General features: G+C 37.4%; 3 protein-coding genes across 9 annotated transcripts; 2 read left to right on the top strand and 1 right to left on the bottom strand.

The window, feature by feature from the left end:
* Positions 1-49,127: 49,127 nt before the first annotated feature.
* Positions 49,128-105,292, top strand: RCBTB2 (RCC1 and BTB domain containing protein 2). Of its 6 annotated transcripts, none has more exons than XM_020993798.2 (13): positions 49,128-49,541; positions 66,986-67,056; positions 72,370-72,528; positions 73,208-73,358; positions 76,255-76,421; positions 77,228-77,386; positions 78,048-78,155; positions 83,351-83,493; positions 89,007-89,197; positions 91,102-91,228; positions 92,478-92,617; positions 93,043-93,173; positions 103,920-105,292. In XM_020993798.2, the coding sequence occupies exons 2-13, from the start codon at positions 67,009-67,011 to the stop codon at positions 104,058-104,060; spliced, it is 1,665 nt and encodes a 554-aa protein (XP_020849457.1). In that variant the 5' UTR covers positions 49,128-49,541; positions 66,986-67,008; the 3' UTR covers positions 104,061-105,292. The 6 variants fall into 6 exon arrangements, with proteins under 6 accessions (XP_020849457.1, XP_020849459.1, XP_020849456.1 ...); XM_020993800.2 differs by lacking the exon at positions 49,128-49,541 and adding an exon at positions 49,592-49,711; XM_020993797.2 differs by lacking the exon at positions 49,128-49,541 and adding an exon at positions 49,905-49,984.
* On the bottom strand, positions 97,990-282,691 carry RB1 (RB transcriptional corepressor 1). Of its 2 annotated transcripts, none has more exons than XM_020993794.2 (27): positions 282,347-282,691; positions 276,897-277,023; positions 255,309-255,424; positions 250,652-250,771; positions 248,274-248,312; positions 243,095-243,162; positions 239,132-239,242; positions 234,820-234,968; positions 230,955-231,032; positions 223,817-223,926; positions 222,434-222,511; positions 221,396-221,483; positions 219,944-220,060; positions 218,796-218,852; positions 216,477-216,508; positions 216,322-216,398; positions 213,352-213,548; positions 150,868-150,989; positions 138,381-138,526; positions 136,558-136,703; positions 134,878-134,982; positions 132,114-132,227; positions 131,865-132,028; positions 128,890-128,920; positions 120,893-121,035; positions 120,053-120,102; positions 97,990-98,448 (listed from the first exon to the last, which is right to left on the bottom strand). In XM_020993794.2, the coding sequence occupies exons 1-27, from the start codon at positions 282,469-282,471 to the stop codon at positions 98,231-98,233; spliced, it is 2,928 nt and encodes a 975-aa protein (XP_020849453.1). In that variant the 5' UTR covers positions 282,472-282,691; the 3' UTR covers positions 97,990-98,230. The 2 variants fall into 2 exon arrangements, with proteins under 2 accessions (XP_020849453.1, XP_020849454.1); XM_020993795.2 differs by lacking the exon at positions 97,990-98,448 and adding an exon at positions 114,291-116,273 and having other exon boundaries at positions 282,347-282,690.
* On the top strand, positions 179,958-181,883 carry LPAR6 (lysophosphatidic acid receptor 6). Its single transcript, XM_020993802.2, has 2 exons — positions 179,958-180,196; positions 180,284-181,883. The coding sequence occupies exon 2, from the start codon at positions 180,650-180,652 to the stop codon at positions 181,685-181,687; it is 1,038 nt and encodes a 345-aa protein (XP_020849461.1). The 5' UTR covers positions 179,958-180,196; positions 180,284-180,649; the 3' UTR covers positions 181,688-181,883.
* Positions 282,692-288,358: the final 5,667 nt, after the last annotated feature.

The raw sequence follows: 288,358 nt of genomic DNA, 5'->3' as shown, positions 1-288,358 counted from the left end.
TCAGCCCGTTTCAGTTGTGTTTGACTCTTTGTGATCCCATTTTGGGGTTTTCTTGGCAGGGATACTGGACTGGTTTGCCATTTCCTTCTCCAGTTCATTTTACAGAGGAGGAATTGAGGCAAACAGGCTGAAGTGACTTACCTAGGGTCATATAGCTAGTAAGTGTCTGAGGGCAGATTTGAACATGGCTCCTCCTGATTCCAGGGCTGGAACTCTATCCATTGTGCCATCTAACTGCCCCAGATTAGAATATACCAGAAAATATATGAGTGATTAAGCTTTTCAGATGGGAGCAAGAGAAGACCTCAGTCCAAACCAAGAGAAAGTACCCAATTTCATCCAAAGGAAAAGTCACTCTCTGAAGTCTCTGAGGCAGTAGCTTTTTATAGTCATGTCCTTTTTTGTTGTGGTTGTGCTGTTTGCAAACTAAAAATCAGACACATGTTACAGAGCCAGCTTCCCCCACATATCTGCAGCTTCCAAATCTTTCCCTGCATCTTTCCTAGTGTTTAGCACCACACAAGTCTCTCTCCTAAGAAGCTCTGGAACCAACTCTGCCTCTTACACAGGTACACAGCATTGTTTTGAAATTCCCTCCACCACTACTAGTCACATCTTCTTTCTGTATACCAGAAGCATTAGTGCCCCAGGTTGGTTGGAAACCCATTACGGGTAGAATACCATAAGTAGATACCAAGAAAAGACAAGTATGCCATGAGATATATGAGAAGAGTGAATTCACTTTGACCTGACTGGATAGTGGTGGGGGATGCTATGTCAGGAAAGGCTTCATACAGCACATAGATCTAAATTGTGCCTTGTAGGAAAGAACAGCTAAAAGAGGTTAATCAACTTGCCTCAGGATCACACAGCTAGTATCTGTGGAAGGAACTAAACTCAGGTCTGTCTAGTGCTATTGCAAGATATTTGTTGAGAAAATATAGAAACAACAGAAGTTAAAGAGCATCTGCCCCACCAACATGAATTCCAAAAGCAGCAGAGTCAATGGACAAGTCATTCTCTCTTCGCTGCTACAAATTTATTGTTATCCTGGGCCAAGCAGCATATGCTGAGTTGCTCTTCACTAGGCTCAGCTATCAGAAGACACTGATATTAGAACAGCACAGTTCATGGACCTTTGGTGCTCTCGTGACCTTTTGAAGCTCACAAAGTCACAGGCTGGTCCATTCTATCTCTTCTTCAATGGAAAGAAAGAATAAACACAATAGGACTACAAGGGCAGAGCCAAGATGGAGGAGGAGAGGAAGCACTCACACAAGATCTCCCAACATTCCCTCCCAAATAACTTTAAAGTAACGACTCATTGAAATCTGGAATGGCAGAGCCAGTAAAAGGTCAAGATGAGATATTCTTCCATCCCAATACAACTTAGGAGATAAGAAGGAGAGATCTGTGACATGTAGGTAGAGATTGGACCAGAGCTCATGTGGATGCAAAACCCCTGGTGGGACCTGGTGATGGGGACAGCAGCAGAAACTTCAGGAGATCTGAAGTCAGAGATGGGATGAGGATCTGGCAACCAGTCAGAAAGAGATTACAAAGGACCTTTGGGCTAGCAGTGGATGCAGGACTTTTGGGCCCCTCCCATTGCCTACACCCACTTCTGGGTCACTGTTAAAGGGCAGAAATGAGCATTTCCAATCACCAGGAAGCAGAGGCCCTGAGGAACAGTATGGATTGCAATCCCAAGGGATTAAGGGTCCTTCCTGGGTAAGGACCAGAGAACATACCAGAAGAGCAGTAATCACACCACCTTGGAAGCACCAAAACCTTCTAAGCCCCCGGAACTATCTCTGAAAACAGCAGGGCAAAAAAGCCTGACACTTGGGACAGTGCCCTTCCACCTTCCCCCCAAGTTGGGAACACAGCCCATCTTTAAGGTAAAGTTTAAAGTGAAAAAACAGGCTGGAAAAATGAGCAAACATTGGGGGAAGGGGTAATCAGAAGCAAACACTTCTGAGGAGAGACAGAGTCAAAAGAGGGAATAGAATAAATGGGGAGTGGGATAGGATAAAAGGAAATATAGTTAGTTTTTCACGACATGACTACTATGGAAGTGTTTTGCATGACTATACAGGTTCAACCTGGATCGAGTTTCTTGACTTCTCAATGAGAGTGGGTGGGGAGGGAGGAAGGGAGAGAATTTGGGACCCAAAGCTTTAAAAACAAATGTTAAAAATTGTTTTTACACGCAACTGGGAAATAAGATATACAGGCAATGGGGTACAGAAATCTATCCTGCCCTACAGGAAAATAGAAGGGGAAGGGGAAAAAAGTGGGGGAGGGTGATAGGAGGGAAGACAGATTAGGGGAAGGAGTATTCAGAATGCATGCCATCTTGGGGCGGAGGGGGGAGATGGGGAGAAAATCTGGAACTCAAAATCTTATAGAAATGAATGTTGAAAACTAAAAATAAATGAATAATTTTTAAAAAAATGAGCAAACAACACAACAACAAAAAGAACCTGGCTATAAGAAGCTGCTGTGGTGACAGGGTAGAGCAAGACATAAACTCAGAAGATAATGATGTCAAAACAGCTACAAGCAAAGATTCAAAAAAATTCAAAGAAATGATTTTTTTGACCAAAGCCCAATGAGAATTACTGAAAGAGCTAAAAATGATTTTCACAATCAAATAAGAGTGGTAGAGGAAAAATTGGGCAACAAAATGAGAATGAGGGAAGAAAATTATGAAAAGAGAATTAACAGCTTGGTAAAAGAGGCACATACACACACAAAAAAAAAATAATGAAGAAAATAACACCTTAAAAAACAAAACTGGCCAAATGGTAAAAGAGGCACAAAACTTCACTGATGAAAATAACTCTTTAAAAAGCAGAACTGGTCAAATGAAAAAAAAGAGGTACAAAAGCTCACTGAAGAAAATAATTCCTTAAAAAAGACTCCATGAGACATCAAAGAATAATAAGACAAAGTCAAAAGAATAAAAAAAATAGAAGAAAATGTGAAAGATCTCATTGGAAAAACAAATGATCTGGAAAATATACCGAGGAGAGATAATTTAAGATATATTGGACTACTTGAAAGCCATGATCAGGGACACAGCCTAGACATGATATTTTGAGAAACTGTCAAAGATAACTACCTAGATATCCTCAAACCAGAGGGTAAAATAGAAATTTAAAAAATTCATAGAGCACCACCTGAAAGAGATTAAAAATGAAAACTCTCACAAATATCACAGCCAAATTTTAGAGCTCCCAGATCAAAGACAAAAGACTTCAAGTAGCCAGAAATAAATCATTCAAATACTGCAGAGCCACAGTCAGGATCACACAAGATTAGCAGTTACCATGGTAATGGAGTGGAGGGCTTGGAATATGATGTTCTGGGAGGCAAAAAAACTAGGATTACAATCAATAACCTATCCAACAGAACTGAATATAATCCTTCAGGGGAAAAATTAATATTTAGTGAAATAGTGGACTTTCAAATATTCCTGATGAAAAGACCAGAGCTGCATTGAAAATTTGACTTCTGAACACAAGACTCAAGAGAAGCATAAAGAGATGAACATGAAAGAAAAATCATAAGGGACTCAATAAAGTTAAACTGTTTACATTCATTTCTATATGGGACGATGATATGTGAAACTCCTAAGAACTTTATCATTATTAGGGTGGTTAGAAAGATTCTGTATAGACAGAGAGCATGGAAATGAGTTGATTATATTGGGATGATCTAAAAAAATGAATGGGTAAGAATGGGATGCACTGGGAGAAGGAGAAAGGGAGAGGAAGAATGGGGGAAAGTAGTTTATCAAAAAGAGGTGCACAAGGATGAATTTTTACAGCGGAGGGGAAATTGAGGGGTGGGGGAACAGAGCAACACTTGAGCCTCACTTATCTAAAATTGTTTCAAAGAGGAGGAAATATATGTACACACTTAATTAGATATAGAAATTTACCAGACCCAACAGGGAAGTAGAAGGAGAAGAGAAGAGAAAAGACCGGAGGAGACAAAAGAGAGAGTGAATAAAGGAAGTCAGTGGCTAGAAGCAAAACAAACTTTGGAAGAGGGACAGAATAAAAAGAGAGAAACAGAGAAGGATAAAGAGAAGAAAATAGGATAGAAGGAAATACACAGTTAATAATCATAACTGTGAATGTGAATGGGATGAACTTACCTATAAAAATGGAAGCAGGTAGCAGAATCGATTAGAAGCCAGAATCCAACAATATATTGTTTACATGAAAAATACTTGAAACAGAGAAACACACAGAGAATTAAAATAAGGGGCTGGAATAGAATTGATTACGCTTCAGCAGAAGTGAAAAAGGCAGGTGTAGCAATCATGATCTCAGACAAAGCAAAATCAAAAATAGGCCTGATTAAAAGAGATAAACAGGGATACTACATGTTGCTAAAAGGCATCATAGATAATGAAGTAATATCAATACTAAACATATATTCACCAAAAGGAATAGCATACAAATTCTTAAAGGAAATGTTAAATGAATTTCAGGAGGAAATAGTGAAACTATACTAGTAGGAAACCTCAACATTCACTTCTCAGAGCTAGATTAATCTAAATATAAAATAAGTAAGAAAGAAGTTAAGGAGATGAACAGACTTTTTGAAAAGCTATATATGATAGGCTTCTAGAGAAAAACTGAATGGGAATAGAAAGGAATACACATTTTTCTCAGCTGTATATGGCACCTTCAAAAAATTTACCATATATTAGGGCATGAAAATGTCACAAACAAATGCAAAAAAGCAGACATATTAAACGTACCCTTTTCAGACATAATGCAATAAAAATTATATTGAATAAAGGGCCATTAAAGCACAGATTAAAAATTAATTGGAAACTTTGTTATCTGATCCTTAAAAAATGAGTGGATCAAAGAACAAATCATAGAAACAATCAATAATTTTTAATAAAGAGAATAACAACAAGGAGACAACATACAAAAATTTGTGGGATGGAGCTAAAGCAATACTTAGGGGAAATTTTGTATCTCTAAATGCTTACATCAATAAAAAAGAGAAAGAGCAGATCAATTAATTTGGGTATACAACTAAAAAAAAAACTAGAAAGAAAATATTAAAAATCCCTAATTAAACACCAAAATGGAAATCCTGAAAATCAAAGGAGAGATTAATAAAATTGAAAATAAAAAAATTAATTAATAAATAAAACTAGGAACTTGCTTTATGGGCAGAAAACAATAAAATAGATAAGCCATTGGTTAAATTTTTTTTAAAAGACCAAATTACCATTATAAAAAATGAAAAGGGTGAATGCATCACCAGTAAAGATGAAATTAAAGCAATTATTTGGAGTTATTTTGTCCAATTATGTGCCAGTAAAATTGAAATGGATGAATATTTTTAAAAATATGAATTATCTAGAAAAACAGAAGAGGAAATTTGTTATTGTTCAGTCACTTTCAGTCACATTCAACTCTTCATAATGCTATTTGGGTTTTTTTTGGTAAAAATACTGGAGAGTTTTGTCATTTCCTTCTCCAGCTCTTTTTACAGATGAGGAACAGAGGCAAACAGGGTGAAGTGACTTGCTCAGGGTCACATAGCTAGTAAGTGTCTGAGACCAGATTTGAACTCAGGAAGATGAGCCTTCCTGACTCCAGACCTGGTCACCAGCTGCCCCAAAATTATTAACTCAGATGGGTCTTGAAACCACAATCCCTGGTTTAAGAGGCCAATGCCTTATCCATTAGGCCACTGGGAGTTCTGCACAAGAGGAAATAGAACACTTAAATAATGCTATCTTAGAAAAATAAATTGAATATGGTATCAATGAACTCTACAAAAAAAAATCCTTAGAGGGCAGCAAGGTTGTGCAGTGGATAGAGCACCAGCCCTGGATTCAGGAGGACCTGAGTTCAAATCCAGCCTCAGACACATAACACTTACTAGCTATGTGACTCTGGGAAAGTCACTTAACGCCATTGCCTAGCCAAAAGAAAAAAGAAAAGAAAAAAAAATCCTTAGGACCAGATGAATTTACAGGTGAATTCTACCAAACATTTAAGGAGCAAATAATTCCAATACTATATCAACTAATTGAAAAAAACAGTAAAGAAGGAACCCACCAAATTCTTTTATGACATAAATATGGTTTTGATACCTAAATCAAGAGAGCAAAACAGTGAAAGAAAACCATAGACAAATTTCCTCAATGAATATCAGTGAAAAATGTTAGATAAAATATTTATAAGGAGATTACAGCAATATGTCACAAAGATTATACATTATGATGAGGTAGGATTTATACCAGGAAATCAGGGCTGGTTCAATATTGGAATAACTATAAACATAATTCACTATATCAATATTAAGAATATTAAGAGAATCAATGGAAAAAAATGTGAAGAAAGGTAGCATAGCAGTACCAGATTTCACACTATATTACAAAGCAGTAATGAAAACAATATGACTCAGAAATAGAATGGTAGATCAATGGGATAGATTAAGTACATAATATATATAATAATAAATGAGCATAGTAATCTAGTATTTGATAAACCCAAGGATCCAAGCTTTGGGGGCAAGAACTAATCATTTGATAAAAATTGCTAGGAAAACTGGAAAGCAGTTTGGAAGAAACCAGACACAGATCAACATCTCACACTGTATACCACAATAAAGTCAAAACGGGTACATGATTTAGACAAGTTCCCATCCTGCCTCAGATACTTACTAGCATACAGCAAGCCACTTACCCTCTCTTAGCCTCAGTTTCCTCATCTGTAAAATAGGAGTATTATAGCACTACTTCCCAGGGTGGTTGGGAGGATTAAATGAGAAAGCATATGTAAAGCACTTTGCAAACCTTGAAGAGCTACATAAATGCTAGCTATTATTACCCAACCATAGTCTTTTTGCTTATGTTCATCATCCACCTGGAAGGGGTGGCAACTGTGCAATATAAGATAACCAAATATCCTGTAAAACAATGTTTCTTGCCTTTGAACACACAATAAAACCAACTCCCCAACTCTTTTATTTTTCTCTACAAGGAGAACCTGTCAGCCATCCTTCTACTTACCTGTAACTTTCTTCAGTCTTCTGGTTTCATTTATCATAATTTCAACATTAGTAAGATCCAGTTCCTCTAATTTTATGTCAAGCCTTTGGTCACTGGAGAGAGATTTCCCATTTAAAGTACCTACCCTTATGTTAGTGTTTAGAGGAAATTTAAAAACTGTGTGATTCTTAGCACCTACTACCCCACTTTTCCATCACTCTGCTACTGTCACTGTAGGAGCCAAAGGGCAACACACATGATTGAGGACTATCTTTCATTTTTCTTAGTTTCATGGGTTTTCACGGCTATGAAATTGATAAATTAGTGGCCAACCCATCAACGATGTGCCACTCTAGCTTTAGCTAGGCTGGTCCTCAATAAAGAGCCATAGTCTGTTGCCTGGGCCATTATCAAGGCAATTCCAGCATGGTGGGACAGACCCAGAGTTTGTGCTCTGCTGGCATCATCTTTAAGAACCCAGGGTCCCCTTTACTCCACAATGAGGCACCTATTTGAGGTTTTGAGTACCTTTCAAATTGTCTTCTTCACTTCCCACAAGGTATGTCAGCAATAAAAAAGGAAGGGAAAAAGAAAGGTCAGGAAGGATCACCCTTAACACTACATAAACTCATTTCCCCCTTTCATTTATCTTCTCCCTTACTCTTCTATACAAGAGTTTGAACCCTTTTCTATGAAACATCCTTGCCAAATGCCCCTAGATTCCATCCTTTCCTCTCTGGATGCCATTTGTTTATTGTTCTTTCTTTCTTCCTTTTCAAATATCAAAAACAGTCTGTCCTGTTCTGGCTGTTTCATTCCTACTTAGCTGTTTTTAATGTCTGTCGTGGAAGGGGTGGCAATGGTCTTTTATCTATTCCCTTGGGCTTTCTTTCCCAGTAAACAGGTTAAAATATCAACAGTATCCTTTTGATTTGTCTTCTTCGTGAATCACACAACTTATTAAAAGTAGAATGAGGCCAACCATACCAACTCAGATGATTTTGATAACAACAGCTAATTAACTCAAAACAGGAAATACTTTAATCAAAGAAAAGCTCGTAGGGCCACCATCTTGACCCACAGCTTTCCTCTTTGCTTACTAATTAAATCCTTCACTACTCAGAGAGATGTATGTTTGGGTTTCATATATGTGGCAGCCACTGAAGGCATCTCTGGCTTAGTGGTGAAAGATGGGAAGTTACCTGAATCATTCATGGTATTTAAATTTTTTTTAATTTCATGAAATGTTTAGATGAAAATATTAGGATTCGCAGTGCAGAGTATTAATAGTATTCTGTGTGAACTGCAAAATTTTTAAATGGAAGGACTTCAGAGATCAAAGGAGAAAGAAGATTAGGATACTGGAAAAAAGACTGGGTTTGGAATCTGGAGTCAAATCCTAGCTCTGCTTTTTATTGCCTGGGTGAACCTGGACAAGTCCCTTAAATCTCTCAAGCCTCAAGTTTCTCATCTATAAAAAGATCAGATTAGACTAGATAATCCTTAAGGTTACTTCCAACTCCAAATTTACAATCTAGTCCCAACCTCTTATTTTTCAGATGGGAAACAGATCCAGAGAAATGAAGTGACTATAGATTGGAGATTTTAAGAGACTGATATTAGACCATATGGTTAATAGGAGGTACAGACTAGATAAGCAGCCAGGGCTCCTGTCTCCCAGTCCAGTGCAGTTCCCATAATTTTATCATATTTCTGCACATGCTGCCAAAATTATCTTTATTATTATTAACTTATATTATTAATAGAGTGTTGAGAACTATGAGTATCTTATGGGAACAAAAATTACATAGTGCAGGGCCCTTGACAATGAAAACCTCTGTTCTAGTTCTTGAAAGCGGGTGCCTGTGGATAAATTGCTATTGTGTGTGTTTATGTTGAATGAAGATCACAAGGAGACAGAATCAAGTTACACTTTTTCTAAGTCCACTGATTTCTGATATAGTCAGAGCTTTGAAAGAAAGGATAAAAATCATGGATTGCATTAGAAACTATATTGACAGACCAAGAAGGCAAAGGATTAGTGACCTGAGCTGTATGTATATTTGGCTCTAGGAAGGAAGGAAGAAAGAAAGGAAGGAAGGAAAAGGGGGGGGGAGGAAGGAAAAGAGGAAGGGAGGAAGGAAAGAAGGGAGAGGAGAAGAAGCAAAGGAGGGAAGGAGGAAGGAAGGGGGGGAAGAAGTGGAGTGAGGGAGGAAGGAGAAAAGGAAGGAGGGAAGAAAGGAAATATGAGAGAAGGAGGCAGGAAGGGAGGAAGACAGAGAGGAGAGAAGTAAAGGCATTTGCTAAGCACTTACACGGGCCAACACAAGCACTGGGAATACAAATATGAAAATAAAGATTGTTCCCGGCCTCAAGGAGCTTACCTTCTAACACGGGAGAAAAACAAATATAGGGGTACAGTGGACAGGGAAGGATATTTTGATTAACAAAGAAAGTTACAGGGTTGATGATTGGAAACACTAAAGGGCAAATGAACATGCCTTTTCCAGGAGCAATCATAGAGTTAATTTGATTATGGATCCAGGAGGGGGGGGGGTTGGGGAAAGAAACAGAGATTGGGGCGATATAGGGCAAACAAAGTGAAGTACAGGTGAAACTAGGTCTAGATGTAGACCTAGCAACTGAAGACAACCACTGGTCAGGCCACTGGGGCCCCAGGAACTTAGGATCTCTGTCAATTCTTTGTTTTGACAATATTGGGTAGAAACTACTAACCAAATACAAGTCTTCTATGAGAGATGTATGATAAGGCTGCCTGGTATTGTGGACAGTATATTGGGTCTACAGTTAGGGCACCTGGTTTTCAATCCTAGCTGTGCTATTTCCTATCTGTGTGACCCTGGTACAAATTATTTTTGCCTCTCTGGATCTCAGTTTCCCCATCTATGAAATAGGGTGGGGGGACCTGGACTAGATGATCTTTTTTTGTTTTTTATTTTGGAAAGTGAATCTCCCTAAACTTCCTAGGCCGAAGTGCAGCAGCCACTCAAGGGTCAATCCTACTGCTGATCAACCTGAGCTAGTTTGCCCCTCTGTGGACAATTCAGGCTCACTATATTAATGCCAGACTTAACTGTGGACACTCAGTTGGCTTAGTCTACTGAAGCCCTGAGCTCAAGCAATCCACCAGCCTCAGCTGCCAGAGCAACAGGGACTAGGGATGCTAATCTAGGTGATCTTTAATGCCCTTCCCAGCTCTAAAATCCCATGAACCATTTTGGAAGAAAAGGCTGGCTGCACCATCCTATTCCCTACTGCTGCTCCCTCTTGCCCCTCATCCTGCCATGTTAGGCTCTGTGTTAGGAATGAGTAGCGCCCAAGCTGTTCCAGCAAGGCCCTATCAGGATCAGGGCATGATGCCAAATGCTAAGGACATAAAGACTAAACAGGAAACACTTTCAATCCTCAAGAAATGTATATTCTACTCGTCTCCCACTGTCTTACCTTAATGATGACTCTTTGGCCTGAGATGTTCTGAGGGAACTCCTACTTTGAGAATGTCTTTAAAATACAGTTTTCAGGCTGTCCAAGAAAATATAGCTAGTATTTACACAGCGCTTTTACGTTTGCAAAGCACTTCACAAATATTATCTCTTGATCCTTACGACAATGCTGGTGGGTAGATTATTATCCCCATTTTATGAATGAGGAAAGCGAAGCTGAGAAATTGAGTCGCTCAGGGTCACACAGCTAGTAAATGTCTGACGTCACGTTTGAATTCAGGATGTTCTTGAGTCGAGGTTCGGCGCTCAATCCATGGCGCTACCTGGCAGTCTCTCATCTATCTCATTCTAGTTATCTAGTACTGGCACCCTTACCCCAGCTCCACCTCACAAGCTTTTGTTTCTAAACGACATACACTCCTCCCAACTGCTGTATTCCTTTTCTCTAACTCCTTTCTTCTCCAGGCTGAAGAGGAGCCAGTCAAATTTCCTCCAGTCCTGCCTTTCAGGCTGGCCCCACCTTACGTTTCTTTCTGTACTGCTTGCCAAGATAATTGAGCATTAATGACGTGCCAGTGGGGTGACAGGACACTTGAAGTGGTTAGGATGGGTTTGGATGGTGGTAAAGGTTGGTAGAAAATTGCAAGGTGAAGTGCAGGGATGGCAATGTCCCCCCAAATACATCTCCCCTGGATTTTGATGTCCTGGGGCAAAGTGCCATTTTTCCTCTATACGCACTCCCATCTGGACACAGAGTTAAAGAAATCATGCCTTGGGAAGTTGAAAACATTAATAAGGTTTAAAAATTTAACCCATAAGACTAGACTTTTTTCAAACTTATCAGATGCAATGTTACTATGACACTCTAGAAACCGGGTCTTTCAGGTTCTGGAAGGACAAAGAGTCTCATCACTAAAGCAGAAGACATGACCTGGCAAATATTACTTCGCTTCTGAACACTAAGCAATTAGAATGAGTCTGGTCCATTCCTCTCAGAAGCTGAGACCTTTTTCAGCCAGTGGAGGAAACAATCAGACAAGTGACAGTATTTTCTATTCATACATTTTAGTCATAGCTTTATGGAACTAACATCCTCTGCTCAGAACCCCAGGCATATATTCATATACAGGTAGGTTCATCCTTTAAATCACTACCAGCCAACAACTTAACAGCTTAGCAGGGCTTACTCATCCTACCCTATCCCCCTCCTTTTACAGATGAGGAACTGAGATGTAGAGAGATTAAATGATTTGCCTAAAATCGCATAGGAAGGGGCAAAGACAGGATTTGAACCCTGATCTTTTGACTTTCTTTCTACCATACCAGGCTAGGCTAACAGCATGCATGTGTGCACATACTTTTCTGCTCACTAATCTTTGCATAGTAAGCCAGTTGGTGGTATAACTAAACAGGTACAAGCATTGGCATAGCTACTCCTCAAAGACCCCTGGCAAAGCCTGAGGCTCAAGAAACTGAAGAAACTTAGAAGATAATTTTGGAAGTCATTGGAAATTGAAAGTTTGGTTAATTCCATAGTGAACTAGTAAAGAGAGTGCTAAGGTGATAGAGGGGACTGCATTAATATGTAACATTCTTCTATTGCTAAGCTCTCTAAAATGCTAGCTTTTATCTACAGCCAAGATAGTAGTCTTACTGAAGAATCACTTGACCATTTCCATCTGGTCTTCTTAGAAGTATATTAGAACTCAACTACGGTTCTTAACCTTTGGTTGAGTCATGGGCCCCTTTGGAGTCTGGTGATGCCTCCTAGGGACCTCTCCTCAGAATAGTGTTTTGTTTTTTTAAATTTCCCAATTGAGGGAAATGTTAAATGTTAAGTTAGATGTTGGTAAAAATAAAGATGCAATTTCCCCCCCATCCAGCGGACTCACTGAAATCTATCCCCATACTTTTTCTGGATTGGTAAGAACCCCTGAGTGAGCAAGAGTGGCCCCACGCCTCTTTCCCTCTTCTTTTCCAAAATTTTTGATCATACCCCTGACAAGCCCAGTGCATGAAGATACACCTGGCATAATGCTGGCAGGAGCACACGACCGTGCTCATCTTAGCTCTGCCCTTTGGCTGCTCTCTTGCTCCCTTAGTTAGCATTTCTATGTCACAAACCTCCTTAATTCTCTCTGGGAATATATTTTCTTTTTCTTGTCTCTCTCTCACAACTAGATTTGGCCTTCAGTTGGCCCTTAATAAATACCTTTGATCTTAAATTTTTATTGTTGTTTTTGTTTTGTGTTGTGTTGTTAGTGTTTGAATGAGACTGTTTTCCCCACAGTTTGAGTCTGTTGATACAGGCTGGCAAGCAAGGTAGAAACTTAGCTCTGAGGGAACTCCTACTTTGGGAATGTCTTTAAAATATAGTTTTCAGGCTGTCCAAGAAAATATAGCTAGTATTTACATAGCGCTTTTACGTTTGCAAAGCTCTGGGTGCCCCCAGCTGTGGAAGGTTAACTTCCATCCACTCTGCAAGTACTGACATATCATTTACACCTTGTCTCCTTCATAAGAACGTAAGTTCTTCCAGGGCAGCACTGATTTTGCCTTTGTATTCCTAGTGCTTGGCACTGAGCCTGGCACACAGTAAGTGCTTAATAAATGCTTCTTAACTATGATGACAATGAGAAAGAGGAGGAAGAGGATAGTTGTAGCCATTTCTCTGCCTAGACAATCGCCAACTGGCATAGATTTCTTCTCACTTTGCAAAGATTAGTAGCACCCCGTAGAGATGATGCATTCACTCTCTGGGCCCTGCTATAACATGTAGAAGAGCTGACACTTAATGCCTTAAATTAAAATTCCTTTGTTGATAGCTTTACAGCCTATAGCATGATTTTTGTCCGTTCATGAACAGTGAAGCTTTGTGAGTTTTTTTTTTTAATTCCAGTCAGCAAATGCTTATTCAGCAATTACTGTGTTCATCCTCACAAAAGGCCCAGGATGAGTGGGGAAGAAAAAGTAGAATATACTGCCTGGCTGTCTCCTACCACCCAGTTTATTTAACCTGTCACACAATTCTTTTAATCTGGATATACTGTTATCTAGTAAGCATATGGCTTTTGTGTGACTCCTTGTCCCTTCTTGCTTCCAGCAGAAAGGTTTGAGGAGTAGACAGAGGAGTTGTTGTTTAAGCTATTTCTGTGCTATTTCATTTTTCTGCTTATGTGGCTTTTTCTGCATTTTTGGAGAAAATTACAAGCAAATGTCATTGTATTTTTAAGTTCCATAGTCACTGCTTCCTGACTGGTGAAGTTTGCACTTTAATTTGTGATAAGTCTATTTATGAAAAACCTGATTGGCAGTAGTGTAAGAATGGTTCAACATTCAGGCAATAGGTATCAGAATGTAGATAACAGATTTGGACTTAGAAGGGATGTTAGAAGTCATGTACTCCAAAGGTCCTTTACCTGGTGTTCATGGCCTTCCCTCACCTCTGCAAAAGGTCTGTAGACAGATTTCAGGGGATCCACGAATTTGGATGGGAAAAGAAAAATTACATCTTTGTTTTAACTAACTTCTACCTGAAATTTATCATTTCCTTCACTTATTTAAAGATATTGTTCTAAGAAGGGGTTCCACAGGTTTTAGCAGACTGCCAAAGCAGTCCGTGACACAAAGGTGAAGAATCCCTAATATGATTCAATTTCCTTGTTTTACAGGAAACTAAAGTCCAGAAAGCTTTAGTCATTTGACCAAGGTAGCATAAGTAATATGTTACACAGCCAGAATTTGAACCCAGCTCCACTGACACAAAATCCAATGTGTTTTTTTTTCAGTGTACCCACTGCCTTGAATGTTGTCAGATCCTTAAATTTTTTTTTCAAGTTTAATATCTCAGTGGAGAACAATCTTTAAAGAAGAATGACACCCCTGGATGATATTTAAAAGTTTTAAAGGAATTAATGAGCTTGACTCATTGGTAATAATCTTTCACAAATCAAGGGGACTGGAAAAGAGCCAGGTTTATTGGATCCTAAGGCAAAAGAATCAAGCTAATCCTGACTTCTGTAACCACTGTCCTAACTTGTGAAGCAAGCAACCTGTCTCCATCTGTGGATAGAAACACAGAGAGGCTCCTAGGATCATCATTAGCTTTGGCCAAAGTGCCAACAATGCTTCAGGCGTTGAATACAAAACTGAGCTGAATGGAGTCTCACCCAAGTGAGCTTCCAATTACCTGGAAGTATTGTTTGGGGTATTTTGGAGGAAAAAAAATAGCTAGAAGTAAGGAGGGAAAAACTGAGCAAGAGGAAAGTGTAGGATGAGCTCAGTAAAAATAATTCCTATCAAATCACCATCACTGGGGCCATTAAGCTACGTTATAATTTTTTGTGGTTATTAGTATTAATCATAGCAATCACTGTCATTATCAAGAACGCCATGCAGAGAACAATTCTGCAATGCAAGAAGATAGACCTGATAGACTTGAATGAGTATCCTTTATTCTCAAATGCAAATGAAAAATTTACTTTCAAGACCTTAAAGCCTTGTTTGATAGCTAGTGGTTCTCCCTTCACAAAGATAGTGCTACTGATGATGTGATTTCCTTGCCAAACATCGGCAAAACCTCATCCCTTTATTCAAAGAACACTGTTTTGAAAATGCCTGACTCAAGGCAAAATAAGCAGCCAAAAGCTTGTTTGTTTTTAAATTGCAAGCTTATCTTCTTCACTCGGGCGCAGTCACCTGTTTGCCTTACTATTTCCTCTCCAGGAAGAAAAGCACAAAATTAATCCATTTCCTACTGCCTTTAGGAAAGCAAGCAAAAGAAATAGTCTGTAGGCTTCCTGAAGGTAGGGACCATTCTTTCTATTCTCCTCTATCCTTAATCTGTTGCTTTGCATGTCCTTACTATGTTCTTGTGGAGAAGAAAAACCTAATTCACCTGATCTGGTAAAACTTCAGATTAACTCTGAACCTGGATCAGGTCCATTTGGAACAAAAGCTAGTTATTCATTTATATAATGTATTGGCTCCCATTTTGCCTTCTCAAAAATAGGCCCCAAAAGGCCTAAAATAAAAATTGGCAACTATTATCTAAACTTAAAAAGGAAGCATGACTCTTCTGGTGAGCAGTATAGTAGAAAGAGCACCAGATTCAAAGACAGGGAGAAGTGAGTTTGAAGCCGGTTTAGTTATTTCATCTCTACAAGTCATGGGATTTCTCATTTGCAATATGAGCAGCGTGGATGAGCTGATCTCAAATCTTGTACATAGATCTCTGGTTGTAGTAAGGATGGAATGAGTAATATATGTATGCCAAAGTGCTTTTTAAGCTATAAAGTTCTATACAAATGTAAAATATTGCTTTGGGGAGGAGTTTAGAGGGATGGTGCATATGTTGATGTGTAAGACACATATGTGTGAGCTGTGTAAATATAAAGACTGCTCCACATGTGTGTAGTACGGATAGATATCTGATCTGGAATCTGGCCCACCCTTCTCCCAGAGAGACTGGAATTTCTACCTTTGTGGAGATAAGGGGAAGGGTTGGGTATTTGTTCCTTTCCCTTTTCTATCTCCAAACCAGGTACTGGCCTAGAACTTTATCTATCCATCATACTTCCAGCAACTGTAAGTCTAGGGACACTAGACTTAAAATAAAAAACACTATATCTGAGCACTTTCAAGAGGAGGGTAATAGCTTAATAATGCAAGCTTAGCTCCCTTCCACCAAATCTCTGGTTACATAAATACCCATTATGAATAGCAAGTAAACAAACAAAAAGTTTAACCAAGCCAAGTGGTAAACAGAAGTCAGGAAAGTTATACAGATTAGAAGAGACCCCAAAATTAACAACAGTAAGGGAGTCTTCAGTTGTTGTTTGTCCTTCACTTTCGAAGAGGACCAATGACATCACAAGATGATGTCTTGACTCCTGTGTGAATTGGATTTAAGTGCGTCAGACTGGCACAAAATCATCAATCTCACTCTCTTCCAGAGTCACTGAAGTGGCAAGACAAAAGTCAAGATGACTGGTGATGACCTGGGATGACCTTGGCATCTGTGATGTCTGACCAAGCTCAAGTGCTTCACAGCATCCTAATTCACCAAAGGATTTGAGATCTGTTGGTTACCTGGTTTTGTCCATCTGCCAATACGGTTTCACCAGGGTTTGGTTGCTCTATATGCTACAGCTTTTGGGAGCCATAGTTAAGAGGGAGAGAAAACACCTAAGCTCAATTAAGAGGGTAAGGAAACTATCTCACCAAGGACAGTCTGATCTCAGTAGTCTCTAGAGCAGCAAGCGCTAGAAATCAAAGGGACATATTGACAGCTTTCCCTACATGTCAGCAGCTCTAAGGGTCCAAGTCCTCATTCAGAAGTTCACACTTGCCTTTCTCAAAGTCCTTCATGGTGTAACCTCCAACAGCCTCCTTTTTGAAAGGTATGCAGCAACATGCTCAGCATTCTCTCAGCCAATCAGGAGTCACATCTCCTCTGTTTATACAGCACGCAGGCCACAGGACTGTTCCTCAGAAAAACTGCCCAAACTGTTTGGGCAAGAGTGAATGTTAAAAGACGAATGAATAGGTTTTCAGTCAATACATTTATCAAGTCCAAGTTCTCCCAGATTGTTTTCTACTTTTCTTTCTTTCTGTGGATTCCATAGCTAAGCTTTTAAAATTACTGATTCAGTAGAAGCTCCTACTTAGAATTAATCTAAGCCCTATGGGTTAGTAAGTTAGCTACTCGAGAAGCTATGTGAAGTCTTTTAGGCCACTTAGTAAATCAGTGCTCTAGTTTCCTAATTTCATAAAAGAAGGCAGATAAAAAAAAAAACGAAAGTGGGCTCGAGGCCCTTTCTGCCCCTAGGGAAGGCAGAATGACATCTTGGAAAGAGAACTGGCTTTGAAGATAGTAAGTTTCACCTCTGACACATGCTGGCTATGTCACCATGGGCAAGTCATTGAACTACTCCCTGCTCCTGGTGGCTCTCAAAGACTGGAAATTTTGAGACGGCATTGACCTTTGTTAGTAGAGGGAGTTTCTCACTAGGAGTTGCCTATGCCAGCAAAATCACAGGTTCAGTCCCTATTTTCCTTGTATTCCCTAGTGCTCTACTTTATTAAATGCTAACTTAGGTGCCCAGAAGAATTCATATACCATTCTAATTGCCAGGAGCTGCTCACTCAGTCACCTGGTGATCCTAGAGCCAACATGCCATTCAAAATGATGTGCTATAGTCATTTCAAATAATTAACTGCCATCATATCATGTCATGAAACAGAAGGATTTGTGAAGATGGAGAAACTGCCTCCTTAAGGGAGAATTTTCAGCTGTCTCCAAGCTTAGAAATACCTCAGTATATCCTTATCAAGCCTGATCTTGCTTTAAAGAAAGATTAAGAATGACAACTTCACCTCCTTGTTGTTTTTATCCTTTCATTTGCTAATGGAATTTTCACTAATGATGCTTAGATTATTACCCACACAGAAAACTCTGCACATAGATCCTCCTCTCCCTACCAAAAACCGTACTTTAGCCCTTATAGGAGATAGTATAATACAGCATTTAGTAGAAGGCTGCATAAGTAGTCAAAGAAGCTTAGGATTGGAAGAATATCAATAGCATTGATAACTAGTCAAGGTAAAACATATTCAGGTACCATCACAGGTTTCTGCCATGTTTTACTGTCACGCGTATTAACTTAAGATCCTCAGATGATCATAAAACTAGAGTTAGAAGAAACATTGGAGACCATATAGTCCAGCCTCTTCCTTTTACAGATAAGGAAACTGAAGCTCACAGAGATTAAGTAACTTGCCTAAGACCACATCATGTCAGAACCAGATCTGAACCCAGGTCTTTTGACTTCAGAGTTATGGCTCTTTGCACTGAGGTAGTTAAGTACACAGCAGATAGAGTATTACATTTGGAGTTAGGAACACCTGAATTCAAAGAGATATTTAATAGCTGTATGACCCTAGACAAGTTACTTAACAGCTCTTTACCTCAGCTTCCTCATCTGCAAAATGGGGAGAATAGTACCTACCTCCCAGAGTTGTTGTGAGGACAAAATGAGATATGTGTGAAGTGCTTTGCAAACCTTAAAGCATTGTGTTAATGCTATTGTTATTATTACCATGCTAGTCCAAATCCTACATAAACCAAAGGCCCTGTCCAGAATGTCCCAGTCATTCAGCCTTTGCTTGAAGACTTCCAGTGATGGAGAATTTACTATCCTCTCCCATCCCTTCTAGGCAAGTCTACTTTGTGATAATTCTACCATCTACTACTAATGAAGGTGAATGAATTAGTTTCTGTTTTTCACTTCTAGCAGTACAAAGAATTTTATTGTCTTGTTTTAAGTTTTCTTTTCTTTGGCTGGCTTGAATATATTTTTGCTCTTTATAGTCTATATGCAGAGCCTGTCAAGTTCCAGCTTTTCTACTTCTTTTATTTTTGTTATGGTGTGACATCTGAATGACCAAAAAAAGGAAGGACAGGAGCAGGGCATTGTTGTTTTTGTTTTTGTTTTCACTTTGGTATGATAGTTTGCCTTTCCATGTTTGGCTTTTATTCACTACAAGTAACTACTTTCATTTTTGGTTACAAACTAAAAATTTATTCAATTTTAAAATGGAATCACAGATAAGCTAGAAGAGACCAGTAAAAGCATTGGCTTAATAGGGAAATAATATTGAGGACTATACTTATTATGGTCAAGGTTTACCCTTTATGACATAAAAAAAACAGATCCACACAATGGAAGCTTTAGTATCTCCTATCTCCTACAACATATCTTTTTTCATACCTTTTCCTTCCACCTATAAATTTTCGGTATTCCACACAAAATGAAAATAAAGGCATAAAAAAAAAGACTGTCAACAGCACTGATAACTAATCAAAGTAAAACTGACCCAGGTACCATCCACAGGTTTCTGCCATTTTTTAATGTCACAGTCATGGCTGAGGTGAAAAGGGGAAGATAAAACAAACATGTCTGATGGGGAGAGGACTACATTTCCCAGTATATCTTGGCTTGGAGAACAAACAAGGACTCCATTTCCTAGGAAGCTGTGTGCCTACATGTACATATTACATTAAAAGACCAGTGAAATGATAGGGAAAAATAAAAGACAAGGAGAAAGAGAGGGTTAAAGAGGAGGGAAACAGGTAAGGAGTTGGGGAGGAAAGGGGGAAAGGAAATGTGGGAGTGAAATTAGAGAGAAGAGCAGATAAAGAGGAGGGAAGAGGTCTAAAGACAGGTATAGGAGAAAGAGGAGGAAAGGAAGAAGTTGGAGAAGTGAATGACAGAAATCCTCTCATCATTTTTTTCTGGCCATAATGCACAGAATGTCCTAAAATAACCTCTGTTTACACCCCTTCCTCAATCCTACCTGGTAGAAGACAATTTTACTTTAAAGAAGAGAATTTTTATCTTACCTTGCCAGGGCCCTGATCTCCATGACATTTCCCAGCTGGCTGCTTACCATGTTGTTTACTCTTTGGCCATCATCTTTATCCCTCTACCAAGAGAAGCTTGGGACTCTACCTTGGGTCTCCCTGATAGGTGGGCTTTTTTGTTCTAAATATATTTAGGGACTGTCTTGTTTGCTTATACTTGTATCCCTAGTATTTAGCATAGGGCCTGGAGCATAGTGTTAAATAAATGTATGTTCTATCAATCCATTAACAAAACAATAAAATAAATGATAATGCAAAAGAAACCCATGATTCAAAATTATTGTTCTAAAATCATATAAATGTGCTGTGAATCACAGAATACTTTAAAGAAGTAAAGTTGAGGGTTACCCAAAAGGCAATGCAGAACTACATGGTTGGTATGAATAGACTAGGACACATTACTAATGAAGAATGTTGTTTGTTGTTGTTCAGTCATTTTAGTTGTGTCCAACTCTTCATGACCCATTTGGGGTTTTCTTGGCAAAGATACTGGAGTGGTTTGCCATTTCCGTCTTTGGTTCATTTTACAGAGGAGGAAATTTTATAGATGAGGCAAACAGGGTCAAGCAACTTGCCCGGGATCATACAGCTAGTAAGTGTCTGAGGCCAAAGGTCTTCCTGACCCCAGGCCTGGCACTCTACCCACTGAGCCACCTAGCTGTCTGGTAAAGAATGAAGAACTATATAACTGCCATGTGACTAGAAGGCGGGATAACTGTTGGACAACTCAGTCCACTGATATCCACACAGTATCTGCAGATCTAGAAGAGCCTCCCCCTCCTTAGCAGTTCAATAGATAGACTTCAGTGGAGGTCATTTATAAGAGGATCTCGGACAACAGTCACAAAAGATGAAAAAGTGGATAGGTTGTACTCTATCACTGGAGAGAGGACCCACAAGGATGAGATTACAACTCCACCAAAATGTCCAAGGATGCAGATGGTAGGCACTCTACAAATACATTTTGGAATAAATGAATAAATTTCCTTTGTCTTTTTGTTTGATGAGCCCTATATGTAAACACAATAAGGCAAACCAAGCAAATAACATATTCAGATTTGAAGCTTAGATTCCCAAAGAACAAAGATAAATTGAGTTGCCTTAGATAGCAAGTAGGTATGTTGAAAATATCTAAAAGTTCTAAAATGAATTTCTTAAAAAAAAAACCAACCCCAACAGTAAATCAGTCTTGAAGAAATTAAGTCTAAACCAACATTTTATACCATAGCCCAAGATAAGTTCCAAACTGATACATGACATATATGAAAGGTCACATCATAAATAAATTGAAGGAACAAAGAAGGAAATGTCTATTCTTTCTATGGACAGGAGTAGATTTAATGATCAAAAAGGGATGGAGATGATTACAGATGACATGATGGATAATTCTAATGATATAAAATGTAAAGCTTTTTGCACAAACAAAATTAATGCAGTTAAAATTAGAGGGGAAAATCTGTTGGAGAAAAATCTTTGCAACAAATCTGAAAAAGGTATGATAACAAGATTTATAAGTAACTGATTCAAATATATAAGAATAGGAGCCATTCCCCAATAGATAAATGGTCAAAGGACATGAATACACAGTTCTCAAGAAATTGAAACTATCAACAGACTCATTAAAAAAATTCTCCAGATCACTAATAATTAGAGAAATGTAAATTAAAATAATTCTGAAATTCCATATCACATCCATAATGTTGGCAAAAATGATAAAAAGGAAAATTGTTGGAGGAGCTGTAAGAAAACAGGTATACTAATACACTGCTGGTGGAGCTGTGAATTGGTCTAGCCATTTTGGAAAGCAATTTGGAATTATGCCCCCAAAGTCATTAACTTTTGCATATAGCACTACCACTAGTTCTATATGCTGTACCCTAAAGAGAGCAAAGAAAAATGAAAAGGACCTATCTGTACCAAAATACTTACAGCAAGTCTTTTTGTAGTGGCAAAAATGAGCAAACAAAAAAACAAAAACCTGGAACTAAGGAGGTGTCCATCAATTGGCAAATGGCTGAATAAATTATGGTATATGAATATAATGTAATATTATTGTTCCACAAGAAAATGACATGTCTAAGACTGAGATTTGCATGAACTGATACATGGTAATATGAGCAGAACCTGGGAAACAATTGATAAAACAACAATATTATAAAGAAAAACAACTAAAAAAACAAGAAATTTGATCAATGCAATGACTATCCAAAAGAGTAGCAATGAAACTTGCTACTGCCTCCTGATGGATATGTGATAATAATGGAAATAATAGCGAGCACTTGTATAGCATTTTTAGGTTTGCAAAGCACTTTATAAAGTCTCATTTTATCCTCATAGGAACTCTAGAAAGTGATGCTATTATTATCCCACTTTGCAGATGAGGTCACTGAGGCAGACAGTGGTGAAATGACTTGACTAGTCACACAGCTGGTAACTAACTGTCTCAGACAAGATTTGAACTGGAGTCAGGCCTTCCTGACTCCACTGTACCATCTTGCTGTGATGAACTCAAGATGAGGAATGAAATACACATTTTTCAGACATGGCCAAAATGGGAATTTGTTTTCCTTGACTATGTATATTTGATACAAGGGTTTTGTGGGGTTTTTTTTTCATTTTTATGGCTGTAGGGTTTGGAGAAGTGTTGCTGGCCTTCTGATTCTTCTTAGATAAGGGGAATGGAAATAGAAAGTATTATTTCTCTTTTGTGTGACAATTCAAGTCCTCTGGGGCTAATCAACACATTTTCAACTCTTTTGTTAGAAAGGCCTATATCAAACCCAAATGAGAACATGAGAAGGCAATTGTCAAGACCATTCCTATTTTTCAACTGACACCACTCCTAGTTTGGTGAAGGTAGATGGGTTCCTTTCACCTTTTCTCTATCCTCTGGTGTGGACTATTTGCCCTCCACAAGGTCAGCAACTCTCTGAGTATTCAGAACCATTCCTTTTCATTTGTCCTTTCAACTCTAGTCAGGTCCCTGACAGCCATCTCTAAGGGCATGCAAATTACTTTTTTATTATTATTTTATTTTATTGTTATTGAGGAGGACTCAATAAGCCTCCCCGAGGCAATTAGTAACACTGAGATGAGGGAGCCTGGAGCTGGTGGTCTTAATCTTACATTCCTAACATAAATGCAAAAAGCTTGAGTTTCTCTTAAAAATATAATATAACTAATATAACAGGTCTGACCATGTCACCCCCTACTCAGTAAACTCTGGTGGCTCCCTATCACTTCCAGGATCAAATACAAAATTCCTTTTGACATTCAAAGCTCTTAGGAACCTAACTCCCTCTTACCTTTCAATCCAGTGACAGTGGCCTGCTTGCTTTTCCATGAATAAGACATTCCCTCTCTGGTCTAGGCTCCAGGCATTTTCTTTGGCTCTCCCAAAGCCTGGCATGCTTTCTATCCTCATCCACCTCTGCTGCCTTCCCTGGCTTCCTTTAAGTCCCAAGTAAAATTCCATTATCTATGGGAAGCCTTTCTCAACCCCTCTTAATTATTTCCCATTTATTCTGTATATAGCTTGTTAGTACCGTGCAAAGTCAGTCACTGGAGAGAGTGACCCCCATGTTTTAATTTTGCTCAACCTTTTGGGTACAGTGTATGGAGTGTTCAAGAAGGACAGCACCTCTGGTGTGAGGGCTTGCTGAGCCCTTTTCATGGCTGCTCACCCACCTTTGGTGTCCACCTGGCCCTCAACTCTCACCTGTGGCTTCAAGAAACTGTAGCATGCGCAGTGGCCACATCCTGGTGAACCGTCTCAGCAGATGGGCTAAAACAGTTTGAGGGAGTGAAGCTGATGACTTTGTGCCTCTCTGCCTCCTTAAATCCACTTTACCCACAAGTCAAGATAATTTACCCCCAAGTCACCCTGTGATGTCATTGGTCCTCTTAAGGACAAACAACAACAGCGCTCAGCCAGTTTGCAGGAGAGGACTGACAGTCCACTCAGGACTAATTCCATCCCCTGATGACTAATCTTATCTCCCAAAGATGCTGGAATAAGGAAGGAGCTGAAGTGACAATAATACCACCTCCTCATTTATATGTAAATTGTTTTACCCCAGTGTATAAAAGCAGCTTGAGGTTGGAATTCAGCTATGGTGCCTTACTCCAACTCGATGCCTCAGTGCGCTAATAAACTCCTTTTGTCTAATTGCCCAAGTTTGTCTTAATTGACCAGGGTAAGATTTTCTTTTAACAGTACATATTTGGTTATTATCTTTCCCATTAGATAATCAGCTCTTGAGGGCAGGAACTGTCTTTTGCCTTTTCTTGTGTCCCCAATGCTTAGCACAGTGCTGGGCAAATAGTAGTTGCCTAATAAATGTTTATTGATTAATGTAATATATGATATAACATACTATAGTATATAAACCTACATAAACTACATGTATATATATATATGTGTATATATACACATACATATAAACACACACAGACACACATAGATAGATGAATGGATAGATGGACAGACAGATTGATTTAGGCATCCCAAGCTAAAAAGACTTTTGGTATAGGACTAGTGATAGAATTATATCTGTCATTTGAGGCCTAGCCTACTAAGATTATAGTAGCTCATCACCAGGTTAGTTTGGGGCAGGGGTAGGGAACCTGAAGCCTCGGAGTCACATCTAGGCCACATGTTGCCCTCTAGGTCCTCAAGTGCCACCCTTTGACTGAATCCAAACTTTACAGAACAAATCCCCTTAACAGAAGGATTTGTTCTGTAAAACTTGGACACAGTGCAAAGGCTGCACCCAAGGTGTAAAACACCTAGAAAGCCACACATGTCCTCAAGGGGACAGGTTCCCCATCCCTAGCCCTTGGGGTGATGAATTTTTCAGCCAACAAAATTCTCAAAAACGATCTCAGTTGTATAGGGGCTGTGAAGTGAAAAGCCCACATTGATTTAATTTTAATTTAACTGATTTAAAGCGTTTGAAGCATTGGATACTTAAAGAGAATAAATTTGTTATTAATAAACGGCATTCATATGATAATGATAAAACACATATCTAGAATCCTGATTTTTATCTTTAAATCTAAATTCTACATTTCAGTCATCACTAGGAAAGAGATGGCACTTGCTAGCACTTTTAGCAAAAAAAATTGTGAGCCAAGGGAAAATCCATAGTGGAGACATTAAAATACTATTTAGAATGACTTCAAATCTCAAATGCTATAATGGCTAAGATGTCATATGACCTTCACCTAAGGGGTCAAAAGCAAGCCATATTTTAATTAGAGACTGCCATTTATGACCTTTCAACTTGGCCTCCATTTGGACAGTTATTACGTGTGTTCCGAAGTCAGGTATTACCCTAAGACAATATTTTAAAATCCCAGACACTGCAGTCATAATCTCAGACAGAATGAAAGAATGGAAACTAAACATTCTGGTCTCGTGCGATGGAGAACTGAGACAATTACCTGAATAACTTGGGCCAAAACTAACCTTTATTGTAATGATCATCATCCTGCTTTCAGCCTGAAATGATTTGTGGCCTGGATTATCCTAATTGCCTCTGTTCTCAACCTCACCTGAATGTCAAACTAGCCTAGGGGGAATATTTTTCTTTCTATTTCCCTGGTCTTGCTCAAAAGCACCCTATGTTAATAAGAACAAAGAAAAAATAAAGGAAGATGGCAAAAGTCAGGTATCAATATGAAACTGATCCATTCCCCACAATACCATAGGTAACTGGGAACTGGCCAAGCTGAGTCCTTATATGCATGTACAGGGTGCCAGGCTGATTCAATCCTATTGGAACAGCCATAGGGAGCTTGCGTTAGGAAAGGCAAGGTGGTATGTAATGGAAAGGCCTGATCCCAAATTCAAGGAATGGATAGGTACTGTAACTCTTGTCCTGTAAAGAAAAAGGGCTTTTCATTTGGCTACCAAGCTGGGAATTTAGAATGCAGTCATAAGGCATTAACCAGACAAGCCATTTTTTTCTCTTTCCTTCCTGGCTGTGCTCAAATGGAAACAGCAATGAATACTGTAAGCCTCCAGATGTGGAGAGAGGTTTCAGTCTTTTATCTCCCTACCCAGGCCACCAACACATGGCCTATGGCACATCATCCTGATGGTGCTTCTGTATCTATTCTTTCTTGTATCTATTCTTTAAGGTGGAGTACTAGAGATAGGCATGACTTTGAGAGCCTCAGAAAGTTGGACTAGTGAATGCCAGAAGTCCAGGAGCTGGAGTTTATGCTGAATTTGATGGAAACTGAATATAGGTGAGGTGGCAGCAGAGGGCCTGAAGACAGACTTGTAGATCCAGACCAACAGGAGCTAAGATGCTGACTCATCCAGCAGTTACACTACATTTGGAAATGAACTTGGTGGGTTGAATGATATGTAGCAGTCCTGTGAAGTCTGAGCCCACTCTCTTCAGGGACCAATGCCGTGTAGAGAGAGTATGCATCCAGGTGTTGGGGAGAAAATGTTTATATTGTTATTCTTGCTACATATTTCTTAATAAATATACCTTTGTAAAAACAAATCTATATTAATTGGTTAAATAAAACTGGGGTACTAGTCACTAGCAACGGATATTGGGAAGAACATTCCGAAAGGAGGGCGTGAGCTCATAACATTAGAGAAAAGCATTCTCCAGTTCCTCAAGGGATTCTCAGAACCCCAAGGGGTAGAGGTTACCTTGCTCTGGACCAGCACCATCTGTGTGAATGTGAGTTGGGATGAGGATCCTCAGAGTTCATAGATGCAACCCATAATTTCTCACTTCAACTGCTAAGAAGTTCAAAATTAAAAAAAAAATTAGCAAAAGTACATTCCTTACTTACTCATTACTTCTTTATAAATTAAAAAGCTGGGGTAGCTAGGTGGCTCAGTGGACAGAGCACTAGCCCTGGAGTCAGAAGGACCTGAGTTCAAATATGGCCTCAGACACATAACATTCCCTAAGCTGTGTGACTCTGGGCAAGTCACTTAACCCCAACTGCTTCGCGCGCGCACACACACACACACACACACACACACACACACACACAAATTAAAAAGCTCACAAGGAGCAGGTTTCATATTTGTGACAGGGTTTTAATATGGATCTTTCTTTAACAATTACTTTGACAATCTCCCCATGGGGAACTGGAGGCAATGCTAACAACAGTAATATAGTATCCAAAGGAGTTTGGGCACCAGATAATGTATTGTGAGAAAGATGAAGATTGCTTAACAAGCCTTTTGGTTTCATCACCAAGTTCTTATAGCTTCCAAAGATGGATTTAGATAATGCAGTGCATAAGCAGGGTTGGGGAACCTGTGGCCTTGAGGCCACATGTGGCCTTCTAGGGCACTAGGTGTGGCCTTTTGACTGAGTCCAAGTTTTACAAAATAAATCCTTTTATTAAGGGGATTTGTTCTGTGAAGTTTGGATTCAGTCAAAGAGCCCCACTTGAGGACCTAGAGGGCCACATGTGACCTCCAGGCCACAAGTTCCCCACCACTGGATAGTGTTGACCCTGGAGTCAGGAAGACCTGAGTTCAAATTTGGCCTCACACTTACTAGCTATGAGACCTTGGATAAGTCACTTAACCCGTGTCTCTTTCAGTTTCCTCATCTGTACAACGGGGATAATAATAATAACTACCTCCCAGGGTAGTTATGAGGCTCCAGTGAGATAATTATAAAGCACTTAGTATAGTGCCCGGCACATAGTAGGTGCTCAATAAATTATTATTTCCTTCTCTTCCTTCCTTGAGGATCTAAACACCATCTCCTTTCTCTAAAGCTACAGAGGAGCCAGGGGAATTAATAGGCTGACTCCAGGAACTCTAATATCTGAGTAAGGAAACTCAGCATTTAGGAACCAGCACAGGGCTTTCTTTGTTAGGTCTTCTGCAGAGTGTCTGACTGGAATAGGAACTGCCTGGAGCTTAAAAGTGGCTACAAGAATTGTCAAAGTCTTCCAAAGCTTTCCTGACTTTCTGAGTATTTACTACTCTGACTTCTCTTATACAAAGGAAAGAACCCACAGGAGGAAAAAAATGACTCTTATTTCTACAGTAAAGTTTGCTACGTACTTTCTTTGTAACAACCCTACAGATTATTATAAAGGCAGCTAGGTGGCTCAGTGGATAGAGCACTTGGCTTGGAGTTAGGAAGACCTGAGTTCAAATCTAGCCTCAGACACTTACTATCTGTGTGACACTAGGCAAGTCACTCATCCTCTGTTTGCCTTAATCCACTGGAAAAGGAAATGGCAAACCTTTCTAGTATCTTCGCCAAGAAAACTCCATACATGGTCATGAAGAGTCAGACATGACTGAATAACTCAATAACAATGTTGTTATCATTATTAATGAATGTTTATATAGTGCTTTAAAGTTTGCAGAGAACTTTATATACATATTCTCATTTGTTCTTCATGATAACCCTGTGAACTAGGTGCTATGAGGCTAAGGGAAGTTAAGAGTCCAACAGCTGGTGAAGCAATATTCAGACTCAGGTGTTTCTGATTCCAAGTGCAGTACTCTGCACCAGGCTCAGAGAGGTTAAATAATTTGCCCATGGTCACACAGCTAGGAAGTGTCAGAAACAATGCAAACTCAAGTCTCCTGACTCCTACTCCTTGGAGTCTTTACATTTTTATGCTTTCTTAGTTGGGTCAGTGGATTTCATGGTCTATTTGTGCCTCGAGGAGGCTCCGAGAAGAGGTGGTAGGGCAAAAATCTGAAGTCTGGTAATACTACAGCTGCTATACAGTACCTGACCATTACTGAACTTCTAGTCATGTGGACAAATCTCTCAATCCCCCCAAAAGAATGACAAATTTCATTTCCATTCCACTCTACTGTCTTCCGCTCCCTGTAACTTGGAGCTTTCAAGACAGACTACTTTTTTTTCCATTCCTCATTGACTCCCTCCCTCTGCCTACAGATGTCCCACCCTGAATCCCCTATTCTAAAAACAAAACAGGACAAAACTTTCTGTGAATAACCTATTGCTTCAAGTTACTCCTCTCCATAGCTGCCAAGCTTCAGAAAACAGTCTATGCTGCCTGCCTCATCTTCCTTGAGATCTAGCAATCACCCCCACACCATATTGAACCTGCTTTCTATAAAGTTGCCAATGACTTGCTAATCATCACATCCAATGGCCTTCTCCCCCTTTCCCACCCCCATTCTCATTCTCCTTGATATTTCTGCAGCATTTATCCCTGTTGATAACCCCTTTCTTAACACTTTCTCCTTCCTTGGTTTCTAAAATATGCCCATGGTTCTCTCATATAGATAAATTTAAAATAATCTAAGGCAATTTAGCAAGGACAGGCACTAGCATTTGGGGGTATCAGGAGAGGCTTCATGTAAAAGCTTTGAATTGAGTTGTAAAGGAAATAAGGGATCCCACTTGGTGAAGTTGAGGGCTTACAGGCAAGAGGAATGGTTAGTTAAAAGGCAAGGAGATAGGAGATGGAGTACCATGTGGGAAGAAGAACAAAAAAGGCTAGTTTGGGTAGTCAATTCAGTCATTCAATGAGAGTGTATTAAGCACTTACTATGTGCTACGCACCATGGTAAGTACTAAGGATACAAAAAAAAAAGGCAAAACAAGTACCTGCCATCAAGGAACTCGAATTATACTAGAAGAGAAATGTAAATAACTAGGTGCATACAAGATACACACAGAGCGCAAGCCACTAGAAGCTGGGGGGAGGCACTAAGAAAGGCCTCCTGTAGAAGGTGGGCTTTGAGCTGAGACTTGAAAGCCATCAGGGAAGCTAAGAAGATGCCAAGCATGAGGGACAGCAAGGGCAAAGGAACAGACGGGAGATGGAGTATCAAGTGCAAAGAGCAGCAAGTAGGCCAACGTATCTGGATTGTAGAGTGTGTGCAAGGGAATAAGGTCTAAAAAGACTAAAAGGATGAGAAGAACTTTCAATGTCAAACAGAGGTGTTTATATTTGATCCTGGAAAAAATGGGGAGCCTGAAGCTCACTGGCAAAGGGGCAAGAGGATCAGAACTGCACTTTAGAAAAACTACCTTGGAGGCCGAGTAGAGTGTGGTCTAGAATGGGGAGAGACTTGAGGCAGGGAGACCAGTGAATTGGCAGATGGTAATGCTTTCAACAGTAATAGGAAAGATGGGAAGAGGAAAGAGGTTGGGAAGAGAGATAAGGAACTCTTTTTTGGATATGTTGAATTTGAGATGCTTATCTAGTTTGAGAAGTCCAAAATCCAGTTGGTGATATTAGATAAAGGCTAGAGAAAGATAGATTAAAGTTGCATATATAATCTGGGAATCATCTGCATAGATCTCATTAGCTCCCATGGATTTAATTACCATTGCTCTGCTGATGACTCTCCAATTCACTTTATCCTGCCCTATTATCTCTGCTGACCTCCAATCTTGCACTCCAACTTCCTTTCAGACTCAAATTAGACGTCCAGTAGACATCTTAAACTCTCTATGTCCAAAACAGAATTATCGTTCCCCCTAAGCCCTCCCCCATCTCCTACCCGTGTGGGTAGAGGGCAATGCCATTCTCCTAGTCTCCCGACTTAAAAGTCATCTTAGATTCCTCACTATGTCCACCACACCCCATAGCCAATCTGTTGCTAAGGCCTGCCAATTTCACCTCTGCAACATCTCTCAAACATGCCCCTTCACTCTTCTGAGCCTGCCATCACTCTAGTGAGGCTCCCGTCACTTCACACTTCCATTACTCCAATAACCTGCTGATGGCACATGCCCAAGTCTGATCATTTCACCCTCCTACTCAATAAACTCTAGTGGCTTCCTATTTCCTTCAGGATCAAACACAAAATGTTCTGTTTGGCATGCAAAGCCCTTCATAACCTAGACCCTTCCTACTTTTCCAGTCTTTTTATGCCTTACTCCCCAACATGTACTCTTTGATCCAATGACATTGGTCTTGTTCCATGAACAAGACAGTCTATCTCTCAGCTCTGGGCATTCTCTCTGGCTGTCCCTAATGCCTGAAATACTCTCCCTCCTCCACTCTTCCTACTGACTTCTCTGGCTTCCTAAAAGTCCCAACTAAAATCCAGCCTTTTACAGGATGCCTTCTCCAACCCTTCCTAATTCCAATGCCTTCTCTCTGTTAATTATTTCCTATTTATCTTGTATATGGTGCATTTTGTATATATTTGTTTGCATGTTGTCTCCCCAATTAGACTGAAAGCTCCTTGATGGCAGGGACTGTCTTTTGTCTTTTTACATCCCCAGAGCTTAGCATAGTGCCAGGCACATAGTAGGTGCTCAATAAATGTTTATTAATTGGTTGATTAGATCACCAAGTGAGACACAGTGTAGATGGCGTTCTCAAAGAGTTAAGCTGTGAAGGAGAAGACATATAGAAAGACAACTAATCAGGATAGTAAGATAAAGTGAGGTGTTTTTTTTTTTAGGATGGTGGCAAGACCTGGATGTGTTTACAGACAGCAAGAAAGGCTCAATAGGGAGAGATTAAACCTAAGAGAAAGTAGGGATGAAAGTGAGGACAATATGCTGGGAAGACAGGAGGGGGTGGAGAAGGGATGGCTTTGCAAGGAAAAGGGTCACTTCTCTATGTGACCCTGGGCAAGTCACTTAACCCCTATTACCTCACCATAAATAAATAAATAAACGGGTCACTTCTTTTGAAACCAAAAATGAAAGATAAGAAATGAGGGGAGATTTCTGAGTAATGTGAGAAGAGGAAAGGACAAGGGAGAGTCTATGGTGAATAACCTCAATTTCAGGGGGCTAGGAAGGGTGAAATACGAAATCCAAGGTTTTCAGATGGGATGAGAGAGTCCCATGGGGGATTTAAAGAGAAATAAGTTTTGGAAAAGCTGATGTGGAGAATGGGATAATCAGTTGATTAGGGAGAAGCTGAATAATAATAATAATAATCATAAGTTGAATAAATGCTGCAAAGAAGACCCTGCCTCAGTCTTATCTTGAACTCTCGTGGGGGAAAAAGATCCTGAATTTCCTTGGACTCAGGGTTCAAGACAAAGGATGCTCATAGCTCAAAAGTGTTGCTCTGCAACATGTGGAATGGAGGTAGCTAATTTCCTCACAGTGTTTTAAAAATATGGCAGGGTTGTTAAAAGTACTCTCTGAGGTTAAGATATACAAATGTGGCAGAAATAGCTGAATTACAGCACTCCAGAATTAGTGTGAATGGCTCGCTGTATTTCATTTATATAACTCATCTAGATAATACAAGCCATAGTTTGGGGATCTGAATGAATCGCTCATACTTCAGAACTAAATGGTTCAGCCATGTTGTAGATCTAATCAGTCATCAAGCCTTATAAATTCTCCCTTTACTTTTGCTTCCATTCTTACTGCCCCAATCATAACTGAGGTCTTTCTCATCTCATGAAATAGTTTCTTCACTGGGATTTCTGCCTCTAGTCTCTCTTCCCATCAATCCATCCTGCATACTATCATAAGATTAATCATCCTAAAATACCCATTTCATTATGTCCCTCAAAAATCTATCCAGAAGCCTTCAGTGGCTTCCCATGATCCTTAGAATAAATCCAAGACCCTCCATAATCTAGCCTCAATCTAACTTTCTAGTCTTACTTATTTTGAACTCTGATTCACTGAAACTAGTAGATTCACTATCTCCTAAAACACACCTCACATTTTGTTGTCTCCCAGTAACCTAGAATACCCCATCCCTTCCTTTCCACTTTTTCAAATCTTCGTTACCCTCTAAACCTCAGCTCAAAATCACCTTCTCTAAAAGTCTCTGGGAATAACTCGAAGCCTGAAATGATCTCTCCTGTCTCTGAATTCACACAACAATAATCTGGGTAGTTCCTTTGGCAATTAACCACACATTCCTTTGTCACATCTCTCCTATTGTCTTTAGTTGCTCTTTAAAAACATTTTTGGGGGGTCTAGGCAACAAGGTTAAGTGGCTTGCCCAGGGTTACACAGCTAGTAAGTGTTATGTGTCTGAGGCTGGATTTGAACTCAGGTCCTCCTGAATCCAGGGCCAGTGCTCTATCCACTGCGCATCTAGCTGCCCCTAAAAACATTTTTCATTATTGTCTTCAGTATATAGCATCATGCCTAGCGATGGTCAGCGCTCAAGAAATATTTGTTGAATTGACTCAAACTTTTCATGTGTTTATGTCTTCTCCCCTCTAAACTCCTTGAGAGTAGGGAACGTGTCTTATACTTCTTCATATTCCCCCTGGCATGATACCTCACACATAATAGTTCCTCAGTAAATACTTGCTGATTTGATTGGATTGAGTACAATTGTCTAGCTGATACATAAGCTGTTTGTTGATAGAATCACAGAATTTCAAAATTGGAAGGAACCTTAGCAGCTATCTAGTCCAACTTACACATGAAAGGAATCCCCACTGTAACATATCCTACAAATGGTCATCCAGCCATTCTTGAAGACCCCAAAGAAGGGAAGCTGCCACATCTTGATGTACCCCATTTAACTTTTGGACAGCCTGAAATATTAGTTTTTACTGACTTCCAGCTTAAATGTGTTTCTTTGCAACTTCCACCATTACTCCTGGTTTTACCTTTTGGTGCCAAAGAGAATACATCTAATCCCTACTCCACATGACATCCCTTCAGATACTTGAAGACAACTAGCATGCCCATCTTGAACCTTCTCCAAGCTGAACATGTCTAGTTCCTTCAACTGATCCTCATCTAACATGGACTTAAGGGTCTTCAACATCCTGATTGCTCTCTTTTAGAAGCTCGCTCTCTCTCTCTCTCTCTCTCTCTCTCTCTCTCTCTCTCTCTCTCTCTCTCTCTCTCTCTTTTACCAATATCCTTTTTAAATGGTGGAACTTAAATCTAAACAATTGTACTCCAGATGTGGTCTGACAAGGACAGAGTATCACCTCCTTATTCTTCTCTAATGTAACTCAAGATCACTTGAGCTTTTTTGACTTCCATATCACACTCACTGAGGGTGATATCAGACTCAATGAGTTTGTAGTTCATTAAAAATTCAAGATCTTTTTCAGGTAGGTTATTGTCTATATCTCCCCCATACTGTACTTGTGAAACTATCTTTTTGGACGCAAGCACCTTTACATTTATCCCTTTTGAATTCTATTTTATATTGTCAATTCATTTGCTGATGTCTATGTAGCCTGCATTAAGCCTTAGAACACTTAGCCTCCTAAATGAGATCTTTAATCACTCACTAACTAGCCACTTTCAGGAAACCCAAATGGATAAAAACGGCTATTGTTTAAATTATGATATTGTAGCTAAAGGCAAGCCCATGGACATAATCTAACAGTATAGACACTGCAGATGGACAATCAACTGAACCCAGAACTGAACAAGAGAAAGTGATTAGGCTGCACTGGATTTAGGAAACTATGCAGAGGTCTTAGTGATCTCCAACTTTTCCCTGAAACAAAGGCCCACTATTTAATGCTAGTATTCTTCTAGCAACATTATATGGTTTCAAATGATATCATATCACAGTCCCCAAGGAATCAAAGTCTTACGTTGTACAAAGGACAATGGAAAAAGACATGGTAGTAGTAGCATATTACCCAAGAAGAATTATGTGCATTAAAATCTTTGTAAAAGGTATCAATAATGTGTGTAAAAATCTTCATAAAAGATATCAAAGAGAGGTGTGATCAGAAAATGAAGCAGACCAATAATTTAGGGAGAACAGGAGATAACTGATGGACAGCCCCAATGTCCATTCATAGCTATACAATGTCAAAGGTTTAGAGAAAATTTTCCAGCATATTGGGTGGACCTGCCCTGGAGGAATTATGTAAGGCCATGCATAAGAGCAGCAGTAGAACAGAAGGCATGTATTCCCCAATTGATAAATGATCAAAATATATGAAGTTTTCAGATGAAGTAATCAAAACTATCTGTAACCATATTAAAAAAACGCTTTAATTCACTATTGATTGAAGAAATGCAAATTAAAACAATTCTGAGATACTATCTCATACCTATTAGACTGGCTAACAGGACAGAAAAGGAAAATGACAAATGGTGGAGGGGAAAAATGAGACATTAATACACTGTTGGTGGAGTTGTGACCTGATTCAACCATTCTGTTTGTTTTTGTTTTGGCTAGGCAATGGGGTTAAATGACTTGCCCAGGGTCATACCACTAGTGAATGTTTTGTGTCTGAGCTGAATTTGAACTTAGGTCCTCCTGAGTCTAGGGCTGGTGTTCTATCTACTACACCACCTAGCTGCCCCCTGATTCTAACCATTCTGTAGAGCAATTTGGAACTATGCCCAAAGGGCTATAAAACCAAACCCTTTGACCTAGCAATACCACTACTAGGTCTGTATCCCAAAAGGGATTGGGAAAAAAAAGGAAAAGGACTTATATGTACAAAAATATTTATAGCAGCTCTTTTCTGGGGCCAAAGAACTGGAAATTGAGGGGATGCTCATCAATTGAGGAATGGCTGAACAAATTGTGGCATGTGATTATGATGGAATACTATTGTGCTATAAGAAATGATAAGCAGGATGCTCTCAGAAAAATCTGGAAAGACTTACATGAGCTGATGCAAAGTGAAATGTACTGCGTACAAAGTAAAAACAATAGTGTAAGATGATCAGCTGTGAACGACTTAGCTATTCTCAGCAATACAACAATCCAAGACAACTCTGAAGGACTTATGATGCTATCCATCCCCAGAGAAAGAACTGATAGTATCTGAATACAGATTGAAGCATACTTTTTTTACTTTATTTTCCTTGAGTTTTTGCAACTTATGTTTTCTTTCATAACATGACTATTATGGAAATGTTTTGTATGACTACACATGTATAACATATATCAAATTGCTTGCCTTCTCAATGTTGGGAGAGAAAGGCAGAGAATTTAGAACTCAAAGTTTTAAAAATGAATGTTGAAAATTGTTTTTGCACGTGATTGGGGAAAAATAAAATACTACAAAAAATTAATTAAAAAAAGAGAAGGCCTGGATAGCTTGTTACATGTACTTTTGGAGGAAGGATCTACATCAATGAGCTCACAGATCTATCAAAGTATTCAGGTGAGATCCCTGAGGGCAGAGACGATTTAATTTTTCACTTTGTAACGCCAGTATTGCATAGTCACTTGCACATAGTAAAGGTTTAATACATATATTTGCAGAATTGAATTTGGGCATGTCCACACTATGCCTGGGCCTTATTAATAAACATTAATAACAGTATCAATACTATTTAGCCTTTAAGGCTGTTATAGATCTGCTTATTTCATAGTTAAAAGAAGATAAGGCATCCCTTCCATTATCTTTCCTGAAAATTGAAAATTCAAATTTATGCTACCAATTAGTGGCATAAATAGACATCACTTCCAAATTTTACTATTTCTGTTGAGAGGACCATTATCCTTCCAGTTTTCCAGGTCCTCAACCTTGTAGTCATCCTTAACTCTTCACTCTTTTTTGACCTACTTATCCAATCAGTTGCCAGGTCTTGCTGACTTTACCTTTGCAATATATCTAGGCTGTTTCCTTTTCTTCATTCAGACACTCACCACCTTTTGCCTAGACTATTGCAACAGCTTCTTGATTGGCCTTCCTGTTTCAAGTCTCTCCCCTCTCCAATCCACCCTCCACATAGCTATCAAAGTGATATTCCTAAAGCACAACATTGATCATATCATCCCCTTGGTTAATAAACTCCACTTGCTCCACATTACCTTTAGGATCAATTATGAATTTCCAGGTTTGGCATTTATAATCCTTTATAACTTGGCCCCAAACTCCCTTTCACATACTCTATGGTCCAGCCAAACTGGCCTTCTTACTGCTCTTCACATACAACATTCTACCTCCAATCTCTGTTTCTCTGAACAAGATGTCCCCCAAGCATGGACTGCTTTCCCTTCTCTCCACCTCTCAGAATTCCTTGTTTTCTTCAAAGTTCAGCTCAACCACCACTTCTAAACATGGCCTTTCTTTATCCTCCCAGTGACTAGTACCTCTTTCACAAAATTACCTTGTATTTATTTTGCATATACTTATGTATGTGCTGACAGTACATAAGCTTCTTGAATGAAGGCACTGATTCTTCTTTGTTTTTGTGTTCCTAGTGGCTAGTGCAGTGCCTGGCACATAGTAGGCACTTCATAAATGCTTGTGGGTTGACTGAGTAATGGTACAGTTTTGTAAAAAGCAACAAACTACCTCCTTTTGGTTTCTCTACCTTTATAACCTAAATATAATACTTCTTAGGAGAGTAAAATTCAGTAAAAAATTAGGATGTCCCACATAGAGACAATAACTACTACCCTACTGCTGGGCCACTAATTGAACAATATGCTAATTTAATTCCCCTAAGTGAAACTAATTCTTTAATAAGGATCATGTTTTACAAGTACTTTTTTTTTTCCCATCAGGAAGGACATGTTTAGTTGTGTTATATCCTAATGCTAATTGTACCAATAATGACATGCAAAGAAAACCACTACAAAACAACCCATTTTACAAGAGGAAATAGTCATCAGTTTCAAAATAAATGTTTATCAGGAAATATTCTTTCTGAATTAAAAACATTTCCTGGAAGTTTTGTCGTAGAGAAAAATCATGTGATACTAATAATTGAGGAAGCACAGTGTAATGGAATGAGTCCTGGACTAGATATCAGAAGACCTGAACTCTAGTCCAAATCTGACTAGTTACTTGTTTGTTTATTTCTCTGTGCAAACTTTTACAAGTCACTGAACCTATGAGTTTCAGTTTCCTCATCTGTAAAACTGGCAAAATTGCTATTTCCATCCACCTCAAAGGCTGTCATGAGGATCAAATGAAATAATATATATAAAAGGCATCATGTAAATGCATGTAATATTCAAGTCTTGAAGCTGACAAGTTTTTGGTAAAATTCCACTGGAGCTCACATAAGCTCATTTGCAGTTATTTGGAATCACAAAATGGCAGAGTCAGAAGCAACTTTATGGTAGTTTATAATCAATTCTCCTTCTTTATGCAGATGAGGAAACTGAGACCTAAAGAGGATAAGTGGTTTGCTGAGGGTCACACAGGCAGGTAAAAGCTACAGATTTCCTGACTTCCAATCCTGACTCCAGTACATTTTTCTTCCATACATGGCAGGTTCCGTATTGTTGTGATCACCAGATATTCTATACAGTTAAGTCTTGAATAATATGGAATTCTCCTGGGGGGCAAAGGGGGAAGAAGAGATGTTAATGATGCCCTTATATTTGATCTTATGATTATGACTGCATTTTCAACAAATAAGAAGACGGGCAGTGTGGTACTGGGTTTATAATCAAAGGACCTGGGTTCAAGTTCTAGCTCTGACACTTAATATTGTATGACATTGGCAAGTCACTCACCGCTCTAGGCCTTAGTTACTCATGTATAAAATGAAGGAGTTGGATTAAATAGGTCCCTTCTACTTATAAATCTACGATCCTATGAAATTTTCAAGTATGACTGATTACAGGTTAGTAGCACTGTTGAAGATTTGGGGAGAAAAGTGGTTCCTGTAAGATTCTAGATTCTCTAGAGATTTCATCTACCCATGAAATTCTTTAACATTACAACCGATAAAAGCTGGTTTTGTGTAACATGTTATATGTAAAAATTCACATTTTTATAGCCCTTTATAGTTTACAAAATGACTTCCTCATTGAAACCTTTGAAGTAGGTAATACAAATATTATGTCTGTTCTGCAAGTGAGGCAATGGAGGCTCAGTCAAGTGACTTGATTATCACATAGCTAGTAAATGCTAGAACTGGGACTCAGATCCTGACCTGCTGACTCCAACGCTTGTTTTTGTTTTTTCCATTATAACACACAGTTAATCACTGTTTATCTGTGTTAACTACTGAAATAAAAGAATGCCCAGTTAGGGGGCTGGGCTAGATGACCTCTAAGGTCTCTTCCAGCTCTAAATGTATGAATAAGAGTCCAGCCATTCTTTTTGGAAAGTCATTTCCCCATCTATATGTTTTCATTTTGTAAAATGTAGTAAATGAATACCATGTTTTTTAAAAAATAACCTGTATTAGAAACGTTTAAGAATATAGAAAAAGCATTCTTTCAGGTCAAAATCATTATCGAAATACATGTAATGCAAAAATTTTAAGTGGTGTGAGTACAGAATAACAAAAATAATGCTAACTGTTAAAAAGGGGAGACTGATAGAATTAAAGAAAAATATGTAATGATTTCCACTAACACAATATTTACATGTGAAAATGCTTTGCAAGTATTAAAAAAACCATATAAACATGAGTTATCATTTACTCTACTGCAAACACATCTTGAGAAGAAAATATCAAGAAAGTTTTCCCTAAGTAATTATATATCCACTTTCTTTTTACTTTTAAATAGTAATCTTGCTGCTGGTAGATATTACTCTAATTACATTTCAATTAGTCCTTGTTGAGGAAAAAAAAGTTAATTTAAGGAGTAGTCAGGACAAAGAGTTAAGACAACTGCTTGCAGCTGGCATGGATATGGGCAGAAGAGCTCTTCAAAGTGTATTCTGTTACTACCACTCAGCTGCCTCTCTCTTTATCTCTTTCTTTGTCTAAACTTGCCTAGATTACTGATGAAAGGTAATTGAATTCTCTTTCAGACTTCTAACCCCTGTTGGGAGATGCCAGCCATGAACTGGTGCTGAGCAAACTGTTTGATCCTCATTCTCCTGGAATCAAAAGCCTGACAAGAAATTAAATTCTAAGAGTGACCACTTTTAGATAATCTCAAAATTATCTGTCGTATTATGGATGGAGTGCTGGATTGGGAGCTGGAAAGCCTGGGTTTGAATCCCAGCTCTGCTATTTCACTTTTCTGGGCTTCAGTTTCCTCATCGGCAAATAAAGGGATTGGACTAGATAATATCTAAGGTGCCTCTCACATCCCCAACCCCTCTTAATTTCAGTGCCTTCCCTCTGTTAAGTATTTCCTATTTACTGTCTATATAGCCTGTTTGTATATATTTGTTTGCATGATGTTTCCCCCGTTAGATTGTAAGCTCCTTGAGACTAGGGCTTTTCTTTTGATTCTTTTTGTATTCCCAGTACTTAGCACAGTGCCTGGCACATAGTAGGTGCTTAATAAATGATGACTGGTTGATTGATTTTCCTTCAGAAATACAAAGAAACCAGGCAAACTTGATTCCAATTAGCTTTGCTGTGGACCAGTCACCATTCTTTAGCAGAGAGTGGTGAGAATCTTACAGATTAATAAGAGTTGCCAAAACTCAGAAAAGGTTGCAGTAGGGAAGAGAAGACACAGACCTATCATGATTCCTTCACTCTGTGAGTGAAAATATCAAATGGAAAAGGGGAGCAAATTATGTAACTCAACAAAGTAATTCTATATTAGCTAAAAGCAGAAATAATTATAAATCATTAAACAGAATCTAAGAGAGTCATTAAAAATGCAATTTCTCTCTGAGACAGAATCTATCAATGCCTCCCAGAATAGCTCTCAAATCTGCTCCAAAAGATACACGCTAGAGTAAGCCCAAGCTCTCAAGTCACTCTCTTCTGTTCTGAAACTCCTAGAACACTTGCTTCTGAAATCTTCATCTTTCTTCATACTGGAAAGCCTACCTCAGAGTAACTACCAACTCTTAGACCTCTCACAAGCTATCATTCTGTCCTTATATAATAGTACTAATAAATAAGGATCATAGCTACCATTCATATAGTGCTTACTATATACCAGGTATTGTGCTAAGCACTTTACAATTATTATTACCTCTTTTGATCTTACCATCAATGCTGGAAGGTAAGTGCTACTATCAACCCCATTTTACAAGTTGAAGAAACTGAGGCAAACAGGTCAACACAGCTAGTGTCTGAAGCTGGATTTGAACTCAGGTCTTCTTAAATTCCAGTCTTAACACCCTATCCACTGTACCAGCTAGCTGCCTCTTCCCAGTTCCTTCTGAATTTCTGCTTAGATAATGCTTTTCAGTTATGTTTTTAAAAAGGCAGTTATGGCACAGTGGAGAGCTGGCTTTGGATGGCTTCAAGTTCCACCTGACACGTTTGTTATATGATCTTGGGCAAGTTATTTATAACCCCTCAGGACCCTGGGCAACTTTCTAAGACTACACATTTAAAAGGAGGTGCAGAAGGAGTTAACTCACCTAGGAGTTCCCTTATATCAGTATGAAATCACAGATCCAGCCTCCACTCCTACATTTAAAGATGAAATAGATTTGCCATCCAAATACAAAGCAAATAAATGCCAACTAATCTAGGATTGGCCTAGTGCTGAGGTTTTAACATGAAGGAACCTAAATAGTCTCCATTCTAATGATATAGGTTCCTAGACAGTGGGGCTTCGCTCTTTTATTTGTATTGCTATCACCTAGTGTGGTACCCGGCACATAGTAGAGGCTTAATAAATTATTGATTTATACTGCTCTGATTGTTCCTTCAATGTCTCATCTTCTGTTTCCCCTCCCTAAATGGAAGAATTTTACAATACTCTGCCTTCTCTTTAAACTCTCTTTTGATGATCTTTTCAGTTCCTATGGTTTCAGCTATGACCTCTATACAGATTCCCACAGCTCTGTCTTCAACCTCAACTTCACCCTTGCATTCAAGATTCACATTTCCAAATGCCTACTTTTATGTTTCCACCTGAATATATATCACTAAGTATCTTAAGCTCAATATAATCAGATAAAAAGGCATCATCTTCCAACTTCCCTATTTTTGTTTGTGGTATTACCATTCTTTAGTCAACCAGTTTCCAAGTCTCAGGATCATTCTTTGACTCCTCCCTCTCCCTTACTCTTCACGTTCAGTCAGTAGCCAAATTCTTTCCATTCCACTTTATCAAAAGGGCCATTTTTAGCTAGTGTCTGAGGCTGGATTTGAAGTTGGGTCTTCCTGACTTCAAATACAACACTCTATCCATTGCACCACTTAACTACATGTTAACTAGGTCATGTATCCATTTGGAGATTATTACTGCATATGGTGCGAAATGTTGTCCTAATCTGAATTTTCTAAGACTGCTTTCTGACTCTGCTATTTCCAATCAGACATACCAAAATTGTTTTGATAATTAATTTGTCTGGACAACTCTACCTGGCTAATTGGGAGGACCGTGTTACTCTTAATAACAACAGGGAAGTTTAGAAAATTTTGAGGAGATAGTGAGTTTCACTGTGGATTTGATTTTGAGATAGTATAGGATATTCAGTTCGAGATGTACAAGAGGCAGACGGTGCAAGGATAGCTCAAGAAACAGACAAGAGCTAGATAAAAGATATAGACTATCCCTGATGTCTGATTTAGAGGATGTATATATCCTAGGATTAGGAATTCTGCCAATGGTCCTCACTCACATCTTGCTTCATTCAAATGGGACAGAACACTCAGTGACAGGAAATTCACTTCTTTCAAAGTAGCCCACTCCATTTATGGGTTATACTAATTGAAAGAAAATTCTTCCTTAGATTGAACCAATATCTTCCTCACTGTTGTCCATTGGCCTTAATTCCACTCTATGTAACTATACAGAATGATTCTACTCCTCTTCTATACGATCACTGTAAATCAATTACTACAAAGAGGAAACAAAAAAAAAATCTAGAAACATCCTTAGGCAGCAAAGACTTGATCTCCTTACCAGAAAGTTATGGCAGCCAACATTGGTCTAGATCATGGATATGTTTGTAAAATCTTACAGAGGAAGATGGAAGATCATGAGCAGCAGGACTTTACAAGATGGCAAGAAGTAGTATCAGGAGAACGAGTTTATAAAGAGCTTAGAAAGAGACCCAATTAAGCCATATCATCCTAGAACCCTTTAACCAAGCTACTAGAGGGACAAAAGGCAAAAAAAATAAACTTTTCTCGTTTAGGAGCAATAGGGCCAACATATTTGGTCAGATTCTAATATTACAATCCTCAAAGGGGATGAGGAAATAAAAACAGAAAAAAGACAATAAGATGAAGAGAACAAGTAAACTAGATAAACATTTTTAAAAGACCTGTGCTGGAGGTGACAAATTTAAGGGCACTTGAGAGAGTGTTCCTTAAGCTATCTGAAAATAGGAGGATACCAAATACTGGGGAAAAGGCTGATCTAATTATTACCCCCTCTCCCAATAAATAAAAACAAAACCAGACCACTAAAAATATCAAGATATTGTCATAAATTCCTGACTCATGTCTACTTTCCCATTTTAAAAGTAAGTTTAACCTACACATATAATAAAAGGCACTACTGAACACAAAATTAGCTGAAAGTTGTAATGAATACAATATATCACTGTGATTATTATTTGTTGACTACTAAAAATTGATTTGCTAGAATATAATGCTACTTTATGAACTTTTCTCCAACAAGGTGTTTCCCATGCATATACCAAATTCATACAATATTCTTTGAAAAGTATAACAAATGATCACTTTAATGACCTTTGCTTAACGAGCAAGGAACAAAATGGGAACAACTTGCCAAAGGTCTTTGCTACTATTATAGAACATATTCAGTGTAGAAACAAGATGGAAAAAGGATTTCATATATATCAGACGTTCTTAACCATTTTTTTTGTCACAGAACCCTTCTCAATGTTTTAAAATACATAGGATTACAAAGGAAACCAATCATACTGAAATACTTAAAAAAATTTTTTTTAAAAGTTTGACTACAGGTTAAGAACTTCAACTGCCCCATCTATAGATGGCATTGTGCTAATTGCATCAAGCCCTAGAACATTCTGGAGCCTACTACATGAGATCCACGATTATTTAGTAAACTTTAGCTTAATTCTCTACCACGAAAAAAAAAGTAAACAATGTCTATTGTCCAAAATTTTCTATACAATTGGACAATCCATTAGTGTATATGTCATTTTCAGACACCGAGGGATGGACAGTGAGCTGAGTTCTCAAACTAAAAGCCCATCTTTTTTTTTTTAGGCAGTTGGGGTTAAGTGACTTGCCTAGGGTCACACAACTAGTAAAGTGACAAGTGTTTTGGTCTGAGGCTGTATTTGAATGAGGTCTTGGTGCTCTATCCACCGTGCCACCTAGCTGCCCTGAAAGCCCATCTTTTTAACATCAATTTTCTTTTGGTGATAATGTACAGCCACTAGAGTTCTCAAAGTGGAAAAGTTGTGAATTACCCAGAAAGTAATGGTGAAATACACACTAGAACTGAGAAGTGGGTAACATATTATCAAGAAAGAATTGTAGGAGATTCAGCATAAAAGCTATGCAAAATGATGTATAGCTGGAAAAGGAGGTGCACTGATTATGTAGTGAAAACAAGGAATAGACAGCTTTTGTGCACTACATTGTGTTAACCACATAATGTCAAGAGACTAATATTAAGGGTTCTAACACACTGAACATCTTCTTGAGATTTATAGGACACAAGATAAGGTATAAAAACATTTAAAATTGTACTTGGATCTGGGGACCTCCTTTCTATTTCAACAGTAGCAGTGGTAAAGAGAGGCTGGAGCTAAGAATCAATTTTTAGGTTTTCTACAAATGGGATAACATGTTAAGACACTTTGAAAACCTTAAAGTCCTACATAAATGCTATCATTGTTATTATAATTTAATACTGATACTCTTAATGTATGAATTTTGTCCAACGAACACTGAGTTGCCACTACTGAAAAACCTTAATTATATCCATACTGACATCTTTGCTATGTGAAACCAAAAGCCAACAAGTTACAACAAAATGGAATACTCATGGGTTCCATTTTGCTGCAATTTATTAATGTCTTTCATGGGGAGAGGACAATCAGACAGCTGGTAAGAACTGGTTTCACCATACAAAGGTAACAAGAAACAAGATTCATCCATTGGATTATCTTGCCTTAATGTAATCAGAAAGAGAAGCAAAACGAATGATCAGGAAGAAAACTGCAGCTTATATAGTAACAATATCCATTGCAGAGCATCAAGTAGAGAAAACTGATTAAAAACTTCATTGTGAAGGCAAGCACAGAGGTAAAAAAAGAAAAAAAAACAAAACCAAGTTCAAGATGAAAGAATATATGAGGCCAAAAGTTTCTGAATTATCTAGAATCCTCTACCTATAATAGTGGGCGTCCCAAAAGTCTTAGTGCAGTTACAAGTGGTAGTGTTTTAAAACTGCTAACACTTTTGGAACACTTTGTTGAGTAAACTTTAAGAGAGAATAAGAAAAACTGGATTTTAAGAATGTGGTAGTATGATAGAAATACCTATGTCAGGTAAGTACTGCCTTATGACATCTCTTTTAATGTCTCATAATGGTAGTAAAGTATAATACTACTACAATTACTAATTAACATTGTACATTATTACTTCAAGATTTGCAAAGCAGTTTAGAAACATTGTTGTTTCTTCTCACAACAATCCTGGGAAGTAGGTGCTACAGTTACCCCATTTTACAGATAAGGAAACTGAGGTAGACAGGGATTAAATGACTTGCCCATAGTCAAGAAGCTAATGTCTAGGCAGGATATGGATTCAGGTCTTTTTGACTCTATCACTATATACTTTGTACCACTTAGCTGTCCCCACGAAAAGAGCACTGGACTAGGAGTCAAGAAACCTAATTAGGTGATCAACCTACCCAAATCAATTAATCTCTCTGAACCTCAGTTTCCTCATCTGTAAACTGAAGGAATTGGATTAGATGATTTGTAAAGCCCTCCCTACTCTATTACAAAGAGCAGCAAGCAATGGAAATAAAAACAGCATCTTACCAAAATTTGCCAAATGCCTCATTTTAATGAAGATTTTAAAAGTGTAAATAGCTTACACTTGATTGCTTTAAAGTATACAAAGTGCTCTGTGTGCATTATTATACTTGAGCCATTATTTTCAAGCAGAATAAAATGACAATGATCCATTACTTTTATTTGCATCATGTAAATAAAATAAACTGTATTTGTTTACATTATAAAAATGCAGATGGCTAGTTGAACTTAATGTGTTTGGCATTAATTACATGCCTGCCTGTGGAATGAGAATGAGGGTCATTTGCTCTAAGGGATCCTTTTGTTACATGAGACGTTTACCCTGCTAGAAAGCATTACCACAGTCAAAATCTGCCTCTCCTCCAGGTCACTGGGCTACCGATAGTGCTACATACACATACTAAATTCCCTACGTAGTTTGTGTTTATTGTGTAAGGAGAACACAGGAAAATCTAACAAGGTCCTCAACATGAAAGGCTATTAAAAAAAGCTTTAAATTATAAAACACTTTTATTTATTTTTATTGAAAAATCCCAGGAGGGCTAAAGACTTTGTTTTCAGAATCCTATCCTGGTCAGCTGTTTTTCAGTTGGCAAAGTATCATCATTCTTCCTTTGTGGTACTATGCAGTTTGTGTGCATTCATTCAGCAACCATCAAGTGCCTTCTGGATACAAAAAACTCTTAGGCATTTCAGAATATACAGTTTAGATAATCAACAGGAATTTATTAAATACCATTGTTCAAGGACCTGTGCTAAGCACTGAGAATACAAAGAGAAAAATGATGAAAGTTTCTGCCCTGCAGGAGCTTAGTCTATTGGAAGAAGGCATATGTGTGTGTACACATATATATACATACTTACACACAAAAATACATGATAAATTTTGGGGAAGAAAGGCCTGGGCAGCTGTGGGAATGAGGAAGCCTTATGCAGCAGACAGTACTTGAGTAGAGTTAGGAAGAAAATAAGAAATTCTAAGAGGGATAAGTAAGGAAGGATGACCAGAATAAGAGTTCAGGACTAAAGATGGTAAGATAAGTTTTTAAAGGATAGAAGTATGAGAAGTATTCATAGAAGAGCTAACATTTGAGCTGGACTTTAAAGGATGTATAGGAATTCAATATATGAAAAGGGGAGAGGACAGGATATTTACAGATTCTTGGATTTAGAACCAGAAAGGACCTCATTTAGTCCAATCCCATCATTTTACAGATAAAGAAACTTAAGAACCAGAAAGGGGAAATGACTTACCAGTAAGCACCTCAGCTAGAATTAAAATGTAGGTTCTGACCCGAAACCCAGTGCTCCAACATGCCATACTTCCTTTCCAGGCATAGGGAACAATACAGAAGCATGGTGATAGGAGGCAGGCAAACATTTTCCAGGAACCAAGTAGTCTAGTGGTTCACAGAGTTTGCAGAGGGGGATATTTTGAGATAAGAACTGAAAGGGTAAGGAGGTCAAAATGTGAAGGATCTTGAATACCTGGCAAAGAAGTCTGAACTAAATTCTGCAAGAGGAAGCAGTGTTTAATGAAGAAACATTTAGGAACATCAATTCTCTTAACACAGATGGTCTGGAAGAAAAGCTGGATAAGACTTCACGTTGGTTAAGCTGGATATGTTAGATACATATGGATAAGACCTCTATGAGAGAGAAAGAATGCAGTTGATTGAAACTAGTTTGAGGAAAGATGGCCAATCCTGGGATTGACATATGGGAGGTATAAATGAAATGAAAAGGGAAGTGGACTTGGAATCAAAGGACCTGGGTTTGAATTCCAATCAGTTACTTATTCCCAAGAAATCTTGTGGAAGTCAGACTTCTCTGGGTCCCAGTTTGCTGATATTTAAAAAGGGGCTAGACTAGTTGACTTCTAAAGGCCTTGCCAATTATAAATCCCTACGACTAAACTTAATTTACCCAAGTAATTAAGTCTTGGGTCAAGTGGTTTATAATCCAAATTCACAGGAGCCAGATTTCTGCAACAAAGCCAAATAATTAACCATGATGACTCCTGTGTGGGGTAGTGGAGTTGGACTTGTAGTCAGACAGACCTGGGTTCATGTCCTTCCTCTGGCCCTGTGACCCTGAGGAGTCACTTTACCTTAGTGCCCCAGGAATCTCTCTAAGTTTCAGAGCAGGTGCTCTGAAATCAAATATATGTGCATGTAGCTACTACAACGGACATGGAATGGGGGTAATGTATTTTATGTATTATCACAGCAGTGTCTCTTTTTTAAAAGGAGAGGCTCACTTACACTTTTAGTGTGGTTTCAATGTTGCTGCAGGCCTGTCAGGTGTGTAAGTAGAGGTACATCTAAAGTACCTGAAACAATTGGGGGATTAGAAGAAACAGGAAAAGCTTGAAAAAAGGAAAGCCTAGAAACTTGTGTACTGCATCTTCATAATTCTGCTCTTTTAGAAGGAATTCCCTATTGTTGTGAGAGTAGATCTCTCAGAAGTGAAGCCTTCTCAGGGAGTCAATGGTTCTTGTTAATAGTTCTTGATTGTTGCTTTCAAAACCCTCCCCCCTCACTTCTTAAGTACTTACCAGAAAGAATAGCCCTGCCCCCAACCTGAACTGCTTGCCCTTGAAAAGCTTCCCGCCTTTTCTGGTCTCTGGGCAAACTTGTGTCTCCGTGAATAGATTGTACCCCCCCCCCAAACACAGCCAATGGGATAAGGGGAAGAGGGTTAGGGAGGAGGAGGTCCCGTTAGGGTATAAATAAGCCTTTACTTCTGTAAGGAACTCCTACTCTCCTGGCCCGAAATGGCAACTAAGAGGGTACCCTTTCTCATGAGAAAGCAATAAACTCCTTTCTACTTTCAAGGTACCTAAGTCTTTGTTTTTATTTTTGAGTAAGTGGTCTCTGTCCCACACACCAATGAAATCACGGCTGGTTAAAAAATCCTTCCTATTTTAGGCATAGGGGATGGGAGTGAGCTGTTGTATACAGTTCAGTGGAGGGAGCCAGCACTGAAATCAAGGATACAAGATAACGAGTATAAAGAACTAAAATTCCTATATAATTATTATTTAAAGGTTTAAATCCGCCCAAACTAGGCTATCAGTCTGCATTCTTAGCCACCGTTGAGGAGATAATACCAAAGTGTTTGAGCTTTTTCTATTCCTTCTAATTTCCCAATTGTTTCAGGTCCTTGGGGTGTACCTCTCCTTAAGTACACAACTAACAGTTATGCCTACAACTTTCAAAACAATGCTCAAAGTTTAAGTGGGCCTCTACTTTTTTGGGAATGCACTGTGCTGTGGTAACACACAAAATTCATTTCCTCCTCTCCCCCCTAGTAACAATTGTATGTATTCATAAATGGACTGTTCCAGAGTCCACTGCGGGGTTTTCTTGGCAAAGCCACTGGAGTGGTTTGTCATTTCCTTCCCCAACTCATTTTACAGATGAGGAACCGAGGTGTGCAGCATTAAGTGACTTGCCCCAGGGTCACACATAAGTCTTCCTGACTCCGGACCTATAGGACTGCAACCTCAATCCTCTGGCTTCTTTTCTGACCTTGCGCTATAGTCCTTTAACCTAACTAAAAAAAAGCCAGCAACAAGCCTCAGAACAAATCATAAAAAGCAATTTACAAAATTCATATTACCCAGGGGCTGAGAGCACTGGGACAAGGAAAGAAGTCATCGTAACACGAATAAGTTGAAAGCAAATCATTGCCAGCTGCTATCCCTGGCCCACGCAGCTAGCGCCAGGGAGCTACCCAGGTCCGCGCGCCGGCCCTGCTCCCGCGTGTCTTTTCCCTAGGCCCGATACTCCGGCCATGGGCTGACAGGGTGCTCCGGCCTCATAGCAATTCGCTAAAAGCAGGAGGCCCCGGGCGGGAATGACCTCAGCTCTGGGAAGAAGAGGGCGCCACAGATCCAGGACTGGGAAGGTGCGTGTGCTGTCGGGGAGGTGAGGGGGGAGAAGAGGCGGGAAGGAGTCTGGGGGAAAGTCCTCCACTTGCAGTGCGCTCTGGCCCGCCCTTCCCGCGCCGCGCTGCCAGATGTTGTGTCAGATCTCCAAAGACCAGCCGCAGAAGCTCACGCCCCCACTTTCCTAAAGGTGGGGTGGGGGCTCCGGGGCACTAGCGGGACCCGAGCGCGCTCCCCTCCCTCCCCTGGCCAGGCAGAGAAGTAGCCGAGGGGGAAGGGCAAGGGTAGGGGGAGAGGAGAGACTGGGGGGTGGGGAGGCTCCTCGGCCATCACGGCAGGAGGCCCTCCCCCTCCCCTCCGTCGAAATCTGAGGCGCCCCTCCCGCCCGCCCAGAGCCGGGGCAAGTTCAAGGGGAGGCGCGAACACCGGGCAGAACAGGACGCGTCCCGGGCACCCGGGGAAGGTAGGAGAAGCGCGGGGCCGGGAGGGGAGTGGGGCGGGCCGACGCGGAGGCGGATCGGGGCTCCTCTACTGGGGCGGGGAAAGGGGGTGCTGCCCCTACCCTCTACCCTTTCCTCGGGGACGCGGGCCCCGGGCCGGCTCCCGCCGACCTGAGGCAGCGGAGGCGGCATCGCACAGAAGGATGGGACGCTCCGCCGGGACCGCCCCGGCCCCGCGCTCCCCGCCTGTTCCACACTAAAGGTAGGGAGGCAGGCAGGGAATGGTCGCCGCTGGCGTGCGCGAGCCCGCTCGGTGGGGGGGGGGGAAACGACGCGCGCGCACGCGCGTTACTGCGGTTCCAATCGCCCAGAAGCTCTAGGGACCGGGATGGGGGCGGGGCGGGGCGGGACGTGGGTGCGGACGCCGGGAATCTCCTTGATCTTCCGCCGCTACCCCGGAGGGGCGGGGCCTGGGCTGATCTGTAACGGGATTGGCTTACGGGCTTTCTTAACGTCTAAGAAGAGGGAGATTGACGTGGGGTTCCGCCCCTCCCCCGCCTGCTTCCTACCCCTCGGGATGTCACTAGGTTTTCCTTTCGCCAACCTCGAGCTCTGTTCAAGTTCAGGTCAGTGCCTCCGTTAACACCCCCCCCTCCCCCGCTACATTTCTCCTCCACACACCCCACGTCCCCTCATCCCCTCCTTGTTTACACGTCGTCTGCTAAGAACCTGTACCCTCGTGCCATATTTGCTTTTTGCTGTGCTTTCTAAATACTTTTTTCCTTTGGTCCTGGCATCCAGTGACATTAGGGGAATAGTATAAGCAAGCTACGAAAAGCTGATTTGGAACTATACGGGGATAAAACCTATTTTTTTTTCAGACGGAAAAGGGATGTAAAATGTTTTCTGATATCCCACATAGCCCTAGAAGTGTTGAACTTCAAAGCTGCAAACTTTCCAATGGCCTGTACCTTGCTTGCCGGCCAATTTTGGGGATGGGTTCAGTAAATGATTGAATTGTGGTTTTTGTTGTTTGCAAAATTTCATTAAAACTTAGAATGCTATTCCAGTTGGAGTGGAATTGTTTTGGAACCACATTGTAATGCAAAGCTAGTTAACTAGTAATAGAGAAGTCTTTTTTTCCCTTAAAACTCCAATTTTATTACATTATTACAATTTATTACATATAATTGTACATGTAGTATTATAAAAGGTATATTACACTTTTATTACATGTCTTAATTATTCTACTGTCTTTGTAATTGAGCTATCCTTTGTCAGAGCAGGATGATGTATGTGAGTCATAATTTAATTTGTTGTATAGAATACCTCTCATATTAGGACAGTGGTACCATGGAGTATCCTTTGCAATCTAGAGCTATTTCTTTACTTTATTCTGAGTGGAGAAGAGAATGGTATAGAATGGTGTATGGTGGAATGGTATAGTTCACTTCCACTATATAATACTACAAGTATAATATTCTAACACAGAAATTAAGCTTCTTGAGAAGGAATGAAAGTTACACGCATGTGTCTCTAGTTCTAAAGTCTTGAGTTGCAGCTATGTGATGTCAGTTCTCATGGTTTTGAAGGTGGCAGTACAAGCCCCCTCCAAACATTTGTGAAAACATTTGAAGTAAAAATATTTTATGAAACATTTGAAGTGAAAACATTTAAAATAATAGTTTAGGCTCAACACCCAAGGAAAAAAAGAAAAAAAATTGCACATTAAGAGGAAGATATAGACTGAAGTTACCTGAGCATCATGGGAAATGGTTTTTAAAACTAAATGCCCTGCTCTGTAATTCATGGAAAATGTTCTCATGCTTCAATAATTTTTTCCTGGAGGGAGATGGAAGTTTGGAGAAGGGCTTACCAGGCCTACTGTAGCTGCTGTCATAGCTGCTGTCATAGCCACCGTCACTGCCATGCAATAACATGGATTTTCAGTTTCTAGAGCTCATGGCAGTTAAGGGTTTAATAATTCAGCTGTGGTTCATACAGTTAATTGGAAAGGACCAGATAACTAGTTAACTAATAGGTAACTACAGAGCACAGGGGTGGCATATTTGAAAAGAAAAAAGAGCGCTCTATCTGGAGTCCAGTGGACCTGGGTTCAGGTCTCAGGCTTTATCACTAAAGACCCATATGACCTTTGAAAGTCACTTAACCTCCCATAGACTCAGTTTCCTCATTTGAAAAAAATGAGTGGGTTAGATTGGATTATCTTTAAAGTATCTTCTAGCTCTAAATCTGCAATCCTGTGTAAGTTCTCAGAATAAACAATTGGAAAACTTGAATAATGGTAGAAATGATTTCCTTCTCTCAGGTTTCTTTTAAATGTACATTTTGGATATTACAAAGTCTTGGGTGATTGGTAAGGTTTGTATATAGGAGGGAAAAAAACTTTACTTGATTTGAAATTCAGTAGAGAAAGAACTATTACTTGGCTTGATATTGATGTTTTATTGAAATTTCATTTAATGAGCTCTCTTAGAAGCCCCATCTATAGACAGAACCAGAGAAGCTATGTACAAAGTCTCATTACATCCTTAATTAAGGGTGTTTAGATTGAAAGATTTTAATGGAGTGAAAAATTTTGGCAATAAATTGTATCTATCACATCAGTTAGGTTTCTCAGGTGTCAAAAAGCTATTAGTCTATAGTAATCAGGTTGGAAGACATGAACCCTTTTGTTTACATTCTTCAGGAGATCATGTTCTTTTGTTTTTATTTTATCACCTGTCTAAAAGTAAATTAAAATGGCCCCAGAGATATTGTTTAAAAAATCAACACCAGGTTTTACTGGAGTTTTATGACTACAAATCATGAAATGATCCAGGAAAGGGGAGATTTGACACCAGGAAGGGAGTTAGCAAAGTTGCTGACATCAAGGGTTAGTTTTAAAGGCTGAAAATAGACTGCCACATGAGACTGCCTTCAGAAGAGTAGTTATCTTGCCATTTCTGCAAGAGAGATTCAGTTTCCTTTACTGTAAGACTGCCATGATCCTGTTAGCATTCATTAGTCAGAGAGAGCAGGTGTCTAGTTCACATGGCTAAGCCTGTGCCATTAATGTGAAAATCTGTGTCCAGGAGAATAAGGGTATAATAGTATTTTTCCATGGTAATTCAGTATTGGAATATGCCTCTAACATGTCTTTAATCTTACTGTTCTGACATAAAGGGTCATCTGAGGAGAACATCTTGAGAAAGATGTTTGATGGTGAAAAGTGCTAGTGCTTAGTGTGTGAGAAAGAAGGCTGGGTTATGATTATAACATTGTACACGTGTATACATACATGTATGTCATACTGAAGGACATGTAATGTCTATTTCACTAATCTAATAAATATCAATGGCTACCGTGCGTATGGTAGGTGCTCAGTCAATGTTTAGTAAATGAATGAATATGTGAATTGTTATGCAAAGATCTGTATCATTTGGGAACCTTACTAATATTGTAAATTTTAATGCTGCCCTGGCTGAAGTTAGGTGGTAGACTTCTGTCCCAGTGGTCAGTATTCCCTAAACACAAAGGAGATTTTAAAAAGGGAAGCCCTCCAGACCTGGGGGTACATGGTCCCTGTTGGGGAAATCACAGTCTGAGCAGGGTCAGACAGGTTGTTTTGTGGACTGAACAATCCCAGCACCCTGGAGAGGTACTGAGATTACATGAAGCCCTTGTTCTAATGTGACTAACAGGCTAGAAGCCAACTATGCCAGCCTTCCCCAGGGAATATATCATTGTGCTGCTGCCCTTTGGCGTGTCTGAGCCCTGGTATCTCAGTTATCTCATAGGAGCCCCTACTGTCTCAGAAAGGTATGAGAACCCCTCTCAACCTTGGTGTCTCAGTTTTTTCTCTCCCTAAGATTACAATGAAGTGGAGATGAGCTGATGTTAACTTATTTCTGGCTGTTTATTATTTGTGGCTAATGAGATGCATTCCCTGGGAGAGAGAATCATACTGCCCGTCTGGCTTCGGGACAATCAGGAGATTCCAAACCCCATTGGACATTTTGGCTCTGTCCCCTCATGCAAGTAAGGATGACTCTTCCTGTTGTTGGTTGAAATCTTACACGTTCCCCAGCCCTCATTTGCTTATCTCAGTTCCCAGAGGATAGGCTCTCCCCAGGAGCTCCCTGGGTGTGGAGAGAAAGGAGTTGGAGGCTTGCTCAAGGCTACTAGTGGCTTTCCTCCGAGTTTATCACCATCTTGAGTTGTTCTGGAAATGTTGCTGTGTAATAGCTTCTCTCTCAAGGCCAGCTTTGACTTTCTTATCCCACTAGAGGCTGCCAAAGGTTATGAAGCCTGCTTCTCTCACCATATTCAATTTTTCTCTTGAACAGAGTGCCCAGTCATAGATTGCCTTTCTTTCTAGAGAGGGTCTTACCTGTTAATAATAGGTCATTGTTGCATTTTTTCCCTGGGACCTACAGTATCTCTGCTTTCCTTATATGTAGAACTCCTCTCCAAGTTCTATACTTTCCGAAAGGACTTGGGAGATTTCAAAATAGAACCCACATTCTAGGTTCTTTTAGGCTGGTTGAAAGTTTTAAAGTTTGGTTACATATCATCTCTTGTTTTTTTAGAGACAGATCAGATCTGTGATTTCATTGGCGTAGAGAATTTGAAGATGAAGAAATTCCCTTAATCAATGAGTGGGCACTTTCTGTGCAACTTTATAGTCTTGCAGACTATAAAGCACTGAGGTGGTCAGTGATTTGCCCAGGGTCACATAGTCAGAAGCAGGACTTGAGCCCTGGTCTTTGTGGCTTCAAGTGTTGCTCTGCACTACCACATCTACTTTATTTTTAATTTTTGAATTTGAGGATGGCTTTATATCTATATCAGAAGAGACCGTATAATTAATTAGTAGTCTCGTTCACACTGCATAAATTGAACGGCAGTGTAGTGTAATACATTTGTGTCAAGCTCAAGTAGAAACAGGGGCCATTAAACCATATGTAAGCACCTCTGCAGGCTGAATATTGACTTAGTTTTAAAATTTAACATTTTTATTTATTTTATTAAATATTTCCCAATTACATTTTAATCTAGTTTGGTCCTCACTCAGGAGGGTTATGGGCAGCCAACTGGCTGTGTTTGACACCTTTGGTATAATAGAGTGCTGGATTTGAGTGAGGAAAACCTGGGTTCAAAACCTGGCTCAATCCACTCATTGCTAACTGGGTGCCCCTGAGGAAGTCACTTAATTCTCTGAGCCTTAGCTCCCTTATCTGCAAAATGGGAATAATAATAGCATCTCTTTCCACACTTGAGAGACAGCGTGCCCTAGTGAAGCTAGTTTTAAGGTCAGGAAGACTTTGGTTCAAGTCTTACCACTGACATATAGTGGGTATGAGAGCCTAGGCAAGTTACTTAAGCTTTTAGTGCTGTGCACTATGCTAAGTACCAGGGCTACAAAGGAGAGCAAAAACATGGTTTCAGGGACCTCACATTATAATGGAGAGACAACATGCCACCATGTACATACAAGACATATATGGTATGTATGGAAGATAATCTTACAGGGAAAGGATTAGCAGTGGAAGAGAATGGGGAATCCTGCATATGGTGGGAGTTGAGCTTGAAGGAAGCCAGGGAAGCTAGGAGTCATAGGTAAGGAGGGACAGTGTTACAGGCATAAGGGCAAATGTGTGAGTCAGGAGATGGAATGTCCTGTGTGATAAAGATAAAGAGCAGCAAGGAGACCTCCAGGTCTCTCTGACTCCAACCATGCAGCTTCTACTATTGGGATTATTGCCTCTACCTCCTCCTACGTGGTGACTGGACTCCACACCTCCCTGGGTCCTTCTGCTCTGATAGACCAGCTTTTGCCTTATCCTTTAGGGACCTGGGCCTGCATTCCACGTCCCTGCTCATTCCATAGTTATTCTGCTTCACAACTCCCCCTCCCCCCCCATGCTTTTCTACTTTATGTGTGTCTGCTCTGCCCTCCCCTCCCCCTATTAACATGTAAACTTCTTAAGGGCTTGTATGTCTTACCACAGTGCCTAGCATAGAGTAAGCATTTAATCAATGATCTATCAGCCTGTCTATTTATCTATCTATCTATCTACCTACATGTCAATCATAGTAGAATATTTGGAGGGGAGTAAAATGTAAGACTACAAAGGCAGAAGAAACCAGATTGTGAGGGGCTTTAAGCACCGAACAGAAGTTTTTTATATTTGATCCTAGAGGTAATAGGGTGCCTTTCAGCTGTATTGTGTGTGGGAGGTAGGGGAAGGTGACATGGTTAGACCTGTGTTTTAGGAAATCACTGATACCTGAATCAATAATGGATTAGTGTGTGGAGAGACTTGAGGCAGTGAGAACAATCAGAAGGCTATCGCAGTAGTCTGGGTGAGAGGTGAAAAGGGCCTGTACCAGGTGATGGCTGTGTGAGAGAGGTAAAACTGACAAAAACTGACGATAGATTGAATATATGGGGTGAGTACAAGTGGAGAGTTGAGGATGATGCTGAGGTTGTGGCCCTGGGTGACTGGAAGGATGGTGGTACCATCAATAGTAATAGGAAAAATTGGGAAGGAGGAGAGTTTTAGGGGAAAGATCATGAATTCTGTTTTGGATATGTTGTTTGAAATGCTTAAGGGACCTCCAGTTTGAAATCTCCAAGAGGACATTAGTGATATGGGAGTGGAGCTCAGGAAGGGAGATCAAGGCTGGTTATATAGGTCTGGGAATCATTTGCATAACAATGATAGTTGAACCCAGGGGAGCCAATGAGATCACAAGGCAGGTAATCTAGAAGTGAATAATCTTGCGGTTATTCAAAGAAGATTGAGAAGGAGTTGCTAAGAGCAGAGTCAAGAAAACCTAAAGAAGAGAGAGTATCCAGGAGAAGAAGGTGATTTACAGTGAGAAAGGCAGCAGAGAAGTCAAGAAGGATGAAGATCAAGAAAAGGCAATTGTGAGATCACCAGTTACTTGGGAGAGAGAAGTTTCGGTGGAATAAAGAGGTTGGAAGATATTGCAAAGGATTTAGAGGCAGATATGGGATAGTAAGCGGAAACACCTATTGTAGAAGGTCTTCTCAAGGGGTTTTAGATCTGAAGAGAAGAGCTATACAACAATGATGGGGTTGGCCAATCAAGTGAGGTTTTTTGTTGTTGTTTTCAGTTTTTTTAGGATGAGGAAGCATGGCATGTTGGTAGGTAGCTGGGAAGGATCCAGTTGTTAGGGAAAGATTAAATATGTGTGAGAGGTGAGGAGGGAGAGGAGAGAGGCTAAGGGGGAAGAAAATGGAGAGGGGAGGGAGAGAGGAGGGAAGGAGATGGAAAGAGGGAAAGAGGAGAAAGGAAGGATAGAGAAGGAGAAGGAAAAGAGAGGGAAAGAGATAGAGAAGATGGTGGGGGATGGTATCAAGGGTGCATGTGAAGATATTTACCTTAGCAAGGAGAAGAGTCATCTTTTTATGCAAGACAAGGCATCCAGGGTCTTGCACCACCTAATTCCAACCTATTTTTGCCACTTTAATCTCGTACTATGCATTCTGTGCTTTATATATTCTAGATTCCAGCTGAACTGGGCTCTTTGTTCTCCCCTATTTTTGTTCTGCTTTGTCCTCTCTCTATGACTGCAGTATAGCATAACAGAATAAGCCCTGGATTTAGTTATAAAGACCAGGGTTTGAATCTCAGCTTCAGCGTATTAGCTTTGTGACCAGACACAAGTCTCTTGTGTTTCCTTAGTTTCCTTCTGTCAAACAGGACTAATAATAGCTTTATTCTTTCTGGACAGGGTTGTTGGAGGGGAAAGGGGGATTGATTCGATGATCTCTAAGTTTCCTTCTGGTTTTTTACAGTGTGATGGTATGATCCTGTGTGTTCTATAGCAGAGTTATTAGAGTATTAAAGTTCCTAGTTGACTGTAAAGCATCTGATTCAGCAGAAAGTGGAGAAATATTTTGATCCTTGTAGCCAATGCACATGGTACCATTAGTTCTAAATGCACATAAGGAACATTGGGCTAGAATAATCCTTTTGCCATCGTTCTTCGGTGTGTGCAAAGGAAACAATCTGATGACATATAGTGTTTGTTTTTGGTGGGAATGCTTCAGATGTCTCTCCTTGATGTCTTCTTTCTTGTTGATGATTAGGTATATGTTTGTTGGGTATATCATTTTATTTATTTTTTATTTTTTATTTTTTAAGCCATTGGGGTTAAGTGACCTGCCCAAAGTCACACAGCTAGTGTCAACTGTTTGGTCTCAGGTTGGATTTGAATTCAGGGCCAGTGCTCTGTCCACTGTGCCACCTAGCTGCTCCCTGGGTATGTCACTTTAGATTGCATCTTAAGCTCCTTTTGTTCTTCAGAACACATTATTCCATTGCCTTCTTTAGCTTCTGGAGGCTGCAGAACAGTCTTGTGTTATTTGCATTCCTTTCCTTTATATTTGAAGATCTTTCTACTGGTTGCTTATAGAATTTGTCATTTGTCATTGGAATTGTTAAGTTGAACCACTACATGTCTTAGAGTGTGCAGCATACATTTTTGTTTGGCTTTTGAGAGGTGAACTGTGAATTCTTTTGATTAGCAGCTTGGTCAAAAGACCTGATCAGTTTTCTCCACTATTTCTTGCATTATGAGTTTGTGACTTGTCATGTTCTTCTGGGAGACCTATGATCCTTAAGTTGTCCTTCCCCATTCTCTCTTTGGGATCAGCGTGTTTTGCTTGTAAAGAGATCATGTTTTCTTTTAACATTGTTGCTTATTGTTTCTCTTCTTCATTTGTTCTTCAGTGTATCTGTGTTTTCTCTTTTGTTTCTTTAGAAAGACTGACCACCTTGGATTAAAATGTGTCTGTTCTGACAATCATTTCTGCTGTGCAGGCCACAAACTGTGCTTTCATGGTTCTCATTTCTCTCTTGGACCATGTGGGAACATCTTGCTGTTGTTCCATGTTCTCTTGGAAATCCACAAAGTTTCCTCCCTCATCAAGAGTTGATTCATTTTCCTTTGCCTTGCAGTGTTTACTCAGAGATGTTTGGACTTGTTTAGGTATCCTGGATATCATCTTCCTTTAGGTTATTAATATCTTCCCTGTTGGCTTATCTGCTTGTGCTCAAGGTTTTTGGCTGAGTTTTCTTCTTCCTGGAAACTTTGGTAGCTTCAGTCTTTTTTCCTCCTAATTTCCCTGTTACTTAGATTCTGACTCTTTCCTTTTGATGGCAGAGCCCCTGAGGGCTGGACTTCAGAGCTGTCTCAGCTTCTTCCCTTGCAGGGGAATTCAGTTTTTTACCAGCCTCAGTCCCTGTTCCAGGTGACCTCTGGAGGGATATATCTGGCCTTTAATGGATGCCAGTCCCCTTTCCTTCAGGCTTACTTTCCCTATTCCCCATGCCCCCTCTATACATATGCTGATGCTGTACCCCAGGTACCTCTCTTTAGTTCTCTGGTTGAACCCTGCTGCTGTAGGCAAGAGGAAGCTTCCACTTTCCTCTACCTCCTCTCCTAGTACTGGGAGGGGGAAGGAGATAAGAGAGAATTGGAACATCAAAGTTGAATTCTGTTGCTTATTACGACAGAATGATGGGGTGAGGGCAGAGTTTATGCTAGCAGAGACTGGGAATTGCAGCAAGGGAATTGCTGAGTGAGAAGCTAGGCGGTACAGTAGATAGAATGCCCCCCTAGAGTCAGGAAGACTTATTTTCCTGAATTCAAATCTGGCCTCAGACACTTACTAGCTGTGTGACCCTGGGCAAGTCACTTAACCCTGTTTGCCTCAGTTCATCATCTGTAAAACGAGCTGGAGAAGGAAATGGTAAACCACTGCAGTATCTTTGCCAAGAAAACTCCAAAACGGGTCATTAAGAGTTGGACACAACCCAAATGACTGCACAACAACAACAGTTGTTGTGTGGATCCCAGACCACAAGCCTGTGGGTCATCTTCTGCAGCCATACTATAACATAGGGGTTGGGGAGGGAGAAGGTCCAGAGGGAGCATGTTAGGGCTAGGGATTGTTAGCCTTCACTGCTGCTACTTCATTAGGTGGTTATCTTGTTCAGAGTTCTTGATGTCTTAGGTTGTAGAGTCAGCGGCAATTGCTTTACCTCTTGCACATGCTTAATATTTTGGAGAGTTTTGAGAGGTTGTAAGGAACAGAGAAAATATCTACTTTTCTGTTTTGTTGGTTGGATGACCTGGAGGTTCCTGTACCATAATTCTACTGGCTCTCCTTTTTCCCACATTGAGACATAGCCTTAGCTACCCACAGCCAGTTCAACCCAGGCCAGAAGGATCATCAAAGAATCTGACCTGCTGTTTATTCAATGCATTATTTACTTTAAAAAGGAAAGATTAGATAGAAGGCCTCAGATTCAGGAAGACCTGGCTTTAAGACCCTCCTCCTCTCCCTGCACATACAGGCTCCGTGACCCTGGGCATGTCTCCGTGGTGTCCTAGGCAACTCCCTTCAGACTAATTACAGAGCAGGAGCCAGTTTTTTGAAACCAATGAAACCCCAGTTCTGGCCAAAAAAGAAAAAGGAGAGATTATTTGGCAGCTGCCCTATTGTGGGCCCCAGTGGCCTGGCTCTATGGACTGCCTGACTTAATAGAGCAGCCTGTTTTATTTAGGGCTGTAATTCGACTTGCCCATCCCACTCACGTACCAGTGGGACAGGAGTGTACCTGTGAGAAATGTGTAAAGAAAAGGCAGTCCGTGAGGTTGGGGAGGGGTTCTGTCCCTGCAAGCAAGGATAAATAGGGTGTTACATTATTGAAGCGCTGCAGTGCAAGGTTCAGGAAGGCAACCAAAGTAGTAATTATCATTTAAAGGATTGCTCTAATTGGATGTTTGTAGAATCCTAAGTTCTTCTTGGTGGAAGTCCAAGTAGTCATTGAATCTTTTGAGTGGAATCGCTAGAACCAAGGATCAGATGCCTCTTTCTTCTCATGCACAATAACTGGAGGCCTTGCTCAAAGAATAGATATGCTTAGGCCGCCATTTCTCTTGGTTAGGTTGTGTGTTGCAATGCATGTGTCAGGCCTACAGAATTCCATCATAACTAGCATGTTATTATATAGATTTGGATCAAATGAGAAAGCAGGTGTGAAAATGCTTTACAAAGCAGAACAGAGTCTACCAGTGTGGGCTATGGGTCAAATATGTCTTCCAGAACAAAATCACTCTTTAGAGTAAACTCCTAACATTTAGATGTTAGGCTGTAACATGGGTATATTGAGTGACATGGCGTGGTGTTTAGTAAATGGATGGTTTTCTTTAACAGTTATGGATTATGTGCAGGCTATCTTGTTGGAGGGCTAGTCCTATGGTATGAGCATTATAAAGGGGATTTGGAAAGTATTGCTAGAGGTTAGAGGCACATGTACTAGATTCGGTGGGGTTGGGGGTAGTCCTTCCTATCTTGTCAATTAAAATGCCATTCTTCCTTTCCCTCCTGTGTGGAAAAGTTTCCATTGCACTGTTTAAAAGTAGTGGTTATGCAAGCTCTCTATAAACTGTAGTATTTCTCAAGCATTTTTTTTCTTAAAATGAATCAGAAAAAGGGGAAATTTCATCTCATGTCATCTATCAAATCAGAATCATATATTCAGAGGTGGATTGGACTTTAGAAATCATCTAGCAGCTAGGTGGTACACTGGACCTAAAGTCCAAAAGACCTGAGTTTGAAACTGGCATTTCTCTGTCTCTCTCTCTCTCTCACACACACACACACACACACACACACACACACACACACACACACACACACACACACACACAGACACACACACACACGCTTTTCTTTGCTTCACTTCCACCACCAAGTTAGCATAAATTGCCACTTAAAACAATTCTTGGTATATAAAACTAGCATCCAATTCCAAAATGTTTAATTTAGGATATGTTTGGAGTAACTGAAAAAAACTTTTTTTTTCTTTTCCATGGTGGAAATTCTCTATGTATAGAATCATAGCGTCATCACATTTCTGGGAGGGAAGGAATCAGAGAACCCAGGGATCCATAGATTACAGGTTGGAAGGGTTCAGTGGTTTAGTTCAGTGGTTCTCGAGGTGAGTTTTGGTTAAAAGTGTGGGGATTTGTATGGAACTTACCATAATAGATAATGTGGGGGCAGCTAGGCAGTACAGTGGATAGAGCGCCAGCCCTGGAGTCAGGAGGACCTTCGTTCAGGTCTGGCCCTCAGACACATAAAGCTGTGTGACTCTGGGCAAGTCACTTGACCCCAATTGCCTTACCAAAAACCAAACCAAAACAAAACAAAAAAACCATAATAGATAATGTGAGCTATTTTGCATGAGAAGAAATCGAGGCCTTGCATATATCTCACATTTATATCATGTTTTAATAATGTCATTATTTAATAATGTAAGTGAAATATGAAGCATTTTATTATAAAAACTCGGAGGTAGGTAGCATAATTATTGTTTCACTAGTGTAGTGAGTGCTTGGTGAGAAACTTTCTCTATAGCAGATCAGCAGCTTCTCTGCATTGCCTAAGTATCAGAAAGTTGCCAGGTTCACAGGTCAGAGGATTTTCCCAGGGTCATACAGTTAGGATATGCTGAGGCAGATCATACATGTCTTCTTGACTGCAAGACTCCTCTGTACTGTGCCATGTTGCCTCTTTCTGCATAATTAAAAAGAAAAACCCACACAACTTTGTATTGATATCTTTTAGTTTTACATCACTTGCATTTCTCAATGTATCCCTTCCTCCCCCCCTTCCAGGTAGCAGTCTTTTACAACAAAGAAGAAAAAAATAAACAGCAGTTCAGCAAAACTCAGTAACACTTTTCAAAGTTTGATGATATATATATTACCATATACCTATAGTTCCCTACTCATAATACATACCATTTCCTCTGTAGAAACTCTAAAATGACTCAAGATGGCATAACACACCAGTTTCTTAAAAACCTGTGTTTATGATGGTTTGAGACCTGTTAAGGGAAAGGGTTCTTAACTCTTTTTGTGTCATGGACCCCTTTGGCTGTCTGGTGAAATCTGTGGATCCCTTCTGAGAGTCATGTTTTTCAATGCACTGTGGTTGATAGTATAGTAACACATAGGCGATGGGGTCATGGTGCCTGGACTCTAGAGCGTGGCTCTGCCAGCTACTAGTTGTGTCACTTTAAAGCCATTTCACTTGACTAGGCCTTAGTTTCCTCCTGTATAAAATTAGTAGCTTGAACTTGATTATTTCTATGGTGCTTTTACTGTTAACATCCTGTAACCCTGTGATTCGGAGATTGACATAGGTGTTCATTCTAAGTAGAGAGAACAATGTAAGCGAAGTTGTCAAGGTTGAAATGTTGTTGTCTAGTTGTTTTCAGTTGTGTCTGACTCTTCATGATCTCATTTGGGGTTTTCTTGGCAAAGATACTGGAGTGGTTTGCCATTTCCTTCTCCAGCTCATTTTACAGATGAATAGACTGAGGCAGGGTTAAGTGACTTGCTCAGGGTCACACAGTTAGTAAGTGTCTGAGGCCAGATTTGAACTCAGGAAGATGAGTCTTCCTGATTCCAGGCCTGATGCTTTATCTATTGCATCACCTAGCTGCCCTTAAAGTTGAAAAGCTCAAAGCATATTCAGGTCCAGCAGTTAATTGAGAATAGTGTGCTTGTTGGGAGAAGTGGGAAGTGAAGCTGGAGTGGCTGGTTGGACCAGTTCTTGCAAGTTCTAGAATATCAGGTTAAGGTATTTGTATTTCCTTTGGTGAGCAGTGGGAAGCCTTGAGACGGGGAGTGGTAGGATCAAAAGTGTGAAGTAAGAAGATTAATTTGGAATTTACATTCCAGCATCTCTTGCAGAAGATGAGAAGTTTAGAGAAGGTCTATGAAGAACTTGATCAGAACCTCTGAATTAAATCAGTATATACTTTAAGACTTGATAACTTCTGTGCATAGGAGAGGAGGATGAAAAATATTTTGGAAACTACATATCAGGAGTATGATGCAGGCGATGACAAAGTCTTATATTGCCATATAGCAGTCTTATGCCTATATATCTTGAAAAAGTTTTTCGAGACTAGAGATGAGAGGCTCTGGACATGGTAAACATCAAGTAACATCACAAAATGAAATTGTTTATATGCTAACATTCCTAAATCTGTTGTCTGTCTACAATCAGACCATTGCCTTGTTTGAGCAAAGATCAAAATCAATCGTAAATTAGAAGAAAAAATGTGGAAAAGAAATGGCATGAAATTGAGACACCTCCAACTTAACTTTGAAGACAGTTGTTGATGCTGAAAAATGAAAAATTGAAAGAATAACAGGCTATCACCATGTCCTAAGGAAGTTTAATGACTCTTAGGGCAACTAGGTGGCACAGTGGATAGAGTGCTGGGCCTGGAATCAGGAAGACCTGAGTTCAGATTTAGCCTTAAACACTTACTAGCTGTATGATTCTGGGCAGAGAACTTAGCCTGCGTTTGCCTCAGTTTCCTCATCTGTAAAGTGAGGATAATAATAGCCCCTACCCCCCAGAGTTGCTGTGAGGATCAAATGAAATAATAATGGTAAAACATTTAGTGCAGTGCCAGGCACATAGTAGGTGCTATATAAATGTTAGCTGTTATTATTCCTCTAAATCAATGTCGTAACTAGGAGAGCAAAAGTGCCGAGAAACTGCCTTTGTCAGCATATGTTTGGTCTCTTTGCCAAGTGAAGACATATGGCAACCAATGTAAACACCACTTTAGAATTTAAACATGTTTGTAAAATCTTACGAAGGAAGATGTTGAAAGGTAATGAATGCTATCGTCTCACAAAAGAGCAAGAAGCAAAGCAGAGGAGGGAAAAAGCACATTTTCAAAAATCCTGGAGAGAAAACCAGTTAAGCCAGGTAGTCCCTAAAATTATCAAGAATGAAACTGCAAGGAAAACGACCAACACATGAAAAATGGAAACTACCTGTCACAATTCCTATCACAAAGTAGTTCCTCTGTCAGTGACATTGGAGCTGCCATGTTTGTTGTGCCACATGAAGAAGTATGAGTGGATCTGAAAAGTGCAAAGACAGGAAGAGCAGCTGGACAAGACCAAGTACCTGTAGAGGAGGTCTAAGCCAATCAAAGTAATAGGACAGGTAGAACCCAGGGTAAACTTGAGTACCAGCACATTTCACAGAAATGGGTATAGGATATGAATGAAATCTAGATCAAGACTTACTTGTTAGCAGGGGAATATTTGCAGTATTAATAGCATAAGTTTTATATTTCCATTGAACCCTCCTTCCAGTGTTACCTGTGGTGTAGAGGTGACCCTGGATTCTCAAAGTCTATGACAGAGGAGCAGAAATTCTGGCCTACCAACTTGAAAAACCTTCTTGTATGGACCTAGTGATGGACCATTTCGATCCCACTACAGACAGAATTCATCCCCAGAATGGTGGCCAAGGGATTATCTTTATTTTTTTTATCCTTCTTTATTTTGAGGGGTACACTGGCTCATGAAGAGTGTAAAATTATAAATTGATTTTAATTCTCTTTTTAAGACTGACATAGGTTTAATACTTTCTCACTCTGTGTGACTCAACTCCTTACCCTTGTAACTTCACCCTTTACCTGCATGTTGGAGAAACTTGCCTGAAGGTGGAGCTTTTGTTCTGTAATTGTTGCTGTTCAGCCACGTCCTCCTTTTTGTGACCTGGGGACACCACGCCAACACTTTCCGTGTAGCTCAGTAATAGCAATCATGACACTTCACGTGTAATTGTATCTTAAATTCTAAGTTTCCCTTTTTTCAGCTGAAGAAACCAAGTATTGTCAAGTAATGTCCCACAGCTCACACATAATTAGCAGAGATACTGCCGTAATATATGTTTCTTTAAGTTAGTGGGGTTTTGTTCTTATGTATTATATTGTAAATGGAGTACTAATTGTGGTGAGATTTATCATATTGAATTTTCTGGCTTTGGTATTTAAAGTTTGGGCTATAATCAAGTTAATTGGACCCACCTTAGTAAACCAGGAAATCAACATTGGTAAGTTGGCATAACCCTGCCTTTTAGAGAGAAATAAATAGTATTTCATTTAATTAACCTATAAATATGGGACCAGACATTTCATTGTATAATCTCAGAATTCCATTTAAAATTTCTTGTGGTCTGCTGCTCTATTTGTTCCTTATTATGTAAATTGTGAGTATTTTCCAATAGAGCCCGTTCTGATATTGCCTACAAGATGAGGAGAAGGAATTTTGGAGATAAGATAGGATGCTGTTTCAGGTCACACTATCCATTACAGCCATTGCTACTCATTCATCCTTTTCATTCGTTACGTCTTTATTTTCTAACTTGTAAAATCTATGTCTCGATAAAACAGAGAACTCATTTAGACTTTCCAGTTGTAAGGAACATAACAAATGACAATGATAGTTCATCAAAGTGTGAAATTTATTTTCCTTATCCATAGAAAGAAAATTCTGAAATGAAAAGGCTTTGTTCCAGTTTTTTTGCTAAGACTGAAAAACTTCCTTTATCTCAAATGCTGTCTTTTAAAAAATTTTTCTTTCAAAATATTTTTTTGATATACTTTTTCTTTAAAACAAAACAAAACACTAGAAAACACCGTCGCTTTATAATGACTCCAACCCACCCACCTCACCATAATCCTCTTTTGTAACAAATACACGAAGTCAAGCAAAACAAATCAGCATATTCCGTGGATTTGAAAAATAGGTCTGTTTGCACCTGTAGTCCACCATGTCTCCTCTCAGAGACAAGGAGCACGCTCCCTGAAGTTAAGATTGGAAGTGCTGACTTTCTTAGAGTATGTAACGAGGATTTATTGGAGGGACAAAGAGTGGTTTCAGAATAATTGTAATCCCTAAATTTCAACCTTGAAGAACTATGAATTCCCATGCTCAAATATGAGATTTTTCTTCCAGCTCCTTCCTCTTCTCTCCACTTTTGAGCTGAATTTGACCGCTCTGCTGTTTTAGTTAAGAATGGCACGGTTTTGGTTTGACAGGGCCCGTGAAACATGAAGAGTGTTGATTTTTACTGTGCATTTTTCCTTCAGGGATTGCCCAGAAGCAAGACCACATGGAAGCCAAGCGTTCGCGTTGTCTCTCTTCTGGAGCACGTGCACAGGTTAGATCAGAACATTCTGCTTCCTTGAGACATGTTTGCTATGTTGTTTGATTTCGTTCAGTAAAGGTCAGTGTTCTTACCATTTTCATATGATAGTTACAAATTAACATAAATGGATCCATACATTCTCCCTTTAATATAGTACAACTCTATTATAACATGGCTTCATTATCACTGTCTGACTATGTTACGGGTCAAATTACATCTCCTGAAACATAACAAGTAAAAATGGAAAAAGTCTGATAGAACATGACTAGCCATCCCACTTGGATTTTTACCAATTTTGTCCACCATTAGCCATGTTTGAGAAGGTGTACTACTGCATAATTTCATTTAATTTTGCCGTTTTGATATTATCAGGAACTAACTTGATAGTGAATTCTACAGTCTTCCATTGATTATCATTATTTTCCTTTCACTTGTTATATCATTCTTTAGCTTGCTTTCGTAATAAATATCCATAAAACTTTTGTCACATCATTTCCACATTATTCAAATACTCATATAGTTCTGTGATGCCAGTGATGTGTATATTCCCTCTAGTGCTGCATATTCCAATACATCTTCCATTCATTCATGCATTCCCATTTGACACATTTATTGAATGACTGCTATGTCGGATGAAGTCAGCAAGCATTTAATAAGGGCTTTACTTTGTGCTAGGCATTGTGCTAGGTCTTGGGGACGCTGACAAAACTGAAACAGTCCTTTTCCTTAAGAAGCTTAGCTTCTATTAGGAGTGTAGGGAACTGTATGAGCAAAGAGAAGTATATACAAAATATTGAGATTTTTTGGTCTGGACTTGTGATTTCGTTGGCATCTCTGCACCTGACCTGGAACTTAAGAGTCTTACAGAGTTGCCTGAGGCAACTTAGACTTGCCAAGGGTCCCTGACACTGAGGGGTGTCAGGTGGGACTTGAGCCCCGGTATGCTTGGGTACAAGGCTGCCTGGTTCTCTGAACAGTACATATAGCGCTCTAAGAATACAAATGCAAAATATAGATGCAAATTGGATACACAGTAGTTTCTGGTGGTTTGGAAAAGAGGGTTCTAACAAAGTGAGAGTTTGGGATAGACCTCATGTAGGATGTGGCACTTCAGCCAGAGGACAAAATGAGGCAGCCTGTGCAAAGGCATAGGAGATAGAATGACACGGACAGAAAACAGGAAGGAGGCCAGTTTGGCTGGATAGACTGTAGAGTTCATGTAGGTGAGTAATATTTAATGAACTTGGAAAAGAAGGCCGGAGTTGGATTATGAGGGGATTTGAATGCCAAACAAAGGAATTTATATTTCATTCTACAGGTGTTTGGGAGCCACGTCGGTTTCTTGAGTGAGGGCAGTTATGTAGTCAGAACTGTGCTTTATGAATATCACATTTGCAGTTATGTGGAGAAAAGGAGAGAAATGAGATAAAGATATCAGGGCTAGCCTCAGTATCAGTAAGGCATGGGTTCAAGTTCCATTTTATCTTTGTGATTATGGGCAAGTCACTTCAATTTTAGTGCCTTAGGCAAAGTTGGGGAACACTTACCTATGTGAATTGGTAGAGTCAGTCTCCTCTCCAGAAGCCCGTTTACTGGATTTACAGAGGTTCAGATAATATAAAACTGAGGATAAGAAACAAAAAATATTTTTCTCTGTGATTTTGTTTTTCTCTTTAGGCAATTGGAGTTAAGTGACTTGTCCGGGGTCACACAGCTAGTAAGTGTCAAGTGTTTGGTCTGAGTCCACATTTGAACTCGGGTCCTCCTGACTTCAGGGCTGGTGCTCTATCCACTGCGCCACCTAGCTGCCCCCTCTGTGATGTTTGAATAAAGCAATTATATTTAATAAAATTTAACTTAAATTTAATAAGAATTATCTTGATTAAGCAGTCAGTAAACATTTATTAATCACCTACTATGTGCCAAGCACTGTGTTAAGCACTGGGGATACAAAAGGAGGCAAAAGACAGCCCCTGCCCCCAGGAAGTTCACAATCTAATAGATTGTGATTTGCTCAGGCTGTTATTAAAATTACTGACATTCACATTTACTGAGCATGTGCTAGCTGCAGATACTGGAGATAGTCCAGATATGCCAGGAGTGCTAAACTGAAGCCAGCCTTAGCAGTGGGGCTTTATGGCAATTGGCCATGGTAATCTACACACTGATAATTGAGAGCTACCTCTGCCTACTACTGCAATGAACTGTTTTTACATAGGCATGGCAATATTTATTTCTATGCTTAAAAGATATTAAATTAGAGGCTCTGTGAGGTAGACCATATTCCTTGGATCTTTTTAGAAAAGCTTTCTTCTCTGCCTGTGCCTTATTCATTTTTGGTCACATAGCTGGACAGATTAGTATGTTTGGGCTCTCCTTCTTGAGGCTGGACAGATTGGTATGTTTGAGCTGTAATCCTTCCCCTTCAGAGATGGCTGCATTCCATTCAAGAAGCCCTGCAGTGATTAGTGGACAAATAAATATGTCATTTTACGTGTTGGTTCCTGACTGCTGACAGTAGTAAGAATGTGTTTTCCTCTGTGAACTAAGCAGATGAAATTCCTTGAGACTGACCGATTGTGGCTAGAAGATTGCATGTTCCTTGCTTAGCAGAAGCTCATTCCAAAGAATTCCAAACTTAAATGATCCCTGAGTTTGGAGGCATTCCTAGGAAGCAATAGTACTCCACAGGCTTAGGACATTTGGAGGGTCAGTGCCCCCATGTTACCCCACTGGGCCTCTAATGGCTAAACCTGAGCAACCAGCTAATGCCCAACAAACATCAATATGTTGCTAGATTCAAGGAATACTCCTTTGGTGCATGCATGTCCCTTAGCTGACACACCAACTATCTGTCATATAAGCAACACATTAGGTTGAGAGCAGAATGGTTTATAGAGGTGTCAGGGTAGATAACTAATTACAGGGCTTGCAAATATGCTTTTGATCGGGGAACCTTAGGAGAAACATTATTGAGGGGTGGGAAGAGGCTGTGAATTGATTTTCTAGACAACTGAATAACCCTTTAAACACTCCTTTTTTGGGGGTGGAGTTAGAAAGAATAATCAGCTTGAAAACAGAAGGCCCAAGTGTGCCAGCTATTCACTGTAACTTTGGGGAAGTCATTGGATTTCTCAGAACTTTGTATTTTTCATCTTTAAAATGGAATTATAATACCTGTCTGTGTCCATACATGTGCATGTGTGCACACACATGCCCACACACACATACACACACAGAGTTCCAAAAGTCTTAGTGTAGTTTTAATCTACTGAAGCTTAAAATAAGCTAATATGGTGTGGGTGTGTGTGTGGGGTGTGTGTGTGTGTGTCTTTGTAGCTATAAAACATTATCTTTATTTTAGTTAATAATAATAATATGTTAGATTTCTGTCTTCTTAAATAAAACATACAAAATATAATTTAACCTTTTCTTGATGATTTGTTACAAATGTCTGTTATTGTACTGTGCTGTAACTTTAAGAGCCACTGATATGTTTAGGTATGTTAGCTCCCACCCTAAATGTCTTAAGAGTGCTGGGATTTTCCTTCCTGCTTTTTATAGTTCTTTTGTCTCCTCCCTTTGCTGCCAATTGTTGCTTCTAATTTACTTCCTATTTTTGTAAACTGTTGTTTGGCCATTGGCCATCAGATGCTTTGGCTGTCACATATAGTTCATGGTCTTTGTGATGGCTATTTGACTCTCAAAGATTTTTTTGTTTGTTTTTCATTTCCTTCTGAGTTCAAGGTTGTATGCCCCAGGATAGAGTTTCTAAGAAGTCTGATATGGCAGATGAATGGGCATGTTACTATAGCTATAGCCCCAATAAAATAAATATTATTTAAATTGGATCATTTTCAATGTAATCCTCCCCCTGACAGGCACATTCCAGAAACAAATTGGTAATATTCATATTCTAGCTGTGTGTATTTTTACTTGTATCTAATGCCTGGAATTTTCTTCCTTCTAATTTCCTACCTCCTGGCTTTCTTGGCTTCCTTAGCTAAAATCCTACCTTCTGTAAGAAGCCTTTTTACATCCTCCTTAATGCTAGTATTTTCCATCGAAGCAGCTTTTCCCTTTTCTTTAATCTCTGGTTCCATTACTTAATAGATGTGCAACCCAAATGAGGCCTTGCTTGCTCACAAGAACTGCTGCCTTCCCCCTTTCCTCTAAAATTATCTTGGCATTTATTTTGTACATATTTTATAACTACTTAACATGTGTACATGTTATTTCCCCCAGTAAAATGTAAGCTTCTTAAGGGCAGGGCTTGTATTCAAATTTGACCTCTTACATTTATTAGCTGTGTGATCCTGGGCAAGTCATTTAGCCTCTGCTTGCTTCAGTTTCCTCAACTGTAAAATGGGGATAGTAATAGTACCTGCCTCCCAGGGTTATTGTAAGGATCAAATGAGATGATATTTGTAAAGCACTTAGCATATGATACCTGGCATCTTGTCTGTATCAGGTTTTTTTGTATATTGTTTCCCCCATTAGATTGTGAACTTCTTGAGGGCAGGGACTGTTTTTGCCTTTTTTTGTATCCTCAAAACCTAGTACAGTGTGTGGCACATAGTAGGTGCTTAATAAATGCTCACTGACTTGACTCTATTTGACTCAGAAGGCTTTCTTTGGATGCTGATGCTTGTAACCTGATTACACAAAATCTCAGTGTCCCTTTCTGTTCATCCTTTCACCAGAAGAAAACAAAAGCTCTGAGCTCTCTAGTAGAAGGTCACACAAAACTTGTTGCTAGGTTGGAACTTTGAATGACTTTCCTGGAATTGTTTTCAGGCCAGCTCTTTTCCCAGCTCTTATTTTGGTTATGACCTTTCCCCTTCTCTTTGGTTTTACTATAATGCACCAGCTCACATGCAGGCAGTAGCCAGGACAGCAGAATTCTTCTGCTTTGTATTCAGAGCCAGCCTGGTGAGCAGAGCTATGTTTAGAGCCTTTTCAATATTTAAACTCATGGCTAAATATTTTGCTCCTTAATACCCAGCCTCAAATGATCTACACATGTCTCTACAAAAGTTAGGAGACTTACTAGCTTAATTCTATCTAACGGCCTTGAACCTTTGTTACTTCAACAGGCAGTTGGAGTAGTTTTGTTTTTAGGGATCAGTCCCTCTATGTGAGAAATTAAAATCACCCTGGTTCATTAAAATCATTAAAAAGGTCATTCCTCCTTAAAAGCAATATTATCTTCAGTGCTAGAGGAGCCACTGTGAAGTCACTTAAACAGTGTTATAAAGTTGAAAGGGCAGAGAAAACCAGCTTCCCCATAAATACTCTTAATATGTTCTTGCTTTTTCTTCTCAGGTAGCAGAGGATGGGTTTTTATCTGCACTGAAGATGCTAGATGTGGGAAAGTGGCCAATTTTTGCCCTTTGCTCACCAGATGAGCTGAAGTTAATTCGTCAGGCCTGTGTCTTTGGCAGTGCTGGCAATGAAGTTTTGTATTCTACAGAAAATGATGAGGTAATTTGCAGAACAGACCCACCACTATCCATGTTTTCAGTGTTTAGTCTTCATATTGTAATTAATTGGCTGATATATCTTTTTTGGTGATCTCCAGACCCTTGAAAGATAAGGAATTAAGGTAAAATGAGCAAGGGTGAGTGGGAGGGGAGGGGAAGATTATGGGCAGAGTGCTGGGCCTGGAGTCAGGAAGATGCATCTTTCTGAGTTCAAATCTGGCCTCAGATACCTAGTAACTGTATGACCCTGGGACAAGTCATTTAACCTTCAGTTTCCTCATCTGTAAAATGATCTGGAGAAGAAAATGGCAAGCCACTCCAGTATCTTTGCCCAAACAGGGTCATGAAGAGTTGGACACGACTGAATAAATGACTGAACAACAACAAATGTAATACAGCCTTTATCTTCTTTTGTGAGGTCTTGCTCATGCTTTGACATAGGATCATTATAACATCTTAGATTTAGAAGTGGATTGGGATTTAGAAGTCATCTAGGCCAACCCCATTTTACAGATGAGGAAATCAAGGCCCAGAGACTTGAACAAGGTTACACAATTGAGAGAGCATAGATTTGGACCTCTGATGCTCTGATTCTAGCTACATTTTGCTTTTCCGTGTTACTTAATTTATGCGTCTTTCACCAAGTGACTCCATGAAGCTGAGAGTTTACTTTCCCACAGGTTTTTGTGCTTGGCACCAATTGTAGCGGCTGCTTGGGAACGGGTGATATCCTGCATTCCATTGAACCCCGTCGAGTTGATCACTTATGCGGCAAAAAAATAGCCTGCCTGAGCTATGGAAGTGGTCCTCATGTCGTCATTGCAACGGACGGTAATGTAGGAATACAAATACCACCCTTGAATCTTCGCTCCATTCCTTGTTCATTAACAGAAGCTTAGGTTCCGCCCCTATGGTGAGTGAGCACCGTGTCGTTGTTGAGACCCTGTGATGTGCCCACTATAATTCGGTGCAGTAGGTGTTGAACAGAACATTTGCAGTCTCATGCAAATGTTGGCTCTGCCACCATTGAGCTGTGGAGCTCCTGTGATGACAGAGGGTGAATACAGTTGAGCTTTGAGAGTGCACTGGGGCAGTTTGGTTTGCAAAGGTAATTTCTGTTTTGTTGAGTAGAGGCTTCTTAAAATACAATTCATTCCTTCTTCAAATGGCATTAATTAACTCTGACTTTATTGGAGAAGCTCTAGAACTCTATATGATCTTGCACAGATGGGCTGCTAGCCTCAGAGTCTTAGAAGAACTAGAAATGGCATTTGACAAAATCTCTGTTTTATTTCCCTAAATTTTGGAAAGAACAGTCAAATTATATAAGTCAGTCCTTTAAGAGGGTTGCATCATATGTGGCAGGAGTGACAAAATTGACCCAGATCAGATGTTTTAGAGTTTTGACCAATTCTTTTTTTTCAACATATAGTTGCCGTAAAAAATGCAGTTTATGACAACAAATATTATTACTAGTAATATGGCATATTGTTTTTTTAAAATAAGTTTTGTTGATGCCTTTTGTTTTTAACAGCACAGTCATTTTTAGATATGTATGTCTCCCAACCCACCTGCAATGAGGTATTCCTTGTAACAAAGAAAACCAACAAACAAAGTAGGTCTAAGAGTTTATGCAGTAGTCTGCACCCATAACCCCTCACCTCTCTCCTGAAAGGAAGAAAGTATTTCTTTATTCCTTCTCTGGGGGCAGGATGGGTCATTACAAGAACTCAGAAGGGATACAATGTAAAGCAATGAGCATGATTAAAAATGAGAAAATCAGATAGGACAGAGATGAAGGAATATAGACTGTAAGCTCCTTGAGGGCAGGGATGGTTTAACTTTTGTCCTTGTCATCCCCAGCACTTAGCACGTTGCCTTGTATGTTTTAAATGCCTAATAAATGTTTGCTGAATTGAATTGAATTGAGTGTAAGAGTTATTTAAGCTAGAGGAATTGGGGCCAGTGGGAGAGCAACAGATATTAAATTTTGAATATGATTCTAAATGATTAGTTGTGTTTTCTGTTTCCATTAAGTATAAATCAAGAAAGACCAGACTTAATTCGAGGTGGCAGCTGGGGAGGGAGGGGCAATTGAAATTGCTCATAGACAGCGCATCATGAATATAAGGGTTGTTATCAAGTTAGGCTCTGAAGTTTCATTCTCTGAATATTATTAAGAATAAAGTTGATAGTCATCTCATAGAATTGAAAAGGACCCCATCATTTTACAGCTGAGGTAATCGAGGCCCAGAGAGTGAGAGTTACTGAACCAGGTCTAGAACTCACCAGGGTCAGTGCTACTACTTCTATGCTGCCTCTCTTTTGGTTGAAGCCCCATCAGGACATGAGAAGGGGAGACAAAATAGTGTCAGTATAAAAATTGGTCTTTAGAGTTAACAGGACTTCTATTTAACTTCAAGAAGATGGTTTACAGTAAGAAATAATCCTCTGCCTCTTCCCTGAGGAATCTTTTTAAGTAGGTCATGTAGTCTAGTAAACAACTTGGTTTTTAAAAAAGAAAAGAACTTTTTAATGTATCCTTAAACCATTTAATTTTCAAACTAAAGTCCGAACTCTGAACAATGTCAGAATTAGCCAGATAATCTTCATTTATCCATGTAAGACCTGTCTTGGGAAAACAAATTGGCATTCTAAGTACCAAGGCAACACCATTAAAAACCAGAAACTAGTAGCACTCTAAGAATGTGAATAAAACCTCCGTTTGCCTATCAAGCCCACTTCTTTACATTCTTCACAAGATAGATTTCTATAAAGGGAGTGTGGTATACTGAAAATGGCACCAGTTTCAGAAGACCTAGGTTTTAGTCTCACTTCCTGTTTGACACTAAACAGTTCACTTAATCTGTCTGGGCTTTGGTTTCCTGATCATAAAATGTGTGAACCACATTAATTACTCTCTGAGGCCCATCCTAGTTCTAAAAGGCTATGAACAGAATAATCTCAGGAAAGCTGGTTTGATGTTACCCCGTGCTTTCTGTCAGATGGCAGGGATTACTTCAACACTGCATAAATAAGCAAAGAAATTGATCCTAGTTTCCTTATGTACAAAATGTGTTATCTTCTGCATAGTGCTGTTGTAAGGAAAATGATTTATAAACTATAAAGTGTTAATTAAATGTGATATTATTATTGTCATTTCTGATAATACTTGCCCAGTATTGACAATGGTATAGTTTGGAGTTTAGCATAACATATTGTTCCTTACTTAGAGGCAGTATGGTGCTAGAAGGCTGTCATTTGAGTCGAGAAGATCTGGATTCAGGTGTTGCCTCTGACCTATACAAGCTGTGAGACCATGGGTGGGCCATTTAACTTCTCAGTGCCCTAGGCAACTTTCTAAGACTATATGATACAGAAGTGTTGCATTGAGAGTTCCCCACTCTGATGAAATCATAGGCCTGAACCTCCTCCCTCCTTACAGTAACAACAGAATAAAATCACTATTTATTAGAAATCAGTCCTCCAATTTTTAGGCCTTCCTATCAGCTTTCTGCTTCGAAGAGTCATCTTGTTGTCCAGGCATGGAAACTAAAGTTTTGACTTTTAAAAAACTTTCTTTGCAGGCTGGGTTTGGTGGTTGAAGCTGGGGAAGGTGATTAATATTCTAATTCAGCTTCATTTATTAAATTATTATGATACATAGTTGCTTATAATGAAGATAATTCTCATAGAAATTCTTTATCTTGCTCTTTTTTATTTTCAGAAGGAGAAGTGTATACCTGGGGCCATAATGCTTATAACCAGTTGGGCAATGGGACAACTAATCATGGTTTAGTACCTACCCACATCTCTACCAATTTAGGAAACAGGAAAGTCATTGAAGTGGCCTGTGGATCTCACCATTCCTTGGTGCTGACATCTGATGGTGAGGTAAGAGTGCTCAACATAAATATGGTTCCTATTCTCTCTCTGTAGGAAGAAGATTGGAGAGATTCTTATGACCATCCCCCTCAAAAATGGGTCAGATGGTTGGAGTAACTATTTGGGGATCTAAAAGTTGGCACTTAAGTCTCCTAAACTTGCTTACACCCCCTCTCCCCCATTGTGACTTGATCTTCTCCTCCTCCTCATTTATTAATATTCCTTGGGCTTGAATTCTACCTTTATCAATAAGGTACCTATAACTACCTATATACTATATATGATACTACCTATAACATTTTGAGACTTCTCTGACATTGTTTTTATGTTGTGACAGTGAAGTACAAAAACCACCAGGGGTGAGTGTCTTTTACTGAAATATAAGAAAAAAGGTTTTGGCCAAATGTGGCCCTGTCTTATATTTTACAAAAAATATTTTCTTAAGTGGAAAACACGTATCCAATGTTTTTAAAATAATCACACATATACACACAGTCACACATATGTGAGAAGCAGGCTGTGTGGCACAGTGTGTATGTTAATTTAAAAACACTTGCCATCAGATATCAGCACCAAGGAATGGTGAGACCCACAGGCCACTTCAGCAGCTTTCTTGTTTGTGACCCTTGTCAGTCATTTATCCTCTCCTTGCCTCAGTTTCCTCGTCTGTAAAAGATCTACCTCGTGGAGTTGCTGTGATCCTAAGAGGACTATAAGAGTGTGTCATTACTGTTGTTAGCAAGGGTTTCATTGTTCAGTTGAGATGATTCTTGAGTTAATGTGGAGTAAGAGATTCCTGCTTTCTCCTCTAATAGGTATTTGCCTGGGGTTACAATAACTCTGGACAGGTTGGGTCTGGCTCCACAGCCAACCAACCCATTCCTCGAAAAGTGACTGGCTGCTTACACAACAAAATCGCTACAAACATAGCTTGTGGCCAGTTTTGCTCAATGGCCGTGGTGGAGAGCGGCGAGGTAAGTAGAAGGCTTCCACTAGGAATGTTGGACAGTGTGGTAGTTTGAGACTTGTTTTTACAAAGCAAATTCTCATGTCCTGCATCAGTGCCTTCAGCAGACAATATGGTTCTTATCATCTGGGGCTGTGGTTTTTGTTTCCTATAGAAATCTGCATCTAAATCCTCCAGCCCTTCATCACCTGGCCCCTTCTTTCCCTCCCAGGCTTTTTACCCTTTACTCTCCCATGCCGCATATACTCTGTGCTCTAGTAACATTGGCGTCTGTGCTGTTCTTCACACAAGTCACTCCCATCCCTTGATTCTGGGCATTGTCTCTGGCTCTCCCCCATGCCGGAATTCTCTCCTTCCCCATCTCTGCCTCCTGGTTTCCTTGATTTCCTTCAAGTCTCAGCTAAAATCCCACCTTCTTCAGTAAGCCTTTTCTGGGCCCCTTTTAATGTTAGTGCTCTCCTTCTGAGAATATCTCCAGCTTATTGTATATATATATATATATCGTGTTTGTACATAGTTGTTTGCCTGTTATCTCCTCCTTTAGATTGTTGGCTTCTTAAGGGCAGGGACCATTTTTGCTTGTATTTGTATCTCCAGTACTTACCACAGTACCTTGCATATAGTAGGCACTTACTAAATGCTTATTGACTTGTTTGGTCTCTTTCAAGGTTTATGTCTGGGGATACAATGGAAACGGGCAGCTTGGACTGGGCAGCAGTGGTAATCAGCCAACGCCCTGTAGAATAGCAGCTTTACAAGGCATTCGGGTGCACAAGGTATGTTCGTTGGGTCATATTCTTCAGCCTTCTACACAGCAAAGAAACAATATGTTGCCAGTATGGTTTTAATAGCATGATTGTGACTTGAGCATCAGAGATCATCTCAATGACAAATATGCCCTTTTCCCATTCCATCCCTCTCCTTCCCCACCCAACACTGTTCTCTCCATTAAGTCCAGCCATCCTTCAGCAGATGTATACTTTTGTATCCAAGGAGTTCAGTACCTTGTTCTCTGTATTTCTGTTCATCTCAACCCCTGCCCTCATGTTCAAGGACTTCATTCAGTATGGAGTCTGACTTGCCCGGTCAACAGCCACCTCAGCTGCAAAGATCTCTGTCTTGGGGGCAGCTAGGTAGCAGTAGATAGAGCATCGGCCTTGGAGTCAGGAGGACCCAAGTTCAGATCCAACCTCAGGCACATAACACTCACTGGGCTGTGTGACTCTGGGCAAGTCACTCAACCCCAATTGCCTTACCCAAAAAAAAAAATCTGTATCTTCACCCCACCTCAGCCACAGACAGGAATTACCACAGTAACCTTCCTCTCAGCGTCACTGGGCTGTTGAGCTCTGAACTTCTGTCTTTAACCATGACCTCCTCTCTATCCATTCTTCCTCTGCCTCGCTCCTCCAATCCTGTTCTTTGTCCTTATGGTGACCCTGAGGCCTTCTAGCACACACTGTTCTTCCAGTTCATCACTGCTGATGTTTCCTGCCTTCACAGTTTTATAATGAGCTGTTCATCTCTCCACTGTCCTCTGCCTTGAATCTCTTTCCTCTCTTATCCTGTTGCCACTCACATTTTGCGAGACTCTGACTTCAGATTTCTCATCTACCTCTCCTGCTTTGCTGGGAAAATCATGCAACTCTGATGACAACGATGGGGTCTAGGACAAATTTGTTTCCTGTTCTTAATTGGGTCCTTACTGCTTCACATCAGTCCTTTTATTCTTCCTGCACCCTTTCTCTTTTCCCCTCCCCCTCCTCTTTCTCCTTTTTTCCTTCCTCCTTCCCCTTAGGAGCACTGAACAGCAGGAGCTGGAACAGAAGCTTTCTTCCAGTGAGCTTAATTCATTCAATCAGGAACCACTGGCTGGAGCCTTCTTGCTAAATGACTGCTTCTGCTGTCTGTTTCTATATGCAACTCTAAGAAAGCTGTTTGTTTGAACCCCTGCTGAGTCTTCCTCTCTTGCCAGATTCTTCAGTCTCTCAGCTATTCAGGACTTCTAGTCACCGAAGTATAAACTTCAAGAGTGATCCTTAATACAATATTTGTATCCTTGAGATAGTCTATGTAAAGTTCCATGTTCTTATCCTCCTTCCCTCCCCTCCCCCCCTCTATAGTCTAAATAAAGAAATTGTTAGCACAGTTCCTACCACATAGTAGGCGCTTAATTAAGGCTTATTTTCTTTCCTTCCTCCCAACCCCCTCCTCCTCCTTCTTTCACCCACATACCTAATCAGCTGCCTAATCTTGCACAATTCTACCACAACATTTACCACATCCTCTTTCCACTCATGTGACTGCTCTTCTAGTTCAGTCTTACCATCTCTTAACAGGACCAGCACAGTAGCAGTAGCCTTCTCATTGGTCTCTCTGCTTCCTATTTCTTGTCTCCCTCATAGAGCTGTCCAGTGAGTATTTCTGGTGCACAGCGTGGACCGTGTCAGTCCTCTGCTCAACAACTCCAGTGGCTTCCTGTTACCTGTAGCCCAAAATACAAACTTGCCAGCCTAGCATTTAAAAACACTCGCTAAGTTGCCTTCCTTCTACTCTTCTAGACTGATTTTACGTTTCTTCTTTATATAGTAATTTACACAGTGTTCCAGCCAGATTGGAATATCACTTATTCCAGGGGTGACTCAGCTCTTCATCTCCCACCTCTGTGCCTTTGTGCCGGCAGTTCTTTGTACCTGGAACATGTTTCCTTTATACCACTGCCTTTGAGAATCCCTGACTTCCTTCAGCACAGGTACCGCCTCCTCCATGAAGTCCTTCCTTAATCCCTACCCTGTACCTCTTGCCCCCTCAATTTGGTAATATCGTCTACTCTATCAAATTATCTTTTATCAATGTATGTGAATCCCAATAGAATGTAAGCTCTTTGAGGTTACGTCTTGGTTTTATTTTTATATCCATGGCGGCTAGCATTTTAATTTGCATTTTTCTTTTCAGTTCAGACTTGCAATTTCATCAGTGTGGTGAGCTAATTGGGAAACTCCCTCCACTGGTGCAAATGGACAACTCATTTGTAACTTATAGCCTTAGAGAGTCATTGCGGATGTTGGGAGTTTAAGTGGTTTGTCATGATCACACAGCTGGCTAAATATCAGAAGCTGGACTTGAACCTAAGTCTTACTGACTGTAGGGCTGACCTGCTATTTAATGTGTTTTTCATTAATTTTAGCAGTTTCTTCTTTCATAATCTCTCTTGACTAGACTCGCATCCATGTTAGCTAGGTATCAAATTGGGGCAGCATTCTTTTCTTTTCTTTCTTTCTTTAAAAATTTTTTGACATTTATTTTTATTTTATTTTTTCTCAGTTACATGCAAGCAAAATTTTTTTTTAACATTTTTAAAATTTTGAGTTTTATAGTCTTCTCCTCCCTTTTCTCCCCCCCCTTGAGAAGGCAACCAATTTGATGTAGATTATACGTGTGTAGTCATGCAAAACAATTCCATATTAGTCACACTGCAAAAGAAAACACAGACCAAAAAAAAATAATAATGAAAGTTTAAAAAAGTATGCTTCAGTCTGCGTTCAGACTCCATCATATCTTTCTCTGGAGGTGGATAGCATTTTTCATCATAAGTCCTTCAGAATTGTCTTGGATCATTGTATTGCTGAGAATAGCTAAGTCATTCACAATTGATCTTTGTGCAATATTGCAGTTACTGTGTACAATGTTCTCCTGGTTCTGCTCACTTCATTTTGCATTGGTTCGTATTAGTCTTCCCCCATTTTTCTGAAACTGTCCTGCTCATTATTCCTTATGGCACAACAGTATTCCATCACAATCATATAGTACAACTTGTTTAGCCATTCCCTAATTGATGGACATTTCAGTTTCCAATTCTTTGTCACTACAGAAAGAGCTGCTATAAACATTTTTGTACCTGTAGGCCCTTTTCCTTTTTCTTTAATCTCTTTGAGATGCAGATCTAGTAGTGATATTGCAAAGGATGTGCACAGTTTTATAACCCTTTGACCATAGTTGCAAATTGCTCTCCATAACGGTTGGATCAGTTCGTAATTCTACCAACAGAACATTGGTGTCCCAATTTTCCCACATCCCCTCAAATATTCGTTATTTTCCTTTTCTGTCATGTGAGCCAATCTGATATGTTTGAGGAGGTACCTCAGAATTGTTTTAATTTGTATTTCTCTGATCAATAGTTATTTAGAATATTTTTTTTCACATGACTATAGGTAGCTTTGATTTCTTCTTCTGAAAACTGCCTTTTTGACCGTTTGGAGAATGACTTGTATTCTTATAATTTGACTCATTTCTGAATGTATTTGAGAAATGAGTCTTTCATCAGAGAAATTTGGTATAAAAATTTGCCCCTAGTTTTCTGCTTTCTTCATAATTTTGGTTGTACTGGTTTTGTTTGTGCAAAAGCTTTTTAATTTGATGTAATAAAATTATCCGCTTTATATCCTGTAATGCTCTCTATCTCTTGTTTGGTCATAAATTATTTTCTTATCCATAAATCTAACTGGCAAAATATTCCGTGCTCCCCTAATTTGCTGGTGATATCACCCTTTATGACTAAATTACGTGCCCACTTTGACCTTTATTTTGGAATATAGTGTGAGATATTGGTCTATGCCTAGTTTCTTCCAAATTGCTTTCCAGTTTTCCTAATAATTTTTGTCACATAATGATTTCTTGTCCCCAGATGTTATAGGAGTGTGTCAAATATTGGATTACTATAGTCATTTACTATTACGTATTATATACCTAATCTAGTCCATTGATTAGGCACCACTCTTTTGAAAAAGATTTCTGCCATTGCCTTTGTAAACTGCAGGTTTGGACAAGACGGTTCCCTTTTTCCCTTGTGCGTGAGAAGAAATGAGTTGACTTTCAAATAGATGACAGGCTGCTCTCCGTAAGAGGTTATCCCAGTGTTTCCCATAGAACCAGTGTCCTCCCCCCGTAGTTTTTTTCCAGTGGTTCCAAAAGGTTTTGACCAGTCATCTTTTCCAGTATACATTACTTCTCAGTCTTATACACAGTATGCACTTAATAACTAAGTCTTGATTGAACTGAATTGCATGTTGGGAATCTCTCTACGTGTATAGGAACACAAAAATTATCTTTTTATAAATGAGTAAGATATGAAAATTGGGAAAATCAAATTGATTCTATTTTATTATTGATTTCATTCTGTATTACTGTCGATATTTTTGTAACTGCCCAAGTCATGTTTCATTTGTCTTAGAGTTAATTTTGAAAGTCAACTTTCCTGTAAATTACTTATTGTCTCTGAGTTAAGTTTAGAAGTTCAGTTCTCTTGCTGATCACTGTTCTCTTCTTGCCTCAAGGAAATCTGTTATCCTTCAGGGATGCAGATGGACACCAGGGAGTCTGGTCTGGTATCCAAGGTCCACTGTTGCTAAAATGACCTTGCAAGTGGACTCAAATAATGAACATTTTTTAGCAACCGAGTGGAAGGAGAGGTTGTTGCTAGCCCCCATTCCTAATTTCCAGCCAGTCATATTGTTCTTCCTACCTGGGATGCGTCAGACTGTATAACCAGTCATACTGTTTTTCCCATCCATGATGCTGCCTTTTATTCTGGAGGCTACTCCTTTTGTCTATAAAAGAGAGCTGTCGCCCTCAATTGGGGTTCTTGCTTTTCTGAGGGGGCTGAGACCCTGTTCATTGACAAATTCATGCTTTGTCAATAAATTGATAGTGCTTGGAACTTTGTGCCTCAGTTTTCCTTGATTTCAATCTTTACAGATGCAAATTAAATAGCTAAAGAATTTAAATGACCTTTTTGCTTTTTCCTTTAGCTTTGGAATTGACACTGGAGGGTTGGGCCCTAGAGAGTAGTGCCTTAACTGCCTGGGTGGGTTGCCACTTTCTTTTTTCATTTTGACTTTTGATCCACCCCAAGGTGGTATATTTTATTTCTGTCAATTGACAGGCATGAGTGGATTTGTTTGTCTCTTTGCAGATTGTCTGTGGCTATGCACATACGTTAGTGTTAACAGATGAAGGTCACCTGTATGCATGGGGAGCCAACTCTTATGGCCAGTTGGGTACTGGCAATAAAAGTAACCAGTCATACCCTACTCCAGTCTCTGTGGAAAAGGACAGGTAATACTTGCGTTTTCAAGAAATAAATGCAGCTTCAGTGAGGAAGGAGTAGATGTGGCAGAGAAGTACAAGGAATTTACCTCTTTTATTATTATGCCTTTTGGGGGGTTTGAGTGCCTAATGAATTCTGGATTTGTGACTGTCAATATAAGGAACTCCCAGCATGAAAACTCCCTTTACCAGTGTAGATCTGTAGTTCATCTTTAACTTATAGTCTTAGAGCATTGAGAGACTAATTGCCTTTGGACATGGGGGCAGCCAGTACAAAAGTATGGAGACAGGAGAGGAAGGGTCGTGGGTGAAGAACATCAAGACCAGTATGATTGGATGGTAGAGTACATGGAGTTATGCAAAGGTAGGATGAGAGTGGTTTGTACCAAACAAAGCAGTTTAGATTTTATCCTTGAGATAATAGGGAATCGCTGGAATTCGTTGAGTCAGAGAATTGTTGTGGTGTGGGAGTGGGGGGTGGGGAATAGGGTTAGGGGGTTGACATGTTTAGACCTGCACTTCAGGAAAATCATTTTGGCAACTGTGTGGAGTTAATAATTTGAAGTGAGGAGAGAGCTGGGGGAAGCAACCCTCTTAGAAGACTATTGTCCAGTCAAGAGGTAATGAAAGCCTGAATTGGTGTGGTGTCTGTATGAGTAGAGAACAGAGGTTTATATATAAGATAGATTGTGGAGGTAGAAACCACAAGATTTGGCAACTGATTGAATATATGAGGTGAGTAAGAGTGAGGAGTTGAGATTAAATCCCAGGAACCTGGGTTGCTGAAGTGATGGTGGTACTCTCAGGGGAAATCGAAGAGCTCAGAAAAGGATAGGTTTTAAAGGAAAGATAAGACATTCGTTTTTAGATGTGGTGTGTAAGCATTTAGCGATTTCCTATTGTGACAGTTTCCTATGGATGGCAATTAAGATTGGTGGTGAAAATATACAGTTTGTTTTGAGGAATAGGGACCATTAGCTAACACTTTGTAGGAAGGCAATTTAATTCAGCCATTGAAGGCACCAGGGAAGACTCAGAGTTTAGCTAAAGCAAAGTCTTTGATCTGACCATGCGGCTTGCATTCTTAATAGAGGTCATATATCTTGATATGGACATATATCTGATAAGAGGCAGAGCTGAGATTAGAACCTCAGTCTTTTTTTTAACATATCTTTTCAATGAATAAGAAACTATTTTTCTCTTCCCTCCCAACTCTTCCCACTCCATCGGAAAAAAGAAAAACAAAACTTTTGTAACAAGTATGCACAGTCAAAACTAATTCCTGTATTAGCCACGTTCAAAAAACACGTATCTCAGTTTGCCCCCTGAGTCTTTATGTCTCTGTCAGGACATAAGCAGCGTGTGTCACAAGGAGTCTTCTGGAATCGTGGCCAGTCACTGTGTTCATTAGCGTTCTTAAGTCTTGCAGAGTCATTGGTCTTTACGATGTTGCTTTATTGTGTAAGTTGTTCTGGTTCTGCTCACTTTGCTCTACGTCAGTTCATCTAAGTCTTCCCAGGTTTCTCAGAAACTGCCCCCTCCATCATTTCTTATAGCCCCAAATCGTATTTCTCTACATTTACGTACTGAAATTTGTTCGGCCATTCCCTAATCATCGGATGCCCTCTTAGTTTCCAGTTCTTTGCTGCTGCAAAAAAAGAACTGTTATAAATATTTTTTGTGCACACAAATCCAGCTTCCTTCGTCTGGTGTGGGCCATTATGTCCTTGTGCCTCGACTATGCAGTATTCAGTTTGTTGGTCTCCCTGTCTCAGGTCTCTCCCCTCTCCAGTCCATCATCTGTTCTGCTGCCGAAGTAATCTTCCTAAAATGCAGGACTGACCATATCACCCTCCCCATTACCTCAGAGATCAAATATAAAATCCTCTGGCTTTTCAAGCTCTTCATGACCTGGCTCCTTCAAACCTTTCCAGTGTTCTTACACTTTATTCTCCTCCATATTCTCTATAGTCCAGTGATGTTGGCCTCCTTGCTGTCCCTCAAACTCAACCCATCTTTTGACTGAGTATTTTCATAGGGTTCACAGCTAACCTCCATACCTAGAACACTTTATCTCCTCATTTCTGCCTCCTAGTTTCTCTGGCTTACTTCAAGTCTCAACTAAAGTACTACGTTTTTCAAGAACTCTTTCCTAATCCTCCTTAGTCTTAATGCCTTCCCTCTGAGATTACCCCCAAGTTGTCCTGTGGATATTTCCTATTTACATAGTTGTTTGCATTTTGTTCTGCTGTCCTTGTCCCCCTCCACTCTCTCCTCCTGTTAGAGGGTGACCTCCTTGAGAGCAAGAAGTCTGGTTTTTGACTGACCCATAGTAGCCACTTAATAAATGCTACTTGACTGACTCATGCTCTGTTGTTCTTTTCAATACACCATACTTACTGGGGGAAGCAGTTAAACATTTTGTTAGGCTTGTTACACACAGGGAGTATCCTAACAGATGAAGTTAGCTGTTAGCTTTACTGATAAAAACCTGGAAAAATCCTTCTTTCAGAATTAGCCTCTTGGTATGAGTCCCATTTTACATGAGCGGCCTTGGACCAAGGCACCTAATCACACTGAGGCATAGAGGTTCTCTCATAATTCTCTCCAATTTATTCTCATAACAACTAGCCCTGTTAGTAAAGCTCAAGTCTCAACAATGATTTCCTGTGTGGAGCAAGGAAGACCAAATTAAGACTAATCAGTGTTGCTTAGGGGGAGGGCAAAGAGGTAGTTTAGTCCCTCTTACACAGCCTACCTCCTTTCATAGTATGGGCCCCATCTATATAATTTCTATCTTCATACAGCCCCTTCTCTCCATTTATGTCTAGGCCCTACTCACCCCTCACCTGAACATTGCAACTGCCTTCCAGCTAGTTCCCCTACCTCACGTCTCTCTCCACTTGAGTCCATCCTCTACTCAGCTGCTAAAATGATTTGCCTAAAGTAAAATTCTGGCCATATCACTCCCCTACTCAATAAATTCCAGTGGTTCCCTGTTACTTTAAGGATCAAATGTAAACCCCTTTGTTTGGTATTTAATGTCCTTTACAATTTGACTCAAACTGACCTTTCTAGTCTTCTTATATTTTACTGCCTTCTATATTCCAACTATACTGAATTGCTTGCTATTCCTCTAACATGACACTTCATCTCCCATCTCTCTGCCTTTGTACTGGCTGTCCCTCATTCCTGGAATGCTTTCCCTTCTCACCTCCATCTCTTGGCTTCCATAGATCCCTTCAAGACTCAGCTCAAATGCCACCTTCAACAAGAGACCTTTCCCAGTATCCTCAGCTCTCCAAGCTCAACTAGGTTGGTCTTTGAATGATAGATATATTTGTCTCTGGAACTTTTCTTAAGGCCTTTCCACTTTGGTAGGACCTTCAAGAACATGACCTCTGCTGGGATAGCCTGCAAGAGCCCAAGAATTCTAATGATTTAGGGTAGAACTTTTACAGTGAAATGCTATTTGGTGCCAGGACCTCGGTTCAAATAATGGCACTGCCACTTTATCTCTTAGGGTCTCAGTTTCCTTATCTATAAAATGAGGGGGTTGGATAAGATGGCTATGAATGACCAACTTCCAGCTCTTAAATTTATGATCCCATGATTATGCTGTTTGCAAAATGTTTTGGCCCACCTTGATCACTTGATAAATGCTCATAAGAAAATTTAAAAGGCCTTGTTCATAGAACACAGAATTTTAGACTTGACAAGGACCTCTATGGCCATCTATTCCAACCCATATTTGAAAAGGAATCTCATAACATACTTGACTAGGGGTCATCCAACCTAAGCATTGGTGTATACATTATAGCTTTCTAAACCCCAGCCCTCTGACCCCACAAGTGTTATCTCCTTAAAGGCAGAGACCATTACATTTTCTTTGGCTCTCTCCTACCTAGCACAGTGTCTTGAATATATAGAAGGCAATTAATAAAAGATTGTTGAATCGAATTATTAATGCAGGCGTTTAAGAAGATTAACATGGCAGCACTGGGTGGGATGGATTGGAAGGGTGATAGATTGGCGGTCATGAAAGCAGTCAGAAGACTGGCTCTCATAGTTCAGGTGTAAAGTGATAAAGAACTGAACTAGGGTTGTAGCCCGGAAGACTGCAAAGGTAGTCTTGGTAGAATTTGGTAACTAGATTATGAAATGAAGGAAAATAACCAGAAATAGTAAGCCTTGGGTTTAGAACCAGGGTGACTAAAAGAATGGTGGCCAGTGACTGAAAGTAAGAAGCCAGGAGGTTTGCTGAGCTGGTTGTAGTCAGGCCCTATAAGTGCTAAGGATACAAAGAAAGACAAAAAACATGGACACTTGAGTGGAAAGATGAGTTTTCTTTTCTGCTTTGATGGATTGTTAAAGATACATTACTGTAACTAAATTATCAAAGCACCATGTTATCCATAAGGTTGTTCTAGGCATCACCTAATAGCCAATTCCAGAGTCACTTCACCTGGGTCTTTTGCATAATGACCTCAGAAGGCTTCACTCCTCTACATAAGAAACCAATAGCACCCAAGAAGGAAGAGTCAGGGATTTTCAGCATATTAATGGTTCCACACACACAAAACTCTTCATTTTCCCCTCAAAATGAGGCAACAAAGAGGCTGTTTTTTAATAGAACATTTTAAAGTAAGAGTTTGTGGAGCATCTTTTTCAATTATTTAATTTTTGATTTAAAAATGTTTCTATTAATATACATTTATTTTATTTCTTTCCCAGAATCTCTCTGCTCTGTTGGAGGAGGGAGGAAAAAAGGAAAAGTGAAACAAACCCTTGTAACAAATATGTACAGTCTAGCAAAACAGATCCTACCCTGTATCTGGAATGCTCTATCTCCTCACCTCTGCCTCTTAGAATCTCTGGCTGCCTTCAAAGCCCTGCTCATGTTCCTCCCACACAAGACCTCCTCTGACTCTCCCAGTTGCTAGCATCTTCTGTTCTTTGAAATTACATTGTATTACTTTGTATAAATTTTCTGTTTTCTTCCCAGTGTACAGGGTGTGCCCCTCCTAATAAAAAAAAATGTAAGCTCCTTGAGGGCTGAACAGTTTCACTTTTGTGCCTAGCACAGTGCCCTGGATGTTGTGGACATTTAATATACATTGAATTGAATTGAACGAGTGAAGTTTTAAGAGAAGTTTAAAAATACTTTGTTTTATTTCTTGAGTTTCTTGGGTTGTTTCAGTTTAATTGGAAAGTGGTATTCACAGTAAGATGCTGTATATGAAAAAAAGAAGGAAAAAAAAGATGTTGTATATGGGCACACTGGCAGGGAGGGCTGACTAATAGCCATTGATAGGATATTGTAGAAGTCATATTGAACCTCGAGGAGACAAAGTAGGTGTTTCATTGTTGCAGAAGCCAGTAGGGTATGTGTTCAGCTTCTGGGGGTAACTTAAATCAAGATGCAGTATGGACAGGTCTTTCAATGAAATGTGTGGTACAAGATGGCCTCCTCCTCCACCCCTCAGCTAATGTGGCATCCTTGTGTTTGCTCATGAACTTAGAGTGATCGAGATTGCAGCCTGTCACTCTGCCCACACTTCTGCAGCCAAGACCCAAAGCGGCCACATTTACATGTGGGGTCAGTGTCGGGGCCAGTCGGTGACTCTTCCACACCTCACCCACTTCTCCTGCACAGACGATGTGTTCGCTTGCTTTGCCACGCCGGCTGTATCATGGCGCCTCCTCTCTGTTGGTGAGTTTGATGGCATCTGATTTGGGGTGACGTCTGAGGACACATGGGAGACAGTGATGGTGACTTCACTTATATGGTTTGAGTGAAGGGCAGCCATGAAATGATGGATGCTTTATTTTCCTGTGATAATTCAGAGCAGGAAAAACATAATTTTCTGCCTAAGGGAGAGAATGTGTCTGGTTGGGCTGGCTGAGCTATGAGTATGTGAACTAAAAAAACCTTCCTTTAGACCAGAAATTCTTAAGAGATCCATAAACATGTTTTGTTTTGTTTTGTTTTTAAACTATTTTGGTAACTATTTCAGTGTAATAGGTTCAAGAGCCCTGCTCTGGATCTTCCCTGGAGCTAGAGGAGTTAGATGGTCTAATGGGTCCCCAAAATGATTTAGGCATACCCCACCTAACATCATTAATTGGTTCTGCAAAAACTTGGCATCAGGTGAAGCAATGTTACCAGGGCAGTTCCACAGGAGCAGTGGGATAGTCAACAAATTGATATTAAGGGGAGTTAATAGCATTGCCTGAACTGTTATTACTCTCCCATTCTGCACCCTGGATAATTGTCCAGATGGCTTGATAGTAGCCAAAAGGCAAAGAGGTAATTGGTTTGTTACATATCAAAGATATCATTACCAGACAGTGTTGGTTGGGATAATTCTATGTGAAATATGTTTTGGAAGCATTTAGCTTCTGTGAAAGGGATCTAATTTTACTGACAAATTCTATTAAAGTATTTTGAAATAAGCAGTCCAAATTCAGACTAAATGAACATCCTTTTATTATTGATATTATTAATACATATAACAAAATATTAATATGTCTACAGATTACATCTCATATATGTTATATGTTAATCAAATTACATGTTTATTAACAATAAAGTATTAATGTTGGAAAAGTTTATTATTCTTCATGTATGGGTACTGCCACCATCAATGTAGATATCAACCCATCTTCACCTCGGGTGATGGTCTGTGACACTTGCTAGGACCAAATGATCTATCACTTTACAGCTAACCTGGTGCTGAGATTCTGCCATGACCAGTATGCAGTTAGTTTGTCCTTGGGCTCAAGCCTTTCCAGCTTGGTAGACCCTACCAGAGTTTATACTCCTCTGCTGCAGCCTTCTGAAATCTAAGGGCCTTCTGTCCCTATGATGAAAATTTAGTAATAATGGGAACTAGCATTTGCATAGTGTTTTAAGGTTTGCAAATGATTTAGGGAATTATTATTATTTAACTGTTATTTAGATATTACTAGGTGACTCAGTGAATGGAGCCCTAGGCCTGGGGTCTAGAAGACCTGAGTTCAAATGTGGCCTCAGACACTTAATACCTATGTGATCCTGAGCAATTCACTTAATTGCTGTCTGCCTCAGTTTCCCCAACTGTAAAGTAGGGATAAAAACCTACTTCCCAGGGTCCATCAAATGAGATAATATACGCACTTTGTAAACCTTAAAGCAGTATATAAATACTAGCTATTATAATTACTTTCAGATTCATAAAGCACTTTTCTTTGAAACAGTCCTCTGAAGTACCTAGTATAAGAAATATCCTATGAGGAAACTGAGGCACAGAGAGTGACTTGCAGCTTTCAGGTGCTGGAGCCCGGAGAGGCCTTCAGCCTCTAAGCCCAGATGCTCTCCTCTTTACTTTGTGCTGCTGTCTCTTCATTTGGATCTTGTGCATTTGAAACTTTAGCATAAAAAGCTTGTTGGAGCTGTTTCCTGTTTGGGAGCTAGAGCAGGAGTGTGTGATGTACCTGGGGGACAGGCGAGGAAGGTCTTGTCTGTAGTGCACGTAGAGAAATCCTAGGGGGAATCTGTTTGTCATTGCTTGGGAGTGGCACTGTGGCATTCTGGTCACATTTGTGGCTAATCTGAAGCTTCTCTTGTTGCCCTAGAGCCGGATGACCACCTCACAGTAGCTCAGTCACTAAAGAAAGAGTTTGATAACCCTGAAACTGCAGACTTGAAATTTCTGGTGGATGGAAAATATATTTACGTGCATAAGGTCCTTCTCAAAATTAGGTAAGGAATAAATTTATTCTTCTGCCTGGGTGGAGTTGGTTCATTCACTAATTTGGGGCCACCAACTAGAAGCAAGGCACTGCTACGGGGTGCTACGGGGAACTCCAAGAAGTACAGAGTATCCCAAGAGTCTTAGTGTAGTTGCACGTTTTGGGGATACTCTGTGTAAGATGCAGTCCTTGTTAGCAGGGAACCCCCAGTGTAGGGTGGACATCAAGATGTATATATGGAAAACCCGAAAGGAACAGTGCCATTAAGTGACCAAATGTAAGCTCGTTTGTAGTAGGGATTGTTTCATTTCTTGTATTTGTTTCCCCATTGCCACTTGAATGCCTGGCACCTAGTAAGAGTTTAATAAATGCTTGTTGATTGAATAATCATTGAGAAAAGAGAGTAGGTGGAGGTAGTAAATGTTTTCCTGAACTATAGACTGTACTGTGTGATCTTTACATTGTAATAATTAAATGAGATATATTTAAAGTGCTTCTGTAAACTTCAAAAGCTGTCTATAATATGTTGGTTATTATTAGTGTATATATTGTTCTTGTGTCTTGCTTGTTTCATTCTTCATCAGTTCATGCCAATGTCATTTTTCTGAATTCTTCACATTCATCATTACTTACTGCACAAGGATATTATACTGACCTAAGTTCAGATCCAGCCTCAGACACTTGCCATCTGGGCAATTCACTTAACCTCCATTTGCCTTAGTTTCCTCATTTTAAACTAGAGATAACAACAATACGTACCTCCCATGATTATTGTATCAAATGAGATACATGTAATAATATTTAGATACTTTTAATATTTTATGTATTTAGCGATTTATAAGCCTACATAATGCTACATAAATGCTGGCTGTTATTATTTATCATTGTGTACCAGAATTTTTTCAGCCATTCCCCAGTTGGTGCTTACCCAGGGATGGGGAACCTGTAGCCTCGAGGCTGCATGTGGCCTCCTAGGTCTTTGGGTACAACCTTTTGACTGAGTCCAAGTTTTACGGAATAAATCCTTTTATTTAGGGGATTTGTCCTGTGAAGTTTGGACTTAGTCAGAGGGCTGCACTTGAGCAACTCACCCATTTGGTTTCCATTTCTCCCCTAGTAGAATGTAAGCTCCTTGAGGGCAGCTGCTATCTCTTTTTTCTTCTTATTTCCCCAGCGTCTAGCACAGTGGCTACAAACCTTTGCTTGTTGATGGATTGATTTCTACCACAAAGACTGATGCCAGGGGCTTCCCTTTTCAGGTGTGAACATTTTCGATCTGTATTGAATGGCAATGAAGACGACATAGTAGAAATGGATGAATTTTCATATCCTGTTTACCGAGCCTTTCTGGAATACCTGTACACAGACTGTATCAATCTGTCTCCAGAGGATGCAATAGGTAATTATCATGAGAGTCATATTGTACCAATGACATATAAGATGTTCACCTCTGTGGTGAGAGTGTGGAAAGAGATTCACTGGGGATGTCCAGTGACTTGGGCTTTATTCCCCTTACCTCTTTCCCTTTCTTCTGCTTTATGTGAACAAGGCAGTGGAAGTAAGTTGAGATCCCAAATCGTTATTAATGGTGTTCTTTGTGACCATTTCAGACATGTACCACCATAACAGAGAGCTGCCCATAAGATATTTGCATCCTAAAAGAGACCTGACACAGCTAATAGGAAATCCTTTGCAAAGTGACACAACTACACACACACATACACCCCTTTAAAAAGCAACAACAACAACAGCCCAGCAAGGGTCGTTGTAGTGGGCTGATGTTTGGAATTGATCCTTCCTAATGCACACTGTCACTTCCACCAGGACTGCTCGATCTGGCTACATTTTACAGAGATAACCGATTGAAAAAGCTCTGTCAGCAAACTATCAAACAAGGGATCTGTGAGGACAACGCCATCGCTCTGCTGTCGGCCGCCGTGAAGTACGAGGCCCAGGTGAGAAGAGAGACTGAGGGAGAGGCGCTTAAGGGCGCAGTCACGCCTTTATGGAGCCGCCACCTGGTCTGAGACAGCGTGGGCGAAGTGCTTTGTAACCGTAGAGGCGCATATGAATGTGAGCTGTATTCGGAACTGCGACCCGCTAATTAATTGATAAGCACTATTAAGTGCTTTCTCAATGCAAGGCACTGTGCTGGGCATTGTAGATACAAAGACAAAAGTGAAATGATTTTGTGTTGCATTGTGGAAAGCAAGATAAAAAAAACCATATATGGAAAATGTGTGTGTGTGTGTGTGTGTGTGTGTGTGTGTGTGTGTATATATGTCTATACAAAACATATATGATTCATATACACACACACACATTATACATGTATGTATGTATGTATATACACACATATAAAATAAACATGAGGAACTTTACAGGGGAGATTTTTCCAAAAATGTGGAATTTGGATAGTTGCTTCAAACTTATGCTCAGCATCAGCTGCAGAGAGACAGAATTTGCCCACATTTCAGCACTGTGGTCTAACCACATAGGATATCCTGTGCTTAAAAGTGAAGAACACGGAGCTTTCATATTTACTTGTGATCTTCTTTATAATTTCTGTTGTCTTCTCTAAGCATTTTTTTATTTAAAATACATTCTTTTGCCTCTGTGATTATTAGAATGCCCAAAAGTGCAGGGTGATGTATTTGAATTTCCACAAATTGCTTAAATTGAAAAGTCTTGAATTTGGAAAACTGGTCAGTGTCTTCCCCTATAATAAAGGCACTGGCTTGTACAATTTAGTAACCTATTTCCCTTCATGGTAGTATTGCTAAATAATCTGAATTTTAACTGATTTATTCACTGGTGGTAGGTCTCCACATGGACAGTTGTATCCTGTTTGGTCTTTGCATGGCCATCGGGCATCACCTGTATTACTCTGGTACAGTGTGAGTCTTGGGCTCCGCTGTTTTATAGAATCTCATTGCAACTGATTTGATTCTGTGTCAAGATTCTTTGCTGATCTTGTTCTAACAAATTCTGTATCAGATAATCCCATGTGGTGGTTCTCAAGCTATTTAAAAGTGGCAGAACCTTTCTTTTTTAACAAAATTTTGACGAAACTCTTACATTAAAATCTTTTACAAGTATTTTTTAATTGCTATTGATACCAAATGACATGAGATTGATTTTCAAAGAGGAAAAAAAACTCATGTTTTGAAATCAATATTTATTCCAAATCTAACAACATTAAAAAAAAACTTTTTAGTGAGGTGTGTGTAAGTGTGATTGCTTATTATCAATGTTTGTTTTAAATTTGGGAGCACTATTGGAAGCAATATCTTAACTTAGAAGATGCTTTACAGTGTACATTTTCTTACCTTACATAAACCTGTGTTTAATATGGTTTATTTCAATTTGGCAAACACTTAGAAAGCATATACCAAGTGTAGTCTGCTAGGTGCTGGAGTAAAAAGATTAAGTCTCAGCCTTCAAAGATCTCACAGTCATAGGATCATAGATTTAAAGCTGAAAGGGACCTTACAGGTCATGAGGTCTAACCTCTTCATTTTATAACTGATGAGACCCAGAGAGATTGCCACTTTCCCGATGTCACAGAAGTAGCAAGTGGAAAGACTGAGAACAGTATGAGGGGGATACAACACACACAAAAAGAAGCCGGATGCAAAGTAGAGTATGATAAGGGCAAAAGAAAATTCCAAAATTCTTTAAGAAATTTGAGGAGGGAGAGATTGTCTTAATTTAGGGGATGATCCACAAATGTTTCATGGAGAAGTTGGCTTAAGCTACTCCTTGAAGAAAGAAAAGGATTGCAGAAAAGGAAAATGCAGAGGGGTGCATTCCAGGAAATTGGCCTCTATAAGTACACAGAGGTGCATAATGGCCTTTTGAGTTTAGGGGGCAGCTAGTCCATTTTGACTCGAACACAAAGAGTATTAATGAATGAATAAGCATGTATGAAGTGCTTACTTACCACATGCCAGGCATCATACTAAGTAGTGAGGATAACAAACATAAGCAAAAAGAAAGACATTGCTTGCCTTCAGGGAGCTTCCATTCTAATAGGGAAAGACAGTAGGCTATAGACAGAAGAGTTTCAGAGAGGAAAGTCAGAGGGAATGGTGATTGGGATCATAAGGAAATTAATTGAATGTGTCCTTTCCAGGAATGGTAGTAATGATTGGATGACTTTGCAGAACTAGAGTTGGGAAAGTAATTGGGGGGGTGGATGTAAAATGGGCCTGTAAAGGTAGGTTGGAAACAGTTTATGGAAGACCTTAAATTCTAAGCTAAAGACTTTGTGTTTATTTTACAGGTATTGAAAATTTTGACCAGAGAAGTGATATTATTAGGTAGATTATTTTGGAAGTTGTATGAAGGATGGATTTGTCAGGGGAGAAACTGGAGACAAGGAGAGTATTGGAAAACTATTATAGAATAGTCCATGCCTAGGGAGGGCCTGAATTAGGAGGAGGTGACTAAGTGTTAGGGAGGAGAGGAAGCATGTGGCTGCTATCCTAGGGGTAGAATTGGCAACACAGGATCTCGAAACACAAAGATGATTTCAGTGTTGACCACCTCTTTAATTACATGATCAGGTACAACAAATCATGCAATACCATTTTCTTCAGAAAATTCTGTTCTCCTTAGAGCAGTCCATAATAAGTTTCATCCACCTTTTCTACAGGTTCAAGTTTTCATAAACTTTGCATCCAGGTTATCACTTTCAAGATAGAACATATTATTAATATAGAACTGGTTGAATGTGGGAGCTCAGTTTGGGAAATGGTGAGTTTGAGGTGCTGGCAAGGGCATCCAGGTGGGATGATCAGAGTGGCATATATAGATTTGAGAATTGTCTGCACAGTAGTGAATTTTAGCCACAGGAGTGAATGATTCCATTGAGAGAAAGAGTTTAGAGTGAAAAGAGAAGTGAGATGAGAACATACCCTTTAGAGGTGCGTGCATGCGTGTGCACACACCCACACACCCACACACATACACATACACACACACACACACACACACGCAGGGAACTAGAAGAATTAAATGGATCAAGGAATCTAATTGCAAAAGATTAATCAGGTAGAGGAACTGGGAGTGGACAGTATCATGGGATCAAGAGAAGAGGGATATAATGAAGGGAGGTAGTGGGCAACAGTTGTCAGATGCTGTGGAAGATTCAGGGAGGTTGAAGACAGAAAAAATTCTTGGACTTGACAATTAAGAAGTCACTGTTGACCTTGGACAGGACAATTTGAGTGGTGAAGAGAGATTACAAGGGGTTGGGGATTGCATGGGAGGTGAGGAAGTAGAAACAGATATCTACTACTTTTTCTAGAGCTTTAAGAGTGACAAGGAAGAGATAAGAGACAATAGCTTTGGGGGTAGGAATAAAAAGATAATTTTTTTTTTCAGGTTGGAGAGAGCTGAGCATGTTTCTGTATGGAGGGGAAGGAACTAGTAAGAGAGGAAAAGATATTTTGTTCTTTTTTTTTTAATTAAGCATTTATTTTTTTGCCTTTCACCTTTCCCCTCACTGGGGAAAAAAGTCCACAAAACCCTTTTAACAAATCTATGTAATCAAGTTAAGCAAATCCTCATATTGGCCATGTACAAAAATGCACATATCATTCTCCTCAGGAAGAAATTGAACATGAGAGAGATGGAGCAATCAGTGCAAGGTATCAAAGGAAGCAAGAGTAGATGGAGTCAGGTGCAAAATTGTAATATAAACAAGCAAGGCCAGTTCCTCACTTTTTTAAATTTTTTACTAAAAATTTTGAGAATTTTATTTGTACATTTGCTGTGTCTAGTGTTTATCTCAAAATTCTTACTAAACTAGAGAACAAAAGGTTGTTGAAGCTTAATGGAAGGATAGCTCATAGGTTTCCCTTGGATAGGAAGGGTTTGATGGTTTATCATGAGTCCAGAAGCAAAAAAAAACAAACCATCATTTCATGGGACATTTAGTCATCTCATATTGCAGTGGTCATCATAAGCACTTGCAAAAATATGACTAGAAAAAGACTTTTACTTCTATACACTAATATTTGTAGTAAAAAATGAGAGAGAAAGGGAAATTCTATAAAGAATTCTTGAAAACCTTCCTTATTAAATCCAAACACTCAGTAATTGCAGTGCAAAAGTGAGCATGAGGAGGACAGTGGAAAATATGTTGGAAAATGTGGCTAAGAAATAAGGAACAAGAAAGTTCAAAATTTTGTATACCACCCAGAAGACTCTCACTTATGTATATCATGAACACTTTCTTGGAGAAAAGAATCTAGAGGTTCTGGACATAGCAAGAACCAAATCATAAAACAAAAATTAAAATTGATTATTATTTAACCAGAAATTATTCATTCCTGATCCTGGACTTATTGTGGAATTGGTTAACTGTGTACAATCAGACCATCCAGTTGTTAGCGAAAAGATCACATGTAAAACTAGAAAATTAAAAATGAGAAAATAAATCTTGCATCCAGTTAAAATAATTCTAATTGAACCAATTGAAATAAGCCACTCACCCTCAAAAATAGGGAATGGATAGTGAAATGTATGTGGACATAGATCATAGCCATTTCCTAAATAAGATTACCCACTGTGAATCACTTTCCATAATGAGAACAAAAGAGCCTAGAAACCCCCTTAGCCAGTAAGACTTTATTTTCCTGCCAAATGAAAAAATGCAACAGCCAAAGGCAATAACCAGTTCAGATATAAATTCATTTTAAAAATCTTATGGAGGAGAATGGTAGAAGATGATGGATCTTATTGCTTAATAAAATAGTGAGAAGCAATGGGGAGAAAATAAGTTTAAAGAAAGTTTGACAAAAGAACAATTTAAGCAAAGACATCTGGAGGATATTTAAAGATGAAACTGGAAGAAGGCTGACAAACCATAATATAATAAAAATAGTAATTAGTACAGACTATGCAAGCAAAATATGCATATTTCAATGGAGACTTATTAATGACATCCATGAATTTTAGGTCAGAGAAACTGGAAGGAAGACAAAATAGTAACAGTGAAAAAGCTCTATAAAGATTTATATAATAAAATCTTTTCACCATCAAGGACAATGGAGACAACACATTTGGACTCCAAACACTCCAGGCCCAAATGGATAACATGAAGATATGGCAATGGCACTGTAGAAAACAAAGATGGGAAGAGCCGCTTATGTAGATCCAGTATACATAGAGAAGGTCCAACCTGGAGGTGGCATAATTTTGAGGGATGGAGTCCTAAGTTTCCTAAAAGAAAAGAGGATACCAAAGACATAGGAAAAAATATTGGATCTCATTATTATTAAAAAAAACCCAAGAATATCTATAAAAGCAACTCATATGCTGAGTTTTCCATCTCTGAAATATTTTTTTGAGAATAATACACACACACATTGAGGTCGCCTTTGATGAAGGTATGCAAAGGGAACATGAAATCTTTCATAATTGATATTCTGTAGCAGAGCACATTTTTGAGTTATGCAGTTGACTGAGAGAATACCAGTTTCTTTAGCATTTGTTAATTATAAAAAGCATTTGATTTAGTAAAACAAAATGCTGCCTTAAAGGCTCTCTCCCAATTATTAGATGCATATGTCAAAATCATGTAAGATTTCTTAAAATATATAAGAACAGAGATACCTGTTAGACTACCCTCTGATTGTTCGTATCAAACAAGGCATAAAATGGAGATGTAGGCTTGCCAAATGTGTTTCCTGCCGCAATGGAAGATGACTAGTGAAGGGGACCAAAAAAACATAATCTATTGCTGTTGAGATCCTCCAGGTGCTTCTGTTTGTAGATGACATCATACTGATTGCATGAATTCCCAAAACATTGTAGGGCCTCCTCAGTGAAAAGGGGGTGGGGGGAAGGGAATAAGCATTCATTAAGGGCCTAATATGTGTCAGGCATTATGTTCAGTGTTTTTACAAATTAATCTCATTTGATCCTCATGACAACCTGTGAAGTAGATGCTATTATTATCCTCATTTTCCAGATGAGGAAACTGAGGCAAATGGGTTAAATGACTTGCCCAGGGTCACACAGCTAGTCATTAGTATCTGTGGCCAGATTCAAATTTAGGTTTTCCTCACTCCAGACCCAAGCATTATGCTCTGTGTCATCTAGCTGCCCTTATGAGATGCACAATCACTTAAAAGAGTTCAACCTAACTTTCCACATAGGAAAAACCAAGTGGATAAAGCCTGTTGGTTAGCCTATGACATATGTTTGGATAGATAACCCATAGAACTAGTCTGTCAGTACATATATCTCGGACAGCCACAGCAAATGGACAGTGAGCTGGCCCCAGAATTGAGCAGTAGGAAGAGATCAAAGTGGATTACTTTGGGAAGTTTCACAGTTCTTTTAATAAACAAGGTTCTTGCTGAAACATGTCAATTTTCTTAATATCAGTGTTCTTCTGGTGATGTTGCATCACCCTAATTCATGAAATAGCACAATCTTTGAAGAATTCCTTGGAGAAACATATGACTGGAAAAAAGAACGGGCCAATCACAAAGCAAAAGTAAGAGATAAATAACCAATAGCATCCATGCAGTGGACATTAAGAAAACGGTGCCTAGTATATATTGGTAGTATATTGGGGGACCACTTGTAGCAGATTATGGAAGGATAGGGATAAGAGTCACATGAGATGGGCAAACATAGGTGTGTAAGGATTTACAGAGTACCCACAACATAGTGTATATCAGGAACACTAGAAGTAAACATTAAATGGAGATATCTGTGTTTATTCTATTTGGGATTTGGCACTTAGCCTAGATTTGTAGATAATTGTTTATTCATTAGTTTTGGTCCTTAACAAACTTGACTTTCTATCTCTTTAAACTTCTAGATTTTGCCTAATAATCCATAAACAGAGAATGGTAAAATAGAAAAAATAGTAAAAACAAACCAAAAATACTAAGAATACATATGGATGCCAATTATTTTATTTATTTTTGAAGATACCAACACATATTTAATGTTACATAGTAAGTGTATGATAAGAGAAGTGAAAAATAAATTTTTGAAATCTTCAGCAATCAGTGTAGCCTCGTTGGAAGCTTCATTATACCAATCTGCCGCTCAAAGATTCAGAGATTGCTAGAGCTGGAAGGGACCTTACAGGTCATTTAGTCCAGAGGTGTCAAATTATGAGTCAGTATACAACCCACAGTTATCCATTTTTCTTGGAGTTTGACACCACTGATCTAGTTATCCCCATAGCTTGATCTTTTAACTCAGATCTGATGTTTGGATTCCTGGAATCAGTGGACTTTCTGAATGTCTGTCCATTGAGTTGAGCTATGACATCTTTTCCCCCCTCATTTCCCCCCATTTTTGTTATTAAAAGTTCAGCCTCTGATTTCAGTTATTTTAATACACACTTTTCTAATACAGACTCATTGTGTTCCATATGTGACTGGACAAGTTCATCCATTGATTCTAGACCAGTAGGAAGCCAACCTTTTAGTCACATGGTCAATTTTGACTGATTCTGTGATTTTCCATATTTGTTGAATATACATCCCATATACAACCTGGCAGCAAAGTGGACAGGTTTGTGGGTATGTTTGTTCACCCATTATAACATTTTTCTTCCTGGAACCCATTGAACTATTTGTTGGTACCCAAGGGTTTCTTAGACTGTAGCTTGAGAAATACTGACACATAACCACTTCCTGACAAGTGTCAGTCTAACAGAAGAATTCATGTACTTTTTGCTTTTTGTAAACACATTAAAATGTGAGTGGCACTTATACTGCAAGAGAATTAGAAATGCACTGAGTTCTAAGAGTATTTTCTAATAATAACAATGATAATTGACATTTGTATTGCATTTTCAGGTTTACAAAGCCCTCCACCTACCTTCTCTCTCATTTGATTCAGTCTCAGTTGGTGATGGATTGTGTGAGGCAGAATGTTCTCTACCTAATCCTTCCCAAAGGTTACGTTTGCTCTTTTTCCCCTTTGAAGGAAGAAAAGCCAGTCGCTGTAGGCTGGTAAGAAGGAACCTAGATGATAGTCCTGTCTCTCAGGCTCCTTTTTTTTTTTACCCTCCTGCTACTCTCAGAAGCTGTTTGCAGCCAGAGATATTTTAAAGCACTGAAGGAAATGGAACAGGGGAATGTCCCACTTGTAGCAAAGCAGCATGCTTCCTGCTTTCACAGGCTTTTAAAATTGGAAAGGACAGCAAAGGTCTGCTAGCATGACTCCATCTGGAATATCCTCGCCTTCACTTCCTCTTCTGGACAGCTTCTATTGTCAGGGAGGTTTTTTTAGTTCTGCCAGAATCTGTCTCTGTAGGTTCCTCCTGTCGCTCTAGACTTTGCCCTCTGTGTCCATAAAAAACAAGTCCAGTCTGTCTTCCCACAGGGCAGCCCTTTACATTCTCAAAAGGTTCCTCCCTCCTCCCCCCACCCACTCCAGTGCTCTCTTTTCTAGGCTAATCATCTGCAGTTCTTTCAACTGCTCCTTGAATGAAAGGGTTTCCATTTCCCCCACTGTCTTGATTGCCTTCCTTTGGGTGGATTCCAAATGTTCTTCCTAAAATGGGTCATCTAGAACTGAACAGACTACAGGGGTGGGGAACCTTCAGCCTTGAGGCCACATGTGGCCTTCTAGATCCTTAAGTGTGGCCTTTTGGCCAAATCCAAATTTTACAGAACCTCCAGCCTTGAGGTCACATGTGGCCTTCTAGATCCTTAAGTGTGGCCTTTTGGCCAAATCCAAATTTTACAGAACCTCCAGCCTTGAGGTCACATGTGGCCTTCTAGATCCTTAAGTGTGGCCTTTTGACCAAATCCACATTTTATAGAGCCTGTGACCTTGAGGCCACATTTGGCCTCATGGTCGAAGGTTCCCCACCCCTGGTACAGAGGATTCCAGTTGGGATGTGAATAAAGCCAAGTACTGTATAGTATGGTATGGTATGGTATGGTATGGTATGGTATGGTATGGTATGGTATGGTATGGTATAGTATAGTATAGCGTAGTATAGCATAGCGTAGTATGGTATAGTATAGTATAGCAGAGCTATAACTGCCCTCCTTTTGGACACTTTTTCTTTTTAACATAGCCAGAGATTGTATTCACTGTTTTACCTCCCATGTCACACTTGAATCATTTGGACCTTTTTGGTCCATTAAAATCCCCAAATCATTTTCGCATGGTGTGCTGCAGCTGCTACTCCAGTGTGTTTAATCTTCAGCAAGCAGATTCCTAACTTGCAGCTGAAACCTCCCACATGCAGGCTCCCCCACTGCTATGTATGATGCTCAGGAGCAAAGACTGTCTTAGTTTTTTATTTGTGTCACTAACACTAACACTTTACTACATAGTGAACCCTTCTTTGTTCATTCAGTTCTCTTACGTAAATAGCAATTGCTGTTCTCTGTGAGAAGTTCTTATGCAGAAATCCAACTTCCATCCACTTCTGGCCCTTGCTGTAAATATTTCTGTGTATATGGGGCTTTCTTATCAATGGCCTCCTTGTGGTATAAGCCCTAGAATTTTGTCCTAGTTTCCCTACTTCTCCTTCTCCATTGCAGTTTTTAAAGATGGAATGGTCCCTTCCTCCCAAGGTTTCTAGCATTTCAGTGTCAACAATTGGGTCTTCCTTGTTAGTCCTGTCCAGATTAGCAGTTAACCCTCCTTACATCCTCCATCTTTTGAAGAATGAAATTGATCATTAAAGTAAGTCAGGAGCTTGTCAGTTGCTCTGCTTTTAGTTGAGGGCTGACTTCAGCAAAAGTTAAGATAGCTCTTTGCATCCCCAGACAAGGGAACAGGTGTTTATTAAGCATTTACTATGTACTAGGCACTGTGCTAAGTTCTGGGGAGACAAATACAAATGAAAAGAAACAGTCTCTGCCCTCAAGGAGCTTTTGTTCTTATATGGGAAGAGAACAAATAAAAGGGAGCTGAAAAGTGGGAGAGGAGGGGGAGAGTATGGAAGAGAGGATGAACGTGCACGAATAGTGGTATGATGTTGAAGTTCAGAACGTCATATGCATAGGAGGGAGGAAAAGGAAGGTTGGCCAGCATGGGTCCCTCTCCAAAGTAGAGGCACCAGGTGGAACTTGCTAATGAGAGAAGGGAGCTAGCATAGCAGATGCACATTCCAGGGTGAGGAGGCCCCAGGTGCTGAGGGAAGGTACAGAGTAAAACGGTAGCAGGGACAGGTGTTGAAGTCTAGAAAGTCTAAAGCACATCCAGGAGGGAAGTGAAAGTTGGCTGACCTAGGCCTCTCTCCAACATGGAAGCTCCAAGAGCAACTCCTCAGTGAGAAAAAGGCAATGTAGTGCCATGTACGTCATTGTTGTTGCTCAGTTGCGTACAGCTCTTCGTGACCTGCTAGATCTCTGTCCATGGAGTTTTCTTGCAGAGATACTGGAGTGGTATGGCATTTCCTTCTCCACTGGCAGACAGAGGTTAACTGACTTGGCCAAGGTCACGAGCTAGGACATTTCTGAGGCTGGATTTGAACTCAGGTCTTTTTGATCCCAAGCCTAGCACGTCATCCACTGCACCACCTAGCTGCCATTGTACATCATAACAGTTAACAAATGATGGTTGAATTGAATTGAATTGAATACTTAAATGCTGTATCATGACTTCTGTTTCTTTCTACTTGCCCTTTTTAGAAATAATAGTGTTAAATTTCATTATATTGTAAATGACTGATATGAAATCCTATTTTTCTCCTCTAGGACCTAGAAGAATTCTGCTTCCGATTTTGCATCAATCATTTGACTGTAGTTACACAAACTTCAGGCTTTGCAGAAATGGACCATGACCTTCTGAAGAGTTTCATCAGTAAGGCAAGCCGAGTTGGAGCTTTTAAAAATTGAGCCAAGAAAGGGACTGTAGTCCTTTCCAGTTCCTGTGCAAAAGCTTGAGAAGAGCAGCTTTCCCTTCTTTAATGGCTTGACCAATCACCCCTAGCAGAGCAGGCATCTTCTGAGGACAGATGTGCAGCGGGAGTCAACTCTTCTCCATCAGTTATCTGCCGAGTCCAGCGTTTACATGGAAAGTTGAAAATGAGCAAATGCTGTCATTTCCACCCTGGTCCAAGCACTCTGTATGTTACAGACCCTTTATGAGCTTTTCCACTCTCCTTTTCAGATCACTTCAGACAGAACACCTTTATATTGGTTTTTGGCAACAGCCTCAGGTCATGGGGTTTTGTGCAAGATGTTTCCTTTATTTTACAGGTCAACATTGTTTTCTGATGGCTCAACAGGGACAGAGGTCCATTCACTGTAGGCCCAGAGTTTGGGTTCTGAAGACAGCTATTTCTGGGTCGCCATGATGAAGGAAAAAACAATACGTAACAATTAGAAAGTATGGTGTGTATTTGAACAGTTACGGTCAAGACTCAAGTTCTTCTGGTACAGTCTTCTAGAGATAACGACTAATTCTCTAACATTCATTAGCCTTCATAAAGGCCTTGTCATTGAAAGAATCAAAGGCCCAAGGGCTAACTTTACTATGTTGTTGTTTGTTTTTTAAACTGGGTCATGAATTCCTCAAAAGGGGATATTAAATATGAAGCTTTGATTCTGAATGAATGTTATTCTGTGCTCATCTGCCTTACATATGACAAAAGTATCTTCTGTTTCTCTTTGGGTTGACAGAGATGTTCTTCCCTGCACAATGATGATTATTGTCATGTATATTCCTTAAGGCTTTTATGTTACTCTGAAACAGGTCAGTCATACTGGAACCAAAAATCAGACTTTAATTTTAATGGCTAAAAAGTACCCAGTATTCATTTTTTATAGAGATGACTGACGAGATAGATTTTCAGATTCCTATTCAAATTAAGTCATCTAATTGCAGAATTGAAACCCGAATGGAAACTAACAAGGAAATATAAAAAGTATAGATCCCAACATCATATTATGTAACAGGGAACATTTTAGAGTTAGAAATTGCATCTTCTGCTGATCTAATATTGGATAAGAAAGTGCTTCTCTACACTACGGTAGAATAAGTGTTTTTTGCCCAAGAAGAGAAAAATGAAAAATACTAGCAGTTCCTTGCCTCTTACATGCAAATAAATTCATCTGGTATATGATAATTGTGTTTTCTTTTTTAAAACAATTATTCCAGTAGCAGAGAGTTTCAGAGAAGCTGCATGCTACAACGTACATAGCTTAACAAAAAGACTATAAGCACCATTCATTTTAGCATTGACGATCCCTCACCATCAATTTTGACCTCTTGAGTTATGCTTTTAAGCACAATATAGGTGTACATACATACCCAGTATAAATATGTGAAATATGAGATGTGCAAATTTTGAGTCTGTCCACTCCAAATGTTTATATAGATTATTTGTGCCTGACCTGTGGTAGAGCCTTCTGAGCTCATTCGGTCTGATCGTGGTGATTTTGGTCCTTTTTGAGAATGAAGGAGGCAGCCAGGTGGCGCAGTGGATAGAGCACCAGACCTGGAGTCAGGAGGACCTGAGTTCAAATTCACCCTCAGACACATAATGCTCGCTAGCTGTGTGACCCCTGGGCAAGTCACTTAACCCCAATTGCGCCCCCCCCCCGCGCCAAAAACCAAAACAAAACAAGTTTCCATGAGAATGAAGGACAGCAACCAACCTGTGTGTGTGTGTGTGTGTGTGTGTATTATGTGTGTATTATATATAATATATATATTTTTTCTATACACACAGGTGCATATTAGTAACACTTTTTAAGGTATTAAAGTCTTAAACTGCACTCAGATTTTTGGGATGGCTGTATACATACACACATACACATACATGGATGAATCTCACTCTCTCATTTGTTTGTTAAATTATTGATGTATCAATTTCCCAGGTTTTTATAAGTGATTTATAGGTCATTCACCAAAGAAACATTCAGATCTATGGGAATTGCCTCTTATATAAAGTAGCAGGTAGATAGGTCTCATAGCCATCTACTATAGTTTCCACATTATGCCCCAGTTTCCTGTGCCACTTAGGTCCAGAGAAGAGGAAGCCGATTAGAAGGGCCCCAGATCTCTTCTTCTAACCTTCATTTCATCCTAGGTATCAGTACCACCTTGCTAGAAGATTTGTTGTTCAGTCATTTCAGTCATGTCTGACTCTTCAGGACCTGATTTGGGGTTTTTCTTGGCAAAGATACTAGAGTGGTTTGCCATTTCCTTCTCCAGCTCATTTTACAGATGAAGAAACAGGGTGAAGTGACTTGCCTGGGGTCACACAGCTAATCAGTGTCTAAGGCCCGATTTGAACTCATGAGGATGAGTCTTCCTGACTCTAGGCCCAGCACTCTATCCACTGTGCCCCCAGCCGATCTGCTAGAAAATAATCAGTGCTTTCTTTTATTGACTATTTCAAGTCAAAACAGGGACATTCAAAGGAGAACAAGGAGAAGCCAGCTTTGATTTGCTCTTTGTCAATATTCCTCTTAAAAGCATATTGTAGGGGTGATGGGAGGGAGAAGGTTGGAAAGCGTGTGCAGTGGCAACCTTAAATTTTTTGTGGGCTGCCAGAACTCTTGGCAGGCTGCAAGTGGCCCAAGGGGCATATGTTGTGCAGGCCTGCTGTAGACAATGCCACAAATATGCCTTTGCTGGAATATTTAAAATACTGCTTATCTCATGTGGTTTGTGGTGCTAGCTCGCAACACTATTAACTTCGTGTGAAAGAGAATAGGTGCTTAATAAATACTTACTGACTGATGGATAGTCAGGGCTGGAAAGCAATAGTTTCCTTGAAGTTTTTTAATAGACATCAATCCTGTTGATCATGAGAATTAGATGACCTTAAAGGTCTCTTCCAGTCTAACACCACCCAATTTTAAGAAACCATGTAACTTTTAACAACTATGGAAAAGGAAAGATTCAGATTGGTGAATGAGGCTCCTGGAGAAAATCAATGAATCTTTCTGCCCTCTTTTTCCTTGGATTTTTCTTTCCACACAGAAAGGTCAGTTTTTCAGTTGGGCCGGTCCTTTAAGAGGCGGGGTGGGGAGCAGGTTGTAGGCAATAGAGATTTCCTGGTTTTGTATATATCTGTTTTATTTTGTATATGGAAATAATTCTTTCTTTATGGAGGAGTTAACTAAACTGACATTTAAAACATTAAAAAGAAAAAGCAGATCAAAAAAGAAGGGTGGATAGGGAGGCCATTTTGGCATTAGAACCTCTACCTTGTTTCTTTTTTTTTTTTAAACTTATAGCTGCTTCATGGTTAAATTCATTTTTTCAGTGGGGCAAGACATCTTGGAAGAAAGGAAAGGAAACAAACATTAAGCAACTACTATGTGCTAGGCATTTCTGCTTTACAAATATTACCTCATTCAATCCTCACAAAAACCTGGGAGGTAGGTGCTATTATTATTATTTTTATTTTACAGTTAAGGAAACTGAGGCAGACAGGTTGAGTGACTTACCAGGACCACACAGCTAGTGTATGAGGTCACCTTTGAACTCAGGTTTTCCTGATCCCAGGCCTAGTACTCTATTCACTGCACCACCTGGCTACTTGTGACAGAGCCCTGGGTTAAGGTAAAAACCAAATTTTATTTCCTAGTGGCAAAAGCATTATTTAAGATATATAGGGAAACAAACCCTTTTTTTGGAATAAAGAGGAAGTACCCATTGACCCTGTGGGTTGGTATAATACTTTTTTGAACAACTGGAAACCAAAAATTATTCCCTGACACCTGTTAAGGTTGGGTTGGGTTGCCAAGATAAGGAAAATAAAAGTTAATTATCCTTTTTCATTAGGCAACTAGAGGAAGAGATAAATGAGATTTTTATCTTTAAACAATATGCTTTGATCACAGAGGACCTTTTAACAGATTTTTTGAATGAGGTTAAATGCTGATGGATACAGGCACTAAAAGTCTATAGGTGGAAAGCTTGCTTTCTGACCCACACCCTGCTATGGACAATGCCTTGAGCTCTGGAGAAATTAAGGCTATAAAATTGTAAATGCGAATTAGCGCAGGTGGTTGAAAAATTCCTTGGGTCTACACTATTACTCTCCCCATCCCCCATACTACTTTCTGGGGAGGGGAGTGACTTCTAGTAATAGGAAGTCAGGGAGTGACTGGGCCTTCAACCTTAAGGAGCTTATGGAGTAGCAAGAGAAATGCGAACAGCAAGCTGATGAATTGCTATAATAATGCCTCATGAGGGCATGGTCTGATAGGGGTGACAATATCAGTTGCAGAATTCCATCTACTGGGAGAGGTTAAAGATGAAACTGTTTTGCAAAATCAGTTGAATTAATTTGAGGCCTCTGAAAGGGATTTGCCACATACTCAGACCCATAAAGATGCACATTCCTTCTCCCCTCCCCTCCCCTCCTTTCTCCTCTTTTCTCCCTTGTTAGGTGATGAGAGTGTGAAGTCACTTTCTCATGTAAACAGCTTTGAGTATGGCTTTTACAACAGGTGTGGATAATTACGGTTGATGACCAACCTGTATTGTACTAGGATATCTGGGGCCAGGGTAGTAAGGGTCTTTCTCCGACAAAACTAAGGGTATCCCTTAAAGCCTCTTCCTCCCTTGTCAGTTTGTCAGTAAACATTAAGTGCCTACCATGTGTCTGGCACTGTGTAGGTGCTCATTACTACCCACCTGGTTGGTTATAAAGGAACCTCGAAGTCTTTGTGTTCAGGTTGAGGGACTTTTGGAATGTTTGCCCCTAGGGCAAAAACCAAGGTTCCTCTGAGGCTTAGGCTGCTTTTTCATTAGAACCATGGAAGCAAGGTTTAGTGGGTCAGGGAGACAGAAATAAGAGGCTATTTGCCTGAGTCACTGTAGCTTGGAAAGGGGTAGGGCAGGGTGGGGCAAACATACAAGGTTGCTAAATATTGTCAGCCAGGTTACTATTATGCCAGTTACACCTCAGTGGCTTCATAGGGATAACCCCAATGTCTATTGGGGTGTTTAAGGGGCAAACCACTGAGGGAAGGAACACTGTGTTGGCTCAGGTAGAGGTGAGTGGAAGACCTGAGTCTCACTTGTGCTGATCAACTATCAACTAGGAGGAATCTATTATGGTCATAGACATAATAAGTCCTAAGGAGTCAATACTGCATGGACACTTGCTGTAGCTTCTTTGCCTGGGTAGGGAGGGCTAAATGGAAGTTCTTGGAGATGCTAGAACTATCCTGTGTAATTAAAGTTAAATAAAGTAAGGTCCCAGAGTGGGACAAAAAAATTTCCTGTTTAGCAGGGGAGATGAAGGAAGCTGGATTATTTTGTTATGTAGCCATTCTTGACCTTGTTAGCTTGGTAGACCAGACAGCCAAAGTGCTTTGTCTGTGCTGTGGGGTTATGCTTCCTAATACCATTCGTGTAGCTGACACCATTCAGAAGCAGTTTGCTTTTGCTTGAGAAGGAGTTCAGTATACTTTCACTATTTTTTAATCAGGATTATTTGAATTCTTCATGTTGCTACAGTTTGGTGGGTAGAGACCTGAAAGAGGCCCCATTTACTGAGGGCATTTATGCCTACCATTATGTTAGTAATGTAACATTGACTGGACTAGATGGGGCCATTGTGCCAGACCTAGACTGAGGGGTGGTTCATATGAAAGAGGAAGGATGAGAAATGAACTCTTGGAAAATTCAGGGTCCAACTGGCTAAGTTAAATTTTTTATGACTCCATTGGATGGGGAGAACCCAGAAGAAAACAGATGTATTCCATAAAAAGGTCAATACCTTGCAATACTTGCTCTCCCTCAAACTAAAAATGAAACCAGACATTTATTAGACTTTTTAGGTATTATTCCTAATCTGGATGTTCTGATGGTCCCTATTTACTGAGTTACTTGTTTAGTTAATTTCTTTTTAAGTGGGACGAGAACAAGTTTATAACCTTGGAAGAACTGAGGTGGGCTGTCCAGTAATGTCTTCCCTTGGGCCCTTATAATCCTACAGAGCTTATGTTCCTGGAGGTCTCTGTTCAAAAAGACCAGGCTAAAAACCTTTGGCATGCAACAAGGGGTGATGGGATAAGATGACCATTAGGCTTTGATAAGCTCCCTAAAGTGGTCTCTTGTACTATATTTGAGAAACAGTGATTTGCATGTTATGGAGTCTTTGTTGCTGCTGGATGGATGGAGGAGGGTCACGCTATTACCCTTTACTCAGTTGTGAAATAGTTGGGTAATACAAAATGAGTCCTCTAACAAGATGGAGGGGGGACAGGCTCTCACTGTTAAATGGAAATAGTACATCCAAGATAATGCTCCCCTGGGTCTCTGAGGTGTAAGTGCCTTTATGAACAGGTTGTAACAACACATTACTGGAGGGTGAGACCTCCAGTCCCAGACCAAATGTTTTACCTCTTCTTCTAGCCCAAGGTGCCACTGCCTTTGGGATCTAGCTGTTGAGGAGTGTTCCTCTGCCTGTTTCATTGCAAGCCATGAAAAAGGTCTATATGATTGGACCCCAGCAGCTATTAATCTGGTAACCAGGGACACCTTAATGGTTGGGGTCCTGGCAAGGCCTTCCAGTGGGCCAAGTTGCATGACTTGAGGGAAGAGCAGACAAGATTTTATTTATACTGATTCCTGGGCAAGGGCTATATAGGTTTGGCTGAGTAGCCTGGGACCTGGAGAGAACAGAATTCAATAATTAAAGGTCAAGACTGATAAGAATTTTTCTGCTGCCTCCCACCATACATGATTGTAAGGCCTCCAGCTGTGGCCCCACAGCTATAATGATGGGGAAGGGATCTACCTTGCTCTTTGCTCTCAATGGACCTAGAGCATATCAATGTTCCTTAGACTCCTGGTTCTTCTTCCAGACCAGTCCTGCAGTTATTACCTAAGGAAGCAACTCCTGTGGAGAAGAGGCCAGCCATTCCTACCTACTGACACCCATAAGGCAGACAAGCCAGCCCAGCTGAAGCAACAAGACACCCAGAGGGAGAGATAGGAGGAAGCATGTGTGAGGCCATTCCAATCACCCCATTTAGCATGACCATCACTACTCAGATACCAATGGAGATAGCCTGAAGAGCCTAATCTCAAAAGCTTTGGGAATAGTAATTCCCCCTTCCTCCCTTCCCCTTCACTACAGGCTCTGTTTCTAGCCTGGGCAGCCATTATTAAGGGGACATGGTGGAGTAGAGGCCCACCTTCTTTGCCAGCTATCACCAGTGGGCAGGGAAGCCCAAACACCCCAGTTGGCCTGGCTATTGCTTCTGCAGGTGTAGGAGCCTTCCTTGGCAGCCATGGCTACTAACGGTCCAGAGAAGAAAGGTGTTAGCACTAAAGCCCTTGGCTTCATCAGAAGGCTCAGCACCACATTTGTTGATTTTGTCAGTGGAAGAGGAATTACCATCTGCTTTGCTGTAGCACTGTAAGGTCCACTGGACTTTTACATCTGACCTGCAGCTGAAGCCTTCCATGTGTGTCCCATGTGTCCCCACCCAGAACTCTTTGAGGGCAGGGACTGTCGGACTTTTCTATGTTATCCCCAACTCTTAGCATATAGTATTGTGCACATAGTAAGTACCTGATACCTTTTCCTTTTCTCCTTCATTCATATTAGGGTCTATAAGAAGCATCACATATCTTTTTGTGTGTGTGTCATGGACCTTTTCGGCAGTCTGGTAACGACCTCCCTTCCCCTCAGAATAATGTCTGTTGTCTACATTCATAATTTAAGTAAAAGCTAAATGTCAATAAGAGGTTAATGAAAACTGATTATACTGACCCTTGTTCTCTATCATAAGGCAAGAGATTTGCCCTCACTGCAGATGATTCCTATTCAAGGTGTGGGATGCCAATTAAGTCTGCTGCTGAAAAACAAACTACTTGTTAAGGCCCTTACAGAATACATCCTTCTTTCCTAGGGTTCTCCTTGTACAATCACCTCTAATCAGGTACCTATTTTACTTTGAAGAATGGTTGGAATTGGGTAGGTTGCTTTTTGTTGTTTGTTTTCCATATTTTATATCATCCTCATGCAGTTGGTATCATGGATAGACTTCAAAAACAACAGCTTTGCTATCACACCCCTGAGTATCTGGGCTGGCATTCCTATTTCCTAGGATCCTTTACGTGATAAATCAGCATTCTACTCCCAACAGTGTTTTGGATCCAACTATTAGGACTCCAGATTGATCCAAACAGATCCAAACTGATGGATATAGTCCCAGTTGCTCCTTACCAGCTCTTCTTCTCTCTATCCTTTGTGCAGGGTTACCTGGGCTTCAAGGTTCTTACCCTCTCAGTGGGTTCTGTCCCAAGTTTCTTTTTTTTTTGCTTAGGCAGTTGGGGTTAAGTGACTTGCCCAGGGTCACACAGCTAGTAAGTATTATGTGTCTGAGGCCGAATTTGAACTCAGGTCCTCCTGACTCCAGGGCCGGTGCTTTATCCACTGCGCCATCTAGCTTCCCCCCAAGTTTCTTTCCTCCTAGAATAGTTCAGACAGCTCCTTCCCAGAAAGGGTTTGGGGGGACCAAAGGATGGAACTTTAATGAGGGACTTTACTTTTCAATTATATTGGGGAGATGAAATTGTCTTTTTACAACAATAATGAGAGGGAGTTTATTTTGATAAAAAGGTCCCTTGAGTTTATCTGAATGAATGAAAAAAAGCATTGTACTAAGCAACCAGACTGTCCCTATTATCTGACCATAATCTTGAGCACTTAGATAAAAGAGAAAGGAAGTCTTCAACACCACCTTCTCCCCATCCCCTAAGTGAGGTAGTCTCTCAGAAGATGCCTCTAAAAGGGCCAAAATCTCGTATTCTTTTGATGGGAGGGGGAGGGTTTGGCTGATGTGCCAAAGAATACTTGAATGGTGGCAGCACAAAGTGAATCTGGGTATCAGTTTAGGTCCTGGGATGAGCTGCATTCAAGAGGTTTTGTGACCTCTTATCCATTTTAATTCAGATGTTCCAGACCTATGACAAGGACCAGTGACAACAGATCTGTTATTTTATTCAACAGACCTGATGGTTTTGCTCTTGGCCATCATGACTTTTTTTTTAAGCTCAGAAGACTTTTATAAACTGCTTTTGACTTTACTGCTCAACTGTCTTAAAAAGACTTTGTGTATTGTTCTATGTTTTTAAATTTGTGTTAAATTCCTCCTGCTTATGCTAGGGTTGATTTAGGATTATTTTAGTGGCAGAAGTCCTCCTAAAAAATTTTAGGGACTTTAACACCAAGGGCTAGGATATAGTAGGATCAACTCATATTTTATGTAGGCTGGGATAGACTTTTAAAAAGGAAGGGAGACCATTTTGCTTTCTTGTAGCATAAAAGGCCAGCCCAAGGGGGCTTAGGGTTAAAACCTTCACCTTACCATTCATCTCCTTTCCTTTGTCATTCTGTGAAAATTAATGCTTCAGTGTAAAACTAAAAAATAGTTGTAATGTTAAGGTTGATCTTGATCACAATTAAAAGCTGTTCCATCAAAAATAATGATATGATAATAATAGTTAGCATTTATATGTATTTTAAAGTTTACAAAATGCTTTGCAAATATCTCATTTTATCTTCACATCAACTCTGGGAAGTAGGTGCTATTATTATCATCCCCATTTTACAGTTGAGGGAACTAAAACAGAGGTTGAGTGACTTGTCCAGGATCATATAACTGCTAAGTGTCTGAGACAGGATTTGAACTCAGGTTTTCCTAACTCCAGGTCCAGGGCTGTATCAAGTATATAACCTATCTGCCTCTGCCACATGTGTATCAGACCTCATGCCTATAAAAGTTCCTCTTGTTTACTCTTTTATCTGCTCTTATGTCTTAATTTCAGAAACAATAATTTTTTTTAAGGAAAGACAATACCACTTACATTATACAATCAGACATCTCTACTTGCATAAGTTCAAGATAACAACAAACTTAGAAATGGGCCAAGATAAAAAATCTTCAATTCAAATTTTATGATTAGGGTCTATAAAAATAAGGTGCCTTCATGTTCTCAAATGACGGCAAAAGCTGGGTTAATAGTTCCAGGAAAGAGTTTAGAAATTAAAAATTCTAATTCTGACAATTAGAAATTCTCTTTCATTTCATATAATAAAAAATACTTATATATGTACACATACACACATTTAGAGAACACCATGAAGTCTCAACAGCTATTTTATTTTTAAAGGAGCTAGTAATTATAGAAAACAGCAACATACACTTTTAAATGTACACTCTTTCACCCATATGAACAAAAACGTATCAAGCCATCAATAAGAGATACCTGCTGGCCCATTTAGGAATTGTACACCTTTCAAGTCCCTAAATCCTTAGCATTAATCCCAATGTAAATATAGCAAAAGTATATGGTAAGTCTTTGACTTACAAGATAAAATGGCCTTCATAAAATCCACGTCAAAATGAGGGAATTGTGTATATACTAATGCTTTTGTACGTATATCAGGAAAATGGTCAAATATAACATGAAAATTTAAAATTTAATTGACCATGAAATAAAATTTAATTTCCTAACAAATAGCTCCAAATCAGGGTAAGTGAATTAAAAAAAAAAGGCTCAGGGTGTGTGTGTGTGTGTATATTATATATGTGTATGTATATATACACACACACACACACACACACACACACACACACATATATATTTATAGACTTAAAGTGATTTCTGTCAAAAGCTAAATGAAGCTAACCTTAAATATCACCTATTTTTAATTCTCTTCTTTCTAAATAAGTTACCCACACAACATATTTTAAATACACCTTTGGGTGCCCCAGAAAGCACTTTTCTCATGAATTGTAGATGCTTCGAATTGGAGCAGCTGCATAAAGTTCCTTATACATGAATGTCTAACCCTCAAGAAGATCTGTCTAGCTGTAATTTTAGGATGAAAGCGTGTTTTGTGAAATGCAAGGGAGTGTTAGGCTATGCTGGTTTACAAAAAGAATAGCTGTCTTAAAAGATGAAAATCTAAAACATGGATGAAGTTTCTAGAGAATACTTCAACCTTCCTTATTTGAAACTAGATGGAAGAACAATTATCACATGATCCTTTGTTTAGTCAGACGTCTTAGGAACATAAAGGTAGAGCTTCCTGTGGCCAGCAATGTTGTCAGCATCTGTAATACACTTCATTTCTGTCGTGATTCTTGAGGATCCAGAGTAAGATTAAAAGTGCACATGGACTCTATTAGGGGCATAGTACAACACATGGCCCTTTTCAGGTACTCAGACTGGTACTTTATATATTCAGTAATTTGACTGGTATAAAAACCAATAATGTTGTCATATGCCCAGATTTCAAACTTAAGTACAATGGAGGAGAGAAGCAAGAAGAAATGTTTCTGGCACTGAGGTATGGAACCTGTATCAGTAGTACAGCAGCATCAGGAGTTTATACTTTGCTTTCTGCTTGTACTTATGTTACAAGATCTGCAAGATAAACAAACAGTGAGTGTATCAAATTCCAGAGTAAAATAAAAGCTAATGTATAGAAAAATCAGTATTTTTTCCAATTTCCAGTATCTATTTCAGCTGAAGAGTTCAGGATAACAAAATTGTATGGGCAATCAACCAACTTGCATTTGGAAGGTGGGAAAAGCTTCCCAAGTGTGCTCACATTAAATTAAAAAATACATAAATTAATAAAAGTGGCATACATCATACACATGCTACATCATAAGGCATAGTATTCAGAAGGATAACGATAGGTGTGTCTGCACTGTCTTTATGCTCAATCTGCAAAGCACAACATTTTCTTTATGTTTCAGAAATTGAAAACAATCTGCCACAACTTTAAAGTGACAATATTTGCATAAGACACTACATCTTGTACAAAAGCACTGTACATACTATGACAACACTGTAAATAACTCAGGGGTCTCACACAAATGCATGCCCCTAAAAGATCCCCACCTCAAGCTGAAAGCTATATTTATACTACATATAGTAGTAAATAGAAACCAGACACAGTGTCCTGTTCGGTAAAGAAAAGGCAATGAACAAAGACAAGAGGTGTATACAGTGCTGAGCAAGGTCCTGAGAAGATTTTCACTTTTCCTCCCTGCTTGAGGTATCCATGCTATCATTCATTTTCTGCTTTTGCATTCTTGTACGAGTTGATGCTAAAGAAAAATACAACAAAAACCATTAAGAATGTTACCAGTCAGTCTGTTCAATAGGGAATACAGAGCAATATAAAATGGATTCATATTGGACCCAACCCAACAAAGTACAAAAGCCTAAAGACTTTCTCGTTATACACATTTCAGAACTCCCTGGCTCATCTGTGTCTCTTAGATAAATCCTAGAAAGCTGCTTGAGACCCATACAAGTTAAATGACCTGTCCAAGGTCATGGAACTCCTAGAAGTTAGAAGTGGGTTTTGAACCCAAGTTCTTCCAGACTCTGAGCCTTACTTAATGAGCTCTAACCACTATACCACATCTTTTCTAAGAAACAAATACAGGAGTAAACAGACTTAAAAAATAACCACTATGTATTTATCACACAGTGAGGCGGCACTAGAATTGAAAATATACTACTGTCTCGAATTGTTACACTGTATTTAAAGTATGCAGTGTAATTGATGAGGGCGGGGCCCAAGCCAAGATCTTCACCCTTTGCCTCAAAGGGAATCTGACTCACAGGCCCCAGACCCTCATCTCCCTTTGAAAGCCTTAGCTTTACCTTTTAATCTTATTCAGATTAAAGGCCCTAAAAGCCTTAGGTTCCCTCTTGTCTATAGGCCCCAGAAAGGCCTTCCCTTGTCTCCTTTTGAAAGTCCTAGCCCCACCTTGATTTTGTGCAGATGCCTTTCAAACTTCTGCCTTCCTGTTCCTCCATTATCTATTCCCATTGTCTATTCAATCTCCACGACCTCCCCAATTAGAATTGTTACCTACACCCTTTACCCAACCCCCTTCTCTGGCCACCCAAAGTTACTTTAGTATTTAAGATCCACCTTGGCCCTCATTCAGATGCTGAGAATCTCATGCTCAAAAGGCTGAGAACCTCTCATGCCTACTCATCTTTATGGGCGTCACCCGGCTGAGAATCTCAGGCCCACAAGGCTGAGAACCTCTCATGCCCACTCGTCCTTACGGGCATCACCCAGCCTATATGTTTTATCACTAATAAACTTTTCCTCTGGCTGAAGAAGATTTGAGTCGAATTCTTTCAGGCAGGGCCTGGTACCGCGATCTTGGGGTCCCAGCACCCCAAAACCCCTAGACCTCTTCAATATAATAATAGAGAATGCTAAAATTATTTGTGTGTTCGTGTGTCTGTGACAGACTCTCCTCTGCTAGAGAACCACTACTAACAGGCCCCCCAAGCCTCATGTCCTACACCACAGCTCTTGGCTTCTTGGAACCACCAGGCTTGACCTGAGATCACCCTGAGCAGGGTGTGCTCCTCGGGCTGGTCCTGACTATCTCAGAGTCGCTTCTACAAAGTCATGGCTGGCTTTTCTTTGGGGATGAAACTACTTTCCCACGATAGCAAAGATGGCTGGTACTTCACAAATGGTTATTTAAATCCAGTAATTGAAACAATAAAAGAAAACAGCTGAAAATATCAACAGTTAGTTAAGAATTCTTATTAACTGCCTGGTGACTAGTTAGTTTTGGCTCCTCTGGAAAAGTAAGTAAAGTGGATTAGTCACAGTTTAGTGGAGGTCTTTTTATCCCTGGGGCCTCAGCATCCTGTGATCGCCTTTTTTGGGATTCATAGGGTTTGAGGAGTCTGAAGAATCACAGCAGTTTCTGAGCCTCAGGGGTTAAGCCTTGCCTGTTGGTAGAATTATTCAGCAGCTTAGTTAGGCTCAAAAGCACAAAGGCTTTGGACACTGTCCTAAAGAGAGAAGCTTGGTACACATTTCTAAATGGGTCACCAGGAAATGAATTCACTATAGCAACTTATTTCTACTTGCAGAACACATACAGACTTTCACAGAGAACTTTTTTGTAACCTCCAAAATTCATCACATGTTGGTAAATTGTATATTTATTAAATGGCCTCATATCTATCTATATTATTTTTTTAAAAACAGGAACTATTTGAGGGCAGCTAGTAGGTACAGTGGATAGAGTGCCAGGCCTGAAGTCAGGAAGACTCATCTTTCTGAATTCAAATATGACTTCAGACACTTACTAGCTGTGTGACCCTGGGCAAGTTATTTAACCTGGTCTGCCTCAGTCTCCTCATGAGTAAAATAAGCTGGAGTAGGAAATGGCAAACCATTCTATCTTTGCCAAGAAAACCTCAAATGGAGTCACAAAGAGTCAGATATTTCTGAAAAACAACTGAACAACAACATTTGAGGGTTAAAATTCTTAAAGTGTGAGCAGCAATGCAAAATACCAAAAAAGATAAAAGTGGACCTTTTATTCCATAAAGTAATGGAAAGAATAGTTTTGAAACTGATACATTCCAATTCAATGTCTAAAAAACTCCACATTTTTGTAGTTAAATTTTAGGTAGTAAAGAAGTTTAAAACTAATTTATATGATAAATGAATTTTAAAACTTAAAGATTATTTTAGTATCTGTTCTCACACTGCTTTTCATATGACAATAGATGACTGCTGAATAAATGTTGGAACTGAGGAATAAGTCTTTAAATTCTAAACACTTTTCCATGCATATACCAGCTATTACTAATCTAAAAATGCCTGCATGTAGCAAAAAAAGTAAATATCTTATACATAATAATAATAGCCACATGTTAGTTTGATGTTATATAAACACCAAACATCTTGCAATACTCTTAGAAAGGTTTCTCAATGTTGTTAATCTATTTCCTAACCAGAGCCATGTAGAATTAAGTGGTACTTTGTTAATATTCCTGAACAAAAAACTTTTAGAAAAAGCACAAAAGGGGACAGTTTCAGAAAAATGAAGGATGACTTCTGAGAAATGTTACAGTGTCAAGTGAGCAAAACCAGGAGAACAATATATACAATAACAACATAAAGACAAACTACTCTGAAAGATTTAGGAATTTTGGTCAATGCTATAACCAATAAAACTTCAGAGGACTCATGATGAAACATGCTACCCACATCGTGACAGAAAGGTGATGGATTCAGAATGCAACTTGAGACATAGTTTTTTGCATATAGTCAATCCAGTAATTTGTTTTGTTTGACTGTACATATTTGTAACTAGAGTTTTGCTTTTCTCCACTGAAATGAGAGTGGAGAGGAGGTGGGGGCGGGGGAGGATTTTCACTGATCAGAAAAAATTTAATTAAAAGAAAAAAAGAAAATGCATAGAATAATGATTATTTTTCTCCTACAAGTAGTATACCTCACTGTTCACAAGAGATACAATTCAGCAAAATTGTGTAAAAATAAAATTTTTATAAGTTGGATATGATTTTAAGTATAGTAGGGTGAATTCCCTTGTATGAGGAATTTCATAATGAACATTTTCATAAAGAGAAGGGTCAGGTGTAGCTAGGTGGTGCAGTGGATAGAGCACTGGCCTTAGAGACCCGAGTTCAGACACACAAGACATGACACTTACTAGCCATGTGACCCTGGGCAAGTCACTTAACCCCGACTGCCTAGTCAAAAAAAAAAAAAGGGAAGGGTCCTTTTACAACTTGGCTTGCCTGGAACTCTCCTTGCCACTATCACAAGTATGTGTCAAATATCCCTTGATCACAGTAGACTGTAAACTCCTTGAGGACAAGTGTCATTTTTTCCAAATCTCTATATCTCCTGACCCTACCACAGTAGGTGCTTAATAGATGTCTGCTGAAGCACCCTTTAATTTTTCTTTTTATATGTGTGAATTTCCACAAGCCAGATTTTCTAATCTCTATTTACATCTCAATTGCTAAAATTACTGTACAGTTATATCTCTTAAGCACCTACAAAGAAATTACATATACTTACTCATTTCTGCAAGTTTTTGTTGAAATTTGGATTCCCCAGAGAGATGTTTGCTATAGGGGAAAAAAAAGCAAAATATTTTGCCTCAGTAACATACTATTATTGTGTATATATGTCTGCACATTTATAAGAGATCACATTTATATAGTGCTTTCTAATTATAGAAAGTATTTTAAAAACATCATCTCATTTGATCTTTACAATAACCCTATGGTGTTGGGCGATAGGGTGATATGCCCAAGATCACAGAGAAAGCCAAGGGCAGACAAGGCTTCAAATCTCTAGACTTCTTATTCTTACCCCAGTACTATCACACTCCATTATCTATAGTTTTAACCATTTCTTTGATGCTATTATTTTAGTGTACTGATTAATTTTATAAGCTTGTAGAAGTGAACCAAATATAAATGTTTCCCAAATTATGGTGCTACATAACTTTTTCTAGCAATTTTCATTAAAATACTAATTCAGCTTTCTCAAAATTAAAGGGCTTTATTGTTTAATGATAACGAACTGTTATAAAATTATGGTAGCATTATAATAGCTATTATTAAATATTCTGTTTCTCCAATAAACTGTGGTAAAAAGTGATGCTATTTGTAATATTTCAACTTTTCAAAGCTCCTTCATCTGTAATCCATTTAATCCTACAACAATCCAATGAAATAACAGTAGGGCTATTTACCCATTAGATAGTAGAGGAAACTGAGGCACAGAAAAGATAAGGGCCTTTAAACTAAAATTAGTCAATAGCACTGCCTAGAATACAGGCTCCCCTGATTCTGAGCCTCTGTAGCAGACATTCCGAATTCAGTGGTGTGAATCTAATAGAAAAGTACATACCTTCCATCTGCTTCATCCGGTCCTTCAATATCAAAGCGTAGTTTTTTAAGTGGTTTAGGAGGGTTGCTTGCTTCAGCACTTCTCTTGAGCAAACGATCACTGCTACACACCATCTGGTTTATTTTCTGAAACTTCTCAGAAGTCTAGAAATTACAAAATTACTAAATGGTTTATTCACTTAAAAACAAAGGAATCCTGACTCTTTTTAGCACTTCTCAAGGCAGCAAAGTTATACCTGCAGCAAAGCATGGAACAAATTCAACTGTTCAGCTTGAAAAAATAATCAGAAAGTATCTAAATATTTTAATTTACTATTATCTTGCCAACTGATCAATGTGAACAGCTTGTCAAAGTTAGGGCATATATTTATGCAACTGCAGCTCATCACCCTCATCTCTACACTATCATTCCCCATGAAGCTCCTGCTTTGCTTTAGCTCCACCAGTTTGAAATACTTCCCCGAGATTCTCTGGTTCCATACTTTCCTGAAATCTTTCCTCATGGTTGTCCTGAAAAACAAGATGTGCTTCTAACCTGATGGTGTGCAGTATGGACTTAAGCTTAAGAAGCTGTAACTGTCTAGTCTTAAGTATAGGTCACAGACTTTATTGTCATTAATATCATAGTTATCTGATCAATCACTCAATCACATTTATTAAGCTCCTACTACGTGCCAGGTTCTGTGCTAAGGAGTTGGGGATATAAAAATATAAACTGCTAGATCTAATGGCCTCTTCACAATTCTCATCCTTGCTGACCTCTCTGAGGCCTTTATCTGAGAAACTTGCTGTTTTCCTTCTCATTTTGGCTGCATTGATTTTGTTTGTGCAAAAAATAATAAATTTCTTGTAATCAAAATTATTTACTTTATTTCCCATCAGCCTCTCTATCTTGTTTGATCATAAACTCTTTCCTTATTTATAGATCTAACAGGTAAAATTTTCCATGCTTCTGTAAATTTGCTTAGGCTATCACCCTTTATATCACCCTTGTCTTCATATACGGTGTGAGGGGTTGGTCTATGCCTAATTTCTGCCACATTGCTTTCCAGTTTTTCCAGCAATTTTTGTCAGATGGGGAATTCTTGACCCCAAAGCTCAGATCTTTGCATTTATCAAACACTAGATTACTATAGTCATTTACTACCATGTATTGTGTAGCTAATCTATTCCACTGATCCAGCACTCAATTTTTTGTCCAGTATCAGACTGTTTTGATGAGTACCACTTATAGTTTGAAATCTGGTACTGCTAAGCCACCTTCCTTCACCTTTTTTTTCTCATTGATTCCTTTCATATTTTTGACCTTTTGTTCTTCCAGATAACTGTTATTTTTTCAAGCTCGATAAAGTAATTTTTTGGTAGTCTGATTGGTATGGTACTGAATAAGTAAATTAATTTAGGTAGAATTGTCATTTTTAGTATGTTGGCTCAGCCTACTCTTGAGCATTGAATAGTTCTCTAATTGTTTAGATCTATCTTTATTTGTGTGAAAAGTGTTCTGTAACTGTGTTCAAACAGTTCCTGGGTTTGTCCTTGGCAGGAAGACTACTAATTATTTTATGTTGTCCGCATTTCTTTTAAGTGAAATTTCTGTGTTTCTGAAGACTCATCTTCCTGACTTCAAATATGGCCTCAGATGAAACTAGCTGTGTGACCCTGGGCAAGTCACTTAATCCTGCTTGCCTCAGTTCCTCATCTGTAAAATGAGGTGGAGAAGGAAATGGCAAACTTTTGCCAAGAAAATCTCCAAATGGGGTCATGAAGAATCTGACAAGACTGAAACGACAACAAAAATAGCCCAGCTATCTACCTATCACTACAATGATAGCAGTAATAGGCAATTGTTTCTTTATCTCTTTTCCCAGCTTTGCCCTATTTCAACTATTCAGATATCTATTAAAACTAAATGCAGACTATCTGATAAACTCTTAACTTGCCTCATAGTAATTTATTTCTTCAAAAAGTAGAGAAAGCTACAATGGGAAACTTTATTCTGAACCTGATTCTGATCAACAATGGAGAAGTGCTTGGTGAAGTGAAAACTCAAGGAACCTTGTTAGGAAATTACCAGGATTCTTTAAGCTTGTAGCAAATAATAACATATATGCCAGGAATACCCTGACTAGTATCCTGTGCCTTAAGAGTGCAGATTTCAAAGAGTTCAGAGAGAGAAGAGATAGTATGCTCTAGCTTGAGACTCTAAAAAGGAAATCAACTGAAGAGGCATAAAGGTCTCTCAAGAACAAAATTCTGGGGACAATCCCCACTGATCCCTTAGTAGAAAGAACTCTTTCCTTCCCACACACTATATCCTAGCTATTGACCTCATCCTATTTCCTCTTCTTGATACACATTCGTGACAAGTCTCTATTTACTTAAAACTTTCTCTTCCTTCAAGGACTAACTCAGATGTTGGCTCCTTCACAAAGCCCTCCCCTCCTCAAATTTTCATAGTCCCCTGTCTCCATTCTTCCTTTACACTCATATTCTATCTTATATTACATGTATAAACATGGCTTCTTTTCTCTATTAAATTACAAACTCTTTGAGGTCCAGGACTATTTATATTGTCTATCACCAGAACCTGACCCAACACATTTTACATAGTAGGGTCTTAATAAACATTTGATGAATGAGAAAAAGAGAAGATAGGATTAAAGAGACCAATATGATTAAACTAGGAGCTCAGTGATGAACTTAAATTTTAAAAGGATTGATACAAGATGTGAAAATGAAAAGGAAACTGATGAACCAAAGAAAGTTGATTAATGAATCCGCGTCACCCTGAACAATGTTCTGTAGTGAAGTGTGGTTCTGTTCCAACGTTTTTATTAATATATAATATAATATAATTAATAACATAGTCTATAATAAATATATAATATTAACATAAGAGTGGCAAAATCCTCTAACAATAGTGTTAGGAAGACCTAAAGTCCAATGTGAACTATGGTTGTGATAAATGCTAAAGACAACAAAAAAGGCCCTTTAACTTATGCTGGAATCTTCTAAAGCATGTTTCTTTATGGAAAGGAAAGGAAAGAATTTCTGCTTGGCATAGATGGAAAGATGGGAACAGATAACTAAGAGAAGGCAGAACTACTTAACTCTTTTTTTGCTTCTGTTTTCTCTACTATGGAGAATGATATTCATGATGGGAAAAATAGGAAAAAAAAGTGATTAACACAGAACTGAAAAACCAGTATCAATGAGGAGATGGTAAAATGCACCCAGGAACTTTCAATAAATTCAACAGACTCATATGAACTACATTCTAGGATACTATAAGTAGATATAATTGTTGAAACACCTTGATATTTTTGAAAAAACATGGTGAAAGAAAGAAATGTGGTGTCACAATACTGGAAGTAGGTGAACACTATCCTAATTTTTTAAAAGGCAAAGAAAGTCAATACTTTTAGAATACAGACTGATAAGTCTGATTTCAGTTCCTGGTAAAAATACATTCTAGCATAGATCATATTAAAGTGACAATTTGTGAGTACCTAGAAAGAAATGATCACTAGGAGCCAGAACAGGTTTATTAAGAATAGTCATGCTTAAGTAATCTACGTTACTTTTTTGACAGGATTAAGTAATCCTGACTATTATATTAAGGAAATGTGATAGACACATATGATGGATGCACTTTAGGAAGGCATTTAACAAAGTCTCTCCAATATCACTGTGAACAAGATGGACAGATACATACTTAGGTTGTTTTGGAACTGGTTGACCAATTGGAAGCAAAGAATGCTGATTAATGAATCCATGTTACCCTGGAGGGAATTCTGCAGCAGTGTTGCAGAAATCTGTCCTTGGTCCTTTTCTTTTCAACATTTTTAATAATGACTTGGGTAGAACCATACACAGAATGCTGAATAAATTTATGGGATTCAACAATTCAATTTAACAAACATCTATTAAGTACCTACTATATGCAATGCTCTGTACTAGATACTAGAGAAATAAAGATAAAAACAGAATACTTCCTGCCCTTCAGAAACTCACCATCTAAAAAGGAGACATAATATGTAGAAAGATAAGTAAATACAAAATACATACAAAGAAATACAAAATGCTTTAAAGAGAACTAACAACTTGGGTGATCAGGAAAGGCCCTGTAAAGGACACAGTACCTAAGGTGGGTAGGATAGCCTATGCAAAGGTACAGAAGATGGAGATGGAATGTAATATAGAATGTGGTTAGCAGGCCAGTTTGACTATAATAGAGAGTACAAGAAAGGGAGTAACATGAAATAAGATTATTAAGTTAGATTGGAGCCAGCTTAGAATGCTTTCAATGCCATTCTGAGGTTTTTTTATTTTATACTAGAGGACACAGAGAATCCCTGAGGATATGTGAGCAGGGAAAGATTAGAAGCATGGAACAATAATAAAACAATAATAGCCAGCATTTATACAGGGTTTTAAGGTTTGTAAAGTGCTTTGTTACCTCATTTGATCCTCACAACAACTCTTGGAGGTGAGGAAGAAAACTGAGGCAGAGAGAGGTTCAATGATTTGCTCAAGATTACATAACCATGATGTCTGAGGCCGAATGTGAATTCAGTTCTCCCTGACTCCAGGTTCAGCACTCTATTCGCTGCCCCTAACCAACTGAAAACCAATTAGAAGGCTGTTGCAAAATCCAGGCAAGAAGTGATAAGAGTCTGAAGTAGTACAGTGGCTTTGTAAATGAAAATAAAGGAATAGATGTGACACATATGGATGAAGAATGGGTCAAACGTGATAAATGAATACAAAGCAGGGATGACATGAATCAGGGAGGGATAACTAATATGATAGATGACAGAACTGGGATCCCCAAAGATCTAAATAGGTTAAAATAATAAGCTGAAGCTAAAGACAAAATTTAACAAATACAAAAATAATACACAAAATTTATAGTCTTATACTTGGTTTGGAAAAAATAAAACAAAACAAACCCAAATGTACATGTATAGTACAGCAGAAGTCTAATCATCTCACTCCCTTGCTTAAGAATCTTTAGTGGTTTCCTCTTGCCTCTAGGATAACATTAAATTAAATTAAAAAAAACATTTGGCATTAAAGCTGTGTCAAACTTGCTCCAGCCTACCTTTCCAGACCCCTTTCACATCATTCTCCTTTATACACTACACTTTCCAGCTGAATTGACCTGCATGCTTTTTCCTGAACTCAGCATTTGCTCTTCCTCCTTTATACCTTTGCACAGGTTTTCTCCTGGAAATGTATTCCCCCCTCACTTTCATCTCTTAGAATTCTTGGCTTTCTTCATGGCTACAGACTGTATATCTACCCCTGGACTCTCTCGAGCTCAAGTCTCACAGCACCAACTGCCTATTAAGCATTTCAAAGAGGATTTTGTGTATATATCTCAAACTTACCATGTCCAAAACAGAACTGTTATCTTTCTTCCTTAACCTACCATCTCTGCAAATTCATATATCTCTATATGGAGATGGCACCACTATCCTTCCAGTCAGCCAGTTTTTTAACCTCAGAGACATCCTTTTCTCCTTACCATCTTTCATACCGAATATCCCATCACAGTTGCCAAGCCTTGTACCTTTGTAACATCTCTCATATATGTCCTCTTCTCTCAGTTTACAAAACCACTACTTTGGCTCAGGACCCCGTTCTCTCTCGCCTGGACCACTGCCACAATCTCCTAATTGGTTTTTCTGCCTCATATCTCCTACCTCTAACACGTCCTCCATATAGCTACCAAAGTGATATTTCTGAAGCACAAGCCTCACTCCTCCGCTCAGTAAATTTAATGACCTTCTATGTAACCTCTAGACTCAAATACAAACTCATGTCTGGAATCCAGTCGCTGTTGCTGTTCAGTCGTGTCGGACTTTTTGTGACCCCATTTGGTTTGTTGTTGTTTTGTTTTTTGGCAAAGATATTAGAATGGCTTGCCATTTCCTTCTCCAGCTCATTTTACAGATGAGGAAACTGAGGCAAACAAGGTTAACTGACTTGCCTAGGGTCACCTAGCTAATAAGTATCTGAGGCCAGATTTGAACTCAGGAAGATAAGTCTCCCTCACTCTAGGCCTGGGGTTCCATCCACTGTGCCACCTAGCTGCCCTGGCATCTAGAGCCCTTCACAATAGTTCTAACCTACTTTTTCAAGCTTATTATATATGACTTCCCTTCCAGCCAAACTGTCCCTCCTTGTTGCTCTTCCCAGAGACACTGCATCTGCTGTTACCGTGCCTTTTCACAGGATAGTTCCTCATCCTGGTCCATATTCTCTCTTTACCTCTGCTTCTTAAAATCTTTAGTTTCCTTCAAAGCTCAGCTCAAACACTATCTCCTACAGAAGACCTCTCCTGGTTCCCCCAGCTACTAGTATTTCTCTGTCAGAATTATTTTTTACTTATTTTGTATGTCCTTTGTACATAATTATACAAAACACACTTTCCCCCCCCGATAGAATGTAAACTCTGTGAGGGCAAGAACTGTTTAATTTTTGTCTTTGTATCCCCAGCACACAGTATACACTTAATAAATGCTTACTGACTGATTGTTGGATTAGATTAGCGAGACGAGAGGGTTAGAAGTCATTTCATGTGAAAAAGGTCTAGTTCTAATAATTGTGAATTAAATATGTCCACAGTGATATGGTAGACAAAAAAGATAATATGAACTTAGGTCACACCAGCAGAAGCACTGTGTCTAGAACAAAGGAGCTGATAATCTCACTGTATTCTGGCTTGGTCAGACCACATCTGGAGTATTGTGTCCAGTTCTGTACATCATATTTCAAAAAGGACATTGACAAGTTTGAGATTAAGAAGAATCGGTTTCAGGATTTTGATATTTTTAGGACAGACACAATAACTATTTTCAGCTACTGAAGGGGTGTCATATAGAAGGATAACTGAACTTATTTTACTAGGCTCCAGAAAGTAGGACAAGGATCAGTGGGTGGCAGTTGGAGGGAAACAGAAATAAATCTTATTACCAATTAGAAATTATCCAAAAATGGAATAAGCTACCATGAGGATTGTAAGGGTTTCTCTCACTAAAGATCTAGAAGATCATTAGTCTGGGATGGTCTAGACTAGATTCATACTTTGGGTAAAGGCTGGGACTTTAAAACCCCTTCTAATTTTTCAGTTTTCTTATTTTTTTTTTATCAACTAAATGTTCTAGAAGGAATAGGGGAAGGTGGAGAATAACAAGTTCAGAAAATAAGATTTGAGAACTTGGTAAGAACTAGAATGTATTAGATGACACTGAAAAGGCTTCCCAGAAGCTTAAATAGCATGGGAGAGAAATATAAAGGTAGTTAAAAGCATGGTACAGAATAGCTGAACAAATAATGGTCTATGAATATAATGGAATACTACTGTGCTATAAGAAAGGATGAAGGAGATAGTTTACAAGAAACCTAGGAAGATTTTTATAAACCAATGCATAGTGAAGTGAACAGAAACAGGAGAGTAATTTAGACATTAAAAACAACATTGTTAAGAGACAAAAAATTCCAAAATAGTCTAGAACACAATTTCAGAAATGTTACCCATCTCTTGAAAGAGATATGATAGACTTATGGTGCAGATCAAGATATATGTTTTATGGATATGGCCAATGTGAGCATTTGTTTTGCTCAATTACATATATTTGTTTTTAAAAAAAGGAGGGAGGAGTTCTGGTTTTGCTTACTGAGGGGAAAATAGAAAATAGAAAAATTTTGCTAATTGGGAATAAATTAAATTAAAATAAAGGTGGTGCTATGTAGAATGGATATTTTATTATATTAGTGAAATTTGAGACATCAAAGTCTCTGGTAACTTGGACCACAAATGTAAGATTACAATAAATTATTTTTAGATTCAAAACAGTACATCAAACTTTTCCAAATTTTTTTAGCTTAGGCTATAGGAAACTTTCAAATTCTATGTAACATGCCCAACTGAGGAATTTGAATTTATCATTTTTAAAGAAAACTACAATTTTATGCAAATAAAATACTTACGCCAAATGATTCACCAATTGAAACCAAGATTCTGTTAAGACAAAATTAAACAAATTAATTAGCTTGAGAACATATACAAAAAGACAGTTTAATATGAACATTTTATTCTAAAGGTTACGTTTATTAAAACGAAGATTTCTTTATCTCCTACTGAAAAGCTATTCTCATTATGAATAAAAGCAACAGAAGTGCCTAATTTTCTCCCATATTGATGATGCCTTAGATTTTTAATGCTACTTACTCTGAGCTACTAGCATATAAGAACATTAATAATAATAATAATAGCTAACATACAGTGATTTAAAGTTATATATATACATATATATATATATATATATATACATATATATATATATATATATATATATATATATATATATATATATATATGTATATATTTACATTTGATCCTCACAGCCTATTTATCTAATTTTATAGATGAGGAAACAGACTCAGAAACTAAAAGACTTGCCCATGGTCACATGGCTAGTAAGATTCTGAGGCAAAATTTTCACTCAGTCCAAAATTTTCCTGAGTCCAAGGCCAACACTCTATCCACTACACTAACTAGATGACTCATTATGAAATCCTAAGCTATCACTACAAATAAATATCTTATGACAGAAGAAAAGACTACTAAATTTTATGCGATCAAAGAGTCAAATGAACAAAGAGAATTTCTTCTAATAAATCACCTACATCTCTTATCATATAAAAAAATCAAGTCCAACCTAACTGTAGCTTTTTGCCTTAGGAGATATGCTTGGACCTTTCTAGCAAGTATTGTAACTATAATAAAAACTGATGTATGGTAAAAGGTATCTGGTTCTTTATCCTTATCAAACACTACTTTCCAGTTTCACTAGTAAAATGGTTTATGATAAGAATGACAAACATAAGGCATGTTCTCATGACATAAACTGTTAAAGAAGGGCTACATTATGTTCCATATAGGTTTAGAATTTAATATATTTTATTGTATTTTAACTTTTTGGAAATTGGTAACCCAGCAGAATATTGCATATGGTGTTGGGTAGGATCAATGTGTTTGGTTTTAATGAAAAAAATTTTTTCTTTAGATCTTTCTTACCAGGGAAAGCTCACTGAAGGAGTGTTGGGGAAGAGGGAGGGAATAACTCCCCCACTCCACACCAAAAAAACCCTTTAAATAGACACCTGATTTTACCAAGGAAAACAAAATAGATACCATTAACAGTGTAGAATGACTCACTAACACCATTTAATTAGGACTAATTTGCATAAAGTTCTAATAAGCTAATTAATGAAATGTAGTTCCTGCCCTTTAGGAAGGCAGTTTGATAGAGTAAAAAGGGCATTGTACTAGATATCAGGAGGATCTGGGTTTTAGTTCTAGGTTTTATGTTAATTAGCTTGGTGATGTTAGACAAGACATTTCTCTGGCCTCTGTGGTTGGACCCAGTGATCTTGAAGGTACTTTCTAGTTCTAATAGCCTATGATTTTATGAACTTACAACATAAGGGAATCAATGCTACTAATATGGCAGCTAGCCAAATGAAAACTAAATAAATACAGGATACATTGTATATAAAAATATTAGTATAGGCAGAAGAAAAGAGTAATGCTATCACATTAATATTGCCCTAAGTGTTAAACATAAACAATAAATCTTTTTTTTTTGATGAATACTTATCATCATTTTCTCTCCCTGCCTTCTGGAAATGTACTTGTTGTATTAAATATGACCTTTCATAGATGAAATAATTAAAGACTGAATGACTTGTTTATAGTTAAACAATGCATAGGATATTTAGAGAACTTGGGTATAAAAGAGACCTAGTCATTTAATCCAACCCTCTCAGTCTAGAGATGGGGAAACTAAAGAACAGGGAAGTAAAATTACTTGCTCAAAGTCACAAAGCCAATAGAAAGTAGAACTATGATTCAAACTTATGTCTTCTGACTCCTCATTTGGGGAGCCTTCTCCTATACCTTTTGGTAAATACTTAAAGATTTGCCTGTTTTTTTCTACCTAATCAAAGATAACATATTTGCACTGCAATTACTTTTTCTATGTGTAATATGGTTACTGGCTAATGAGGGCTTAGTCCTTAAAGCATACACAATACTTTGTGCTTGGTGCCAGAAAATAAAAAACAAAACAAGGTACTAACAGATTTCTTCCTTCTTGGTTGTTTTCTTATCCATTAAGTACAATCTGATTGGCTAGTCATTTTTAGCCTTGTAGTTTATTATAACTCTCCTGGGTTAATCTGCTTCCCACTTTACACACAAGCAAAACAAGTTTCAAATAGCCCATGATATCATGTAATAAGGCAAATGGAGCACATCAAAGCTAGGAAGCATTTGTGGTTGATGTAGATGATAGTATAATAATTCAATGTTGCACTGCACCTTTCATCTGAACATATAAAAGAGCTTCAAAAACAACAGCTCACTGATGCACAACAACCTTCTGAAGTAGAGACCTGCCCAAGGGAATATAAGGAGACCATGGGAAAACCAGAAATAACAGTTTCAAGTCTCAATTTGAAATCATCTGTTCTAACAAGTTTGCACTCTCATCCTTAATGGGATATTGCTTTTCTACTATGGAAGAGCGGTCAAAGCCTACAAAAAGTGTTCATAAGACATTTGATGAAATGCAGAACGGTTAATAAAGGAAAGGAAAAATCTACTTCATTCAACAGATGAGTTCCAGTAAAAATAAGTGTTTCAAAGGCTTACAACTAAACTGAGAGCCTCAGTTCTCTGTCTAAAAGAAAGCAGGAATGAATAGGAATAGTGATATTTGCAGGTTTATCCTTTAACATATTGATCTTTTTTATCCATAAGCCCAAAGACATCACTTAAGTGGATGGTAAAGTTTAGATGAGAGGTTCTGGCTTTTTAACAAGGACTTTTTAATCTTGGATCAAAATTATTTCAATTTATTGTTGTTTGCCACTAGTTCAAAGAGAAAAGTAACACTAACCTTGATCTTGGAGTCATTTTTGTGGGAGTTGGCAGGCCTTCTGAAAATTTGTATGGACTCTTCAAAGGTGATATATAAATATTCCCTCCAGGAACACGTAAAGGAGAACTAGAAAACTTATAAGGACTCCGAGGAATGTGAGGTATCGGTGATAAGGTTGGGGGCTATGACAGCAAAAGCAAAGAAATGTTTTTTAACATTTTTAAATTGGAAATTCTAACACAAACACATAATATATTCTCAACATACCCTGGTGGAAGCATATTGTAGAATATTTGTTTTTAGTTTCTGCATGAAGACCAAATTGTAGAAGACTATAATGGAATCATACTGCCCTTCTCTGATCAAAACACGTTTGAAAGTCTGTGGAGAAGAAAATTATGCTAAATGAACATATACATTCACCTCAATATTTTCTATTTTCTTAATTCATACTTTAATTTAAAAAGTTATGTTACTTGTGTTGAAGTCAGGAAGAACTTAGTTTAAGCCTTTATTCCGTCATATACTAGCTGTGGGGCCCTGATCAAATTATCTAACTTTTCATGGTCTCAGTTTCCTCACTGTAAATTTCCTGTATTAACCACTTCACAAGGTTCTTGTGACAATAGCACCTTTTTTTATGTCCATGGCTTTTAAAGCATTCTCCCTTCTCAAACGATCATATATTTACTTTGTATATACATGGTATAGTGTAATGTAAGCTCCTTCATGGCATGGACTATTTCAATTTCTTACTGTATTACCAGAATTTAGTATCTTGCACCTAGCAATTAATAATAATGTAATTAAAATGTTTGTTTAATTGAACTGAATGAAATAAAATTAACTCAGCTTCAGGGAGAAGATCAGGGCTAGATATATAAATTTGTGAGTCACCTGAATAGAAGGGGTAATTGACAAAATTGCCAACAAAGAAAGTATATACTGAGAAAGAACTAAAGATAGAGTGTTGTGGAACGGGAAAAGGAAAATATATAAGTAAAGGAGACCGAGAAGGGAGAGTCAAGACAGGTAGAAGGAACTGAAGTAATATTTATTATTCATGGATAAGTAAAGCCAATATAATTTTTAAAGTGACAATTTTACCTAACTCATCTATTTATTCAATGTCTTCCCAATTAAATTACTAAAAAATTATTTTACTGAGTTAGAAAAAAATTAACAAAGTTCATTTGGAAGAACATAAGGTCAGGAACTCCAAAGAAACCAGGGGAAAAAAAGACAAAAAGGATGTGGATTCAGCAATATCACACTTTGAACTATAAGGTGAGAGATTATTTTAAAGTTTTTTTGTATAAATAAAACCTAAGTAGCTAAGAATAGAAGGAATGTAGAAAACTGAGGAAAAAAGCTTTCATAGACAATCTCTCAGACAGGATGTGATTGGGTTGGAATATTGCTGGAGTGCAGGAAATGATAAGCTGGTTGATTTAGAAAAACGTGGGAAGACTTGAACTTATGAAGGAAGATGCTATCCACTTTTAGAAAAACAGATGATAGGAGGAAATAGGCATAGTATAGTCTTATATATACGTGTATGACTGTATATACACATCCATGCTGAATTGTAGCCTTTTTTAGGGTATTGAGAGGAGGGAGGGGAAAAAAAATAAAGTAAAAAGTACACAGAAGAGAAGAAAAGAAAACCAACAAGGAAGCAAAGAGAAGCTGCGCAGCTTTGAAAACAAGATGTAGCATTTATTTAAAACATGGCAATGTTTTTTTTTTCTTTTCTCATTTTGTATTTAAGTTTAAAATAAAAAAAATTACAAAAGAAAAAAGATCGGTAGAAGGATAACCCTTGACATGAAAGCTGAAAGATTATCAAGAAAGATCAAGAGATCAATCAATAAATGGAGAAAGGTAAAGGAAAATATGGTCTAAGGCTAACACATCTCAATTCTGAAATTCTCCTGGGGATAAACTATGGCTGTAGTAGTAGAAGTGAAGTGCTATGGCACACAGATTGGGCAGCAAGCCAGAAAAAGAGTCAGTCAGCCAGCCAGGATGGCAGCAGATGTGTGGCCTGGAGGAAGAAAAGTTCACACCCCAAAAGGTAGAACATAAATATGGAGAGGTCAGAGTTATGCAAAAATCATCATGTCTAGTTCACACTTAAACTTCACCCTCTCAAGTCCAAATGTAAACAAAAGTATTTGCCAAGTGGACAAAGACAAGTGCTTGATGAGGTGAATATTTTACTCTACAGTATCAAAAAGAGTTTCCATTTTAGATAGTTTTTTTCAATTTTCAAAATTAAAAACTTAAAAAAAAACTTAAGTGAATTCCATAAACCAATTCCATGAATTTGTTTCCATAGGGTATTTTTGATATGCATGATTATATCAGTCTGAATTAAGAAAAATCAAAACAAAAAAGTTTGTGTATTTAATTTAAAAACCAAATACTACCAATACTAAAACCATTTTCATCTTTTAAGTACTCTATTCTAACGTACCTAGGAAAATTATGTAATTATATCTATGCAAAGTTTATTTGATTATAAGGTACTTTTAAAAAGGAGGAGTGGGATTTTTATAACAAGATATGCTTCAAAAATAAGTTTTTGGTATTTACTGGCAACATTTCATTCATATAGATTTTTAAAAAATTTCATCCAGGAAGAAAAATAACTGAACCATACCTCTTACTTTTTAAAGCAAATTTTACTCTGTTAAATAAAATTTAATACCTGTCTCCTTAAGGTATTATAATAATCTATTGTGACTTTTAAATCTGAATTTAGATTTTTAAATGTCACAGTTCTTTCCAGATCCAGCTTTAGTTCAGTTTAATTACCTAATAATATAAGATTAAGTAGCATTTGGTAGATTTGTAAAAATGACCTAAACAGACATTTTAAATGACCAAATTGTAAGAAAGTTGGGAATGTTTGGTTAAAAATCAATTTACAGTCAAATCCGTATGTTTTGGTTTCATGTAACAAAATTATCTAATAAATGATTAAACTTATTTGGATTAAAGATTCACACTGAAATAATTTACATACCTCCTGGATGGCATGGGTAAGGTCCTTATATGCAGTAACAATGATTTTGAATTTAAGATCTATATTCTTCACTTTGCATATGCCATACATGGAACACATCATAATCTATGAATTAAAGAAAAGTAAAAACAATCAGAATTATACCTTTGTGTCTAAAAAGTACCCAACATCCTTCCTCCCTGCCTCAAAAGGCTGGAGCAATCTACATCCTTACAGTATAATCAAGTTTAATAAACAGAATATAGAGTTCAGAACATCACTATCATTGGCTTCATCTCAAAGTCTATATTCAGAAAACTTATTCCAGACACTCTCACAACAAAAACATAGGTATGGTCAACTGAATTATTTAAGGACTAATTATCAGATTTTTAAGATTAATGTAGCCTTTGGTTCCCCTTAGCATATTTACCAAAGAAGTAGTTACATTTATTTAGTCAATTTTTCTACTATTTGAAAGCTCTGGTTAAAAAAAAAGTCAAGTGGGGAAGTGGTTGAAACTACTGCGTAAAATAAAGCTTAAGAGCTGTTATTTAAATTACCCATGGTTTCTTAATTATGGGCTTCAGGATTCTATAATTATGAATCTTTCCCCCACCTAAGTGCCCATATTTTCTGCAAGGCTTATGCCTTTCACTCTAGCCAAGATAATAAATCTAAAGGGAATTCTAAACTGTTTTAAGCAATGACAGCATGTTTTAAGCAATGAAATAAACATACAATCTCCCAGCATGCTAACATTAATTGGACACTTTGGATGTTCAAAATGTAAAATGTTTTGGAATGTTTGGTTAAAAACTAATTTGTAGCCACAGCTGTATGTTTTGGTTTCATTTAATTGTATTCTAATATATTTTCAAATAACAAAAGCCTACTTATTTTACTCTGTGGACAGTGATTTTTTTTTTTTTTTTGCTAGGCAATGGGGTTAAGTGACTTGCCCAGGGTCACACAGCTAGTAAGTGTTGTGTGTCTGAGGCTGGATTTGAACTCAGGTCCTCCTGACTTCAGGGCTGGTGTTCTATCCACTGCGCCATCTAGCTGCCCCTGGACAGTGATTTTTATAAAGTCTTTATAATTTACTTTTCCCCTCACCTACAAATATTCTAAAGAATCAATGATTTTCATTTACCACAGCAACTAATTTTATCTTATGATAAAGTACAACCTGAGGAGTTAATCACATTTTCAAAGATTGAATAAAGTGACTGAATCTCTTCAGTTAAATGTATAATTTATGTACATTCAACACTGAGGATGGAATAATGGTTTTACATTGAGTGGTAACTATCCACACAAACAAAAAATAAAGTAAAACGCCATCATAAAGCTATATGCTACACCACAAACACTGTGAGTCATAGTAAGGACCCTGCGTATAGAGTTTAGTGTATACTCTAGTATAACATAAGCACCCCCCAACAGCAGCATTACAAAGGGGTTCTAATATCATTGACATTTTAAAATAAGAAATAACCATTTCAATAATTATATAGGTTAATTTTTGAACTATACAGTTGATCTTTATTAGTTAAGGCAAAATAAAAGCAGTTAAGTATATAATTGAACACAGTTTGGTTTATTATATTAACCTTATCTTTCCTTTGAAACTAAAGTCTATGTTTAGTACTTGAAAAATAAATCTTTACTAGAAGAAAGGAAAGTTAGTGATTTCTTTACCTGGTCCAAATGCCTGTCCCTCATGAGTTCATACTCGTTTTGTAGAGTGTGTTGGAAAAGGGTCCAAATGATGTGCTCCAGTTCAGGGTGATCTGACAGAAGTCGTGAACACAGAGTATTCAGCCGGAGATATGCCAACCGATACACTGGTGGTTGGAGGAATGGGAAGAGAATTAGTCATTTTAAACTATTTATTAATTTTGACTTATTAGATTCTCTTCTTTACACTAAATTTTAAAAACCACAATGATGTCTAACAGGTTTTAATAACAGCTCTTCCTCTAGTGTTATCTTTCTTGTAAACACATTTTTCCATCCTCAGCACAACAGCTTAGCATACAACACTTGTAATACTTGCTCGGTCAAGCATTAATTGGCTTAAATTTCAAAAACAAATACATGCCATTTATCATGGTGAGTGGAGTGGGGACAGGGGAAAGTGATGAGTGGGAGTATATGGAGGGCTAAAGGACACTGAGAAATCAAAGAAATAAAAAATAAGATGTGACAACTCCAAAAAGGATAGTAATTGATATCACAAGAAAATTAATTCCTAATAAACATGAACAGATTGAGTTTGCTTTGCAAGAAAAGAATATTAGTGGTCAAAAATAAAGGGACTGCTTTACATTTACTAACATCTATACTAAGTCAGCAAACATTTATTAAGTGCCTACTCTGTGACAGGCACTGTACTAAGTGCAAGGGATAAAAAGGAAAAAGACATTACCTCTTCTCAGTCTAATGGAAGAGACTACATGTTAATAACTACACACAAACAAGACACAGATAGAATACATGGGAGATAATCAACAGAAGGAAGGAACTAGAATTAAAGGAGATCAAGAAAGGCTTTCTGTAGAAGGAATCTTAGCTGGCACATGAAGAAAGCTAGAAAGTAAAGAGGAGGAGGCAGAGCATTCCAGGCAAGGGGAACAGTCAGTGAAAATGCCTGAAATTGAGAGAAGTAGCATCTTAGGTGAGGAACAATAAGGAGGCCAGTGTCAAAACATGTCTTTAAAAAAAAATCAAACAGCAGAGGGGACAGAAAGGGGGAAGGCTACTTCAATCCATGCTAGGAGTTACCCGAGGCACCAGGTTAAGTGACTTGCCAGAGTCACAGAGCTACTAAGTGTCAGAGGCAGGACTTTACGCTAGGCCTTCCTGGCCCTAAGTGGAACACTATACTAAGTTGTCTCTTTCATTAACATGACTATGAGAATAAATCTATTTAGTATACCTCTAACAGAGAATTATAAGTAGAAATGAAGATTTGGGAGAAGGGACCTCTAATCAGGGGCAAGAGAAAAGAAGTACATTTAAAAAAAATAAACATCTTCCTTATTATTGTTGAGGTCTTCTCTAAGAGGCCTTAAGTTTTGATGACTAATCTTCAAAGACAAACAATAAAATACCTAGAATCCAAATTACTCTTTTGGAAGGAGGCACATAACATACACGAAATTTTCTAATACTAAGACAAACACACAATACTTTGGGTCTTATTTAAAGATTAAATTTTTATTGCACTTTTCTGAGGGACTGTTTTTTGCCTTTTTTTTGTATCCCCAGCACTCAGCACAGTGCCTGGCACAGAGTAGGTGCTTAATATACATTTACTGATTGATTGGTTTATCTCATTTTTTTAAAACTTTTTAACTTTAATTTTTTTTAAAGCAGAAAACCTATTTGGGGTTTCCACTTTTCCCCCAAAGAGCTTAAAGCATGCACATAAGTAACCTATCATACGTCACTATATTGTCAAACATCATGTGGATATACAATAAATTTGAAATAATGATGATAATGGGACATCTATGAACCTTTTTTGTAAAAGAGTGAAAGGGAGGTAGATTTCGGTGGCTTCTGAGTTTGAGAGGCTGATGTTGTCTGTGGTTCTGCATTTGAAGTGGAATTTACTCGAGCTGTGGATCCTTTTTTCTTGGGGGATCTTACAGGAGAAAGATACCTAGATGTATACAAAAGAGAAACTGTTAACATTTGAGCAGTGGTACACGTATGAACATAGCCTCCATTCACTCCACCATTTGCTAGCAGCTCAACTGAATAATCCATTTAAATATAAGCTCAAGAAGACAATAAAATGAACAATAATCCAATCATGTTCCAATGCTACATTTTTTAATCATGATATATGGTGAATTTTGGATATCAACTTCTTATGAAAAAAAGGCTACATGTTATATTCAACTTCTATGAGTTATCAGTGAGTGAGGACTCAGGAAGCAGTGTGAGCTTAAAAGAAAAATCAATTACTGGTACCAAAATAAAGTGCTATCCAATTTCTTGGATAATAAAGTATCTTCTTTTTAAAAAATTGTATAAAACCCACAAAACTTTAAATGATTATGCTATAGTTCATAAATAAGATAAAAGAAATGAATGTATATAATCACACACAGCCAGCTTAATTGCATAGTAGAGTGAATTCTATGGAGACAAAATAAGGGATGTCAGTAATTAATATTAAGCATAATTATAATATTAATATTCTAATTTACTAATATATTTTATTTATTATAATGTTAACATTCTCCAGGGAATATTTCATAAGTTAGACCCAGGCATATTTAGTAAATATGGCAGTTATATATCAGAATATCAATATTCTCTCTTAATAAACTTTGGCTAGTCCAGTGCTTCTCTTTGAATTGGGCAATGAAGAGCCATTCCTGATTCCTGAATCTGGGTATCAACTGTGTAAAAAGAATTCTAAAGTAGAAGCACGTGCTACACTTTTATGTGGACTTCTGTACCATATTTAACAGCTCAGAAAAGGAAGTAAATAATAATTTAGTTTTTTGTTTTTTTTTATTTTTTGCTAGGCAATGGGGTTAAGTGACTTGCCCAGGGTCACAAAGCTAGTAAGTGTTATGCATCTGAGGCCGCATTTGAACTCAGGTCCTCCTGACTTCAGGGACGGTGCTCTATCCACTGCGCCATCTAGCTGCCCCTACAGAAAAGGAAGTAAATTAGTAAAAAGAATAAAAAGGAATCACTACTACAGTGATTTTACAGAGGCCTTCTCTCCTGTCCCCTCAGCCTTGTCCAGTGTATAATTGCTAGGTTGCTCCAACTAACCTAGAGTCTTTTTTCTTCATAAACTGCCAAACACTTTAGGGGATTAATTTGGGTGGTAGTTATGCTAAGGTTGCATTCTATTATAAACAAACCTTGATGTACGTATAAACAAATAAAACAATGAAAGCAGAATTGTGCATGGAACCAGATTCTCTTAGCTCTAATAATGCTTAAAGTAACCTTTCCAAGAAATTTTATTAACTCTCTATTATTTAGTCCATCCAAGCAGAAATTCATTAAACACTGTGGGATTAATGTTTCAAGCAATTTTCTTTGCTCTGTGTCACAGAAGATTTATGTGACTAATATACTCTGGTATTAATACCTGGACACAGTAATGGTACTAAGTAGATTCTGAGGTTTCCCTCAGATTACTTACCTCCACAAAATAGTTCTAAACTTACCAAGTTGATAGTTTCTTTTGCTCATACGTGGGTAGCTCAACTGGTTAAGAGGAAATGCTAATGGGGCCCAAATTACAAGTTCCATAGAAGCTAATTACTTTCACTCTGTTAACTGGTTTTTCTTTTCAATTTCAATTCCTACCTATACTACTCCATTGAATCTTTTTCTTGAAGACACAAATCTAGAAGACACAAACATTGAAGACAGTGACTTGAAAAGATCTATGAGCAAGGTCTCAAAGAAAAATTCAGACTGGACACAAGCCCAAAAAGAATTCCCAGAAAAAGCTAAAGAAAGATTTTTTTAAAGGAGCAAAAAGATCATTAAAAAAACCAAACAAAACCAAATAAGAGTGGTAGAGGAAAAAAAGGGGAAAAGAAACAAGAGCTATGCAGCAAAGTTATGAAGAGAATTTAAAGCTTGGTAAAAGAGGTACAAAAACTTACTGAAGCAAATAATTCCTTAACAATTAGAATTGGCCAAATGGAAGCTAATGACTCCATGAGACATCAAGAAAAAATACAACCAAGTCAAAAGATTTTAAAAAAAAAACAACAGAAGAAAATGTGAGATATAATAAAAACAATTGACCTGGAAACAACTAATCAGGGAGAGATGATTTAAGAATTAGTGCACTACTTGAAAGCCACAGGGGCCTCATTTCTTTATAGTGGTAGCTACTAAATATTATGTGATCAGTTCTTGAATTCTTTCTGTTTGGCTGCCTCTATTTTCTCCTTGAACTAGGAGCTCTGGATTTTGGCTATAATATTTCTGGGAGTTTTCATTTTAGGGTTTCTTTAAGGAGATGACCAGTAGATTCTTTCCATTTCTACTTTGCCCTCCAGATTTGGGGGAAGTTTTCCTTTATAATTTCTTGAATTATAATATATCTAGTCTTCTCCCCCTGTGGCTTTCAAGTAGTTCACTAATTCTTAAATCATCTCTCCCTGATCAGTTGTTTCCAGGTCAGTTGTTTTTATTATATCTCACATTTTCTTCTGTTTTTTTTTTTTTTAAATCTTTTGACTTGGGCCAGAGGAAAACTGGAACAGGCCTCAGGGGACTGAATCACGGGAAGCTGTGATGGTTTCTAGACTTCTCAATCCACAAATGCCAAAGACAACTTAGAGGGTCAGTGGGAAAGGTCTGTCGGGCCTGGGTGAGAGGAAAGGTCCAGTCCTGGCCTTAGCAGATCCCCCAGGGTGGTAGACACAGTGGCAACGGTTGCTTCCAGAGCTCTTAGCCCACAGACAGTGGGGGGATTGAGCGGCTGATCAGAGGTAGACTGCAAGGATCTGCTTGCTGGCTGTGAGGCAGGATTCTCTTGCTTTGCCCGTGCTTGGATCTGGGTTGCAGTCCTAGGTGGTGGTCCCGGGGTGAGAAGAGCATGCTCGTAGTAGAGCTTGTGGTGGTAGTATAGAGAGAATCCTCCTCACAGTTCCAAGGCAGAAAAGAGAGCCTACGGTCACTCACAGACTAGTGCACAGGCCAGGAAAGGAGTAAACAACCCCTCTTAATCATACCATTTTGGAAGAACTGAAAATTCACAGGCCCATAGAAGTATCTCTGAAAACAGTTGCACAAAACCTCTAAAATTTGGGACAGTACACCCACCACATTAGAAGCAGAGCCCTACCTTAACAAAGAGTTAAAAAGTTAAGTAATTGGCTGGGAGCATGAGCAAATAGAGGCAAAAAACTCAAGACTACAGAGTCTTACTTTGGTGATAAAGAAGATCAAAACATACAACCAGAAGACAACAAAGCCAAAGCTCCTATATCCAAAGCCTCCAAGAAAAGCATGACTTGGTCTCAGGCTATGGATAAGCTCAAAAAGGATTTTGAACATCAAGTAAGAGAAGCAGAGGAAAAACTGGGAAGAGAAATGACAGATGCAAGAAAATCATGAAAAATGAGACAATAGCTTACTAAAGGAGACCCCAAAAAATGCTGAAGAAAATTACACTTTAAAAAATAGACTAATCCAAATGGCAAAAGAGGTCCAAAAAGCCAATGAGGAGAAGAATGCCTTAAAAAGCAGAATTGGTCAAATGGAAAAGGAGGTCCAAAAGGTCACTGAAGAAAATAATTCCTTAAAAATTAGAATGGAGCAAATGGAAGCTAATAACTCTATGAGAAATCAAGAAATTACAAAACAAAACCAAAAGAATGAAAAAAATAGAAGACAATGTGAAATATCTCATCGGAAAAACAACTGACTTGGAAAACAGATCCAGGAGAGATAATTCAAAAATTATTAGACTACCTGAAAGCCACGATGAAAAAAAAAAGAGCCTAGACATCATCTTTCAAGAAATTATCAAGAAAAACTGTCCTGATATTCTAGAACTAGAGGGTAAAATAGAAATGGAAAGAATCCACTGATCACTTCCTGAAAGAGATCCCAAAAGGAAAACTCTTTAGGAATACTATAGCCAAATTCCAGAGTTGCTAGGTCAAAGAGAAAATATTGCAAGTGGCCAGAAACAATTCAAGCATTGTGAAAACACAATCAGGATAACACAAGATTTAGCAGCTTCTACATTAAGGAAGTTGAGGGTTGGAATATGATATTCTGGAGGTCAAAGGAGTCAGAATTAAAACCAAGAATTGCCTACCCAGCAAAACTGAGTATAATCCTCTGGGGGGAAAATGGATATTCAATGAAACAGAGGACTTTTAAGCATTCTTGATGAAAAGACCAGAGCTGAACAGAAAATATGACTTCCAAATACAAGACTCAAGAGAAGCATGAAAAGGTAAACAGGAAGGAGAAATCATAAGGGACTTTTAAAGTTGAACTGTTTACCTTCCCACATGGAAAGATGATATTTTTAACTCATGAGATCTTTCTCAGTTCTAGGGTAGCTGGAGGGAATACAACACACACACACACACACACACACACACATGGCACAGGGTGAGTTGAATATGAAGGGATGATATCTAAAAAATAAAATTAAGAGGTGAGAGGATTATACTGGGAGAAGGAGAAAGGGTGAGGTAGAATGGGGTAAATTATCTCACATAAAGGAGGCAAGAAAAAGCTTTTACAATGGAGGAGAAGAGGGAGGAAGTGAGAGGGAATGAAAGAAGTTATTCTCATCAGATCTGGCTTAATGAGGGAATAACATACACATGCAATTGGGTATGGAAATGTATTTTACCCTACAGGAAAATAGGGGGAAAAGGGATAAGAGAGGGGAGGATGATAGAACGCAGGGCAGGTTGGGCAAGGGGTGATCAGAAGCAAACACTTTTGAGGAGGGACAGCGTCAAAGGAGAGAATAGAACAGGGAATGGGACAGGATGGAGGGAAATATAGTTAGTCTTTCACAACATGACTACTATAGAAGTGTTGTGCATGACTACACACATATAACCTATATCGAATTGCTAGCCTTCTCAACGAGGTGGGGAGGGAATAAAGGAGAGAATTTGGAATTCAAAGTTTTAAAAATGAATGGTAAAAATTGTTTTTACATGCAACTGGGAAATAAGATATTCAGGCAAAGGGGTATAGAAATCTATCTTGCCCTACAGGAAAACAGAAGGTGAAGGGGATAAGAGAAGGGGGGTTGGTGATGGAAAGGAGGGCAGATTGGGGAAGGGGTATTAAGAATATATGCTGTCTTGGGGTGGGAGAAGGGGAGAGATGGGGAGAAAAATTTGGAACTCAAAATCTTGTGGAAGTGAATGTTGAAAGCTAAAAATAAATAAATTAATTAAAAAAAAGAAACAGAAAGATATACATAGAGTTAAAAAAAAGGCAAGGGAGGAAGATGGAATAGGATCTATGCTGCTCCAGCAGAAGTAAAAAACACAGGGGTGGCAATCAATGATTTCAAACAAAGCAAAGCAAAAACAGACCTAATTAAAATAGATAAACTGTGAAACTAAATTTTACTAAAAGGTAACAATGAATAACAATATTGAACACATAGCATCCAAATTCTTAAAGGAAAAGTAAAATGAGCTATAGGAGGAAATAGAAAAACTATAAGCATTAGTGTCCTTAATTTACCCTTCTCAACCTAGATAAATTGAACCATAAAATAAAAAATAAAGAAATTAAGGAAATGAATAGGATTTTAGAAAAATTAGATATAATAAACATCAGGAGAATACTGAATGGGAAGAAAAAGGATTATACCTATTTCTCAGATCTGAATGGCACCTTCACAAAAACTGACCATGTATCAGGGCATAAAAACCTTACAAATAAATGTACAAAAATTAAATTCTTCTTTTTCTGACTATAATTACAATAAAAATTGTATTCAGTAAGGGATCTTTGAAGCACAGACTAAAAAATTAATTGGAAACTAAATAACTTAATCCTAAAGAATGGGTTTTTCAAAGAACAAATCAGAGAAAAATCAATAATTTCATTAAAGGTAAGGAAAATAATAAGATAACATACAAAAACTTTTGGGATGCAGCCAAAGCAGTACTTAAGGTGAAAATGTATATCTCTAAATGCTTATACCCATAACAGAGAAAGAGCAGATTAACAATTTGGTCATGAAACTTAAAAAAACTAGAAAATCAACAAATTAAAAACTACCAATTGCGTATCAATATAAAAAACCTGAAAATCAAAGAGATCTGAAAAAGAAAGAAAAAAAATCACTTAACTAATATATAAAAGTAGGAGCTTTTTTGGGGGGAGGGAACTCAATAAAATAGATAAGCTGCTGATTAATTTGATTAAAAAAAAAAAGAGGGGCAGCTAGGTGGGTAGAGTACCAGCCCTAGAGTCAGGACAACCTGAGTTCAAATGCAGCCTTAGACACACAACACTTACTAGCAGTGTGACTCTGGGCAAGTCACTTAACCCCAACTCCCTCACTAAAAAAAAAAAGAAAAGAAAAAAATTTAAAAAAGAAAACCAAATTACCAGTATCAAAAATGAAAACAGTGAATTTGCAATCAATGAAGAAAAAATAAAAACAATTATTAGTAGCTGGTTTTTTTGCCTAACTATATGCCAATAAAATTGACATTTTTAATGAAATGGATGACTATTTACAAAAATATAAATTGCCCAGATTAGCAGAACAGGAAACAGAATATTTAAATAACCCTATCTTAGAAAAAGAATTTGAATAGCCATAAAAGAACTCCCTAAGGAAAAACAAAACAAAACAAAACTCAGGACCAGATGGATTTATAAGTGAATTCTATTAAACACTTAAAGAACAATTCCAATATCATGTAAACTGTCCAAAAAAAACAGGCAAAGGAGTCCTAAATTCCTTCTATGACACAAATATAGTCGTGATACCAAAAGCAGGGAGAGTCAAAATAGAGGGAAAAAAAATTATTGAGAAATTTCCCTAATGCGTACTGATTCAAGAAATGTAAATAAAATACTAGCAAGGAGATTACAGCAACATATAAAAAAGATCATATACTATGATCAGACTGGATTAATATTGGGAATATATGACTGCTTCAATATTAGGAAAACTATAAGCATAATCGATCATATTAACAACAACAACAAAAAACCCAACCAAAATCATATGATTGTTTTAATAGATGCAGAAAAAGCTTTTGACAAAACATAACACCCATTCCTATTAAAAACACTTAGAAAGCACAGGAATAAACAGAGCTTTTCTTAAAGTGATAAGTAATATCTATCTAATACCAAGAGCAAGTATTATCTATAATGAAGACAAATTAGAAGCCTTCCCAATAACATCAGTGGTGAAGAAAGGATGTTCATTAAAATCATTATTATTCAATACTCTACTATAAATGCTAGCCATAGCAATAAGACAAGAAAAAGAAATTGAAGGAATAAAAATAGGCAATGAGAAAACAAAACCATCACTTTTTTCAGATGATATGATGGTTTACTTGAAGAACCCTAAAAGTCAACTAAAAAAACTAATTGAAACAATTAACAACTATAGCAAAGTTTCAGGATATAAAATAAACCCACACAAATCATCCCCATTTTTCTATGTTACCGACAAAACACAGCAAGAAAAGGCATGAGAAATTTCATTTGAAATAACTACACGGCACCTAAAATATTTGGGAGTCTACCTGCCAAGACACATGCTGGGAAAATGGGAAAGCAATCTGGCAGAAACTAGGCAGAGACAAACAACTCCACCAAGATAAGTACAAAATGGGTACATAATTTAGACACAAAGGGTGATATCTTAAGCATATATTAGTAGAGCACAGAAGAAATTACCTAACAGACATATGGATAGGGGAAGAGTCACAGAGTAAATCAGAGATAGAGCAGTTCAGAAAAAGTAACATGGAAAATTTTGATTATGTAAAATTTAAAAGTTTTTGCATTAACAAAACCAATGCAGCTAAAATTAGAAGAGATCAAGAAGTCAAGATGTTACTGGAAGAATTTAACCATATCAATACGACATGCTTGCTGCAACTAGCAAGACAAGAAAGTTGTAATTAAATGGAAGGATGGTTTCCTCTTTAAAGATAAGAAACAATTTCATAAGATATTTGACAAAACTGACACTAAAATAGAAGAGAGGAGAAAGAATGAAAAACATGGTACGTAATGTAATAGTTCTAGTCTGACCTATTCAAACAAACTATTAATACTGAAAATGGATAAAAGAAAAGATATCTCTAATTACCTTTCCCACAGAGTTTAAATGTGATGTAAAGCAATCACAACAATGAAATGATCAAAATAGGCTAAAAACTGTCTCAGGAAGGAAATGTTATATCTTTGCTGAGAGATGCCCTTGTGGTATCCAAGGGCAAAAATGATTTAGGAAAAAAACCCATCTGCAAAATATTAAAGAAGAGAATGATGAAAAATCATGAGTAGAATTTCTATATCAAGCAGAGAAGAGAAAGCAGTAGAAGAGAAAACAAATTCTCAAGAAAACTTAGTTTGAGACCCAATTAAGCCAGATCATCCCAAAAGCATTTATAGATGAAATTAAGAGAATAGCACACAGATGAAAAAACTGAACAATTCTGAAAACATTCTAAGAGAGATGATCAAATGAGATTACATATGTAAAGGGAATTGCAAACTTTAAAGTACTATATAAATGCTAGATATTATTATTATTTTTATCACCTAAGAAAGTGAAACCCCCACCTTTTATATAATAAATAGAAATGGTACTTAAGAAAATGGGGTCAGACAGTAGTCAATAGTAATATAATCTACTATAGTGATCCACTATTTTTTTTTGTTTTTGCTTTTTGGTGAGGAAATTGGGGTTAAATGATTTGCCCAAGGTCACACAGCTAGTAAATGTCAAGTGTCTGGGGCTGGGTTTGAACTCAGGTCCTCCTGACTCCCAGGCTGGAACTCTATCCACTGTGCCACCTAACTGCCCCTTAGTAATCTACTATCTGATAAACCCAAAGACTCCAGCTTCAGGGATAAGAACTCAATATTTAACAAAAACCACTGGGAAAACTGAAAAATGATATGGCAGAAACTAGGTATAGACCAACATCTTACACCCCATACCAAGATAAAATCAAAATAAAGGCTGACACTATAAGCAAACTAGGAGAGCAAGGAATAGTTTACCTGTCAGGTTTATGGATAATGGAAGAATTTATGACCAAACAAGAGGTAGAGAACATGACGAAATGCAAAATGGATCATTTTGATTACATTAAATTGAAAAGTTTTTGCACAAACAAAGCCAATGCAAGCAAGAGTAGAAGGGAAGCAGAAAGCTGGGAAACAATTTTTACAACCAGTGTCTCTGGTAAAGGCCCCATTTCTAAAATACATAGAGAACTAGCCACATTTATAAGAATACAAGTTATTCCCCAACTGATACATGGTCAAAGGATATGAACAAGCAGTTTTCAGATGAAGAAATTAAAGCTATCTATAGTCACATGAAAAAGTTCTCTAAATCACTATTGAATAGAGAAATGCAGATCAAAACAATTCTGAGGTACCATATCACACCTATCAGATTGTCTAACATGACAAAACAGGAAAATGATAAATGTTGGTGAAGATGTGGGAAAACTGGAACACTAATGCATTGCTGGTGGAATTGTGAACTGATCCAACCATTCTGGAGAGCAATTTGGAACTATGACCAAAGGGATATAAAAATGTGCATGCTCTTTGACCCAGCAATACCACTTCTAGTGCTATATCCCAAAGAGATCATAAAAATGCAAAAAGGACCCACATGCACAAAAATATTTACAGCAGCTCTTTTTGTGGTAGCAAAGAATTGAAAATTGAGGGGATAGCCATCAATAGGGAAATGGCTTAACAAGTTGTGGTACACAAATGTAATGGAATACTATCGTTCCATAAGAAATGATGAGCAAGTGGACTTCAGAAAAACCTGGAAAAAACTTACATGAACTGATGCTGAGTGAAGTGAGCAGAACCAGGAAAACATTGTACACAGCAACAACAGTGTGTGATGACTAACTTCTGTAGACTTATCTCTTCTTAGCGAAGCAGTGATCTAAGACAACTCCAAAAGAGTCATGATGCAAAATGTTATCCACATCAAGAAAAAGAACTATGGAGTCTGAATGCAGATCGAAGCACACTATTTGCTCTCTCCCTCTCTCTCTCTCTCTTTTTTTTTTTGTTTCTTCTGTCTCTTGGTTCCTTCCATTGGTTCTAATTCTTCTTTACAACATAACTAATGTGAAAATATTTTAATACGAATGTATATGTAGAGCCTATATCAGATTGCACACCACCTTGGGGTGTAGGAAGGGGAAGGAGGAAAGGAAATTTGAAACTCAAAGTCTTATGGAAGTTAATGTTGAAAACCAAAAATGAATTAATTGAATTTTTAAAAAAGAAAGAAAATAAGGTCAGGAAGAATAGACCAAGGTCACACAGGAGAGGTGTTCTAGAGGAAAAGGAATTTTAGAAGAATTGGTTCTCAAAATATCTGAATATACATTTGGTATATATCTGAGAAAAATATTAAAAGGGAAAGCAATCACAATTTATTTCCTATAATAAAACACATCTTTAGTCACACAACTGACTAAAAAGCATAAATATGAAACTCGCTATTGGTTGACTATAAAAACGCATCTGAATTGGCATAGTAAAATTCTTTTTTTTTTAACCTAAATTTTTATTGATGTCTTCAGTTTCTTATATCCTTATAGTTATACCAAGTATCTCTCTCCCTTCCCCTTCCTGTCCCCCAGAACCATTCCACATAACAAAATAGTATTTTTAGAGAGAAAAAAATAAAATCAGCACAACTGATTGTTCTATCAAGAAAGTCCCCAAACAAGCAATGTGTAATACCTGTGGACCTCCCACCTCCATAAATGGGTGAAGAGAGATAGGTAGAGCAAAATTCAACCTTAAAAACTCTCCTCCAACAAGGTGTCTCTTATGCTTATGTTACTATTATCCAAGATTCATTATATGTGCAGGCATAGAGATATATTTGTTTATGACCCTCTATCAATATCAAATGAGATTTAAAATCTCATTTGCCAAAGTCATTTCTGTCATATACTATGCCTTGCAGAGTACAAATGCGAGAGGAATTCCTTATATATCAAAAGTACTTAACTTCTTTTATGTTAAGGACCATTTTGGTGATCTTGTGAAGCCTATGGACCCCTTTTTCAGAATAAAGTTTTTTTTTAAATTCATAATTGAAAGAAATGTTAAATTTCAGATAGAGGTCAATCAAAATAAATACGTATTTTTACCCATTCATGGACCTGAAATCTACTCATGGTCCTCTGTGCTTGAAGAGGACCAAAATGACATCACTATGTCTTAGTCAAGGTATAGTGTATCCAACTGTGACTGATCATAAATCCCTTGGGAAAGATCCCAAGTCAGGAAGGAAGTAAAAACATAACTATTATTTATTAAGTACCTATTATATGCCAGGCACTATGCAAATACAAATATTATCTCATTTGACCTTACAAATAACCCTTGGAGGTAAGGGGTATTAAGGCATAGGCAATACTGGGCTCTATCCCCATTTTATAGTAGAGTAAACTGAGCTAGATGGAGATTAAGTAATCTGCCCAGGGTCACACACCTAGGAGTGTATATGGCCAGAACCGAATGCATATCTTGAAATGCTGTATCCAACGAGCCACCTAGCTTACTCTATTGTTCATGCTATAGAAAGTGACTTCTTTTGGATACTTCTATTTGCAGATGATGTTGAGAGCACCTGATGTTACAGCATCAAGTCCTAGAGTACGAAAGAACCTCCTCAACAAAAGCCAGGACCACTCAAAAGATATCAGCCTAATAATACATATCAAAACCAAATGAATGATAAATGTCTAATGTTTATACCATAGCATACAGTTGGAATGGCCAATCCTTACATTAATCTATTATGAACTTTATGTATACATATATAATGAGCCAAGCCCAACATTTTGTAGCAGGAGGAGAATAAGCTAGACTGCATTTGAGAAATTGTACTTTCAACAATCCTAAGCTCCTACATGATATCAAAGCTAATCCCTTTTTAACACTAATATTCTTCTAATTAAGATAAACAGCTGTGATGCTGCTATATAGCATGGCACACTACATTATCCAAAGAATCAAAAGTGTAGGTGACTCATAGGTCAGTAAAGAAGCAAACAGGATCACAAATCTAGAGCTAGAAGGAACCTCAGGTGCCACTGAGTCCAATCCCTAATTTTATATGGCAGGTGTGAGTCGGCTTCAGTATGTTTCCAATGATGACCGCATGTAAGTAAATGCATAAAAGATGTGACCCAGGAAAAACATGATTGGAAGAGAAGGTGGGCCTGTCATGTAGTAGACTAATGATATACTTACAGATCTGCAGCAGTGTGATTATGCTGGAGAGGCAGATTAAGAGTAGAAGCAGGTTCAAGGAGGTGATCAACTGGTCCTTCTCGTTCCTTCGATTGTTTAATGAGATCAAATAAAGGTGAATCCTGTATGAAAAAAATGACATTACATCAACATATATCAACGGAAGTGATTCCCTTCTTGAGCACCAAAACTACACTTTATTTACAGGTTGAGGACTAGTAACTCTAGTCAGAACTGTCTACATCAACTTCGACTACCAAATGGACTGAGCACCGAGTCTCCTTCAAATGTCCAGCAGTTCCTCCAAACAGAACATAAAGCATCACCTGTAGTAGCAATTACCAAAGGTAGCAGCTGCAAAATTAGTGTTAATTCTAAACTTCATGATCTCATTTTCTAAAAGCAGCTAGTTTCTATACAACATTTACCTAACTCTGTACCCATTTGGATGAATACTATACATGCTAATCATTATAGACTGTACTTAGGGGCCAGTTTCCTGTGTGAGCACTAAAAAGGGGAAAGTTCAGAGCAACAAAGGGACAGTGCAAACCACCAAGGAAAGGAAACCACAGGAAACGACAAAATGTAGTCATGGATACTTTGAGGTCAATGGAACCTCTGCACCACTGAATGTACATGCATGTTACTACTGCTTAGTACCCTACTTCCTCATGTCTGTTCCCTGTACACTAACTTCTTTCTTTCTAATTCTCCACAAAATACATGTAAACGAAAGAAACCAGCACAGATTGTTTCTGACAGCATAATCCTTATTCCATATCTGTAGTTCTCTCCCTCTCTCTCCTTTACCTCCCTTCCTCCTTCCCCGCTCCACACTTGGTCTCTGTATCTCACCTAGACTACAAGTACAATGGACCCAATATTGACGGACACAGGAGCTTTAACCTACTTCATTTTTCTGACTGTCTTAGGTAGTTTGGTGGCCCTCCCCTCCAAGAGGCTCACTACACTGGTGAGAACACACAATTGTGTTTGGTGTGAACACTCAATCATCTTTAGCCACACTTCCCTCAGAAACAGAGATTACAGCCATGTGACACCAAGTCAGTTCACTGGCTTTCTCCTGAGAGGATGGAGGTACACTTCATAATCAGTCCTCTGGGATGAACTAATTTCTGAGGTATTCTATTGTTTTACTTTAAATGGCCATGATCACTGTGTATATTGTTCTCCTGTTTTTGCTTTCTTCATACTATATTCTTTCATATATGTTTTCCCAAATTCCTCTGAATTCTTCATACGCAAAACCTTTTTCCATGGATGTATTTAGTGGATTAGAAACCTGGGTGCCTGAGTTCATACACATTTAGGTTCATTTAGGAAAGATTTGGTAATGGCCTCATTACCATTTGGTAATAGTCAAAAGCAACAACATTTCAATCTGCCCTAGAGAGAAAGGAATATGGACCAAATAATCTTTTATTATAGTGGTGACAATCGTTGACATGTACATCTCTTGCCAAATCAACCCTGAGTGTCCACTGTTAGTCCTATTTATACAGATATTCAATAAATAACTATTCTGTATTTAGGAATTTGTAAAATGCTATGATAACAAAAAGAGAAGCATACAACAGAGTACCTGCCCTTAGGAAGTCTGCAGTTTTGTTGGAAAGAAAAGACACATACAAAACTGTAACAAAAGTAAATATAGAATAGAATTGATATGCTAATACACTCAAGTGACTATAAGTGATGGTAAAGATTTGCTTTCCAACTTTAGCTGCTGCCTGGTATGCTTCTCTATTTGATGTTCTGGATCTCTGCCTCTAGTTAGGAAGCTAGAATATAAGGAAATTTGGGCAGAAGGATAGGTATTTCAAGAGTTATGTCCTATATCCAGAAAAACCTAGCTTACTTCCTGACTGTGGATTTGATGTTAGGGCTAGTTTATGCCACAATTCTGGAGGGAAGGTCTGGGCTGGTCCTATCGCTGCTTTCTTAGGGGTACTGAGTGTTGTGTTATTCTAGGATATTAGGGATAGGTGGGGACCTGTAACCTTTTAGTGCTTCCAAAGTGGCCTATCTAGGGCAAAGTCAGATCATTTTCTACCTGGTTTGAGATCTCCAAGTTCCTGACCTGGGTTTGGGTCTGCACAATAGTCCACTACTGCTGGACTCAGCCTCCACCAGCAAGCTAGGAAGTTCTGTTAGTTCAGAGTGACATAAATGCAGGCTTCCCTTTCATCTGGCATTCCTGCCCTTGTTAATCCTCTCCAGACTAGGCTAGATTCTGGAACTTCAATCCTGCTTTGCTTCCTGAGTCTGAGTCAAAATGTTACTGCTTGCTTCTGAACTTCCTTCTCAAGCCACCAAGGGGCTCCCCATCTAGGAATACCATCCTTAATCACTTTTTTTTCCAATTAAAAACTTATATTTTCTATCCCTCTTATTCTCCCCCACAATGAGGACAAAGAAAAACAAATTCCTTGTAACAAATATGCAGTTAAGCAAAACAAATTCCAACATTGGACATGTCTAAAAATGAATGTCTCATTCTGTATGTACAGTCCATCACCTCTATGTCAGGGGGTTTATAGCATTTTTCATCTTTAGTCCTCTGGAATCATAGCTGGTCACTGTATTGATCAAAGTTCTTGACTTTATTCTTTTTACAATGTTGTTGCTATAGTATAAATTGTTCTCTTGATTCTATTCACCTCATTATGCATCAGTTCATACGAGTCTTCCGAGGTTTCACTGTTATATTTCTTATGAAATAGTATTCCAGTACATTTCTATAGCATAATTTATTTAGCCACTCCCCAACTGATGAACACTTTCTTAGTTTCCAGTTCTCTGCTACTGCAAAAAGAGCTGCTACAAACATTTTTGTACATGTAGGACCTTTTCCTCTTTCTTTGACCTCTTTGGGACACAGTCCTAGTAGCGCTATTGCTGAATCAAATGCTATGTAAGTTTAGTAACTTTTTGGTCACAGCTTCAAACTGCCTTCTGAAATGGCTGTACCAACTGACAACTCCATCAATAGGTTATCAATATGCCTGTTTTCCTGCAGTCCTTCCAACATTTTCAATAGGTTATCAATATGCCTGTTTTCCTGCAGTCCTTCCAACATTTTCCTTTTTGTAAACTGTATGAATCTGATAGGTGTGAGGTAGAATCTCAGAACTGTTTTAATTTGCATTTCTCACTTACTAATGTTTCGGAGTATTTTTTCGTATGGCAATTGAGAGCTTGGATTTCTTCCTTTGAGAACTGTGTTTATATCCTTTGACCAGTTGTCATTAGAGAATGGTTGTTATTCTTATATATTGGAATTAGTTCCTGATCTATCTTAGGGATAAGACCATAATCAGAGAAACCTGCTACAAAGATTTTCTTTTCCCAATTAACTATTTCTCTTTTCTTCTTAATTTTTAGAAAATTCATAGGTTTGATTTTAACTTTTAACCTAAACAATTAAATGAAGTTTCATTTTTTACTTAATCTAGAAGAAACTATTTGAGAGAAGAAAAATACATTAACCTGATTTAGCACAGGTTAATATCAATACTAAATACTTATCAACTACATAGCATAAAGTATCATCAGCTGCAAAAGTAAATAAAATATTTTTATCAAGACTAATCAAATAACTTGTTACAAACTTAACACACTATATTAGGAAAACCTAATATGTTTCAGAATTATTCTTTTCTCTCCTACTAGAAAATATGTAAATCATACTTATTTGAGAGATTTAATTTAAAATGGTTGGGTCAAAATACTATCTCACTGAACAGGAGATTGTTGTAGGTACTGTACAACAAAAAATAAGCAGAACTACCTCCTGCCTTCTTGAAGCTTATAACCTGAGATGCTACATAAAAAAAAAAATTCCTTTTATATATTATAAAGGAGCTTTCATCATGCCACTGGTAACTTTTAGACCTCAAGCAGGAAAAGAGGAAAATATAAGTCAGCATGATGCAAGCTACAAAGGACAAGACCTCCTTTACTCCATCAGATGGAAAATAAGACCATAGGAATCCATGTACTGTGAGAAGCAGAGGCCTAAAATAATACTGGCTAATAACGTGTCAATCTTTTCTCAACTTAATTCTGTTCGTTCAGCTAACACCTTTATTCTGGTGGGGTAATGGCAGGGAGGGCTTTCCTACATTCCTCACAACCTCATTTCCTTTCATTATGTGGAAATTTATTTTTTCTTTAACTTCTGCATTCGTGTATCTGTGTTGCTCAACAAACTATGCTGGTTATGAACTATTTTTTTCACTTAATAGTTTTTTTTTCCAATTACATGTAAGGATAGTTTTCAACATTCCTTTTTGTAAACTTTTGAGTTCCAAATTTTTCTCCCTTCTTCCCCTAACCAAAGACAACAAGCAATCTCATATAGATTATATATATGTATAGACAATCATGTTAAACATATTTCCACACTAGTCATGGTCATGAACTATTTAAAGAGCATCATGTGAAATACTATAGAAAAGTACAAATGAAATAGAATATAATTTTAAGTTAACTGAGTAGATGAAACAACACATAGAAAGAGACATGAGAATGTACAGATGTAAAATCAGTGCAGATTAATACTGTAAGGAGGAACTAAATACTATAAGAGGAACTAATACCATGAGAAAGAAACATTACATGAGGAAATGACTGGATGAAAGTAACTAAAGGGAAGTTAGAGAGACAAGAGATGGTAGTGGTGGTGGTAGAGTTTTGCTGGGTTAAATTAAATTAAATTCAACAAACATTTATTAAATGTTATGATGCTTGTTGTGTGTGCCTGTGTATATACACATGTATGAGTTAAAGGAAGAAAGATGGAGAAAGCACAGATACGTGTTGCTTTGCTGAAAAAGATCTAGGTTGGTTTAGTGATCTGTAAGATCAACATGAATCAACAAGTGAAATGTCAGCCCCTAAAGGTAATGTGATCCTGGATCGCACTAAGAGGCTTCCAAGAATAAGGAAGTGATAGTTTCACTATCTTCTGCCCTAGTCAAACATTTTAAGAAAGACATTCATAAGCTGAAGAGTATCCAGAAATGGGAAATCAATGCGATGAAGAACTCTGAATCTGTGCCATATTAAGATCAGCTGAAGAAAGTGGGGATCTTTAACCTGGAGAAAAGGAGACTTAAGAGGAGCATCATAATAGACTTCAAGAATTAAGAGTTATGTGAAAAGGGGATTGGCTTCTTTCTGTTGGTTTGGTTGTTGGTCCCGGAGGGCAGAATCCAGAACAGTGGGTAGAAACTGCAAAGAGAAAAATTTAGGTTTGATGTCAGGAAAAACTTCCTAACAATTAGAGATATTCTAAGTGTGATGCCTTGGGAGGAGGCTGCCCTTCCTGAGAGGCCTACCTTCAAGCAGAAAATACACAATCACTTCTCAGGTTTGTTGTTACGGGGATTTCTCTTTTGGTATGAGTTGGTAAGATGGCTGTTAAGGTCCTTTTCGTTTCTAAAATTCTGTCATTCTGTGACTAAACCAGATAGAGAGAAGTGGGAAAATGAGTATGGAGGGATCAGAAAGAACATTTATTTGATAAGGCAAGAAATAAACCCTGTGGATATATATCTGTTGATAATATTCATGATCATATATTTGCCCAGGGACCTGAGAAAAACTATATCCCTTTCTTAAATGAGTAAAATATAACTAATTTCCCCCCAAATAATGTCCTAGCTTTTAGCTTGTTATAATAAGGGAATACTGTACTCAAGAATTAGGTTTCATCTCCTGATGTTTGTCTTCTGAGAGTTGACTCCAGTGACCTTTATAAAAGAAAACTTATTTCATTATTTTAAGTAATGTTGCCATTTTTAGTACCAACATTCTTGGCCACAAATCACTCAGTTTTTGGTATTAGTAAACTGTCCAAAATAGATGAAATAAAGTGGAAATCTCATTCAGAATTACCGCAGGACAACCATGATTTTGTTGAACTGATTTGGTTTTGGGTTGATTTGTTGCCATCAAGTTTGGGTTGAGTGTGCAGCAGTGGTGGAAAACTACCCTCTCAACTAGTTCTAGTCCCAGTGGTTTTAGAAGCCAGATTTGATATAATAATGCAAAGTCCAAATTGCCAGATGACGTTTCACATATTTAAGTGAATTGAAATAGTAATAAAGAACATATTATGCTTACTGCTACACCTGAGCTAACCTGTAATTCTATTTGACTATTTTTAGACCTGGTACACTAAAAATAGGTTTAGGCAGAAATGGAGATAAAGATTTGAACACACAGAGGGACCAAAGGGACTTTCATATATACCTGAGTTCAAGTAACACACTGTGGCATGATTTCTAAATATCACTTCAGATGAATTGCTTAATTTCAATCAGCATGTGCAGATTTAAACATAAAAAGAGTTTTAAAAAAATAATGCCAGAATTTATGTATCCAGAAAAGATTTGTTTCCTTCAAAGTGAACATTAGGAAAATATTCATCTATTCTAATACTGCTATCACTGCTCAAAACACTCGGGAAATGCTTTTCTGAAAAAGCCTTTTGGACATAGTTTCCATAGCTAGAGCTAGAAGGGATCTCAGACGCTGCCTAATCTAGCCTCCACGTTTCACAGAGGAAGAAAATGGCCCACAAAAATTAAGTGATGATAGTGTCAAGAGTAAGATCTAAACCTAGGTCCTCTGACTCCAGGGCCAGTGCTCTACCCATATAATTATGGCAAATCTTCATCTTGGAAAGTGGATTTGACCGACCAAAAGTCATATGAAACCCAAGACTAACGAATAAGATGGGGGATCAATATTGCTTATTAAATGAGGTGTGGCTTAAGAGATGCATGTCATTCTCCAACTCATTCTATCCATGATGGCAATTCCAAAAATATTTTGAGCCATGGCAGCATTACTAGAAATAGTATTTAGCTTTCCAAAGCAATTGCTTTGAAAAGCAATACTAATGTTAAATATAAGGTTCTTGAGGCCAGGATTGTTTTGGTTTTTGTCTTCCTATAGATTCTTAGTGCCCAGAATAGTACCTTGCAAATAGTAGGAAATGAGTACCCCCTGTTTTCAATTTCTTCCTCCCACAAAAGTACTTGATTAATTACTTGGTGTAGGTTTTTAAAATATTTTTAAAAATTAACTCTGACTTAATAATACCAATAGCTAACATTTATGTCCCAGACACTGAGCTAAGTGCTGTTACAATTATTTTCTCATTTGATCCTCTCAACAACCCTGAGAGGTAGGTGCCATTATTATCCTCATTTTATAGATGAGGAAACTGAGGCAAATAGGGGTCAAATGACTTGCCCAAGGTCACAAAGCTAGTAAGTGTCTGACACTGTATTTGAACTCAGGTCTTCCTGACTCAGAGTCCAGCATTCTATCCACTGTATCACCTAGCTGCCCCAGGGACTGTTTCATAAACTTAACATAGATCTGGCTCCTTATGACCCCAATTAGTGGAAAATTTTAGAAAAAATTCTAAACTAAATCTTGTGCATCATTTCTCATTGAGTTTATTATATCTGTGCTTTATTTTCTCTTCTAATGTCCTATTTCCCCCCAATGGCCATTGGTACAGAAACATATAGATTTTTTAAAAAAGAAACTAAAAATACAAATAACACGGCTTATTTTATACATACTCTTCTGCAATTAATCACCTAACTGTACATTACACATTATTGGGTACATTCCATAATCTAGTCTAGATGAGATATAGAAGCTAAATCTTCAGATTTGTGGGAGCTTCTGACATAATCACTCAAATGAGACTATTCTCTCCAAAGTTACCAATGAACTTTTAGTTGGCCAATGTGAAGGCTCTTTGTCCTTCCCTGGGTTTTTAGGACACTGTTCTCTCTTAGTTTTCCTGTCTGACAGCTCCTTCTCTACCTCCTTTGCTAGATCATCAACTATATCTTACACCTTAACTGTGGCTGAACCCAATGATTCTGTCCTGGGCTCTTTTCTTTTCACTTTCTACACACTATTTCAACAACCAGTTCCCATGTGCTTTTGAATCACATCTAGACGTATTCTCTCTCCTGATGCAGGTATCTCTAACTGCCTAATAGTCACTTCCATTTAGATGCTCCAAAGACATATCAAACTCAACGTAGCTAAAAAAAATCATCTTTCCCCCTATATCCCTTTAATGAAATTCCCTATTTCTGTCAAGGGCACCACCCTCTTACCAGTTACCTAAATTCATAACTTTGGAGTCATCCTCAACTCCTCACTCTCCCTCACTTCACACTACCAGTCATTTAGCAAATCTTATATTTTCACCTCTACAACATCTTTTGAATTTGTCACCTTCTCTTCATCTGAACATCTAAAACTCTAGTTCAGGCCCTCACTACCTCTATCCTGGTCTACTGCCTTTCGTTTGGTTTTCCTGCCTTCAAGTCTCTCCTGTTCTCACTCAGTCTTCCACATAGCTGCCAAAGTGATGTTCTTACAACACAGTTCTGACTTTGTCACTAACCTCATAAATTAACTCCAGTTACCTTTAAGACCAAAAGTAAACTCACTTTTTGGCATTAAATCCTTTATAACCTGTCTCCTACCTATTCAATCATGTTAACATTATACCTCTTCCTTTTCTTTCTGGCCCAACCAAACAGGAATTACACAAGATTCTTTATTTTCATGCCTTTGTAAAGGTTGTCCCCTGTGCTTGTTCTGCCTCTGAGAATTCCTAGATCAGGTGCTCAAGGGTTACCTCCTACAGGAGGTCTTTCCTTCCCACCAAAAACCTTGTATTTCCTTTGTATATACCTTTTTTTGTACATATTGTCTCCTCTGATGGAATGTAAGCTCCTTGAGGATAGGAGTGGTCATCTCTGGGAGAGGGAGTGAAAGGCATACTTTGTAATTTTGTGACCTTAAAAAAGATAGGTTTACCTTCTGGACACTCTTGCTCTGGCTTAACTTTCCTTCCTTTCCAATCTAATCTTACAATTAAATAGTTTAAATAAACAATACCCTCTATTCTTAAATCCCTTGCCTCCTTGATCTACTTCATGCTTGGCTTATATGTTGCAAAATTCTAACCTGACTTACACCCACCATTCATATCCTCTGCTCCTACTCACATGCTACTAAAAAATAGGAGAAGTCCCACTACCCACTCTTTTTGTTCCACTACGACAAACTGTGCCATCACTGCAGGAAATCAATCCTTTTGCTCTTCCCTAATTGACTATCACACCCTCCACAGCAAGCTGTTGTAAATCTCATCTTTTCTCCTTAAATCTCCTATATGACCCCCAGTCCCCCTGACCACGTTAATTCTCAACAACCTCCTGCGGCTCCCCTATTTCTTCTAAGATCAAATAGTATTTAATCTTTATCTCATCCTTTTTAAATTTCTATTTTTGTGTATTTTAAAAGTGCATAATTATTAGTATAGTAACAGCTAAACCTGTTAGTCTTTTCTCAGTTCTCATCTTTCTCAAACAATTTGCTAAGTTTAACACAATTAACTACCTTCTCTTCCTGGATCCTCTCACCTATTTGGATTTTGTGACATTCTCTCTCCTGGTTCTCCTACTATTTATCTGATCACTCTGAACTGACGCTCTTCCCTACCTGTCTGATAAGCCTTGCTGATTTATTATCCATATCTCTCTCCCTAACTGTATTTCTTTCTCTCTCCCTCCCCCCTCAAAGTTCTGTTCTAGGCCCTATTTTCTATCCATACTCTCACTATTGGTAACCTTGTTACTCTCATGGCTTTATGCAAATGGCTCACAGATATCTATTCCCCATCTCTCCCTTGAGCTTCAATTCCACATTACCAATTGCCTACAGAATATTTCAAACTAGATGTCTCAAAGACATCCCAAACTCAATACGTACGGAACTAAACTCATTATCTGTTCCTTAAGATAGTCCTCTCTGTTGAAAGCATGACCATCCTTCAGTCTCCCAGGTTTGTAACCTCAGCATTATCTTCAACTCTTTGCTCTCCCTCTGCCCACATATCCAATCCATTCCCACATCTCGCCAGTCTTAGAACGATTTTCTCTATTCATACAGATAGCGTCTTAGCTCAGGCTCTCATTGGCTACATTATAATAACAGCCTCCTAACTGATCTTTCTGCCTGGAGTCTCTCTCCATCACATTGATCCTTCATATAACTTGACAAAGTACTTGATTTTCCTTAAGTGCAGATCTGACCACATGATTCTCCTACTCAATAAACTCTAGTGACTTATCATTGTCTCTAGGATAACACAGCTCTCTTTTAGTTCTTCTCCTACCTTTCTGATAGCTCCTTCTTTATCTCCTTTGCTAGATCATCATCCATATCTCATAACCTGACTATGGGCAAATCCCATGACTCTTCTCTCTATACATACAATCTTTTTTCCCCCTTCTCTTTAGGCAATTGGGGTTAAGTGACTTGCCCAAGGTCACACAGCTAGCAAGTGTCAAGTGTTTGGTCTGAGGCCGGATTTGAACTCAGGTCCTTCTGACTTCAGGGCCAGTGCTCTATCCATTGTGCCACCTCGCTGCCCCTATACATACTATCTTGGTGCTTCATCACCTCTCATTGGTTTATTTAATCATTACTCCTATTTAGATGACTTCTAGATTTATGGTCACCTAGCCCTAGTCTTTTTTTCTGAGCTCCAGTTCCACATCACCACCTGCCTGTTGGGTACTTCCAATTGGATATTTCTGAAGCATATCAAAAGAGAAGTAAGGAGAAGCAAAGATTGAAGAGAATTCTTTTCTGGAATTCTGGCTATAAGAGTGATAGAAATGGGACAATAGCTCAAAGAAATGTTTGATTTTTTTTCTTCTATTTTTTCTGTTGTTTTCTTCTGTTAGTTGCATGCATGTGTGTGTGCACGTGCATTGTCTTCATGTTTAGGATAGATCTGAGTATGTCTGAAAGAGGAGATGAAGAAGACAGTGAGGAGGGAGAGATTAAAGATGAAGGGGAAAAGCCATAAATGATGGAACAAGGACCAGAAAAAGGTAGGAAAGTTTAGAAGCAAAGGACATTTTTGCAACAAGAAGGGCTTTCTGTTCCTTTGAGAAAAAAGAGAAAGAGGACAGGGAAGAGAGACAGATACTTGGAAGTATGAAGGAGCATGGTGGAGGGAATTCATATTGGAAATATGCCATCTTCTCAGTTAAATAGGAGGCTAAATCATTTTCTGAAAGGTGAATGAGGAAGGAAGTGGAATTGAGGACTTAAGAAATATAAACACAAGTTAGTAAGAAATGAGTCAATAACCCTCTATCAGTCATAGGGTCAAGAAAGGGTTATATAACATGAAATCACAGGAGCTAAATTAAGCTAGGTGACTCAGTAGATAGACCACTGGATCCAGAGTCAGTAAAGCCTGAGTTCAAATCCAGCCTCAGATACTACCTGTGAGACCCTGGGCAAATCACTTAACCTCTGTTTGCCCTAATTAGAGAAGGAAATAGCAAACCATTCCATTATCTTTGCCAAGAAAACTCCATATGGGGTCATGAGTCAGATGCAACTGAATGTGACAGAATGTGACAGAACACTACCACAAAAAAAAAGTTTAAAAATGGGCAGCTAGGTGGTGCAGTGGATAGAGTACCAGGCCTGCAGTCAGAAAGACTCATTTTCCTGAGTTCAAATCTGACTTCTAGCACTTACTAGCTCTGTGACCTTAGGCAAGTCACTTAATCTTGTTTGCCTCAGTTTCTTCATCTGTAAAATGAGCTGGAGAAGGAAAAGACAAACCACTCGAGTATCTTTGCTAACAAAAATCCCAAATGGAGTCATGAAGAGTCGGACACAACTGAAATGACTGAACAAAAAAAAAAATTAAGATTTTTTGCGACATCTCTTATGATACTTGGCAGTCAGGGAGCAAGGACAAAGAAAATGGTTAATGGTGATTATCAAAGTTTGGGAACTGGTAAAGCATGTCACATGGTTATGACCGTTATGTATGAAAGTTATGATAGAAAGTTAAGGGGAGATAAAAGTTTCTAGGATATTCATTCCAAAAGTTAATCTAAGGCTGAAGTCCTAAGATTATAATGCAATCTGGAAGGCCTCATTACACCACATATTGAGGCATTTTTTGTTTGCTTTTTACAATTTAAATAAAGGAAGGGAAAAACTGTTGAGCTTGATTTTCACATGTAAATTGCTTTCTTGCACAAAACATTAGATATGAAAGAATCTATATATTAAGTAATATATAATGGAAGAAATTATAAAGAAATAATAAGACTAAACATCTTACTTTTGAAAGCAAAGCTTGGGTCATTTTTATAGCTTTTTTTTTTAACATGGCTTTCTTGGCAATACTTCTATGTCTTAGCTAGGCAAGCTGTTTCATGTCAGTACTTATCTATTCCAATTAACTGTCAGTATAATCTCTCTCAGCAAAACAATTCACTCTTTTACTACTTAATCTTATGAAGGAAACCAGAGCCTTTACCTTCAGCAAGATCAGCATGAATTCTATTAAATAAATGAAATAAATCAAAATTTCTGTAAATAAAGCTAAAAAGTTGGTCTTGAGTTAAACTCCTGTCACAGATAACATATAAAATATATATGGAGATTGTATGTATGTATGTATGTATGTATGTGTGTGTGTGTTGTTTGTACGTTTAGGTAGGTGTATCTCCCTGCACTTAACTAAGTACATTGAACCTAGTAGATAATGAATGTTTGTTCTGATTATCTCAATACAAAACAGATCTCTAGTTCCATTTGAAAGTTAATAACAGAAAGGAAGGTAAATTAACCAATGGGTTAGGACAAAAGCAGGAATTGCCATTGTTTTCTCGGACTTTGGTCACACGAAGCCTAAAATACTAAATATGTACCAGAGCAGCAATATCATTCTAAGAACACATTTGCTGTGCAAAAAGAAGGTCTAGGAGATATAAACATCTTTTTCCCCCATTGCACAGTCAATATCACCTACACTCAAAACACACCCACCTGTTTCTATTATCATACATGTTAATGCAGTAGTCTACTAAATGCATGAGAAAGCTTTCTCCCCCTTTTTAAGTTTTCAACATAAAAGAAACAAAATACTTTTCTTTTGAAACTTTCCATCATTATATTAAGAAGTCAGATTTGCTCAAAATATTCTTTGAACCACACAATTATCCAAATACGCAGACATCCTTTCAACAGAAGAAGAGGTAGGCATGAAGTATGTACAGGGGGTTGGACTGGGATTGTCTTATCATGAACAGACAAAGAGAAGCTGTCACAATGATCTTCTTTATATGATGAGCTAAGCAACTTAAAAAAAAGAAAGACTGCATTAAAAGAGCACTTGAACAGACTTGGGGCAGAAACGGAGGGGATAATTTTTACATCAACAAATCTCATAGCTATAAGAAACAGGACAGGCAAATATTAGATAGGTTAATTGTACTACATTTACAAATTTGACACCTATTTTTTTTCTTTTGCTCCCTGGGTAACACATACTTGAACTTTCAAATATTTAATGATAAAACAAAAGATAGAGAATCATACTTTTCCAAGATAGGTTGTAGGCCTCTAAGATATTGTGATGAAACCACTAGCAGTATCCTTACTGAGAATGTTCCTTATGTTTATCATTGGTTTACATCTAAAGGATACATTTTTCCTGTATACCTTCAACCTTGAAACTGTATTCTTTTCTTTCATGTCTTCTCCTGCACATCTCTCTCTACAGTAGTTTGCATACTCAGTCAGCCATTAAGAATGTAAGATCATTTTATTACAGTGTGAGGAATCTTGGCATACAAATGATATACATAATCAATTTAGAGGCACATACCATCATTACAAAATCTAGCTTAACACAACTTCAGTTTCTTAGGTCCAACCTACTTTATTCCCAGGCCACTGGCTACTACTCTGACTACTCAGGAGAGGGAAAGAGGTCTTTTCTAATTGGGTACTTAGTACAACCACAGAACCTATTGCTGGAGCTAGCTGTCTCATTCCATGTTCTGTCACCTAATGTCTCTTGAAGTAATCTCCTTCCCTAGGCCCTTACATCTAAGCTAACTTTAAGTTAACCCTTTTTACTTCTTTCTATAAATTCTTTTTCTTTATTTTCCCTGCCCTCAAACTCTTCTAGTCACTTAGTTTGGATCATACTTGTCGTTCTCTGGTCCCAACATGTTCTTCCTCCTACTGTTCTTTTTACCTGCCAGTTAATATCTGGTTTGTTATAAATCAACCTTTTAAAGTATTTATTTACTGATGTCATAAGTTAACTTTTATCTTTCAAAAAGGCTACAACTATATTTGCAAATGGAAGGTTACTCATATAATTGTACAGAAGCATATCATGTTTACTTTTTTTAAAAAATAGTGCCTTTGACACTGGATATTTACTACACCAACAAGTGATAATACACTTTGAGAAGGTTCTTCAGGCAACAGGGTATAGTTCCCATTGGAAAAACTTTGAACAATACAATACACAATAAAATAAATAATAAATGCCTGTTGTGACAGGTACAAAATTTAGATAAAATATGTTCTCCATTCCCAAGGTACTTATTTTGTCATTTTAATCTGTAAAACTTAATTTTTCAGTTTCCCATTAAAATGTAAACTCCTTGAAGGGAGGGACTATCTTTCTACTTGTATTTAAATTCACAATGCTTGGTACGTGGTAAGGTTTTTTTGTTTTTGTTTTTTTGGCTAGACAATGGGGTTAAATGACTTGCCCAGGGTCACACAGCTAGTAAGTGTTATGTGTCTGAGGCCGGGTTTGAACTCAGGTCCGCCTGACTCCAGGGCCGGTGTTCTATACACTGAGCCACCTAGCTGCCCCAATGATAAGCTTTTAAAAATTCTAATTGACTGCCTGGCAATCTAGCAGGGGAGTAAGAGAGCAATACAAATAGCTTACCTACACAATTACATGATAAGTACATTAGGGAGTTATAAAATAAAGTGGAATGTGAAATATTAAAGAAAAGGTTATCACCATCTGGGAAAGAAGAGCAGCTGACATGTGAACTATCCTTTAACAGACAAGTAGAAATTCAATAAACAAACATGCAGGAGAAAGAAATTACAGGCATAGGGAACACTGTTAGCAAAGCTACACAGGCATGAGAACACAATGCAAGTTCAGAAGGCAAAGAATAGTCCAGTTTCTCTGTAGATAGATTTTAAGCATGAAAGTCATATGAAATAAGGCTATGAAGACTGGCTGGCACTGGATTGTGAAAACTTTTGAATGCCAAATAGAGAACTCTGCTTGGACAGTAGCAAGGAATCCCTGAAGACTTTTGAGAGTAATATGGCTAGATGTCTTAATAAAGACTAGTCTGGTAACAATATGAGGAGTGCAGGCTAGAATACCTATAAAAATGCTAACTGCTATAGTTCAAGAAGGTGGTGATAAGAGCCTGTACTGGGGTGGTGGCAGTGTATGTTGATAATAATGTACAGATTACAGAAATGTGGCAGAATTGGACTTGACAAATTCTTGTGACTGACTAAATATGAGACATAAGGAAAAATACTAATCAAATATGATACCTAGGTTGTATGAGGACAGGTGAACTGAGCCATGGTGTCATAGAGAGAAACAATAAAGTCAGAAGGAAGAAAAGATTTACTAGAGGTAGGGGAGGATATGTTTGGTTTTGGACCTTTTAAGTTTGAAGTGCTGGCAGAACATCTTAAGTGGCAAGGCTCCATAGACAATATGGCATGCCTGTCCCTGTTCTCAAGGACAGAAGAGCCCCCTAGTTCTCTAGCTCAGAAATTCCAGACTTCTCAAGGCATTTTCTCCATAAAGTTAGCTTCTTAGGTCTCAGTTGGATGGGTATCAGTGGGAATCCTCCAACCTAGAATCAAACGCAGGCCTCCCACAGTACCAGGGTTATATGGGATATGACTATTCTTCTTCCCTCACTCCACATACAGACTGGTGACCAAGAACCAGTTCTCTAGGGGAGAAATTCCCCATTGCCCTCAAAGCAATAAAGAGTGCAGGATCAGAAGAGGTCTTACAGCACACTTGGGAAAGATGTGGTCTCCCTGACTATTGCCAAGAGGATGCTTCAAGGTCACCATTTATCATTTGTCAGACTCTCTAAGTTGAACACAGCATAATCGTATCATAGAAACAAATTATTTGCAAGTGCTTTTTATTGTGTTAATATTTGGTGAGGGTGGGGGTCCATTATTGTGAACATATAAGTGAAGCAAAAAATAGGGAAAGTCATATCTTAAAAAGTAGGTATCTCATCACTTGGGGAATAAGTGAACCAATTATGGTATATGAATGTATTGGAATTATTACTGCTTCACAAACAATCATGAAAAATAATTCAGAAAAACAAGGGAAGACTTATGTGAACTAATGCAAAGTAAAAATCAACCAAACAAACAAAAATGGCAAACAATACACACAAAGACCAAGCCAAATACTATATGTAATTATAAGGACTAAACGTGTACCTGGAGAAAAGATGCAAAAATGAACTTCCCTTCATCTCTTGGAAAGGTGAAGGACTATACACGCATAACACTGTTTTTCTTTGTTTCAAAGGAAGGCTCCTAGGGGTAAGGGAGAGAGGTTGCTGGCAGGGGTGTTATACCCACAAATTATTATGATGAAAAAAGAAAATAAAATTAATAAAACATTAATTTAAAATAAAGTAAAATCAAATGTACCAGTTGGAGGTGGTATTAATATGTGAGTCTCAAATTTGAATTAGAAAATGTTCTTCTGATCATATGATCAGATTTAGAGCTTTAAGAGATGAGGAAGAAAAGTCAAGTGACTTGCCCAAAGGTCATATTAGTAGTATTTTAACCTAGGTCTTCTAACTCCAAATCTAGCCTACTTTTCCATTGGACTACACTTTCTGCCTCTCTTTAAAAAACAAACAAACAAACAAAAAAAACAAACCAGGCTATTCCTATACAGCACTAAAAGAAACAATTAAATTTAGTGGAAAAAAAAATTAAACATGTGACTCTACTAATCAATTGTTTGACTACAGTGACTGTATGTTTATTCAAAAAGGTTGATCTATTAGTTTCACATAGGTAGAGCTTATTTTCTTGTTTCTTAGCTAACTGACTTTCACCTCTGAAGCCAAAGGGCAAACTCATTCTGGTCTCCTGGTAGGAGGAGGAAATAGATGTTAGAGTAAGTTCTCCCCTCTGCAAAAACAACAAATTACTAGTATTTCAGTTAGCACAAATAATTTTCATGGTGTTGGTGGCTACAAGGTACAATGGAAAGAGTGTTAGATAAGAAGTCAGAGGACCCAATTTGGAATCTTTGTTACTACTTGTGTAGTAAGTAAGCAGTCATTTAGCTTCTCGGGGCCTCAGTTTCACTATATGTAAAACGAGAGATTTGGACTAGATGACCTCTAAGGTACCTTCCAGTTCTAAATCTATGATCAATCATTGAAGCAAACGTACATGATTTACTTCATGTTTGTAACATAAGTTGGTATTTTATATAGCATTTAAGATACATGAGATTTTTTAAAGAACTTTACTTAAAAGACATAAAAAAAGTTCTCCTTTCAGTACAAGGATGGGTGTTAGCAGTTTTAGAATTGGGTAAACAGAGGATATGGCCATTAACTTAGTCATCATCCTCTATTTAAGACATTATCATAACTACATTCAAAGGAATTTAAACTGCAATAGACAAAATGCATACTCCTCACACCCACTTATTTAATTATAGGATAATATAGGGTGTCACTTGTCAGCACCTGGAACAAGATGACTAGTTATTTCCAGACTTAGATGACAAAGCAATGGTGAAAAAACCAGTTTATGAAAGAGGTTCCCTTCTTCATTAGAATCACAGATTTTCAGAGCTCAAAAGGATCTTGGAGGTAATCTGGTCCAATCTTCTCATTTTAAAGATAAGGAAAATGAAGCCCAGAAAAGTGAAAAGATTTGCCCAAGGTTATGAAGCTGATTAGTGGCAGGACCAAAACTAGATTTTCTGACTCTTAGTTCTTTTTTTTTTTATTTCTTCTGATACTTCTCCTTGGATATCTCTAACCATCAGAGAAATCTTCAACTTAACATCTCCAAAACTGAATACAGTCTCTTCTCCCCCAATCTCTTTCCTCTTCTGGACTTTCCTTTTACTCTCATGGGCATCTCTATCCTCCTAGTAATCCAAGCTCAAAACCTAAGTGCTATCCTGACTCATCACCCTATTTCACCCTTTATATCTAATCTGTTGACAAGTCCTGTTGCTTTTACCTTAACATTTCTCCTACATGTACCCTTCTCTACTCTTACATTACCACCCCTGTCATACAATTCCTTATCACCTTCTGCCTGGACCATTGTAATAGATTTCTGGTTGATTTCATTGTGTCAAATTTCTCCCCAGTCCAGTCCATCCCCCAATCAGTTGTCAAATTAATCTTCCTAAAGATTCCTAAAGCACAGATCTGACTATGTCACACACACCTCCTAACTCTTAATTCAATAAAGTCCAGTGACTCCCTACAACCTCCAGGATAAAATATAAAATCTTCTGTTTGGCTGTCAAAGCCCCTCACACCCTAGTATCCTCCTAGCTTTCCAGTCTTCTTATATCTTATTTCTAGCTATGTTTTCTGTGATCTAGTGACACTTGCCTCCTTTCTTTCTCTTGTACACACATCCCATTTCCAGATTTTGGACATTTTCAATGTCTGTTCCTCATTCCTTAGACACTCTACTTCCTCATCTCTGCCTCTTGTCAACCTTCAAGTACCCTGAACTTTCAAGTTTCTTCAAGTACCTGCTTGAAAAATTCTTTCTTCTATGAGAAGTCTTTATTCATTCTCCCCTTCTTGCAAATGACTTCCCTGTGTTAATTATCTCCAATTTATCATGTAAATAGTTTGCTTTTACATTTTGTTTGCATTTTGTTTCCCTTATTGGACTATGAGCTCCTTAAGAGCAAATGGTCTTTTGCTTTTCTTTATATCTCCAGTGCTTGTACAATGCCTGGCACATAGTAGATGCTTAATAAATGTTTATTGACTCAGATGCGGCCAGAATGGCAGTTCTCAAAATTTTCGCAGTGATAGAACCCTTCCAATTAAAAAAAAAAACTTTGACAGAACCCTTGCAGTTAAATCCTCGAAATTTATTAACTTAATGCCTAATATGAAATAATATAAGGCTTATTTAAAAAGAACCTTGGGATGCTTCAGTCTTAGAGTAAAGTATGGGTCAGAACCAAAGGCAGTGGTTTTTAACAATGGGAACAGACAGAGGAACTAGAAGTTGAGGTGAGGACCAGGAGTATATTAAGAGGAATGAAGTAGTGGAAAGGTTAGAGGCCAGGAGATTATAATCAAAAAAAGAATTTTAGAGTTCAAGATCATAGACAAAAAACTAATTTTGGTGTGGTGAGGTCTAAGGTATGACCACCCTAAGTTAAGATGGAGACAGACGTCATTTGAATTGAAATGGTTGAAAAACTGAGATATCGGGGTATTGAAGGGATCTCAATATGATAATGCAAAGACATGATCAGGGCAGATGGCAAAGTAGAGAAGATTGTAAATCAAGCACTGAAATGACTGACGAAAAAAGAGAGAAAAGAGGTCAGCAAACAACAGCAACAAGGAACCAGGCAGAGAGTGTAACTCTACAGAGAACAGATTGCTAAATGATAGTGATAGAAGGAGGGTTTAGAAGTGGCTATGTGAAGCAAGGAGTATTCTGACTTTCTCTTGATGCATCTAGAGAGCTGCACCTAGAGTAAGGAAAACCTAATTTCAAATCCAGCCTCAGACTCATTAGCTGTATGATCCTGGGAAAGTCATTCAAATATCTGACTGCCTCAGTTTCCTCTATTAAAAAACGGGAATAATATTAGCACCTATCTCCCAGGGCTATTGTGAAGATCAAACAGGATAATATTTGTAAAATGCTTAGCATAGTAAAATGCCTGCCACATGGTAGGTGCTTCATCAATATCTGCTTCCTTCTTTCCTTCCTTCCTGGCCCAGTAGGCCATGGAGCATGAGAAGACTATCATTATTAGAAAGGTATTCTGAGGAGACCTGAGTTTCTATGAGTGCCAGAAACCAGGAAGAAACATGAGACAAAAAGACTGCAATGGTTAAGGGATTCCAGAAGGTAGAGCGGAAGTGAGACGCAAAAGAAAATAAGGACTAATGGAAGGATATGAATGAGAGAACATAAAAGGTCTCTGAATTACAGGGATTATGGAACAAGAAGGAGGTATTTGTTAGTCCCAACACTGGTGAAGAACCATGTAGAGAGAAGCCTGTTGATTAAAATGGCCCTGAGGTTCTAATGAGAATGTTTTGGTGTGAAGTGGCTCCTGCTGATGGTGTACAAGTTCTGCCGCTCAGCAGCAATGTAAGGGCCATAGGCTGAGATGAAGGGGCCTCTAACATCCTAAAGCACCAGGGCCGGCTACTCTGCACTTGCAAGAAACATGGGGTTTCAAGTAAAAAAAAATTATTCCTCATTATATTTCAATATTTGATTGTAATTTTAAAAAATCTCTTCTACAATTGGCATGGATTGTAAAGCCTATATAATGTGCTTTTGTAATTTTACAGATGAGTTCATTTGGACTGGGTTAAATAATTTGTCCAAAATCACAGTTAGTACAGAACTAGGAATAGCTACACCAGAGGTTTGGCCCTCTCTCTAAAATAGTTCTTTTGTATTAAAAGTTTCTTTGTTTTTTTAATTACCTAGACAAGACGTTGAACTTTACCTCTAAGGTTTCAAACCCAATTATCAAGTTTGCATTTTCTAAGTGTATGTTGTTATATCTGCAAAATGTAAGAAACAAAAAGATAGACACAACCAAATAACAAAAGTGGGCCATTTGAACTCTATTTTGTAGACAAAAAATGGCAACCCAGAAGTATAGCTCTTAAAGCTGTAGTATAAGAAAAGCTTCATTATCAAAGAAAAAAACTGCTAGTCTACATCTGATATTTTTATACCTCTCTCAATCACCTGCTACATTGTGTATTACATTTGTTTATATATCTTTAGTCTAAAGATAAATTTATACTTAACTTTTTAGAAATTCAATTTATCTTGTATCTATATGTAAAACATTATGTTAAACCCATCCCTAAAAGAAAGGGAAAAAAAAGGAAAAATTTCTGTCTGTGCCTTGAAAGGTGTTTACAATTAAGTGGGAATTAAGATATGCAAAACGGTTAAAAGACAAAACAAGACAGCATACGATTACAATTACATTCCCAAATCAGCTAATACAGGTAAGTGTTAGAGGATTTTAGATGTGGAATAAACCTCTATGGCCTGAGAAGATGGGAAAGGCTTTCCAGAGAAGTTCAAGTTTGTGCCAGTAGAATATGTATAAGCAGAATAGCATAGACAGTGAAACACACTGAGGTCACATCTGTTGCACAAAGCAAAGTTTACCTGTATAAAACACAACTTCTTTTAATAGATTAGTTCAAAAAACAATACTGTTTCACTACATTAGCCAAAATAGAATACACCTCTGTGAAAAACTGCAATTTGCTTCTGTGGTAGTTGTCTACATATTAGGTTACAGATCAAAGACTTAGGAGTTGAAAGAGGTCTCAGGTCATCTATTCCAATTCCTTTATTTTACAAATAAAGAAAATGAAGCCTAGGGAGGTTAAGTGACTTGCCCATAGTCAAATAGTTAGTAACTGGTAGGGCTAATTCAATTTCATCCTCTGACTACAATTCTTGCCTATTCTTTCAATTGTACCAGGCACCTCCAAAATGAGTGTCATCCAGCTGCCCTAACACTTTCTGCAATCTGACATAGCAAACAAAGTGGGTAATCTGGAAGAATCCCTCTCCTATTTATATTTGCAAAATCAGTTTCTGTGGATATCAAGTGGATATATTCATATTTCTGCCTTGCTTATCTCACCCTCCCCAATCTCCCCAGCTTCACCATCACCAATTCTCTGTAGATGATTTCCACATCTATGTCCATCCCCAACCTCTGCCCCGTGATCTAGTCTTGTAATCTCAATAGTTTGTTGGACACTAAAGTATCCCACCAGCATTTCCAACTCATCAAGTGGCAGCTAGGTGGCACAGTGGCCCTGAAGTCAGGAGGACATGAGTTCAAATCTGGCCTGAGACCAAACACTTGACACCAGCTGTGTGACCTTGGGCAAGTCGCTTAACCCAAACTGCCTAAAAAAATAAAAATAAAAAACAAAATTGAACTCATCAGACTCCTTCAAAACCTGCCTCTCCTCTCAACTTCCCTCTTTCAGCACTATTATTCTAGCAACTCAAGTTCAAAATCTTCCTTCTCTCCTCTCTTAGTCAATCATCTGTCAATTCCCATCTATTTTGCTTCTACTGTAAACTTTCTGATTTATCCAATTGCTGCCACTCTTGTTCTGGCCCTTATCACCTTCCACCTGAACTGTTATAAAAGCTTCCTAACTGGTCTCCAACCTGTTCTCTGAAATACTGCCAAAGTCAGTGTTCACATGCATAGTCACTCTACTACTTACAAAGTCTTTAATGGCTTCCTTCTACCTATGAGATAAAACAAAAAGTCCTTAGGCTGCTACTTAAGGCCTTTCACAATCTAGCTCTTATATTTACCTTTCCAGTTTTATTTCACAGTACACCCTTTGTGAATTCTGTACTCCAAATAAATTTTATTGTATGATGTTCTTAGAGTTTATTCCAGATTTTCCTGCCTCTGTGCTTTGTATCATCTTCTATGCCTGAAACAGACTATTACTAACCCATACCCCATATATCAACTTTGCCTAGTGATATCCTCTTCAAGTCCCAGCTGAGGTGTCACCTCTTCTATGTCACCTTTCCTAACCTTCCCAGATAGAAGTTAAACACAGAATTACAAAATATTAACTGAGACCTAAAAGAGTAAAATGCAAAGCCCAGCATCAATGCCTAATATCTGGCGGAATCAGAACTTGAATTCAGATATTTCGACTTTTAAGGCCAGTGACTACTTAACCTCTGTGCTACTTCCAAAAGAAGTAGATGACAGGCATCCTACATAACAATGCACTTCACATTTAAAGCTCTCTCCTTAAATTTGTTCTTTCTTCTTATGACTAAAAACCTACAGATTGAGAAAATCAGGATATGGTCTAGGAATCTGAATTTCTTTTGATTGAGTGATACTAATAAATGCCTACCTTTTTCAGTACATGTCTAACTCATCTTTCTTAGAAGAAATACCTCTGAGTGAAGGATATTTATTTTCTCTTATAAGAGTGCCTCCTCAAATTATTTTGTATTCATTTATATGTGTATTCCCTAACACATTTTTTCCCTTCCATACTCTAAGACTGTAAGTTTCTTAAGGGTTAGGTATTTGTTTGGTCTTCATATTTCTGGTATCTAGCATAGTACCTGGAAAATATGCTTGATATGTTTGTTTAGCTGGTGCTCAATGATGATTAAGTCAGAAGATAGCCCTTACATTAGAAATATAAATGACAGGCCAAGATTAAGGCTTACCAAACATTAGTAATTTTAAAAGCAGGATCAAATTAGGATCATTTACAGCTACCATTTTCAAGATACTATCTACTAGATCAAAAGGTTATTATTTAATAAATATTTAATTAAATTGACTGTAATATACTCTGCACTAGCTTTGAACCAAAAGGTGTTAAAAATACAATGAATTTATAATATACACAGAAAAACAGTAGTAGAATAAACACAGAGATGAGCAGTTACCAAGAAATTCATTTTCAGAAAAGTGAAGTAACCCTATGCTGTTATACAATAACTCTACAGCCTCTAAATATTGTCCACTGCCCTAGGGAAGCTAGCTTCAGAGACAAGCTCCCAGAAAGGGAATGTAGTTCACCTTGGACATTAGAAGTGCCAGAACTGTTCAGTTTCAAAATTGACAAGTTGGATATCAGCTTTTGACAAAAAAAAAAATTTATGGTAATCTTCATAAACGAGTGTGTTCATGTTAAACACAAGGTTTGTCTGGTGATTACAAACTATTAACAAAACCTAAAAAAAGATGTTAAAATCTTTGTAAAATACTGGAAGATTCTTAAACAAATTGTAATTGTGCTTATGATCTTGAAGAAGATACTGTTATTCACGTCAGTAAAGGCCTGGAGAAAACTGAAAATGTTTAGAGAAATAAAATGTCAATAGGAAAAGCAATTTTTAAAAAGTGATGAAGAATTTAATTTTCAGCTTGATTTGTAAGATGAAAATGAAGATGAAGGTAGTTATATGAAAAATTAAATCTAGAAGTACGAAAATAATTAGTATTTTTGAAAGTAAGGGGAAGGAGAGGAAGTCTTACCAAAAGGATGATGAAATCTCTTCAAAGATAAGGGAAAGAACACTGTAAAATAAGGAAACTAGAGTTCCAGTCCCAATTCTGTCACTAACTTATACTGGGACCTTTAGCAAGTCACTTAAATTTTCTGGACCTCAATTTGCTAAACTATAAAACAAGGAGACTAAATTAGATATCTTCTAGTTCTGACAATAATATATTCTACGATTCTGCATTGTACTGTGCTATGGAAATCAAATTCGTGGTTATTTAGGTCAAATAGTAAGACAGTTATTAGACAGACTCAAACTGCACTTCTATGGCTTTGGTTTCCTTTTCTAGTTCAATTTCCTATCTCATCAGTTATTATTTCTTGCTATTTCTGCCTTAACAAATCATTGTTTTGCCATTCTAATGCTTAGAATCTGTTAAGACCTATACCTAAGAAAAGCTAAGGACTAATAAATAACCCTATTTTACACAAAATTCTAAGTCAAGAGTCTAGGTAAAAGCATTTCTTTGTAATATCAAAACAGTAGACTCTTATAACCTAAAGGGGCTCAGAGTTTATCTGTTCCAATCTGTACTTAAAGCATAAATGTCCTATATTATCCAGATTCTTCTCAAAAACTGTAGTAACAGAGATCTTGGTGTACTTTCCAATTCATCTTTTGTAAACCTCTCATTTTGGGGGATTCTTCCCTTCAGTTGAGCCACCTGTAGCTTTTATTGATTTATTGATGAGGGCCAAACAAAAGAAATCTAACCAGTCTTCTAAATTATTGCCCTTCCAATATTTGAAGACAGCTGACAAGTCCCCACTAAATCTTCTCTTTTCCCATGTTACTCTCATCTCTTCCCCCAAGTGGAAGCTACTGGTAAATACATTTTGACAGAATACGGAAGTAGAAGTCATGTTATTAAAAGAAGCAGGGCTAAAGCATGATGAAACAACAGTTAACGACAAGATGGGAAATTAATTTTCGGGAAATGTGAAATGACAGATTCAGGTAGACTATAGTTTACTGACATGAGAATATACAAGATACTTTGAATACAAAGACCTGGAGATAAATATTCAAGTTACAAGCTATGGTTCAATAATAGGATAAAAGGTTGGAGAACAAAAAGATTAGAGACAGCTTAAAATACCAGAATTAGGAGTATGGATTTGATTTAAATTGCACAAATAAAGCACAAATGTTATTTGAAGTACTAAATCTTTTACCTACATTAAAACCCCCATGCACATCTTTTTGTTTTTGACCACTTTGTCTAACCTTTCTTTACAATCTCTCCCACCCACTTCACTTTACTATAAGTCAGCACTAATTCTCCAAGTCATATCTCCTTAACTCTCTGCCCCAATGAAAGTAAATACAGTATAATTTATGCCTTCTTTGAACTTTGGTAAATGACTCATGCTCTGTGAAGCCCAGTAAAGGGTTGTGTCACCAACAAAAGGAGCCCAATCACTTTCAGAGATTGTCTATGCTTAGCAAATGGAATAGGCCAAGAAAATTTAAGAAGCAATGAGTCTTTTCTTCTCATGATAAAAAAAAAATTAAATGAAATAAACTGATTTAATCTATACCAATTAGAAAAGTTTATTTCTTAGGCTCAAAAGGTTTTATTGGTATTTCTTTTAAACTGAGATAAACTGTATCCTAATAAGATTCAAAGAAATAATGTTTGAGGGAAAATGGGTCCGTAGCTCTTTTCCTTTTCTATTAAGTAAAATTATAAATTATAAATAGAAATAATCCATGAGCATCACATCACATCATAGGATAAGGAGGCTTTATTTTATTTTAAATGTTTCTAAGTCTATATATCAATTTAATGGTTAGGGTCAGAAGCCTTGGGACCAATTTCTAGCCACGTCTGACTCAAGGTTAAAAGGCTTACATTTTGTGATGATTACTGTTCAGTCATGTCCAACTCTTCATGACCCCATTTGGGGTCTTCTTGGCAAAGAAACTGGAGTGGTTTGCCATCTTCTTCTCCAGCTTATGTTACAGATGAAGAAATGAGGCAAACAGGATTAAGTAACTTGCCCAGGGTTATACAGCTAGTGTCTGAGGCCAGATTTGAACTCAGGAAGAAAAGTTTTTTTGACTATAGGTCCAGCACTCTATTCACTGTGCTACCTAGATGCCCCTATGCTGGCACAAAGTTGGCACTTAATTAATGCTTATTGCTCGATTGATAGCTTTTGTTGCAATACTAAAAACAGCTCAACTCATTCTCTCAAAAAATTATAATTTAACTTCCACTGAATAAAGCAGATTTTAGGGGTAGTATAAGATTTTTAAAAATTGGTACATGATATTTAATCAAGATCATTATACAGTCATTCACTTAGGTTCAAAAATCAACTGCACAAATACAAGGTGAGAGAGACTCATAGCTAGATAGCATTTCATGAAGGTTTGAGATGACTTCTAGCATTATATGTCATCAATGTAACTTGGCTGTCAAAAAAGATAATACAGATCAATAATGAAAGAAATTGAAATCATTGTTGTTATAAATATCTTTCAAGAAATCTGCAATGGCTCCTATTGCCTCTCAAGATTTCTCTTATTGACTGCCTGGTTCCAACATATTTTTCCTAACTGAATTCACATCACTATCCTTAAAAAAAAATTATGTTCCAGCCAAAATGGGCTGCTTGCTGCTTTAAGAACTTAGCATTCCATCTTGTCTCCATGACTTTGCACCAGCCTACATTTCTGGAATTAATTTTCTTCTGACTTCTGCGTCTCAGAATCCTTAGCTTTCTTCAAGGCTTATCTCAGATATCATTCCTGTGTGAAATCTTCCTGATAGCAATATTTAACTGTGTTCTCCACCTTTTCAAATTATTTTATATTTTTGTCTATGTTGTATCTCTTCAGTAGAATATAAGTTCCTTGAAGGCAAGGATTTTGTTTCGTTTTGTTTTTATATCCCTAGCAATGTCTTGCACTGATATTTAGACCACCATTTTATTATTTACTTGTACAATCTAACTCATAAAGCAACTTCAAAGTGCTAGAAGCAATATTTTCAATTAGCCTTCCAGCATGCTATTAGGAAACATACAAACTCTTCTGTTTGAAATTTAAAGTCATTCACAATTTGTACTCAATCTATATCTCCAGATTTATCCCACATACCTTTCTCTCCCTTCATGCACTCTACATTCCAGCCAATCCTACCTGCGGTTCCTCAGAGAGTTCATTTCACATCTCCATGTTACTGCACATGTCATTTAAACCCCATCCCTGGAATGTACTCCCTCCTCACTCTGGGCTTGCATTTTTAGCTTTCTTCAAGGCTAGGCTCAAGTGCTACCTCCCAAAAGAGACAAGTCCTATTACTCTCCACTTGCCCCCAATTACTTTTGCACTTACCTGTGTTCACACTTAACTCTCCTTCCTATCCCCACTATAAACTCCCTGAGTACTTTTCTTTGTCTCAGTAACCCCAATATCTAGCTCTCTGTAGGTATGAGATAAATGACTGCTGCAGGAATAGGATATTTTAGTGAACAAAGGCCAAAAGATACCATTTTAAGTAATACCTCAGCCTAATGGCAAAAAGAAGGGCTATTAATATTCCAAAAATAAATGGCCCTCCAGAAACCAACTTTGTTTTAACCAATTAATTAATTAGCATAAAAAGAATTAGATCTTGATCTTCCAGGATTCCCTTTGAAATCCACCAAAAATTCAAGCCCTTCTCCCCCAATCAAAACTCTGCCAAGTTGCAACTGAAAAATGTCAATTCCAAATAGGAAAAAAAAATGAACTATTTGAGAGGAGAAATTTGAAAAATATTAATATCTATGGAAATTCCATCTCAAGATAAAGCATTCTACTAAATCTTCTGTTTTCTGGATTTGTCCTCTAGAACTTATATGGGTTATTTCAACTATAAAGATATCTTGAAATTATTCGCAAATTATTTCAAAATTATAAGAAAATTTATATTCTCAAATAGGATTTCATAAGAAACATAACTTATAAGTGGAAAAATGAGGAGTAGGAAGGAAATTATGAACTGGTCATTTAACAAACAAAATTCCATAGGAATTCAGTCCTATTTGATGAAAGTATATTAACAAACCTACATAACACTGTACAATTAAATATTAACCTTATTTCAAATGTGATGAGGCTTTATGAGAATATTCTTTCCCAGTATTAAACTGATTGATAAGAGTATATGGAATTACCTTTATCTCAACAATAGCTATAGTCAGTTAATTTTATCTACACTTAGAAAAACACAGAAATCAAAGAAGGAATTAACTACAAATAACTTCTAACTCAAATCTTATTTATGCCTGAAACTTAAATTGTTATTTGCCGTCATTGAGCAAATTAAAAATCCTATGCCTTGCTATGAACTGGTAAAACATATCTGAAGAAAAATGAAGTGGTTCACTGATAATTTCAATTTGAAAACATGAAAATACACAGCTAATGAAAACTGCTACAGGATTTAAACTTAACTTCTCAAGTTTATGAGATTGTGGGAGACTGGTTTTTCACTAAATTTTAGCAATTACTTCAGAATTTAAAATATTACTCGAAAGAAAAAAAAAAGATGCAAAGGATACACTGCCAGCATCCTAGAAGGCATTTACAAGAGTAAAAATTTAAAAGAACTGCCTTCTCAAGGGAGCCTGGGACCATTTGCAAGCCTCCAAGGTATATTCCTAGCAGACACGTTATCAGATTAAAGAAACTGCAAGCACTGGAGGTTGGGGAACCATTCTTTGTCCAAACCCAGCCTCTTCTTCCTGTGATGTCATACTACAAACCCAGCAAGCCTTCCTCTTCTGAGAAAGCAAACCCTGCACACACACACAATGCTGCAAGCGACTGGAGAAAACTTCTCAATTCATCTGGAGCAAGCAACTTTTGGGAATTGTTTCTGAACTCGCTTTGCTTTTCGCTTTCTCAGATCAGCACGCCTGAAGGGTAGCGAAGGAAAACTTACTTAAAAGGAGTAAGATGCTAGAGACCAAGCGAGAATATTTAAAGCACTTCACGTTTTAAACCTTCTGTAAGTAGCTTTTAAAGTTTAACTTTTCTTTTGCTAAATCAGTTTTGAAATTTTGTTTCACTGAATTGTTTCATTCATGAAATACAGGATTTCAAACAGAGGCAAACCACAGCTGTTTACTTTAAATTCATGCTCTTAAAGAATGACTACACTCGCTATCTAAAAAAAGGATTCTTTCAAGGAGCCAGTCCTGGATCCCCGGTTTTTGTAGTGACTCTTGGAAGAAAAGAATGCTTTCCCATTGAGGACCCAGACTGCAACTTTACAGCCAAATTTCATGTTTCTCCTGGAGATTTCCAAGGGAAAGGAAATACTTATGAAGCCATCCAAAGACCCAAAACATTTGCAAATAAATTAGAGGTTATAAAGTGATCATCATCTGAATACAAAAAGGAGGAAAAGGAGGCTGCTACAGCCAGGATTTCTACATTGTAAATCTAAAGCACCTTTATAATGGTAAGCACTAACAGTTCCAACTGTTCCTATGATGACTCCTTTAAGTATACTTTGTATGGCTGCATGTTCAGCATGGTGTTTGTGCTGGGGTTAATCTCGAACTGTGTGGCCATGTATATTTTCTTATGCACACTCAAAATGCGAAACGAAACGACTACATATATGATTAATTTGGCGCTGTCGGATTTGCTTTTCGTATTTACCTTACCTTTTCGGATTTTTTACTTTGCGACTCGAAACTGGCCTTTCGGAGATGTACTTTGCAAGATTTCAGTCATGCTGTTTTATACAAATATGTACGGAAGCATTCTATTCTTAACTTGCATCAGTGTAGATCGGTTTTTGGCTATTCTCTACCCATTTCGATCTAAGACTCTCCGAACCAAGAAAAATGCAAAAATCGTTTGTTTTTCCGTGTGGCTGACTGTGATAGGTGGCAGTGCACCAGCGGTCTTTTTTCAGTCTACCCACTCTCAGGGCAAAAACTCGACTGAAGAAGCATGCTTTGAAAATTTTCCGGAAGCCACGTGGAAAACCTATCTCTCAAGGATTGTAATTTTCATCGAAACAGTGGGGTTTTTTATTCCATTAATTTTAAATGTGACCTGTTCCAGTATGGTGTTAAAGACTTTAAATAAGCCAGTTACTCTAAGTAGAAGCAAACTCAACAAAACTAAAGTCCTGAAGATGATTTTTGTTCATTTGATCATATTTTGTTTTTGTTTTGTACCATATAACATCAACTTGATACTATATTCTCTCATGAGAACACAAACGTTTGTTAACTGCTCAGTGGCGGCTGCAGTCAGGACTATGTATCCAATCACTCTCTGTATTGCAGTTTCAAACTGTTGTTTTGACCCTATAATTTACTACTTTACATCGGACACTATTCAAAATTCAATAAAAATGAAGAACTGGTCTTCCAGGAAGAGTGATTCCAGATTCTCTGAAATTCAAGGAACAGAGAATTTTATCCAGCACAATCTGCAGACTTTGAAAAGTAAAATATTTGATAATGAATCTACAATATAAAATACATGAACTACAGACTACTGGGACTTAACTGACCAGCACTGCCACAACTGTGAAAAGTGTTTTCTTGTATAAACTATTTCTCTGTATATAGACATTTAAAACATGAACAGTGCTTTAAATATCCAAAGTTCTTAGCATTAAGAAAAAACCACAGAAAAATATGTATTATTAAAAGTATATTCTGTTCTTGGTATCTTCTTTATTTGATGATCTATTTTTCTAAGCTATTATGATTTCAGTACCTCCTCTTATAGTTAAAACATTCTTTAGGAAGCTGTTATTATTAGCTCACACAGCAGATATATCAAAGTCCAAAAGGGCTTTATGATTTAACAAATCATAAGTGCTGCCCATCTGACCTAATTATCTTAGCCCAGGGCCATATAGCCTTCCATCATAATACTAGATCTAATGATATAAGAACATAGGAGACTGAGGTCTGAAAAATAATGGCAAAAAAGCAGTATTAATAAAGATATTAGATTTCAGTTTGGAATTAAAACTGATAAATACAGTTCCTTTAAGTATCACTTTAGTTTTTCTTCACAAATCAATTCAAAATAATTGATTCTTTTGTGAAATGGTTTTAAAGGTTTTTATATTTTTAACCAAGAAAATTTAACATAAAATTTATTCTCTAGTAGCATGAAGATAAGCTCACCTTTTTAAGGTTCAACCTTGTTTAGGAATGTAGAAACTAAAAATTGAAATCAAGTAGTATGGTTTTGTCTTCATTTCACATACAAAAAAGTGCTATGTGGTTTTAAAATAGTTCTAGCCAAATTACACATTTTGTAATTTGATAAGTACAAGGTTCAAACTTTCTTATGGGAAAAAATATACATATACATATACATATACATATACATATACATATACATATACATATACATATACATATACATACATATATATATAAGAATAAGCAACACAAAATAGGGGTGGAGGGAAGCATAAAAAATTTCTTTACAAACTAAAATCTTTGTAAAATGTTTGTGTTAGTATCACAATTTGCATTTTAAGTATTTTATACAAAAGAAAAGTACTAAGACTCATGGAAGATTGCTTACGATCCTTTTACAAAGGATATTTGAAAATATTAAGAGACTTTTAAAAAATTTGAAATCTTACGGATTTGGAGGTATATTGAGTTAAGAGACTTTTAAAAAATTTGAAATCTTATGGATTTGGAGGTATATTGAGTACCTAACTCAAGGGCCACTTTGAAATAAAACAAGGCTAATAAAGTACAGTATCAGTTCAACTTTTTAAAATAAAGCCAACAAAACAAACCATACTAAACAGATACATAGATTTTCATTTCACTGAATAAAAGAAACAAAGTATAGGATTTAGTCTTAACTTAAAAACAAACCCAATCTCTGTAGCAAAAACTTTTCCAAAAACTTTGTTACTTTTCCCAGTCTTGTTCTGTATGTGTTAAAACAAAACTTCAAACAAATCACTCACTTTTAGGTAACTAAAAAAATGTGAGCTTCCTGTTACAGAGAAACACATGCAATACAATGTCCTAACTTTTTGTCAGGCTCAGCTTTCAAAGTGTTTTTTTTTTTACTGCATATTGGATCTAAATTTACCACATAGCAAATACTTTTAAATTTATGTCTGATCTTACTGTTTATTAGTGTGGCTTCCCTGAGTATTTTTAATAACAAAAACAAACATCTGCCAGACAAGCAGGCTGGCAAGTGGAATAGAAACATTGTATTTTCCTGTATTCATGTGGCTATACTATATCGGGTAACATGTTAATCATTTCCTTAGTGCACAAATCCTGACTCCTATTCAAATAAAGGCGAAATGATGATAAGGAATTGAAGAAAACTTCAATTGGATGAACAAAAGTATTAAAACAACTTAAAAGTATTTTCCCCACTTTACAACATGGCACTACGGAAAAAGCCCTAGATTTGCAGTCAAAGGGTCTAAATACAAATCTTTGTTCTGCTATTATCTGCATGCCATTGCATAAAATATTTAACTTTTCTAGGGCTCAGTTTCCTCATCTATAAAATGAGGGAATTGGATTAGATGACTCTAATTTATATTTGAAAGATTCTTTTCACGCTAAATCTATGATCCTATATGCAAAGTTATGGTCATTTTTTTGTTTTGTTTTTCGAAGCTAAATCTGGTCCTTTACTTATAAGGTGTTACTGTACTTATAACATGTGTTGCTATCCTAAAGTGGAATGAATTTTGGCAAACAGTTAATTCCCCTTTCATATGAAGTCTTCAAGGAAAGGCTAGATATGATTTGTCAGCTGTGTATTAGTGAGTATTCTTTTTTCAAGTGTGAGTTGAACTAGATGACCAATAAGGTCAACTCTAGAATCAACTCTTAGAATACTGTGACCAAGATTGTTGAAAGCCATGTTTCAGGAAAACAAAATTGGAAAACACAAATATACCTTTGAAACATGTTCTTTTGCCTTAAAAAGCAACTTACAAACCCTTGTGAAACTACACCAGGTCTGTATCTGTTTCTCCTTGTAATTAACCAAAATAGTTTGTCTTGAAGATTTAGAAGTGCTTTCTGTATTTTTTAAAGTTACTGTAGAAACTGACTTTTCTTCCCTAGCAAAAAGAAATTCAAACACGTGACTACCTAGAAAATTTTATTTAACTTTGGTCTCTAAGGAGATAATTGGGTCAAAAGCCTTACCTAACTAATTTTCAAGTAATAGATAATGAGAAAGGTTTCAAGTCTGGAGCCTTTAAACACTGGGTAAATTTAATTTTCCTAATATATTAGACAGACATTGAGATGACATAATAAAATGACAATTCAGTTTTACTGTTGGTAATGTTATGCTCTGAAAGAAATGATACTTATTGTAAGTTACATGCCCTGAGTATTTCAATCCCTTTCCCCCATAAAGCCACATTAATGTCAGAACACTTGGAAAACGACATCCTATATGTGTCAGAGATGAGACTTGAACCCAGGTCTTCCCACCTCCAACACTATGCCATGTAACTAGCTTGAACTGAAATTTTGTATGTATTTCCCAGAAGTAATAATACTATAAAAAGTAACTGAAAATTTACAATTAGAATAGCCCATAGCAATGGGAGGAAATTTCACTACAATCTATAAAGCAATATGAACTATTGTTCTTAATGCTTCAGGTACATTATGAACTAAATCAGGCTTTTGGGAAATCATTGCTAATATTTCTGTAAGAAAATATGTTCTGTGTTGTAATTGATAGAGGCCTGGCCTCTTTTGGTCAGGAAGACAAGAGATTCAAGTCTCACTTCTGCACAAACCAGCTAGGTGATTCTGAATGGGTCACAAGCTCTCAATGCCCCAAGCAACTCTCTGAAATGCAGAGCGTGTTTTGACAAGAATTCCTCCGCCATCATATCACAGGTCTGGCCCCTCTTCCCTTTCAAAAAAGAAAATATGTTCACAGATATTTAATAACATGCAATACTGCTAAACTGATGACACTGTCTAGAGCAGGCGTGAGGAAATTGCAGCCTCAAGGCCACATGTGACCCTCTAGGTCTTCAAGTGTGGCCCTTTGATTGAATCCACACTCCACAAAACAAACCCCCTTAATAAAAGGATTTGTTCTGTAAAACTTGGACCCAGTCTCAAGGCTGCACCCAAGGCCCTAGAAGGCCACATGTGGCCTCGAGGCCCCAGGTTCCCCACCCTTGGTCTACAGAAAAGCATAAGAAAAATAGTAGAACACAAGTTACAAAATTTCTAATCACTCTCTTGAGATATGATCAAAACTGAAGGCAATGTGGAAGAAAGCTAATATGAGAAATATCAGATCCTTCATCTTACTTAAGACTAAAATCATAGACCTAAAATTTCAAAATTTGGTCTTCTAATTTTAAAAGGAGCTGTAAAGCTAGATAGAATTAATTTTCAATTTCATATGGTAATTGGAGACAAAATAGCATGAAAGAAAATCCTAATTTTTGATACCACAATTTTACCAAATCATAAAATAAATGCTTAATTAATAATTATCAGTTTTCCATTGCTATTGCCATACTAGTTTAGGCCCTTATCGCCTTTCTCCTCTAATTCTACCTTGCTTCCACTTTTCCCTTACTTGAATCTGTTCTGCACAATGCCATCAGAGAGATCAATGTATTTTTGTCCTGGGCCCCATTTCCCCCCCTAGAATTTTAATGGTTGTCAATAAAATTTTTAAAAAAGATTTTTTTAAAAAGAAAATTTGGAAAAAAATTTTTAGCACAGCCCTGGTAAATATTAGATGCTTGATAAACTGTATGAGAGTCAAAGGCAACTAGCGGGTAGAGGCAGGAGACAGTACACATGGGTATAAGATTAGACCACTGGGATCCCCAGGGAAACAGATGTAGGCAGGGCAGGTTCATCTTTACTCCTTTAGGAGACTTCTTCCAGTACTTGGGTTCCTAAGTTTTGGAAGCAATATTCCAAAAGGGGGCAGGGAGAGGCAGAGAAATAGCTACAATGCTATTCATAATGTATTTACTTAAGCTGTCTGGAACTTAGGAGGGGAGAAGAGGAGAGGGAGAGAGTCAGATATATTTTTTACCCCCAGAAGCAATTACTCACAGGCCTTCACTACCACCTTAAAGGGAGGAAATGATCCCTGTACTTCATCATTTGCTCAGTGATTTAATTTTTCTACTCTTTATTTGTTTTTGTTTTGTTTTTTGGTTGGGCAATGGGGGTTAAATGACTTGCCCAGAGTCACACAGCTAGTAAGTGTTATGTGTCTGAGGCCACATTTGAACTCGGGTCCTCCTGAATGCATGGCCAGTGCTCTATCCATTGCGCCACCTAGCTGCCCCCTTAATTTTCTACTCTTTATTTGTTTTTGTTTAGTGATTTAATTTTTCTCCAGGCTTCTCTATATCTAGAGAAACAGATATGGGTGGAGACCTTGGAGCAGGTACCGAGGAAGCTGGCACTTCACTTTGGAATCCTGGTACAACTCCTTGCTGGATTATAAATTATCAGGACTTGAAAGGGGAAGGTGTTCATTTGAGTCAGTACCCTGGGGTAAATTACTCTTCCAGACCAAATGAGCATCATGAACATGTGAAAGCTGGCAGCTTTGTCACCCACTATACCCAGTTTAAGGTCACAGACTCAAGGAAGACTGGGCCCAGGGAGGTGTTCTGTGGCATGGCAGGCCTTAGGAAGTATATATATATAGAGAGAAAAGCAAGTTCAGAAGCAAGTGGCAACAGCTTTTATGGGGAGATGGAGCCAAAATGGCAGAAGATGGTGGCATGGTGGAACAGCAACAGTCAGAAACCTGAAGATCTCAGACAGGGAGAAAACTGAATGGACTGCCCTGGATCAGACTACTCTAGAAGCAAAGAAAGCTTGCAAGTCCTCAGGCTAGCCTGTCCCTCAGATAAAGTAACAACAGGACCAGTCCAGAACTTAGCCATGGAAGTGCTCTGAGTCTAGCCCTTAACACTGCATCTAGTCAGGAAGTAGGCTGGAAGAATGAACAAATTAAAAACAAAAAAACTAACAAAATTCCACCATAAAAAGCTATTATGGTGACAGAAGATACAAACTCAGAAGTTTGTGCTCAGAACACAAACCTAGAAAAAGAGAATAACTCCAAAACATCTACAAGCAAAGCCTCAAGGAAGAACATAACTTGGCCACAGATTCAACTAGAATTTCTGGAAAAACCAACCAACCAACCAACAAACATGTGACTAGAGTTTAAAAAAAAAGTAAAAATGATTTTATAAATGAAAGAGAGCAACAAAGGGGAAAAAAATGAAAAAGAAATGAGAACTAAGGAAGAAATAATTGGAAAGGGAATTAGTAGATTGGTACAAGAGGTATAAAACATTCCCCAAGCAACAAAGAAATAAGGGAGGAGGTAGAATTAAAGGGTGACATAGATTAAGAGGTGGCATAGATTTGTCCTAAGCAAAACAAATTCTAACTAAGGATGTTCAAATATTTCTAGCTCTTTCTGAGTTGGCAAAGAATAGGAATCTGAGAGGCTACCCATAAACTGGAGAATGGCTAAACAAGTTACAATACATAAAGATGATATAATACTATTGTGCTATTAGAAATGATGAAGAGGATAATTAAAGAGAAGTCTGGTAAGACTTGTATGAATTGATGCAGAATGAAATTAACAGAACCTGAACAACATGGTAAAAATAAACTTTGAATTATAAGACTATGATCAGCATAATGACCAACCATGAGTCTAGAGGACTAATGATGAAATATGCTACCCACCTCCTGAGAGCTGAAGGACTATGCCTATTGGTGAGATCACACATCTTCTTGAAGTACATATAGAAATAGTTCCTAGGTTTTCTTTCAAATGTTTAATTCTAACACAAAATAATATAAAGGAAAACGTGGAAGATTATGGAAGATCAGCCTTAAGCTCAAAATCTAATTTATTGTGAATACAATGGTTCACTTATCTATTTGAAGGTCTAAATAAGAAAATACATTTTACTAATCAAAAACATCACAATTTAAGAGTTCCAATTAGAACTCAGGAAGTTTGACAGCTTGATCTAAGGAGGATTGCTCTCTCGTTATATCCTAGCAGTGGAGAATTGATGTCTGTGGGTTCAGAGAAAAGAGGATCAATTGCTATGTATCAGTTATAATTATTTGTACATGAAAGTTAGAAAAGAATTCCTTGGGTTCAGCATGTTAACTGAACATTTCGAGAAACTAAGTATTATGTCATATTGATAGTAGAAAAATAAACTAGCATGTGATTAATTCTTTGATAGATCAAAGCAATCAATATTTTGTTAGATTTGTGATATTATTGATACATTCACTCCAGTGGTACAGGCCTCATCCCATTTCATCTTCTCATCCTGTCCATATTATCCCATAAGTCTTCCTCAACGGGTCCATCAAAATTGCTGGAGAACTTCTTTTATTTCTCTTGATGTTATATAGTACATGAGTCCACCTACCAGCCCTCTCACTCACTGCATGGCCAAACCTCCCTCCCTTTTTGGTCCTGCATCTAGATATTATGGATTTAGGGCTGGAAGAGACGTTTAAAGCTGTCTCATTCAACCTACTCTCTCTGATATTTTTTTATGCTCCTTCCTGTGCAAAGCTCTTCATCTATGATATCTTGCAACTGATTTAGGGCCACTATGGATATCTCCGATGATCTTTCAGTGACTCATAATTTTGATTCTTTGGAGATTATGTTATGATTTGTGGCCATATAACCAGAAGATTACTAGTGTTAAAAAGATTTTTTTTTCTTTTTTGCATCAGGAAGAAACTTGGGGTCAGTTAAAGGACTATGCAATTACTAAAATGCAATTCAGTCTGCTCTCCTTTTATTCAGTTCTGAACTCCAGTCATACATCTGTTCCGCCTGTCCAAGATATATATCTCTATGGGCTTTCCTTTCAACTGTTTATCATAGCCTGGATAAGAGGCAGTTCTTCATTTATATGGTTATTCCTGTATGGTTAGTCGGGCTGAACTCTTCTGAGTGATCATGAATTAGGAGGCTCTCCAATGTTTCAGAACAAAAAGGTGATCATTCACAATAAGGTGAAGCATCTGGAGGATCTGACCATATATAGGGAATACTCTTCCATCTGAACTCTACTGGATTAGACATCCTCCAGAACGGTAGCAAATATCTTTTGGCTAGTATTTATCTCCCTGCGTATGCTTCATTTGATATTATTGCTCACAAGGTAGCTAAACAATCTCTGTTGCATCTTTCAAGGAATCTTGTGTGATTTAGAAATATGAGTGGGAGATACTTTGTTGTAGGAAAACCTTTAAGGTGGCATTTTATACTACCAAATTATAAGCTTTTCTATAGTCAATAAAAGTAAGCAAAGTGATTTACTTAAGTCTTGTATTTTCTCTCTCTGTCTCTAGTGTGTAACTGTGAAGCTTTGATCTGCCATAGAATATTATTTGTAAAAGCCTTACTCACTTTTTAATATTTTCAAAGATGTCTTTGACACATATGTTTAGATTACTTTAAGATTTTATAGAGACAATAAATTTGGCACATGGGCTTGTAGTTATCTCAGTTATCTTGTTTCAGCTGTCATAATATTTATGTGTTCTCTCCTTTTTCAAACACTTGAGGAAGGATCCCTCAATGACTTTAAAACTGTTTTGCCTCCAACATGGCCCTCCTCATATGTGCTTTTTTCTGGTCAAGCTACCTGTCCAGTCTTCATTTTCTTTAATGTAATTTTTACTTCCAGAAGGTAATAATTTACTTCATTTCATTAATTACTATGACTTAAAAATCTCTTAGACACTTTAATAAAAAAGTGAATATTCTAAACCATTCTATTAGAACTAATTTTAAAAACAATTTTCCAGTGGGTTTTTTTGTTGAAAGAATGTTAAGTTTTCAAAAGCAATTAAAATTTAGACTTAAGGAAAGATTTTGCCTACGGCCAAAAGTCAATTCACAAAAGGCCTTAACAGCAAATCTTACATAGAATATTTGCAAATAAAGATGCATTTTATATTTATTAATAGTTGAAATGCTATTGTTAGGATTGTGTAAAAATTATATCACATTGGCTCATACGAAGTCCAATAGTTAATAACTGAAGTAACTGTTTACCAAATTGCTAGATTAAAAAAACCAACAACCTTTTATTTTTATTGTGTGACCTTATAAGATTTCTATGGATGAACAAAAACAACAAATGCATATTGTTCAACAAAGCCTTAACCTGAAAAGGAAAAAATATATACATATATAATATACATACATATACACACACACACACACACATACTTTATATATATACATATATAAATATAGGTGTGCTCACATAAATAATGCATTTGTGTAACTTCTTACTTGCAGGAAAAAAACAAGATTGATCTTTCATAAATAATTATTTGATGCTTACATCTTTCTCACATTTTCCTTGCCACCTACATTTATCTATGCTTGCCCTTAATTACTTCATTCTGAATTGAACCTTATAAAATTTTATTCTGGGACAGACCTTGGTTTAAAGTATGTGGGTTTCATCAGATTAGGCCCTGATTCTAAACTGCATGGTATTCAAATATGTTAAATATTTCTATTAGGAAGAAAATTCATAAAGTATAATAAGATAACTCAAAGGTTATCTTTTCCCAAGTAAATCTAATGGATAGACCACAGCATTAGATGCAGACATACACTCATTTCTATTCATTTCAATCAACCACTAACCAAACGATGAGACAAGCCTTTTCATTTCTCTGCTTTTCCAGCTTTTTCTCTAAATAAACTGAGAAAATCATAGCAAATATCTCTTTTCCTCAAGGATATCCATGAAAAACATTTTAGACAACAGAGAAAAGTACAGGTCCAGAGAACAAAAATTAATAAAATGCTAGAAAATTAAACCTATGTATAAAGAAAGAACTAAAATTATTTAATAATAAAGATAAGAAACACTTCAGATAACCTATCTTGAAGTTTTGGAAGGGTCATAATGATGTCAAGATTCTCCTAAGAAGAAACAAACTTAAAGTAATGATACATTTGGGTTAGATTTAGAAGAACTTTCTGACAAGGTACATATCTCAGAAAGATGGTTCACCATTAAGGATTCTGATTAATCTGTTTTTATCGGAATCAGAAGTCATAGAAAGGTAGCAGGATTAATAGAGCCTGACCCCTTTTAGAAGGGCCAAGAAAAACACAGATCCAGCTGTTTCCTATTTTACAATTCCTTATCTTGTACTAAAATCGGCACTAACAGGAAAGCAACAAAATTGCCCTTTGGTATTTGGCCAGGTATGAGAAATGTGAAAAATGGTAAAAACAAATTATTATATGAATAAAGCTATACATTCAACTTGAACATATTTGTAGTTCTTGTAAGAAACAGAACTAGAGGAAGATGAGTTTCAAAGAAGATTCAGCTTTATTCATTCCTCTAAAAATGTTCTGAAAAGGCAGATACACACAAAACCTGTTGTATTTTATTTATGGATAAATTGATTTAAACTGTTATGCCCCCACAAGGTATTAGAATGCTTTGTTAAGTTTGTTAATATTCCCTTGTTCTACTAGATCAACTAAAAAACCACACTAATTGGTACAGTTGGATATTTCTAGCTTTAATTTGCAACTAACATCTTCTTTCTTGTCTGCACTTGAATGACAAATTAACACTCCTTTCTTCCAAGTTGTGTTGAGACTTGTTGAGCACTGCAATATAAAATCCTGTAACTGAAAAGTGAGCACCAACATTTCACAAACAGCAACAGTTAAGAAAGGCTGTCTTTTTTCCTCATGATATCTTCCCATCTTTTAGGTAGCATCAAAGAATCAAAGAAAAAAATTAAAGTTCTACCAAAATGAATCGGCATAGAAAGTTAAAGTAAAAATTGAACAGGTTAAGTAATTGGGGAAAATACTGACATGTAAAATAAGGTCTAGAATTTCTGTCGTCAAGGAGATTACAAAATAATGAGAGAAACAAAGAGACAAGCACATGAAAAGAAAAAAAAACATGATTAGGACAATAACAAATACAATACTTTTATAAAATATGCATATACTAGCAATGATGAATAATAAATAGAATCATTTATTTAAATGTCACATGAATGAAAATGATGTGTGGTTCAGGTTTTATATTTTAACCATTCTCAAAGGCATCCCCTAGAATGTCTGATACACTGAATATCTTAACTCCCCTTCTGCCAATTTATGACTAAAAGGGCAGGTGCATAGGACAGGGTGGAATTGTATATGGTAAGAGGATAGCAGTGCATGTCTAATGTGAGTGGGAGTATATGAGTAAGTAGCTGGTTAGCTCTACCTAGTATAGTGTATTCTGATAACTTCACAAAGGTGTGTCACAAAATATTCTGAAGAATTATGGAGGGTTGCAATTTGGGGGAAGAAGATGCATGCTGAAGGATAAGGCACTAAAAATAACTTGAGGGTCAAACATTAGAAACAGTATGAGTAAAGGACCTGACATGGAAAAGGGAGAGGTGTGTATGTTTTAAAGCAAATACCACTATCTGGCATGGTCAGGCAATAGGGTATGCTGGTTATCTAAGTACTATGGTTGAGATAAAATATATTCACCAATTTTTACAAGAATCAATGCACAATTCAATGAATAAACACAATCATGAAGCATCCACAAGAAGCAGCACAGCATAATGGATATAGAGGCTGCCTCAGAGCCAAGAAGCCCTGGGTTTAAATTCTGTCTCTAACATCCATTAGCTGTGTGATTCTAGTCAAGTCACACAACCTCTTGGTGTTTTAAGCTGGTGATGTCAAAGCAGCTTTGATTACACACTGTGATCAGTGAAAAAAAATCTGAGCTATATTTATTGTTATGAATGTGCTACTATACTAATAATTACAAACATTATAAAAACTGAAATTTAAAAAGAATGAGACAAAGATGAAATAACATTTGGTCCTAAAGGCAATGGGAATCATAGGAGTTTATGGAGTAGGGTAACATCTATACTTTATGAAAATCTCCTTGGCAGGTAGAAGCTGGATTAGAGAAAAGATAGACTCAAGGCTACTGCAATCACTTTCTGGTTGATCTCCTTGCCTCAAACCTCTTCCCACTACAATTCATCTTCAACTCAGCTATCAAAGTGATTTTCCTAAAGCAAAAGTCTGACCATGTCACTTCCCCCTCTCCCATTCAATAAACTCCAGTGGTCCACTATTACCTCAAGGATGCAACATAAAATCCTCTGGTGTTTAAAGCCCTTCATAACCTGGCCCCCTTCTACCTTTCCAGTTCCCTTGACATATTCTGCAATCCAAAACATCCTATCTGCCAAATCTGTGCATTTCCACCACCTATCTTCTAAGCCTTGAATTCTCTTCTTCCTCATCTCTGCTTCCTGGCTTCTTCTAAAAGAAGCCTTTCTGAAAGGTCCCTTTTAATGCTAGAATCTTCACTCTAAAATTATCTCTAATTTATCCTGTGTGTATGTACACATATATGTGTATATATTGTGTGTGTATATCTTGCCTGTACATAGTTTCTTTTCATGTTGTCTCCTCCACTAGATGGTGGGCTCTTGAGGGCAGCAACTACTGCCTTCCTTTGTATGCCTAGCACTTCGCATAGTGCTTGCACAGAGCAGGGGTGTAATAAATGCTTGTTGACATAAGATAGGGAAATAAGTTAGGAGGCTAGTGCAGTAGTCCAGGCTAGAGATGATAAGGGACTGAACTTGGCAGTTTGAATAGAGAGAAGAGGACAGATGTAAGAGGTACAAAGGAAGAAGTGACAAGATCTGGCAAATGACTGGATATGTGGATATAGAGTGTGGAGAAAATGAGGAGTCAAAGATGACAATGAGAATGTGAGAACCTGACTGACTAGAAGGATAGCAGCGCCCTTCAGCGTAATAGGGAAATTTGGAAGACGGGATGAATTTTGGGAGGAAAGCTAATGTAATGATATCTATGAAATTACAACCATTCATGACTGCTTCACCTGTGCAACTCACTCTCTCCCATTCAAAATGAAAAGGTAGGAGGTGGGGCTCTTACTACCTTCAGTCACAGAGTCTACTCTCTGAGATATCTCATGAAATTGTCAGGAACCAGGTGGTCTGGAGGGCAGGGGACAGTGGTGGAATTTTCCCAATGGCACCTGCATAGCTATGGTAGGTGGTGGTTGGTTTCGGTTATAACTTTCCTAAGTGGCTAACACTTAGTTCAGAAGTGGGGAAGTTGGAAGGACTACAGCAAAGGGAAGGGTATACTACCATCTAGGCTAGTATTGGTTCAATTCTTTGAGAAAGTTGTCTATAGGAGGTACCTCTACTTCCTTTCCTCTCACATTCTTCTTAATCCTCTGTAATCTGGCAATATCTCTCATTCAACTGAAACTATCCTCTTCAAAGTCATCAAATTGACAAATATAATGTCCTTTTCTCAATTCTCATATGTCTTTACTCTTCTACAGAACTTTACATCACCTTTTCCTCCTAAATATTCGTTCCTCTATTGATTACTATAACACTGTTCTCTCCTGGTTCTCCTCCTATCTGTTTTGATTAATTCCTTCTCAGTCTGTTTTACTGGATCTTCATTCATGCTATACCCACTAACCAATGTCCTCTGTCTAGTGTCCTCTTCTCCGTCTATACTTGAGTTCTCAATTTTTTAAAATTTTGATAACTATATTGCTATATGATTAGTTACATTTGTAATCTTATGTGTTTTCTTTTATGCTTTTAAAAACATTATTTTAAGAAAGGGTCCAAAAGTTTGAAAGCAGATCGAAGCATACTATTTGCTCTTTTTTTTTCTTCTGTTTTGTTTCCTCTTTCTTGTGGTTCCTCCTATTTGTTCTAATTCTTCCTTGTAAGGAAGAATTAGTCATGTTGTAACATGACTAATGTGAAAATATGTTTAATAGAGTGTATATGTAGAGCCTATATCAGATTGCATGCCGTCTTGGGGAGGGAGGTAGAGAAGGAGAGGGAGAAAAATTTTAAACTCAAAAGCATATGGAAGTGATTGTTGAAAACTAAAAATAAATTAATAAAAAAAGAGAGAGAAAGAAGGGGTCCAAAACACACAAAAAAGATGAATAACTCTTGCTTTATATTAATATCATCTTTATGCAGATGATTCCCAGATCTGTTTATACAATTCTAGTTTCTCTGCTGAGTTACCATTATACAACACCAACTACTCCTTGGACATTTCAAAGTGGAAGCTCCATGGGCATCTCAAACTCAGTACATCTAAAACAGAACTCATTCTAATCCCACTCCTATGGATGGCACGCCCTACTGCCTTCCCCACCTCTGACCTCCTTTTTTCACTTTCAAATTTCCCTATTACTGTCCAAGGCACCACCATCCTCCTAGTATTGCAGCCAAATGATTGCTAACTGCTTGCCTGCCTGCCTAACTGGCTGTCACAGTGAGGATAAGATTTTGACCTGTGTTCCCTACCCTTTGAACATATGATCACATACCTTTTGGGGTGGACTTGGAGTAATACTGACCTCAGTGTCACCTTCAACTGTGGGGAATAAGCATTTCTATAGCTCCTACTATGTGCCAAGCACTGCATCAAGTGTTTAACAAATATTATGTCATATGATCTTCACAATACCCTAATAGGTCAGTGTTATTATTATCCCCATTCTACAATTGAGGAAACTGAGGCAGATGGAGGATAAGTGACTTGCTCAGGCTCACACAGCTACTAAATGTTTCAGTCCAGATTTGAACTCAGATCTTCTGACTGCAGGCCCAGTATTCTACACTAGTTGCCTAAATTACTCACTTTGTTTCACCCTACATATCTATCCAGTCTGTTGACAAATCATGTCATTTTTGCCTTCATAACATTCCTCATATATACTCCCTTCCCTCCCCTCACACAGTTACCACCCTAATTAAGACCTTTATCACCTCTCACCTGAACTATTTTAATAGCCTCTTAATGTTTTCTCACAACTCTAATTCATCTTCCATTCAGCTGTCAAAATGATTTTTCTAAAGCATAAGTGTGAATATGTCACTCCCCTGCTCAGTGAACTCCAGTGGCTCCCCACTACCTTCAGGATCCTTCAGAATTCAAACTCCTCTGTTTGGTATTTAAAGCTTTTCATAACATATCCTTCTTATCTTTCCAGTCTTCTTACACATTACTCCTCTGCACATACTGTGTATGTGTGTGTGTGTGTGTGTGTGTGTGTGTGTGTGTGTGTGTGTGTGTGTGTGTGTGTGAGAAAGACAGAGAGAGAGAGAGAGAGAGAGAGAGAGAGAGAGAGAGAGAGAGACACAAAGAGACAGACAGACAAACAGACAGACAGACAGACCGACAGACCGACCCTGGGCCTACTTGCTGTTCTTTGCGCACAACATTCTACTTTCTATTCCCATGCCATTGTACTGCCTGCCTCCCACGCCTGGAAGGCTCTGACTCCTTACCTCTCTCTTTTAGTTTTCTGGCTCTCTTCGAATTTCAGCTCAAATCCCATGTTCTATAAGAACCCTTTCCAGGGCCCCTAGCTGCACTACAATGCACTTCCTTCTCAGATTTCCTTCTATCGACTTTGTATACATCTTGTATGTATTAGTTATTCAGATGTTGTCTTCCCCATTAGAAGGCAAGGACTGTTTTTGCCTTTCTTTGAATCCTCAGCACTTATTAACATAATACTTCCAAGTAGTGAAAGCTTAATAAATGATTGTTAACTGCTTGCCTAACTCTGGAGACTAACAACTGCTTGAGGCAACTCCCTACAACTATATCAGCATCGGCAGGAGTTCCCTCATCTGGGAATTCCCCAAATTCCCATAATGAAATCACAGGTCTACTCCCTAGTCTACCCCTTTGAGTCTAGTGCTATACTATATATGGCAAGGAATATAGAAATAGTACAAGACAAAGTCCTTGACTTTGAGGAGCTTAAAAATCTACTTGGGAGATAAGATTAACAAAAGTGAAAAATAAGGAATAACATAATTATTAAATAATATAATTAAGTATCCAATTAACATGAAAATTATACTAAACATAATTTAAAAGTGATGACTCAGAAGTCATTTCAGGAGCTCAAAACACTTCTCTGTCATGTACATGAAAAATGATGACTTAGGTGCATATAAGTGGTGATTAATAGAATTTCAGTTAACAGAAACCTTTATTAAAGGTTTATTTATCTATCTTTGCCACTCAACATTTCTGGATAAATCACTCAACTTCTCCAAGCCTCAGTTTCTACATCTGTAAGATAAAGACAATTCAATTCAGCTCAAACATTCCTGTTTGGCACTGGGATAAAAACACAAGTATAGACCTTTACTCTCAAGGCGATTACCGTCTCCTAGGGGTACAACATGTAGAACGTAATTTAAAGCAGAAGAAAGCACTAATAAGTTGAAGAATCATGAAAGTCTGCACATAGGAAGTAGCAACTGAGCTGGGACTTCAAAGAAATATGACAACTCATCTTTGCAGCCCTAACATCTTGTACGCTCTCTGGCACACAGTAAGTGCTCAAGAAATACTTATAGAATTGAACTGAAAGGTGGAAGTGAGGAAGGAAAGCATTACAGGTCTAGGGCGGGGCAAGCAGGGGTTGGGGAGGTTTATATGAAGATACAGAGATAGGACAGAGAAGGTCAAGGTCAGGGAACTCCTAAGTCAATGAGGTAAATAATATGAAATAAGTCTGCAAAAATTACTGGGAGCTACATTGTAGTATACTTTAATTCCTAGGATGAATAGTTTGTATTTTATTCCTGAGGCAACAAAAAGCCACTGAAAATTTTTCAGTAGGAAAGTGACTATCAGACTTTAGGAAGATCATTTTGGGGGCTGTGTGAAATATGCATTAGAGAGGGAAGAGATTGGAAGGAGAAAGAAAACCAATTAGGACACTTTATGCACTTCATGCATTTTTGATATTATGCTTAAATTTCAAAGATATTCATGCACAATTTAAGTTACTATCCTTTCACCCTTTTGGGAGGGAGCATATTTGTATTTGTTAAGTTCGTGTTATATAAATCCATTCAATACTAGAGACCTATTGACATTATTATGGACTTCTCTTATTCTTAATCACTCTCTCTTATAAGTTCTCCCCTTTTCCCTTAGACTTCTATGGCTTCTAGGTGTTCAAAGCCACAGCAGACTTTGGCTCCTAGACTCTGTATATCAACTGAAGAGGCTAGAAGTCCTTGAATAACTAGGCTTGCCTACTGGCACACAGAGATGGATACACATGGCTAAATATACAGGGCTTGAATGGCAGACGAATATGTATACATATAACACACACACACACACACACACACACACACACACACACACAATATGATATATATGAAGGACTGTCATGTAGAAGGCATATATTTATTTGAATGGATCCCAAAGGGAGAACTGGGGGTGATCAGTGGAATTTACAGAGAAGCAGATTTAGCCTCTAGATAAAGACAAACTTAAAATAATCAGAGCTGTCCAAAGGCGGAATGAGCTGTCTTCAAAGCAGTGGCTTCCCCACCTCTTCTAGCAGGGGTGGATAACCATTTGTTGGAATATGGTAGGAGATGTTCTTCTGGATGAACTAGTTGTCCTCCTATTCTTGGCATCTTATTTCTGACTGCAATGTCAGAAGAAATAGTGAAAACTTCATTCCTTACTCCCTAGGTCTTTTCTATTCATATGGGGACCCAAACATCTAACCCTGTGCTGTTAGAGGAAATAAGCAATGTTGATTTTTGAAGACATTTCCACTTTTTTAAATTCTCATTTCCACAAGCTAAGTGTATGAAGAATGTAGCTACAGAATTAAGAATCTGATACTATCTGCAACTTTGAGCAAGTCATTTAACTTCCCTAGTCCTTAGCTTATTTGTCTGAAAGAATGAAGAGAACAAACCAGATTTCTAACATACTTTCCAGATCTAAATCTTATGAATTTATGCAGGCTCTTAACTCCTACCAACACTTTGTATTATACTTGCCACTCAGGAAATGAGTGGTAGATTATTTTAGTCTACTTAGACTCCTGCTTTCTCTTTTCTCAAAATAATCTCCTCTCATTTCTCTTCTTCCCAGTACCAACAGCATGTCACTCTTAGGGATGAAGCTGTTTATGCTCAAGAGTTCAGGCTTAAAATACAGAGTATTTTAGCTCAGACTTGATCAACTGGATCTGAAACAACTTTAATAAGCAAATGGCAGAAAGCAATAGTTGCTTCAACACTCTTACGCAAAAGTACTGTATGTCAATCAAGCATTAAATTAGTCTCAGAAAGATCTGAGCAAACTTAGCTCTAATCAAAGAATAAGTATAATAAGACTCAAAACAGATGAATCAAGAGAAGGGAGACTGATAAATTAGGCTATTTCAGTTCTAAGTTCAAGTACTCTATATTTCTACTTTCTAGGGTTACCATATACTTTCTTTTTCTTTTTTGGGGGGAAGGGCTAAATAGTATTTTATTTTTTCCAATTACAGGTAAAGATAGCTTTCAACATTCATTTTTTATAAGATTTTGAGTTTAAATTTTTTTCTCACTCTCTCTCTCCCACCCCCTCTCCCCAAGATGAGAAGCAACCTGATATAGGTTATATACATGCAATCATGTGAACATATTTCCACATTAGTCATGTTGTGAAAGAAGAAACAGAAAAAAAGGGAAAAGCCACAAAAAACCAAAAAAGTGAAAATAAAAGTGAAAACACACATTTTCATTAAAATATTTTTAAAGTGATGTGCATCACTGCATTCCTATATATCTAATATGTTACTGTAATCTTAAAATATTTAAGAATAGAAGCAATGACACTAAAGTTAGATGTTTACTAGTTAAAGAAAATGTGAATCTTCAGATTACATTATTAAAAATAGCAGAAAAGGCTATGGTGAGTAAAAAGAGGGAGATTTTAAAATTTAATAAATTTTTTAAGAAATTATACATTTACTTTTTTTGCAAAGTGATTTGAAATTCTCATACACTAATACTGTAATAAATAACTAATTACCATAAAGAATAAGCTTAATGGTTTAGCTGTGACAATTTAAATAACAGGTAATGTTATAATGTCATAGTTCTAGGCTTAAATTTCATCATAATAAAAATACATATTTTCTATCTTATTCTATTATCTTTGGAGGTCAAATAAAGAATTGGCCTCCTAAACGGGAGAGGAAAGCATTACTTATTGGACTTTTGTTAAGTACATAATATGAAAAGAAATGTAAAGACATAATCTTTTCCGTTAAGAAACTTATGTCCTGAGTAAAAATTATTTAACATGGTCAAAACACATTTCACATAGGTATGTGTGTGCATATGCATACACACACACACACACACACACACACAATTTGTGAGATAAATACATGGTAACTGAGACAGAACTAAGTTTACATCTAAGTGTTATCATAAATTAATTCAGTATATTAAATTGTTTTTAGTACCAGTTCTTGCCTAGCATTGTAGGGTATGTCAAAGATTACCATATTGTTAGGAGACAAAATTTACATATGCAACAATTAGAAAATGAACAAACAAGCATTTACTAAATGTCTATAGTGGACAATACAACGTAGTACATGATAAAATGTTAAATTTCATGGTGCCAGTACCATATACTTGATTGTAAGTGCTACTGAAAGAAGGAAAGAGTAATATTTGATTCAAGTTATAAAGAAAGGTTTCCTAGTGGAGGTTGAGAAGGACTTAGAAGAAATAGTATGTGGTTCTGTATATAGTAGGAATCTAGTATATGTTTGTTGTCAAAGTTCCAAAATGAAAAGACTGCATCCATAAAGATAAGGTATATTAAGGTTTCATTACTTCATAGGACATAAAAAGATAAAGTTCAATATGTTTTAGGAAAGTATTATAAAAATTACAAAATTTCTTCAGATTCAGAGAAAGATGCCATAGAGATATCTTGCCATGGTCATACTAATATTTAATAGCAAAACTGACACCAGAACCAAGGTCTCCTGACTCTCAACATACAGATAATTCAAAAAAGAAAAAAGAAAAAAAATTTAAAAAAAAACACCATATAGATAATTCCTCTCAACTTACCATTATTTTATATAATTCTTTATTTGCTTTAAAAAACTCAATACAATATTACCTTTATAAGACTGGTAATCATTTAAACATAATGTAAGGCATTTTATGACACACACAGTACTTAAGTACGTAAAGACACTAACTAGGCTAAGTCATTGTCTTTCAAGTCATTTACTCTCAAGACCTTGACTGGCTTTGACATCTTTTTAAAGTTAAAAACTAATGCTTTCGTGTAAAGTATGTGAGATTAACAAAACACCAAGGCACAAACACATACCAGACATCCTTTTCAGAGCCAGAGGTTTTTCTCCCCTTTGTGTTCATTTCCTGTCACGTCTGATGTTTCAAAAGAACACTGAAGAAGTTCAGATTTTTATTTACAAGTTAGGCAGCAAGAAACCTAAAGAATTTTAAGTTGGCTACTATAATTGGAAAACTGTTCCATGAATCTCATAATTTAAAATATGAACTACTTTTAGCCTATTCTTTTCTCATACAAGTGTACAGTAAAACTGAAGTCAAAGCATGCAGGATCCAGGCAAGTAAGTTAGCTTACATGCTGGGGAGACATATGAGGGGAAGAGAAATATGAGACACAATTTTGTATACTGCATTAGAGCCCACAGAGTGAATAACAAGTATTTATATGCCTATGTATTAGAGATGGATAAATCCAATAGAAATATAAACAAGAAAGAAAACATAGAGCTGAATTAATTGTTGACAAACTGATTTATGGAAACTTCTGGATAAGAATATTAAAGAATAAGCATATTTCTCTGGGTATAATTAGTCTAGTCCAACATCCTTTCTCATCTGTAAAACAGTATATAGCACCATTTCTACTTCCTCATGTAGCACTCTGGACAGTAGAGTGCAAATGTGGTAGCCATGCTTTCTTTGATAGAAAAAAGAATGCATTACAGTAACTTTAACTTTTCTACTTTCCATCTATTTTTATCTTCAGTCTTTCCTTGGAAACACTTGGGAGAATCTAGCTTAACTGTCTCTTGTCAAACTGTCTCACAATTGCTACTGCCTTCCCTCAGAGATGACCTTCCAGCTACTCTGTACACACCTTGTATATACATAGTCATTTGGATGTTGTCTCTCCCATTTAAATGTAAGCTCCTCGACATCAAGGACTGTGTATGCCTTTTGTAAGTGCCTAGCACTTACTAGGTGTTTGACACTTAATAAATACTTGTAGACTGACAAGATTTATGGCCTTTTCCCAGTCCTTATCCTTCTGAACCCCTTTGTATCATCTGTTCTTGTTAATCACTCTCTCTCTCTCTCTTCCCCTCATGGATACTCTCTTCTCTTCGGGTTTTCCTTGCACTACTTTCTCTTAGCACTCCTATCTGTCTAATCACACTCTTGACAAATCATTATTCATAGCTTGCCATCTAAGTGTGGGTTAGATGGCTTTGTTCAAGATTAATTGTTTTCCCTATAAGATATCTAACATTTTCATCCATTTTATTCAGTGTTTTGACTTGGTTTTATTATGATGTTTCATGGAGTCATTAGCTTCCATGTGACCAGTTCCAATTTTTAAGGAGTAAAACTTTCAGTAAGGTTTTGTACTTTTTTTTTTTACCAAACTGTTAATTCTCTTCTCATAACTTTGTTCAATTATCATCTTCATGCAGATGATTCACAGGTTTATAAATCTAGCCCTAGTCTAATAAGCTTATATCTTGCTCCATGAATTGCCTATTTCCAATTGTATGTCCTATAAGTATCTCAAACTCAACATGTTCAAAACAAAACTCATTATCTTTCCCCTAAAATCCATTCCTCTTCTGAAATTTTCTCTCTTTTGAGAATATTACCAATCTTTTAGTCATCTTGTTTCAAAACTTGAAGTTATCCTTGATTCCTTACTCTCCTCAGCCAGTTTTTCAATTCCACAACATTTCTCATAGCCATCCTTTTCTCTCCACTCATATAGCCACCACTTTAGTTCAGGCCCTCATTACCTCTCACTTGTACTATTACAACAGTCTCTTTCTGCCTCAAGTTTCTTCCCTCTCCAATCTCAACTGTGGCTCCATGGTACTTGAATTCTTTCTTTCTTCCTGCTTTCAGTATTTTCTCCTCGACCTGTGAGCTCTTGATTTGGGTTATAATATTCATGGGAATTTTCATTTTGGAGTTTCTTTTAGGAGGTGACCAGTGGATTCTTTTGATTTCTACTTTGTCCTTCAGTTTTAAGATAACTGGGCAGTCTTCCTTTATATGTGATAAGCCTACCTATATGAGCTTCCAAGAAGAATTAATTAGGTCTGTACTGAACGACTTTCTAACATAACAGAATCTTCAACAGTTCACATTTGTTGAGAATGCTAGTTCACCTCTCTGCCAATAAGGCATCTGAGCAGGATTTTGTGAATTTCCCTTCTAGTATACATACATAAATAGGTGCCCTCTTCAGGGTAATTATTCTAATATCTTCTGTGTTTCTGTATGAACTGAGATTACACAAAGGATCTATGATTTTTCTTAGCATGGGAAACTACCTCTACCAACAGAGATGACATCTCATGTACAGCTATAAATTGTAAGGAGTTTCTTGAGGCACTGAGAAGTAAAGGGCCTTCTCCAGGGTCACTAAAGCAGAATGTGAACCCAGGTCTTTTTGACCTCAAGTCTAGGACTCTAACCACTACATCATGTTGTTATGTATGTAAAATGCCCACAATTTAGGTGGCTGATGTTCATTTTTAAAATTTTAATTTCTTATTGATAATCTTTTGTTTTTACATTATCTTAATTCCTGAATATATTCCTTCTCCTCTAATTCTCATTCAAGGAGCCATCCCTTGTTACAAAGAATATATTTCACAGGCAGTTCAGTAAAACTAACCAACACAGTAATCTAATCTAACTATAGAAGCAATATTACAAATACACCTCAGCAAAGGTCCCCTACTTCTGCAAAGAAAGGAAGGAAGCAGACAAAGTGAGAAATCTTTTTGCTTAACTTCTCCAATATGCCTCCTCCGCAACAACCTAAAAAACATGTCAGACCAAATTCTGATCAGGAAAGCCAAGAAAAAGTCACAGTGGGTCATGTTTTCAGTCCATCACAGTTTAGAGCACACAAAGAGAGCTGCAGACACTGAAGTTGGGGCTGGCCAGGATCATAGCATGGTGGTAGTAGTTAGTTGGAGGGAGCATAGGGGCACCCTGAGATAGAACATCAGGGCAGAAAGAGATCAGGGGCTCCTCCTAAAGTAGTGCTGGGAACAGGCATGAGTACCATCTGGCAAATGCTTGCACATTACTCAATTTTGTGTCACAGATCCAGGACAGCCAGGAGGCTCAAGACTAAGGCCTAAGGCCCTAGCTGAGTACTGAGCACAAAACAAATGTCAGAAATTGAGTTAGGTGGTTCTGAGCATAAGAGCAGAGTAGTGACTCAGTTCTAACTTTTAGTCCAGCACATAAGCTTGAAATGAAAAAACCAGGGTAGGAGTCCAAGACCAAAGGAAAGCCAGTACTCCAATTCACTCCGAATCGGCTGAGAAGAGCCCAACACTAACATAAAATCTAAAGTCAAGAAGTAGGCTAGATGAATGAGCAAATAAAAAAAAGAAAACAATCACAAAGAGTTTCTGTGGTGAGAGGAGAACTCAAAACACAAACACAGAAGACAATGATCTGAAAACACGTATAAGCAAAGCCTCAAAGAAAAATACAGACTAAGCACAAGCCCAATAAGAATTCCCAGAAGAGCTAAGGAAAGTAATTTTTAAAAAAAGGAACAAAAAATTATTTTAAAAGAAAACAAAAGAGTTAGAGGAAAAAAATGGGAAAGTAAATGACAGCAACATAACAAATTTATAAGGAGAATTGACAGCTTTGGTAAAAAGAGGTATAAAACTTCACTGAAGAAAATAACTTCTTAAAAATCAGAACTGGTCAAATGAAAATTAGGGACTCCATGAGACATCAAGGAATAATAAAACCAAGTCAAAAGACTAAAAAAAAAAGAAAATATGAAATATCTCATAGAAAAAACAACTGACCTGTAAAATACTTTGATGAGAGGTAATTTACGAATCACTGTTCTACCTGAAAGCCATAAACAAAAACAAACAAATAAACAAAAAAAAAAGCCTGGACATCATATTTCAAAAAATTATAAAGAAAAACTGACCAGACATCTTAGAACTGAAGGGCAAAGTAGAAATCAAAAGAATCCACTGGTTACCTCCTAAAAGAAACTCCAAAATGAAAACTTTTGTGAATACTATAGCCAAAATCTAGAGCTCACAAGTCAATGAGATGATACTGAAAGCAGCAAGAAGGAAAGATTTCAAGAACCATGGACCCATACTTGGGAATAAACAAGATTTTGGGAAAATTATTTTACATAAATGGGATGCACAAGGAAGAATTTATATTTCGGGGGGGAGCAATACAGTGGAGTGTGGGGGGAGGGAGGAGCAGGCAATATAGATCCTCTTTCTCATATAAGTTGGTTCAAGGAGGGAAGAATACATATACATACACCCACATACCCACACCCACATCTCCCCCCTACTCCCCCACCCCGCCCCCCACACACCTAAGTACAGAAATTCATCTTACCTAACAGGAAAGTAAGAGAGAAAAAGATTAAGGGAAAGTAGGGTGGAGGGGTCAAGAATAAAAAGAAGAGTAAATTAAGGGAGGCAGTGGTCAGAGGCAAAACAGCCTTTTATAGAGTGGACTGGGTAAAAAAGAAGAGGAAAAGAAGGTGAAGAAAGCTGTCAGAAGCAAAACAGACTCTTAAAAAGAAGACAGGGTAAAAAATAAAAGGATAAGTATAAGACAGTAGGATGAAGGGGAAATACACAGCTAAAAATCACAGCTGTGAATGTGAATGGGATGAACTCACCCACACAAAAGAGAAGAGGATAGCAGAATGGATTGGAAACTAGAATCCAGAAACACATTTTCAAAAAATACACTTGAAATAAAAAGATACACACAGAACTAAAACATGGGGCTGGAGCAGAATCTATTATGCTTCAGCTAAAGTAAAAAAGGCAGGGGTAGCAGTTCAAGAAAAAACAGATCTAATTAAAAGAGACAAACAGGGAAATCATATTTTGCTAAAAGGTACCATGGACAATGAATTAATATCAACACTAGATATATATGCACCAACAGCATAGTATCCAAATTCTTAAAGGAAAAGTTGAATGAGTTATAGGAGGAAATAGTAAAATTATAATTGTGAGAGACCTCAATTTAGTCCTCTCAGTCCTGGATATATCTAACTATAAATTAAACAAGAAAAAAGTTAAGGAAATGAGTAGAATTGTAGAAAAGTTATATATGATAGATTTCTAGAGAATAAGGAATGGGAATAGAGAGGGGTATGCCTATTTTTCAGCTATGCATGATACCTTCACAAAAACTGACCATGTATTAGGGCATAAAAGCCTCACAAATAAATGCAGAAAAACAGAAATAATAAATGCTTCTTTTTTTCTGACCAAAATGCAATAAAAATTATATTCAATAAAGGGCCTTTGAATAAAAATTAACTGTAAATGAAATATCTTAATCCAAAAGAATAGGGTGAATTACAGAAAAAAAATCATAGAAACAACCATTTCAATAAAGATAATGACAACAATAAGATAAATATAAAAACCTGTAAGATGTAGTCAAAGGAGTACAGAGGAGAAAATTTACATTTCTAAATGCTTACATCAATAAAAGCAGAACAAACAGATCAACAAATGGGGTTTTCAACTACAAAAATGAGAAAACAAATTTTAAAACCCTAATTAAACACCAATCTAGAAATCCTGAAAATCAAAAGAGAGATTATAAGCTGAAAGTTAAAAAACCCACTACTAAACTAATATATAAAACTAGGAGCTGTTTTGTTTTTACTCAATAAAATAGATAAGCCATTAGCTAACTTGATTTAAAAAAAAACAACAAAATTACCAATATCAAAAAATGAAAAAGGTGAATTCACAATCAATGAAGACAAAACAAAAGCAATTATTAGGAGCTATTTTGCCCAACTATATACCAATAAAGCTAATAATCTAAATAAAACAGATGAATATTTACAAAAATATAAACTGACCAAATTAACAGAACAGAAAACAGAATACTGAAATAATTGTATATTAAAAAAGGAAACTGAAGAAGCTATAAATGAACTCCTCAAGAAAAAAAACTCAGGGGGGCAGCTAGATGGTCAGTGGATACAGCACCAGCCCTGAAGTCAGGAGGACCTGAGTTCAAATTCGACCTCAGACCAAATACTTGACACTTACTAGCTGTGTGACCCTGGGCAAAGTCACTTAACCCCAATTGCCTAAAAAAAAGAAAAAAAAAAGAAAAAAACTCAGGACTAGGTAGATTTAAAGTGAATTCTACCAAATATTTAAAAAAAATTCATTCTAATATTAAGCAAATTGAAAACAAAAATAGGTAAGGAAAGAGTTCTACTTAATTCCTTTAAAAACATAATACCTAATACCTTGATACCTAAATCAGAGAGAGCCAAAACAAAGAGGAAAAGTGTAGAATAATTCCCAAATGAATACTGATGTAAAAAACTTAAGTAAAATATAGCAAGAAAATTATAGCATAAATATATCACAAAGATAATACACCAGGCTGGATTTATATCAGAAAAGCATGTCTGGTTCAATATTAGGAAAACTTTGAGCATAAGTTACCATACTGATAACAAAAAACCTCCAAAATTATATAGTTATCTCAATGATACAGAAAAAGCTTGTGAAAAAATGCAACAACCATTACTGTTAAATACCCTAAAAAGCACAGGAATAAAAGGAGCTTTCTTTAAATTGTTAAGCAGAATCCATATAAAAGCAAGAGAAAGCATTATTATTATGGGGATAAACTAGAAGCCTTTCTAATAAGGTCAGGAGAGAAAGGATGTCCATTATCACCTTTACTATTTAATATTGTACTAGAAATGCTAGCTAGAGCAGTCAGACAAGAAAAAGAAAGAGAAGGAATAAGCAATAAGGAAACAAAACAATCACTTTTTGCAGATAATATGATAGGTTTACTTAAAGAACCTCAAAGAGTCAACTAAAAAAACTAACTGAATCAATTAACAACTTCAGCAAATTTGCAACATATTAAATAAATCCACACAAATCATCACTATTTCTGTATCTCACCAATAAAATCCAGCAGGAAGAGATAAAACTAACTATAGACATAAAAAATACTTTGGGGTCTACCTGCTAAGATACAAACAGGAACTATGAATACAATTACAAAACACTCTTTACATAAATTAAGGCAGACCTAAATAACTGAAGAAATATTAATTGTTCATATGTAGGCTAAGCCAACATAATAAAAGTATAATACTACCAAAATTAATTTATTTATTCATTGTGATACCAACCAAACTATGAAAGAATTAACATTCAGAGCAAAAACAAAACAAAATTCACCTTAGAGGAAGAAAAGGTCAGGAATATCAAGGGGATTGAAGAAGAAAAAAAGAAAGAGAAAGAAGAGGACCTCCCAGTACCAGATAACAAACTATACTACAAAGTTGTGATCATCAAAACAATTTGGCAGTGGGTAAGAGAGAGGTTAGGTTGATCAGTAGACTAGATTAGGTACACAATATACGAAAGCAAAGAGCACAGTAACCTAGTGTTTGATAAACAAAGATCCCAGCTATTGGGCAAGAACTCACCATTTGACAAAAACTGTTGGTAAAACTGGTGTTTCTAGCAGAAAGTAGGCACAGACCAAATCTCACCCTATTTACCAAGATAAGCTCAAAATGGGTTCATGACTTAGACATAAAGGGTAATAAAATAAGTAAAGTAGTAGGGCATGGAAGAAATCATTTGTCAGATCTCTGGAGAGAGAAAGAGTTCATGACTAAACAAAAGACAGATGGATCATAGGAGGTAAAATGGATTAAAGGTGATTACACTAAATTAAAAAGGTTTTACTGAAACAAAACCAATGTAGCCAAAATTACAAGAAAAGCAGGAAACTGGGGAAAAACCTATGTAACAAGTTTTTCTGACAAAGGTCTCATTTCTAAAATATATTAGGAACAGAGTCAAATTTACAAGCATACGGGTCACTCCAGTCAGTCCCCAATTGATAAAGGGTCAAAGAATATGAATAGGCAGTTTTCAGAGGAGGAAATCTTAGTTACCAATAGCCATATGAAAAAAATGCTCTAAATCACTAATAATTTGAGAAATGCAAATTAAAACAACTGTCAGGTCTCTTCACACTCATAAGATTCGTTAAGACAACAACAACAAAAAAAGAGAAATGATGGGGTGGGGGAATGTGTAGGAAAATAGGTATACTAATACACTGTTAGAATTGTAAACTAGTCTAATGCTGCTGGAAAGCAACTTAGAACTATGTCCAAAAAGCTACTAAACTGTACATATTCTTTGGCCTAGTGACACTACTATTAGGTCTGTACTCCAAAGGGATCAATGCAGACAATTAGGTGGTACTGACCTGAGTTCAAATCTGACCTCAGATGCATAACATTTACTAGCTATGTGACCCTGGGCAAGTCACTTAATCCCACTGCCTAACCAAAAAACAAAAAACAAAAACAAAAACAAAGAGATCAATGAAAGAGAAAAAGGATCCATACATATAAAAATATTTTTAGCAGCTCTTTTTATGGCGGCAAAGAATTGGTAACTGAAGGGATGCTCATCAATTGAAAAATGGCTAGACGAGTTATAGTATATAAATGTGATGGAATACTATTGTACTATATTGTGCATTATATAATTATAATATATAATGAAGAGGATAGTTTAAAAAAAAACCTGAGAATGCTGTATGAACTGTTGCAAAGTGAAGTGATCAGAACCTGGAGAAAAATTTATATACTAACAGCAATACTGTAATGATAAATTGTGAAAGACTTCATAACTCTGATCAACACAATGTCCAACCACAATTCGAAAGGTCCTATGATGAAACATGGTATCCACCTGTAGACAGAAAACTAATGGACAGCAGACTGAAGGATATCTTCTGCTCTTTCTTGCTTTTCTTTATTTTTTTTTTTGTCGGGGGGGAGTGGTGGACACGGCTAATGCAGAAATTTGTTTTGCATGATCATACATATTTGTAATGGGTTTTGTTTTTCTCGTCTTGTTAATGAGTGGGAAAGAGGAATGAGGAAAGAAAGAATACGGAACTGTAAATAAAATTCAATTTAAAAAAAAGAAGGGGGAGAAGCACATTTTTTCATCTCTTTGAGAACAAGGTTGGTTGATAATTATAATTACATAGCACTTGACTCTTTTTTTTGGTTCTATTTATGTTGTTATTATCAATGTGTATAATGTTATTACCGGTTCTGCTTACTTCACCCTAGCATAGGTTCATACAAGTCTTTTAATGCTTCGATGAATTCTCCATATTCATCATTTCCTATGGAGCAATAATATTCAATTACATTCACGCACAATAATTTGTTGAGTCATTTCCCAATCAATGGGCATACACTTTGTTTTCAGGATTTTGCTACCACAAAAAAAAGTTGCTATAAAGACTTTGTTTTATATGGGATCTTTGTTTCTCTTTTCTTTACTTCCTTGGAGCATATGCCTAGCAGTGGGATCTCTTAGTCAATGAAGCATGGACATTTTAGTCACTTTCTTAGTTTAATTCCAAATTTATTCCCAGAATGGTCACACCAATTTATAGCCTCACCAATGGTGTATTAGTGTATTTATCTTTCCACAGTCCCCTCTTAACACTGACCTTCCCATACTTTTTCATCTTTGCCAATTTGCTAGGTATTTGTGTGAAACATTAAACCTTTTCTACCCTGCTTTTAGAGGAGCTAGATGGTATAGTGGATAGAGTACCAGGCCTGTAATCAGGAAAACCTGAGTTCAAATTCAGCCACAGACACTTACTAGCTGTGTGACTCTGGCCAAGTCACTTAACCCTGTTTGCCTCAGTTTCCTAATGTATAAAATGAGGTGGAGAATGAAACGGCAAACCATTCCAGTATCTTTGTCAAGAAAACCTCAAATGAGTTTTGCTGAAATTGCTGGATAACAACAACAAATCTGCTTTTCTCTAATTATTAGTGATTTGGAACAGTCTTTCATCCATCGTCAATAGTTAGCAACTCTTTTTTTGAGAACTGTTTGTTCATATCTTTTGACCACAGATCCAATAAGGAATGACAGTCTTACATACTGCTGTTAAGAGTTCCCTATATATCTTTAAGATATCAGTCCTTTAAAGGTCAGAGATAAATAAAGCAAAGGTTTTTCTTTCAATTGCTTGTTTCCATTTTTGTTCTAGTTGATTTTATTTGTGCAAAAGTTCTTCAATTTCACATAATTAACACAATCCATTTAATACTTTGCCTCTCTCTCTCTAGTATGGTTAAGAACTTTCCCCTCCAAACCATACAGCAAATGTTCATTTTTAATGGGAAAATATGAGATGTCTCTATAATTTCTTCAGAAGAAAATAATAATGGACAAATACAGCAGATCAAAGAGCAACCCTGGTATCTGGTACATCTAAATAGGGGACACAGAAAGAGAAGATTTTTTTAGGGTAGTAGATGCTGAAGAGAAGACAGTATTGGGTAGCTATGGAAATTAAAGTTGTCTAGGTATAGTAATGCAATGATACAAAAAAAAAAGACATTTAATGTAGCTAAAGGAGAGAAACCTAGTTTCAGAAAGAGTAACACTATCAGACTAAAGGGATCCTGAACTGAGTATAGCTGGACTTGGGGACTGAACAGGGACATCTGAGACAGGAAATTCAGTAAGATGTATGCTCTAAGTTGAACAGATGTTAACTCTGTGCCCACAACTAGATAACTATAACTGCCCACCTTTAAGAGTTAAGTAGTAGTATAATACAATATTTAGAGAGTTGGCCTAGAGCCAGGAAGACCTGGATTCAGGGCTGCCTCTGACATATACTGACTATGTTACCTGGGGACTAGTCATAATATCTCAGTATCCAAGGTATCTCTCTAAGACTATAAGTTTCTGAGAAGATGCTGCCCTGTAACTGGTACAAAGTTTCCTCACCCAAGAATTCCTTTTATCAATGAAATTAAAGGCTTATTTCCCATTCTGTAAAGTATACACCTAAATTCTCATCACTTAAGACTAGTTTTACAATGTTATCAGGATAATTAAACAGAGAGAATAGAGAGGTAATAAAAAGAGAACCATTGTTTTTAAGGCAATATCCACAGGAAAGAGTTCCAAATCAGGAAACTTACCATACCTTCATAGTCATTTGAAGTCAAGGCTGTATCCCAAGGCTATACTCCTTTACCATTTTTACTTTGTTTTTCCATTGGTTTTTCCCTTCCCTCCATTTTGCAAAGATTTTTCTTTCTTTTCCCCAGGAATCAATAATTAAAGACATAAATGTGCTATGTGAAATATGTGGTTTGTTCTCTTAAAAAGCTTTCTAAGTATGTTAAGATGATTAAGCAAAAAGTTTTTAAACTATTTTTAACATTAGAGTAACATGCAATCTACCAACTTCCAAAATAATTTCTACCAAATTCTCTTCCTGCCTTATAAGGCATAGCCATATATAAAAAAAGTTACCAGTGTCTGCTCTAGCTTTCTGAATACTAGACAAAGCTCCTTTATAGTAAGAATATGAATCTGAAAATCTATGTCATTTTGCTGAAATTTTAAGAATAATTCTTTTAAATTTCAAAATAAAGCATCCTTTATTACAAATCAGAAGTATTGCCTTATTACATAATAAAATCTACTTGAACACTTCAAAATTTTCTTTTTCAATTCGTTGTGACACACTACATGCCTGTGCTGAATGCTAAAATATATAAAAACATTTTTTTTAAAATAAGGTGACCTCAGAAGCCCAAGCATGAAGCAATTCACTGTATTCCTCCAAGATCTATTATAATCCTAGATTATATAGTGAATTCATATTGATCAAGCAATTGTAGATTTATTCCTATGGTAAAGTGTGTTAAAGTGTCTCAGTTGTATTCAGTTTTATTCATATGTACTCACAAATCAAAAATCTTTAACTATTTAAACTGAGTACTTACTGATTGCCATGCTAGTGACTCCATGATCCGATGTTCACAACGTTCTAAATGTTTTATCATTTCCCTCGTCAAACTAGCTTCTGCCTTGATAAAGCTTTCAATCACTTTGTAAAAATCAAATGCTTTTAAATCAAGTACATTCAGAATCCATGGAAAAGACAAATCTGTTCCGGAATCATGACTCTGGTATGTACTCCCTAGAAGTAAAAGAAGAAACCAAATTTATGTGGGCATTGTCAAAGTAATAAACCTTAGGCTCAAGGTCTCATCTACACTAGATTAAAATATTTATTTATTGCCCTAGGAAATAAGGTAGCAAATTTCTATTAAAATGAAAATGTGAAATTTAGGAGTCCAGAGTTAGTATTAAGATAAAAAAAAGTTTTGGAGAATCACTAAAACTTATATAGGCCCTGAGGTTATTTCTGGAAACATCACCTAAATACCCCAGTTCATTCATTAACAATAGTTCATTCAGAGAATCTTTATAAATATCTGGTATATATAAGATATTATACTAGTAATTGGGGGGGATTAGACATGTATGTAATTATTATGAAAACTAGAATAAAGTTCAAAAGAAAGGTACATTAAGATGTTATGACAACTCAAAGAAGAGAGAGATCACTTCCAGCTATGGCAATTTCAAGGAAGACTTCAAAGAATAGGTCACATTTGAACTGGACAGGATTTAAACAAGTAGAGATGGAAAAAGATCATTCTAGGCACAGAGAATAATGTGAACAAAGACACAAATGCAGCAAAACATGGTCAAGGGATGACAAAGTAGTTCAGATTGGCTAGAACTATATGAGGGAAAGTAAAAGATAAGGCTGATTGAATGATATAAAACTAAAAACTTTATTCAGCAAAACTGTCAAACCAATAAGCATTTGCTGGAAACCTACTATGTGCTATATGGTGGGAACAGAAAGGCACAGTTTCTGCCTTTAGGGAGCTTACAAGGGAATAATTACATGCACAGAACTAAGTATGTACAAAATATATATAGTATAAATATGAAGTCAGAATCATAGATTTAGAGCTGGAAAGGATTTTAGAAGTAATTTAGTCCAACACCTTCATTTTACAAATGAGGAAACTGATTCAACTCTCTAAAGATTATAAGTAACAAAACTGTTACTGATCTGTATTAGTAGTAAGTTAATAATAATATTATTATAGCTAGCATTTATTGAATCCTTTAAGGTTTGCAACACTTTTACATGTTATCTCACTTAGTCCTTACAACAGTTCTAGGAGGTGAGTGCTGTTATTATCTCTATTTTACAGATGAGGAAACTGAGGCAAACAGAGGTGAAGTGACTTGCCCAGGGTCATAGTATCTAAAGCAGGATTTGAACTCATGTCTTCCTGACTCCAAGACCAGCTCTCTCTGCACTGTGCTACCTGGCTATTCAGGTTCATCCCTTGGAGGTCTCTGCATCAATGAAATAAAAGATTTGGCCCTCCCCTAAATAAAAAGCAAAGTAACTTGGGGAAGGGGGAGGCAAAGAGCAAGTAGGCCAGTCACATGGTCATGTGCTTTAGGCAGATGAACTGAACAGTTGTGTGGATGGAGTGGAGAGCGCAGAGGCTGGATACAGAGGAACCAACAAAGATATAATTGTAACAGCCCAGAAAAAGAGATGAAGACAGACTAAATTGGGTTGGTTGTACTGTCAGCAGAGGGAAAGAAGTTGACAGACTCAAGAGATGTTGTGGAAGTATAATTAATCATAACATTTGGCAACTTATTAGAAAGGAGGGGAGGGAAGGGAGGGTAAGTGACAGCACCGAACCAAGGATAGCTCTGAAGTTATAAACTGGATGAATGGAAGAATGTTAGTGTTTTCATCAGAAAGAGCAGAATCTGAAGGGGGAGAGATGCAGGGTGATCTGCAGGGGGAAGGGGAAAGGGAGAGGGAAAAAGGAAGAAGAAGGGTATGGAAGAGTTCTGTTGTAAATGGATGGAGTTTGAGATGACTATGGGACATTTAGCTAGAGAGGTCTAGCAGGCAGTTAAGGAAGAACTGGTGCTCAGGAGAGAAATGAGGGTAAGATATATAGATTTGGAAATCAGATGCATAGAGATAAATGAACTCTTGAGAGCTGATACAACAAAGAATTAAAGTGTAGGAAGGGAATAGGATTTAAGACATAGTCCTAAGGTACACCCTCAAAAAGGAAGATGTAGGAATATGAAAGATGAACCTGCAAAGGAGAGTGAGAAGGAGCAGTCAAGGGGGTAAAAAGAGAACTGGGAGAAAACAGTGTTATGAAAACCCAGGAAAGAGAGCATTTAGAATAGGGGTTCTTAATCAGGGGTTGGTGAATTTTTTAAAAAAATATTTTGATTACCATATTTCAGTGTAATCAGTTTCCTTTGTAATCCTGTGTATTTTATTTAATGCATTTAAAAACATCATTTTGAGGTGGAATATGCTTCACTATTCTGCCAAAAAGGTCTAAGACAAAAAAAAAGTTAAGAACCCCTGATCTAAAAGGAGGGAGCTAACAACAACATCAAAAGCTGCAAAGAGATCAAGAAGGACAAAGAATGAAAAGCAGTCTTGGATATGGCATGAATGAAATAACAACATTTTGGAAAACAATTATAATTTTATTGATGACAGTAAAGAATTTCAACTCTTACAAGATGATACATTGGTTACTCCCTCATACAGAAACTGCACAGTGCTTCCAAAGCAAACATTTTTTACATTATCAGAGCTCTTTCAAGGAGTTCAACAGGTACTCATAAATTCTGTATGCCAAGCCTTAGGAGCCCAAGGTATATTTAAATAAATGTGAGTCCCTTAAGTAAATTTTCTGTTCAGGTGTTATTCACAAGTATAGACCTGACTTTAAATCTTAACCTGTTAATAAGAAGCAGTAACAAAAAGTAGATCACAGTCTCTTATAAATTCTGAATTTAATAAAAACAGTTTAATTTCCAATTAGACTTACTGCCATATGTGGCCATTACAACCTCGACAGCGCAAGCCAACAGCGATGTATGGAAGATGTTATCATTGAGAAGTTTGCTGAAAAGAAAATCATGAAAACATTACTTTTTGTTTAACAAAAAAAGGAAAGCTTCTATTAAAGTTGAGAAAATTCACCTGAAGTTCTGAATAGATAAACGTTCTTCTTCCTAAAATAAAAAACAAAACAATGTAAACTGGAACTTTTTACATTATAGTATTAAATTGTATTCAATTCAACAAATATTATTAAGCTCCTATGAGTAAGACATTATGCTAGGGACAGGGAAATACAAAGATGAAATAAGACATACTGCTTGGCCTGAGTTTAAACTTAAATTAAACAAGTACAAAAATAACTACTGTGAGAAGGATTGAGATAGGCCAAAAAAGGAGTCCACACAGAGTGCTATATGAATTTCAAAGAGGAAAAAATCACTTCTAGCTGAATGAAATGAGGGAAGTGTCACTAAGTTGAGTCTCAATAGAAGGGATACCAAAAGACAGAGATGGAGGGAAGGACGCAAAGGAGGGCAAAGGGAAAGAAGAACATTCCAGAGGTAGGGTGTGCTATGAACAAAGGCATAATGATTGGAAAGAACTGGACAAGAGTGGGGGATAGCGAATAGTACAGTCTGGCTGCAATATAAAGTGTATGACAGGGAGTAGGGTTCAATATGGTTGAAAATTTAGATTGGATCCAAAAAGCTATGTGCTTTAAAAACCAGAATAAGATCCTTATATTCTACTTAGTAAGCAATAGTGAGGTACTTCCCTGTACATACTTGTTAACTTCAAGGTTTAGAACCTCAGAGACAGTTACAACAAAGAGGTCTTTGAGAAGCAAAGAAGCCAAGGGTAAAGCAGCTTTTTGGGGGAAGGGAATGGGTTTACTTTTAGAAATATGTTTAAGTTATTGATAGATTTCTAGACAGATATATTTGACAGCCACTGAAATTTGCCAAATATAAGACAAGAAAACCAGAAATCTCAGCCTTTGCTTCATCCCTTTGAAAGGGATCAGATCAGAAAGGCTCAGATGTATACAATCTGGTTCAGGTAGTGGATGTCGTCAAATCTCTGCAAGTCATAGCAGATTGATCCATGTAGAGGTGACCATGGGCAAGGACAGCACCAAGAATATCAGAGTTACAGTAACTACTTCCCTTGGTATCTAATTCGATGGTAATACACAGGCAGTTTTTTATTCCTCCTCCCTCTCTTTCACTTTAAGGCCTTGGCACATAGCAGGCACTTAATAAATATTTAGTGATTGATTTGTGTATGCCTAGGAAGGCAGCAGGAAGACCTCTCAATTGTTAAGTTGACAAATAGTTGCCTTGGTACCTCCTCAGCAAGAGTCATCAACTTTTCTATTCTTCTTCTGACCCTTATTGGACAGTCTCTTCATCTGACAGCACATTATCTTTCTTTGGAGGACAAGAATCAACTTGTTCCTCAGAGAGTCCAGCTTCCCCTTCTTCAGGAACAGCCTCATATCTTTAAGCAGGTCCAAGCGGTAGCTCTTCCCTTCCCTTTTAATACATCCTTCTACTTTACAACATAAAAGAGGTCATGATCCTGCTCTGAGTCTTTAGATTTCTTTTTCTCTTTTTGTTTTCACACTGAAGCCCTTCATTTTTTTTGGGGGGGGGAGGGTGTTGTTATTGTTGTTTTTCCCATTTGCCTGTTAAGGAACACTATATTCTCCCTGGTAAGTTGGAAAGTACAGAGGTGTTGTTCAAGCCCCATTTACTTTCTCTTACAGGAAGGAAACAAAGCTGGTACTTTTATTATTAATACATTATTAGACTACTTCAAAAATATAATTCTAATGCATTCTACTCATTACAAAATATTTTCCTTTTCTCCACACTTTCCAAAAATAACATCTTCAAACCTTTGTTGTTTTTTGTTGAATTTAACTGAATTCTTACTAATAACTCTTAGAGGTAACTTCCCTAGAGATAAAGTATTTAACCCTTTCTCAACACATTTTCACTTTAACAGTCAGTGAGGGCAGAACAGTGAGGGCAGACTAAGAGGACAGATTAAAGAGTCAAATACCATAATAAGGGTGAAAAATGGATTTGGAAAAAGTAAATTATATGGGCAGGCAAATGTTCGTAGAAGGGAACTTCAGAGGTTCATAATCTTGAAAGTGGAACAGTCTTAAATGTTGAGGTAAAACCTGTGACTACCTTTTGGGTCTCTGAAGTAGAAGAGAAATGGAGATTATGGGAGTTAAACAGTTCAGGGAACTATGTGGATAGGGTCTTAAAAGAGGTATTACCATGGATAATGAAATCTCTAAGAATGAGGGCAGAAATAAAGAGAAAAGGGACGACATGAAAGTCTTTGAGAAAGGTTGGAGAGCAGAGTGGAGGCTGGTAGAATATAAACAGTGATTAAGAGAGAATATCATCAGATAGTATGGATTTCAAATTTTTCACTTACTGATTTAAGCATAGATTCCATAACTCTGTAGTATAATCGCACTCCAAGTTTGTATCGCTTTAAAAAACACACAGAAACACAAAAAAGTGTGAGATACCACTGCTTTAGAAAAAACACAAAAAGATGAGAGATCTTGAAATACAGTAATGACCACTCAAAGAAACAGGGCTGCCAATGGGTCATGAAAACTAAAAGTAGAAAAACTGAAGAATAACATAATGTTTATTATATTAAAAAATGATGTTTCTAACCCATCACTGATAGGGTAACTTTTATTGTGCCATCACTAGCAATAGTAGATTTATACTAATAGTTTCTGTTTCTTACCAAATCCACCAGGTAGTCATTGTAAAAAAGCTGGCTAAATTAAAGGATATGGGCTTTGGCCATGAAACAAATTAGAGTTTACCAGCACATACAAGGTTTGAATTTGGCTTTGGGTTTTTTCCCTCATTAATACCATGATTTAACCAGATGGACTGGTTAAGTAGCCAAGTTTATTTTCAGATAGAAATACACATAGTATATCCCATTATTCCAAAAAGTAAACGTACATCATACATTTCCACCTCAGAGGATTTACAGTTGTTATTCTGTAAAAGCAGTGATGGAAGAAAAATGTAATCAAACCTCATACCTTAGAAGTTGTGGCCTCTTACATATATACTGCACTTCATACTTTTCAAAAACTTTACAATACATGTGTCTTCTCTCACCACAACAACTCTGCATAACTGTCACCCTCATTTACTAAAGGAGGAAACAGAATCTAAGTGCAGATAAATGTTATACCCAAAGTCACAAAACTAATTTATGTTGAAGCCATGCCTAAAACCCAAACTTCCTGATTCCTAACCTATCTACTGAACCATGATACCTGCAAAGAACCATAACAGACAAATGAGTTAAGTGGATTCCAACTGTCTGATTTTCTGATTACTACCCCAAAGTAAGACATTTAGTCAGCTGAGATGACAAGAGGAGGATAGCTGGGAGTAGCTTTAAATTACACCTTCTTTTGACAAAAGAACAATAGCTTAATAAGCTTTACTTGGTAGTATCAATTAATCAATAAGCATTTACTAAACACCTTAGTATACCAGGCACTCTGTTAGGTGACAAGAAAAAAGACAAACTGGAATTGTTACCTGTGATCCAATTTCTACACATCCCTGTCCAACAGCCTCAGCAAATTTCTCTTTAAAGATGCGTCCAATATTCTCTACTCTTTTCAGGATACTTTCCTTAGGATTGACTGTACAATTCTTCAAAGAAAAACAAAAGCACAAAACAGTATCTTCAATTTTTTCATGTTTACTGCAGATGAAGAAGCTCCTTCAGAAAAAAGTACATAATATTTCCAAATATGTACACAGAGTAAATTTAAATAATACTAATGACTGAGAAGACTGAGTATCCAAAGAAAGTAGCATCTGATTAATTCATCATCAATCCAAAAAGATTTGGCACACTTTTAAAATATTTTAGCTGAATGACACTTTAATCTACAAAACATAAGTGAAAGTCAAATAAATTATTTTAGTAACTTTTCCCAATCTAGAATTTTGTCAGCTCTATGGGGAAAATCAGTCACTCAATAAGCATTTGTTAAGGTCCTACTATGTGCTAGGCACTTAATAAGTGCTAGGGATACAAAGAAAGGCAACAGATAGTTCTTGCTCATGTGGGAGACAACATGTAAACAACTATGTACAAAAAAGCTCTATATAGGATGAATACGAAATAATCAACAAAGGGAAGGCACTAGAATTAAGAGGGACTAGGAAAGACTTCTGTGACAAGGTAGATTTTAAGTGAGACTTGAAAGAAGCCAGAGAAGCCAGATGGTGAAGATGAGAGACAGCATTCCAGGTATGGGGGACAGCCAATGAAAATGTCCTGTGGCCAGAGATGAAGGTTCTTCTTGTTTGGAAAACAGCAAGGAAACCGGTATCACTGGATCGATAAGTTAGTGGGGGGCATATGAGAAAACTAGAATGGAGGGGGATTATGAATTTTGAGGGAGTTAAGTTATGAAGGGAAAGGACTGTATCTTTCCTAAATGCTGCATAAAATAGGTACTTAATATTGGTTGAATATATGAATTATCTAACCATATGAATCATGAAGCACAAAATGGGGAAGGGCTCACAATATTTATGCTGCACTTCCATAGAAATTATCTCCAAAGTCAAAACAGAAAAAACAGACCAAAAGGCTTAACTATTCAATTTTTATTTTAAAAAACACACTTTACTCTTTTGTAGCATAAAATGAAGCATTCACATTCCATTTATGTTGCTAAGAATTGCAATATGCTTTTGAGGCACTTCAAGAAAAAATGTGAACTGAATGCCAAAATGCTCTACATAGCCAAGAAATCTAAGGAATAATTATTAATTATCTAAGGAATATTCCTTAATAATTAAAGAATTATTAGCTATGACTTGATTAATGCTACATAGTAATTTAAAGACAGTTACAAATAAATCCTGAAAATCCTAGATATCTAATGTTCTAACTTCCAGATTCAGATTTCTTCATAAAATGCACTGTTCATCATTCATTACATTTTGGATCAAGGCAGAATGAAATCTTACATTGAAATAAGTGATAAGATTTTCTGATGGTTGGTCACTTGCTGAATTTAGTATCATCACCAACTGTTGGATAGTATTCATGACAGCCCTAAAGAAAAAAAAAAAGAAAGTAAAAATGCTAAGTCCTAAAGAAATAGTAAATGGAAAAGAAAAGTTACTTATCTGATAAACTTAAACCTACCTGACCTTTAAACTCACTATCTCAATTTGTGTTCCACCAGCTTCCTAAAACATACACTACACAAAGAACTGTATAAATACTACTGCTTAAAAGATAATTAAATTGGACATCTATCTCAATATATTAACCAGTATATTTCTAAATGCATAATCCATTTATTTAAAAAATCATATCAATAAGAAATTTAACAAATTTTTAAATATGATATCTGGTCTTAGATGGAAAATTAGTTAAAATGATATAAATAGTGGCACCGTTTGAACATGAACAACTTTCAATAAATATTAAAAGCTATTCCATTAGTTAAAGTAGTGCTGTGGTGAAGTCCCCCTTATTTGAGACCTTCAAAATGAATACATAAAGAAATATTTAAACATTAGTCCCAGATAATTTCAGCTTCACTTGAAGTTGATCCCCTCAAATCCCTCATAGCTTTGGTTTTACTTCAAACAGCTTCTATTTTCGAGATAACATATATGGCAAGCACTTTAAGAACTCTAAAGTACTCTATATAGATGGCTTTAAAACTAGTTTGAAAATTGTGGATAGGAAGTAAGTTGAGTAAAAGTATGTCTAATTATAGAGGATAAGAAAATGTTTAACTGGAAGGTACATCAGAAAGTGTCAATCTTCTGTTTTACAAAAGGGGAAACAGTACAGGAGCAATTAAGTGATCTGTCCAGGGTTACACAGCTCAGTCCTATGGAAAGGCCCAACCGAGAAACCAATTCTCTTGATTCTCAGGTCAATTCTCAGGTCATTTCCCACCATGCTCCATGTATTTAAGCACCAACAAAATAGTAAACACTACATAAAGAATAATAGTAAAAAGTTTAAAAAAAATAGAAGACCTATACCTAACAGGAGTCTGTGGAGGAATTAGAGGCATCTCTTCATCAGGATGATTTTTTCTTGGCATCCTCTCCATTTCAAAACTAAAAAAGGACAAAAATGTCACTATTTCACACAAAGTCCTTGTTCCTGAAAAGAAATGAACTGCTGAAACTTACAAGTTCTTCCATATAGGTCAAAAGAATAAAACAATACTTTCTTCAATCAATCAACTCTTATTTATAGTTTAATTGAATTGTACAAAGAAAACTGCAATATAAATGATAGTATATGGCCCCATGAATAATCTGCCTGAATATAACATCAAGCATATCTGCTTTAACCATTTCTCTTTGTTACAAGAATTCTATTACATGTATGTGAGTGGAGACTGAAGGAGGAACCATATTGAGAAGTGACTGGTATTTTTTAAAATCAATAAAACATAAAAATAAAGCTGCCTGGAAAAGGATTATGATCTCTGATTTTAGCAGAGTTATTTATATATGTATTTCAAGAAAATATTTTACAAGGTACCTGAAATGCAGATATAATAATAATCTTCTAAGAATTTAAGTGTCAGATTGATTTTCTCCCTAATGGTACTATTAAGCCAACTAAGGTTCAAAAACATAAAAGCTCATCTTCTATCATGATGTCATTCTGAAGTTACAGGAGAAACCACATTTTGAAAGGAAGTATTGTTTTAACTTAGGTGATATTCTGAATTTAACTGCACTAAGATTTTTGGAATACTCTATATAAAACAATTTCATGCTAGAGGCTCCTTACAGATAGAATTTCATATGAAAATGAAAGGGGATATTAAAGTACAATATGATCACAAAATCAAAATGTTCTACAGTATTTTCAAGAATTCCAACATTAGGATTCAGTTATTTTTAAAAACTTGATTTTATTTATGTAAGAATTTGAGATGAGGCTTTTAAGTTTAAAAAGTGACCAAGGAAGGAAATAGCTGAAAGAATATTTTTGATAGTATCTTAAAAAAAAAACAAAACTCTTAGATATTTGAAAAACATACAAAAGGAAAGTTGTTGATATATTTGGTTTGTATAAATAGAAGCCATTTCTCCCCAACCCCCATATAATCCTATAAATGAGAAGAAAAAAAGGAAGGGTGAAAAGGATTACTCTAGTTGTAAAATCCAAATATAATAATAACCTTCCTTTGGAACATTTGTTAATGGCCAAGGATTTTTTTTTTGTTAAGTTACTCTAAATAACATTTCTATCTAAATTGCCTACTAAAATACATGCCAATAAAACTAGCATATTGTCATCCTTTTTGGGTTGCTAGTTTCATCCTTTTAAGATATCTAAAGAATATCAACAAATTAAAATAAAAATTTGCCTTTCACAAACAGAATTATAAAAATATGGCATACCTATCAATAGAATCAACTTGAAGAGTTTTATCATGATCCAGAAAGAGTCTTGCATCCATATCTTTGTTTTTAAGGTAAATTTCTTCATATTGTTTAGAGAGATTTTCAACCTCAAAAAAAGGAGAAAGTTAGTAATATTTTAAATGAATTATAGATATAGATATATATCAATACATAGAAGCAGGTTTTGATTCAAGAATTTTAACAATAATAAAATGTGCATTGAATTTTATATTATACATTAGAAATCCATGTAGTATAAATATGATTGATCTAAAGATAATTTGTAAAAAATATATATTTAAAATATATAACTTCTTTTCGGGCTAATATATATTGACACATTGGGTAATTAACTTGTAAAACAACCAATAAAGTATATCACAGTAGACTGTTTGTTGTTTTTAATCCCACAAAAAACGCCAAGATCCAGCAAACAATACCCCAAAATCAAGTAATCTAATTCTTATTTAAACCTTTTCAATATGTAGTCATTTTTCAAACCCTTAACAAGTCTATGTATGTCCCAATAGTATTCTCATAATCTGGCTTCAAGTAACTCCATTCAGCTAAACATCCCAGAGATATGCTCAGACAATACAAGTACCCTCAACAGAATATGACCCACTCTACAAAATCCTAAATGTTGATACATACTTCTCAACTGACTCAATCATAGTATTATTTACATTAACTCTAGCCATTAATTTCCCTCTCCTAAAATGTGTAACTGATTTTTTTCTTCTTTTTTTTTTTTAAAGGCAATTGGGGTTATATGGCTTATCCAGGGTTACACAGCTAGTAAGTGTCTAAGGGTAGATTTGAGCTCAGGTCCTCCTGACTCCAGGATTTTGCTACCATCTAGTTGCCCCTGATTTTTAAAATTATAACTTAAATCCAATGTTTCCTGAGTAAGATGCCTTGGGTTCACTTCTATTGCTATTTATCAGACTAGTGGGGGGGGAGAATATTGTGAATAGGGAGAAATGCAGAAATGTTCTAAAAGAGGTATTATGGAGGAAAAATGTTTAATTATTTAAATATATTTTATTTTGAATTGTATGAAGGAATAAATATCTAATCCAGGGCTTCTTAACCTTTTTCTCATCATGGACTCCTTTGGTCTAGTGAAATCTATGGACTTTTTCTCAGATAATGTTGTAAAAACATAAAATAAATTACACAGATTACAAAGGAAACCAATTATACTGAAATAGTTGTCAATTTTTTTAAACAACTGCAGAGACTCCAGGTTAAGTACTCCTGAATTATTAACCCCTTTAAAAAAATGAAACAATTTCAAATGAAGAAATTTAGAGTACCTGGATAACAAAAATAACATCACCTGCCTCTCCTTAAAGGAAGTTCAGAAGCCCTTGAAAGAAAGCAGACAGACACAAAAACCTATTTCTTTGTAACGTAAAGAAACTCTATTTCTTTAAAGGGAGGCTAAAGAATATAGGATTATGCCACAGAATTTATGAGCCTAAGAATCACTTAGGGGCATTTAGACCTCCAATACCAAAAAGTCTCTAAAGAAAAATGTAATATTTGTTTTCAACAACAGCTTATATTTAGCTCCTAAAAACAATGAAATTGGCATGAAACCATTAGCAGGTTTTCTTTTTTTACATGTTGTCTCCCCTCAAAGAATACAAGTTCATCCCCAACATTTAGTGCAGTAAGTGGAACATAGTAGGTGCATATTAAAAAGTGCTTTTGGAATGAATAATATTTTTATCACTTGTAACATTCTTACTAATTATTTCTATCAAAATTAAAATAATCTGAAAATAAATCTGAAATAAGATCATCTCTCCCAATTTGACATTCTACTGGTCAATTCTCTGGTAACGTCAAAGTAATCCTTCTGAACTATGATCATCAGATACAGCTACTTTCTCTGTTCTTGTTTATGTATAGGAATGTTTGTGTTTATTCAGTCTGTCAGTAATAATTTATTAAGCACTTACTATGTACCAGGCATTCTGCTAAGCACTAGGAATACAAAGAAAGTAAAAAAATAGGCCTTGCCCTCAAGAAGCTTACATTCGAATGGTAGAGAGAACATGTAAATAACTAGGTACATACTAACATATAGCAAGTAGATGGAAGGTGGTTTGAAAATAGAGACATTAGGAGCTGGGGAGGCCTGGAAATAGCTCCTCTGGAAGATGAGGCATGAGCAGAGTCTTAAGGGAAGCTAGGGAAACTAAGAGGCAGAGGTAAGGGGGCAGAGCATTTCAGAAATGAGCACAGCCAATGAAAAGGTACGGAGATTGGTGATGGAATGTTGTATTCAAAGAACTGCAAGTAAGCTAGCTCATAGGGTATGTGGAGAGGAGTTAAGTATAAGGAGACTAGAAAGGCAGGATGGAGCCAGGTTATGAAGAGCTTTAGATACCAGAGATCATATTTGATACCACAGTTGAGAAGGAGCCACTAAAACTCAATGGAGGGGGGTGGAGGTGGGTGTTAGAGTGACATGGTTAAACTTATGCTTTAGAAAAATCACCTCGGCAGTTGAGCAGAGGATGGAATAGAGGGAGGATAGACTTGAGGCACTAGCAAAGAGGTGATGAGGGCCTGAATTAGGGGTGTGTTTTTTGTATATGGAGAGACAGAAATACATATGTCAGGTGTTGTAAAGGAGAAAAAGAAATGGTTTAGCAACTGACTAGATATATGCAGTCAGTGAGAGTGAGGAGTGAAGATGACACCAAGTTTGGGGGCTTGGGTAACTAGGAGAATGGTGCTATCTTACACAGTAATAGGGAAGTTTAGAAAGGAAAAGTTTTGAGGAGGAAAGATAATGAGTTCTGTTTGACGATACCTATGAAATATCTAGTTCAAAATGTCCAAGAGGTAGTTGGAGATGTGTGCTTACAGCTCAGCAGAGAGACAAGGGCTGGACACACAGAGCTGAGAATAGTGTGCACTGGATGATAATTGAACCTATGAGAGATAATGAGCTCACCAAGTCAGTGCTACAAAGCAAAAAGGACAGCCTTAGGAGAACACCTATGATTGGTGACTGTGACATGAATGAAGACTCAATAGAAACTAAGGAGTAGTTGGACAGATTGAGGAGAACCAGAAGAAAGCAGGATCACAAAAACCTTAAGAGGAAAGAGTGTCCAGGAGGTGATTAATACTGTTAAGTGCTACAGACAGGTAAAGAAGGATGAGGATTGGGAAAAGGCCATTAGACTTGGCAATCAAGAGATCGCTGGCAACTGTGTTGCCAGTTTCATTTGAATGATTTGGTCAGAAGCCAAGTTATCAAGATTAGGAATAGAGCAAAAATTGAAACACCTAGCATAAACAATTTTCTTAAAGAGTTTAGGAGAGATACAGTAGGGAGGATAGGATCAATTGAGAGATTTTTAAGGATAAGGGAGACAGAAGCATGGTTTAGGAAGGTGGGAAGGAAGCAGCAGTTACAGAGAGATTGAGTAAAGATTAAAAGTGGGTTCAATTTTCTGGAAAAGATTGTGGGGAGAGATCCAACTGCGCATATAGAAGAGTTAGCTTTGGCAAGGAGAAAGGCAAGAAGTGGCCAATTAATAAATATTTATTAAGTGCCTATACTAAGTGCCAAGCACTGCACAAAGAGCTGGAGATAACAAATACATAAAAGACAGTTCCTGCCTTCAAGAAACAACAGCAGAAGACAACACACAAAATAAAGCTGAAGGAGAATCAGAGGCAAAAGGTACTTAGAATGAGGGCCTGATGAAGTTCAGAGTAGTGCAGCCAGGTGGGAAGTTAAGGGATGGCTGGGCTGAAGGTTTTGGGAGGAACAGGAGTTTTAGGGTTGGCTTTGGCAAGGAGAAGGGCCATCTCTTCATTACAAACAACAGTGAAGTGGGAAAAGGGAGAGGAAGATGTCTGAATATGAGATGAAGAGGGGAGAAAGGGAGCTCTTGGCAAATGGCCTCTAAGTTTTCATGAGGCAAGATCTTCAATTGAGAGAGTAGAGGTTGTACCATGGGAAGCTTGAAGAGGACTAGGAAAGTTTAGAACAGCCGCCATGGAGAATAGTAAAGTGAATTCATCAGAGAAGAATAGGATGTTTCCCTTACTGCCTTGAGGGCCCAGTTGAGATTAGAATCATAGAATGAAAGATTGTTATGTTTTTCCAGGTCTTTGAATCTAACCTTCCTTCATGTTACAGATGTGGATACTGTGGCCCAAAGGAGTTAAGGAATTGTTAAGGGGGCAGGAGTTGGGAAGGGGAAGAAAATAAGCATTTATATAGCACTTAGTATCAGACATTGTGCTAAGCACTGGTTAAGTTTCTAATACTTTTTAAAACAGGGAAAAGAAACAATATTTCCCTATCTTTCCAATTCATGTTATTTCCCCAGTAATGTTCTTCTACTCTATGGCAATTTTAAAATAAGAAACAATTTTTTTAAAGTGCTATGGCATATCAATTTGAAATTAAATCTTAACATTCATATACAAATATCTCCTTAGAATAATTTTATTTCAAAATTTAAGCTGTCATTTCTGTTTATAAAGTTGCCCACAGGTTTATTCCCATCCACAATACAGCAAAGACATTTATCCATGCTATTTTCTGTATGCTGAATAATTACATAAATGAAAAAGACAAGTTTTAGTAAACCAAAGTTTCAAGTAACATTTTTTTAAAAATTAAGCTTAAGAAAAAAAGTCACTATGATGAAAATCATAGGGTCATTTTAGGTGTGTTAAGCAGACATTTATTCAGAAGTGTTTCCAGGACTTGGCATTTGGAGGCAAGCAAAATCCCACGTAATCAGCTTCAGAAATTCAAGAGATTAAAAATTGCATGATGTTACATACTGCAAATTATTTTTAAATCACCATATTAATGTCAGTATTTGAAATATACAGCAAACATGTATAGCACATCTGGCCATCTGTTGTCTTCAAAGAGCTATTATTACCATTGCAATACCTCAGATGGGATGGCACTTGTGCTTCCTTTCCTTACTTCCTCTCCTTTCCCTACCTTCCTAGAGGATATGCTACTCACCTGTACTGAAGCTCTGCCACATCTGTAAAGCAGTTTATGTATAGCGATAATTAATCACAAATTTAAAACTAAACATGGAAAAATTACCCAGTCACATCAATCACAATTTGATTTTCTTCTTTGTTCCCATGACTCTATACCACAATTTCTAATAATCCGCTTCACCTTTCCCCACTGCCTTCTACTGCTCACAAATTAAAAGTTTAATTTAATCTTTACTTACCTACTAAAATTTCTTCAAAGCAGTTAGTACATTGTATTTGATACATAAATGTATTTAAAGAATATATTTGATGAAAAGACCTCAATTGACCTAGAATTTAGAATAACTTCCAAATGCCTAATTTGCTTTACATGTTACATAATCTACATGCCATTATCTAAATTATAAAGTCAAAAGCATCATTCCACAAAACTGGAATGATTTTAGCTATGATTCTCAATATAGCTATGAATTACAATGTCTTAGTAACTAAAATATTTAGATTTGAATACATAAAATGATTTGCCAGAAACTTCCCACTTTCTCCCTGTTGAGGGCTGATCTTAAGAGTCTGATAAGGGTTTAAGATCCAAGGCAGAGTTTGACCTCTGCCCAGGCTTTTACCTGTAAGGGCTCGATGATTAAGTGGTACAGCTCTTCAATCCCTTCCTGATTAGGAGGTCTCTGACACATTCCTTCTCACTCTTTGAACCTTAGATTTACACATTCACTCCTCTATGCAGGTGGCACCAAGGTGCCTCAGAAAACCTTGGAAAATACAACCCAACCTAGGAACCCTGATAACGAGGAAATTCATGTTGTCATATCCTCAGCAGATGTTCTGGGGAGTATCTCACGGGGAGGACTCTCTGAAGTTAGGCTAGATTTTCTCTATATATCCTGTACCCTCAGATGAATAAACTGAGTCAGTAATTCTGCTCCGCCTGGCCCATGTCACAAGTTATTTCACACCTCTCCGTTTGGTGTACAATCTGGTTGCGGGCAACATCTCCCCTTTCTCCTCCCACAAGTTATTCTAAAGTATGCAGTAATAATATTACCACAAAATACTCACTGGAACTCATAGCCTACCCAAGCTCTACTACCCTCACCTTATCTCTTCCCCTCTCTATCACTTTAGTCACAATTGGAGTTGGGCTAAGTATTTCATCAATCAGTACATCTCTCTACAACATTTCTAGGTTAACTATTTGCTTCCTTCACCTCCTAAAGCTACTTCCCAGGACTAATATCTCCAAACCCCATTCCCTTGCTCATGCTACAAAACAGCCTGATATTTACTTCTATCCCAAAGTTCAGCCAAACCACTCATCCCAAGGGGTGCTCCTGCTTCTGCTCAGTAATCTCCCCACAGTGAAAGGATAAAGGAAGAGACAGAAATGGATCCTTCAATCCTCTTAACTCAACAGAGGAATCAACAAGATTCAAATTAGAGTGTGGGGTCAGGAGACAAGAAAGTGATAGAAAACCCTAAAGCTAGAATATAAACTGAAAAAAAAAAAGCCCAAAGTGTTTGGACAAAGAGTTTCTGAGCAGGAAGGTCTCCCTTGGCAAATGCCTCTTCTACACAAATCTACTTAAAGTGGAAAAAGCAGAAATTATGAAGTAAAAGCCCTGGGCTGAGTTCCAAGGGTTCATATTAATCTAAAGCTAACTAAACAGGACCAGAGTCAATACAACACTTTCTTTTCTCTGTATTTGCCTTTGTACTTCAAATATGAAATATAACTTCAAAGGAAATTTAAAATAATCACTTTTTGAATTATAACATATGTAAAGATGTTTAGCAAAAACATTTTAAAACATTATTTAAACATTTTTAAATTAAAACTAGAAATTTAGAAGCCTTAATCTGATGCTTTAAAGAAAACTATAGGGAGGCTACTAAAGACAGTACTTGGGAAATTTACAAATATGCCATAATTCTTATTTATATCTTACATTCAAAAGGATTTTTTTGCACAACACATATCAATCATTCTTCCAGATAAAATTTCTTTACTTGGCTATAAGATATGATATATTGCAAAATACATTTAAGAATGTTAGAAAATTATAATAAATCACAAGATACATCAATTTTTTTAGGAAAAAATCTTTTAGCTTACCTCTGGTAATCCATTAGAAGCTGCAATACCAAGAGACTTCAGGAAGGGTAGAAAGTTTTTGAAATATACATTTTTTACCTGAAGAAAATCAAGTTAGAACATTACCACTAAGATTGTTTTAAAAATGTAATTATTCACTTTCCATTTGCTTCAATTCTATCATTTATATTAACTTTAGAAACACTCCAATCAAAAGATAATTATCTACATATTTGGCTGATAATTATACATTACAGCTAATACTTGGAAGCAACCCCTGCAGAAATGTGGTCTGGCAACTGCTCCCTGAAGGTGCTACAGCCACAGCTACTAAGAACTCAAAAAAGCAAGTTCTTATCACCAAAGTCTTTGGCATTGCAAATGGTTCAGCATCAGAAACTGACATGATTTATCAGTAAAAATGACATGAAAGAAGAGGCATTACCATCTGCTTCATTGCTGTACCCTAAGGACCATGAAACCTTTCCATCTGATTTGCAGCTAAAAACTTCCATATCTATTGTCTTTCCCACTAGAACATGAGCTCCTTGAGAGAATGGACTATCTGACTTTTCTATTTGTAACCCCAGTGCTTAGCACAGCACTTTGAACACAGCAGGCACTTAATAAATGTTTTATTCATTCATTCACTGATACCATGATATTCAATTACTGTTGATTCTCAACAATCAAATTTATGACACGATGGGCAAATTTTAATTTTTAGACTAGTTTTCTCTCAGCCACCTCAATAAGCTTCTGGGTCACTTTCCTCACTGGTCATTTGATGTCTACTCAATGAATAAATTTAATAGCCTAAGCAAAGCATATTTAAGTTAATCTATCCAAAAAACCTCATTAATTTCAAAGCTAAGGATGCTCATCTTTGGGAGATCTCTTCACCTTTCAAGATCCAATCAGCCTTTGTATTCACACCACATCTCTGCCCCTCTGGTTGAAGGGTGAAGGAACTCTAAAATTTTCTTTTTAGGAAGGGACTCAGGGATAAGAATTCACTATGTGACAAAAACTGCTGGGAAAATGGGAAAACAACATGGCAGAAACTAGGTAAAGACCAACATCTTACACCGTATATCAAGATATGGTGAAAATGAGCATATGAATTAGACATAAAGGGTGATGCCATAAGCAAATTAGAAGGGCAAGGAATAATCTATCTGTCAGATCTTTGGATAAGGGAAGAATTTAAGACCAAACAAGAGATAGGCAGCATTACAAAATGGAAAACAGATAATTTTGATTATATTAAAGTTTTTGCACAAACAAAACCAATGCAACCAAGATGAGAAGGAAAGCAGAAAGACAGGAAACAATCTTTATAGCAAGTGTCTCTATGCCTCATTTCTCAAACAGAGAGAACTGAGTCAAACTTATAAGACTATAAGCCATTCCACAACTGATAAATGATCAAAAGATATGAACAGGCAGTTTTCAGATGAAGAAATCAAAGCTATCTATGGGCATATGAAAAAGTGCTCTAAATCACTTTTGATTAGAGAAATGCAAATTAAAACAACTTTGATGTACTACCTCATACCTATCAGAGTGGCTAACATGACAAAAAAGTAAAATAATAAATGTTGGAGAGGATGTAGGAAAATTGGGACACATGCAGTACTGCTGGTAGAGTTGTGAACTGATCCAACTATTCTGGAGAGCAATTTGGAACTATGCCCAAAGGGCAATCAAACTGTGCATACCCTTTGATCCAGAAATACCAACATTAGGTCTACATCCCAAAGAGATCACAAAAAAGGGGAAAGGACCCACATGTACAAAAATATTTATAGCAACTCTTTGTAGTGGCAAATAATTGGAAATTGAGAGGATGCCCATCATTGGGGAATGGCTGAACAAGCTGTGGTATATGAATGTAATGAAATACTATTGTGCAATAAGAAATGGTAAGCAAGTGAATTTCAGAAAAACCTGGAAAGACTTGTATGAATTGATGCAGAGAGAAATGAGAAGAACCAAGAAAACCTTGTACACAGTAGCAGCAACACTGTGTGATGATCTACTATGAAGGACTTAGCTCTTCTCAGCAACATAATGATGGGAGACAATTACAAAGGGCTCATGATAGAAAATACTATCCTCATCCAGAGAAAAAACTGATGTACTCAATGCAAATCAAAGCATATTATTTTCACTTTATTTTTCACATGGTTTTTCTCCTTTTGGTCCATTGGTTCTTTCATAAATGTGACTAATATGGAAATATGCTTTACATGATTGCACATATATAACCTATATCAAATTTCTAACCATTTTAGGGGGAGGGGAGGGAGGGAGAAAAATTTGGAACTCAAAAATTTTTTAAAGTGAATGGTAAAAACTGCCTTTACATATAATTGAAAAAAATACTATATATATATATTTTTTAATGAAGGAACTCAGGCCAGCCATCTCTTCATTTCCCATGGCTTTGCACTCTTTTGGACTTCTTTGTACTTCATTGGACTTCATCATGCCCCTTTTCTTCCCCCAATTTTCAGCTTCCTTTTGTATGTTGTCTTCCCCCATTAGATTTTAAGCTCTTTGACGGGGCAGGGACTGTGGCTTTTTTTTGGATTTGGCACATAGTAGTAAATATTAATCAAAGTTCATGGACAAACTGACTGATCCTCTCCTTTCACCCCTCCCCATCAATGACTACTGTTTGTTGCAACAGGATAGAGGATGAGAAAGGGTGTGGAGTGTGCAGACAGGTTATCTGCTGCAGAAAGGTAATCCCTGTGAAATTCCCAAGAACAAGCCTGTGAGTCAGTTTGTGTATCCCTGATTAAGTATGGAGGCTAGCAGGGGAAAAGTGAAAAGTAAGGACATTCAGGAGAGCTACCCAGAGATGCCACTGCTAGGCATATACCCCAAGGAGATTAATGACAAAAAGACAGGCTCCACATAGAGCAAAATATTTATCAGAGGATTTTTTGTTACCAGAAAAAAACTAGAAACAAAGTACATATCCACTGACAGCCCAAAGAAAACTCTACACACAATGACTGCAACAAAACAATCAAAACTGAATATTACAAAATTATAATGACTAAGCTTGGCCCCAAGAAGAAGTAAGAGAAGACAGTTCTCGCCTCTCCTTTGCAGAGTTGCAAATCCACAGGTGTGGAATATTACATTTAACACCAAGCCTTTTTTTTTTTTAATTGTGTTTGATGAGGTTTTCCTGAAGTTTTGTTTTCCTTATATATTTTCCTGTCCTTCCTTTATAGAGGAGCAGAAACTGGACTCTTAATTCACTTCACTTTTCATCTGATGCTCTGCATAGTTTCAAATTCAAGGAATAAGGATACAGCACAGCAAGCTTGTCACCCCCCCCCAATAAGTTCATCACTTCTAAACTCACCACCATGCTGCTATCTCAAGTTTTAATTAACACCACCGCCCCCAGTCTCCTCTTCTCAGATTAGAGGGCTAGAGGATGGAAGATTGAACCCCTCCCAGAAACTGGACTCTCAGCTCAATCTACTTTGTATCTGCAGTTCTGCTGGGTCTCAGCTCCACAGAATAAGATATCCTAGTGGCAGGTCTCCACTGGTGTTCCTTTTCTGCCTCCCGCCCCCAGCTTTCCTGCCTCCTTTTTTGGGTATTGTTTCCCCCTTCAGATTGTAAACTCTTTTTATTAATTGTATCTCCAGGGCTTACCACAGTGCCTGGCACATAATAGGCATTTAATAAATGTTTATTAGGTTGGATTTAAAAACCAAAGACAGCAATAAAAATTTATTCTTTAAAAAAGTTTGATACAATTATATGCATCACATACACAGAACAAAAAACCTATGGTAAAGCAAAATTTGCACCTAGATCCAATTTTACTTTCAAAGAAAAATGATGTAAAAATTACCTCATCAATATTACATTCATGCTCTTTACAAAGAACTTCAATGACTCTCGTGTCAGTCTCTGGTTGTCTTGCTATCCGTGCACTCCTGTTTTGACCTCGCCTTGGTGTTCTGGGTGAACCATTAATAGATAATGTACTCACTGCAGTTTCTGTAATAACAAAATAGGCCATAAATGTTAATACATTCCTTGTTCTATGTAATGAAATATTTGACACATAACAGAACTTATCAAAAAGACTATTAGTTTCATTATCCTACCTCCAAACCATTCTTCCTCACAAGAATAAAACTTGCTATTTCATATTTTAAGCATACAAACTAGGTGCTTATAACAGATTTTGCCAATATCTAGCCCAGGGGTAGGGAACTTGCAGACTCAAGGCCACATGTGGCCCCCTAAGGTCTTCAAGTGTGGCCCTTCGACTGAATCCAAACTTCACAGAACAAATCCCCTTAATAAAAAGATTTGTTCTGTAAAACTTTCAAAAGGCTGCACCTAAGGACCTAGAGGCCCACATGTGGCCTTGAGACCACAGGTTCCCCACCCCTGATCTAGCCCTTAGACTAAACCAATGGCACTTACACAAATACAATGCCCCATACTCAAGTTAATAGTTTGACAAAGGAGAAAAAGGAAGGATCTGGTTTACAAACTTATTCAGGCAGTGAGTTTGCAGAGAACATATAATAGACATTTTTCTACCTTAAAGAACATAAAAAAATGACTCATAAGAATTTGCCAAGTGTTTAAAAGATAAGATCACAGGATTATAAATTTGTAGCTCATGAGGAACCTTAAAGGCCATCAAGACCAACATCTTCATTTTACTGATGAAGAAACAGACTGAGACAAGTGAAGCTACTTGCCAAGAGTCACGAAGTTTTTAAGTGTCAGAGGCTACATTTGAACTGAAGTCTTCCTGATTCTGAATTCAAGGTAATATCCATTACCAATATATAGCCTTTTTGCACTTTATTGCTCCAAAAATGAGTCACACTTCCCTACTACCACCACCAAATATAGATTATAAAAAGCTTGAATGAGACCTTTAATTTATAAGTAGGTTTTTTCCTTTGAAAAATATTTCCTTTTACTGGTGCAGCCTACATTCAGGACAACATATGTTAAATCAATTTAGATAAATTAAAGACACTTAGTATTTTTCAAAAGGTAAATGATTTCACCAGTGCGAGCACTTTGTCCACCAACAGCACAAACCTTCCATATCTTAATAGAGTTTAATGAGATAGTAGTCCCTCTCCCAAAAATCACTACATGATGTGCCAACCTCTTGGTGAGAAATTGAGATATCCTTATAACAGATGTATAAATACAATTTATGGAAGCTGAGGAGTTTAACTGGCAAAGGTCTGGATCGATTGAGGCCTGGGCAAAACTGGCTCAGATCTAAGGACACAAAAGTTTGATAATGGCCCAGGTGCATCAGTGATGCTAAGAGGACTCTTCTTCCATTTCTTTCCAAAGTGCTGTTTTGCTGGAGATGTGGCTACACTGTAAGGACTGAAGAGCAGTTATCTCAGAAATGGAATTAACTAAAGAAGGAAGGAAGAAAGAGATAGTAATAAGGAATTATTATAGCTATTGCCAAGTGATAAAGATGTGAACTCAAGGACAAGCAGTACCTACAATAAGCTAACTTGCCCACATTAACAACTATATAATGAAAAACAATGGCTGGATTTCCAAGACTGATGATAGCAAGACATTTGGATAGGAATAAGAAAAAAGTGATGTCTTTGAGCACCATGAAAATGGAAGGAAAGTGGAATGGGGCTTACTACTTCTACAAGCTGATCCTCATAGCTATCTGCTAGAACAAGGAGGAATCTGTATATATTAAATTATAATAAATATATCAAGCACTATGCTTTTATGTATATTTGTGCTATGTTATTCTATAACTCTGGCTCTCTATAGGATATGAGAAAGAGAAAGGGAGCCCATGAAAAGAAAGAGTGCCAGAGCTAACAATACTAATATAATAGACTATGATGAATATGTTAAGAGAAACCAATCAAGAAATAAAATCCTGGAGAAACTAAAATCAATTAAAATTCTGCAGTTCATGTGATCATGTAGATTTGTCTTATATGCACGCTTAGTACAAAATATATTGCCTCAGAATAGAAGAAACATCTTATCTAGTACCTTATGGTGTTAAGCATAAGTACCTTCCACCTTGGTCTTACCAAGCAAGGCATTCCATCTATTAATTAATCAATTTATTAAGTACCTACCATGTGCCAGGCACTGTACTATGTACAAATACAAATGAAGCAATTATGCCTTTCAGAAGGGGAGGCATTAAATACAAAAGAATATGCTGGCAAGTAAGGGCCAAACCTAGGCCCAAGTCCAGGCGACCAGTACCATCTGCCTGGGGGATAAGGGAGCTAACACTCAACCACTCACCAGCCCGTCTCCACTATCCCCTGCCCCTTCTACCAGCCACTCTATAATATTAACAGAAGCAAGAACAAGCTGGCCAATCCCAGACCCAGTCCTAGCTAACAGAACCACCACAGCCCGGAAGACCAGTACTAGGGGGCACTAAAAAGAAAGGTTGGCCATGGAAGGTAAAGGGAAAGATAACCTCTGGGGGCTGGAGATGGGCAGGAGAACCACCACTATCACTACTCTACTTCCTCCACCAGCCACCACAGTAGAAGAGCAGGAGAACCTGCAGCCACAGGTCAGGCCAAACCTAGACCAAGACCCAGCCCATCACCCTCTGCAACACTCCCTAGAGACAGTGGGCTTCACTATCCATCTGCCACCCATTATAACCTCTATGTCTTCTCCTGTTTCTCTACCTATGAATGTACTAATCAAAAAGAAGTTATTTAGGATTAAACTATTTCTAGCCCCCTCCTCCCATTCTTTCATCCCTATCACCTCAACCCTGTCTCACTCATGTCCCACTGCCATGCTGCCCATCCCATCCATCATGCCCATTTCAGGACAAACAAATTTCTCTTTATCCTGAAATCTTTCTTTCACATTCCTTCCATTTACTAGCCCTTACTGAAACCTAGCTGCCTTGGCAACACTGCATCCCTGCCTATCCTCTCTAGCACTGGCCATACACCTCCTCTTATTGCTCAACCCTCAATCCCCCTATACTGGTCCTAGAGGAGGAATCAGAGTACTCCTTGCTCCCTGTTGTCACTTTCAGACTTCAACTTTATCTCCATCACTCTGCAACCTTTCAAACACCTTTGAAAAACATTCAATCAAAATTTCCCACCCAGTTCAAATATTAGTGACTGCAATGCACAGGTCATTCTCCCTTCTTTCTCAAAGAATTCAGCATCTGGTTCACCAGAAACCTTTCCCATCAACTCCTGCCCTTACACTAAGGAACTTCAGTATCACAGAAACAGTCTCTTACTTTCCTATACTTCAGTTTCCTTAAATTCTATGACCTACTTCTTTACCTCATCTCAGACACACATAGGTATGGTCACACATTAGATTTTACCATTACTCATAAATATTCCACTTCCTAGCTAGAAAGTCTGAAATCTCCCTATCTGACCATAACTTCCTGTCCTTCCACCTCTTCTTATGCTTCCCCCTCCTAAACCCAATACTTCACCCTCATCAAGACATGCAATCTCTCCATCCCTCCGTACTTTCTCAGACCATTACCTCAACTCTGACTTTACTTTCCTCCCTCACCAATCTCAATCCAATGATCAGATGTTTTAACTCTACACAGTTCTAGAATTCCTTGTACCCATATCTTATTGCCGCCAAACTTCAGCCTTGGATTATTCCCACCAACCACCTCCTCTGTTCCTACTCATGAACTACTGAACACAGATGGACCAAGTTTCACAACTGTGTTTATTACAATACAAATTAATGTCATCCAACCTCAACTAATACAAACCAAAGCCCAGTCTTTGGTCAAAATCTTTTTAATGTTTAAAAATGGGTATTATTTTAATTTAAATATATTTATTTCATTACTCACTGAAGTGAAAGACAACAGGAGTTCATATTCAGAAAGGTCAGTCACATACAACAAAACAAAGCAGATAAGCTATTACTCATATAAAATGTATACATGTACCTCACGCCACCAGACTGATTTTAATATATGTATATATAGATACATGTGTATATATAAATACTTATTTATATCATAAAATGTTAAATTATGGATTTTTTGTTTTTTATTTAAAGTCAGAATTTCAGATTTCACAAAATAATATGAGCATAATCACTGAGAAAAATACCTTTTCAGTATTTAGTAATATTGAATAAGATCACGGAATACTTACTATATGGCTCCTTGAGCACTGCAGGAGGTGAGAGTTTGATAAAATAGTCAAGGACACACAACATTAACTGAAATGAAATCACCAGATCATCCTCCATCTGTAATACTTCCCCTAGAAATAAAAACAGTTGACTTTTTAAAATTGTCTAGTGATTAAGATCAATAAGTTGTAAAAAGTTTAGTATATTAACCATACTAAAGGAATGTTTACTATTTTGCAAAAAGAGGAAACATATTTCAAACGATCTATTTATAAGATCATAGATTTGGAGCTGGAAGAGACCTTGGAGGTCACCTAGTCCAATCCCCTCATTTCACAGATGAGGATTTTGAGACTCACAGGGACTTGCCCAAGGTATGCAGGTAGCAAGTATCAGAATTAGGATTTGAACTAAGATCCTCTAATTCTAGAGTCAGTAATCTTTCCTTTGTACCATGCTGCCTCCAGTGGTATACATATATTTACATATATAAACTACACATAAAAATATAAGCACTATAAAAAATATAATAACCTCTGTCCTCCAAAAGTTTGTATTCTAAGGTAACAATAACAGATATTATAAGTATGTGCATTTATTATATATATTTCCACACAAGGCACATGAGTGTACATATATGTAATATTATATAGATGGATACACACACATACATATGCATATATTTGTGTATATAGAGAGAGATATACACACACATATATGTATATGTGTATGTGTGTAGGTATATTATTCCAAAATTCTTAGTGCACTTTTAACCTATTAAAGCTTAAAAATGCACTAGGACTTTTCACACACAGTCTTCCTCTGGAAATAAAAGTTCACATTTTTCATTAAGTCTAGTGATTAAGATCAATAAGTTCTAATTTATTATATTAACCATTACTAGGAGGGCAACTAGGTGGTGCAGTGGATAGAGAGGTGGGCCTGGTGCTAGAAAGACCTGAGTTCAAATCCATCTCCATACACTAACTAGCTGTGTGATCTTGGGCAAGTCATCAATTGCCTTCATTTCCCAAACTGTAAAATGGGGATAACAAGCACCTACCTCATAGGGTTGTTGTCAGGATCAAATGAGATAATATTTGTAAAATGCTTAGCACAGTTCCTGGCACATAGTAGGAGCTATGCAAATGCTCATTCCCTTCCCTCCCCTCTATTAGATGAATGTTCACTATTTTACAAAGAGGTAAAATATATTTCAAATACCTGCATAGGGCTATGCATATATATGTACATATAGGGGCAGCTAGGTGGTGCAGTGGATAGAGCACTGGCCCTTGAGTCAGGAGGACCTGAGTTCAAATCTGGCCTCAGATAGATAACACTTACTAGCTGTATGACTCTGGGCAAGTCACTTAACCCAAACTGCCTCATATTTAAAAAAAAAAAAGAGTATACATACATATATACATTTACAGCACATACCCATATACATATACATTTACCCACTTTGAGAGTGTATCAGAAATACATTTCAAGCAGGCTTTCAAAATATGTGAGTACAGCATGGAAACATGCAATACACTGCTATGTACCCCAAATTTGGCTATTAAGATGTACTACCGTTGTTTTCAAGGATGTACATCAATCATTAATGGTCAATATACGACATCTGAAAAACTCAACAATAGTCCCTTAAAGTTTACAATGCATTTTGTATACAACAATTCTATGAAACAGAGAATGCAATATGATTATTTGTACTTTAGGAATTAGGAAAATGAGGCTCAAAAAAATTAAACAACTTGTCCAAAGTCATGCTTCTAGTTAGTCTTTATGATAGCACCACAGACAATAAGGTGAGCTAAATACTTACATCCTAGATAAGTCTACATAAATTGCTCAAAGGAAATAAAATACACAGTGAGAAAAATAATAGCTTCTACATGTGAACAAACTACTAATCCAGATAATACTGGACTGTGGGTAGGGTAATGATAACACTGATGATGTAGAACAGGCAAGACTGAACTGAAATTTTATTTCTATTGTTTCTTCCAAGGAGAATGATCTCTCTGGAAACTAAAAATTCAAGATAAGCAGCAAAGTAAGAAAATACCTAGCTGTCCTCACAAATTCACATGACTCAGCCCTGATGAACTACATCCCAGGTTATTGAAAGAACTGGCAGATAAGACTACTGAGCCATTGTCAGGTATCTTTTTGAAGATCATGGAGAATGGGAGAGACACTGAAAGCTCAGAGATTTGGAAGTGTAAGCCCAATCAAAAAAACAGCAACAACAAACAGAAGAGAAGGAAGTCTGTACAATAAAGACAGAGTATCAGTTTGATTGCTATTTCTTGCAATATTATAGAACACTATTAACAGAGTAGTTTGTGAGTATTTAGAAATTGAAGGAGAATTCACTAAAAGTTAATGAAACACAAAGATCAACTAACCCAGACCCTTCATTTTACAGATAGGGAAGTAGAGGCCTGGAGAGGGGAAATGTAATACAGTTAGGTCCTGCTTAGGAGACATGAATAATGAACCCAGGGAAGTGGGTTGCATTATTCAATTTTCCACTACATATTTCCACTTGGCTAGAACCAACTACCATAATTTATAAATAATTAAAACTTTGAATGGTGCACTTTTAAATATGTGACCATTTCAAAGGATTCATAATTTGCACTAATCAAGACTTAGCTGTACCGAGTCACAAAGGTAATGAGTGGCAGTGCCAAAATGAAAACTGAGAGGTTCTGACTGCAAATGCAGTACTCTTTCTACTCTACCATACTGCCTCAGCAATGCTACATAAGGAAAAGTCATGCTCCATTAACTTCATTTCCTCTTTTGAAGGTTACTAGACTGCTAGATTAGGGGAATCCTATAGACACAGCGTACCTAGATTTCAGCAAAACGCTTGACACAGTCTCACATGTTATGCTAGCGGCCAAGATGGAGAGATACAAGCCAGATAACAGTACAGTTGTTAGCTATGTAATTGGCTGAATTCAATCCCAAAGTCAATCAGTTTTTAGGGAGGTCTCAAGGTTAGTACTCCAGGCATCTGTCAATCCTGTGCTATCCAACAATTTTATCAATGATTTCGATGAATACATAACATGCTTATCAAGTTTGCAGATGACACAAAGCTGTAAGTATTAGTCAAGATATTGGATGCCAGAGTCAGGTCCAAAAAGATTTAAATGGCAACAATAATAAATGGGATAAATGACAACATGATTAAGTTTAAGAGAGATAAATTTAAGTCTTATACTTGGTTTCAAAAAATTAACTCCACAGGAGTGAGATGGGAGAGGTGTGGCACTAGACAATAGTTTATCTTAAAGAGTTTTAGGGGTGTTAGACTACAAGCTTAATACGAGTCAAAAATATGAAAGCCAAAAAAAGTTAATGCAACCTAGGGATGTATTAATAGGGGAAAAGAGTCCAAGAAAAAGGGGAGTGTTAGATCTGTGGTAGTCTAGCCCGATAAGACCACATTTAGAACACTGAGCACACATTTTAGGGAGGACCTTGACAAACTGAAGAATATCCAAAAAAAGGCAATAAAGTGAGGAGCAGCTGAAGGAATCAGGGATGTTTAATTTAGAGAAGAGAAGACGCACAGGAGACATGAAGCTATCTTCAAGTATTTAAAAGACATATCTTGGAAGAAATTGGCAGAGGAAGAGGATGGATTGGCAGAGAGGTAGATTTAGGTTTGCTTTATAAGGAAAAAAACTTGTTAGTGACTGAAACTATCCTCAGATGGAACGGGTTACCTTGGAGAGTCATAGGTTCCTATCTGTAGGTATTAAGCAAAAACTGAATGCCTTTATTGGGGATATTTTGGAAGGGATTCTTGTTCAGGGAGAGGTTGGGCCAGATGGCCTCAGAGATTCATAAGAGATATAATCATTTGATAAACAATAATAGCTCACATTTGTATAATGCTTTAGGTGTTGCAAAGCACTTTAAACAGATTAATTTGATAAACATAATAAATTTACCTTTAGCCAACAAAAACAAGATCCAAGAAACTTTTAGCACCAACATAGAATTTATTTCAGAAGATATCCTAGTAAACAGACCACAGGAAAAAAAATGAAAATTTTATAATGATAAAAGGTATTAATGATAGTATAAAGCCAAATCTAGAGGTAGGAAGCATGCAATAGGGCATATTACTTTTTTAAAACCACTTATTTTTAATGCCAGAAAATTCTGCCCTCATTGGCAAATATGTACTTATTCTGTGATAAATCACATGTGTTATGGTGAAGGTTCAAAATTTTAGCAGACTTTTACATGAAGTGGGGAGACAGGAAGGGGATCCAATGTTCAAATTCTGTCTTGGCTTTATGTAATTTTAAAAAAATAATTAAATTTTATTGAAGCCTTTTGTCATCAGTCATTTCTAGGGGGAAAAACCTCTCTACAGCAGATCAAACTGACAAGAAAATTCAAGCACAAACATCCAACACAGTGATATCTAACAACATCTACAACAATATGAACTAGTAACCCTCTGCCTCCAGGCCTGAAAGAGGGAGATATATTTTATTATCTCGTCTCTAGAACCACTTGTTTCCCAGTTACTCAAAGCTCAGCTTCCTTACCCTAATTCTATTCATCATCACTATGACCTCCAATCCCTCCGCCACTCAGGGGGGGTTTTGTTTTGTTTTGTTTCTGATTTTGTTTTGTCCCCCAGGCTATCCTCTCTATCCTCCCTTTGCTATCTGAAACCCTTGATGAATCACTTCGATGCTATACTATCCTCTACTCTTGAATGCCTGGCCCCTTAGCCTATGCCAATCTTGACTTTCCAAGCCCCAGCCTTCGATTACTTCCACCATGAGCTGCTTAACTCCTAGTCACAAGCTGCTGGAGAAAATCACGAAACTACACTAATTACAAAATTATGTCACATAATCTCAACTAAGCCCTGATTGTAGCAAAGCAATTCTTTTATGCCTCCCTAAGTGATTCACTATCCTACTTAAAACAGTGGCACTTCCAAACTTTTCATCCGTCTTCAACGCTATCCATCTTGGTACAGGCCCTCATAATGTCATGCCTGGACCATTACAATAGCCTTCTAGGTGGCCTCCCTGGCTCAAGTTTCCCTACACTCTAACTCTGCTGTCAAAATGATCTTTCTTTATAAAGACAATACTCCTAATCTATAAATGGTAGCTCCCTATTACCTCCAGGATCAAACAGAAGATCTTCCCCCTTAGGCTCTTACAGCCTTTCACAACCCAGCCCTTTCCTAACTTTCTAGTCTTCTTATACTTTCCTTCTGTGCTGGTACTCTGTGATCCAGCTATACTGACCTTCCTATTCCTCATGCATGACACTATATCTCCTGACTCCATACATTTGTGGTGACATTTTTTCATGCCTGGAATGCATCCTTCCTCACCTCTGACTAGACTGTCTAGCTTCCTAGATATTCAATTTAAATCCCACTTTCTGAAAGAAGCTTTTCCCAATCTTTCTTCCCCTACTGCCAGTTATGTTCCCTCTGACACTTCCTCCCATTTATACTATGTAAATCTTGTATGTAGTTATTTGCAAGTTTTATTGTCCATAACAATTTTTGAAGGTACAGATCATGTTTTGGTCTTTTTTTGTATCCTCAGCACTAAACAAAGTATCTAGTACATGGTAAGGGCTTAATTAATTCTTTCTGTGATAATGGCAGATATTATGCCCCCTCTCCAGGTTCTACTAAAGTTCTCTTCTAACACATTATGATGATAGGGCAGGGGGACTGTGGTCTCTCAAAAACCAGGTCTGTAGAGCACAAACTCTGGGAAGGACTATCAAGTAGGAAGGCTCTGAATGTGGGCCTGGGGATAAACTGTACGTCTGTCATCTGAGGACCAGGCAGCCTAAATAAATATATTCTTTGCTGGAAGGTAGGCTGCCAAGACTTGACTTTTTCTTATGCTGAGAAGAAGTATACACAGCAGTGAAATCAGATCCTTGAAGGAAATACAATCCATTTAGAGGAAAGGACCATCCAAATTGCTGGACTTCAAAGGATAAGAGCAGTGTAGGACACTGGACTCTCTTCCAGTTTTTGTAAACATTCCCCAATCAATGACTACCCACTTTGTTTCACACTCTTTGCTGCCACAAAGAGCATTATAAATATTTTGATATATATTGGAAATCTTTGACTTCCCGAGATACATACCCAATAATGGGATCACTTGGTTAAAGTCTATGGGTAGTTTAGTTACTTTTATCGACTAATTCCAAACTGATATCTAGATAGCTGGATCAATTCAATTAAATTCAATAAACATTTATTAATCACCTACTATGTGCCAGGTATTGTGCTAAGCACTAAGGATACAAATAAGAAAAAGAATGACATTCCCTGCCCTCAAAAAGCTTACAATATAATGGAGAAAGACAACAAACAAAAGAAATCTGAAAGGGGGGCAGGGTACCCTCAGGGAGTACCCAATGCAGGGGCATGCTGCTCCATGGAGTACAAGCCAAGCAGAGCTGCTGATGAAAAATGGAGCAAATGATGAAAATTCAAAGCCTAGCCAAGAAGAGATTAGTAAGCCTGACTCCCCAAAACCTGTTCTCATCTTTTGTCGTCTTTGCCAATTTGCAGAGTATAAAGTAGCAAAAGGAAATGACTATGGCATAAAAAAGGGCATCAATAAAACTTAAAAAACAAGACAAAACAAAAACCTCTCCAAAGATTACAACCCTGATGAAGTTTCAACTTTTAAATTTCAGATTATAAAATAAGGCAACAAATTGTGAAGAGAAGTATTTTATTGTTTTAGGGTTTTCAAAAAAAGTTCTCTTACTCCCCTCTCCCCAATCTAACAATATTAAAAAAAAAATTCTCATTACAAACACATGGAGTCCAGCAAAACAAACTCTCACACTGGGCATGTCTAACTCTGGAATTTAAGTCCATCAACTCTTTGTCAGAATAAGGATGATATGATTCATCTTTAATTCTCTGAACAGGAGATTTACCATTGCATTAAACAAAATTCTAAGACATTCCAAAACTTTTATGTATGTATTGTTTTATTTCTGCTGCATCAGATCAGAGAGGTCTCCCTAGTTTCCTCCCAAATTGTCCATTTCATCATTTCTGATGGCACCATATAGTCATATACCATAATGTGCTTAGTCATTCTCCAAATAGGTGGGCACCTCATTAGTTTCCAGATTTTCTGGCTATTAAAAGAGATGCTATTAATATTTTTGTGTATATGGGACTTTTTCTTCTTTTCTTTATCTCTCTGGGATATAGAACAAATACGAGTATATAGCCGATTTAATTATCAATACCATATTTGCATCACAGAAAGAGATTGAAAGGGTACCTTTTCTTATTATTGTAAATAGTTTGTGTAATATTGGAATTAATTGTTTTTTGGATGATAGAATTAATTTGTAAATCTATTTGGTCGAGGAGTTTTTTTTCCTTTGAAAGTTCATTTATCACCTGTTCAATTTCTTTTTCAATAGTGTGTTAAATAATCTACAGGTTCTTTTGTTAATCTTGGCATTTTGTATTTTTGAAGTATTCATCCATTCTTCTAAATTATCAGTTTTGTTAGGATACAATTAACAAAATAGTTTTTAATTTTCACTTCATTTGTTATGAATTCCCCTTTTTATTTCTGATGCAATTTGATTGTCCTCTCTTTAAAAAAAAAATCAGACTACCTTTTTTTAAAAGGTTTTTTCCTCAAGAAAAAACAGCTCCTAGATTTGTCAATTCAACTTTTCCTAAAATTTCTGATTGCATTAATTTCTTCTTTTATTTTCAGAATTTTATTTGCTCTGTTGCTTAGCTGGAGATTTTAATTTGTTGTTATTCCTCTTTTTTTATTTGTGTACCTAACTCATTGATGTGTTCTTTCTCTCTTTTACTGATGAAGCCATTTAAAGATATACATTTTCCTCCAGAGCAGCATTAGCTGCATCTAACTTGGTATGGTATCTTATTACTGTCATATTTTTGATGCAATTTTCTATCGTTTCTATAATTCTTTTTTTGACCCAGTACATCTTTAGGATTATATTAGTTTCCAGTTACTTGTTCCTTAAAAAATTACTCATTTAATTAAGAGCCTTTTGTCAAATAAAACTTTTATTTCATTGTAATTAGTAAATGATGTGTTTAATATTTCTGCTTCTCTGTGCTTTTTATGAAGTCTTTATGCCCCGATACATGATCAACACTTTCATTTTTGTTATTTTGCTGGATGTGAGGTGGTACATGAAAATGATTGTGGTATAAAAAACAAAAGGCATCAATGAAATTTTTAAAAAAACAAGACAAAACAAAAATATCTACAAGGATTACAACCTTGGTGAAGCTTTGTCTTCTAAGTTTTGGCTTAAAAAATGAGACAAAAATTATAAAGACAGATTTTTTTCATAAATATGTTGGTATTATAGTATACAACATTTCACATAATTGGTTACTGTGCTGACCTACTTAACTGATTTATACATACTTTAGAAAATTTTCTACTGTACAGCATTAAGATATATAAAATATAATTTCTTAAATGTAATTTTTGTAGTCACTACATAAAATTTGGACATCAGGTCATTTGCCAGAAATCCAATCCTCTATTATAACACTGGTTCCAAGAGATAATTAGGCTTGACTTATATTATTTTGATTTATAGTACCTTTCTCAGGAATATCATCTACATAAGTGAAAACTAAGTTTGTGTGAGCTACTCTCCCATCTTCCATTTCTCAAGCCAAATACTGCAGATACCCTTAGGTAGCATGCACTGAACAACTTATTTAACTATCATTAGTTTGTTCTTGATAAGTATGTTCTATCATTTCATGAAGTAGCCGCTGCTATCAGCTGAACTTGTGTAAGCATTCAATAAATATCTGTTGATTAACTGATTTAAGCTGTTTTTTAAGTATGAATAATGAACAGCACTGAATCATCAGCTATGTTATGCTTCACACATACATATAATAGATGGAAGGTTGATATCAGGTCCATAGCCGTGAAATCTCTGTGATACGGTGAATGATCTTTATCAGATCTGAACTCATGACCTTAAGCCCCCTCCTCTAAACCAATGAGACAATTAGGATCAATATATATGTGATTAGTACAAGAAAAAAGAAAAATCAAAACAGCATTCTGAATCACTTACGGACTACTAGGTTGAGCCACATATATAAGTCCACATGTCCTGAAAGGGAAAAAATATCATTTAGGCTGAGTATTTTTTTATTTTTTGAGTGGAAGTCTTTAAGACTTCTTTAAAAGAAACTATTTTTAGCAACATAAAAGTTATAAAAGATTTTTTCAATTTAGGAAATTTCACACTGATAAAAATTTATGGTTCAGAGAAGAGAATTTTTTCCACATCAGGAGTTCTCTATACCAATGAACTCACATATCCAGGCCAAAATAATAAATGATGAAATAATAATAATGATAATGTACACCAAAGGTACTTTAAAAGTTTATAGAAAGGTCCTTAAAGCTCAATGTACTTTATTTTCCATAATTTTTAGTAAACTATTAATAATATTATTATTGTACTATAATCATTTGCAAGCTTCCATCATACATCACTTTGAAATGAACAGAAATTTACATCATGGTTACTCCTCTCAGTTGCTTTTCAGAAAATGTTAAGTTAAAGGAAGAATAATAATTCAGTCTTGCAGAAAAATAAACACTTTTCCTAACCCAATCTCCCTCAAGGCAATAATTCTCAATAGCTCTCAATCATGTATATATGCATTATTCACTAAAGATGCTAAATCCCAAACAGCATCCCCATGCCATTAAGAACACTTCTGGCCTACTTCTTTAAACCATTATTTGAAATGTTTTTCATTTTGAAATGAAATTATCAGAAAATCCAAAGTAATTCTATAATCTTTAATGAAATATATGTATGTGTATACATAAATATATACAAATAGATAGATAGACAGACAGACAGACAGATAGATGGATGTTAAAAAGCTAAGCTGTTAGGGGTAGAAAAATCCAATATAGTATATGCCAAATCTAAATGTAAATTACTTTTGGCTTACCTGTACTACTACTTCTCTCCATGCTCAAGAGTTAGCTATAATACATACACAAACAACCAACATTTATTGCTCTTCCCATATTAACATCTTGTTCTTTCTATTCTCTTAGTTATTTTCTATAGGCTTCCTTTTTCCCCCCTCTAGTTTAATATGTTTCTCTTCTATCCCACAATTCTACATTCCTTTTGGGAAAATACTAATTTTATCAGGTAAAACGGTGACCAACATGATTTATTTATTGCCTTCCTTGGAAAAACGAGGTGTTAACAACTGTTACGTTATGGAGATGGTGAAACATTTGTCCTAGTACAGTTTTTTAAAATCACTTCCTTATATGAATATTTCTTAACAGTCCCCAAGAGAATATTATAAAGTCCTCTTAGGGAAGATAATAAGGGAAAGGAAACGTGGAAGAATAAAATAAGATATATATGTTGAAACAAGAAAGTAGAAAGTTCCACAACACCTGGACAAAATGAATGTGAGGGCAATAAACACAAATCAAGTCCCGGTTTATTCCCAAAACTTAAAATTTAGAAAACTGAAAATATTTGATTTCCAGGAATAACAAAGTAATTAGGGATTTTTAGCTCTAATCTTGGCAGTACGATATTTATTGCTGCCATATTTTTCTGTTCACAAAGTTTCAACTTTGATCATGTGATGAAGAAACAATTTGAAAAATACTTTAATTTGATTACCAAGAAAATATAGTGATATCAAATATGAAATACTGTAGAAAAACTTCACCACTTGTTTCCCCCCAACTTTAAATAAAAACTTTCCTTCCTGGATGGTGTCCTATATCAAGAAGGGTTTTAAAGGAATAGAAGGTAAAAAGGTGGGGAAACAAAAGGGAAACAAAAGTTAACCTCTGGTGGTAGAGCTGGGAATAAGGGAGCTTTTTCATGTCTTACTCTCAAATCTATTCTCTCTAGAACACTATATGACCTTTCTTTTTCCTGTGTGTGCCCTCCCCATCCAGTCAGAGGGGTGTCTATACAGCTAAACATAATCTTCTGACTTTGAGAGAGAACCAAGACTCAACTAGGGAATGACTCAATTGTGGAAACAGCATTGTTTGCCTCATCTGTCCCTAATGTGAGAAGTGATGCAACACTGTCCCCTCCATTTTATGACAAGGGAAGGAACAAGGAGAGCACAGAAAAGATAAAACCCTTTTTCCCTGAAACTCTCCTCACTTCTGATTTTGTTCTGATTGTTCACGGTACTAGCCACACAACTAAGAGGCAATTTTACTTTTGTGACATCCCTCCATTTAGAAACACAAGTTTGCTGGGCAAGGAGAAACTAGAGTATTTGTTTACAGTGTGTGAAAACCAACAATGAACCAGACATCAAAAGATCTTGTACTACACAGTAGGTATTCAATAAATGCTGACTAAACCAAGTGAGAATTATTATGATATCAAGAGAAAAAGCCAAGATTTATATTTTAAAAATGAAAAATTCATTTTACCTTTCCAGTTTGTGGTAGAGTGCAAATAAAACATCATATTTCTTCATTAATCTGGATACAGTACAGTCAACTTTAGTACTGGTATCAATTTCTCTTAGCAAATAATAAAATTTGTGCACACTGCATGGGAAAGGATTAAGAAAAATAAGTTATTTTGTAAGTATTTTACTTAAATGCAGTTTATTTTTAAGTAAAAGCATTTCAATATGAAACAATGAGTACTACAATTTTACTAAATTAATACATTATCTTCCTTTGAAGTAGCTATCAATTGGACCTAGAAGGAAAATCATAAAACAGTTTTCTTTACATACTGGATAGGAAAAGGGGATAGAGTAGAATAAGTTAGTAATAAGACATGTCACAATAAGAAATAAATGGTTCAAGTTCTAAGTAGTTTCACTATTTCAAATACTAGCTGGATATTATAGAAAAGGGCTAGGCTAAGCCACTAAAAACTAAATTCTCTCAATTTCATTCACTGACAAATAGATCAAATCTATTTAGATCACTGCTTGGGACTCAATTTAGTACTTTCCCCTTTCATATTAAGTGATTTCTTGTCATCTGATACAACTTTAATAGATTTCTTTCTATAATTCACATGCACATTTAATTTTTACAATATGAAAAAGGGACTAGACTGATGATTTCACCAGAATAGGTAGCTCTCTGGATGAGAAAATCCTTCTACCAATGAAAATTAATTCTTAGAGTTGTCAAGATTACTAAGAGATTAAGTGCCTTGCCCAGGGCACACAGCCAGTATGTGTCAGAGGCTGGACTTTAACCCAGGTCATTACACCACATTGTTTCTTTTAGAATATACACGGTGTTATATTTTCTATTAGTTGTGAAGCTATTATCAGGAAACTGAATTATAACTAGTTATTTTAATTAACAAAACTAAAACATTTATTCATAAAATCTTTGGTAGATGAATTATGTTTAGCTCAATAAGTTAATCAAATATATTGAAGACCTTTTTCCTTGTTATAAGCTCTACTAAAATTCTACTCTGATACCTCACAGTATATAGATAAGTTCTCAAAGGTTGTACCATTAAAGTTCATATCTGATAAGTGCTCTAGCTAAAGTTTCAAACACAGGCCTAGCAAAAGACTACAGCTGTCATCTGAGGGCTTCCCAGGTAAAAGGCAGAGAGGATCACAAACAGAAAGTTGGTCACCAGGTGATCAATTTTTTTGGCCATAGCAATTCACCAAGACTGCTAATATATACAAGCATTATAATCTACATGAATAAAGGAAATACTTACATCAAAGAACTCGATGATGCTTAAAGTATTACTGAATAATAATACAACAAAAACCTTACCCCAAACTGCAGACTTTTAACTGTAACTAAAACAAGAAACTTACGTATTTTAAATATTTATCTTTAACTATATGTACCTACTTTATTGAGAAGTTTTCTTTTCATCTTTGCAAATAAGCCACTAGAAACCCATAAGATTTGTCCCCAGCTTTAATTCATAACCTATTATGACCAATCTATAAAACCTTTCTTTAAAGATTACATGATTATATTGTCTCATAATATATAATTGTAATTCTTATTTCATAGTAATGTCCTTGGAGTTTTAACAAACCTTAAATTTTATCTTTATTTTTTTAAGAAAAAAATTGACATAACATTCCATTTTAATGATCAAGAAGAGTTATAGGGAAAAGTACAATACAAAAATCCTTCAGAACACATTCTCTCAATTTCTTTCATTTCAGTGCTACCAGTGGGGCCTTACACTATGGGTTTCGGGAAGAAGATAATGTTTGAAATTATGTTCCTGGGGTGCTACCTACTTGAGTCTTATGGGATGATCAAATTGCTGTTCCTTCAAATTTATGCCTTACCTCCAAAAGGTTCTCAGGAGAAGTTGCTGGCAAGTCAAAAGCATGACCATGGATCTTCCTATTTTCTATTCATTACAGAATTTGAGAGAACTAAACTGTTTCACATGAAAATTCACACTAATGAATATTGAAAAATATTCATTTTTCTACAACTTTGACAAAAGTATTATCCTCTCAAGAAATACTATATATAATTGAATATTTTACAATAGTGTAATTTACAGTCAATGCTCAACATCTGCATATTTAACTTTGGTGACTTTAAGCATTTATGTGAATTTATTAGTAACCTCATTTTTACTTTCACATTGGCAACTACACACATTAGCAGCTATGTACAGTACAGAAAAAAATGAGAGACACAATGCACTCAAGTTAGTGGAACATCAGGTATCCTACTAGGTGCTTCAATGGTCTTGTGTACCCTACCGTTGTAAAGAGCTCTCCTATGTATTTGTTGCATATTCTTGTTATTTGCCTCTCAAACTCAAGTTTTGTTTTGCAATTATACCCCAGAGCATACTGCAAGTCCTTTGGGTTCTAAGGTGATGTTGAGACCTTGCCAGTCTCAACATCTTCCAACAACAACGACTAAAGTCCCAGCAACCTCTCTCTTAATTTTCAGAGTGGCCAAGGCAGAGAGGTTTACAGCAGTATAGTATGCAATACAACCCCTCAGATCGTCATCTGACACAGTGGAAGGTAAGATTCAGGTTAAAAAATATTTTAGGTTTAAGAATTATGTATGCTGTACAGTATTTGTGGTATTGTAGCTTTTCATGTGTTATAAAAAGTGACTATTGTCTGAAATCAATGTTTTTTAAAAACTGAGATGTTAACACAAAAGGTCACAGAATTCTAGAGAATTACTAGTAAGAAAAAATTCTGCATGTTACCAATTTTATTTTGTATACTGCATTTTATGGGTCATTTCATGTTTACTGGCTTAGGAAAAGTGCATATTATCAGAATTAATTTTTTATTTTAAAGCACTGTACGAAGAAAAGTATATTTTCACTAGGTGGCATAGTGGATAGAGCACCTGGCTTGGAGTCAGGAGGACCTGAGTTCAAATCCGACCTCAGACACATAACACTCACTAGCTTTGTGACTGTGGGTAAGTCACGTAACCCCAATTGCCTCACAAAAAAAAAAAGTGTATTTTCAGCAATCTCTAATGAAAGGTTACAGGTTTTAGTGACTGAAAGAACCTAATCCCCTATTTCTCACAAATTCAATGTATCAATATTCTTTTTTTTTTTGCTTTTGCACAATTTTCTAGGAATATTACCCCTGTAAAAGTTGAGGATGGACTGTATTCTTTATCCCCTTTTCTCACTAAAAATAATTAACCCTTATCTACTAGTTTGACTACATCTTTAGTGTCTTTGGCAAATCCTCTCAACCCTATAAAGTTATGACTCAAGTTTCTGTTTGCATTTTAAAAAATTTAAAATTATCTCTTCCTACTGCTTGATTGAATTGGAATTGATAACATAGAAACCAAGATGAAAACCTTTTGGATCTTTTGTTAAGACGCTGTCTTCTCATAAATTCATTCCTAAGAACTGTAAACTGTGAATGGAAAAAGAGAGTGTGGAATAGAGTGGAAACTGAATCCAATGAAGTGACAAAAATTATAAAACACTACATGCAATTCCACTAGGCACATTTATTGTAAAAAACAAACCCAGAAAATGCAAACATGCCAATAAAACTACTAAAATGAAAGAAACAAATTGGCTAACTATCTAGGTATAGTTCTCCTGAAAGAAATTATAGTTGTACATAATAATTAAGGTAGAAGTTATCAACTCATGAAATTTCTATGAGATGTAAATCCAAAGGCACTAAGCAAAAGTGTAACACTACTGCAAAAACCAAATTCATAGCCAATGCCTTTGGTTGGTTTGGATGGTTTAAGGTATATGCTGAATGTCCATTACTTTACATTCCCATGGCCGGGGTCCAGTCCTATTCTAACCCAACCCCAAAGGTCTATTTTCAATCAGAAGCATTTTAGAAGGTCTGGATTGGTTCCAAGTTACACCAATTCAAATAAACAGGTGGTCAGATCAATTCTGTGCCCAACTTGGAGCTTTAATACAGCCAACACAACAGACATGATAATTGTCTTCAAATACTTGAAATTCTGTCATGTAAAAGAGAAATAAGATTTATCTGGTATAACTCCAGAAGGCTTTAAAACTAGGACCAACAAGTGAAAGGTTCAATAAAGCAAATCATAAGAAAGAACTTCCTAACAAAACTAGAACTGTTAACTGCAAAAGTAGTCAGCACCTGGTTACTAGAGGTATTCTTGCAGTGGCTGAATCACCAAAATGTCTGCAATTTCTGCTTTATGCATGATTTAAAAAAAAAATAGATGAATGCTAAGGTAGCATCTAACTTTAAATTATATAATTCTAAAACAAGTATGGAGCTACATTATCAATCTGATACAACATAAATGATTAGATTAACTCAAAAGTAAATCTAAACATTCAGATAAAACATGAAATTGTTCCTATGTCCCAGGCATCATTGGAAATAAAAGTGACCTATAATCAGGTGGGAACCTAAGGCTCATTTCAAAGATGAGCTTTCAAGATTAGAAAACAGGGCCACAAGGGTTTTCTTCTAAGTCAAATTTCCTTAGTAAAAGACCTAGTTTGCTACCATTTTATGGTTTCTTACTTATACAATGGCTTATACAGTGAAAATATGAGCTATATATTACAATTTACTTTGACAAATATATCTATTGATATCACAAAATGTACCTTATATCTATGTTCTTCTGAAGTTCAGTAAAGGTGAATGGCATCTCATCTAGATCTATAGCTGCAGTGAATATACAAATTCCCCATAATTCCTTTTTCTTTTGAATATAACATTCCTGTGAAAGATAAAAAAGAATTCACCAGTTAATATACTCAAATAAAATGCACTATGATGGAAATTATAAATACAAGTGGTTATTTTTTCAGTATACCAAAACAAAGTCTTAAACATATTCTCATGATGCCTCAAAATGATTTGCACATACACTGTATTGAAAAGAAAGGATCTGATTTTAGCTACAGTAGTTAACTTTTTAAAAACAAGATTACTAGAAAGATCCAAATTATAACAATATGGAAAATTATATGATCACACATTTGGTGTAAACGTCTCATTTAAATGATCCAATGTCATTCACAGCGAACCTCAGAATAAGAACATTCATAATTCATGCACTTTGTCTGAAACCAAGCCCATTTTCTGATCTGATTTTTAATTTTCTGAACTAAACCAAAATGTATACGCTGGGATATGAAAAAAGTTCTATTTTGTCTAATCTTTAACATACTAAAAAATACAAAAGCAAACATATTAACAACAAAAATTTAAAATACGAAACTATATAATAGTTTTGCAAAGGAAAAACAAGAAAATTATGCATTTTAAACATTGGACAATAATGAGACTTTAATTTTTCAACTCTGATGTAGTAAAGCAGAAATTATCTAAACTTGAACACCATACATATAAACAATCAAATATGAAAAACAGCTATAAAATCCACAAGGAAAAAAGATTTCACAACCATTTATTATTACCTGGAGGCTATAAAACAGCATGGTGTATTGGAAGTCAGAAGACCCAACTTCAAATCTAAGCTACTGCTTATTATTCCCCAGGCAAGTCACTAACCTCAGCTTCCTCAACAGTAAAATAATGCTAATAATTGTTGTTGTTTATTGTTGTTCAGTTATTTCAGCTGTGTCTGAGTCTTCATGACTCCATTTGGAGTTTTCTTGGCAAAGATTTAGAGGGGTTTGCCATTTTCTTCTCCAGCTCATTTTACCAATGAGGAACTGAGACAAATAAGGTTAAGTGATTTGCCCGGGGTCACACAACTACTAAGTGTCTGAGGCTGGATTTGAACTCACATCTTCCTCACTCCAGGTCCAGGGTTCTATCCACTGTGCAACCTAGCTGCCCCAATGCTAATAATACTTAAGATCAAAAGAGATAATGTATGTAACGAGCTCTGAAAACCTTGAAGTACTATACAAGTGTTAGTGATTATTCAAACATTATCTCACTTGATACTCAAAATAACCCAGTTAGGCATACAATACAAGCATTATTATACTCTTATTAAAAGATAAGGAATTTGAGGCTCATAGAAGTTGGTGCTTTTATAAATGATCACATAACTAGTAAGTAATCCAGCCTGACTCAAATCCAATGTTCCTAGCACTGTACTACATTGTCTCATTCTCTAAACATGACAGCAAGAGAAAAAAAACAAAAAGGGAAAGGACCTTATATGTACAAAAATATTTACAGCAGCTCTTTTCTGGGGGCAAAGAATTAGAAATCAAGGAGATGTCCATCAATTGGGGAATGGCTGAACAAGCTGTAATACTACCGTACTGAAAGAAATGATGAACAGCATGCTCTCAGAAAAATCTGGAAAGACTTGCACACATTAATACAAAGTGAAATGTACTATGTACAAAGTAACAAAAATATTGTAAGATGATCAGCTGTGAATGACTTAGCTATTCTCAGCAATACAACAATCCAAGACAACTTTGAAGAACTTGTGATGAAAAATGCTATCCATCCCCAGTGAAAAAATTGATGGTGTCTGAATACAGATTGCAGCATACTTTTTTTAAATTTATTTTTCTTGAGTTTTTTTGGTCTATGTTTTCTTTGATAACATGATTATTACGGATATGTTTTGCATGACTATTGTACTGTATTTGCAAGACATGTATAACATATATCAAATTGCTTACCTTCTCAATGGGAGGAGGGGGGAAGAAGGGAGGAAGGGAGATTATTTGAAATTCAAAGTTTTAAAGATGAATGTTAAAATGTGTTTTTACATGTAACTGGGGAAAAATAAAATACTAAATAAAAATGGGGAAAAAAATAAAACCAGTGAATTAATAAATATATGTAGGAGTTGGTTTTATGGAAAAAAACACAATAAAACAGATTAAGCTATTGAAGAAAACTGAAGGAATCAGAATGGGCAATCTGATTTTTTAAAAAAGAGAGAGAAGAAAACCAAATCACTATTATTAAAAATGAAAAGAGTAAATATACCACTAATGAAGATAAAATCAAGCAATTAAAAAGTTATTTTGCCAAGCTGTATGCCAATAAGCTTAACAATTTAAGTGAAACACAAAACTTTTACAAAAACATAAACTGCCTAGATTAACAAAAGAAGAAACAGAATATTTAAATAAACCTATTTTAGAAAAAGAAACTGAACAGGCCATAAATGAGCTTCCTAAGAAAAAAAGCATCAGGACCAGACGGATTTCTGAATGAATTCTACCAAACATTTAAAGATCAACTAATTCCCATATTAAATAAATTACTTGGAATAAAAGCAAAGAAAGCATTCTACCAAATTCCTTTTACCAAACAAATATGGTATGGACACCTAAACTAGGAAGGGCAAAAACAGAGAAAGAAAATTATAAACCAATTTCATTAATGAATATGGATGCAAAAATCCTAAACAAAGTACTAACTAGGAAACTACAACAATATATTACAAAGATTATACATTGTGACCAAGTCGGATTTATACCAGAAATTCAGGGATAGTTTAACATAAGGAAAACTATTAACATAGTTGATTATATCAATAACAAAAGTAAGAATCATATGATTATCTCAATAAATGCAGAAAAAGCTTTTGATAAAATAAACATTCACTCCTATTTAAAATACTTGAAAGCACAGATATAAATGGATTTTTTTTTAATGATAAGAAACCTATCTAAGACCATCAGTAAGCATTACTTGTAATGAGGATAAGCTAAAAGCCTTCCCAATAGAATCAGAAGTGAAATAAGGATACTCACTGTCACCACTATTATTCAATATTGTATTAGAAATGCTAGCAATAGCAATAAGAGAAGAAATAGAATTGAAGGATTCACAATGGGCAATGAAATAATAAAACTCTCTTTTTTTGCAGATGATATACTTGGAAAATCCTAAAGATTCAACTAAAAAGTTAGTGGAAACAATTCTAGCAAAGTAGCAGGATATAAAAGAAACTCACAAATCATTAGCATTTCTAGATATCACCAACAAAACCCTGAAAGAAGAGACAGTAAGACATACTCCATTTAAAATAACTGTAGACAGTATAAAACAGCTGAGGAACAAACCCAGGAATTATGTGAACATAATTATAAAATGCTTTTTACACAAATCAAGTTAGATTTAAATAATTGGGGAAATATGCATTGTTCATGGATAGGCAGAACTAATATAATAAAAATGACAATTTTACCCAAACTAATATATTTATTCAATGCTATCCCAATTAAATTACCAAAAATTTTACTTTGCTGAGCTAGAAAAAATAAAAAACAAAGTTCATTTGGAACAACAAATAGCCAAGAATATCAAAGGAATTAATGGAAAAAAAAATGTAAAGGAAGGAGGTTTAACAGTACCAGATCTTAAACTATACTATACGGCAGTAATTTTCAAAACTATCTGTTACTGGCTAAGAAATAGAAAGGTAGATCAATGAAACAAAGCAGACATACAATCTACAGCAGCAAATGATTATAGTAATCTTGTCAAATGTAATGACTTAAGCTTTTGGGATAAGAATTCATTATTTGGTAAAAATTGCTGGGAATAGGTGGAAAGCTGTCTGGCAAAAATTGGGCGCAGACCAATATCTTACACCATTTACCAAGATAAGATCAAAATGGATATGTGACCTAGATATAAAGGGAGATATCATAATTAGAAGAACATGGAGCATATTACCTACCAGACTGATGGAGAGGAGAACAACTTGAGAATAAACGAGAGATAAAGAATATTGAGAGGTATAAAATGGTTAATTTTGATTACATTAAATTAAAAAGTTTTTGTACAAATAAAATCAATGTAGCCAAGAGTAGAAGGAAAACAGAAAATTGGGAGAACATTTTTATAGACAGCTTCTCAGATAAAGGTATCATATCTCAAATATACAACAAATTTTATTAACTTTATAAGAACGAGTCATTCCCCAATTGATAAATAGATATGGACAGGCAGTTTTTTGATAAAGAAATCAAAACTACATATAATCACATGAAGATCATATGAAAAAATACTCTAAATCACTAATGATTAGACAAATGCAAATTAAAACAACTTTGAGATATCATCTTACACCTATCAGATTGCTAAAATTATAAACGAAAGTAACAAATGCTGGAGGGGACATGGAAAAATTGGGATGCTAATTCATTGTTGGTGGAACTGTGAAATGATTCAATCATTTTGAAGAGCTATCTGGAATTATGCCCAAAGAGTTATAAAATTGTGTATACCCTTTGACCCAGCAATACCACTAGTAGGTCTGTTTCCCAAGCTGATTAGGGAAAAAGGAAAAGAACTTAAATGTTCTAAAATATAGCAGTTCTCTTTGTGGTAGCAAAGAACTGGAAATTGAGGGAATGCCTGTCAATTGGGGAATGGCTAAACAAGTTGTGGTATATGACTAATAGAATACTACTGCACTATAAGAAATGATGAGCTGGTTGGTTTTAGAAAAACATGGAAAGATTTGCATGAAATAATGAAGAATGAAATGAGCAGAACCAAGAGAACATTGTACACAGTAACAGCAATATCTTTCTAAGAACAAAGTTGAACAACTAAGTCATTTTGAATATTCTAAATACTCAAACTACAAAGAACCTATAAAGGAAGATGTTATCCATATCCAGAGGGGAAAAAAGTACAAAAAGAAGTATGTACAGTATTATTTTACATGCTCACACTATATTTATGTCTAACAGTAATCTTCTCTAGGGCAGGGTACTAAGGGAGACAGAAAAAAAGTGCACAGGAGAGAACAAAACAAAAGCACAGAAAAGCAAGATACCTTTGAAAATGATGTATAGTATTTACTACACAGTGTTTTTTTTTTAAAAAGTAAACAGTGTGAAATGGAAATTCATAGTTTTATACTTAGGAATCTTCTTTTTGTGTTGTGCTATATACACGGAAATGTTTTTTCTGTCTTTTTGTACTGAAGTTCAAAATTAATAAATTTTTTTAAAAAACCCTCAATTGATCCTATGATTCCCACTACCCATCATCCAATATCTCCCCTCTCCTTCATTACTAAATTCCTTGAGAAAGTCATCCATACTTGATGCCTCTACTTTTCATTTCTCACTCTCCTTAAGCCTCTGCAATCTAACTTTCCCCTCCAGCTTCCCTGGCTTCCTTCAAGACAGCTCAAATCACATCTCATGCAGGAGTCCTCTCCTGGTCCCTCCCTGCCCTTCCCTTCTGAGATTACCTCCCCTTTATTCAGTATATATCTTGTATGAATCATTATGTTCATGTTTCCCTATCCATTAGAACCTGAGTTGCCTGGAGGTAGGGATAGTTTTTGACCCTCTTTGTTCTCTCTAGAATGCTTAGCAAAGTGCTTGTCCCATAGTAAGTGCTTAATAAATGCTTGTTGACTGAAATGACTTACCTCACACCCAACAAATTGAAAGAGACTACAAAAGATGGGAGCACTAAATGTTGGAGGGGTGGTGGAAAAAAAGGCACACTAACGCACTATCAGGGGAGCTATGAATTGGGCCAGTCATCTGGAAAGCAATTTGCAATTATGCAAATAAAACGACTAAAATGTCCATATCCTCTGATCCATCATACTCAGAAGTCAAGGATTAAAAAGAAAAAGACTCATATGAGCCAAAACATTTATGGCAGCATTTTGTATAATAGCAAGGAAATGGAAACAAAGCAGATGTCTTTCTTGCATTGGGCAATGGCTAAACAAGTTATGGTACAGGAATGGAATGCCACTACAGGTGAACATAAGGAGACAGAGAAGTCTGTAGATGGGGTCTGGTCAGGAGAACTGGATAGAGCACTCTAGCACAAGGAGAGGTTATGCTCCAGAACAAGAAGCTGACAATATTGTGCAGGGTATGGGAAAAGGTGACAACTCACAGCTTTGTCACTCACCCAGTTGCAGGTCACAGATCTAGGAAAGACTGAAGAGGAGACTTGTACCCAGAGGTGGCATTCTATGGTGAAGAACAATTGCAGGCCCTAGTCTGTGCAACCAGCAAGGGGGAAATTAAGAAGCAAATATCAGTGGTGTGGCTCAGGACCCAGGAGTGGAGCAGGGTCTCAGCTCCAACTTCTAGCCCAAACTGAAGTCTGCAGAGGAATAGCTACAGCAAGAATCCCAGACTAAAGAGGAGCCTGCAGTACTGTCACTCCGAACCAAAGAATTTTCCAACTAGACAATGGTGGCTAAGTCCAGAAGCAGTCTACAGTTGCTCAGACTTAAACCCAGGTTAGGTGCTTATAGAGCTCAGACCAGGGGGAAAATGATCAGACTTTGCCCTGGATCAGACCACTCTGACAGCATTGTACACAAAGTTATGTACTTATTACCTACGTTAACAATATCTCCCAAATTAGTGATTACTTACTACTACTTCTAGAATATACTAATTTGTCATGGAGCACCACCAAGTGGTGAAATATTAGATTTGCTTAAATTATCAGTTAAAAAACAAAAAATAAAGCTACCAAAACATGCTATTGGTATTTGTCATTTTTGTAACATGGAAAAAGGAGTTGGAACCCATTACATGGAAAGGAAGGAATACAAATTTTCAAACAATTCATGATATTTAAAGTTAGTCATCAGCTGCCAAGCCAACAGCATAAATGAATTAATAGAAATAATTCACTGAATGCATTTAATACTACTATTGTCACTAGATCCATTTGAAAATTAACAGATAATCATGTTGGAGTACATAATATAAATTACACAATCTCATAAAGACATATTAAAACTGTCGTGAGAGGTACCATGACATAGGAGATAGAAGGTAGGCAACGGACGAAAACCTGGGTTTAAAACTTGCCTCTTAACACACCCAAGTGGGCCCCAAGTTTATTTTATGTCACTTTAACTTCTCAAAGTGTCCCAAGGAACTTTCTATTACTATAAATTACAGTTGAGTTGCCAATCTTCATCAGTAGACAGAGTTTCTATGAAGGGCGACTACTGAGTTTCTATGAATGGAAGTCCCTGCACTGATCAAATTACAAGACTAGACAAAAAAGAAAGATAAAGAAGACTGAGTTATAAGTACTCCTTCAATACCACAAGTTTATCAGAGGACCTAATTCCTTCTTAACAGGAAATATGTTTTTCACAGGTATAGAGGGGGCAAGAATGTCCTTTGACTCCTAGATCTTCTTCCTTATCTAAGGAAAAGGCAGAATTTCTTATACATTCCCAGCAGCTTCATTTCTATTTGCATGGAAGTAGGAGACAGAAATAGGGCATTTTTTCTTCTCACATATTTAGTACACAAGGAAAAAGAAGCAAACCTGAGAGCAGACAAAAAGCACATCCCAAGAATGCAAAGGTCAGTATCCTCTAACCTTTTTTCTACCACACCCCCTTTTTGTGCAATATGCCATAAATATTACCAAAACAGACTGGGGGTTAGGGGGAAGGGAAGATGAAGAACACAGTTTAGTTGGTATTTTAAAGCATGTGATTGGTTGAATAATACTTCATAGGAGTGTAATAAGACCATAGATCTAGAACTAGAAAGGACCTCAAGAGTTTATCTAGTCTAACCTCCTAATTTTACAGACAAAGAAACTACCAAATTCAGCATCCAATGAACTACGTTACCTGAGATTAACAGTTCAAGGTTTTAAGGTTTTCCTGATTTTATTGATAAGCATTTCTAATTTCTCTCTTTACTTTGTCTACATTCAGAAATTCCACATAAACATGCCACATTATAAAGCACACACTTGTGTATGCTCTCTCCAAGGTCAATGAAAATTGATTACATCTTAATTTATGATTGTTCAAACTTATTTCATATCATATTTTCTAAATGCCAGCAACAGGTCATCAAAAATGTAGTTAGGGGGCAGTTAGGTGGTGCAGTGGATAAAGTACTGGTCCTGAAGTCAGGAGGACCTGGGTTCAAATCCAGCCTCAGACCAAACACTTGACACTTACTAGTTGTGTGACCCTGGGCAAGTCACTTAGCCCCAAATGCCTAAAAAAAAAATGTAGTTAGGATGAGACTCTCAGAAAGCAAAAACAGATGACAAAAGCCAACTGGAGTGGTTCATTTTTGATAAGAACTTTGGGCTGCTGGAAAGATAAAAAGATAGAGAAAAAGATACAGAGTTGTCTTTCATTAGAATATAAAACCTCCATGAGAACAGAAATTGCTTTATTCTTTGTGTTTCTATACCCTTTATGTTTCTATACTAGACACCTAGGATGATGTCTAGTACAGGGTAGGCATTTAGTAAATGCTTGTTAATTAATTAATGTATAACTTAAGTCTTGTCATTCACAGGTACCCCACGGGGAAAAAACAGCTGGTCTTACACAGAACTTAGATCCAGAGTATCAAACACTACGGAATAGGAATTACCTAGGTCACCTTGGGCAAGTCACTTAACTTCTCTAGGTCTCAGTTTGCTTTGCTCTAAAATGAATGGGTTGGACTTCATAGAACTCATTTGGATGGAACCCATAGTTGAATCCCTATGGTTTATAGTTACATTGATGAGGATGGTTTCCTTCTAATACCAAAGGCAAGGGTCCCCCATTAGGGAAAAGAAAAAAAAAGCAAGCAAGCAGGATAAGTAATTCCAGAAGAGTTAATGCAACAAAGCTAGAATCTGATTTTGGGGTATATCTGTAGGAGCTGATTGCAATCACATTCTCAAACTGTTAATAACTGGCTCTTCTATCAAGAGTTTATAACAGGTCATCAAACTTAAGGCTATCATGGGGGTCCCTATTAATGTAGAGTTTCTAAAAATTTAGAGAAGCTTTCACAATCTGGTGATGTTGACTCTAAGGCTTACTTAATATTCAGTGAGTATCTAAAGGACTAACTGAAACTGTATTGGATCTCTGCTTAGAATGCCAGAGCTGGAAGGGAACATATGAGATCCATGCCCTCATTTTACAAATGATTATTTAATTGTTGATATGGCCCTCATATCCAATCAGTTTAAAGTCCTACTGATATTTCCTTTGAAAAATCTGCTGTGTCTGCTTCTCCCCATTCCATTCTTACCACAACTACCCTAGTTGGAGCTCTTACTACTATCTGCCTAACAACTTATCTTTTCTGTCTTGTTTCCCATTAATTCCCTAGGATTCTGTTTTTTCATTCTCTCTACATTTATCAAGCAGTTTTCCCTGTCAGGAATGTCACCCTCCTCATTTCTCCATCAAGGTCCAGCTTAAGGGTCTTTCTTTCTCTGAAAGGCTTCTCCGATCTCTCCTAAACAAACTAATCTCTCTCTCACTTGATTTCATAGCATTTATTGGCAGTTAATACACACAGCCTTATAAGAGATCTGATACTGTTATTTAGCTGTTTGTGCATTTATCTTTTGCCTTCCCTAGCAGACTGTTGCACCTTATGCTTCTCTGAACTCACCACAGTACCTGGCAAATACGGAACAAAAGTTTACACTCAGTTAATATTTGTTCATTGGGTTTGATTTGCTGTTTTTAGCTATGATGTATCTATCATTCAAAGTTGGGTTTCAGTGGGACCTGAAACCATTTCTTCTGAATCCTATAATCTCTTGACTTCAGGTCATTTTGTACCTGAAACTAATTAGGATTTGTGTCATTTTACCATATATGCTGAGCACTGGATCTTTGTTGCAGTAAATGAATCCACAAAAATCGATGAATTCTGTTCTTGGTTTGAAGTTAATAATTCTTGGAATGAAAATTCTGTTGATGATAGGCCATTGCTAGGATTCTTCTCTTTAAACACCCTTTTTTATTTCTTATTCCATTTAATTGCATTAATCCCTTGTGAAGAAAAGGCTTCATTTATCCTTGAAGTTGGTTACTAGAAAATAAAAGTGATACTTTCTTTGAATGGGAAGAGTGTAATACAGTAGGAAAGGCACTTGTGTTCAATTACCCTCTCTATCACTTATTACCTGTATGACTTTGGAGAAGTCACTTAACTTCTCTGGATCTCAGTTTGTCATCTGTAAAATAAGGGAGTTAGAATAAATGATTTTTAAGTTCTCATCCAGCTCTGAGTTTGTGGTCCTCAGATATTATGTCCGTGGCTGAATGTTTTCTAGATAATGTCTAATAATAGTGTTTTCTAATTATACTGTAATTCAGATATTGTAGATGTCTAATCTACAAAATGTAACAAATTTGTTATATAAATCCTCTTGATTATCAATATGTAACATTTTCTTTTTTTCAAAACAACAAAACAAGCCTATTTAGCTTTGTTCTTATTGTCTGTCTGCTTGGCAATTCCAAAGCCAAAAATAAATGCAGCAGCTATGAAGATATCTCTGTTAGAGCCACTATTTTCCCACAGGGTTGAAATATTTCCCACAGGATAACTAGGTGGGGTAGTGGATAGAGTGCTGGTCCTGGAGTCAAGGAGATCTGAGTTCAAATCTGGCCTCAAACACTTACTAGCTATGTGACCCTGAACAAGCCACCTTTCGAAGCTTCTTACTCTCCTTTACACAATCTATATTTCCACAAAATGGGCCTACATGCTGTTCCTCAGACAGAGCATTCTATCTTCCATAGCTCTGCCTTTTCCCAGGCTGTCCCCCAAGCTTGGAATGTGCTGGCTCCTCACCTCAGACTCTCAGAATCCCTAACTTTCTTCAAAACTCAGCTCTAGTGCCATCTTGTATAGAAGGTCTTTCCCCTGACCTTCACAGCTATTCGGACTTCTCAGAAATGACTCTTTGTATTTACTTATTGGAGTAGACATTGTTTCACTAGATTGTATGTAAACTCCATGAGAGAAAGGATTATTTTATTTTTCTCTCTGTAGTCCCAAGGTCTAGCATGGTGCCTGGCACATAGCAGATGCTTAATAACTGCCTGTTGATTGAATGGTATACAATCACTTACAGTTTATTCTTGAAGTTTCTCCTGAAAAGTATTTGGATAGAAGATTTTTCAGGGGCATTTCTAAATCCAATACCTGTCTACTAATATGACTTAAGAATACAGGTAGTCAGTCAATAAGTATTGTCCATCTCTATAAAGGTAAAGGAAATAGATTGTCCTATGACAGTCATGGGGGACCGGGGCGGGGGGGGGGCGGTGCCAGTCCTTCCTCTTAGTCACTGCTGGCAAGATTCTTGCCGGAGTCCTCTTTAATAGGCTGATCCTTCACCTGGAAGATGGTCATCTACCTGAGAGCCAGCATGGCTTCTGAAAGGGCCGAGGAATGGTCCATATGGTGTTTGCCAGAAGCAGAACAGAGGTCTGTACACAACATTTGTTGATCTGACCAAGGCCTTTGATACTGTCAGTCATGAGGGCTTATGGAAAGTTATGTCAAAATTTGGTTGCCCAGAGAAGTTCATCAGTATTGTATGTCAGTTTCACAACAGCATGCTTGCCTGGTTCTGGATAATGGATAATGTTCAATTTCTCAGTCACCAATGAAGTGAAACAAACCTATGTGTTTGCTCCAATGCTTTTTAGCATGCTGTTTTCAGCAATGTTATCAGACGCCTTCAAGGAGGATGAACATGGCATCAAGGTCAGCTACCACACCGACAGTAAATTACTTAACTTGAAAAGGTTACAAGCCAAGACTAAAGTGGAGGGAGAGATAGTGCATGATTTTTTGTTCACAGATGATTGTGCACTCAATGCAGCCTCTGAAGCTGATATGAAACAATGGATGGATCAATTCTCTGCTGCTTGTGCTAATTTTGGCCAAACAATTAACACCAAGAAAACACAGGCACTCCACCAGCCAGTACCACATCATCCATACACAGAACCACAGGTTTTGAATACTGTGGATAAGCCCACTTACTTTGGCATACTTTCCAGGGATGTACATATTGATAATGACATTGAAACACACATTGCCAAAACTAGCTCAGTGTCTGGGAAGCTCAGAAGGAAAGTGTGGGAGAGAAGTATTGACTAACTACCAAACTGAAGGTCCACAGAGCCACTGTGCCAACCTCATTGTTGTATGCCTGTGAAACCTGGACAGTATACCAGCACCATGCCAGGAAACTGAATTGCTTCCATCTGAATTGTCCTGGGAAAATTCTGAATAGCACCTGGCAGGATAAGATACCAGAGAATGAGGTCCTCTCTCAAGCTGAACTACTGTCAAGCACTGAAAATCTACTGCAGAGAGATCAACTCTAATGGTCTGGCCACGTTATCTGAATATCAAACATGTTTGCCTAAAAGACTATTTTATGGAGGCAAGCACTCACAAGGTGGTCAGAAGAAGTGATACGAGGACACTCTCAAGGTCTCTCTTAAGAACTTTGGAATTGATTGTGTGACATGGGAGACCCTGGCACAGAATTGCCCTGCATGCACTCATCAAAGAAGGTGCTTTGCTCTATGAACAAAGCAGAACTGAAATACCTCAAAAGAAACACTGAGATGTACAAATTTAGAGAATCCACTCCAAATGTTCACATGGCCTATTTGTGCCCAACCTGTGGTAGAGCTCATATTGGTCTGATCAGCCACAGTCCAACACACTGTAACTTGACTCTAACAAAGTAATGTCATTTTGTGTTCTTCAAGAACAAGGGGCAACAACCAACCAGCCAACTAAGTATTGTTATGTGCCTACTATGTGCTTCGCATTGCACTGGAGATACAAAAAGAGGCAAAAGGTGCTTTCAGGAAGCCCTCAGGGAGCTCACAATCAGATGGGGAAGACAAGCAAAAAACACATACAAACAAGCTATATACAAGATGAATAAAAACAATAATAAAACTATATACAAGATAAATGAGGAAATAATTAACAGAGAGAAGGCCTTGGAATTAAGAGGGGTTGAGAAAGGCTTCCTATAGTTGGTAGAATTTTAGTTGGAACTTGAAGGAAACCAGGAAAGGCAGAAGGTAGAGTTGAGGAGGGAGAGTATTCCAGGAATGAAGGACAGCCAAAGAAAATACCTAGAGCTGAGAGAGAAAGTGTCTCTTTTGTGGAATAGGCTGTGTCAAAAGATCAAAGAGTATATGGCAGGAAAAATAAGTGGCGCTATACATTTTGTAATTGATCCTGGAGGAGATAGGGAACCACTGCAAGAGGGGTGGGGGTGAGATATGTTTAGACCTTCACATTAGGAAAATTGCATTGCTGGCTGAATGGAGGATGGATTAGAAAGGGAAAAGATTTGTGAAGGCAGACCCACCAGCACTCGTGCAATAGTCCAAGCATTCGGTAATAAAGGCCTGTACCAGAATGGTAGCAGGGTTGCAGCGTCAGAGGAGAGAAGGGGATGTATTCAAGAGGTGTTCCAAAAGTGAGGTATTCCTCAGTTTATTCATACTATACTCTCAAACATGCAAGCCTACCAAAAAATAATTGGAATTCCATAGGTTATTGTTTTCTACCATAAAACATATGAGGCAAAAAAAGAACATATGCCAAATGATAATATTTAAAACATCATTACATTCTGCTCTCGTAAAGGAATATGTTTTACCATAATGTTATAAATGGTGATTAGTTTCTCAGGCTAGCCCATAAATGCCTACTTAACTCCAAATTTTAGCTTAGCGCTTAGCACAGTATGTGGCACAAAGGCCCTTACTATTAATTGACTGACTGACAATGTGACTATTCAACAGTACTGTAGAACATAACCACAATTTATAACATTGTTTCTATAGAAAAATGCAACCACAGTTGGAACTATAGATACCAAGAGCCTATCTTTCTGGTCATGGATCCTAGTCAGAGGGTACTTCTACTTCTCACTACATTATACACATCCTATAAAAGAATAGGAGTTTCCCTTCCTTTCAATTTCTAGAATGAGATAAGAAACTTCGTTCAACAGAGCTTCTGGGAAGATAAGGGAATGAAGTGTCTATGTGCAATGACCATGGCTTTATAAGGAAGCAGAGGTACCCAAGGCAATAGGCTTATGTATGGCAACAGTTCCTGCTAAAGCCACCAGATGGTATGATTAGTGATAAAGGTGGAGCAGCCATGTGTAGGAAAGGGTCCCTCAAAAATCAGGTGTTCATAAGTAAGAAACTGCCATTACTATTAAATTAACTTTGAGTTAAGTTTAGCCAATTTAAACCTTGACTGAAGTTTAACCAACATAAATCAAATCACCTCAAGGAAGTCAAATGAACATAGAAACAGTTTTAGCCAGCAAACATTTGATCTTGTTAAATAGTAAGATATAACATACAAGGACAACATCAGCTTGTGATAAAAAACTGCCTGAAAAATCTTAAGCATTACAGGATCATAGATTTTGAGTTGCAAAGGGCCTCATAGGCCATACAATCAAACCATTTCATCTTACAGATGAGGAAACTGAGACACCAGAGAAATAAAGTGACCAAAGAGGGAGAGAGATTATGCACATCTCCTAAAATAGTGAGAAGTTGCACAGAAGAAAACAAATTTATAAAAGTCAGGTGACATGCCCAATTAAGCTAGGACATCACAAGAGTATCCAAGAATGAAACTTAAAAAAGTAAACAGATAAAAAATGGGAAATATTTGTCAAAACTTCTATAACAAATAATTTTCTCTATCAATAACAGTGAAATTATGAGCAGCTAGGTGGCACCATGGACAGAATGCCAAGCCTAAAGTTAGGAAGATTCATCTTCCTGAGTTCAAATCTGGCCTCAAGACACTTCCTAGCTGTGTGACCCTGGGCAACTCACTTAACCCTGTCTGCCTCAGTTTCTCATCTGTAAAATAAGCTGGAGAAGGAAATGGCAAACTACTCCAGTGTCTTTGCCAAGAAAATCCCAAATGAGATCACAAAGAGTTGGACCCAAATGAAATGACTGAATAACAACAACAAATAGTAAAATGACAACATTTGGACTCTAATTTCACAATCGATGTAATGGCAATAAAGAAAACAAAACAGGAAGAGCAACTTGACTAGACCAAGCAAAACCAGAAGTCGTCCACGCTAAAGATAACACAATTTTGATATATAAAATGCAGGATGACACCAAACACCCGGACAAAATGTAAAATGTTATTGAACCAGGGGAAAAAAAGATAATCAAGAAAATCTCTATCAACCACCCTCTTCTCTTTGAGACTCTCTTTTCTATAGATTTTCAAAATGCTGCTCTCTCCTGGTTATCCTCCTACCTATACGACTGCTCAGGCTCCTTTGCTGGATCTTTATCCAGTTCATGCCCAATAATGGTGGGTATACCCCAGGGCCTGGTCCTGGGGCCTCTTCTCCCTTTGTACTATTTCACTTGAAGATCTATCAAATCCCATGGATATAACTGTCACCTCTATGCTAATAATTCTCAAATCAACTTATCCAGCCCTAACCTCGAGTCTCATATCTCCAACTATCTTTTGGACATCTAAAAGTAAATGTCCCACAAACATCTTGTAGTCGACATGTCCAAAACAGAACTCACTATCTTTTCCTCCCAACCCTCCCCCGATTCCAAAATTACTTATTACCGTTAAGGGCAGCATCATCTTCCCAGTCTTACGACTTCACTGTCATCCTTGACACCTCACTATATTTCATTCCCCAATCTGTTGCCAAGGCCCATTTAATTTTACCTTTGTAATATCTCTTGCATATACATCTTCTCTTCTGATACTGCCACCACTCTGGTGCAAACTCTCATCACTTCATGCCTGGACAACTGCAATAGCCTATTAGTGGGTTTGCTTGCCTCAATTCTCTCTCCCTCCAGTCTACCCCAACTCTGCTATCAAAGTGATCTTCCTAAATTACAGCTCCTCTGTTACCCACCAACTCAACAAACTCTGGTGGCTCCCTATCACTTCCATGATCAAACACAAAATCCTCTGGCATTTGAAGCCCTTCGTAACTTGCCCCTCCTGGTTGCTCCTCAAACAACACACTCTATCTCCAGACTTCAGGCACTTTCACCAGATGTTCCCCTATGCCTGGTATGCTCTCCTTTCTCATCTCTACTTCTGGGCTTCCCTCGAGCTCCAACTAAAATCCCATCTCCTACAGAAAGCCTTTCTGAGTCTTTTTAATTTTAGTGCCTTTTCTCTGTGGATTATTTCCGATATATACAGTATGTAGTTGGTTTGTACATTAGGTCATGAACTCCTCAAAAGCAGGGACTATCTTTTACCTTTCTTTGTATCCTTATGCTTTTTACCCTTACAACAGTACTTGGTAGATAGTAAGCACGTAAAAAATGTTTATTTGGGGGGGGAGCCAAGATGGTGGAGTGAAAGCAGTGACTTGCTTGAGCTCTCTCCCAAATCTCTCCAAATACTCATAAAAAATGGCTCTAAACAAATTCTGAAGCAGCAGAACCCACAAAAAGACAGAGTGAAACAAATTTCCAGCCCAAGACAACCTGGATGATTGATCAGAAAGGTGTATCGCTCCAGGAGCACAGCGCAGTGTGGTGTGGGCGCGCAGGCCACAGCGAACCTGGAGCAGGCCTCAGAGGACTGAATCTCCGGCAGCTGTGGAGGTTTCCAGACTCCTCAATCCATGAATGCCAAAGACAACTTAGAAGGTCAGTGGCAAAAGTCTGTTTCTGTTGGTGCTGAGACAGGAAGGTATGGTTTCAGCTCCACTCCCCAAGAGCGTGGCCCCGGGCGGGGGGGGGGGGGGAGGGGAGGCAGCTGCTTCCCGAGCTGCTGGCCCATAGACTGAGGGGGAATCCAGTGGCTGATCAGAGAGGGACTGCAGGGATCTCTTTGCCAGTGCTGAGGCGGGAATCTCTTGCTTTGCCCGTGTGTGGATCTGGGTCATAGTTCTGGGCAGCAGTGCTGGGGTGAGGAGGAGCGCTGGCGTGGTGGAGCTTGGAGTGGCTGTGGAGAGAAAACCCTCCTCATAGTTACGGGACAGAAAGGAATACTTGTGGTCACAGGCCAGGAAGGGAGTAAACACCTCGCCCCTTATCATACCACCTTGGAAGAACTGAAAATTTACAGGCCCCTACAAGTACTTTGGAAAACAGCTACACAAACCCCTGAAGCTTGGGACAATACACTCTCCACATTGGAAGCAGACTCTTACCTTAACAAGGAGTTTAAAACTCAAAATCCCTTTTGTGCTCTTCCAAGGCCTAGGACTCATTCATATTTTTCTTGGAGACTTTGGATGTAGCAGCTTTGACTTTGTTGTCTTCTTCTGGTTGTATATTTTGATCTTCTTTGTCACCAAAGTAAGATTCTGTGGTCTGACTCTTTTTGTGTTGCTTGCTCATGATCCCAGCCAATTACTTGAGTTTTAAACTCTTTGTTAAGGTAAGAGTCTGCTTCCAGTGTGGAGAATGTATTGTCCCAAGCTTCAGGGGTTTGTATAGCTGTTTTCAGAGATACTTGTAGGGGCCTGTAAATTTTCAGTTCTTCCAAGGTGGTATGAGAAGGGGCGAGGTGCTTACTCCTTTCCTGGCCTGTGACCACAAGTATTCCTTTCTGTCCCGTAACTGTGAGGAAGGCTTCCTCTCCACAGCTACTCCAAGCTCTACCATGCCAGCATTCCTCCTCACCCCAGCACTGCCGCCCAGGACTGTGACCCAGTTCCAGACATGGGCAAAGCAAGAGATTCCTGCCTCAGCACTGGCAAAGAGATCCCTGCAGTCCCTCTCTGATCAGCCACTGGATTCCCCCTCAGTCTGTGGGCCAGCAGCTCGGGAAGCAGCTGCCCCCCCCCCAGGGCCAGGCTCTTGGGAAATGGAGCTGAGACCCCGCCTTCCTCTCTGACCACAGAGAGAAACAGACTTTTGCCACTGACCTTCTAAGTTGTCTTTGGCATTCATGGATTGAGGAGTCTGGAAACCTCCACAGCTGCCCGTGACTCAGTCCTCTGAGGCCTGCTCCAGGTTTGCTGCGGCCTGTGCGCCTACGCTGCGCTCCCAGCCCGGCGTGATACACCTTTCTGATCAATTATCCAGGTTGTCTTGGGCTGGAAATTTGTTTCACTCTGTCTTTTTGTGGGTTCTGCTGCTTCAGAATTTGTTTAGAGCCATTTTTTATGAGTATTTGGAGGGGTTTGGGGGAGAGCTCAAGCAAGTCACTGCTTTCACTCTGCCATCTTGGCTCCGCCCCCCCTCAAAAGGGATTTTGAGAAGCAAGTAAGGGAAGTAGAGGAAAAACTGAGAGTGATGCAAGAAAATCACGAAAAATGAGTCAACAGCCTGCTAAAGGAGACCCAAAAAAATACTGAAGAAAATAACACCTTAAAAAATAGCCTAACCCAAATGGCAAAAGAGGTCCAAAAAGCCAATGAGGAGAAGAATGTCCTAAAAAGAAAAATTGGCCAAATGGAAAAGGAAGTCCAAAAGATTACTGAAGAAAATACTTCCTTAAAAATTAGAATAGAGCAATTGGAAGATAGTGACTTTATGAGAAATCAAGACACTGTAAAACAAATCCAAAAGAATGAAAAATTAGAAAACAATGTGAAATATCTCATTGGAAAAACAACTGACCTGGAAAATAGATCCAGGAGAAAGAATTTAAAAAGTATTGGACTATCTGAAAGCCATGATCAAAAAAAGAGCCTAGACATCATCTTTCAAGAAATTATCAAGGAAAACTGCCCTGATATATAGTATAACCAGAGGGCAAAATAGAAATTGAAAGAATCCATGGATCTCCTCCTGAAAGAGATCCCCAAAGGAAAACTCCTAGGAATATTGTAGCCAAATTCCAGAGTTCCCAGGTCAAGGAGAAAATATTACAAGCTGCCAGAAGGAAACAGTTCAAGTACTGTGGAAACACAATCAGGATAACACAAGATTTAGCAGCTTCTACATTAAAGAACCACAGGGCATGGAATATAATATTCTGGAGGGCAAAGGACATAGGATTACAACCAAAAATCACCTACCCAGCAAAACTGAGTATAACCTTCAGAGGAAAAAATGGTCATTCAGTGAAATAGAGGACTTCCAAGCATTCTTGATGAAAACACCAGAGCTGAATAGAAAATTTGACTTTCAAATACAAGACTCAAGTGGAACATGAAGAGGTAAACAGGAAAGAGAAATCATAAGAGACTTATTAAGGTTGAACTGTTTACATTCCTGCATGGAAAGATGATATTTATAACTCATGAGACTTTTGTCAGTATTAGGGTAGTTGGAGGAAAAAAATTATATATATGTATAGATAGATGATAGATAGATAGATAGATAGATAGATAGAATAGATGATAGATAGAGGGCACAGGGTAGTTGAAGATTAAGGGGTCATATCTGGAGAATAAAATTAAGGGATGAGAGAGGATTATACTGGGAGAAGAAGAAAGGGAGAAGTAGAATGGGATAAATTATTTCACAAAAAACAAACAGACCAGAAAAGAAAAGTCTCTTACAGTGGAGGGGAAACAGGGGAAGGTGAGAGGGAATGAGTGAATCTTATTCTCATAGGATTTGGCTTAAGGAGGGAATAACATACACATTCAATTGGGTATGGAAATCTGTCTTACCCTACAGGAAAATAGGGGGAGAAGGGGACAAGAGAGCAGGGGGATGATAGAGAGGAGGGCAGACTGGGAAAGGGAGTAATCAGAAGTAAATACTTCTGAGGAGGAACAGGGTCAAAACAAAGAATAGAACAAATAGGAGGGCAGGATAGGATTAAGGGAAATAGAGTTAGTTTTTCACAACATATCTATTATGGACATGTTTTGCATAACTACACATGTACAACCTATATTGATTATTGAGTTGCTTGCCTTTTCAACGAGGGTGGGCAGGGAGGGAGGAAGAGAGAAAATTTGAAACCTAAAGTTTTAAAAACATATGTTTAAAAAAAATGTTTTCACATGCTACTGGGAAATAAGAAATACAGGAAATGGGGTACAGAAGTCTATCCTGCCCTACAGGAAAATAGAAGGGGAAGGGGATAAGAGAAGGGGAGAGAGACAGAAGAGAGGACAGACTAGAGGAAGGGATATTCAGAATGCATGCCATCTTGGGGTAGGAGGGGGGGAAGATGGGGTATAAATCTGGAATTCAAAAACTTCTGGGAGTGAATGTTGAAAGCTAAAAATAAATAAATTTATATTAAAAAAGAAAAAAAATGTTTATTTACTGATTGACCCTTGATAGAAACAGGAAAGGATTTGGGGAAAAAGAAAATGGTTCAGTTTTGGACATGATGAATTGAAATGCTAGAGCAAGTAGATGGAGATATGGAGGAACTTAGCAGTGAAAGGAGAGGTGGATAAGTAGATCTGGAAGCGTATCTGTGTACAGCAGACAGTTGACTCTTTAGGCATTGATGAGATCACAGAGAGTGGTTTTTTGGTTTTTTGGTTTGTTTTTGTTTTTTTATAGAGAGCGTTAATAGAGAAGTGAAAAGGGCCCAGGACAGAGGCCTAAGGGTAGAGCCACATAGAGAAAGGATATAGATGATGGTACCATAAGTGAGACTCAGAAGGAATAGTCAGATAGTGAGTAAATCCATAACAAAGCAATCATACAACTAACAGTTCAAAAGAACACAAGATTCCATTGTGCTTATTTTTTGTAGACTATTAAAGAAAAAAAAAGGTTCAACCACACTATGTTTTAAATAGGCTTTTGAAAGGTATCTTGGGACTATAAACCACTGTTTCCTACTTCCAAAAGTCTAATGCACAAACAAGTACTTTTTAAGCTGGGACTACTTATAATTTCTGAGTCACAAGTCCCTTTCCTCAGTTCCCCCAACATTAGATACCTACAACTTTCAGATGAGTTGTAATTCCTTGCAGTTTCACATACATAAAAATAACCTAGTACATCTAATTTCAAACCAATAAAACTACCCAAAATGTGGCAATATATACATAATTATTTTAATGGAAATTTTTATTGATAATACTAGGATCTCACATTTCCTCAACTTCCTTTTATTCCTTCTTTTCCACAAATATATAGGATGTCCCAAAAGTCAACTTTTGGGACATCCTGTATTCTACCACTTTTCTTTTAACATTCAGTTTTTATACATGTCCAGTTCTTTGGAATGCTAGAGATTTGTTCCTTTTTTTTTTATAAAGGAATAGGTGAGGTGTACAAGGAAGTAACACATTATTTTTAATTACTCTACAAATAGTATTTTCAAAAGCACCTACAACACGAAATAACTCAATTCTTTGGGGTCTTATAGTCATGTCAAAAGAATGGAAAATAGTGCCATTTTACAGGACATATTTTATGGACTTTCTTCACTATAAATCAGAATATAAGCTATCAATATCTAACATCACTTCAGTATACAATGTATTCAACAAATGTGATCAGAGATAACAAAAATTTTAAAAATTAAGAGAAATATGCTCACCAAAATTCCATCCATAGATGAAACTTTTTCCCAATTCTCCCAAGCCTTTTTCCTGACATGATTTGGTATCTTTAGTTTCTGACATAATGTAGTAAAATCAGGGTCTTCTGCTTCTTCAAATTCAAGCCTAAAGACAGAAATAAGTTTATAAAAGGCATATGGAAATAAACCAAGATGATAAAGTAAAACATTTCCCTCAGACAACTACTGATAACCTGAAAAATGACAAGTAGTATTAATTTCATTCCTACTGTCTAAAAAAGTTGTGTTTTGTATAATAATAATAATAATAATGATGATGTCAGAACATTTATATAATGCTTTATGGTTTGCAAAAATGTTTTACATGTTATTTTATGTATATCTATATATGCTTTTTAAAAATTTTCTTTCCTTGATCTTTCCTTTACTGCATACCACACTGGTGAAAGCTGCTGGCTTGCTTCACCAACATATACTCCAAGGTAACCAAACAGTTTTGAGGGAGAAAAAAAGTGAGTTAACTACTTTAAGAAGAAGAGATGATGATAAGAAAGGACTACAAATAATATTACAATAATCAAGCATTGGGTGATTTGTCAACACATAATCAATTTCATTTTAAAAATTTTACTGACAAGTATATGCTTGAAAATGAGCTATCTTCTGTTAGAACATTTTCCAGCCCTTACTTGACCAATTAAAATGTATTACAAAGCTAGGTTTATCACTCTTTCCCCCCTGTCTTTAGTATTTCATTTATTTGCTTTTAGAAGAAAGAGTTGTATATCATTGCAGGAGACTGCCCTCCTCCCTCACAACCTTCTGCCTTCCATTTCTTAAGTGTTTTCCCTTAAAGAAGCTATTATAATTGCTAGCTAGGTGGCACAGTGGATAAGTACTAGACTTAAGAGTTTAAATCCTGCCTTAAATAATTATTAGCCATGTAACTCTGGACAACTTAACATTTCTCAGTCTTGGTTTCTTCATCTGTGGTTGTGAGGACCAAATGAGGTAATATACGTAAAGTACTCTGAAAACCTGAAAGTGTTAATACAAATCTTAGCAATAGCTATTATTAATGTTATTGTTGACTGATTCAAATCCATTTAAAATATGCTACTTGATTATATAACAATGAAGCGTAGTTTCTCTTCCACCTAACTCAGCTGAGTTGAGATTCTAGTAGCAAGGACCAAATCAACACTGCTGGAGAAGAGTGAGACCCTGCCACCTAGTATAGCTGAGTCCAAGCACAGGACTAGGTCTCAAAGCAAAGTTTCCATTACTATGGCCAGAGTAGATCTGCCTCAGCTGGGTAGATTCTTTAAAGAAGGGATTCTGAACCTTTTTTGTGTCATAGAATCCCCTTTGACAGTCTGGTAAAATCCAGAGATCCCTTCTCAGAAGAATGTTTTTAAATACAGAAAATAAAATACAAGGGAAACCAATTATATTGAAATAGTTATCAAAATATTCTTTAAAAAAATAAGTTCACAGAATTCAGTTTAAGAACTCTTGCTTTAGAGTTTAATTAATTATCCATGATTACGACATTACATTAGTAGGAATAACAGTGGATATACTGCATTTTGAATGACTTAAAGTATGAGGGAAGACTTTAAAGAAAAGTTATTGTCATTCTCATTTCCTTCAAGAAATACAAACTGATGTGGAGAAAAAAGTTTCCTTCTTTTTAGCCAGTTCATAACCATATCTTGGATGCTTGTGGTCACCCTGGGATATTTTCAAGGAATTTTTAGTTGTAGAGAAAATTGGAAATCAGAAAATATTGCTTTTATGATTTTTTTATTATTATATAAATGTTTTTGTTAAACATATTAATTTCCAATCTATTCTTTTGCGCCCCCCCCTTACTCTGCAAGCCATTCTCTTCTCACATGTCTGGCACATAGTAAGGGCTTAATATTTGCTTTGATAAATTGATAGATTGATTTTTAAAAGGAAAAAAAGTAGTTTAGCAAACAAACCAGCACATCAATTGTGTCTAACAGTTCATGCAGCATTCTTCCAGTAGACAGTAGACAGCTCAATATAATTACACAGAGTTCTGTTTCAACTTATTGTTGTAATTACTGTATACATTGTCTCCCAGTTCTGCTTACTTCACCCTTGTACTGGTCCACATAAATTTTCCCACAATTCTCTTGATTTTTCATATTGGTCTCTTATTATAATGCAGTAACATCCCATCCCATTCATGCAACAATCTGTTTTGCCATTATGAAATCAATGGTAATCTACTTTGGTTTCCAATTCTCTATTACCAAAAAACAAAACAAAACACCAAAACACCTTCTATGAGTATTCTGGTAAATATGGGTCCTTTCTATCTAACCTCCTTAGAAGCACGATCTCAAGGTCAAAGGGTATGGTCATCTTAGCATAATTACAAATTGTTTTCTGCAATACATGGACCAATTCATAGCTCCAGCAGCAGTGTATTAATGTGTCTTCCCAAATCTCATCCAACATTGATCATTCTCATCTTTTACAATTTTCTGTGTATAAAGTGAAACCTCATAGTTGTTTTGAATTACACTTGTGTTTCACTTTTGTTTTTGTATCTTTAGCACTTAGCGCAGTGCCTCACAAATAATAATCAAAATGCTTACTGTGTGGGTTCTTTTATTGTTATTAATTTAGAGCAATTTTCTATAGTTGTTAATAGTGTGCACCTCTTTTGAGAATCTTTGGTTCGTATACTTTGACAATTTATCCTCCACTGTAGAATGACTCTGTGTGTATGTGTGTGTATATATCTTGGAAATAAGACTATTCTGAGACATTTCATGCAATGATTTTATTTTTCCCAAAAGACAAGTTTCCCATCTTATTCTAAATATACTGATTTTTTTTTTAGGGTATGCGGGGGGCGGGGCAGGGGAGGCAATTGGGGTTAAGTGACTTGCCCAGGGTCACACAGTAAGTGTCAAGTATCTGATCTGAGACCACATTTGAACCCAGGTCCTCCTGAATCCAGGGCTGGTGCTCTAGCCACTGCGCCACCTAACTGCTCCTAAATACACTGATATTTTGTTTTCTGCAAAAGCTTTTCAATTTCATGTAACAGAAATCATCTATTTTACCTTTTGTAATTTCCTTGATACCTTGTTGGTTAAGTATTCTCCTCCTGAAAGATAACTGATCTCATTTTATTCATTTTTATTATGGTCTGACCTTTTATATTCAGGTCATATGTCCATCTTGACCTTATTGTGGTATATGGTGCAAGTTGTTGGTCAAAAATCCAATTTTTTACTAATTGCTTTCTGGTTTTCTCAGCAGTTTCTGCAATACTTTTGTTTTGTATGTTGTCTGTCACGACAAACAGGAATTGCTAGTGTTAGGAACACTACTAGAACAGCTTGACTAGCTGAATAAAGAAAGACATTTTCAGCTACGCCACCATACTTATATATTTTCATTATATTAAAACACTCAAGATGTTTTCTATGAGCCTATTAAAAACAAACCAAATATTATATCTAACTGTTGTTGTTTAGTTGTATCCAACTCTTTGTGACCCCATTTGGGGTGTTCTTGGCAAAGATCATGGACTGGTTTGCCATTCCTTCTCCAGCTGATTTTACAGATGAGGAAACTGAGGCAAACAAGGTTTGTTTCTGCCTTGAGGTTACAGCTCTATTGAAGGGCAATGGATGCTAGTATATACAATTTTTTTTAATCAAAAAAATCAACTCAGAGGCCACATTTGAACTCAGGAAGATGAGTCTGACTTCAGGCCCAGCACTCTCTATCCACTCTATTCTTGCCACCCAATTCCATAGTAGGATCTAACAATAACACCAGGTTGACTTTTAATTGTATATGCTAGCATCCATTGCCCTTCAATAGAGCTGTAACCTCAAGGTAAAAACAAGTCTTGGCTTCCTTCAAATCCCAACTAAAATCCCAGCTTCTGGAAAAAGCTTTTTCCAATCCCCCTTAATGCTAGTGCCTTCCTTCTGTCCATTATCTCCAATCCATCCTATATAGATCTTGTTGTACTTAGTTGTTTGCATGCTGTCTCTCCAATTAGATGGTGAGGTCCTTGAGGTCAGGGGTTGTCTTTTGCTTTTCTTGTATTCCCTGTGCATAGCAATGGTGCCGGATGCTTAATAAATCTTTACTGCCTGACTGGAGAATAAATATACTAAGTGTATGCTTTTCAATATAAAACATAAAGAATAACTGACAAAGAAGAAAAATAATCAGGAAGTTGTAACATACATAGAACACATCGCCCTGTAATATTCTACTGTATCCACTAGGGTTGCTCACATAAAGATTTCACTAAGTAAACAATTCCATGTGAGTTGGGCATTGCTAAACATTCTACAAAACAATACTAAAGATATAAGACATCAATGTCCCTACCCACCAGAAATTTTAAATCAACTTTGACATGCCGATGCAGACCTACATGCAAGGATGAGTTTCATCTAAATGTGAGGAAGAAAAATAAAGACTAAATTAATAGGGCAGTCCTTGCCAGCTTTAATTTTAAATGCTTGCACTGCAAATTACATTACTGAACGTGTTTCACAAGGGTTTTAAACAGGTACCAAGTAAGAAAATTCTACTAATGAGCTACTTTGTTACATAATCACTACAAATAACTTTACATTTCCCACCTAACATCTTAAAGCATTGCAATACACAATGGCCAGGGCTCAGACCTCACTAAATCTCTTATTAGTCTTGTAACACCACCAAAGTGTGAACCCTCATTCTAGGCAGTCAGTTAGATGACTGTGCCCTCAATTCTGACAGTAAATGTCCCCCCCACCCCCCCACTCCCCGACAGTAAGCTCTTGCAAGACAGTAAAAGCAATATTTTTAAATTAGCTTTATTATTCAGGAAGTGGCAGAGTATGATATTCGCACCCTGGCATTCAACAGACAATTGGGGGGGGGGGAAGAAAAGGTGTTTTGTTGTTTTCTTTTTTAACGCATCTAATTAGGTTGCATTGTCTCAGACCCAAACTATCATCAAACCCCAACACACAGAATAGAACAGGATTCTGGTGCATCTCTAAGGAGAAAACAATGCTCTTTCTCCCCGACTAGCCCAGTTTTACTCGGAGACCTCCAAGCAGAGTCACTACCCCCGACCCACCCCAGCCGTCTTCCTCAACAACCCGAGGGAGAAAGAAGCCACCTGTCACTTCTTCTCCCCAGGACCCAGGCCCGCCCCACCCACCTGTCAACCTGGGGCCAAGCCTGCCGCCTGGAAGCCCCGTCCCCTGGCCCGGTGGCCCGCGTCTGCAGCTGTCAGCCCGGCCGGGGGCGGGTGGAGAAGAGCCGCCGCCGCCGCCGGGTGCTTGCCCCCGCTCCCGGCTCGGGCCCGGAGTGCCGCCCTGCCAAGCAGCCGGCCCCTCCCTGGACGCCGCGGCGTCCGCCGGGCGCCCCCCTCCCCCGAGAGGCTCCGGCCCCGGCTTTCTCACCTGACGAGAGGCAGGTCCTCTGGGCCGCTGTCCGGCTCCGGTTCCTCCTCGCGAGGGGGAGGGGAAGGCGGCGGCGGCGGCTCCGGGGTCGAAACAGCCGGTTTGCGAGGGGCTTTGGGTGGCATGACTGACTGACTGGCAGGAGCGACGAGGGGGTGGGAGGTGAGGGGGAAGGGGAGCACGCGCACACGCGCCCTTCCCTGTGAACGCGCCGCACCAGCCGCCCCTCGTCCTCTCTCGGCTCCCGTTAGAAAACTTTAAGCTCTCCCCGAAAACAACCAAACAACCGGGAGAACCCTGTCTCCACCCACCTCTCTACCCCTAGCCCGGCACCAAAAGCTCCGCGCTCAACCGCGGGAAAACGTCACTTCCGCTCCTGCGCGATAAGTCCAACCGAGGTCCCGGCCCGCCAGCCGAGCCGGGGAGGCCGAAGACAGAAGGTCCCCGGGAAGGCCCCTCCCTGCCCGAGTCCCCCGGTGTGTACTGCGCCGAGCGGCCCCGTCCGCTGCCGGGGTTGGTTTACCTGGCGGCACGGAGAGGACGGATCTGGCAGCCGACCGACCCTGAGCCCCAGCCGCCAACCCCGGGCTCGCCCCCCCGACCAGGCCCGGGGTGGTCCTTCCGTCTGGTTACCTGCAATGCCGTTGCGCCTCCCGGGATGCGGACTCAATTCTGACCCGTGTGGTGACGGGGAAGACCGAATTCATAAAGGATCCCCTCCCTCCCGCCTCCATCTCCAGCCTCAGACACTGACTGGGACCCTGGGCAAGTCATTTCACCTGTTTGCCTCAGTTTCCTCAACTGTAAACTGGGGATAATACTGGACCTACCTCCCAAGGTGGTTGTGAGGATCAAATGAGATAATAATTGTAAAGCTCTGTAATAGCGCAGTGTCTGGAGCGCTGCAAGTGCTGTGTCAGTGTTTATTATCATTGGCATCGTTATCCATAGTAAATCCTTAGCACAGTGCCTGGCACATTTTTGTTGTTGTTCAGTCATGTGCGACTATTTGTGACCTCATCTGGGGTTTTCTGGGCAAAAATACAGGAGTGCTTTGCCATTTCTTTCTCCAGCTCATTTTATAGATGAGGGAACTGAAGAAACAGAGGTTAAGTGACATGCCCAGGGTCACACAACTATTAAGTGTAAGAAGCCAAATTTGAACTCAGTTCTTCCTGATTCCAGGCCCTCTGCTCTATCCATTGAGCTACCTAGGTGCCTCCCACCGGACACATGGTAAACAGTGTCTTTTCTATCTATCTGTACATACATATGTGTGTACATATATATGCATATATTAGCTATTATCGTTATCTTTATTAATTGTCAATCGATTATTAGGGTTAGTTTTGATATGATTAGGATTTGATAGCAGAGTGGTGAAGTGGAAAGATCACAGGCTCTGGACTCAGAAGTCTTGAGTTCAAATCCTACTTCTGATGCTTACTACATCTGAGGCCTTATGAAAATCAATTAATCTCTCTCAGTTCAGTTTACTCATCTGTAAAATGAGAGGTTTGGGACTAGATGGCCTCCTTACATCCCTCCCAGCCCTAGGTCTGTGAATCCATGATGCCATGATCTTTCAGCACACAACATTCACTATATTTCAACTGAATGTGCATCATACTTAAAAGAATGCAAAGTGGGTCTAAGAGATAGTAGTTTCAGACATGGAGCTTTCAAGATTGGTAGTTTGTACAAATCCTGACTTTGCTAAATAACCACAGTTGACCTCCTAGAGCAGGCCCCATAATTTCTCTGGGACAAAAGCTTACTTTTTTCTTTTCTTTTTTCCTTCCTTCCTTCCTTTCTCCCTCCCACTCTTTCTTTCTTTTTTGATAAAATGAGGGAGTTGGATCAGTTGATGTCTGTCCCTTCCTGCCCTAAATCTATAATTTTATAACATATTAAACAGTTTAATCATTTCACTTCCTTATAGTGTGCTTAAGTACCTGAATGAATTAGGACAAGTAGTAACTGTTTTGAGAGGTCAAAGAAGGGAATTGTTGCTCGGGGTTTCCTTATGAAAGAAGCAGGATTTTAGATGGTCCTGAAAGGCAGGATATGGTTAATTGGAGAAAAAAAGGGAAAGGGGAATCCTTTGTGGGGAACAGAGATTTAGATCTGGAATGAACCTTAGAATAGCATGGGCAAAGGCTTGAAGTGGGGTGTTTATGTGATTTACAGGAATAGTTCGTGGCCCGGCAGAAATAGTCCATAAATGCTAGCTTAAGGACTTTGGACTTTTTCCTGGAATAAGCAGGGAACCATTAAACAATTTAGGAGATGCAGTGTAGTGTGGTGAAAAGAGCAGTGGATTGAGAGTGAAACCAAGATTCTAACTGTAACCTTTAACAAATCATTTAGTCACAGTTTACTGTATAGGTAAGGCCAGATGAATTTTGAGGTCTCTTCCCACTTGAAAATTCAGTGAGTCCATGAGTTATCTAGGCATGCCATTGCCCTTTGTCTCTCTATCTTCTATCCTCCAGGAACTGACAGCATGAACTGTCAGACTTTTTTTTAACCTCCTTCATCATGCCTTTCTTCTGCTCATTGTCCTTTTGCTATGTCCCATTTCACCACTGAATAAAAGAAAAAGTTCTACTTAATCCTATTGGAATTGTCACCAACAAATAGCTCTTGGTATCAAAAGATGGAAAAGTAGAAAGGAAAGGAGAAGAGAAGAGAGGAACAGAACCCTGAGCCTGGATATTAGTCTTGGTCTTCTCTGTTCTTCCCATTTCTTCTTGACTGGAGGAGAATCTCATGGACTCCAGAGGTCAAAAGGACTTCCCATTGGCATCCTAGCACCATTCCTGGATCAGTTGATGGCAATTTCTGCATCTTGAGCCAAAGACAGATTGAATGTGGCTTCATGGCTCTTCAAAAGTCCCCGCAGAAAAGATATCTGATACCTAAGAGTATCATTATATAGAGTTTAGAGGAAGAATTTCCAGGAGGACTGAGTTACTCTATCACAGGTGCTATAAGCTTGAGCCCACTTTCCACTAGGCTGTTTTTATACTTGTGGAAGAGTATGTCCTAGTCTTCTGGGGGTATTGCAATAAAATACCCCATTGTAAAAACTAAGTCTGGCTGGGAAACACTGTGGTAGGGGCTTGTTAGCTATAGCATTAAGAAAACAAACTTAAAAAAATAAAACAAACCTTTCCTTCCCCAATCCCTTTAGAGTTCTAAATGTAGTAGTCATGTTCTGAGCACCCAACCTTGTTACTGTGAGTGTGAATTGGAATATTAGCTCCAGAGTATGTGCAACATGGATAAATTGAGATAATCCTGTAGCTATAGCTTTAAGGTTTATAAAGCACTTGTGTCACATCTATACTGTGAGATAGACAGCCTAAGCTTTTTTCCTTATTATACATAAAGAATTAAGATCACAGAGGATAAATGACATCCAGGTTAAAATTCCCACATGGTAACAGAAGAAGCATCAGAACTGAGACTATAACCTAGGACTTTCTAGGTAAGTTCTCTTTTCATTTTACTCATGACTTGTCATGGGCAACACTAAGCAAGTTTTGTTAGGATCTCAGCAGAGTCCTGACTGTTTTACCATAATTCCCTGAGGGTTCTGATCCTTTACATATTTTGATCAACTAACAACAGTGGCAGGAAAACAATCAAAAAATACTAGGGGCTTGTGAGCAATATAGGACTTGGGAAAACAACCTTCTAATCCCTCAGAGCTACCCCTAGAGTCCTGAGGGGATGTAGGAGCCGTGCTCTGAGCATCCAACTTTGTCAGAAATACCACCTTAAATCTAAGGAACACTTTACTGGTTGTTTCTGGAGGATTAAGAATGTTGTCTTTATTCTGAAGGCCTTTTCATTAGGGCAAAACTCTTCTCTCTTAAGGAAATCAACAGCTTTTTTCCTGCTGTTTGCCAAGATCCTCTGTCCTATAGATGTTTTATCATCTATAGAACTTTAAATTCTTAAGCATTCATTCTATAGGCATAAGAATGAAAGTTGCTAGGCTTCCTGGGAGGAGAAGATCCAGACCTGGGATTTAATCGTAGTGTGGCCTGGTACTGAATAGTAAATAAAGGGTAATGGATAATGGTATTTAGAGATGTTCACAACCTGTCCACAACCGGCCAACCTTTCCTATCTTATTATATATTACTCCCATTACTACATACACACACACACACACACACACACACACACACACACACACACACACACACACACACACGCACACACACGCACACACACGCACACATCTCACCAAGCTGGCTTTTTTTGTTCCTTGTAGTAGGTTCAGGTCCTACTTTTGACACATACTAAAGCTTAAAAAGGCGCCAAGGTGTCCCACTGCATCCTGAGCCATCTCCATTTGTCCTGATTTATATCTGGCTCTGGAAGAGAAAGTGAGGCTGGTGACTTTGCATAGCCCTCCCTAACTCAAATCCAGTTCAATGTAAATCATGTCATCATCTCCCTGATGTCATGGTCTTCTTCGAGAAGGAAGGACAACCACACAATCACAACTACAGGCAACCGCAAGGATTACTCTGGAGAAAATGCTAAGCCTTCCCATGACCCCAAACAACTCCCTTAGACTATGGGTTGCAAACGAGTTGCTAATCTGTATCAGTGAAATGAGTTTCCACACACAAAAGAAATCACAAGCTAGGCTACATACTAGGAATTTATCCAATACGATAGGAGTTAATAGATCACAGCTCAACCAGTGTATGTATAGTATGTTATACTGGAATGAACACAGCTTAGGAGTCAGGAAACCTTAGTTCTAGTTTGGATCCTCCCCTTCAAGTTTTAATATTCTCATTCTCATAGTGGGTACAGTATTGTACTTTGGGTCAGAAAGCCCTATGTTCTCATCTAGCCTTAGTTGCTTATAAGCTGTATGACCCTGGGCAAGTCACTTAACCTTTTTGAGCCTTGGGTTCTCATCAGTAAAATGGAGATCATCATAGCACCCATATCCCTGACTTGCTTCAAGTCTTAGCTAAAATCTGACTTTCTGCAGGAGACCTTTCCAGAGATTACCATGTATCTATCGATAGACAGATATATGAAATGCTTCATTAATACTTTTGACTACTTGACTACCTCACAGTTGTGAAGATCAATTTTTTTAAAAAATTATTGAGCACCCACCCCTAAAGGGCTTTTATTTATGTTGTTGTTCAGTTGTTTCGATCATGTCCAACATTTTGTGACCCCATTTGGGGTTTTCTTGGCAAAGATACTAGAGTGGTTTGCCATTTCCTTCTCCAGCTCATTTTACAGATGAGGGAACTGAGGCAAAGAGGGATAAGTGACTTGCCCAGGGTCACACAGCTAGGAAGTATCTGAGGCCAGATTTGGACTCAGGAGGAGTCTTCCTGACTTTAGACCCAGCCCTCTATCTACTCACCACCTAGCTGCCTCAAAGAGCTGGTTTTTCTCTTTGTTGTTTTGGTTTGGTTTTTGAGACAATTGGGGTTAAGTGACTTGCCCCAGCTCACACAGTTGGTAAGTATCTGAAGCTAGACTTTAACTCAGGTCCTCTTGACTCCAGGGCTGGTGCTCTATCCACTGTGCCACCTAGCTAACAACATGTTTTAAAACACTTTGCAAACCTTTAAGCAGCATGTAAATGCTAGCTATCACCATTATTGTTTTCTACCTATGATATTCATGTGCTAGGTAAATAGAAAGTTCAGAAGATTAAAAAAGATAATCTTTCATCTCAATGAATTTATAGTCTAATTGTGATCACACCTATGCAGAAGTCAATTGAGTGAAATAACAGATAAGGCCTTATTATAGTTTTACCCTTTTCAAGCATTGCGTAGTTACATTCCTAGCTTATAAAAGAAGTATAAGTATTTGCAGTTCTTTCCTCCTTTAGAAAGTACAAAGAAATTCTCTTTTTTACTACCATGGACTTGAACCCACATTCTGGTGTGTTATCCCCAGTGTTAACCAACAATCAGTAAACCTTTATTAATTGCCTACTGTGTGCCAGGC

This window comes from Phascolarctos cinereus, unplaced genomic scaffold (genome assembly GCF_003287225.1).
Source record: "Phascolarctos cinereus isolate Bilbo 61053 unplaced genomic scaffold, phaCin_HiC Scaffold_726;HRSCAF=1367, whole genome shotgun sequence".
Taxonomy (NCBI): domain Eukaryota; kingdom Metazoa; phylum Chordata; class Mammalia; order Diprotodontia; family Phascolarctidae; genus Phascolarctos; species Phascolarctos cinereus.
Note: the sequence above shows the minus strand (reverse complement) of the source record. Positions and strands in the feature narration are given on the sequence as shown.

Bases quoted from the DNA above. Each gene is read 5' to 3' on its own strand.
- RCBTB2 (XM_020993796.1), top strand. From the start codon at position 50,539: ATGTCACTAGGTTTTCCTTTCGCCAACCTCGAGCTCTGTTCAAGTTCA. The intron at 67,057-72,369 runs GTTAGATCAGAA...TTTTCTTCTCAG, and splicing joins CTTCTGGAGCACGTGCACAG to GTAGCAGAGGATGGGTTTTT. The intron at 93,174-103,919 runs GTGAGAAGAGAG...TTTCTCCTCTAG, and splicing joins CCGTGAAGTACGAGGCCCAG to GACCTAGAAGAATTCTGCTT.
- LPAR6 (XM_020993802.2), top strand. From the start codon at position 180,650: ATGGTAAGCACTAACAGTTCCAACTGTTCCTATGATGACTCCTTTAAG.
- RB1 (XM_020993794.2), bottom strand. From the start codon at position 282,471: ATGCCACCCAAAGCCCCTCGCAAACCGGCTGTTTCGACCCCGGAGCCG. The intron at 220,061-221,395 runs GTAAGATTTCAT...TTTTCTTTGAAG, and splicing joins ATCTTATCACTTATTTCAAT to AATTGTACAGTCAATCCTAA. The intron at 132,228-134,877 runs GTATGTAAATTA...TCTTCTCCACAG, and splicing joins TTACCCATGCCATCCAGGAG to ACTTTCAAACGTGTTTTGAT.